General features: G+C 43.1%; 2 protein-coding genes across 3 annotated transcripts; one reads left to right on the forward strand and one right to left on the reverse strand.

The window, feature by feature from the left end:
* Positions 1-10,954: 10,954 nt before the first annotated feature.
* Positions 10,955-29,600, forward strand: S1PR3 (sphingosine-1-phosphate receptor 3). The gene is made up of 2 exons (XM_073671004.1): positions 10,955-11,159; positions 21,617-29,600. Exon 2 carries the CDS (start codon positions 21,767-21,769, stop codon positions 22,895-22,897), a length of 1,131 nt encoding a protein of 376 aa, XP_073527105.1. The 5' UTR covers positions 10,955-11,159; positions 21,617-21,766; the 3' UTR covers positions 22,898-29,600.
* A 34,194-nt stretch (positions 29,601-63,794) lies between these two features.
* SHC3 (SHC adaptor protein 3) lies at positions 63,795-207,182 on the reverse strand. 2 transcript variants are annotated; one of them, XM_073671006.1, is made up of 13 exons: positions 206,803-207,182; positions 205,383-206,016; positions 156,542-156,612; positions 121,089-121,152; positions 108,631-108,750; positions 105,330-105,383; positions 94,604-94,655; positions 94,392-94,518; positions 93,818-93,974; positions 92,221-92,317; positions 91,313-91,507; positions 89,836-90,122; positions 63,795-69,678 (listed from the first exon to the last, which is right to left on the reverse strand). In XM_073671006.1, the coding sequence occupies exons 2-13, from the start codon at positions 205,920-205,922 to the stop codon at positions 69,550-69,552; spliced, it is 1,893 nt and encodes a 630-aa protein (XP_073527107.1). In that variant the 5' UTR covers positions 205,923-206,016; positions 206,803-207,182; the 3' UTR covers positions 63,795-69,549. The 2 variants fall into 2 exon arrangements, with proteins under 2 accessions (XP_073527107.1, XP_073527106.1); XM_073671005.1 differs by lacking the exon at positions 206,803-207,182 and adding an exon at positions 206,254-206,321.
* Between the last annotated feature and the right edge of the window lie 81,176 nt (positions 207,183-288,358).

Genomic DNA, 288,358 nt, shown 5'->3' on the forward strand with positions numbered 1-288,358 from the left:
TGTCTTAGTCTACCACCCTACCCGTGCCCTCCATTCTGCTAATGACTTAAAACTAAAATCCACATTGATCTGAACCTTCCATTCCCGTCTCCAAGACTTCTCACGTGTTGCGCCAATTCTTTGGAATGCACTACCCAGGACAATTCGATTAATTCCCAATACCCACAGTTTTAAGCCTAAAACTGGCCTAAAAACGCATATTTAGACTAGCCTATCACTCCACCTCATTTATCTAACTATCCCCGTTTTGCCCATACAAAACTTTCTTCAAAATCATGACCCTCGTAAAATCTGTTCACACACCCTCCTTGCACTTAATAGTCCTCTGTGTCTTTACTTGTACACATACTGGCTGGTGACCGGTTCATGCAGTATTATGTGCATACCCTATTTAATATATTATGGCTGGACCGTATAATATAATCACATTTTACCATTTACCTTTCATATCTCCCCTATTTCCTTATAGATTGTGCTTGCGACCAGGGCCCTCACTCCTTTTGGTATCTGAGTTATGTGTTATTCTGTAATTTCTTTATTGTCTATACAAGTCCCCTCTAAAATTTTAGAGTGCTGCAGAATATGTTGGCACTATAAAAATAAAAATTATTATTAAAATTATTATCCCCTTTGAAAAGTAAGATTTTAATCAATATCTCACTGAACACAAGAACAATTTCCAACATTTTGACAAGACTGAGTTTCATAGAACATTTCAAGCAGAATGAGAACACCTTCGGGAACCAAAAGGGAAGAAAAAGAGACTGGCACTTAGGGGGCATCCAACAAGTTTGGGGCTGTACTAGTTCCTCTGACTATAATTGGCCACACTGAAAGGTGCCAGCCCCTCTGGTTATATTTTCAATGTGGCCAATTATAGCCAAACACTTATCATTATCAGGGGGGAGAGGGAGGCCTCCGAATCGCATACTACCTGGGGGGGGTTCGGGGAAGGGGGCACTGCAGTCAGTGGCACTTGCCTTAAACAGTGTAGTGCCATCCATTCCCCATAGGGGTTTGATTGGGTTCAGATCAGGAGACATACTTGGCCACTAAATCACTTTCATCTTGTTTGTCTTCAGAAATGCAACATTGGCCTCAGATTTGTATTTTTAATTATTCTCATATTGGAAAAGTGCAATTCTACTAGGGGCACGGAGTTATGGTAGCATCTTCTCTTTCAATATAGAGCAGTACATCCGTGAGTTCATTCATGATATCATCAATGAAATGTAGCTCCCTGACACCAGAACCACTAATGCAGCCCCACATACATTGATACCACCATATTTCACTGTAGGCACCATGAATTTTTCTTTGTACTCCTCACATTTGCAATGCCAGTTTTCAAGCCATCAGTTTCAAAAAAAATTATATTGGTCTCATCACTCCATAGTATAAAGTCCCTGTACTCAACATGAGATTTGGCAAATTGTAGTCAGGCTTTTTGTGCATAGGTTATAGAAGAGGCTTCATCCTCCATGGTCTACATCATTCCTCTGCAACGTATACCATATTGTGTCACGGGAAACACTCACCCCGCTTTGGCTTTCTACTTCTTTAGCTAACTGCAATGAACCTCCACGTCGATTTTCTTCAACCCTTCACATCAGAAGACGCTCCTGTTTAAGTGTTAATCTCTTTGGTTTGCCTTTATGTCTCTATGAGATGGTGGCAGTTCCATCTTTGTTACATTTTTGTATCACTTTTGTTACAGTACTCTGACTGATGAGTAATGCTTTGCAGATCTTCTTGTAGCCTTCACCTTTCTTATGTAAAGAAATTATTTTCTTTCTCAAGTCTTGTAACGGTTCTCTTCCATGTGGTGCCATTGCTGACCGTATGAAATGGGAAGGGATTTTCTTTAAGTAATGCACTTTTATAGTCAACTGTCTGCTGGACACTTGTTTAATGATTAATTAAACATATCTGTGGTTTAATTCTTGTTAATTAAAATTTTGCAGTTTAAACTTTAGCTTTGCTCCTGAGACTTTCATTGGGGTGTACTCATTTTTGCAACATCGTCTTGAATGAATTTGTCAGGAAAATCACTTTTTGGGCTTGCAAAATAACAATGTTTGCAATCAATGGCCCACACTTGTGGGAGCATTTGTAATATCATATGGTATCCTATAGAAAATGATGATTATGAAAGGAAACTAAAGGTTTTCTGACAAATCTGTTAGGGTGAACCCATTAATGCTAAGCACTGTATATTGTGCACTGTCCCTGATATGATTGGTGGAAAACAAATAAAGTCACGTAATTACAAATGGGTGCAGACTAGTTAGATATGTATCAGAAGAATCAATAGAATAATACCTAAAGTAGCTCAAATAAGGCATGTTTTCCAGCAATAGAAACAAAGTAAAGAAAATATAAAAACCATAAGATATAAAACTAGAAAAATATGACATAGATGTACTGGTGCATCTCACTAAATTAGAATATCATCAAAAAGTTTAATTTATTTCAGTTCTTCGATACAAAAAATGAAACTCGCATATTATATAGAGTCATTACAAGCACAGTGATTTATTTCAAGTGTTTATTTCTGTTAATGTTGCTAATTATGGCTTACAGCCAATGAAAACACAAAAGTCATTAGGTCAGTAGATTAAAATAATTAACAAAAAACACCTGCAAAGGCTTCTTAAGCGTTTAAAAAGGTCCCTCAGTCTGTTTCAGTAGGATCCACAATCATGGGAAGACTGCTGACTTGACAGATGTCCAGAAGGCAGTCATTGACACACTCCACAAGGTCCCAGAGTTCCAATTTTCATTTGTAAATCAAGGTCCCAGAGTCTGGAGGAAGAGTGGAGAGGCACACAATCCAAGCTGCTTGAGGTCTAGTGTGACGTTTCCACAATCAGTGATGGTTTGGGGAGCCATGTCATCTGCTGGTGTAGGTCCACTGTGTTTTATCAAGACTAAAGTCAGAGCAGCCATCTACCAGGACATTTTAGAGCACTTCATGCTTCCCTCTGCCGACAAGCTTTTTGGAGATGGAAATTTCATTCTCCAGCAGGACTTGGCACCTGTCCACACTGCCAAATTACCAATACCTGGTTTAAAAACAACAGCATCACTGTGGTTGACTGGCCAGCAAACTCGCCTGACCTTAACTATGGGGTGTTGTCAAGAGGAAGATGAGAGACACCAGACCCAACAATGCAGACGAGCTGAAGGCAGCTATCAAAGCAACCTGGGCTTCCATAACACTTCAGCAGTGCCACAGACTGATCGCCTCCATGCCACGCCGCATTGATGCAGTAATTGATGCAAAAGGAGCCCCGACCAAGTATTAAGTGCATTTACTGAAGATACATTTCAGTAGGCCAACATTTCGGATTTTAAAAACATTTTTCAAGTTGTAGTTATAAAGAATTCTAATTTAATGAGATATGACTTTTGTGTTTTCATTGGCTGTAAGCCATAATCATCAACATTAACAGAAATAAACACTTGAAATAGATCACTCTGTTTGTAATGACTCTATATAATATATGAGTTTCACTTTTTGTATTGAAGAACTGAAATAAATTAACTTTTTGATATTCTAATTTAGTGAGATTCACCTGTATATGACAAAGAACTTGAAATTCACTTACTATTGTAAAATGAGATCCTGTTTTAGATTAAAGCTATGTGGATCACAGGTATTTAAAGAAAAAATTCAAAATGCTTCTCTATTTAAAGAGTTTGCGTTTATGACCACTACCCCGCAACAGGGCCACAATCGTGTAATTAATAATTGCCATTGAAAAGAAATAAATCATGCTTTAAAGGAAATTAAATAGAAGAGTATAAATAGTTCCTGAAATCATTAACATAGCTGCTATTGATTTCCAAAAACCATTTAAGTACCTGTGTTGCCACATCATGATTCATATACAGTGCCTTGGCTGCTTCTCTAATTAGTGCTCTCCTTGCTTGGGATGTCCATTTAGGTGGACAGTCACGTCTTGGTATATTTGCAGTTGTGCCATTCCCCTTCCATTTTTGGATGATGGATTGAACTGTGCTCCATGAGATGTTCAGAGCATGGGCTATTTTTTTTATAATCTAGCCCAGCTTTATTTTTCTTCACAACTTAAATCCCTGACCTTTCTGGTGTGTTCCGTGGTTGTCATGATGCTGCTTGGTCCCTGATGTTCTCAAACAAACCTCTGAGGCCTTCACAGGACAGTTGTAGTTATACTGAGAATAAATTACACATATGTGGCCTCAATTTACTAATTATGCGACTTCTGGAGGCAATTGGTCACTCAAGATTTTATTTAAGGGGAACAGGGGGACTGAATACAAATGCACATCACAATTTTCAGATTTACATTTTTTAAATAATTAGAAAACCATGTATCATTTCCTTTTAACTTCTCAAACACTTGCTACTTTGTGTTGGTATATCATATAAAATTCCAAGAAAATAATTTTAAATTAGTGGGTGTAACATGAAAACATGTAGAAAAGTTCATCGGGTATGAATACTTTTTCAAAGCACTATATAGCACATAAAATCCCAATAATATATAATTACATTTGTGGGTATAACATGAAAAAATGTGGAAAAGTTCACGGGCTATGAATACTTTTTCAAGTCAAAAGTATGAAATATTGCATCTAACATATTTTAGGGCTTGCACAGTATGATGCCCCCCAAATGGTATGATGGTGCCCACAACCCCCTCACAATATAATGACCCCACACAATCTCCAAAAACACTAGTGCACGCCCTCATCATCTCCCGCCTTGACTACTGCGACCTCCTCCTCTGTGGCCTCCCTTCTAACACTCTTACATCCCTCCAGTCTATCCTAAACTCTGTTGGCCAACTAATCCACCAGTCACCCAGCTATTCCCCAGCCTCTTTTCTCTGCCAATCCCTTCACTGGCTCCCCATTGCCCAGAGACTCCAGTTCAAAACCCTAGCCATGTCATACAAAGCCATCCACGACCTGTCTCCTCCATACATCTGTGACCTAGTCTCCCGGTGCTTACCTGCATGCTACCTCCGATCCTCACAAGATCTCCTTCTATACTTCCCTGGAACTCCCTGTGCCAACGTATCAGACTCTTGCCTACAGTGGAAACCTTCAAAAGGAACCTGAAGACCTACCTCTTCCGACAAGCCTACAACCTGCAGTAACCCTTGTTCCACTTTACTGCTGCACGACCAGCTCTACCCTCACCTATTGTCAGGGGCGTACAAAGGAATCATGGGGCCCCATAGCAGAATTATGTAAATAATTGTCAGGGTCACAGAAGAGCAGATCTCACAACTTTCTTCCTTTACATAGTAATTTTCCTCCTGCTGAAGTCCTAGATTCCTCTTTCATTGCCCCCATAAAGTGTGATGCCAACAAAAGTGTTCCCCAAACACATTATGATACCCCCATGATGAATTCCTCCACATGCGCAGTATAATGACCCTACTGTACCCCACCTCAACTCCCAGGGCAAGTATGAAGTATGCTGACTCCAACACAGTATGATCCCCTAACTGTGGTCCCCTAGAGCTAGAGAGGATGGTACGTAAAGGAGGATGTTACACATAATAACAGATGAAACTATATAACTAAGGACAGCGCTATATACAATAAGTGAGTACACTATATACTAAGGGACTGTGCTGTACATAATACGGCTACATTCCTGTATCTGTGTGCAGTGTCGGTGTGCTGCCCTGTTTTACAGACGCATTGAGCATGTCCTATTCTAATCCTCAAAATCGGATCAGAACAGGACATTCTCTCACCGTCAAGGATCTCATTCTCAGATCCGTGATTTTTATGGATGTGTGAATGGATCTATAAAACTCTACTAGTCCGTGTGCCGTCCGATAAAAAAATCTGGCAGCACACGGACATTTCACACAAATGTGAGAATGCAGCCTAAGGGATTTTACAGATAACATTATCACTCCAAGTCATACAGTGCAGATACTGAATAATATTTGCATCCAGGTACTTACCGCTGACGTCTCATCTGATCAGAGACGGATCCTGCTGTTTCTTCTCTGTCTGGTCAGACCTTCATGTCGACATCTCCCAGTCACGACTCGTCTTGTCACGGTGATCAGTGCAGCCCTAAAAATAACAAGGTCACATATATTGTATATATTTTGGTGTCTCCCCCGCACTGCGCCCCTGAATACAGATATGTACCCGGCCCCCATTAATATACTATTAGCCACTTAGTAATCAAAATATAAAGTGATAAGCAGCACTTTACCCCCCATTAACTATAATTTCCACCGGTCAATAATATAAATTATTCAGTCTCTGTGACTCTACCCAATTAACTGTGAGGCTATGTGCACACGGAAAATATAGAAGGCTTTACAGTACAAGCAAAGTGAAACCCCCATAATTGCTCTCTCCCAGCACACCTATAATTGCTCTGTCCCAGCACCCCCATAATTGCTCTCTCCCAGCACCTCCATCATTGCTCTCTCCCAGCAACCCCACCATTGCTCTCTCCCAGCACCCCCATCATTGCTCTCTCCCAGCACCTCCATCATTGCTCTCTCCCAGCACCACCACCATTGCTCTCTCCCAGCACCCCATCATTGCTCTCTCCCAGCACCCCCATCATTGCTCTTCCCATCCTCACCATTGCTCTCTCCCAGCAGCCCATTATTGCTCTCTCCCACCATCCCCATCATTGCGCTCCCTAACCCCATCATTGCCCTCCCCAGCCCCATCATTGCTCTCTCCAGCCCTTTTATTGCTCTCCCCAGCCCCATCATTACTCTCCCTAGCCCCATCATTGCTCTCCCCAGCCCCATCATTGCTCTCTCCATCATTTCTCTCCCCAGCCCCATCATTGCTCTCCCCATCCCCATCATTGCTCTCCCCAGCCCCATCATTACTCTCCTCATCCCCTTTATTGCTCTCCCCATCACCATCATTGCTCTCCCCAGCCCCACCATCCCCATCATTTCTCTCCCCAGTCCCATCAGCCCCATCATTGCTCTGCCCAGCACCACTATCCCCATCATTGCTCTCCCTAGTCCCATCAGCCCCATCATTGCTCTCCCCAGCCCCATCATTGCTCTCCCCATCATTTCTCTCCCCATCCCCATCAGTGCTCTCCCCATCCCCATCAGTGCTCTCCCCAGCCCCATCATTGATCTTCCCAGCCCCATCATTGCTTTCCCCATCCCCATCATTGCTCTCCCCAGCCCCATCATTGCTCTCCCCAGCCCCACCATCCCCATCATTGCTCTCCCCAGCCCCATAAGCCCCATCATTGAGCTGTCCAGCCCCACCATCCCCATCATTGCTCTCCCCAGTCCCATCAGCCCCATCATTGCTCTCCCCAGCCCCATCATTGCTCTCTCCATCATTTCTCTCCCCAGCCCCATCATTGCTCTCCCCATCCCCATCATTGCTCTCCCCAGCCCCATCATTACTCTCCTCATCCCCTTGATTGCTCTCCCCATCACCATCATTGCTCTCCCCAGCCCCACCATCCCCATCATTGCTCTCCCCAGTCCCATCAGCCCCATCATTGAGCTGTCCAGCACCACTATCCCCATCATTGCTCTCCCTAGTCCCATCAGCCCCATCATTGCTCTCCCCAGCCCCATCATTGCTCTCCCCATCATTTCTCTCCCCAGCCCCACCATTGCTCTCCCCATCAGTGCTCTCCCCAGCCCCATCATTGATCTTCCCAGCCCCATCATTGCTTTCCCCATCCCCATCATTGCTCTCCCCAGCCCCATCATTGCTCTCCCCAGCCCCACCATCCCCATCATTGCTCTCCCCAGCCCCATAAGCCCCATCATTGAGCTGTCCAGCCCCACCATCTCCATCATTGCTCTCCCCAGTCCCATCAACCCCATCATTGCTCTCCCCAGCCCCATCATTGCTCTCCCCAACCCCATCAGCCCCATCATTGCTCTCCCCAGCCCCATAATTGCTCTCCTCATTGCCACCATCCCCATCATTGCTGTCCCCATCGCCACCATCCCCATAATTGCTCTCACCAGCCCCACCCTTCCCATCATTGCTCTCTCCAGCCCCATCATTGCTCTCCCCAGCCCACCATCCCCATCATTGCTCTCCCCAGCCCCATCATTGCTCTCCCAATTGCCACATCCCTATCATTGCTCTCCCCATCGCCACCATCCCCATCGCCACAATCCCCATCATTGCTCTCCCCAGCCCCACCGTCCCTATCATTGCTCTCCCCAGCCCCATCAGCCCGAACATTGCTCTCCCCACCACCACCATTCCCATCATTGTTCTCCCCCACCTCCCCTCATTCCCCTGTTCCTCTCCCCAGCGTTTCAGTTAAAAAAAAAATGCAACTTACCTCACAGCCCGCTCCCCTGCAGCATCCTTATTCCCGGCAACTTTCTCCCTGACCCAGGCGTGCCATTTTCTCCTGTCAGCAGCGGAGCTGGAGGGATCGCTCCCTGCCCTCAATATTAGCCGCCCGGAAAGGGCCCCCCTGACCCTCCAGGCCCCGATGCAGCTGTGCCGGCAGTATGTCCGCCCCTGGATTGCTATAGGGCCACCCCAGCTCATGGGCCCCATAGCAGTCACGTGGCCTGCCATCATTGGCGATACGCCACTGCCTACTGTATCCTCACCCATCCCTCTTGGTCAGGGTCCTCTTTCCTCCTGTACTAGTTGGTGACTTGCATTGTTTATGATTATTGTACTTGCCTTTTATTATTTTTACCCCTTTTCACATTTAAAGTGCAATGGAATAAATGGCGCTACAATAATAAATAATAATATGTAAATATCTGCAAGGGGCCAATTCTCATCTGCTTGTCTTAGTGTTGGAAAGGAAAATTGATGAAAGCAGCTGAGACTCTAGTCAACAACAGACCACAGTTATGCAACTCACATACTGGCATCTACTGTATGTGATCACCCACCCACACTTGGAATACAGGGGAATCGTGACAGTGTGGTCATTCCATACTGATATGATTAGCTATCTGCAGTCATATGTGAGTGACTGTAGAAATTAGTCTAGAGCCTGAAAAACCCCTTTAATAATATCATATTCCTAGGTTTCAGAGCTACCTTTGGGCTGGTTATGCACCAAGGTCCATGTGCTAATGGTATACAGTACAGACCAAAAGTTTGGACACACCTTCTCATTTAAAGATTTTTCTGTATTTTCATGACTATGAAAATTGTACATTCACACTGAAGGCATCAAAACTATGAATTAACACATGTGGAATTATATACTTAACAAAAAAGTGTGAAACAACTGAAAATATGTCTTATATTCTAGGTTCTTCAAAGTAGCCACCTTTTGCTTTGATGACTACTTTGCACACTCTTGGCATTCTCTTGATGAGCTTCAGAAGGTAGTCATCGGAAATGGTCTTCCAACAATCTTGAAGGAGTTCGCAGAGATGCTTAGCACTTGTTGGCCCTTTTGCCTTCACTCTGCGGTCCAGCTCACCCCAGACCATCTCGATTGGGTTCAGGTCTGGTGACTGTGGAGGCCAGGTCATCTGGCGTAGCACCCCATCACTCTCCTTCTTTGTCAAATAGCCCTTACACAGCCTGGAGGTGTGTTTGGGGTCATTGTCCTGTTGAAAAATAAATGATGGTCCAACTAAACGGAAACCGGATGGAATAGCATGCCGCTGCAAGATGCTGTGGTAGCCATGCGGGTTCAGTATGCCTTCAATTTTGAATAAATCCCCAACAGTGTCACCAGCAAAGCACCCCCACACCATCACACCTCCTCCTCCATGCTTCAAGGTGGGAACCAGGCATGTAGAGTCCATTTCACCTTTTCTGTGTCGCACAAAGACACGGTGGTTGGAACCAAAGATCTCAAATTTGGACTCATCAGACCAAAGCACAGATTTCCACTGGTCTAATGTCCATTTCTTGTGTTCTTTAGCCCAAACAAGTCTCTTCTGCTTGTTGCCTGTCCTTAGCAGTGGTTTCCTAGCAGCTATTTTACCATAAAGGCCTGCTGCACAAAGTCTCCTCTTAACAGTTGTTGTAGAGATGTGTCTGCTGCTAGAACTCTGTGTGGCATTGACCTGGTCTCTAATCTGAGCTGCTGTTAACCTGCTATTTCTGAGGCTGGTGACTGGGATAAACTTATCCTCAGAAGCAGAGGTGACTCTTGGTCTTCCTTTCCTGGGGCGGTCCTCATGTGAGCCAGTTTCTTTGTAGCACTTGATGGTTTTTGCAACTGCACTTGGGGACACTTTCAAAGTTTTCCCAATTTTTCGCACTGACTGACCTTCATTTCTTAAAGTAATGATGGCCACTCGTTTTTCTTTACTTAGCTGCTTTTTTCTTGCCATAATACAAATTCTAACAGTCTATTCAGTAGGATTATCAGCTGTGTATCCATCAGACTTCTGCACAACACAACTGATGGTCCCAACCCCATTTATAAGGCAAGAAATCCCACTTATTAAACCTGACAGGGCACACCTGTGAAGTGAAAACCATTTCCGGTGTCTACCTCTTGAAGCTCACCAAGAGAATGCCAAGAGTGTGCAAAGCAGTCATCAAAGCAAAAGGTGGCTACTTTGAAGAACCTAGAATATAAGACATATTTTCAGTTGTTTCACACTTTTTTGTTAAGTATATAATTCCACATGTGTTAATTCATAGTTTTGATGCCTTCAGTGTGAATGTACAATTTTCATAGTCATGAAAATACAGAAAAATCTTTAAATGAGAAGTTGTGTCCAAACTTTTGGTCTGGACTGTATGTGCAACCACCATTACTGTGTCCCAGCCCGGACACACTCACATAAATGTGTTCAGTTATAAGTGGCATATAAGAGTTTAAACTGTCATTGGACCAACCACTGAAAAAGCTATCCTGTAGAAGAATTCCTATTACAATGTGGTAGGGCTGATGTGTATAGCAGCTAGAGGTACAGCATTACAGAGGAGGAGGTGGGACTATAAGGAGGTCTCTGGTAGCTGGGATGTACTGCTCACATTCACATCCTACAGACTGACCAGAGAGCATTCCATTCCAGGACAGAGAACCCATCAGAGAGGAAGACAACTCATCCTAGTGATCTCAGGGATTCTTCCATGTCTACATCCTGATCTCTGTTTTCCTGGGGGAATGTGTGGGATTATATAAACTAATTTGGAAATAATTTTATTAGATTTATTGAATATATCATACACTTTAGGTAAGTGATTGATCTATACATCTCTATGCCTACATATACTATATATATATATATATATATATATATATATATATATATATATATATATTTCTGTGTATATTCCATTTATGATCTCAAAGTCATCTGTCAATATTCGCTATGCATTATTCTGTATATTTAACATTCAGTATATATTCTGCATTTCTGAATATATTTCTGTGCATATATACTGTTTACTACAAGTATTCTGTGTATAAATAGTCCATAAACAATATATACTTCTGCTTATATCCCATATTTTATTTATCTGTGTGTACTTGTTACTTCTGTGACTATTCTGTGTTACACACATTTGCATTAGTATGTTAAAACTCTGTGGATTTCAATGTGAATTACAGACTATAGTTGCAATCTGACTGTAAATAATGTGGTAAGATTGTGATCATTGCCAGGTACAGCCCTATTCATGTACATCATTTAGGCTTTTTACATTGTTTATATTAAATGTTTTTCTCGGGCAGATTTCTTGTACGGCTTTTGTGATGGATGATTCATAGGACCCTTTCAGCACTATATCAGATATATGCCTGAAAACGACAGCTAGCTGCATAGCACTCAGTCTGACCGGCCTCGCTGGGTATAACGCTTTATAGAGCTGTGTCTCTACCGGCCACTAGGCTACTATAGGTGTGATGAGGTGGCCGCACTGGTAAGAACTCTACTTTTGGTGGAAAATGCCCAAGGCTAATCCTAAAAACTTACATTTAATTCAATCTTATCAGAAATCTTATATTGTATTAATCATATATGAATCTTTCTTGACACCTGGTGATTTCCACTGGCTTTGCGGTTTCCTTTTGTATATTTAGGTGCGATGTCTGATAATAAATATAGAAACATTACTAACAGTTTCCAGTTTTAAAAAAAAATTTGGATGGGTAGATAGAGATAGACAGACCAAGCCAATCCTGATGTGTTATGGATCCAGATACCCCACCCTGGATGTGTCCCTATCCCCATCCCCCCATTATTTTACCACTTGCTTTGGCAATGCCAACATGTACTTACTTGGTCCTGCCAATAAAGCCCATTTGATTTGATTTGATAGAACTGTAAATAGATAGATAGATAAATAGATAGATAGATAGATAGATAGATAGATAGATAGATAGATAGATAGATAGATAGATAGATAGATAGATAATATCCATTTCACGTCTGGAGTGCTGACATTTTTTGCCATATAGATAGAACTGTAGCTAAATTGAGATAGAACTGCAGATAGATATAGACAGATAGATACTAGATACTGTATGGGGGTAGATAGAATGGATGAATAAATTCCTTTTTTATCACAATTTTGAAGTGCTGCTGATAGATAGATAGATAGATAGATAGATATGGGATAGATAGATAGATAGATAGATAGATAGATAGATAATTGATAGAATGAGAGATGATCAATAGATAAAATGAGACATGATAGACAGACAGACAGATAGAGAGATAGATAGCTAGATAGAATGAGATATAGAAAGATAGATAGATAGAATGAGAGACAGATAGACAGATAGATAATAGATAGATAGAATGAGACACAGATAGATAGATAGATAATAGATTTGATTTGATTAATAGATAGATAATAGATAGATATACAGATAGATAAATAGATATATAGATAATAGATAAATGGATAGATAGATAGATAGATAGATAGAGGATGGATAGACAGATAGACAGATAGATAGATAGATAGATGGATAGATAGATATTAGATAGATAGATAGATATTAGATAGATAGATAGATATATGGATAGATAGATAGATAGATAGATATTAGATAGAAAGATAGATAGATGGATAGATATTAGATAGATAGATAGATAGATAGATAGATGGATAGACAGATAGATAGATATTAGATAGATAGCTAGATAGAATGAGATATAGAAAGATAGATAGATAGAATGAGAGACAGATAGACAGATAGATAATAGATAGATAGAATGAGACACAGATAGATAGATAGATAATAGATTTGATTTGATTAATAGATAGATAATAGATAGATATACAGATAGATAAATAGATATATAGATAATAGATAAATGGATAGATAGATAGATAGATAGATAGAGGATGGATAGACAGATAGACAGATAGATAGATAGATAGATGGATAGATAGATATTAGATAGATAGATAGATATTAGATAGATAGATAGATAGATAGATATATGGATAGATAGATAGATAGATATTAGATAGAAAGATAGATAGATGGATAGATATTAGATAGATAGATAGATAGATAGATAGATGGATAGACAGATAGATAGATATTAGATAGATAGATAGATAGATATTAGATAGATAGATAGATAGATAGATAGATATATGGATAGATAGATAGATTTGTTCCTATTTTGTTGAACCTTTTGACCATGTGTGTGGATGGGAACATGGAGACCTATAGTGCTGTCATCTCCTACAGGTCGCTATCATCTGATATGTCAGTACTTCCCAATGGAACATACCAACCTAGACTCATTAACAATGATGTATCTGTTATGTGATTACCCTGTAGGATATGCCATGCAGTATTAAGGTTAGGTGAAAATAATATGAAAAACAATCCTACAGAATGACATTTATATGGAGTCATGTTGGATAGATGATAGCATGTAGGAAAGTATACTCTAACCTGACCAGACAGACAGTTACTTGCTGACTTCTGGGCGCGTAACAGGAAATGTAGTATGCAAGGTATTCCAGGCTGAATGATGCAGTTTCACACAGTAGTGTTCATTGTTCACATTGTTATTAATCTATTTACATAGTTTGAATATTTTTTGTTTGTTTTTTTTTCTAAAAAAAGGCAAGGGAATTAACTGTTTCTGTTATCTAAAAATCACCATTGAAATGGTTCCTTACTATGACTGACCTGTAGTGCTCTGTAGTGCCCTCCTGTAGGAGGCAATGCTGAGATATTATTATATTTCATCCACATGGCATTATTACTGAACAAGTAATATGACCCAAAGATGTGATACCTCATCACACGTCACTTCTCAGTGTATTCCTCAGTGTAATTTGTCATAATGGTTTCAAACTTTCTAGAAACACGAAACATAAATCAAAAAAGAACATTATCGTTAATGGACCGGTTAAAGTTCATCAAGTTGTAGTACGGTACTTGTTAGCATATGGATACCAAAAACTGGACAATCAATCTGTTTGAATCTATTGAATTTTTCTGTATTTATTTTTTCTATAGCCCATTGTAGAAACCATTAACAATTAATAATTACCGGTGAATAATGAATGGCATTAGTATATTATGTCCTCAGATTGTTATATGTGGACATAGATATTGATTTTGCTGCAAATTTTCATCAAATTTCACCCTATCCTCTTCAAGGTTGAGATCCCTGGTGATGGCCCGCAGCATACCCATGGCCGTAGTCTACAGTACATAGAGATAATTATATAGAGCAGATTTATCTCTATGTACTATTTGCTATGCTATGGCACCAAATATGTATTTTGAAAGTTTTGTAGTTTATCCATGAAACACAAGTTGACAATTTGCTCAATACTTTGCATCATATTTAGATGCAGGTCAGCTTAGATAATAGGTTTTACTGAAGGTGAAAAACATCAATAGAAAATCTGCACTTTTATCATTATTAATAATTATTGTGTATTTTTATGTATTGGCATAAGGCACTCAAACCCAAAAATCATTAAATGGATTTTTGGCAAAGAAAGTAACAAGTAAAATTAAATACTTGTTCCTTAAAGAGTGGTGAGAATGGAATTTGCTGTAGAGGAAGTAGTTATATCAAATTCACCAGGGGAATTCAAGATGAAATAGGATAGGTTACTTCAGAAAAGTCTCAGAGCCATAGGAATCTGTAGGTCATGTTAGGGTTCTCCATCAATAAACATATCATCTCCAGGGCCCATTAAGGCCGCCTTGCTTGTCTGCACGCTGAATGAACAGAAATCTGCACATTTGGGTTATGTTTTAGGAAATCACACAGTTCTATTTGCATACAATGTGTCAGTTGCATAATATATATATATCCTTTAGCCACAATGTTGCTTCTTCCTGAATATCTTTCTGATATGTTAAATAGATAGATACATAGATAGATATGGGATAGATAGATAGATGGATAGATAGACAGATGAATAGATACATACATAGATAGATTAGATAGATGATAGATAGATAAATAGATAGATAATAGATAGATATACAGATAGATTTATGGATGATAGATAGATGATAAATAGATAGATAGATGATAGATAGATAGATAAATAGATAGAAATACAGATAGATAGATATAAAGATAGATAGATAAGATAGGCAGATAGATATGTGATAGATAGATATATGGATAGATAATAGATAAATGGACAGATATATGGATAGATAGATATGTGATAGATAGATAGATAGATAGATAGATAGATAGATGGATAGATAAATAGATAAATATATGGATAGATATATGGAAAGATAGATAGATTGATAGATAGATAGATAGATAGATTATGGATAGATAGATACGTGATAGATATATGGATAGATAGATAGATAGATAGATAGATAGATATCGATAGATAGGTAGATAGATGGATGGATAGATAGGTAGATATATGGATAGATAGGTAGATAGATAATAGGTGGATAGATAGATATTACATATATGGATAGATAGGTAAGTGTGAATACTTTAGAGGCCACAAATGCCCCAATCCTAAGAACAAAGCAGAGCTCCACTTTAATAGCAATGATGACCAGTTTTATTCACGTCTCCAGGCTAAGAAGTTCTGCAGGTCACCTATTAACCTAACAGTACAGCTGGGTAACTGTGACTAAAGCTATTCTTCTGAACACTCTTCACATGCAAGCAGAGAGCACCCTCTCATTTCAAAGCTATTGTTCTCGGTGAATGCCGGCACATTGCCTCTTGTAATTGCCGCTTGTTTTGGAAACATGCAAATCTTTCCAGTGGCAATGATGTGCTGATCAAAAGAAAGATCTTGGAAATCCAAATCTACATATATATCAATGATGTTTATGGTCTAAATAATTGTTAGATTAAAAGTTAATTACAACCAATGCATTATCAGATATGTCAGGGAAGAGAATATTGACTGAAAGTCAAGTGGTGCAAGCTACAAATTCCTAAGGCTGTGTTCACATTATGATTTGTGAGTGTGTTTGGCGTATGCAGCAGAAAGGTGTTCAGCACATGCGCTAAACATAGCTATAAACCCCCATTGACCTGGCTATTAGGATGGTATTGCTTTCCTCTGTAACAATGAACGATGTATGAAGGGAGAACATACCATTGTTGCAACTGCACAATGGTCCAACAGGAAAGGGGGCTGGCTATCACCTCCAAAGCAACAAGCAGGTTCTGTCACAGACACATAAAGGGTGTATTATATGAGCTATTGGACTGCGATGGGCCCATATACTGTTCTAACACAGGAGGCCTCTTGTGTGTGTGTACATCGCTGCGTTATATTTGTGTCCGTCACTGTGTTGTATGGCACGATATGGTTAACAGCAGAAGTTTATGTTGGAGGCATAAATAAAATACCCCCCACTATAGGGAGTACAGAGGTAACAAGTGGGTTTCCAAATAGGGAACAATGGCTCAATGTCCCATAGGAAGGCACAAGTACTAAAAATTGCACTTGAAAACTGTGTGTATGGGGTCTTTTATACAATTTTTTATCAAAAGCATTTTGTGTGAACCTTTCGTTGAAAGCACCACTCCAGCGTTGTTGTTCTTTTCAGCGCTGTAGTTGCGCTTCTAATGTAAATCCCTGCACCCGGTCTTATACTAAACCTCCAACGTCTTCACCTTTTTTCACCTCTGCTCCGGTCCCGCATCGCTATCTTGTGACTGCAACTTCTGACTGGCCCAGAAGTCAGAAGTTACATCACAAGTTCTCAATGCAAGTCTATGAGAGCCAGAACGAGGCCAGAATGAGGCTCTCATAGACTTGTACTGAGTTGTGACCTCTGCGCCGCTTCATGAAACACTGCAGCAGCCGACAGAAGTGACCGTCAGTGTGATAGAAGGTAAAGATGGTGGCAGATGAGTATAAGACTAGGGGCAGGGACCTAAGATTAGAAGCACCACTTCAGCGTTGCAAAAAAAAAAATGCTAGAGTGGTGCTATAAGTACAGAGAATATGGCCGTTCTGTTAGCTTGCATATGATTTTCCATTTTTCTGTATATGTTTTCATGTATATGCAATATATATTTTTGAGAATATCTGAATTTTCTATAATATAGGGTGTAGGCAAGAACAATGACTGTCATATGAGTTATATGTCCGGCCTAGGAATCATCCAGGTCTTCTGAGCATTAATTATTCCCGAATTTAAATAAGAAAGCATCCATCATGCCTGCAGCTTCCGCATGGTAATGGCTGCCTAAGGCAGGGTGCTGGCCTTCCTTCACATCAAGGTCACTGCTCTATGCTTGACACAAATGATAAACCATGTCCAGCATCTGGCTGACAGCTACGTTAGTTGGTTCCCTGAGCAGCCATTTACCGCACCAAACCACTTATAATGACTTCCATCTACACAATTACCATTATAAGATAAGACGGAATCAAAAACATTTTAATCTTAATTGCATCTTCAAATTAAAAAACACATTGGCAGCATTCCCGGGTCCAAGATTCTCATGATAGGCGCAGGTCCATGACCTAATTGTCTGGATTAGTCCAGAATCACACATTAGGCTGGAATTTGGAGGAATTGGGGATAAATCCCAGACAGTGGAAGCATTATGGAAGGATAAACCAAATATGTACTAGAACTCCTACACAAGGATATATTTGGGCCCCTCAATGTCCACGTTGTAAAGTGCTGTAATGCTGCACCAATTGGAGTCTACTGGGCAATGTAGTTCCACATGCCCACCAAATTTCACACTGAAGTATGCCGAAGTTTTTAGTGAATGATGTATGATTGTGAAAGTACAGAAATTGTAAAACTCTGATTTCAGGGAAGATATCTCTGTATTGCAGATACAATACAAAGGAGGCACCATGGGGCAGCACACTGTTTGACCATAGCCTTGTAGTGCGGCGCTGTACGGACCCTGTCTGAAGGGGATTACTATGTAGCAATTAAGAACATCATAGCCGAAAACTATTAGATAGGTAGGGATGTGACCCCCCTCTAATCACCAGAATGGGGGACTATCAGATGTCTATGACATATTCCGTCAACAGGCATGGACTGGCCCACAGGAGAACTGGAGAATCCTCTGGTGGGCCCCTGTGCAGTAGTGGACCACCATTATCTTATATGATCAGTAATTGGCACAATATACTTGAATCACTATGTACAAATAAAGGCCACATCTTATTCATGTAACAATCTACCATTATCATTGTTATATAAATTTGTGATTGATAATAATGTCACATTTGCATGTAGCTGAAAAGTGGGGCTCTGGAGTTGGTTATAGGTGGGCACTAGGCACACCAGGCCGACACTGCCCCTCGATATGCCATAAATGTCCAACATGGAAAAACTCATTAACCTTATCATGACCAGGTGATTTTACAATTTTTGCACTATTGTTTTTTCCTCATCCTTTTGCAAGAGCCATAACTTTTTTATTCTTCCCCTCGCTGAAACCATATGAGGGCTTGTTTGTTTTTACAAGATGTGATTTTAAATGACACCATTCATTTTAACATACAACGTACGGGGGGAAAAAAAATCACCAAGTGTAGTGAAATTTTTAAAAAAAAATGTCATTGTGTTTTTGAGTTTGTTTTACGTTGTTTATTGATTTTGTAAAAGACCTCTCAACATGATTCTTTAGGTCAGTACAGTTACGGCAATACTAAATTATTATTTAGTTGTTTTTTTTTTATTTGAATTCCATTTTTTTTTAAGTAGTGAAAAAAAATGTCAAATTTGAAAAGAAAAATTTGGTTTGTCTAGCCATATTCTGAGACCCGTAACTTTTTATTTTCTCTTCAACAGAGCTGTGTGAGAGCTTGTTTTTTTCGGATGTTGCCATTGATAACATTTTGGTGTAGATGTGACATTTCAATCACTTCATATTGCAGTTTTTGGTGGAGACGCAGTGACTCAAAAAATATGTAATTCTTCTGTTTCTGCTGTTTGCCTTTCTCTTTATAGCTTTTATGCTAAGGATTCATTTATTTTATATTTTGAAAAATCAGACTTTTACCGTCATGCCAAATTTTTATTTTTACTTTGTTTTATTATTTATTTTTAATAGGGGAAAAGGAGGTGAAATAATTTTTTTTTGCATTTTTTTTTGTATTGTTAATGTATAAAAAGTTTGGTAGACTTGAACCTTCCATCATCTGATCATTGTTCTATTCACCGTGATATCACAGTATAGGGACAATCAGTTTCCTACAAAGCCAAGCACAATCTGGTCTTCACAGAAGCATCGTCATAGCAGGCATGGGGGCTTTCAGCACACCTCGATCTGCCATGGAAAACCATCAGTACCCCGCAATCACATTACAGGGGGCCGATAGGCACAGGGAACAGCAAGCCCCCGCAGGCCACGCATCTTAAGCCAGAGAATAACAGTGGCATTTAAGAGGTTAACATGGGCTGCTGCTAGATGCAAATGTTGGCTATGCAATACAGAGGCATCTGCTGGGTATGGTACAGACTCTGCGCCTGCACCCACATCATCCACTAGCATCGAACATTGAACGTACCAAGGAAGGGATTAAAGTAACATAAAAACTAGAGATGATAGAATCGATTCAAGTCAAATTTGAGTCAAACTGCGTTAAATTTGCAGGTCTCAGCGAATTAGAATATTTTGCAAATTGATTTACATGAATCGCCAAAAACATACCCACTGCCTTTTAACACATTACAGAAGGTTACATCAGTAGTCAAAGAAGATTGACATGGCCACAGGAGTTAAGGATCCCCATAATGCCTTGCAGCTATTAAATCATATGGTATAGTGCAGCCAATCAAGAGGAACCATCATAGCCTGTATAAAAGCCAAGAAATGCAGCAGCCATTTTGAGGTAATTTTAGAATAGTGCGATTCCGTCAGAGCTCACAGCTCAAAATTAGAGATAGGAAGGGAAAGTCTTAAAATATTGGAGAAATAATTTAGACAGTAACATGTCGAATAACTGCAGCACTGAAGATGAGTGTAGTAGTCTGCTAATAATACATATGTTCAATTGATAGGGGGAGAGAGAGAGAGATAGGAGAGGTGGCTGCAGCAGTACCAGATTATGATTAATCAGTCATATTGTGTAGCTAGCACCTGTCCTGCTAAATTTGAATCACACTTTCTTTTTTCTTCATTCATAGTGCACTAGAAAGCAGCCGCAAGGCAGCACAATATTTTTTACAGAAAAAAAATCTGAAATCAGCGTAAGTTAGATGGTGTGCTTGCTTGTCACAAGTGACAATTCAATTTTTGCATTCCTCCAGCAATTGCTTTGTGAAGCGGGAATAATTGTTTTTTTTAATGCAAAAGAAAATCCCCCAAAATCCAGACATTTCACTGTGACTACCTTGCAGTGTTTGTGTCACAAACAACTTTTTTTGTACATATTTTCACTAATTCAATTTTACATCTGTACACACCACACTATTACAAAGACCTGTTGCAGGTGCTGGTTTCTTGGACGTGTACTTAGTTATTCTTAGTACCTTTGGGAAGGAGGTTAAGTTTTGTTGAAAAAAATGGAAAACAATAAAAAAAAGGAGACATGTACTAGCAAATGAAAGTCACAATTGGCCTTCTTTGCCTTAGGCAAGCATATTAGTGGGGAGTAAGCAGAGGATGTTATGGAATATATAGTATATAACTCATCGTCACAGCAGGAAAATGTTATCTCTAACAGCGACACTGTCAGTTTGAGTTAGTTTCTTGCACAGGCCAGTCTGCCTGATCACACATGACTAGGAGGGATACTTTTTGGACAGTTTTTTAATTTTAAATGACAAGAAAAATCTGTTAGTGCATTGTTATTAAATTGACCCTTGGTCACTAGCAGTTACCATCCATTTCTATGGCAAGGTCACTTTGATATTGCTAAGGTTTTTTTGCATTAAACAGATTAAAAGAGGTTGGATACAGTCCTAGGAGCCCTCAAAATGTTATACACAACATTTCAGGGCAACTGGAGTACCTGTGATTCATGGCGAATTTATTTGCTGCAGATTAAATTTTGGAGAAAAAATTCTCAAGTTCGGAAAATTCGAATTTTAAAAGATATGATCATGTCTAATAACAAGATATATCTTTATCGGTCATCAGAAAAATATTTAGATTTTACTGTTTTTTTAAGCTTATTTATTATAGACAATAGCAATAAGTAAGAGGAAAAAAAGGTATAGTTTATAAATACTTGTAAACTAGACAACTCAAATATTTTCTGTTTTATTTTGCAGCATTTCCCTCTGCGTTGCAGAATGTCCCGCTTATTCCCTACACTTCATTCTAAAGAGAAGTTGCAGAAGATGTGGCTCCACCGCCCTCTGGTGGATTTTCTTTAAATTACAGCACTGAAGACAGCTGTTTCTTCTACACTCCAAGCTAAAATGAGGGCTGAATACTTAACTTCTGCAAGTCTGATTGTCCAAGAAAATCAGAAATGTGACACTACTATCAAACTTCACTACAACTACACGGGGAGATCTCTAAAAAGCAATGGGGATCAGATTGATAAAACTAGTTGGCTATTTCTGATCATATGCAGCTTTATAGTATTGGAAAACCTCATGGTACTGATCGCTATATGGAAAAATAACAGATTCCACAACAGAATGTACTTTTTCATTGGCAACTTAGCACTTTGTGACTTATTAGCTGGCATTGCGTACATAGTGAACATCCTTATGTCCGGAGCTAACACCTGTAATATCTCATTGACCGCGTGGTTCGTACGTGAGGGCAGTATGTTTGTGGCCCTTGGTGCATCCACATTCAGTTTGTTGGCCATTGCTATTGAAAGGCATTTGACAATGATAAAAATGAGGCCTTATGATGCCAACAAGAAGTACCGTGTATTTCTCCTCATTGGGACCTGCTGGCTTATTTCATTTACATTGGGTGCCTTACCAATCCTTGGCTGGAACTGTCGGAACAACTTGGAAGACTGCTCCACGGTGCTGCCATTGTACTCTAAAAAGTATGTTGGCTTTTGCATCAGCATTTTCATAGTCATCTTGATTGCCATAGTCATCCTATACGCCCGGATCTATGTCTTAGTAAAGTCCAGCAGCAGAAGAGTCACAAATCACAGCAATTCGGAGAGATCCATGGCCCTGCTGAGGACAGTTGTCATTGTAGTCGGAGTATTCATTGCCTGCTGGTCTCCTTTATTTATTCTTCTTTTGATTGATGTTGCCTGTAAAGCAAAGGAGTGTCTGATCTTATATAAAACACAGTGGTTCATTGCCATAGCTGTACTCAATTCAGCCTTAAATCCTCTCATCTATACTCTGGCCAGCAAAGAGATGCGACGAGCTTTCTTCCGCATTGTCTGCGCTTGTTTGGCCAAATCCAGTGCCTCGAGGTCTTTACCAATTCAGCCAACGCCGGATCAGAGCAAGAGCAAGTCCAGCAGCAGCAGCAATTCCCCGAAACACAAAGGCTTCATACAATCTCACTTTCAAAGTAAAGAGGACAAAAGTGAATCTTCGTTTCAGAATGGGAATATCATCAAATGATTGTTGCCTAAGACACGATCAGCTCCGCATTAAGGAGCTTTGGAACATGGAAACTGTATATTTTCTACAGTTGTTTCTGCACTTAAATTATGACAATTTAGTGGATTATACAAGAAGATGTATTTCTATATTTAATGCATGGACTCCGATGTTTTCACTAAGTGTTCCAACTCAGGAAATAAAGTGCATGCTCCACACCATTACATTGGAGAATCCCTTGCTCTTGTCAGTTCTATATCTGTCCATTATAATACACTAGTTATATAAGTACCTTCAGATGACCATTGCATCATGTCTGGTCTGTATGTGATACATGACACATGGAATCATTTAGCTTTATTAAAGAGATATGTTTGTACATTTTATGTTTGCCAGTACATCACTATTACTGTGACACAGACCCACTATACAGTATTGTAATGTAAATGACTTGTGCTACATTTAAAGGGGTTGTCCCCTTTCCGAAAACTTTCATAGTAGCAGCTATAGAAAAACAAATCGAGCATTACTTACACTTTTGAGATCTCTGCCGCTGCCCCTATCTCTGTTGATTGGTTGCAGCGGTGACATCATAACGATAGCACTGCAGCCAATCAGTGAACACAGCGGCTTCGCCCATGTAGATGAGTCATTGAGCTCAATGATTCGCATCAGCACAGACACAAAACAGAGACTGGAGCAGTGGCAGAGACCCAGGGTGGGTAAGTAATGTCCTTCTGTTCTTCTTTTTTTTTTTTTATAGCTACCGCAGCCTATGAAAGAGAGTTTTCTGAAAGGGAAAACCCCCTTAACTCCCTAAGGATAGTGCGATTTTTCATTTTTAAGCTTTTGATTTTTTCCTCCCCTTCTTCCAAGAGCCATAACTTTTTTATTCTGTCAACATAACATAACAGGATGAGGGCTTTTCTTTTTTGCAGGACAAGTTGTAGTTTTGAATGACATCATTAGTTTTAAGATTCAATTGACTGGAAAACAGAAAAAAATCCGAATGCAGTGAAATTGTTAGAAAAAATAAAATTTTGCCATTTTTTTAGGGTTTTGTTTTTATGGCATGTATGGTAAAAATAAGTCTTAAACATGATTTTCCAGGTCAGTATGATTATGGAAATACCAAATCGACATAGATTTTTTTTTTTATTTAAATGGTGTAAAAAGTTCAAAACATTTTTCGTTTGTGTCACCATTTTCCACCACGTGTAATATATCATTTTCCGTCGATTGAGCTGTTTGAGGTTTTTTGTGTGTTGCCAAGTTGATGGTTTTACTGATACCAATTTGGGGTATGACATTTAATTCGCTTTTTACTGCATTCTTTTTAGGGAGGAGTAGTGACCGGAAAAAACGCAATTCTGATGTTTTGACTTTTTTTCTCATTACGACTTTTACTGCATGGGTTATTTCATTTTATATTTTGACAGGCTAGTATTTTATTGATGTGGTGATACTAAGTATGCTTATTTTTTTATCTTTTTTAATTTTTTTATGTTTAACGGAGGAAAAGGTGTTTGATAGGAATTTTCATTTTTATATAATTTTAACCTTTTTTTTACTTTTTATTTTTTTTGTGCTTTATTGGACTTCAACCTGTGATCGCCTGATCATTTATTGCACTATATAGTGGAAACCTTGGTCTCCTATAAAGCTCAGCCAGTGAAGTACCAAGATGGCAGCAATGGGAGCCTTCGGCATGCCATTAACTGCCAAGATATCCCATCTGATCACATCACGGGGGGACAATCGGTGACTTGTTAGCTGGCGTGTGTCCCATTTAAATGTAGCTGTCAAAGATCGCGCTCCAGCCTTTGCAGTAAGACACTGATGTCTGCTATATAATCCATAGCATTAGACATGTGTGGAGGTCACTCAGCTCCTGACCTCTCTCCACATGTGATCGCCTCCACAAACATGTACATGTACGTGATTTTGCATTGACGGGTTACTTTACTGTAAAATATCATTAAAAAACATCTATCAACAATGCATTCCTTATTTCAGTTTTTCTCAACTCTAGTCCTCACGTCCCACCAGAAGGTCATGGTTTCAGTAGACCCTAGGATGATTCCTGAGTTTTTCATATCAATTATGCAAATACTAAGGAAAGCAAGAATAGTTGGGGGATCCTGAGGATTGGAGGTGACAAATATTGCCTTATGTAGCCTGCTGTTGGCTGGAGTAGGAATGTCTTCATGCATGTGATCAATTAGACACTATCAAAAGGAAAACTGATGTTCACGAGGGTTGCAAAGAACTTGGCTCATGTCATTTCTCGTCTACATCTATTCCAAAAATGATCTTGTTGACTAGTATATACTTTTGATCATCCAGTACTGATATATACAACATACATTTATCAGCGCCATCTTTTTACTGTGACCACTTTAGCTTTGACTTCAAAATTAACCTATTATATCTGGTAAGGTATAAATCTACTTTATGGTTAAATGATTTACCTATGGTAGCATTGCTTGTATTTCTTCAGTGGAAATAACTTTTTACAGATAGATCTGGGTGAAGTATTCAATACTTCAGGATAGATTGTGTACAAGTGGAAGCACTTTGCCCGTCATTACACCAAATTTCCATCCGAGGCAACAAGAGGGAAAGACGACTAGTCAACCACTGCTCCAAGATGCATTAGGCTTTTTTTCAGAGATCAGTAGGGCCCTAGACTATGATGTATCATTTTACTAAAAAGAGTAGGAGCTTTTACAGTATTTTGTGAGTGGACGATTAGTTTGACAAGTGCATCATTCAGAAGTACAATGTTTCCATCAGCACATTAGAAGTCTGATTGTTTCCACGCGTTCAAGTGCTCCATTGGTAGCTTGATGGATTTGTCTTGCTTTTTCTTCATGTTCTCTGCTGAACGATAACAATTTGTTTTATAGATGTCACATTAGATTTGTAACTAAGAGAGAAAACATCTTCTGGCTCAATTGGATGTTTTCTAGTATTCCTTAGAAGGGCAGTTGCTTTATATTACAGATTTTCCCATTAATAATGCTATTTTACAAGCATTACGAGAGTGTAATATTTCATAAAGCAAAGTATAAGCGTGGAAATTATAGATATCAGTAAAGCTAGAACTAAAAAACTTGTAAATGGCATAATAATATTATTTAGCCAGTGCATTATAATTAAAAGCAAATTATTTTTGGAAGGCACCATTCATTGTAAGGACACTACAAAACCCTGAGGCTTAAAATGTCATACGTGATCATTATATTATTTGGGATAGCTTAGTTAAACTAAAATTAGGCTCATCAATTACAATTTACAAGGGCAAATTCTAATGCTAAATGTGCTGAATCTGATCAAGGAAATTCTCTTAAAGGGGATCTATTACCAGCTTTTTATGTAATCCAAGAGCAGCATAATATAGGGACAGAGACCCTGATTCCAGTGATGTGTCACTTACTAAGCTGCTTGTTGTCATTTTGCTAAACTTATTATTTAATCTGCTGCAGAACTACCATTTCTCTGAATGGTGATCTCTGTTTAAGCTCAACCACACCACAGCTTTTTGTGTACACTGTGCATAGGCAGAAAGCTGCTAATCAGTGGTGGGGGCGAGGTTATACAGAGCAGGAGGATTAAATGGCACAAGAAAACTAGTTTTCTAGTGATAATCTCCTGCTGATAAAACAATGATTTTATAAAAACTACACTAAGCTGACCAATAAGTGACACATCACTGGAATCAGGGTTGCTGTCTCTACATTATGCTATTCTCAGATTAAATAGCAAAAACCTAGTGACAGATTACCTTTAAATAGGTATCTAATAATCCAGGAAGGCTGAAATATCTGAAATACAAAATTGAGTTTCACACGCTTTGTATTGGGCTAAAATATATATACATACTGTATACAGTGAGGAAAATAAGTATTTGATACACTACCGATTTTGCAAGTTTTCCCACCTACAAAGGTTTGCCATTTTAACGTGGATACACTCCACCAGTGAGAGGCAGAATCTTTAAAAATAATCCAGAAAATCACATTGTATGATTTTTACATAATGAATTTGCATTTTAATGCATGAAATAAATATTTGATGCAATAGAAAAATAGAACTTAATATTTGGTACAGTAACCTTTGTTTGTAATTACAGAGGTCAGACGTTTCCTGTAGTTATTGACCAAGTTTGCACACAATGCAGCAGGGATTTTGGCCCAGTCCTCCGGACAGATCTTCTCCAGATCTTTCAGGTTTTGGTGCTGTCGCTGGGCAACATTGAGTTTCAGCTCCCTCCAAAAATGTTCTATTGGGTTCAGGTCTGGAGACTGGCTAGGCCACTCCAGGACCTTGAAATGCTTCTTATGGAGTCACTCCTTAGGTGCCGTGGCTATGTGTTTCAGGTCATTTTCATGCTGAAAGACCCAGTCACGACCTATCTTCAATGCTCTTACTCAGTCAAAGAGGTTGTTGGCCAAAATTTTGCGATACATGACCCCATCCATTCTCCCTTCAATATGGTGCAGTTGTCCCGTCCCCTTTGCAGAAAAGCACCCCCAGAGTATGTTTCCCTCACCATGCTTCACAGTTTGGACTGTGTTCTTGGGTTGCACTCATCCTTCTTCCTTCAAACACGGTGAGTGGAGTTGATACCAAAAATTTCTATTTTGGTCTCACCTTACCACATGACCTTCTCCCATGCCTTCTCTGGATCATTCAGATGGTCATTGGCAAACTTCAAATGGGCCTGGACATGTGCTGGCATGAGCAGTGGGATGTTTCGTGCCGTGCACGATTTTAATCCATGATGGTATAGTGTGTTACTAACAGTAATGTCTGAGACTGTGGTCCCAGCTCTCTTCAGGTCATTGACCAGGACCTCCCGTGTATTGCTGGGCTGATTCCTGACCTTTTTCAGAATCATCCTTACCCCATGAGGAGAGATCTTGCATGGTGCCCCAGACCGAGGAAGATTGACAGTCATCTTGTGTTTCTTCCATTATCTAATAATTGTGCCAACAGTGGTTGCTTTCTCACTAAGCTGCTGGTCTATTGTCCTGTAGCCCATCCCAGCCTTGTGTAGGTCTATAATTTTGCCCCTGGTGTCCTTAGACAGCTCTTTGGTCTTGGCCATGGTGGAGAGGTTGGAGTGTGACTGATTGAGTGTGTGGACAGGTGTCTTTTATACAGATAAATATATTTTATACAGGTGCAATTAATACAGGTAATGAGTGCAGAGTAGGAGGGTTTCTTAAAGAAAAACTAACAGGTCTGTGAGAGCCAGAATTCTTGCTGGTAGGTAGGTGATCAAATACTTATTTCATGCAATAAAATGCAATGTAATTATTTAAAAATCATACAATGTGATTTCCTGTTTTATTTTTAGATTCTGTCTCTCACAGGTGAAGTGTACCTACCTAGATAAAAATTACAGACCTCTCCGTTCTTTGTAGGTGGGAAAACTTGCAAAATCGGCAATGTTATAGATTACAACCATGCAGTGTTTTTTTGTCTTCTAATAATGTTAAAAAAAAACTTTTGATTGTGTTGCACCAATTGTAAAGCTTTAGCCAAAGGATGCAACGACGTATCCTGTGTTCTGCAGAGCAAGGCTATAAGAGTGTTACACATACACACTAGGAAGACAACGGACTAACTAATAGTTTAGCTATCAGATGTTTTGGCTTCAGAAACTAAGGCTAGCCAAAGAACTCTCCTGGAGTGACCACTACAGGGAAACTAACGTAATATAATGTTGGGCAACAACAATCATAGCAAAAGTTGTTCCATTTTAGATAATAAAGGGGGTCTTGTGTAGCCAACCCCACCCTAAAAAGTCCATACATATGGCATGTAAAAGAGGCTCATAACAAATAAAAGGTGTTACTTTTAGTTATACGCACTTTAGGCAGAACTGATTGTCAAGGCACATACTTTTGTGTTTTATATTTGATATGTCATCATTTCCTTGCACATTAATTGTCATGCTTTTTTTGTTTTTATCAGTTATTATGGTTTCTTTTTAGTTGTCAGAACTAAACACGCAGTCCTGGACAAGAACTGGTGAGTTAGCTTCTATGTATGGTAAAGAGGACCTGTCACCGGTTTAAAAGTCTCCAGTTTTTGCTCTTATTTTATTCCCAAAGCTCACCTGAGTATTCTGGGTTCTTTTTATTGTTTATTTGTTTTTAATATAATAGATGTGGGCCTTTCTAACCAAAAAAAAAACCTTAAGTGACTAAAAGATGAATATTATAGCATGGGGTCTTTTATTGCATTGTATTCCATATGGTTTATATTGTAAGTAAAAACAATATTTATACTACTAAGTAGTATTTAGATTTATTCTTATGGGGTCTTTTTATGTAGCTGTGAACTATGCGTTAATTTTATCAAAATCTCAAATAAAAATTAATTTTATTTTTGTACTTAATTTTGTCTGTAGAAAATATCTGCATTATTTTATTCATGGTATGTGGTCTAGGTTCACCTTCCTTCGGAAAATATGTGTAGGCTTTATGGCTATATCTTAGAGGTTGATCTGCATGATAGAAACCACTATGTTTTTATATGCCAAATCTCGTTATCTATATAAGTACTGTAAATAGATTTTATATCCTCCTTTGCCTTTAAGACATGGAATAATGTTTATGACATCACTGTTAATATTAAAATATGTTTATGACTTCACATTATGCAAAAAATGTATTTTCGTAGACTAAATAAAATTTGTCAGAAATTGTCATTTTTTTTGCCTATTTTGGCTATTTCATTGATAGGGCTGTAAACTATTTTAAGCGTACTTTTGGTTACATATATACCTTTGGAAATCAATACATGTATCGATAAATTTAGCAAAAAAAAAAGTTATGTTATTTTAAAAATACATTACTTTAATTACATTTTTGGCTCTGTTCACAATGGGATTGTTTACTTACAGTCATGGGTTTTCATCTTGATTAATAAGAGTTGTGTAGAGCAGCATTCTATTCCTCTTCTCAACAATACCAGCCAAACACTCAATGGGATCTGTTATTATTCATTAAGTCGTGGACAGAAGCCAAAGACACTAATGTAAACAGAGTTTAACAAGTCATCCATTGCATTATAATCTGTTTTAATCCATTCATACATTTACAATTCTAAAGTAAATCCTGTACGCATTCCCTGTTGGCTCCAAGTCTGCACCCAGCTTGCTCTTGTGATTGAGTTTTGGAAATTGTCCCTAGACGGAGAGTGAAATTATTGCTTCGTTACTGGATTTGTCATTGGGTAAACCAAGGAGCAGAATCAAAGGGATTGTTTTCTTTTTACCCTAACATACCCCTCACAGAGTCATTGGCTTTGTAAAGTGAATCCCCAGGTGTAGCCTCATCCCCAGGTCAAGTTTTAGAGAATTTGTAATAGAACCAGCAGGCAGATTGAAGATGATAATCTGAAGCATGGTACAAAATCGTAAGACAGAAAGATGACCATACAAATCAAAGTTCAGAGAACGAAGAGTACATGTAATACAGGTCATGATGAAGATAAAGTCCCCCCAAAAAAAACAGTCAAAGGCAATCCAAAATTTGGAAAACAAAAAAACATTTTTATAAACTAGCGGAAACCAAAGAACCTTTTTGCTTAGCTCACGTGAGGATAAAGTGCAAGATTTAAAGTGTACCCATCTTTTTAATTTTAATTTCATAAATCAATAGCACCCATAAAAATAAGCAACCTTGTAATATATCTTATCAGAGATATCTGCTTCTTTCTCCACCAGCACTGATCATTCATTCTAAAAATTCTCAGTTCACAGGTAAAATCTATATTCATTAAAGACAGATTGTTACATTACTGAGATTGGAGATGACTAGGGATGAGCGGCCCCATGGAAGTTCGGGTTCTGGCACCGAGTTCGGTTCGGGTACCAGAACTGTAACCGAATTTGAATCAAAACCTGAACCCCATTGAAAACAAAGGGGAACCGGACATTCTCTTTCTCTCCCTCTCTCTCTGCAATGGACTTCCTCCAGAACTCCGAACATTGCATTGGTCTTCCGGGAGAAGTCCGTGTTCGGCATTTGGCACCGGACACTAACTGTCCGGTACGAACAATGAACTTTTAAGTTGGGGTTTGCTCATCTCTGGAGATGACAGCTAGTATTGATAAGATTCTATGTTGAAAGTAAGGAGGAGGGAGGAGCTCTGCCCTTAGCTCTCCCTTCAATCTAGGTAGAATCTTATCAGTAGTAACTGCCATCTCCAATCTCAGTAATAAGAAAGTCTGTCTTCACCGAATACAGATTTTACCCAGGAATTAAGAGTTTTGAGAATGAATGATCAGTCCTGGCAGAGAAAGAAGCAGATTTGTCTCATAAGATGTTACAAAGTTTTTTATTTTTATGGGTGCTATTGATTTATTAATCACTTCCCGACTTCCCGACCACCCAACGTCTGCACTTGCTGGGCTCTGTGCAGCGCAGACGATTATAAATGGTCGTCGGCTTACAGGGTCCTGTAAGCATTGTGATTCCGTTGCATTGGATCAGGTCTCAATGATGTTAACCCTTTTCTATCTTTTAGATGCCGCGATCCATAGCGATTGCGACATTTAGAAGGTAGTGAGAGGGAGAGGGGGTCATCCACTCACCTTTCCGATGGCCCCCGTGATACGATCTGGCGTTGTCATGGCAGCCAGAGGTCACATGATGATGTCTGGGTCTGACATGTGCGGTGGCCTACTAGGCTCAGCCAGTAGCTGAGTCTAACAGGGCTCTTCAAATGTGACATGGTGTCTGCAACCTATCCCAGTCAAAATAGCGCTCTTTCCGTTCCAAACCCTGCTGTGCACCAAAGCAGTCATTTTCCACCACATATGGGGTATGTGCGTACTCTAGAAAAATTGCACAACAAATTTTGGCTTCCATTTTCTCCTATTACCCTTGTGAAAATAAAAAATTTGGGGCTAAAATAATATTTTTGTGGGAAAAATGTTTTTTTTTTTTAATTTTCACGGCTCTGCATTATAAAATTCTTGGAAGCCCCTTAAGGTTCAAGGTGCACACCACACATCTATATAAATTCCTTGAGGGGTCTAGTTTCCAAAATGGAGTAATTTGTGGGGGATTTACACTGTTTAGGCACATCAGGGGCCCTACAAACGCGACATGGTGTCAGCTATCGATTCCAGTCAATTTTGCATTCCAGAACGCAAATGGTGCTGCTTCCCTTCTAAGTCCTGTCGTGCGTCCAAACAGTAGTTGTCAACCACATATCATATAGGGTATCGGTGTACTCAGGAGAAATCACACAATAAATTTTATGGGGCACTTTCTCCTGTTACCCTTTTGAAAATTAAAAATTTGGGGCTAAAATAATATTTTTGTGGGAAAAATTTATTTTTTAATTTTCACAGCTCAACATTATAAAATTCTGTGAAGCCCCTAAAGGTTTAAGGTGCTCATCACACATCTATATAAATTCTGTGAGGGGTTTAGTTTCCAAAATGGGGTCACTTGTGGGGGGTTTCCACTGTTTAGGCACATCAGGGGCCCTCCAAACGCGACATGGCATCTGCTATTGATTCCAGCCAATTTTGCATTCCAGAGCGCAAATGGTGCTCCCTCCCTTCTGAGCCCTGGTGTGCGCCCAAACAGTAGTTTTCCATCACATATGGGGTATTGGTGTACTCAGCAAAAAACACACAACAAATTTTATGGTGCACTTTCTCCTGTTACCCTTGTGAAAATAAAAAATTTGGGGCTAAAATAATATTTTTGTGGGAAAAATGTTTTTTAATTTTCACAGCTCAGCATTATAAAATGTTATGAAGCCCCTGAAGGTTAAAGGTGCTCACCACACATCTATATAAATGCCTCGAGGGGTCTAGTTTCCAAAATGGGGTCACTTGTGGGGGGCTTCCACTGTTTTGGCTCCTCAGGGGCCCTCCAAACGCGACATGGCGTCCGCTATCGATTCCAGCCATTTCGCATTCCAAAGCTCAAATGGTGCTCCTTACCTTCTGAGCCCTGTCGTGAACCCAAACAGTAGTTTTCCACCACATATTGGGAATCAGCGCACTCAGGAGAAATCGCACATTCTATGGTGCATTTTCTTCTGTTACCCTTGTGGAAATGAAAAATTTGGGGCTAAAGTAACCTTTTTGTGGGAAAAGGTAAAATGTTCATTTTTTCCTTCCACATTTCATTAATTCCTGTGAAGCACCTGAAGGATTAATAAACTTCTTGAATGTGATTTTGAACACCTTGAGGGGTGCCGTTTTTAGAATGGTGTCACTTTTGAGTATTTTCTGTCATATAGGCCCCTCAAAGTCACTTCAAATGTGATGTGGTCCGTAAAAAAAATGGTTTTGTTAATTTTGCTGTAAAAATGAGAAATTGCTGAACAACTTTTAACCCTTCTAACTTCCTAACAAAAAAAAATTATGTTTCAAAATTGTGCTGATGTAAAGTACACATGTGGGAAATGTTATTTATTAAGTATTTTGTGTGACATAACTCTAGTTTAAGGGCATAAAATTAAAAGTTTGAAAATTGCAACATTTTCCAAATTTTTGCCAAATTTCCGATATTTTCAGAAATAAAAGTGAGTTACACTACCGTTCAAAAGTTTGGAGTCATTTAGAAATTTAATTATTTTTGAAAGAAAAGCACATTTTTTCAATGAAGCTAACATTAAATGAATCAGAAATACACTCTATACATTATTAATGTGGTAAATGACTATTCTAGCTGCAAACGTCTTGTTTTTATTGCAATATCTAGATAGGTGTATAGAGGCCCATTTCCAACAACCACCACTCCAGTGTTTTAATGGTACATTGTGTTTGCTAACTGTGTAAGAAGGCTAATGGATGTTTAGAAAACCCTAGAATACCCTTGCACAAGTATGTCAGCCCAGCTGAAAACGATTTGGCTGATTTGAGAAGCTATAATATTGACCTTCCTTTGAGCTAGTTGAGAATCTGGAGCATTACATTTGTTTATTCTATGAAACTCTCAAAATGGCCAGAAAAAGACTTTTATGTGAAACTCGACAGTCTATTCTTGTTCTTAGAAATGAAGGCTATTCCATGCGAGAAATTGCCAAGAAACTGAAGATTTCCTACAACGGTGTGTACTACTCCCTTCAGAGGAGAGCACAAACAGGCTCTAACCAGAGTAGAAAGAGAAGTGTGAGGCCCTGCTGCACAACTAAGCAACAAGACAAGTACATTAGAATCTTTAGTTTGAGAAATTAACGCCTCACAGCTCCTCAACTGGCAGCTTCCTTAAATAGTACACGCAAAACGCCAGTGTCAACGTCTATAGTGAAGAGGCAACTCCTGGATGCTGGCCTTCAGGGCAAAGTGGCAAAGAAAAAGCCATATCTGAGACTGGCTAAAAAAAGGAAAAGATTAATATGGGCAAAAGAACACAGACATTGGACAGAGGAAAATTGGAAAATAGTTTTATGGACAGACGAATCAAAGTTTGAGGTGTTTGGATCACACAGAAGAACATTTGTGAGATGCAGAACAACTGAAAAGATGCTGGAAGAGTGCCTGATGCCATCTGTCAAGCATGGTGGAGGTAATGTGATGGTCTGGGGTTGCTTTGGTGCTGGTAAAGTGGGAGATTTGTACAAGGTAAATGGGATTTTGAATAAGGAAGGCTATCACTCCATTTTGCAATGCCATGCCATACCCTGTGGACAGCATTTGATTGGAGCCAATTTCATCCTACAACAGGACAATGACCCAAAGCACCTCTCCAAATTATGCATGAACTATTTAGGGGAAAAGCAGGCAGCTGGTATTCTATCTGTATTGGAGTGGCCAGCGCAGTCACCAGATCTCAACCCCATTGAGCTGTTGTGGGAGCAGCTTGACCGTATGGTACGCAAAAAGTGCTCATCAAGCCAATCCAAATTGTGGGAGGGGCTTCAGGAAGCATGGGGTGAAATTTCTCAAGATTACCTCAGCAAATTAACCGCTAGAATGCCAAAGGTCTGCAATGTTGTAATTGCTGCAAAGGGAGCATTCTGTGACGAAAGCAAAGTTTGACGGAGAAAATTATTCTTTCAAATAAAAATCATTATTTCTAACCTTGTCAATGTCTGGACTATATTTTCTAATCATTTTGCAACTCATTTGATGAATAAAAGTATGAGTTTTCATGGAAAACACAAAATTGTCTGGGTGACCCCAAACTTTTGAATGGTAGTGTTTATCAAACAAATTTTACCACTATCATGAAGTCTGATATGTCATGAAAAAATAATCTCAGAATCACAGGGATATATTGAAGCATGCAAGAGTTATTACCTCAAAAAGTGACACTGGTCAGAATTGAAAAAATTGGCCTTGTCATGAAGGCAAAAACAAGCTCTGGCGCGAAAGGGTTAAATAAAAATTTAAATGACGGTTACTCTTAAATACCAGAAGATACTCAGCTAGTTATAGATTGTAAAGAGTTGCTGATGGTTGTCTCCATAAGAGCGCTAGAGCAATATGCATCACTAATAATGACTGGGCTGCGGTGGTAAGAAGAATTGTTGTAAAGAGCAAACTGTATTCTTTAAAAGGTGTCAAAACTACCACAACATCCAGTCCACATTGGTGTTAAAATCTAGATTTTATTAAGAACATATTCACTATTTCCCACTTACCGCCTGTCGTCTGTGTGTGCCTAACAGGTCAGGAGAGAAAGGTCACTGAAACAAAAGTGATTTGTCAGTCAGACATAGGAGGCAGTTGGTGGGCGGGGAACAGGGAGCTGCAGGTGCAATGTCTCACCCCTAAGAACTTGCAGCTGCATTTGTACATTTGAAACCAGAAGTTTCCATACACTATATAAAAGACACATATGCATGTTTTTCTCAATATCTGACATGAAATCAGAATAAACCTTTCCCGTTTTAGGTTAATTAGGATTACCATCATTTTTAATATTTGTCAAATGCCAGAATAATGAGAAAGAGAGAATGTTTTAAGGCATTTTTATTACTTACTGCAAAGTCAAACGTTTACATACATTTCATTAGTATTTGGTGCCATTGCCCTTAAACTGAATGACTTGGGTCAAATGTTTGGGAAATCCTTCCACAAGCTTCTCACAATAGTTGGTCGGAATTTGGGCCCATTACTCCTGCCAAAACTGATGTAACTGATCCAGGTTTGTAGGTCGCCTTGCTCACACCTGCCTTTTCAGCTTTGCCCGTAAATTTTCAATAGGATTGAGATCAGGGCTTTGTGATGGCCACTCCAAAATATTGATTTTGTTATCCTTAAGCCACTTTGTTACCATTTTGGCAGTATGCTTCGGGTCATTGTCCATTTGGAAGACCCATTTCCCCCAAGCTTTAACTTCCTAGCTGATGTCTTGAGATGTTGCTTCAGTATTGCCACCTAATCTTCTTTTCTCATGATGCCATCTATTTTGTGAAGTGCACCAGTATCTCCTGCAGCAAAACAACCCCACAACATGATGCTGCCACTCCCATGGTTCACAGTTGGGATGGTGTTCTTAGGCTTCCAAGCTTCTCTCTTTTTCCTCCAAACGTAATGATGGTCATTACGCCCAAAAAGTTCAATTTTAGTTTCATCAGACCACAGGACATGTTTCCAAAAATTGAAGTGTTTGTTCCTGTGTGCATTCGCAAACATTAATCTGGCTTTTTTATGTTTCTTTTGGAGTAATGGCTTCTTCCTGGTAGAGTGGCCTTTCAGCCCATGTTGATACAGTACTCGTTTCACTGTGGTTATTGACACAATCTTATCAGCTTACGCCATCATCTTCACAAGGTCTTTTGCTTTTGTCCTTGGGTTGATATGCATATGTCGGACTAAAGCACGTTCATCTCTGGGACACAGAACCCGTCTCCTTCCTGAGCGGTATGATGGCTGGACATTCCCATCTTGTTTGTACTTGCATATAATTGTTTGTACAGATGAACGAGGCACCTTCACGTATCTTGAAATTGTACCCAAGGATGAGCCAGACTTGTGCAAGTCCACAATTCTCTTCCTGATATCTTGGCTGATTTCTTTAGACTTTTAGAAGCTTCCAAACACATGACAACATCATATGGGCAGTCCAGAATTGTTTAAAGGCATAGTAATCTTAGTGTATGTAAACTTTTGACTTTCCAGTAAGTAATAAAGATGCCTTAAAACATTCTCTAACTCTCATTATTCTGGCATTTTCAAATATTAAAAATTATGTTAATCCTTATTGAGCTTACACGGGAAAGGTTTATTCTGATTTCATGTCAGATATTGAGAAAAACATGCATATGTGTCTTTTTATATAGTGTATGTAAACTTCTGGTTTCAAATATATATGATTTCAACAATGAATATTTCAGAAACAGCAAAATTGATTTCTACAATCAAGGTAAGGGTTTAATCAGCATGTTAGCCCATTGAACAAACATGCAATTATATCTAAGCCTTTAAAACATTGCATGTCATGCTGCACTTTGATTATTGATGGTATGTAACATTAGAATATCATGATTTCTTTAGATGTATTTTTAATGAACTTATGATAATTGGAAATATATAATGCAGCTACATTTAAAATAGTATTTTTTGTCTCACGTGGTAATTGCAAACTAATTAAAAGAAAGCATTCATTATTCAATTATAAGCGCTGCTTATACAGCAGCAACCCTGACGTGAAGTATTCGATTATAATATAATTCTGAATATCATTAACACAAAGAAAAAATAATATAACATTTCAATGAAAAAAAATATCCCTGAAAAAAGGCAGCCTTACTTACCAATACCAGGTCGCAATACCAATGCACTACAGGATGCAGCAAATCTCCATGATAAAGGTGGGGGCAGCACAAGTACAAAATACTGATGAAACAAACTCACATGCCTAGCATTCATGTATAGGGTGGTCGCCTAGTATTAGAAATGCACATAGATGAGGCTTGCATAAGGAGCCAGGCATACAGATACAGTGGTGGACAGTGTGGTGGACAGTGTCTGGCTTACAGTCTATTAGTCTGCTGCATCTTATACTGCATTGGTATTGTGACCTGGTGTTGGTCAGTAAGGCTGCCTTTTTTCAATGATATTTTTGGAATTTTATAACATTTTAATTTGACATATGGCTGTATAGTTATATAGTTTTATAGCATTGACTGAATGTATCATCAGCCTACAGTGGATACCTGTGGAAAGTTTGCTGAGGTTGTGGGTATATAGTGAAAAACCTGACCAGCACCTCCTAAGTGTGAACAGGTGCCAGCTGCAGTAACTGCATAACATACAAAAAGAAAGTGCAGCATTCTGTGAGGGTCAACCTACATGAAAACAATGAAAACATTGAATCTAAACTGTGTTATTACTCAGTAAGCTATATTTACAAAAAAAAGGGTTCTTAGCGCATAAATTGGCCAATTCATGTGTGCCCATCAACCACGGCAAGGTGACCTCCCCTGATGGGTCCTGATCTTCCCTGCATGCCACTTTTGGGCTATTCCTGATCTACCATACATGCCACTTTTGGGCTATAAGCCTACAACTGAATGGACAAACATTTCTCTCCTAGTCTAAAACGCCTACAATTTAAATCGGCGCTAGAACTGGTTAATGGGAGGAGTGAAGAGTCAGACAGGAGGCAGTTACAATCTCCTATAGTAATTCATAGTGAAAAACCTGAATACAAACACATGGGCCATGCACATGGTGAACAAGTCTGTAGGACAGTGTTCACAATACCAAAAGACTGAAATACACAAGGACACAGTAAAACAAACATATAAAATTACTCTGTTGTAAAAAAGTAACAGTAAACAGCAAGTGCTAGTAAAAAAGTGATAAAAAACAGGTTATTTGGTTGACACGTTTTTTGCAAAAAATGTATACTGAGCCGCTCTACCAACGTCAAGGTAACCCACATCAGAGCAGTCCCTAACTGATGTATTTAAAAACTGATCATGTGTATAGTACCTATATGAGCAGATCAGACAGGTAATGTCCATGTGGACACGCTGCAGAAGACGGCATTTTATGTGCATGGCCCACAAGTTGTTTATTGCTTTTGCAAGATTAGGGAGGTCTCCACCCCTCCCTTGTGGGCCATGCACATTGCCATGTGTGGGCCATGTGTCACATTGCCCTAAGCACCGACACATCCCTCTGGGAGGCACTTTTCCCATATTACCAGTACCCCACTGGTCCAACCAGCATTTGTCCATTTGAGCTAAATAACCTTGATAAAGACCTATACAGGTCGAAACGTTGGTTAAAAATATTTTTGATAAAGAATGCTCTTTGACATACGACCAGTAAACTTTTACTAAAGAAAGGGATTGTATTCTGAATAAATCAACTTTTGCTGTACCTTTAGAATCATATGAATTTTTCTGCATTCTTATTGGTGTGCCGAGGTTCTTTTCATATACTAGATTTCTCTTTACCTCTGAGCACCCACTCCACAGTGAGCGACCCCTCATTCAAATTATACTATAAATATGGAACATCAGGAGCAGATTGACTTATTTGTACTTGCTAAGTTGCCTTCCTCGGTCATCCTGGGGTTGCCCTGCTTAAAAGTGTATAATCCTTTGCTGGACTGGTCGTCTGGTTCCATAAGATCTAGGGGTCAGGGGTGTTATGGTAAGTGTTGTAATGTTCACATTGAGGCTCTTGTGAAGGGGGTGTTACCTGAACCCATTCAGGATTTTTGGAGGGTTTTTTTGGAGGTGGAGTCGAAAGCTTTACCACCTCATAGAGATTACGATTGCGCTATTGACTTCGTCCCTGATGCTAAGCTCCCTAAGTGCCGGTTGTTTAATCTGACAAATCCTGAGAGGGAGGCTTTGAAGGAGTACCTTCAGACTAGTTTAGCTGCAGGTCACATAAGACCCTCTAAGTCTCCTGTGGCGGTTGGGTTCTTTTTTGTCAAAAAGGATGGGGGTCTTAGGCCATGTCTGGATTTTCGGGAGATTAATAAGATCACTGTGCGAAATCCTTACCCACTACAACTTATTCCGGATTTGTTTAACCAATTGACCGGAGCTAAATGGTTTTCTAAGATTGACCTTTGTGGGGCATATAATTTGCTGCAGGTGAAGGATGGAGATGAATGGAAGACAGTTTTTAACACCCCGGAAGGACATTTTGAGTGTTTGGTGATGCCTTTTGGCTTACTAACGCCCCTGCATTTTTTCCAAATTTCATCAATGACATTCTGAGACCCTTGATTGGTAGGAGTGTTATTGTTTATCTGGATGACATTTTGATCATTCATCGGATCTTGAGTCTCATTGGCAGAGAGTCCGCGAAGTTCTTCAGATACTGAGAGATAACACACTCTTGGCTAAATTGGAGAAGTGTCAGTTTGCTGTCCAGAAAATTAGTTTTTTGGGTTACTTTGTCTCTTGTGATGGTTTTGAGATGGACCCGGTGAAAGTTCAGGCTCTGCTGGAGTGGCCGAGGCCTGAGGGTTTGAAGTCCGTATAGAGGTTTTTGGGGTTTGCCAATTATTACAGGAAATTCATAAAGAATTTCTCTGTCATCGCTAAACCCAACACTGATCTCACCAAGAAGGGTGCTAATACAGTCCAATGGTCCACTGAGGCTATTGAAGCTTTTGAGTATCTCAAGGAGAGGTTCAGCTCTGCTCCTGTTCTTATCCACATGGATAAGACCAAGCCATTTTTGGTTGAGGTAGATGCCTCATCTATAGTCGTAGGGGCAGTTCTGTGCCAGGAGGGTGAGGATGGGGTGCATCCCTGTGCTTTCTTTTCAAAAAAAAATTCTGAGATAGAGCTCAACTATGATGTTGGGAATCGTGAGTTGTTGGCTATTAAACTCATGTTCGAGCATTGGCGACATTTTTTGGAGGGGGCTCGACATCCTATACAGGTTTTCACTGATCATAAGAATTTGATTTATCTGGATGCAGCTAAACGTTTGAATGCCCGTCAGGCAAGGTGGGCACTGTTTTTTGCCCAGTTAAATTTTTCTGTAACCTTTGTTCCGGGGACAAAGAATGTTAAGGCTGATGCTTTGTTTCGTAGTTTCTCTCCAGCGGTGAATGCTGAGAGGGAAGAGTGTATTTTGCAGGGAGGGGTGGTGGTGGCCGCATTGGATTCTGAGTTGGAGAATAGCATCCTAGGAGCTAAGAGTGCGGCACCAACTAACACTCCGTGTAGTAAATTGTTTGTGCCGAGAGCCTTGAGGAGAGCATTGTTTGTTGAATGTCATGAGTCTCGGTTGGCGGGTCACCCAGGGATTTCGGAAACTAGGAAGTCTATCGGTCGGAGATTCTGGTGGCCAGGGTGGCAAAGGGAAGTCATCAATTGGGAGCATCAGTGTTCTGTGTGCGCTAGGTCGAAGGCCTCTCACTCTCCGGCTGCGGGGTTGCCATGCCCCTTGGAAGTTCCTAGTTCGCCATGGACACACCTTGCCATGGATTTTATCACCGATCTGCCTTTATCGGAGGGTTTTTCTGTCATCTGGGTTGTTGTGGACCGGTTTAGTAAAATGTGTCATCTGGTTCTGTTCAATAAGTTACCTTGCGCCAAGACTCTTGCTAAGGCTTTTGGGAAGGAGATTGTTAGGCTCCATGGTGTTCCCACAGACATTGTTTCCGATAGAGGGCCACAGTTTGTGGGAAGCTTTTGGCATGCTTTTTGAGACAGATTGAAAATTCATTTGTCATTCTCGTCGGGGTATCATCCAGAGTCCAATGGACAGACTGAAAGGAAGAACCAGGATGTCGAGATGTTTTTGAGATGTTTTGTGGCAGACAATCAGGAAATGTGGTCAGAATTTCTACCACTTGCGGAGTTTGCCCTTAATAATCATACTTCTTCCTCGGCTGGTTGTTCTCCTTTTTTTTGTTGTACTGGCAGGTATCCATCTTTTGGTCCATTTTCCAAAGTTGGGGCTGCTGTACCGAAGGAGGACAATTTTTCTGGTGATTTGGAGAGGGTTTGGACCAGTGTACGCCTGAACCTTAAAGAGGCTAACAGGAGATCAAAAAGGTATTTTGACAAAAAAAGAAAGGAGTCCTTGTTTGCTGTTGGGCATATGGTCTGGTTGTCCTCTAGGAATCTTCGTTTGAAAATTCCTTCTAAAAAACTGGGGCCTAAATTTGTGGGTCCTTTCAAAGTGGTTCAGATTGTCAACTCGGCAGCTGTGAGGTTGGGCATTCCCTCGTCCTGGAGGATTAATTCTGTGTTTCATGTGTCGTTACTTAAGGCGCACACTTCTGATAAGCAGGCGAAGCCTACTGTTCCACCTGTTGATGAAGATGAAGGTGAACTTGAGGTTTCTCGCATTTTCGATTCTAGGTGGCATAGAGGAAGATTACAGTATCTTGTGTCCTGGAGAGGTTTCGGCCCCGAGGATAACTCCTGGAAATCAATGTTGTAATGCTCGTGCTCTGGCTAAGTAGCCTTGTTTACTTATTCTTGCTTTGGACTATGGTTATCCTGGGATTTCTTGTTCCAACAGATTTGTTTCCTTTAATTTTCATTTCTGCAACTAGCTTTTCTGTTAGGAGGTCTCCTGCTTTTGCTCCCAGTCCTTAGATCTTTTAGGGACCCCTTTTTCCCCCTCCTACAGGTCTTCGTTTGAGTTCAGTGCAGGAGTTTTGGTGGGGCTATTCATAAGGAATAGGGCACCCACCCCAGCGTAGTGTTAAGTTTAGTCTCAGTGCAGAGACAGCTTTTCCCTCCTATTCCTTAGTTCTAAGTTGCAGAACATAACAATTGTTATTCAGTAAGCTATACTTAGAAAAAATTTATGTTCTTAGCGCATAAATTGGTCAATTCATGTGTGCTCATCAACCATGGCAAGGTGACCTCCCCTGATGGGTCCTGATCTACCCTGCCATCATAAAGCCCTGATCTCAAAGCTATTGAAAATTTATGGGCAAAACTGAAAAGGCAGGTGTGAGAAAGGCGACCTACAAACCTGGATCAGTTACATCAGTTTTGTCAGGAGGAATGGGCCCAAATTCCGACCAACTATTGGGAGAAGCTTGTGGAAGGATATCCCAAATGTTTGACCCAAGTCATTCAGTTTAAGGGAAATGGTACCAAACACTAATGAAATGTATGTCAACTTTTGACTTTGCAGTAAGTAATAAAAATGCCTTAAAACATTCTCTCTCTCTCATTATTCTGGCATTTGGCAAATATTAAAAAATATGGTAATCCTAATTGACCTAAAACGGGAAAGGTTTATTCTGATTTCATGTCAGATATTGAGAAAAACATGCATATGTGTCTTTTTATATAGTGTATGGAAACTTCTGATTTCAACTGTACATTTATGGAGTGTTTTTGTGGACGATTCTCGCTTTGTTAGAAGGAGTTTTCCCCATTTACATTTGTATTAATAACTATGGTTTATGATTTGATTACATTGAGACCGGATATCACATGTGACTAATCATTGCTGAGACAGGAGTAACATACCCTGTAGAGGTTATTGTATGTGCATTATAGTCTATAGGTGTTTCCTTTCTGCCTTTGCACTTTATGTCCTAGGGACAATCTTTTTAATATTTATGAATTTTGTTTGTATAGTTTTAATAGTATAGATTAAAGGTTATATTTTAAATTATCCACCACTTATTGCTAGCACATCCTGAAATCTAGTGCTTCTACCTTAGTACCCAATTTGCTATATTGTTTAATAGTGTTCTGACGCCATGCAGCCGCTGCAATGAGAGCCCCACTGCCACAGTAATTAATGGTTAAATGCATTCTGTTTTACCAGGCAGCATTGGCTGCACAATATAAAGATGTTACCATTCGGATCATGTGAAATCACCCATAGGCTAGTGCTAAGTAAGTAGAGGCATTATTAAATTGTTTCTAAAATGTATTATGTAATCCTATACCCAAGATTTAGACCTGGGTGCGTGCAGGCTGATTTGAAGTCTTTGTGGATCTTTGCGTAGTTTTGCCAAACCGCTAAGTCCATTCTCAGTTAAAGCATATTGGCTGGATCACAAGTGAAAACAGCTATACGAATACAATCCCAGCTAGCTTCAAGTTTAGACAAATCCAGAAGAAACGTACTCATTTTTTTTCTAGTAGGAAATCATTGTGAAGTATTTTTGCAAAATATAACATAACATATGATTCATTTCCATTATGTTTGCAATCATAAATATGTAAAAAAGGTCATCTTTTACTATCAACAGCAACATTTACATATTAATGTAAAATAAGATGTTCCACAATTTAATGTGGCATGGTGGCTAATAGGGAATAAGCATAGTACAACAGCGCTATCTAGTGCCCATTAATAATTTTGTATCGAAATAAAATTGTTAATTGTAGCCTCCTTGGTTTAACTTCAAAATCTCAATCTTTAAGGGTAAATACACAAAGTACGTATTTGATGTGTATTTTTCTTGAGTATTTGGTGTATATTTTATAAGCAGATTTGCATTTTAAAAATCTCATCACACATTGGGGAAATTTTGTCACACATAAGTAGTGTACCTGCGGTGTGGATTTTAAAATCTACAGCATGTCAATTCTTTGTGCCGAATTACTTGCAATCCTCACTCTTGCAATGTGTAGGGTAAATCAGTCGAAAAAATCTGTTACACGTGCAGATTTTGATGTAGAAACGCAGCTGATACGCAGCTGAAAATCAGCATCAAATGCAGAACATATGCATTAACATTTGAGTAACTGAACATTTCTTTATATTTTCTAATTGGTTACTGTCAATATAATGTACTCATTTTTTAATTTTATTAGAAAGATTATTTAAGGAAATGTATTTCTGAAACTCATGAATTCTTTGGATATGTAGGATTTATTTTTAGAATCTACCAAGCAGGGGTATATGATTGATAGCGGCAGATCACGCTGCCGCTCTGGGTCTTGTGAGTCGGGGTGGCCCTGTGTTGAGCAGTATGACTCCCCTAATTGCCACCAGACGTCCAAATTTTGCCAGTATCTGCATCCTCAAAATGCAGATAATATTGAATAGGAAGGGGCAGTAGAGAGCCATTGGCTCCCTTTTGCATTATTCATCTTGTGAGTCTGAGACTCAACATAGCAGATGCAATGATATCACTAGATCGCGCCTGCTGAGTGGAGTCTCAGTCCATATGCTGCACAGACCAAAGCAGTGCATCGGGATTAGGACTAGGTAAGTAGCATTTTTTAAATGTTAGTACCTCTGAGTGTCTGTAGGGAACATTATGCTGAGTGAGAGGCTGCGGGGTTGCAATAGATTGTGGGAGGAATCTAATGAGTGGAGGGCAATGGGGCCAACATACTGTGTGGAGGGACTGTGGGGGTCATTATACTTTGTGTGGAGAGGCTATGGGGGCAATAATACCATGTGGGGAACTGTGGGGATCATCATATTGTGTGGGGAAAGACTGTGGAGGCCATCATCCTGTGTGTGGGAACTGTGGGTACATACTGTGAAGTGGGACTGTGGAAGGCATCATACAGTATGGGTGGCAGTGTAGGCCACTATAGTGTGTTTGGAGGGTCTGTAGAGGCCATCATAATGTGTGCTGGGGCTCTAATTACATCAAACTGTATTGGGAGGGTCTGTGGGGGCCATCATACTGTGTGAGTAGGGGGTGCAGAGATCATTATACTGCGTGGGGAGAAGTGAAAGTCATTGGGATGTGCTGTGGGGCCATCATACTTTGTGTGGAGGGTTGTGGGGATATCATACTTTGTGTGGGTGGCTAGGGGAGCTTTCACACTAAGTGGAGGGATGTGGAGGGCATAAAACTGATTGGAGGGCTGTGAGGACCATCATTGTTACGTTGGTGTTAGGACTTTCGGCGCTAACCAGGTACCTAGAACTAGGGTTGCCATAGTCTATCCCTATCCCCTGGATTACTCCTGAAGGTGGAGATGCTGGGTTCTCATGTCTTGCTATGCTCCTATAACTACCCTGATCTGTCCCCTCCCCCATCCACGGTAGTGGGGAAGCTGAAGTGTATAGGAACGCACTAACCAGACAAACAAGGGAAGATGGACAGTGATAAATGAAAATATAAGCTAAAAAAGGAGAGGATGAGGATGTGCACACAACCAAAACTCCAAGCAACAATCTCCTGAACAATCTCCAAACGTTAACTCCAACCACCAACAACACCTCCAACTCAGGAACCGGTCACAGTGTACTGGTATATAGAGATGATCTCTATATAGCAGCTTATTTCTAAATATCTGTATTCTAGTGGTAAAATTAAACTCAGAATTATTTTTATTCCTATAAAATTGATAAAAATAATGAAAAACATTTACAATAATGACATTTTGAACGCAATTTAACAAATTCATTGCAAATCAACTACTTTCTACCTACACATTTTCTGCAGGTGTACAACACTATGCAATAAATATCTTCTCTGATAATTGCCTATTTGCTGCATTTTCTATGCCTTTTCCTCTTTTATTTTTTTGGTGCAGATTTGAAGCAGGGTTTTAAATCCTTTTTTATAGTATAGAAAAGTTTTGATTCTGCGCATAAAAAACATGTGGTTCTTCCATTTTCCCTCAAAAGCCTATAGAGAAAAAACACACCAATAACGCAGATCAAACTCGATTCTAGACACACATTGGGCAGGAGTTTTCATTAACTCACATCCAGCTTGTTTGGACATTTAGGCTGTATTCACACTAAGCATAAATGCTGCATTTTTTTCTGCTGCATTTAACTCTCTAAGCAATGTGGATGTAATTTCATGAAAACTCATGGACACTGTGCATCTAAAGATGTTGTTGAAAACATGCAGATAGTAAGTAGCATTTAAGCTACATGTAAACACAGTCTTATACAACCCCTGGCAAAAATTATGGAATCACCGGGCTCGGAGGATGTTCATTCAGTTGTTTAATGTTGTTGAAAAAAAGCAGATCACAGACATGGCAGAAAACTAAAGTAATTTCAAATGGCAACTTTAGGGCTTTAAGAAACACTAAAAGAAATCAAGATTAAAAATGTGGTACTCAGTAAGGATAATTTTTTTCAGACCAAGCAGAGGGAAAAAATTATGGAATCACTCAATTCTGAGGAAAAAATTATGGAATCATGAAAAACAAACTCACAAAAGAACACTCCAATGCATCACTAGTATTTTGTTGCACCACCTCTGGCTTTAATAACAGCTTGCAGTCTCTGAGGCATAGACTTAATGAGTGACAAACAGTACTCTTCATCAATCTGGCTCCAACTTTCTCTGAGTGCTGTTGCCAGATCAGCTTTGCAGGTTGGAGCCTTGTCATGGACCATTTTCTACAACTTCCACCAAAGATTTTAAATTGGATTGAGATCCAGACTATTTGCAGGCCATGAAATTGACCTTATGTGTCTTCTTTCAATGAATGTTTTCACAGTTTTTGCTCTATGGCAGGATGCATTCATCTTGAAAAATGATGTCTTCATCCCCAAACATCCTTTCAATTGATGGGATAAGAAAACTGTCCAACATATCAATGTAAACGTGAAGATGTAATGACAGCCATCTCCCCAGTGCCTTTACCTGACATGCAGCCCCATATCATCAATGACTGTGGAAATTTGCATGTTCTCTTCATGCAATCATCTTTATAAATCTCATTGGAACGGCACCAAACAAAAGTTCCAGCATCATCACCTTGCCCAATGCAGATTCGCGATTCATCACTGAATATGACTTTCATCCAGTCATCCACAGTCCATGATTGCTTGTCCTTAGCCCATTGTAACCTTGTTTTTTTCTTTTTATGTGTTAATGATGGCTTATGTTTAGCTTTTCTGAATGTAAATCCCATTTACTTTAGACGGTTTCTTACAGTTCGGTCACAGACATTGACTCCAGTTTCCTCCCATTCGTTCCTCATTTGTTTTGTTGTGCATTTCCTGTTTTGGAGACATATTGCTTTAAGTTTCCGGTCTTGACGCTTTGATGTCTTCCTTGGTCTACCAGTATGTTTGCCTTTAACAACCTTCCCATGTTGTTTGTATTTGGTCCAGATTTTAGACACAGCTGACTGTGAACAACCAACATCTTTTGCAACATTGCCTGATGATTTACCTTCTTTTAAGAGTTTGATAATACTATCCTTTGTTTCAATTGACATCCCTCGTGTTGGAGCTATGATTCATGTCAGTTCAGTTTGTGCAACAGCTCTCCAAGGTGTGATCACTCCTTTTTAGATGCAGACTAACGAGCAGATCTAATTTGATGCAGGTGTTAGTTTTGGAAATGAAAATTTACAGGGTGATTCCATAATTTTTTCCTCAGAATTGAGTGATTCCATAATTGTTTCCCTCTGCTTGTTCTGAAAAGAATTACCCTTACTGAGTACCACATTTTTAATTCTGATTTCTTTTAGTGTTTCATAAAGCCCTAAAGTTGCCATTTGAAATGACTTTAGTTTTGTGCCATGTCTGTGATCTGCTTTTTTTCAACAACATTAAACAACTGAATGAACATCTTCCAAGCCCACTTATTCCATCATTTTTGCCAGTGGTTGTATATGTGTTTGGCAAAATGTCACTTAAAAAAACTACATCTCTTCTCACAAAACTTCATCTAGTGAAGCTAACGTAAAAATGAAAAAGTTATGGCTCCAACAATGATGGCAGAATGAATAAAAAATAAATCCATAGTTTCCAAGTGCCAGAGGTGTACCTAAGGTTTTTGGTTCAGGGGGGCGAAACTTCTGAGTGGGCCCATAAACAGGTAACCCTGATTACAACTACGGTGACGCACCCTAATACTGGATATAGGAGAACTTCAGCAGATGACTGGGCTGTTACTGAAAATAATCTCTATACAAAGACCAACACTGATATTACTGCCATATGGTGACCATATATTAATACGTAGATGCCAGTCCTGCAGAACATATAGGAGATTACAATACATTTATATATAGTGACTTACAGCTGACGTTCTTTCCGTTGAAATTGTTCACTTTTCCCGTCTTTTCCATCTGGCCCAGACCGACACGACAACTTCTCCAGCCACGACTCAGCTGCAGAGACACATAGACACATATGACTTCTCACATTTCCCACACAGTCCCCATCTATTCCCAACCTGCACAAACTCCTCATCCTGCTGATACCCCAATACTGAGCCACTGCTGCCATATGTGTCTCTATTACTGCACCTGTTATGTTGTACTGTGTGCCCTCTAGATGGTAAAACAACCCTCTAGAATATGGTAATACCCTGTGAAAGTTTGCTAGAAAACAGTGCCCACATTTTGCCCCCTAGATAGTAATAATGTCCTCTGCGTGATCCTTTGACAGTCACAATAACCTGAGTTCACCTATAACAATAAGTGCCCACTTAACATTTAATATTGTCCCAAGTCTCCCCCTGTACAGCTCCCCTCTATACAGTATGATGCTCTCCTATACACAGTATAATGCCCCCACACTGTATAATACCCCCCCACACAGTATACTGACCCCTTAGTAGCCCCCAAACTGATGACTTCAACACTGTATGATGGCCCCCACTCTATATAATATAATGCACCCCCATAAGCCTCTATATAGTATTATGCACTCCTCATAGGCAGACTCTATATAGTATAATGCACTCCTCATAGACAGACTCTATATAGTATAATGCAATCATCATAGGCAGACTCTATATAGTATAACGCAGCCCCATTGGCCCCTATATAGTATAATGCACTCCTCATAGGCCTCTATAACATAATGCACTCCCCATAGGCCTCCATACAATATAATGCACTCCCCATAGGCCTCCATACAATATAATGCACTCCCCATAGGCAGACTCTATAGAGTATAATGAACTCCCCATAGGCAGAGTGTATAAAGTATAATGCACTCCCCATAGGCAGACTCTATATAGTATAATGCACTTCCCATAGGTAAACTCTATATAGTATAATGCACCCCATAGGCAGACTCTGTATAGTATAATGCACCCCCATAGGCAGACTCTATATAGTATAAAGCACCCCCGTAGGCCTCTATAGTATAATGCACCACATAGGCAAACTCTATATAGTATAATGCACCCCCATAGGCAGACTCTTTATAGTATAATGCACCCCCATAGGCAGACTCTATATAGCATAATGTACTCCTCATAGACAGACTCTATATAGTATAATGAACCCCCATAGGCAGACTCTATAGTATAACACGCACCCATAGTCAGATTCTATATAGTATAATGCACTCCCCATAGGCAGACTCTATATAGTATAATGCACCCCATTGGCCTCTATAGTATAATGCACCCCATAGACAGACTCCATATAGTATAATGCACCCTCATAGGCAGACTCTATATAGTATAATGCACTCCCATAGGTAAACTCTATATAGTATAATGCACCCCATAGGCAGACTCTGTATAGTATAATGCACCCCCATAGGCAGACTCTATATAGTATAAAGCACCCCCATAGGCAGACACTATATAGTATAATGCACCGCCATAGGCAGACTCAATATAGTATAATGCACCCCCTTAGGCAGACTCTATATAGTATAATGCACTCCAATAGGCAGACTCTATATAGCATAATGCACCCCATAGGCAGACTCTATATAGTATAATTCACCCCCATAGGCAGACTCTATATAGTATAATGTACCCCCATAGGCAGACTTTATATAGTATAATGTACCCCCATAGGCAGACTCTATATAGTATAATGCACCCCCATAGGTCTCTATAGTATAATGCACCCACATAGGCAGACTCTATATAGTATAATGCACCCCATAGGCAGACTCTATATAATATAATGCACCCCCATAGACAGACTCTATATAGTATAATGCACCCACATAGGCAAACTCTATATAGTATAATGCATCCCCATAGGCAGACTCTATATAGTATAATGCACCCCCATATACAGGCTCTATATAGTATAATGCACCCCCATATACAGACTCTATATATAGTATAATGCATCCCCATAGGCAGACTCTATATAGTATAATACACCCCCATAGACAGACTCTATATAGTATAATGAACCCCCATAGGTAGACTCTATAATATAATGCATTCACATAGGCTGACTCTACAAAGTATAATGCACCCCATAGGCAGACTCTGTTTAGTATAATGCACTCCAAGCAACCGCACATCTCAGGACGTCATCGCGCCCGCTGTCATTTTCTGCGTCAGTGACGTCAGACGGAAAGGGAGAATGAGCGTGACGCTCCCTCTCTCATCATTGAATTTGTGGTGATGGGTGGGGGCCCTATGTTGGCACTTGGGGCCCCCTGCCCTCCTGCTTAAGGGCCCCATAGCGGTCGTGAGGCAGTGCAGGGACATCGAGTCTGCCCAAGAGTGTAACTGTATCGGCGTGCTGCACAGGCCCATACAGTTACACTAGTGTAGCTCCTGATGGGCCCCTGAGAGCGTGGGGCCCGCAGCGACCATCCCCTCTGTTCCACCGGTAGCTATGCTGCTGGTTTCAACCCTCCTGGATAGAGCAGGTTGGTTCTAGACTTGGGTCTACAACCTTCTGTCCAGGGCAGTAAGGTGTGGTCAAAAATTTGTTGCAGTGCGCTATACATACTGCATATTTGTCCCACTTTCTCTTCTGTAAAAGTTAAAGTGATTGTGTCTTGTTCTTATTTCAGGAGTACACTGCTTCCCTACCTCCCAACTTCTTACCTGCCAGGAGGCAGTGTGCTCCTTCTTGATTGACAGTTTGAACCAGTGACATTGTTGCTCCACTGGCCAGAATTGTGCTCTCTTCGATGCTGCTTACAGAAGCAGCTTTTTCCTCTGCAACATCCGAGAAGGGCAGCGCCACTGAAGATGGCTGGACCCAATGATGCAGCCAGCTACAGAGTTTATAAGCTCTATTGGTAAGAAGTTATAAGTGATGTGCTCCTTACCTAGAAGAGCAGTCTCCACTGATAGACTGCAGCGGTAACCTATGCAATGATCAGTATTTCTGCGCTCCTAAAAGACACTAAATGAATTAAGATGTTTTAAAAATTTAGTTTCCATTTTCTCATCATTTGCATAACATTAACATGCTGTGATTTCTATAATAACATATCAATTTCTTCTTAGTGATGCAATTTCAATGCTAAGGAGTGTGTATGTGTGTCTGTGGTTTGTAATTTAGTGTGTTATGTATATCTATGAGGTTTATGTATACATAATATATGTGGTGTATGTGCACATGTTTTCTTTATATTGCCATAGAGTTGCTGCATACAGAACTATTCTTCCTATCAGAATGACAGACATCACAACATAACCCCAATAATCGGAAGCCACTAAGCAGGTGAGAACTATGCCTAATATATATCTGTGGTGAGTTTACAAAGTAGGTTTGGATTTTATATATTTAACGCTGTGTGTATGTATATGGTCGTGGTCATTGTATATATTGTATGTAAACATATAGAAGGAATATACATATTGGAATGATTATTTTTTGCAAGAGTTGGTGGTGGAGAGAATATTTTTACGGTATTCTCATTTTAAAATGTACTAGGGTATTAAAGGTTCACCGGGCCGACTGTAAAAAAAAATCCCTGTTTACAGATATTTTACAAATTTTAATACAAAAATAATGTTATAGTAATATATGAATCCAATACTATCCAAGAGTAAAAGCGACCTGCACAAATGTTACGATTTTTTTTCCCACAAGGGATTTTTTGCCATTAGCATATTTTATTAAAGATAATTATTTAACAGTGCCCTTAGCGCTCATTTTCGACAAATTCAAATGCGAGAAATACATTGGTACAGAAAGCATACTGGAAACAAAAAAAAAGGAATGATCTGACCAAGTTTTATGCTAATATTTGCTTCGCTAAATCGGATGTTGGCCGGATTTAAAGCTGCAACAGTAACAATTTTTGTTTCAATAGACTATAAACCTAAAGTTCTCCAATTACAATACAGAATAGAAACGTCTTTTCTCGATCTTTTCTGGACATAAGATCTTTTTCTTGTTACTCGTGCACATTTTACAATTAAATCTATATGGACATAAAGAGAATACTTTATTGTCAATTGAACAAACTGTACAAGATAAAAATTTCTTTCGGTACACTTATGCAAATAATGCCAAATTCAGCATAGCAAGCATTCGTCTCAAATTGCTGTTATCTGTGTTTTGCGTTAAGGCATTTGCTTAGAAAACCTACAAAGAAGACCATGATAAGGTGGTCCTTTCAGTATTATTACATTTATATGTACTTATATATGTATAGTTAAAAAGTGTGTTGAACTCGACTATCAAAAAAAAAGACTAATTTGCTAACATCATGGCTGGAAAACTGGCCACAATGGTCAACGTCCATAAAATGTGTACAAATTGCTGTGGTTCATCTATTTGAATATAGACTTATATCACTGGTTGGTTTAAAAGCAACAAGAAGTAAAAGTTTTAATATGTCAGGAGCTAGAAGCATTGTGGAAGTCTAAAGAAAGAACCATTTTATTCCAGGAAAAGAAAACAACACTCCAAATTCATATATACTGTATGTAGATACCGTAAAACCGAATAAATATAAAAGGATACAGTGCTAACGGCTGCTATGAGATTAAAGAGAAACCAACACAGGAAATAATTAACATAATTTTGACACAGTTTTCACATTTGTATGATAAATTCAAAAAATACAGTATTTACAACTTTAACATATTAAAGACTAGGAATAAATAGTAATAAATAGACATTTTTATTCTAGAGCTAAAAAAAAAAAACATATTAAATGCCCTGCACTCATAGAAATACACCTCAGGCATTAAATTGACCTTCATTTTTTATGATTTTCAGAAACTTTTAAAATAAGGGATTTCCAGACAGTTACATACTTTACAGAAAAAAAGTGCCGTGATTGGAATGGGTGGAGTGATCCACCTCAAATAAAAGGCCTTACTTAGAAACTTGCTACACTTAAAATTGCTCTTATTCATAAAACTTCCAGCACATTGAAAAAAGGCAGGTTCATAAAATACCTTTGTCTCGACAATTGTGATGTCCCTTACGTTCAAAAAGCATTTTATCCTAAAAATCATTGGATTCACAATCTAATGCAAATACCATGCCTTTTAATGGAATAAAGATTCGAATATTACCATGCCATGCTTCAAAGTACACCACTCGAATACGAAAAGCATCAAAGAGGCTAAGAGCAACGATAAATGACGTATGTTTGTATACATATTCGATATATATGTATAGATATATGTGTGTATATACACACATATATACTGTATGTAAATAAAAAGATATTAGCTCATAATTGCATAGGAGAAGCTGATAGAAAATGAGTAGCGCAACGTAGTGAAAAACAACAGATCATCAATAATAGCTGGGAAAATGAATGCAGAATATACTGTATATACTGCCTCCATTTACATGAACACATGTACTTAGCTGAAGTCAGCTCTGCCTTCTTTGTACAAATCTATGGACCATTTGGGGAAATTCCCATTCCGTAAATTTTATGGCAGAAATTTCTGCAACTCTTCCATTCATCTGAAACAAACCCATTCAGATACATAGAACCAATTTACAGATGCAAAAATTCTGCCATAAAATCTGCAGAGTAGAAATTCAACCCAAAGGTACATTCCCACGTGACAAATCCTTTGTAGAATTTCTGCAATGTAAGATCAGCAATGAAATCCATTACCAATAAATACTTCTGTGGGTTTCCTGTGAGTTTCCATAGCAGAGAGGTACTGGCTTTACTCACATCCATGTGCATTGCATAAATTGACATGCTACACATTTCAAATCCACAACCTGAGTCAATTTCTGCAGCTAATTTTTCAGCAGCATGGGAACGAGATTTTGTTATATTTAATTCACAACGCTGATCCTGTAATATGCAGCAGCTATTTCGCAAGTGAATCCACAGCGGAAAATCCACTCTATTTACACTACATGGAAACATATCCTTAATGCAATTATGTTAAAGGGCACATATCACCATGAAAATGCTGTCCAGTCTGCTGGCGCCTTGCTATAGAGCAGGGGGAGCGTAGTAGACTGATGTATAATTTTACGAGAAAAGATTCAGAATAACCTGTGTTTCAATGACAGAAACTTCTGCTCTTTCTGGGATTTTGAGTCCTGTGGGAGGTTCTATCAGTGACTGACAGCTTTCTTTGTATATGTGTGCATACGAAGATAGCTGTCAGTCACTGATAGGACCGCCCTCTTGATAGGACCACCCTCTGAATAGGACCTCCCACTGGATAAAACCGCCCACTGGACCGAAAATGCCATAAATAATTTAGGCTTATGTCATTAAAAGAGATTCTACTGAAATTTTTCTCAGAAAACTATATATCAATCTACTCTGCTCCCCCTGCTCTATAACATGGTGCCTGAAGATTCCATCACATTTTCATGGAGACAGGTTCCCTTTAAATATAAGGTAATTGAATGCCTGCCTACTGGAAGGCTGTTTAGGTTTTTTTCCATCAACTTGTACATTCATGTGCCCATACAGCTTAGATCAGGGCTTCTTAAACTTTTTCTACAAAGGGCTCAATGGAGTAACTAAGGTGAAGTCTAGACCTCACTAGACAGACTAGACATGTCCCTATTGAGGCCCGCCTCACAGATTGAGAAGCATTGTCCTAGATAGCTGTTGGATGATGCTTCTCTCTCCTACAGGGAAAATATATATCTTTGTACTGTGTTGGCCAGTAGATAGAAAAATATTTAGATTTGAGAGTCCTCAGTGCTTGATACCTTTTAATGGCTAACTGAAAAGATGGTAACAAATTGAAGGCTTTCGAGACTACTCAGGTCTCTTCATCAGGCATAGTATTGTAGGTCTCTCTCCTAACATCATCTGCCAGTAAAGAGTCAAAAGGCCACAATACCAATAAGAAGGTCAGCTGGTCCTGTCAAATAATTCGTATTGGGGGCCATATCCAGTATATATTATTGTAAATAAAAGCATTGAGTGAACTTGTAGATGTTCACCAGTATGACATTTACACTCGGCCAAATTGTATTATTGCATTATCCCAAAGCTATAAAGAAATTAGCAGCTTTAATAATGTATGAGTTCCACAATTTAAAGTGTTAATCTGCAGGTAAATAGTGTTTTACCAATGTTTTAGTAAAAGGGCGGCTACAAGGAAAAAAATAAAGTGTTATTCACCCTGCAGCCACTCGCTTCCAGTCATCAGGGCGGTGCTAGGGATATTACAGTTACCACTCATCACAAAGTGTGTGTACAGTAATCACACTCCATCACACTGCTTGACAGCGTGATCTGTACACATATGCTATACACACCCTGGCTGTCAATCAATGTGCCAGGGAGTGATTAAAGTGCCCTCACTGTATGACAAGCGGTGACTGTAACTGCTCCCTGCACCGCCTCCATGAGATGAAGTGAGCAGCTATAGAATAAAACTTAATTTTCTCCCTATAGCCCTGCTTCCAGTAAATCATGGTTAAAATGCTATTTACCTGCACATTAACCTTATATGTGCAGGTAAATATAATTTTTGGAGGAGACAGGTTCCCATTAAGGACAAGTGATGAAGAAGCAAACTGACTATTTTTAGGCACATTCAATACATGACTACTTTCCTTAGCTCAAGTGTACATGCACTTTTAAACCTCTTAAAATCTAAGTTTTAAGCAAAATGTTTCTATTTTTCTTTAGCTTATTGGACATATTTATCCAAGCTTTTATTTACCCATAGCTATTGTGGATTATTTATCTATATTTACAATTTAGAGTGAAATTCTAAAACAGATTCTCATACTATTCCGTAGTATAATGGAGAAGGAACCGGTTATATATATATATAAAAAAAATGGGCTATATATTATTTCCCATTGCATTGAATGGAAATACAGACATAGGTCAGATGTGAAAACAAGATCATGATAAGCGTTAACTCTACCCCCAAATGTGCTGCTTTTAATGCCGTTGTACTAATATTAAAGTTGTTGTTTTGAAGACGGTAACCCAAATATTTTTTTAGAAATATTTCTGAAATATTACACATAATGTCATATATGAGCTACATTTTTTCTCACTGCAATTAAGTATCTGGTATCATGTCCAATCCTTAAAAAAAATTCTCAACAATAAATAATTGGCTGCCAAACATGACCAGTTACAGTCATAAGTGAAAAACCAATCCAAATATAAGATCACACGATTTTGCTACATCTTCAATGTACAATAGTTTTTTCCATACAATATTGTTCATTTGGTTAATAAAGAAATAAGTTGATTCTTGTCATTAGTCAATTTTGTGAATATAGAATTTATCTGCTGCACAGCGAAGACATGTGAGACTCAAGTTTCCTATACAGTGTGAATACTAATGCACATGAGTCTATCTACATTAACTGTCTGACTTACTGCTAGACAACCTAAAAAATCTATTTGCAGGTACTTGCAACACATATTTCACTGTGCAAGGATTTTACTAACTCGGAAAATGGGATACAGTATCTATTAGTACGAGAAACAGGAACGCCTCTCCTAGTAAAACATAGGTCAGGGAAACCCAACCTATCAGACATTTATTCTGTTAAAAGTCCAAAAATAATTAAGAAGCATTAACAAAGAGGTCTATGAAATGCCATGAAGTGCTGGATAAATTTCCAGACAGGTTATGATTGACACTATTTGAGGCAAGAGAACCTTTAAGAGAATTCTTACAGGATGCTTCAAAGATGGAGAGAGATTGCCATCTGTTGGTCAGGCACAGTCAAGCGTAACTAAGATGTGCAAGGGAAGTTGAAGGGGGAGCAGATTTAGAAACTGGACCCAATCAAGTGACTTCCAAGAAGGAGTTCCTGGGTATAAGAGGCCAGCGCACCAAGCCTGAGGTGGTTTTGGCGCCAAGCAGCAGAGAGGAGCAGACGTGCTCCCTACGTGCTGAGAAGCCCCGCGTGACAGGCCTAAGCCAGAGGCCTGCGAGGTGCCACAGCCGGACACCAGTGGATGAGCTCCGGATCCCTCACAGATGTGCCCCGAGTGCTGTGCCTCCTGAGTAGAGTCAGAACCTGCTTGCGGTGCTGAGTTCACGGAACCCAATGTCGTCCGCCGACAGACGAGGTCCACGGCTTGAGAGACTGCCTCCAAAGGCCAGGAAGAGAGGAGTTGGGAGACGGCTGCACCAGGAAAGTCACGCCAGTGAAAGCAGAGGAGCTATATACGTGAACAGGGCCGTCACTTCACTCACAGTACCGGGGCCAGTTGGGTTTAGGTACTCAGGTTGGGAGGGGCGGAAGAAGCTAAACGTGATTTAATTGACTTTGTCTGGAAAAGACTTTCGGCCTAGCGGGAATAACCGGTGACCCCCACTAGGGCCATATACAGAGTTAAAGAACTGATGTGGTGATTCCCATGATTGGGTGCACCACACTACCTTGAGAGACTTCGTATTTTGTTAATATTTCAAATTACCGTTCATTACCCCTGTTGCCATTCCCTTGTTCAGAATACCTGTTATATCTATATATAAACTGTTTATGTTCATTTCTGACTGTCCTCGCCTTGTGTCTCTGTGTGTTGCATTCCGGCACCTGCATTACATTTGGCGTAGTCGGCAGGATGCAACATTCAGACGCAGAGATGGCGGATCAGCCTATGGTTGGGTCCGGCCGGAGCCATATACCCCTGGGGGCTATGCTCAGCCATCTGCCCAAGTTCACGGGGGATGGCATGTCACTGTGGGACTGGGTAGAAAGACTGAGAAGTATGCTATGTATGTATCCCCTCAATCCCCTAGCCCAGGCAGAACTGCCCCCCCTAACCTTTGATGGAGAGGCCCAGCAAACTGTGATGTACCGCCCACCTGGGGACCGTGACACCGTGGACAAAGTGATAAAAATTCTAGAGGACATGCACGGTGACACCACGGATCTGAGACACTTGCGCCTACAGTTATTTCAGTGGGTCCAAGGGGAAAATGAGACCATAAATAAGTATGTTAATGCATTACAGGAAGTGACGGCCCATATCGTTAAAAAGGCTCGAGATGGGAACCGAGGACTGGGACCATTGGATGAAGTGTTGCGTGACAAACTGATTGTTGGCTTGAAAGACCGTTCCCTGAGGCAGATCTTGAAGGAGTGGCTGCGTTTGAGCCCCGATCTGGGCTTCCAGGAGGTTGGGGCTGAAGCTAGAGTCCTGGAGAAAGAAGTTCCTGTTCTCCAGGCTACAGTTAGTAGTCATGAGGCAATTGCCCCTGGATTCACCAACAAAGAGCCTGATTGGGTACGGGAGATACGTCAGGAAATTCGAGATATTCGGGGTGAGCTGAACACTATTAGAAAGACCCCTGCTGCCCCCTTTGCTGATGGACTGTGCTGCGCCACGTGGACGGAGACCAGAGCGAGAAAGACGTTCCTACCAGGCCCCAGCACGTCATGTACCCGACCTATCGGTAAAACGAGGACCAGAGTGTTGGACCTGTGGGGGTAGGGGGCATATCTCTAAAGACTGTCCAAACCGAGAAAAGAGGAGGCGGGTGCAGCCATTAAACTAAGATGCCCCACGGTTGAGGAACATACCGTGGGGTCTCGAGCTACAGAGAGTGGAAGAGGGAGCTCTGAAGACATTATCTCTGAGAGGCCCATTATTTGGGCTGAATTTAATGGTCAGCGGATCAGCTGTTTAATGGACACTGGGTCTCAGGTGACCACTATGCCTGAGACATATTTCCAAAGTCACTTTCCTGAAGTTGCTCGTTCCTGGTGGGAACCCACTGTCAAACTGGTGGCGGCTAATCAACTACCTATCCCAGTAGCGGGAGTAGTATAGATGTCTGCCCGGGCATGCGGAAAGGACCTCGGTTGGAAAGAGATAGTACTGACCACAGGGCCCGGAGGCGATGGACCCATTGTAACCCTGGGCATGAATGTGTTGAAAGAGGTCAGACAGTTTCTGGCTGAGGGCTCTAACAAAAGCAACTGGACCCACGCCACTCGTGACCCAGCTAACAAGAGAGTATTCCAGCATCTCGTGCAAGTCAGTCAAATTCAAAAATTGCCCACTACCTCTCAGTACTTTGTTGTATAAAGCTTTCTCAAGATCATATTAGACTAGGGCACATCAGCATGCATAAGTAAGAGTGTGCCCATGTAACTCCAAAAACATGAAAAAAAACAGAGAAACTAGGAGTTTCTTGTACAAAAATATAACAAAATCTTTATTAAATACACATGTATACATATTAGCAAGAAGACAATATGGGTAAAAGCAGTGTGCATAAAGAGCAGTGTCAGGAAAACCCACCCCCCAGAACAAGAAAACTTGTCAGAGGTTATCTATGATTGTATACTAGGTATGGGCCGGGAAAAGCGGAATATTTAAGGCTAATCATAACAGGTTAATCCAGGTAGTGTATATAAAGCAAGTAATAGGAGTATAAGCACACAGTGTGCCTGCTAAAATACAAACTCCCAGGGCCACCATCAACACATATATAAGTACCAGAGTATTGTACCACAAAGCCTAAGACCGCTTATCCTAATTGTAGTGTCCCAAAGACCCTCAGACCGGTAGCTGGGGTGGATTGGCGTCTTCCCAAAGTACCTTGGTAAGGTATCGATACCTCCTGAAGCCACAATGACACTGCCAGTGGGACAGACTGTACTCACTTTACCGGTATTGGCACATGGGTCCTTAGAGGGCGTGGACATTCAGATTGAACCAATGGAAGGAGAGGAAGCGCCCTCTGGACTCCTGGTTGCTTGGACCCTGGCCACCCTGCGGCAGGGTCGATTGCCCGTGCGTTGCATCAATCTAAGTGGCACGAGTTTACAGTTGTTGCCCTGTCAAGAGGTGGCGCGAGTTCGCATAATGCCAGAGGCCCTTACCAGAGCTGACGCTATAGGGCTGTGGAAGGAGAGCCATGGACCCTGGAGGTGTCCCTCAACAGCCAAGAGAATGGAAGAGAACCATTGGCTGGGCGCCATCTGTTGGAGAAAATGGAGGCTAATCTGAGTTTTCTGCTGGACAAGTCAGACAGATCGAACAACTTCTACAGCGGTATCAGGGAGTGTTTGCACAACATGAAGACGATTTTGGGTGCGCTCGGGACATTCAGCACGAAATACCCACCGGAAATACTGCACCCATTCGAGAGAGATATCGGCAGATCCCACCTCAAATGTACCAGGAGGTGAAAGAACTGTTGGCCCACATGTTGCGGAACGGCTTGATCCGCGAAAGTCAGAGTCCTTGGGTGGCTCCTATCTTGCTGGTCCGGAAGAAGGATGGTACCCTGAGATTTTGTGTAGACTATCGGAACCTGAATGCATGTACAGTGCGGGATTCCTGTCCACTCCCCAGAATTGAAGAGTCTATATGCACTAGGAAGCGCCAAGTTCTTTTCTTCCCTCGACCTGGCCAGTGGCTATTGGCAGGTCCCAGTAGCTGAGAAGGATCGTCTGAAGACAGCTTTTGTCCTCCCTAGGGGCTTGTTTGAGTTCAATTGGATGCCGTTCGGGCTAACAAATGCACCGGGAACCTTCCAAAGACTGATGGAGAGATGCTTGGGGGATCTCACCTTTGAAGCCACTTTAATATATCTGGACAATATAATTGTCTATTCCGCTACGGCTTCAGAGGCACGGCCTGAAAATTAAGCCTCGTAAGTGTCGTCTCTTCAAGTGAGAAATTGAATATCTGGGGCACATTGTGTTCAGTGTGGGAGTGCACCCCACTGCAGAGAAGGTAGCTGCCGTGCAGAAGTGGCCCACACCCGCCAATCTAAGAGAACTGAGGGCATTCCTGGGGTTCGCTGGATACTACCACAGATTCATTAAAGACTTCGCTAAGATTGCAATCCCTCTCAATGAATTGCTGAGAGGAACGGCTGGGGGAGACAAGAGGCAGCACATTCAGTGGGGCCCACGATAATAAGAGGCATTCCGAGCATTGAAAATGGCACTAACGGATGCCCCAATTCTGTCCTACGCTGACTTTTCGCAGCCTTTCGTGTTGTACACTGATGGAAGCTTGCAAGGACTGGGAGCAGTGCTGGCTCAAGTGTAAGGAGGAAAAGAGCGGGTGATCGCGTATGCCAGCAGGTTGCTCTGAGATTCGGAGAAGAATCCGGACAACTACAGTTCATTTAAGCTGGAGCTACTGGCACTGATGTGGGCCATGACCGAGAAATTTGCTGAGTACTTGTCGGGGTCAGAAGTGCAAATGTGAACAGATAACAACCCTTTGGCTCACTTGGAGAACGCCAAGCTGGGCACGTTAGAGCAGCGCTGGGTCGCAAAGATGTCCAAATACCAGTATAAAATCGCCTATCAGTCCAAGGCTCTGAACACTCATGCAGATGCCCTGTCCCTGGTCAGTCAGACGGGGCCGAAGAGGGACAGAGATGAGGAGCTCGAAGGTGACGAGATTCCGGATTTCAGCCAGTTCGCCGCTGCCGTGGTCGACGCCCAGGAGACCAGAGAGGAGCCGAGGCCCACTCAAATTCTGGGCCGCTCAAGAGACGAGTGGATACATATGCAACAATCCGACCCATAGCTGGCAAAGCTGAGAGAATGGGTCGCCCTGGGTCAAAGACCCGACCAGGAAGCCAGGGCCGCTTCACTTTCAACTACCCTACAAATCCTAGGCCAGTGGGAGAGGCTCTTCCTGAAGGATGGCTTGCTATGCCGAAGAATCCAGCTACCTCAAGAGTTTCATGTTGTCTGGCAAGTAGTAGTTCCAGAAGCGCTGGTAACGCAGCTAGCCCAAAAAGCTCATAGAAGAGGTGCTCACTTTGGTGTGGAGAAGACCTTTCAGTGGTTAAAACGGCTGGTGTATTGGCCTCAACTGCGGCAAGAAGTTGAAGGGGTCTGCCGAACATGTCGCCAGTGTGAGTTGAACAAGCCCCTGGAACAAAGAGCTCCCATTCAGACCATCCGAACTTCTGCACCCTTGGAAGTCCTGATGATTGACTATGTGATGATCGGAACTTCATACAATGGTTACGGACACTGTTTGGTAATGACTGATCACTTCACCAAGTTCGCAGTAGTGACGCCTACCCGAGACCAGACTGCAGAAGCCACAGCTAAGGCCATCTGTCAGGATTTCATCCGGATTTATTGGTGCCCGAAGCGAATACATTCTAACCAGGGGGCCTGCTTCCAAGGACGAGTGATGGATGAACTATACCGTATCTATGGGATCGACCGATCCCGAACAGCGCCCTACCACCCTCAAGGGAACGGCGCATGCGAGCGCTTCAACCGAACCCTGTTGCAAATGTTACGAACGCTGGAAGCGGACAAAAAGATGAAGTGGCCCGAATTACAACCTTGGGATTTTCCGTTTTTGCAATTTTGTTTTTTGCTCCCCTTGTTCCCAAAGCCATAGCGGTTTTATTTTTTGGGCAATATGGCTGTGTGAGGGCTTATTTTTTGCGGGACGAATTGTACTTTTATACGACATTACTAGTTTTACCATATCGTGTACTGGAAAACGGGAAAAAAATTCCAAGTGCGGTGAAATTGCAAAAAAAATCCAATTCCACAGTTGTTTTTTGTTTTATTTTCTTTCCACGTTCACTAGATGCTAAAACTGACCTGCCATCATTATTCTCCAGGTCATTACAAGTTTGTAGACACCAAATATGTATAGGTTCTTTTTTATTTAAGTGGTGAAAAGAAAATCCAAAGTTTGCTAAAAAAAAAAAATGGCGCCATTTTCCGAGACCCTTAGCGTCTCCATTTTTCGGGATCTGGGGCCAGATGAGGACTTATTTCTTGCACGCCGGGCTGACGTCTCTATTGACACCATTTTGGGGTAGATACAATGTTTTGATCGCCCGTTATTGCATTTTATTGCAATGTTGCAGAGGCCAAAAAACTTCTGGCGTTTGGAATGTTTTTCTCATTACGCCGTTTACCGATCGGATTAATTCTTTTTTTAGATTGATAGATCGGGCGATTCTGAACGCGGCGATACCAAATATGTGTATGTGGGGTTTATTTTGTATTATTTTATTTTAAATGGGGCAAAAGGGGGGTGATTTAAACTTTTATATTTTTTTTATATTTTTAAAAACATTTTTTTTACACTTTTTGCTTGCTTCTATAGTCTCCATAGGAGACTGGAAGCAGCAACTGTCTGATCGCCTCTGCTACATAGAGGTGATGAGCTGATGTAGCAGAAATGCTCCTGCACTATGAGCGCCGACCACTAGGTGGCGCTCATAGTGATCTTTACATGACAACCACTGGGGTCTGCTGCAGACCCAGGGTTGTCCTGCCCACCCATCAGTGACCCGCGATCACGTGACGGGGTCACCGATGGGCGGGGTAAGTGACGCGCTCCCTGCGCGGCGCTGTTAAATGCCGCTGTCAGAGATTGATAGCGGCATTTAACTGGTTAACAGCCGAGGTGGATCGCGATTCCACCCGCGGCTGTTGCGGGCACATATCAGCTGTAAGAATCAGCTGACATGTGCCTGGTTCAGTGCGGGCTCAGGGCCGGAGCCCGTGCTGAACAGGGATGATGGCCTGGGGCATACTAATATGCCCCAGGCCAGTAAGGGGTTAATGTTGATGATTATGTAAATTAGAATACTTTATAACAACAGCTTGAAAAATGTTTTTAAAATCCGAAATGTTGGCCTACTGAAATGTATCTTCAGTAAATGCACTCAATACTTGGTCGGGGCTCCTTTTGCATCAATTACTGCATCATTGCGGCGTGGCATGGAGGCGATCAGCCTGTGGCACTGCTGAGGTGTTATGGAAGCCCAGGTTGCTTTGATAGCAGCCTTCAGCTCGTCTGCATTGTTGGGTCTGGTGTCTCTCATCTTCCTCTTGACAATACCCCATAGATTCTCGATGGGGTTAAGGTCAGGCGAGTTTTCCGGCCAATCAACCACAGTGATACTGTTGTTTTTAAACCAGGTATTGGTACTTTTGGCAGTGTGGACAGGTGCCAAGTCCTGCTGAAGAATGAAATTTCCATCTCCAGAAAGCTTGTCAGCAGAGGGAAGCATGAAGTGCTCTAAAATTTCCTGGTAGACGGCTGCGCTGACTTTGGTCTTGATAAAACACAGTGGACCTACACCAGCAGATGACATGGCTCCCCAAACGATCACTGATTGTGGAAACTTCACACTAGACCTCAAGCAGCTTGGATTGTGTGCTTCTCCACTGTTCCTCCAGACTCTCGGACCTTGATTTCCAAATGAAATGCAAAATTTACTTTCATCTGAAAACAACACCTTGGACTACTAAGCAACAGTCCAGGTCTTTTTCTCCTTGGCTCAGGTAAGACGCTTCTGGCGTTGTCTATTGGTCATGAGTGGCTTGACACAAGGAATGCGACACTTGTAGCCCATGTCCTGGATACGTCTGTGTGTGTTCGCTGTTGAAGCAATGACTCAATCAGCAGTCCATTCCTTGTGAATCTCCCCCAAATTTTTGAATGGCCTTTTCTTAACAATCCTTTCAAGGCTGCGGTTATCCCGGTTGCTTGTACCCCTTTACCTACCACACTATTTCATTCCACTCAACTTTCCATTAATATGCTTGGATACAGCATTCTGTGAACAGCCAGCTTCTTTAGCAATGACCTTTTGTGGCTTACCCTCCTTGTGGAGTGTGTTAATGACTGCCTTCTGGACATCTGTCAAGTCAGCAGTCTTCCCCATGATTGTGGAGCCTTCTGAAACAGACTAAAGGACCTTTTTAAACGCATCGGAAGCCTTTGCAGGTGTTTTTTGTTAATTATTCTAATTTACTGAGATAATGACTTTTGTGTTTTCATTGGCTGTAAGCCATAATCATCAACATTAAAGTGAGTGAGTTTAATTTTTTTTAAAATTCTGTGGCAGCAGGGTTGAAAAGCAATGTCTGACTTTCATTTGTTCATTTTCACAGATTTTTAATTTATTATTACGTTTGACAGATTCAAGTTATTTCTGTGACCATTGTGGGTTTTTCTTTCATTAAACGAGGACTACCAACAATTTTGACCACGTGTGTAGTTGCATAGTTAATGCTGTGGACAAAATACACATGTCCATTACGTTTAACAGAGGGAAGAGAAATGATAAAGGGAATGAGGTATATGTACAACTACAATGCATGGCTTGGCCAGACCCAAAAGAGCAAATCTCTCCTTCCTGATCCAAATTGTTGAAGCGCCAGTCCAAATATTGATAGAAAAACTTTACACATTTACATAATGTATTATTTATTTTTTCCTAAAAAAACATCTAAGCCCTTTTTTAAACCAACAACTCCCATTGTGACCATCTCCTAAGGTAGACTATTCCAGAAATTAATAGTTCTTATGGTAAAGAACCCTTGCCTCCTCTGGAGATTGAACCTGTTTTGCTCCATATTTAGGGAGTGCCCCATAGTCTTTTGAGGGGGGTTTACATGAAACTGCTTTTGACTGTACTTTTTGTATTGGCTATTTACGTACTTGTACAAATTAATTATGTCCCCCTTAGCCTTTCCTCATAATTAAGATCCTCCATGCCTCTTTTCAGCTTTGTGGCTCTTCTTTGTACGTTTTCTAGCTTCAGGGCATTCTTTCTACGAACTGTTGCCCAGAACTGAACTGAACATTTCAGGTGAGTTTGCACTAACACTTTGTAAAGTGATAGCATTATGTCCCTGTCCCTCGAGTCTATGCCTCTATTAATTCATCACAACATCCCGATGGCCTTAGAAGCCACTGATTGACATTGCATGCTGTTGGTCACAGAACAATAAAAAGTTACCTGTCTAGTAGCAATCTGATGTGCCACCTTCCGATATCAAGCATTGAGCCACATGCAAATACGTCTGGCAGGGCAGTGTGGGAATGTCGAAGTACTCAAATTGCTTCAAAACGTCCCCAATCACAATTTTTTTTGGGGGGGGTATGCTGAAAAAAGTATTTACAAGTAGTAAAACTGTTCTAACATATTCTAAATCAGCAGTAGTATAACCATTACTTAGAATTTATTTAAACTTGTACTACAAAGTCCTCTGGAGTTTTGGTCAGTCTTTCCTAGGATTGTAGACAGAAAGAATACTTCAGTGCTATGTTTCAATAATCAGAAAAGCCCTTACATATGCCTGGCAGATCCCATTTAAGTAAATTAGGTTTGCCAAGATTCATATAGATCCATATGAAAATGAAAACATCACAGCAGTCATAGGTCCATTACAAGCAGAAGCAATGATGTTAGTTTGTAAAAAGCATAACCATTTTATGCTTACCTAAAGGATGATCAGTGAAGGTAGCAAAATGAGTATTGTAAGGAAATGGACTAATATTTTTTTAGATTATTTTTCTCTATTCTTTTTTTCAATATTGTACGTAAAATGTTTCAATGATCATAAATTTAATCACCATTCCAGACTTTTTTTTTTTTATTTCACTGTCGCATGGATCGCATGGCATAACAATGTCACGAGAGCCCCAGGAGAGCCAGTGCTGATACCTCTAGAACAATGCTGGCACCGGAGGTGAGTATAAGTGTTATTATTTTACTGGGGAGAAACATAGGGATTCAGAAGGGCTTGTTTATGTAGTGGACAACCGTTTAAGCAACTTTCTAAAAAGTCTTCATAAAAGATGTACTAACATCTTGCTGTAGCAGAGTGTCTACAATTCCTTTTTTTATCTCAGTGCTTTACAGAAATATTACAAATTTATCTATTCTCCTCGCTCTTCTTTCAGTGTTAGAGATAGCAGGAGAGAAAGGGAGGGGGTTTTATACAACTCTGCAATGGACTGTGAAGTGAGGATCTTAGACTGCACACAAAACAGAATATAAACAAGTTGGAAAACACATGGAAGAGAGACGTACAGTTCTGGAGCTGTGCTGATACATGAAAGCAGGAGGAGACAGCAGCACCCTATATAACCACAGACCTGACATTCAAGCCTGTATTATTTGAAGAGCCACTCTACCACAAGAGAAAATTTTGAAACTTGGATCAAATTGTAAACTGCACATGAGAAGGTCTGAAAATGAATAAAGGAATGAAGATTGCAAACTCAACTAAAGGAAGCTACTAACATATGTGAAAATCTTTTTTTTTTTCAACTTCAAAGGTTTCTATAGATTTAAGTAATATCTGTCTATAGTTGAGAATACTGATAAGAACACAGCGACAAATACTGTGAACTGTAAAATGATGATGCTTACAATCACATATCCCTCCACTATCTTCTTCAGCTTCAAAAACAGCAAAAAGCCATCTATTTTTTTAATTACGGACACTGGCCAAAATCTTGATGTTTACTGGCTGTCTAAATTGTTGGATGGTTGTCAATCCTGTTTGCGGGGACTTTCAAATGCGATCAATTCAATGTATTAAAATAGTCGTTGAAACAAAGTCTATTGATTACTATGTAAATAAATGTAATTCCCTAATAATAAGTGAAGCAAGATGCTATACAAAAAGTAAATAAAAATGACTTAATTATTCATCATACTGCTCATTAATGCAAAGTTGACTTGATCTTACCAACATCCACGTTATGTCCATTTGGTATATTTCCCTATATTACACAAATATTTGGTTACCATGAATCCTTGACTGAAATTCAGTTTTGATGGCGTACCACTGTCTACCACGCCAAGATCTTTTTAAAGTTAAAAGCGCTTCTTGCGGCATGCACCAACAATAGAACATGATTTATACGGTATGGGAAGAAACTGGATGAGATTCTACAGTACATAATGCTACCGTTCAGTGGCAGCTAATGCTACATCCTAGTAATGCATTATAAAGATGAAAAAATATCTATGCTCTTCACTTATGTCTTTGTAGGAATAATACATATAAAACTATTTAGAAATGTGTACAAGAAATTGTTGATAAAAATAACGACTTTATAGGCTCGGGCACAAATAGGCCTTCAAATATAGTATCATATAGAATATATATTTTGTTACATACAGCAATACACCTGAAATACAATAAACCAAACATTGCATCATATCAAGTGATGTCGTAAAAGATACCAATTTTCCATTATTTTCTTTTTTTGTTTTGATAAAATGCTTTTTGAATAAATAGGTACCACTATGTTAGCTTCATCAGTGCAAAGTTAGTGAAAATTTGTAGTACAATGGGATATTAATACCCCTGACGCTATAACCAGCTTATACCACCTGCGGCTCGTGCGGTATATAAACTGCTGACAATATCATTAAAAGCCTAGAAAAATCCCAAATCTCTGGATTTTTTTAATGCTATATAACAGTACATATTGGATGGTGTGTTCAAGCAATCACATCCACCAACAGGAAAAAAAAATCCTTTTGAAAGCTGCGGGTATCTCCAAAGGTTTTCGACACCTTGCAGTACTAAATAGTATTTCTCTATCTTTTGTCCAGTCTTCTTGTTTTGTGCTTATTAGGTAAAACCATGATCAGACCATGCAGCATTTTACTTATTAAATCAGAACACTGCATTTGATGTCAAGCTGAAATACCACAATTATTGTTCTGTTATCAATAAAACATACCTGTCTTATTCTTTTTTCCATAGTCTCCAAAAATAGAAATATATTTATATCTATATATACATATTTCAGCGTATATATACACACCTTATATTCACATTAAGGGATCACACAATTTTATAAAAATTATGTGTTCAAGAAGTGCCACTTATTGTATGGGTCAAGTGTATTGTCTTGACTCATAAGACCAGTGTTCCTATTGCACTGACTACTGATGCGGTCTCCATACAGATACACTGGCGTAGTGGAAGTGACAGTAGTATCAAGGCCTTCCCTCTACAGGCTGTTTCAAGCATAATTCACTTCCGGAAGATACAATGGGCAAATGGTTTTCCAGGTGGTGATTGATGAGATGACCAATGCTGTCAAACACACGATCTTTTGTTCTAACCTGAAAAAAGACAAATGTGAAAGTAAATCTTTGACCAGTATACATTAAAAGGGTATTCCAGGTAATATATATTACTTTGTAAAATAATTAATATCCTTGGTGATCCCCCTCAGCTGTTTTATTTATTTATTTTATTTATCTTACTTATATAGCGCCATTACAGGGAATCTGTCAGTAGGATCAACCCTCCTAAGCCGTCTATATGGGCATGCAGATCATAGGAAGGTGAATAAAATGATACCTTGATATCAGCGATCCGATGTCTTATTCTTGAGATATCCACATTTTTATATATGTAAATGAGCTATTCAGGACTATGGGCCGGACACTGATCTGGATGAGAATCTGCCTCCAGAGATTAAATGAAAGGAGGAATTACCAGTGTGAGACATGTAACTAACCTGAAACAGTAGAACTGAACTTTGTCTCCTTAGAAACACATTTTCTGCAGCTCTCACAGCTCTACTAAATTGCAGCAATATTACAACCCTGGCTGCCTGTGATATGGAAGCTGAGAGGAACCTGCAGATGTGTCTGCAGTGAGATCAGGAGAGCAGAGAGCGGCCATTACACATCACACTGGTAACACTAGTAACCTTTACATATCACACTGGTAACTCCCCCTTATATTTATAAAATTCTCTGGAGGCAGATTCTCATGCAGGTCAGTGTCCGGCCCATAGATCTTAACAACTCATTTACATATAAGAAAAACATGGATTTTTAAGGGTAGGTTAATTTTAACATTGAGAGATCAAATATCAAAAAAAAATTAAGAAAATCACATTGTATAAATTAGATCATTTTTTTGCATATTGCAGTGAGAAATAAGTATTTGATCCCTCTGGCAAACAACACTGAATACTTGGTGGCAAAACCCTTGTTGGCAAGCACAGCAGTCAGACATTTTTTGTAGTTGATGATGAGGGTTGCCCACATGTCGGTAGGAATTTTCGTCTACTCCTCTTTGCAGATCATCTCTAAATCATTAAAATTTTGAGGCTGTCGCTTGGAAACTCGGAGCTTCAACTCCCTCCTTAAGTTTTCAATGGGATTAAGGTCTGGAGACTGGCTAGGCCACTCCATGACCTTACTGTGCTTCTTTTTGAGCCACTCCTTTGTTGCCTTGGCTGTATGTTTTGGGTCATTGTCTTGCTGGAAGACCCAGCCACGACCTATCTTCAATGCTCTTACTGAGGGAAGGAGGTTGTTGGCCAAAATCTAGCAATACATGACCCCATCCATCTTCCCTTCAGTACTGTGCAGTTGTCATGTCCCCTTTGCAGAAAATCACCCCCAAAGTATAATGTTACCCCCACCATGCTTCACGGTTGGGACGATGTTCTTAGGGTTGTACTCATCCTTCTTCTTCCTCCAAACACGGCGAGTTGAATTAATGCCAAAGAGCTCAATTTTTGTCTCAACTGACCAAAGCACCTTTTCACAATAACTCACAGTATCATCCAGGTGTTCATTGGCCAACTTCAGACAGGCCTGCACATGTGCATTCTTGAGCAGGGGGACCTTGCGGGCACTGCAGGATTTTAAACCTTTAAGACGTAATGTGTTACCAATGGTTTTCTTGCTGACTGTGGTCCCAGGTGCCTGGAGATCATTAACAAGCTCCCCCTGTGTAGTTTTAGGCTGATCTCCCACCTTCCTCATGATCAAGGATACCCCACGAGGTGAGATTTTGAATGGTGCCCCAGACCGATGTCGATTGACAGTTATTTTGTATTTCTTCCATTTTCTTGTCTCCTTTTCACCCAATGTCTTACTTATGGTTTTGTAGCCCATTCCAGCTTTGTGCAGGTCTACGATCTTGTCCCTGACATCCTTAGAAAGCTCTTTGGCCTTGCCCATGTTGTAGAGGTTAGAGTCTGACTGATTAATTTAGTCTGTGGACAGGAGTCTTTTATACAGATGACTATGTAAGACAGCTGTCTTAATACAGGTAACCAGTTGATTAGGAGCGTCTAACTGGTCTGTAGGAGACAGAAGTCATAATGGTTTGTAGGGGATAAAATACTTATTTCTCAATGCAAAATGCAAAAAAATTTATCTAATTTATACAATGTGATTTTCCTGATTTTTTTGGGATATTCTATCTCTCAATGATAACCCTTAAATTTATAGATGGTTCATGTCTTTGTCAGTGGGCAAACTTACAAAAACAGCAAGGGATCAAATACTTATTTCCCCCACTGTACCTTAATTGACCACAAATGCACACTCAGCAAATTATTGACTGAGATAGGTCACCACTCAGCATGTCATAGGCTGCACTGGTATTACTGGCTATTTCTTGTGAATCAAGCTCAAGACCAGGTAGTACAGTCCAGTAGGGACTAGTTAAGCCCTAGAATGGGAGGAGCAGGATGTGAGTATGTATTTTCTCATTTTTCAGCATTCTCAGGCATTTATACAAGAATCTATGTTTCCTGGACAACCCTCTAAAAGAGGACCTGTCACCAGGTCAAAAGTGAACCAGTTTTTGCTCTTATTACAGTCATGGCCGAAAGTGTTGGCACCCTTGAAATTGTTCCAGAAAATTAAGTATTTCTCCCAGAAAATTATTGCAATTACACATGTTTTGTTATACAACAAAAAAAAGGGGAAAAAAGGCAAATTGGACATATTTTCACACAAAACCCCAAAAATTGGCAGGACAAAATTGTTGGCACCTTTCCAAAATTGTGGGTAAACAACTTTGTTTCAAGCATGTGATGCTCATTCAAACTCACCTGTAGCAAGTAACTTGTGTGGGCAAAATGAAAATCACACCTGAAACTTATCTTTGCATTGTGTGTCTGTGTGTACCACACTAAGCATGGAGATCAGAAAGTGGAGAAGAAAACTCAAGTGATGTATATAAAAACACGCTTGCGCTACACTGATTGGACTACGTGCAGCTGCTGGTAGTGACACAGGCTCTGTGTGAATGACCTGTCCTGGAAAAAAGGTTCATTTTTATCAGGCACTGTACTTATTCATTCATTGACCTATGCGAGCACACATTGATTTAGTTCAACTATTTACCCTATTACTTTTCCTGTTGTACTCAGTCAGTGCGAGCGCGGTAATACGGTTGTAGGAGAAGAAAACTGAGGACTTGAGAACCAAAATTGTTGAACAATATCAACAATCTCAAAATTACAAGTTCATCTCCAGAGATCTTTATATTCCTTTGTCCACGGTGTGCAACATAATCAAGCAGTTTACAACCCATGGCACTGTAGCTAATCTCTCTGGACGTGGACAGCAGAGAAAAATTGATAAAAGGTTGCAATGCTGGATAGTCCGGATGGTAGATAAGCAGCTTCAATAAAGTTCCAAAGAAATTCAAGCTGTCCTGCAGGCTCAGGGTGCATCAGTGTCAGCGTAAACTATCCGTCGACATTTGAATAAAATGAAATGCTATGTCAGGAGACCCAATAGGACCCCACTGCTGACACAGACATAAAAAACCTAGATTTCAGTTTGCCAAAATATACGTGTGTAAGCCAGAATCCTTCTGGGAAAGTGTCTTGTGGACAGATTAGACCAAGATAGACCTTTTTGCTAAAGCACATTATTATTACGTTTACCAAAAATGGAATGAGGCCTACAAAGAAAAGAACATAGTACCTACAGTCAAATATGGTGGAGGTTTAAAGATGTTTTGGGGGTTGTTTGGCTGCTTCTTGTACTGGGTGCCTTGACTTTGTGCAAGGCATTATAAAATCTGAATGGATGGAAACAAAACACTGGAAAGTTCTGAAGTGACCAGCAATGAGTCCGGATCTATATCCCATTGAATACCTGTGGAGAGATCATAAAATTGCTGTTGGGAAAATGCACCCTTCAAATATGAGAGACCTGGAGCAGTTTGCAAAAGAAGAGTGGTCCAAAATTCCAGTTGAGAGGTGTAAGAAGCTTGTTGATGGTTATAGGAAGTGATTGGTTTCAGTTATTTATTCTAAAGGGTGTGCAACCAAATATTAAGTTGAGGGTGCCAACAATTTTGTCTTTTCTTCCTCTGTTTTTTTGTGTTGCTCCAAAACTCATAAAAGAAATAAACCAGTGCATCACAAAATATGTGTAATTGTTATTTTCTGTGAGAAATACTTCATTTTCTGGAACAATTTCAAGGTTGCCAATACTTTTGGCCATGGCAGTATATTCCTGTTGATCCTCTGAGTAGTCCTTTTTTTTGTTTTCTTACAATCTGCCATACGAATCCAAAGATTTGAGATTTTGTATTCCTAATTTTAGTGCAAATTTTTACTATCTTTATCAACGGGGCTTTGCTCACAGGATTCAATGGGAACAGGTCTTTAGGCTGCTCTTCATTATTACTCTGTGTGCCATGCCGCCTTGGTAAAGCTCATAAAAATAAGCTCTAAATAAAAAGGCCAATTTCTCTGGAACCATAGGGCAGATTTTGAGAAAAAACAAACAAAAAACAGAACACTCAAGAGGAGCAGTTGGAATTAAATAAAAGCAAAAAACTGTCCATTTTCAACCTGATGAAAGGTCTTCTTTGAATTCCCGAGTTCTCAAAAAGCAAAATGGCCAGGGAGAAGGTATGCTACAAGAATAAAAAACGTAACTAATTCTCAACGATTCCATCACTGCCATTCTTTGTATACTTGCTCATAACAATGGGGTGGAACATACCTCACATAAATACTGAAAGCAATCACTGGCTTTGTTGGTCTTGTGTCATATACTATTGCTGCAGTATTCACATGTGGTATACGCCATATTAATTCTGCAGCAAAGTGCACAGAGACTGACAGGAGCACCAGTGCTGTAAAGCTGGAATGGTGGTGGTTCAACAGCTACATAATGCTGCTTTTATTTTTTTATCGCTTCTCTTCCTCCCTTTGCTCAATTTTTTGACAATTCAGATAACACTTTTAAGTAAAACAGCAAAATTACATCAATATTGGTGCAAGTATAAATAGCAACCATTGAAGTCAATGGGCCTCAACAGCAGTGCAAGAAGGTCCATTGAACGACCTATCTGCTGCTGCTGTAATAATTACAGATATTTGAAAACATAGCCTCAGATATCAGGGGCCAGGGCAATTTTTTTTATCTTAATCCTGGTTGTTTGCTTAAAAAACAATCCAGAGTACACCATTTTTATGCTCCATTTGCTTGTTAGCACTGCAGAATACAGATCTGTTCCATATTTCAGGGATAAAAATCCAGAAATTTGAACTGAACGTGGAAAATATTGGCCTCTTTTTCCATTCTGTTGCAGTGTGTCAGTCAAGCTATTCACACTAGGTCTCTGTGAAGAATAGTATTAGCAAATTACAGGCCTGCTATGTAAAACCGTGGTTCTCTGTCAGACATATCACCTATAAGACTGTTCCAAAATCAGACATTTCTTCCATCTCCATTCTGTTGCAGTGTGTCGGTCAAGCTATTCACACTAGTTGTCTGTGAAGAATAGTATTAGTACATTACAGGCCTTCTATTTAAAACCGTGGTTTTCTATCAGACATATCACCTATAAGATTGCTCCAAAATCAGACATTTCTTCCATTTCCATTCTGTTGTAGTGTCTCGGTCAAGCTATTCACACTAGGTGTCTGTGAAGAATAGTATTAGCAAATTACAGGCCTGCTATTTAAAATCGTGGTTCTCTGTCAGACGTATAACATATAACTGCGTTCCAAAATCAGCCATTTCTCGTGAATGTGGAAAATATTGTCCTCCATTTAAAATGGGCAAGGTGCGTGGCAAGGGACAGGGAAGTGGACGTGATGGTGATGGTGCATGCAGAGACCGAGGATGTGGCCGTGGGCAAGCTGAAATTGTGCCACAACAAACACCCACATCTTGTCGCTCGACCTTCTTGTCCCAATTACTAGGGCACCACAGTACACCACTATTGAACCCAGAGGAGTGTCAAAAGGTTATTGGTTGGATAGCAGGTAATGCTTCCAGTCACTTTGCCACCACCACCACCCTGTCTTCCACACGGTCAAGTCTCAGTAGCCATGAGTCTGTAACGCATATTCATCACACTGATCCTCCTTCCTCCCACCATGCCGAGTGCCCGGAAACAACTAATCCCACAATTGACAGAAAGTCAGGAGAAGGACCAGGGTGCGGAAGTGGAAGACGAGGTGGTTGATGATATAGTAACTGACCCAACCTGGCAGGGGGACATACAGAGCGAGGACAGCAGCACACAGGGGGAGGGAGGCGTAGCACCACAACAGGCAGGAAGAAGCAGTGTGGTGGCCGCAGACACAAGGCGGAAAAGCATTCCTCGTAACGCCAACACAACGGAAGTTGCCAGTACAACTGTTAGGTCTTCCCGAGTCTGGTTATTTTTTTAAAGACTCTGCAGATAACCCCAAAAAGGTCATTTGCACCACCTGCTAGGCCAGCATCAGCAGGGGTAACAAAACTAGCAGCCTGACCACCACCAGCATAAACAGGCACATGGCAACAAAGCACCCGACTAAGTGGGCCGAACCCCAGGGTCCAGGAACAGTGTCTGCGGGTGACACCCCTGCTTGTTCCGCATGCACGCCAATCCCCTGTCCATGGCGCATGCCAAGATGCCTCTCTCCCTGCACCTTTCATTGCATACTTTCAAGTAGCACCATCAGCAAGCACGTCCACGTCCTTGTCCCAGCACAGCGTTCAGTTGTCCCTACCTCAGTCCTTGGAATGCAAGTGCTGATACGCAGCCAACGCCCCACAGGCCACACTACTAAATTCACACATTCGCGAATGCTTGTGCTCGAAATGTTGCCTTTTAGGCTCGTGGAGACAGAAGCTTTCCGCAACTTGATGGCAGCGGCTGTCCCTCAGCACTCAGTCCCCAGCTGCCACTATTTCTCCTGGTGTGCTGTCCCCGCATTACTCAAGCACGTGTTCCACAACATTAGCCTTGCCCTCAACAACACAGTTACTGGGAAAATCTACCTAACCACGGACACGTGGACAAGTGCTTGTGGGTCATCACGGTACATCTCGTTGAAGGCACACTGGGTTAATATAGTGGAAGCCGGAACACAGTCGGACCTTGGGACGGAACACGTCCTCCCGACGCCGAGGATTCCGGGCCCTGGGTCAATCAGGGTTTCCCCCCACATTTCACAGCTCCTGCACCTCCTCCTCCTCTTCAGCCTCCATCTCCGAAATGACCACATCAGTCGCAAGCTGGATGCACTGCAGCACTGCTTCGGCCAAGCGGCAACAGGCTGTGCTGAAGCTAATATGCTTAGGTGACAAACCCCACAACGCTGAAGAGTTGTGGACAGCTCTGAAAGATCAAGCAGATCTGTGACTGACACCGCTGACCCTACAGCCAGGCATGGTCGTGTGTGACAATGGCCGGAACCTGGTGGCAGCTCTGAGGCGAGACGAGCTCACTCACATACCATGTCTAGCTCATGTGCTTAACCTCGTCGTTCAGCGGTTTCTCAAACCCTACCCAGATCTGTTGAATCTGCTTGTCAAAGTACGCCGCCTGTGTGCAAATTTTAGAAAGTCAGCTACAGCTTCCGCCGCCCTTGCCGTGCTTCAGCAGCATTTGCAGCTTCCAGCTCACCGACTGGTGTGCGATATCCCCACGAGTTGGAACTCTACATTGCTGATGTCGGGAAGGATTTGTGAGCAGAAGAGGGCAGTTGTTGACTACCAGCACAACAAGGACGCCAGTATTCAGTTCAGATTCCACACATAAGTCCTCAGGAATGGATACGGATGTCAGACATATGTACCATCCTCCAAAACTTTGAGGTATCCGCCAAATGGTGAGCAGCAATGACGCCATAATTAGCATCACCAACCCGCTTCTCTGTGTTCTGAAATGCTCTCTGCTCACAATTAAAGAGGATGCATTGCAGGCGGAGCACGATGAGATGGAGCAAGGAACCATACAGGGTGATTCCACCAGTCCAGCCTCATCTCATCCCAAAGTGGATTGGGTGACAATGAGTAAGAGAAGGAGGAAGAACAGGAGCTAGTTTCCTGCGCTATAGACGGTACTACCTGCACAACTGTCATACCGTCTGTTCAATGTGGATGGCCTGAGGACAGGGAGGAGGAGGATGAGGAGAAGAGCATGGTCAGTCGTCCTCTTGGTGAGGACACAGAAGTCTTGCCTCTTTGCAGTCTGGCACACAAGGCTGAGCTTATGTTACGCTGCCTTTCCTGTGACCCTAGCGTTGTCCAAATTTTGGGTGACAGTCATTACTGGTTGGTGACACTTCTAGACCCCCACTACAAGGAGAACTTTTTGTCTCTTATTCCCATGCAGGACAGGCCTAATAAAATGGTGCAGTACGAGAAGGCCCTTGTTGCGGAATTATTAAAAAATTCCCATCTGAAAACGCTGGCAGCAGAGGTCACAGTTCATTGCACAACCAAGGAGTACAGGCGAGAGAGACACAAATGCAATCCAGCAGAGGCGGGGAAACACTGTCAAAGTTCTGGGACAGTTTCCTCAGACTCTCCTATCGCACAGGCCCTGAGGCGTGGAGTACTCTCCCAAGGAGGGAAAAGTTTCGGAAAATGGTGAGGGAGTACCTTGCCGACCGTACCAATGTCCTTCGTGATTCCTCTATGCCTTATAATTATTGGGTATCCAAGCTGGACATGTGGCATGAACTGGCTCTCTACACCTTGGAGGTCCTGGCCTGCCCTGCCGCTAGCGTTTTTTCAGAGCGGGTTTTTAGTGCCGCTGGTGGAACTATAACCGATAGGCTGACAATGCTGACAGGCTGACTCTTATAAAAATGAACAAGGGCTGGATTGGGCCAGACTTCTCAACACCACTGAATGATAGCAGCGTAACAAACTCAAATGCAGTGTTTTTTTTTGGGAGGTCTAACTCTATTCCCATGCACCTCTGTCTTCACACCCAGACATGGGTATATGCTTCCTCATTTGTCTATTTGCTCTTGCCCTCCTCATTCTACTCATCCTCCACATCCTGCTCCATATCACCACCATATCACCATATCTATGTCTCTTGCAAGGGGCATTGGAGTGCCTCCACATTTTTGGCAGGTGTTGCATTCACTGCATAGGCAAACAGTATGGGAGACCCACTTCCTAATAATGGGAACATTGTTTTCAGGAGGCCCTCTGACCTCTATGTCTCTTGCAAGAGGCATTGGAGTGCCTCCAAATTTTAGGCTGCCGTTGCATTCACTGCATAGGCAAACAGTATGGTAGACCCACTCCTTTTTAATGGGAACATGTCGTACTCGTTACTGTAGCCCAGCTCCATGTGTTAGCAGGGTTTTTCCTAAATCTTGGCAGCCGTTGGACTCACTGCATACCCTATAACTGGATAGTAGACCCTCTCCTTTCTAATGGGAACATGTCGTTACTGCGGCCCAGCTCTATGTGTCTTTAAATTGTTAGAGGGGTCTTTCCTAAATTTTGGCAGTCACTGGACTCACTGCATAACCTATAACTGGATAACAGACCCTCTCCTTTCTAATGGGAATATGTTGTTACTGTGGCCCTGCTCTATGTGTGTTTAAATTGTTAGTGTTTTTTTTCCTAAATTTTGGCAGCCACTGGACTTACTGCATGCCTTATAACTGGATAGCAGACCCTCTCCTTTCTAATGGGAACATGTCAGTTCTGAGTCCCACCTCTATGTGTCTTTAAATTGTTATTGGGGTTTTTCCCAAATTTTGGCAGCCCTTGTAGTTACTGCATGGGCATTACCACTATAGGAAACTCACTCCTTTATAATGGGAACATTTTTTTTACTTAGACCCTCCTCTATGTCTCTTCAAAGAGGTATTGGGATGAGTCCAAATTTTTGGCAGCCCTTGCAGTCACTGCATATGCAATAACAGTATAGGAGACCCACTCGTTAATAATGGCAACAACAAAGCATAGCCGGCTGATGGCTCTCTAACAATAGCGAGGGCCGACTTCTGGCCCTTTAAGAATAGTAAGGGCCGCCTGATGGCCCTATAAAAATAGGCTTTGTGACTTTCAGAGTCCCTCCATCATAAATGAAACAGGATGTGTCTGATGATGTGTCACACACCACATGGCCAGATAAGGTTGTAAAATGTTAAAATGACATTTTCCGGTGATTGCATTTGTCTTGGTTGAAAGCAATGCAAAAGTGCAAAAACACATCAAAAACGCTACATGTGAACATAGCCCAATGTGTGGAGGAGCATTTTTGTTTTTGTATATTTATTTTGCCTTATATACAAGTCATTATCCTGGAAAGGATATTCCTTAACATATTTTACAGGAAAATCCATTTTGGTTTAGTTTTTGTATGTTTTATTGTGAGTCCGTAAAAGTGGCGTAATACCTCTGACAACGTTGCTGAAAACAGTAACCTGGGAGTCAGAAATGCTTCCAGGGGTCTTACCCATGCTGTTCCCATGTCATTTGAGCACTGTCCCCATCGATTTGGGCAATTTTTAGGCCCTCTGCAGACCGCTGGGGGGAGCCGCCGGAAAAATGCTCGAGTTTCCCAAAAACTTACATTGGGCTCATTACACGGACCGAGCACTCGAGCATTCCAATTTTCTCGACCCGAACAATGAGTACCCGAGCATTTTAGTGCTCGTTCATCACTAGTTATTAACTATTGCTGAGACCCGCAACGTTTGGCAGATTGGAGAATCCCCAGCAGAACCTTTTATCCCCATCACAAAATAGCATGGTAGGTTGGATGCCTGACCGCCACTCCTTTCATTCGCTGGATTGCCAGAAAAAAACAAGTGCAGCGCTTGGCAGCCCCATGACAGTGAACATAGCAGCAGTCGAGCATGAGCACGGCTATTCCATTCTAACAGGGATAAAAGTTCCAAATTCTGCCAATCGGTGTGGGTCCCAGCAGTTGGACCCTACATCAATTATCCTATGAATAAATGATAACTTGGTTTTACCGTACATCCCTTTTAAGTACAATACAAAGTATTGTGCATTGAACCTGTACTTTAAGGTCTATATTATGGAACTATAGGCACACCGATATAATCCAGGATAGTACAGAAAAATATTTAATTGCTTCACTGTTCTTCACTTTACCTAATGATGTTCTGGACCGATACTGTTAATCTAGGTTTATAACAAACTACAACAAGTTATAGGGTCGGGGTACTTATAGACATTTCTGAAATATATCTCTCTTCTATGCACTTGCGGGTGATGATTGGTGACTGAACACTGAATTGAAAGTAGACATCTGGTTCAGTGATCCTAATAATAATGTGCACTGATGTGTAAACATTAAATCTGTTCTGGCAGGAACACACATGTCTAATTTGGGACTGTTCTAGCATTTCTGAACTTACTGAAGTTTTCTTAAGGTCACAACTACTACTATGTTCATCTACCCATAAGTCTGTGCAGAGGATTTCTTTGTATCTCAAATATAAAATAAAGTGTTAGATCTTCAGGAAACAGTCTGCGCTATTATTCAAGCCGGTAATGACTACATGGAGTATTATATTCATGTCCTGTCTAACACTGAAGCTGACCCAAAAATATAACGTATTTACATCCTATAAGTTCCAAACTGGATACTTAATTTGGACAACAATTTAGCACATTTTACATTTAAACTAGGCTAAAAGTGATTATTTGCAATTACTCAATCCATAATGTAATATATAATGTTGTCTGCTATATACATTGACTAATATTTGTTCTCAGTGGTACATATAGTGACTGCTGGCATATTTTGATGTTTGTTTAAAAAAAATCAGACACAAGCATAGCAAGTCCAATTCAGTGTGTCAGAGTGGTCTCACACTCTTTAAAATCTCATATAAATTGAAACACCAGACCAATGTATTCTTCACATAAAAATATTTATATCCATTAAAGTGCATAAAGTGCAAAAATAAAATCGAGCAAGAATATATACAAAAAAATAGTACACTTTCGATGCATACTGCTACCTTAAACGGACATTGCTGTAGATCCATAGGAGAAACTCCAACATGATGAGACACTGCAAGGAGGAACAGGACACCGGAACCGGTGCAACATTTTGAGGGTAACCACCCCCTTCTTCAAGTATGCACAATGTATCCCAGGACTGTTTAAATAGCATATGTCATGTGATCACTTTTTTTAAAAAAACAGCAAATACAAGCATATAATAGGCATATGACATATAGTGGATGAAATAAGTATTAAACACATCACCAATTTTCTAAGTAAATATATTTCTAGAGGTGCTATTGACATGAAATTCTTACCGGATGTCAATAACAACCCATCCAATCCACACAGGCAAAGAAATCAAACTATAGATGCCCATTTGTAATAATGAAAAAGGACTCGGGGGGGTCTGGGAATGTATTGAACGCACGTACTGAAATTTATTTAATACTTCGTACAAAAGCCTTTGTTGGTGACGACAGCCTCAAGATGCTTCTTGTATAGAGATAGAGAAACTAGTAGCATGCATTGCTCAAGTGTGATTTTGGCCCATTCTTCCACACAAACACTCTTTAAATCCTGAAGGTTCCGTGGGCTCCTTCTATGAACTCTATTTCTGAGGTTTAGTTCCTTCCATACATTTTCCTATGGATTTGTTTCTCTGAAAGCAATTGAGATTTTCATTGACAGAGTGTTTGGGATCATTGTCTTGCTGAATTGTCCACCCCTGTTTCATCTTCATCATCCTGGTAGATGGCAGCAAAATTTTATCAAGAATGTTTCAGCACATTTTTCCATCCTTCCTCCATATCACTGTTGGAATGGTGTTTTGGGGTGATATGCACTGCCTTTTGCCCTCCAAAAAGGTGTGTATTATGGTATGAAAAAAGTTCAATTTTGGTCTCATCTGATCAGACTACATTCTCCAAGTATTTCACAGACTTGTCTGAATGTTGTTGAGCAAACTTTAAACTCGCTTGAACATGCTTTTTGTTCAGCAATGGAGTCTTGCATGGTGAGCGTGCATACAGGCCATGGAGGTTGAGTGCATTACTTTGAAACAATTGTACATGCTGATTCCAGGTCTTTCTATAGCTTTCCACAGGTAGTCATTGTCTCTTGAACAACTCTTCTGATAATTCTTTTCACTCCTCTGTCTGAAATCTTGGTGGGAGCATCAAGTTGGTTAATGATGTTCTTTCCACTTCCTGATTATGGCTCCAACGGTGCTCACTAAAACCTGCAGTAGTTTAGAGATTATTCTGCAACTAATGCCATCAGTATTTTTTGCAACAATAAGGTTGCAACGGTCTTGAGACCGTTCACTGGTTTTACCCATCATGAGATGTTTCTTGTGTGCACTTTGGTAATGAGACACCTTTTCATAGGCCATCAGTTGAACCATCTGATTTTATTTTTCAGTAACTGCCAGGATTGCCTTCTAATTATTGATATATTTCAGCTGGTGTCATGACTTTCCATGGCTTTTTGCACCTCTTTCTTCATATGTTCAATACTTTTTCCCTAAAGGGATCCACAAGAAATGTCCAACTTTTTGACCAATATTCCCTTCTAAATACGGATACTGAAATAATTGCAAAACTTATAGAAAATAGAATTCAGAATATTTGCTCCAACGTAATTCATTTAGACCTGGTTGGTTTTATACAAGGTAGATACACAGCAGATGCTACCCGTAAGATCATTAACTTATTATCCCTTATTGAAAAGAAACAACTGCCTTCTCTGGTCTTACCCCTAGATGCAGAGAAGGCATTTGATAGGGTCCATTGGGGATACTTATTTGCCACACTGAAATTTAGATTTGAAGGTCAAATTTTAAATGTTATTTCAGCATTGTATTAAATTCCAACAGCAAAAATCAATGCTAATAAGTAATAACTTCTTATCTAGGGGATTTACCATCTCTAATGGCACTAGACAGGGTTGTCCCCTGTCCCCGATTTTATTTGCACTTATAATCGAGCCGTTAGCAGAAGTCATCAGAATAAATTAAAATATCAAGGGCATACCATATTATTCGGACTATAAGACGCACCAGACCATAAGACCCCCCCCCAGATTTTAGAGGAGGAAAATAGAAAAAAAATTGAAGCAAAAAATGTGGTCATGATGCACTGTTACGGGGGAGGGGGCCTGCTGCTGACACTGGTATAGGGCTAATGTCCCTCAATTCTGTTAATATCCTCCATCCTGGTATATATGGCCCCTCCTTCCTTTTATATGTGGCTCCCATCCCCATCCTGGTATGCATGGCACCCCAATCCCCCATCCTGGTATGCATGGCACCCCAATCACCCATCCTGGTATGCATGGCACCCCTCATCCTGATATGCTTAGCACCCCCATCCTGGTATGCATAGCACCTCTGATCCGCATTCTGGGAAGCATGGCATCCCTGATCCCCATCCCGGTATGCATGGCACCCCTGATCCCCATCCTGGTATTGATGGCACTCCTGATCCCCATCCTGGTATGCATGGCACCCCTGATCCCCATCCTGGTATGCATGGCACTCCTGATCCCCATCCTGGTATGCATGGCACCCCTTGATCCCCATTCTGGTATGTAAGGCACCCCTCATCCTGGAATGCATGGCCCCCTCATCCTGGTATGCAGGCACCCCTCACTCATCCTGGTATGCATGGCACCCCTCATCCTTGTATGCATGGCACCCCTCATCCCCCCTCATGGCACACTGACCGCCGGCAGCTGCAGGAGCCGTGCTGTGGGTACAGTGTGAGCGCTATTAAGGAAAATGAATATTCACTGCTCTCCACGCCCAGTATAGGCTGCAGCAGGCAGCTCCTGTCCCCTGTGCCCGCTCCTCCACCACTGCCGCTCCACCACACCCACCACCACCCACAACCACAGCCACCCATATATGTTCGGACAATAAGATGCACCCCCTAATTTCAATCTAAGTCTCAAATTTTTAACTTTAACATATATACCTAGCTCCAAAATATTATTAAAATGAATTTCCTTTCAAACGGGAAGAAACATGTATATCATACTTAGGAATACATTTAACAAGTCCCTTATCTAATTTAATTCCCATAAATATATCTTCCTTACATAGAAATATCCAACTAAATATTTCAAATATTGCCAAGTCGGAATTGTCATGGATTGGTAAAATAATTACATATAAAATGATAACTCTACCAAAAATATTTTATGCTTTCTGTTGCATTCCAGTTTTAAGCCCAAAATATTGGATTCAAAAACTCCAGTCTCAATTCTCTAGACATATCTGGCAAAATTGGGCTAGAATTGTGAAAAATATTTTAGTGAAGCACAAGAAAATTGGAGGTTTTAATTTTCCAAATCTCTTAATTACTCAAGGAACGTTTTAAAACAAAGTCAAAAATGGATCAGTGAGGGAGAAAGTGCTAGTTGGTTGGGAATGGAGAAAACATTTAATAATAATAATAAGTCCTTATACGCATTAATAGTTGCACATGTAATAGACCCTTTTACAGTTCTACCAAAATTGACAACAATCAAAATCACAGTGTCAACTTGGAAACACTTTCTTACTCTTCTTAATAAGAAAAATTCCAATACCAGATCAAAAATTATTCCGCTGGTTGCATTTGAAATTGTTCTTCCTAAAATTAATCTAATAAATTGGAAAAAAAACCTTATGGACATTCTGGTAGACAATACTTTAATCCCTTTTCAAGAAATTCAAAAGAAATATAATTTACACCCCAGTGAATATAATAACTGGTTAAAAATTAAAATAATTTAATTTAGTTTTACCCTTAGATATTAGAGATATATTAAATAACTCATCTAATGGCTCTTTGTGGAAAACAAACATTTACCAGAAATTTAATGAAGATCAATCTTTCAACAAAAAAATTAACATAATTATTTGGGAAAGAGATTTACACCAAAATTTTAGTTTAGATCAATGGCAAAAAGTCTTAAATCTAACTTATTTCAACTCCACTTGTGCCTCTCTCCAGTAAACATATTATTAGATCCTGTCTAAGTGGGTTTTTAAACCTCAAAAATTGCATAGGGCATTCCAAACTCAATCGCCGCTGTGCTGGAGGGAATGTGGTGAGATTGGTATTGTTTGTAATTTTTTTTTTTTAAACTGCCCAAAATTAAAAACTTTATCGTAGGAAATCCAAAAACTCATTTATAAAATTACACAGATTAAAATCATTCTTACCCCACAATTAGTTCTTTTCTCCATTGACATGGAAAATATTCCAAATGTATTCAAACACATAATATGCCATATTCTATTAGTCACTAAGCATCTATTGGATACTAAATGGAAACAAACTCAAGTTCCAGCCTTATCCGTAATAATTGAGAGAATATTGGCTCACAACGTATACGAATACACCTTTGCTCTTAGATACAAGAACTTTACCAGGTATACAGCAAGATGGCTTCCATGGGTGGCAAACTATATGCCCAAGTTACGTATCAGTGAGTCCTAATGCTACACTGTCTTACATGTTTTATATTTGTACGCATTCAATCACATTATTCCAAAATCATTATATGACATAAATATAATGTTATATTTATTTGATTCATTACTAATGTTACCGCTTTGCAATGTATCCTTGGTTCCCCAGTTTTTACCTTGATTTTCCCTTTTTCTTTTCTGTAATCCCTTACCCATAAACAGTTGAACATTTCAATAAAAAATACTTTGAACAATACCTTTTTCCCCTGTGTCATTTCTCATTATCACACATAACTTAATTTATGGACATCTAAGATTTGATTTCTTTGCCTGTGTGGATTGGATGGGTTGTTACAGACATCTGGTGAGAATTTCATGTCAATAGCACCTTTAGAAATATATTTACTTCGAAAATTGGTGACGTGTTCAATACTTATTTCACCCGCTGTATAGATCCACATAAGGACGGGCTGAAATAGATACAAATGTAGGGGTTACACAATTTACTGAAAGTGCATATTGATTTAGTTAAATACTTAAGCTCCTTACATAATAAGGACATCTATTAACCTAGAATTCATCCAAGGAATTTTTTTTCCTTTACTTTACAAGAACAAATTAAAATTAAAATTCTCGTGCATTCTTTTTAGATTTACCATGTCCAATTTATAAAGTTTTTCTTTGGAGAAGTTTCTTTTCCATTTGTTGTGCATTTTGGACAAGATGAAAAGGTATGAAAAAAAATCACTAAAATAATCTACTTGTCTCTATATCTGATCTTAATACAGGAATAATGAAATGTGTTATTAAAAGCCACTGGAAACTGTTACAAAAATACACTAAATGTGGAGTTTTATGTAAAGATAACCAACATTTTGTCAGACTTTATTGAAACAAAATTCCCCAAACAGATGCAGCTTACAACAGAGAAAAGGGGGTTACATACCCATGTTTATTCTGTCAGAATTGCTCGGTAATTGTAAAAGGTTATTATGTAGTACATCTAACCCAAGGACATATAATTCCAGCGAACGGTTTCTATACTTGCAATACTGAGAATATAATTTATGTTTTAAAGTGCCCTTGTGGTAAAGCATATGTGGGTCAAACATCGCATCCAATTAAAATCCGCTTGACAAAACATCTTTCGGTGATTCACTTATATGAGATAAAAAGAAATGAAAACAAGAAGGAAAAACAAAAGAAGGATGAGAATAAAATGAATAGGAATACATTTGGAGAAACAAAGGTAGCACAAGATTTTCATGAGGCTGGACATCCGTTGTGTGAACTATGATGGTTAGCTGTGGAAACAAGTTTCGGAACAGAGTGCACAACTAATGGAGAACAAACTTCTCCAAAGAGAAATCTTTTGGATTTATATGTTGGACACGGTAAATCCAAAAGAAATGAATGAGAATTGTAATTTTATTGTGTTCTTGTAAGGAAAAGAAAAAAAATTCCTTGAACACGTAAGGGGTTAATAGATGTCCGTATTATGGAAGTAGCTTAAGTATTCAACTAACTCATTGTGCACTTTCAGGAAAACTGTGTAACCACTACATTTGTATGTATTTCAGCATGCCCACATGTGGATATACAGTGTATGTAATATGTCTATTATATGCTTGTATTCACGGTTTTTAAGAAAGTGGTCACATGACATATGCTATTTAAACGGTCCTGGGATACATTGTGCATGCTTGAAGAAGAGGAAGGTTACCTCTGAAATGTCGCACCAGTGTGCAGGCGTCCTGTTCCTCCTTGCAATGTCTCAGCATGTAGGAGTTTCTCCTGTGGATCTACGCACTGCAATGACTTCCAGTTTTTTATGTGCACTTCTTGCTATATACACCAATCAATATTTAAATTGCAAAACAAAGAAGAACAAGCCATAAGGTTATGCATATCGAGAAAGTAGAAGGTGTCACTCAGATCTGCAAATGATCAAAGTTTCAAGCAGCTAGTAAGTGAGCTTCTCATCTTTGGATGTCTATCTCCACACTTAGGCTCTTCAATACTTTGAGCTTTTTGACTAATCTCATACGTCAGTCTGAAAATAAGGAACATAAGCAGCTGATCCAAGAAGAAGATGAGGATAAAGAGGAATAAGGAAAAGGGAGGGCCCAAGAAAGAAACCAAGTAAGACAAGGCTTGAGTCAGGAGTATCCAACTGTAACCAAAAGGATAACTTTGCAGACTTGGTATAGTTTTTTCTGTTTTGAGACAAAGTATTAATGTGTATATTAAACTATTGAGTATATAAAAACAGTAATTATATGCAGTGTCAATTGCACCAAACAATTCCAGTCTGGCATGAAAAACAGATTTGAAGCAATTTTTTTAAGGTACACGAAACATCAAAAATCAGATCAATTCTTCAGAGTTGTGCAATGCTTGTTTGTCGGAGTGCCAGTTATTGACATTTGTCGCAAATTGAGAGGGACAACATATTTTACCTGAGAGACCTTGGTTTATCTCTCTGACATATGGCAACGTAGGAAGGCAGAGATGTCATCGCTGTTCAAAGATGAATGTCTCAGTGGTTCGGAGAACAATGTTGAATTAGAATTACAGCAAGATGTGCAAAGAGGCAAACCTCTGCACGGAAGAATCGTCAGATGAGAAGAATAAAACTTAGTGATCCATTTTGTACTGCAAGTGAAATTGGACATCACCAACCCTAAGGCATCAGGGTCTACATAAAACATCAGAAGGCGTTTGCACATTGGGCTATAAGCCAAATGTCCTACTACAGGTGTTGCACTGACCTCTCAAAGGCTATCATTGTGCAAGGTAACATGGCAATGGAGGCTGGAATGGAAGTCTATCCTCTTCAGCACTGAGTCCTGCTTTTGTCTTGGATGCAATGAAGAGGCCTCATGAGGGAACATCACACTGGTCCTGCTCCTAGGATTATGGCGTGGTGTTGCACAATGCCAGTCCCCTCTAGTCTTTATTCCAGGTACATGGGATAGCTCAGTGGTACATTCATTTGGTCATGGAACCATTGGTAAGGCCATTTCTCCAAAGTGTCCCAGAAGGTGTTTTTCAACACAACAGCACAAGGACACATGTTGCTCATGCTACTGTGGGCAGCCTGTGTGGCCGAAATGTGCTACCATGGTTTGCAGAGTCTCCAGATTTATTTCTCATAGAACACATCTGAAACATCATTCATCGGCAATTACAAAGGGAGCTGCCAGCTGCGTATCTTGATGATTTTCCCAAAGCATTCCTCACACAACCATTAATAACCTTATTTATACCATGCCAATGTGTGTGAGCATATTTACAGTATATGTGTGGCACTCATACTTGATATTGAATAAATCAAGATATTTTGAAAATGTTGCTTTCATTTTTTTACCATTTGCACATCACTAACATGTCTATCAATCCTGTGATTTCCATAACTCCAAGGCTCTTCATTCTTGGTGTTGTAATTTCAATGTTGAGGTGTGTATATTGTAATAAATGGATCATTTTATTATTTTATTTAAATCCCTTTCCTATTGGCTCTGACAAGAGTCCCAATCTCCAACTCCAATCTATTGCTACAGAACTCTTATGTCCTGTTCCTCAAGTTAGCATAAATGTTAAAATGAATTATTGCTAGGGCAATGTTTTAGTATTTAGCTGCTTTTGATCTCTATGCAAGAACAGAAAATGGGGCTTGAAAACCTGATTGATACTATTAAAAATTGTACTTAAATACAAGAAAAAATGCATTAATTTAGTCAAAGAACTCCAAGTAGAGGTTACCACAGGCGATTTCTGATTTAGAAACACAAAGTACTTACTGTGCCTTCAGGATCTACCAGAAGAAGATGTTTGGCTTGTCCATTGTGCATGCCAGTCAGCACATAAGAACCAGGATTATTGATGCTTTTTCTAACAAGGAAATCTCCGTCCTTTGTAAGTAATTTCTCAGCCTCCTTCCTGCACATTTCTCCTACATACCAGGTTTCTGATTTCAGTTCTTCATTAATAGTCAAAATGGCAGCTCTGGATAACAGTGGACTAGAGCAGTCTACCGAGGCATCTTTATTTAACATAGGCTGGTTCTTCAAAGCATCTTCAAATGGTTCTGTAGGAAGGTTATTAAAATTATTATTAAATATATTGGTAGTAGTTGTAAAAAGATCATTCTTAATATAATGGATACTAATCTTATTTTAAAGCTAAGCGTATGTGAAGAAATATTGGTTTAAGATTAGAGAGAACAAAGATACTAACTATAAATATTGTAAGCATATAATTCTGAGTAAATGTCTTTGCCGTATCCCCAAGTCCTCTGCCCTTGTACACTTATACATAATCCCCATTTGCGTTTATGAGAGAGTGAGAGAAACAGAATTATATGTGAAAGTGAAACTGTTCACCTAGGGTGTATTCACACACGATGACAATTTAAATTACTGGGTTATTTTTAACATAAAACTACTTAAAAACAAAACATAAAAAAATGAAAGGACATGTTAATAATTCATACTTTACAATGCGTATATTTTTATATCCATGAAAAACAAGGACAGAACATGTAAGTGAAAAATGGACGTCTGAACAAGAAAAATCACATCCTAAATTTTGCACAGTATATTTTCTGCTATATTTTTTGTGTGCTTTAATGTGTTTTTTTTTCACAACAATTAAAAGAAAATGTTCATCTTTGAAAATACCTAAGCCCATTGGTTTAATTCTAGTTGAGTTAAATACTCATGCAAACTCCTTGCAGATGTTGTCCTTTGTGGAATTTAAACCAGGACCCCAGCGCTGCAACGCAACAATGCTAATCACTAAACCTATGTGAAATTGCTTCTTGTTGTCTAACTTGGCCTTTCTTCAGAGTCTTCTCAGCTGAGCTGTGATTGGCAATGCCTTGGAGGGAGAGGTGAAGACTCTGAAGAAACGACTAGTTGGACTGCAAGCAGAGATTTCTCATATTGTGTTCCAAACAAATGTAAATATCTCTGCAATAGAGTGATGCAGCACATAACGGAAAAAGAGCGGTAGAATCAGGAAAGCTCCGAAATTCTTACAATGTATTTAATTAATTTTTTAGCAACAAACTTTTTAACAGGAAGAACATAATACTAATAATCAAGCATAATGGTGGTTGTGCAATGATGTAGGATATCTGGAAGGAAACAATAACGTATTTTTCTTCAGTAGATAGCTGAAAAAATAGATAGACGATAGATAGATAGACAGATAGATAGATAGATAGATAGATAGATAGATAGATATGAGATAGCTAGATAAATAGATAGCACTTACTCATATCAAACAGATCTTTTCTAGGGCTTATATCCTTACAGCTGTCCACTGATCCACAGAACAAACCATCCACACTCCGCTGAAGAGCTCCTAGCATTTTCTTGTTCATGTGTTGAGTGTTCACATATGTGGGTGCATTGCTTGCATGATTAGCTGTTGACTTTCCTTCTGGAACACTGTATATGTCCAAAGAAGCTGAAAAAGTTATTAGATTATTTTAAAAATGTAACAATATTTTTTCTCAAATGTAGGAATGCAAAATCACAAGATGTTGTCCAAAAGTAACAGGGAATTTTATACTATGCGTCTAACTATTAATCGAATTCAAGCAACTTTTTGAATGTACTTCAATTAAAAATTCCCTACCATTCCCTCTCTTAGACCACGGCCCCACTATCAGTATTTGGTCAGTATTCGGTCAGTATTTTTTCCTCAGGAGTGGGAGCCAAAACCAGGAGTGGGTGATAAATGCAGAATTGGTGACTTGTTTCTATTATACCTTTTCTCTGATTGTTCCTCACCTGGTTTTGGCTCCCACTCCTGAGAAAAAATACTGACCGAATACTGACCAAATACTGATAGTGGGGCTGTCGCCTTAACTTGTTGTCTGTATTTTTTTTCTTACTTCCGGTGACTATTCGTTTGAGGCTCCCGGTGCCCACTGGGTATCCTCAAAGGGGTCATCATCGGAGGACTGGGGTTGCTGACACTACCACTGCTTCCTTTTCCTCCCAGAAACAAAGCGTTTTCAATGGTCAGCGCTGCGGTCACTTACCACAGCTTCTTAGACCTCTCTGCCCTAATAGCCTCAGGTTAATGGGGGTTAAAAACCCACAAACAGAAACTACAATAGACTATTTCTATTGGATACTTACAGCTGATAAAATAAATGCCGTGTGAAATCTTACCTTGTCTTTTTACAACTTGCTGAAAGTTTTCATTAGACTTTTCAACCAGATGACGACCTTGGTAATAAGTTTGTTCTCTTCCCGTAGAGGTCATAAACTAGATTAACAATAAAATAATTCGTATGAGCTATTTGAACATTTGCTGTTTAATGTATTTGTTTCACATGGATTGTTTTAGTATTACGAACTACTAAAAGAGAAACAAATGTTTTTGTTATTAGTAATTGCAAATATTACAGTACGCTACATCTCTTTTATAAATCTGAAGATTCCGGGTTTAGTATTTTGATATGATAAAATAAGTAATTATACAGGATTATGAAAACATAAAACTTCCATGTGACATTACTGTCTGATCACTACGAGTTGAATTGGATTTTCTCTGTTTGTCCAACAGACATTAATAGAGAGAGAATCTGCTACTTTTCCACTGGGAACAGGGAATGGGCACCAATATTCTCAGGGATCAATGTGGATACTACTTGATGGACATTTACAATATCTTTATTTCTTTCATTGAAAGTAACTTTAAAATTGTACCTTTCATTTCATTCAAAATCAAAGTAAAAGAAAGGTTTTGCTGCCACAGTTTAATATGTGTAGGAACTGTCTCTGTTCTCATGCTCAATACCTTGGCATTTTGATCGGGCCGTTCTTTTTCATCAACATTCTGCCAGTACAGTAGGTGCTGGAACTCATTTCCCTCTCTTAACTTTGTTTCATCCCTTACTTCTTTCATTGCAAAAAAAAAGCTATAGCAAATAACTTAGGGGTTCTATACTTATTCAGAAAACTGTTTCCCAGAAAGCTACAGGGATATAGGCAGCTGGTAACATATGCTGACGTCTACACAGAAGTGAAGACACAGGACAGTATGTTCTGATAACTTACTCAGAAGGTGCAGAAGGTCTTACCTATGTAATTCTAACCGTAGAAGAAATCTCCCATATTGTTTCCAGTGAATAATAATTCTGACATGCTCAAAATGACAAAACTACATGAAATACAGTGTAAAAAGTTCATATGTACTGTGGTAGATCGGCTCACTTGGTTGCACATAGAGGTATAGAGGAACACTGTCTCTTTAAATTCTTCCCAGACTTATTAGGCAGCATAAACCATGGGAAGTAAAACAAACAAGGCCCTTTGGGCAAAAACAGGAAAAACATAACAAAGTGGTGATACCAAACACAGTCCTTGTGGTAGCGGGGATCCACCCGCTCAGAGTCCAGCAAACACAGGGTTCAGATTAGCACAGAACACACAAGCTCCTCTCTGGAGCTAGCTTCTCCAGACACTGAACACTCAATGCCTCAGCAGGCCGAGTATTTAAACCCCCAGACCACACCCTGAGGTGGAGATATGGAGAACAACCTCCCGCCCTCTCTATGGTTGTTCTCAGTAAAACACGCCCTTTTACAAATTGGTGATTTAACCACTCTCAACAAATAACATGCTGGAGGAAACTTAACAGTTTTAATTCCCTGAAGCTAATAGTCTCAGGGAAACATATCTCCCCTCCAGCACTTTACCAGTGACTTTGTTACGGTACATACATAGAATACATATGACTACTTCATGGGGTTATGGTATATACCTGTGAATTATCTCCATGATTTAGATGCTGAGCTCTTAATCTCTCATCAATAATTCCTCCTGGGGGTGGAATTTTATTTGGAATACTGTTATAATATTGAGGTTCTGTTGTAGTCCCATCTTCTTCAGGCCATAATGGGTCATCTAAGCTTTGCATCCTAAAAAAAAATTATATATAAATATTTCTTTTGTATCACGGTAAATGTATATCAGCAACTATGCTGCTATTCGTACTGTAATTCAACTATTCAACCTTGTACACATCTTTGAATCTCCGCACTATATCACACATGTAACTGAGGAACACTGTAAATGTGGACAATGATTGCAAATGTTGCCAGCGTCAATCATAAAAAGTAGGAGCGTGCACAGATAGAACAGGGGCCTCTGTGTAAGAACAATATATGGGCCCTTTGCAGTCCAATATCTCATCATATTGCACAATTCCACCTTATTTGGAGGTAGAAGTGGGCCCCATACTACTTGGGCACAGGTTGCACCAATGGTACAGTGTGTCCGCCCCTGAAAAAAAGCATAAAAGCAAAAGAAAGATATGGTCTGTGCTTTAAAATTACCGGTCTGGAAATGCGGGCATCTTAGAAGGGCACTGCAAATACTGTTTGAATCGAAGTTCAAATGCTTGGCCTATAGTGCTGATAACATCTTGAGCCAGTCCGTCACTACATTCCAGAATATGACAAGCTGGAGACAACATGAAGTGTGTAAGTGTGTTAGTATTAGCCCTCTAATAACAGCAGTGATGATCATTTATTAAAATGGATCTTACCTCTACGATTAACAGGATCTTTCGCCACATAGGCAACATAGTCTGTAGCATCCTAGTAGACAAATAAAAGGAGTTACACTTTTTACTTAGATTTTTTGAGGTTAGTTTTTCCATAAATGGCATTTGATTTTTATTTCCCATTTTATATTTGATAAAGTTATGGTTATACTTTTACATACCTTTACTTACCTTTATTGTTTAAAGGGGTTGTCCTGTCCAAACTGATAAGTCTGCAGTCAGTGTGTGTGACTGCAGACTTATGAATCCCCCCAGCTCACGCACTGTGTGCTGCGGGGATTCACCGGTATGCGCTATACATATGTGGCACCCCAGGGGTCTGGTTCCCACAGTAATGTAATGTTATGTCTGAGAGCAGGTGGGAGGTCCTTTGGTCAGGGATCCTGTGCATGCCACACCTCCTGCCCAGTCTTGGGAGGGGAAGAACTTCCCCTATAAAAACCCGGGGCTGAAGCAGGGTTAGCAGTCAAGGAGAGTAGAGACAAGAAACAGCAGAAGCAATACTACTACGAGTCAGGGGCTGGCAGCTGCAGAGCTCGCCCTGACTGAGAAGATTTCTTACCGGACCCGGAGTCCGAGGCTGTGGGGACTAACTCCTACCCAGCAGCAGAATCCGTCAGGCAGGGGATTTCAGGTCCTCTGGCCAAGAAGCCCGAAGGCACGGTCACACGCGTGGGACCAGCACCGCCATCGTGGAGCGGAAGCCATTAGAAGGCCCCGAGTCACCGGCCATACGGGTGAGCACCACACGGTACACTCAGGGACGTGGGCTACTTATACCCGCTTCTAGCAAGGTAGCCAGAAGAGTACAGTCAGTTTGGGAGGCCTACAACTCCGCCTGGCCAGGGGAGATCCCATCTGCTCAAGGACTGACCAGGCCCCAATCACTAGCCAGTACTCCGGGAGGGTCTATCGTTGTCACCAGTAAAGACCCTGAACTACACCGTACCGTCTCCGAGTGGTTCCTGCTACCCCCATCATCCACATCTGCTGCCCTGAGGCCATACCCCTCCCGTTGGGGGTTATACCATCTACGCTGCACCATCCATCCACCGGCCTCAGCGGACTGTCCTGCAGCGGCAGCTCCATAGCTGCATTCAACGGGTGGCGTAGTCGTGCAACATCTACCGCTGATACATCGCCGCTCAGTTTGACTCCCTGGGCACGGACCGGGTCACCGCCACGAGACTACAACCCTCAAGAGATCCGGCTCCGGGTAAGCTCCCGCGTGCGCAACGCAGCGCGACACAGGCCCAGGGGCGCGTCAACTTTGGCGTAGTCGGCAGGATTTCGTGCCCGCAACCACTGGGTACTGCGTGCCTGAAAAAGAGACTTTTAAAACTTACCATCCGTGAAGTTTTCCCGCCATCGGTGAAGATTCCCGCCATCCGACGCCATCTTCAGCCTTCTTCCCGCCATCCGTGGAGTTTTCCCGCCGTTGGACGCCATCTTGAGGACGCCGCGCGGGAAGAAGAGGGGCGTGGACTCCGAAAGCGCGCGAGAACTGAAGCCCCGCCTCACGTCCGGACGTTGCGTAAGGTCCTGGAAGAAGCCCAGCAGACGCCGACGTCACCGGAGCGCGACGGAAGGTCCTCAGCCCTGACGATCTACTGCGGAGCCGCGGCCTACGGAACAGGATCATTGCAAGGTAGGCCACGGTCCACTAGGGGGGAGGAAGATGACGGATGCGGAGGAGAGCTTCATTGCCTCAACCCCCGCCAGCGCCACCGCTGCTGCAGTTATGCCCTTCACCATGCCCTATATCCCGGGAGCAGCTTGGCTACCCCAGTACTCAGGGGAGTCACATACCCTGCATGACTTTAGAGAAAAGCTGGATAGCCTCTTCCAGGTGTACCCCCTCACAGAAGAGCAAAAAGTGAGCATCCTGGTGGCCCAACTAACCGGGGCAGCCAAAAGGGAAGTAAAATCCTGGCCACCTGGGAGGAAGACTGTCGCAGGGATACTAACCCGGCTGAAGGACACCTTTGATACCCGCACCTCAGCCGAGATTAAGCTTAGATTCTACGGATGCAAGCAGCGAGCGCATGAGAGTATAAGGGACTATGCACTAAACCTACAAGAGGCCCTGAGGGCCATTAAGCAGACCGACCCTGATGGAGTGGGAAACGAGGACAGGCTGTTGACCGAACAGTTTATAGAGGGACTGTATTGTAATACCCACCGAACCCAGTTGCGGGCAATGGCCTTACAGGATCCCCATCTGGGCTTTGCACAGTTCAAGGACAGAGCCATCCGGGTGCTCCGAGAACCGGCACCGGGTGGCGTTGTGACCCACAGGCGCCCTGCTATCACTTACCACCAGGAGGCGGCGCCCTTGTCGGCAGGGCCTGTGGGAGCTGATGCGCAGGCTTTGGACAATGACCCGGCTCCAGACCTACACCATCAGGTCAAAGAGCTAGCTAAGAGCGTTGCTGCGTTAACCCGAACTGTGCAGTCTTTACAGGCTTCCATCCCAGGGAAGATCCAGCTGGCATCCGGACCGGAGGACATCCCGTGGCGTCGACCAAGGAGGACCCCACCGGCCAGAGGAAGACCCAGTGACCGATACAGCGAAGACGGACGACCCATCTGCCGCCGCTGCAATCAACCCGGACATATGGCAAGGTACTGTTCTTTAAACGGGCACAACCTGGGGTAGAGGGCCAACCCCCAGGAAAAAGATCACCAGGCCCATCGAACTGGCGCGACAGATATGTGGGAGGACGTCCAGTCTTGCCTGTGGTACTGGATGGCATTCCCATGAGTGCCCTACTGGACACCGGGTCACAGGTCACCACCATCCCGTACGTGCTCTTTAAGCAGTACTGGAATGACTCGGATATTACCCGCTACCCTGACGACGACTTGAGTATCATCGCCAGCAATGGCCAGCCCGTGCCACAGATCGGATTTAAAGAGGTGACCATCAAAATCGGTAGAGTCGAACTGGCAGCACAGGGACTGATCATTGTAGATATTGACAAACATGAGAGTCACCCAAAAATAACTCTAGGAACTAATGTAATTGAAAATTGTCTTGCAGAGGTGATTTTCCTTTTACAGCAGGTTGCCAAGAACGCCAGCTCCGGCGAGCAGCGGGTGCTCCAGAAAGAGATCCGGGCACTGATGCGACGGCAACAGGTGGAACTCTCCGGCGGTGAGATTGGTAGCGTAAGAATGTGTGACCCTTTTCCTATTGCCATGCCCCCAAAAAGTGAAATGATGATTTGGTGCCGGGCAGCTATTGGTCTGAGAGGTAGAGATTACCAGGCAATGGTAGAACCAGTTTACTCAGACAGTAGGCCCACCATCTTGACAGCACGGGGGGTGGTTAATGTACGCCATGGGAGGGTGCCCGTTCGCATAATCAATATCGGGAAGAGGGAAGTGTACCTGCCCCGGTATGCCACGCTAGCCAAATTATATACCATTAACCAAAATGCTATACAATCTGTGGAACCCTTGCCTCCATCTCACCCGGAGGAAGGTAACGGCTCTAAGAAAACAATGGAGGACTGGTGTCAGCAACTACATTTGGGTACTGACTCCACTCCCTCACATCAGAAACAGGGAGTCTATCGGGTGGTTCAAGAGTACGAGAGAGTGTTTAGTAAACACCCGTTAGACTTCGGGCGAGTCAAGGGGGTAGAACACCACATCCCCACGGGAGACCATCCTCCCATAAAAGAGAGGTATCGACCCGTACCCCCTGCACACTACCAACACGCCAAGGGGATGCTTAGAGACATGAAGGAGGCTGGGGTGATCAGGGATAGCTGTAGCCCCTGGGCAGCTCCACTAGTCTTAGTCAGAAAAAAAGACAACACCATGAGGATGTGTGTAGATTACCGGAAAATCAACCGTATCACACACAAGGATGCATACCCCTTACCAAGGATAGAGGAGTCATTGGCTGCTTTAAGATCTGCTAACTTCTTCTCTACCTTGGATCTCACTAGCGGGTACTGGCAGGTTCCTGTAGCAGAGGCGGACCGGGAGAAGACCGCATTCACCACCCCGATGGGACTTAGCGAGTTCACCTGCATGCCGTTCGGACTCTGCAACGCACCAGGAACCTTCCAACGACTAATGGAGTGTTGTCTGGGCCACAGAAACTTCGAGACGGTCCTGTTGTACCTGGACGATGTCATCGTATATTCCAAGACGTATGAGGACCACCTGAAACACCTGGCGGAAGTGTTCGAAGCTCTGGCGAGTTACGGCCTAAAGGTGAAACCCTCCAAGTGTCACCTCCTGAAACCAAAGGTGCAGTACCTGGGACACGTGGTGAGCGCTGACGGAGTGGCTCCCGACCCTGATAAGATCACCGCAATTAAGGAATGGCCAAGCCCCTCCAGCGTAAAAGAAGTGCGGCAGTTCCTCGGGTTGGTAGGCTACTACCGAAGGTTTATTCCCGGTTTCACCAAAAAGGCAGCACCTATGCAGGACCTCCTGATAGGCCAGTCCCGGAAGGCCAAGAACCAGAAGCCGCCCTTCAAATGGGAGGAGCTGGAAGAAGAGTCCTTCCGCCAGCTGAAGATGGCCCTCACGGGGGACGAAATCCTGGCGTACCCGGATTATAGCCAGCCCTTTATCCTCTACACCGACGCCAGTAACATCGGGCTAGGAGCCGTACTGTCCCAGATCCAGCAGGGGAAGGAACGAGTAATCGCTTACGCCAGCCGAAAGCTGCGACCCACCGAAAGGAACCCCGAGAATTACAGCTCATTTAAGCTAGAGTTCCTGGCCGTAGTATGGGCAGTCACCGAGCGCTTTAAGCATTACCTCGCTTCTTCCCGGTTCACCGTGTACACGGATAACAACCCGTTGACACACCTGGACACGGCAAGACTCGGTGCCCTGGAGCAGAGGTGGATGGCCCGTCTGTCCAACTACGAGTTCACAATCAAATACCGGGCCGGAAGCTCCAATACCAACGCGGACGCCCTGTCCAGGATGCCCAACCTGCCGGACGAAGGAGAAGATCCGGAGGGACTGGAAGAAGTTGAACTCCCTGCGTTCCACCGTCATGGGACTATCCAGTACTCCCACCGGGTAAGGAGTAAGCAGGCTGCTACGTTGAACCCCTTACCTCACTACAACTGGGCGGAAACGCAAGACAGCGACCCTGCCGTCCGACTGGTGAAGGAGATGCTGACTCGCCCGGAGGCTTGCCTTGAACCAGACGCTCCGGAGGAAGCCAAACAACTATGGGCAGAGAGGAGTCGACTGTTCCTTTACAAGGGGAAGTTGTGCCGCAGAATGGTTAACTCCCGGACGCATGAACTACTCTGGCAAGTAGTGGTGCCACGAAGAGACGCAGCCATGGTGATGGAGGCATACCACGACGGAGCTGGACACTTCGGGTGGAAGAAGCTGGAGTTCCTGCTGCGCGAGCGATTCCACTGGGTAGGCATGAGGGGAACCATTGAGAAGTGGTGCAGAGACTGTGGCCCGTGCAACCTAAGAAGGAAGGACCGTGCCAGCCAGAAGACTCCCCTGCAGTCCATCGTCACCCGGCAGCCGTTGGAACTGGTAGCCTTGGATCATGTAAAACTGACCCCAAGCAGAAGTGGCTACGTCTACGCACTAACCATCGTGGATCACTACTCCCGGTTCTTGGTTGTCGTCCCCGTCAAGGACTTAACAGCTCGAACAGCAGCGAGAGCCTTCCAGCAGCATTTCTGCCGTCCACACGGGTACCCGGACCAAGTGTTGACAGACCAGGGACCTGCCTTTGAAGCGGAGGTCTTCCAAGAATTCTGCACTCTGTATGGCTGCCGGAAGATAAGGACGACACCCTATCATCCGCAAACTAATGGACTTTGTGAGAAAATGAACCAGGTGGTAATGGATCTTCTGAAAACGTTGCCCCTGGAAGAACGCAGTCTGTGGCCTGAGAAGCTGCCCGATCTGGTGGACCTATATAACCACATCCCGGTAGGTTCCACCAACTGTACCCCGGCTTACCTAATGAGGGCAAGACCTGGTAAGTTACCTGTTGACCTGGAAATGGGAGTCCTGACACCCGAGGACACTTCACCAGAAGCAGACTGGGACACAGAGAGGCAGCAGCAGTACCGGAGAGTACAGGAGAGCGTGGAGCGAAGTCTCTGTCAGGCTAGGGAAAGACAAGAGAAAACTTACAACCAGTATGCTCCCGCTGTTCCCCTGGTACCCGGAGAGCAGGTCTTGAAGAGGAAGAGACGGCTCCACAAGTTGGACGACCAGTGGGAGAAGGACCCGTACACCGTACTGCCCTCAAGCCACGAGAACCCGAAGGTTTGTACCATCAGTAAAGACGGAGGGGAAACTACAGCCATTGTATCCCGGGACCACCTGAAGAAGTGTCCCGAACAACTGAGGAACCCTGAAGAGGAACAAGAAGACCATCGACCCGTAGAGGAAAGGGAAGATATGGTTAGTACTGTGCTCGGGGACTTCCCTCGGTCTTGGACTCAAGTCAATGGTGCAGTTGTGGTACCCGTACTCACCTTCCTCCAACCAGCATCCCAAGCACCTACGGGGCAACAGGTAGAGCTGGAAGAACAGCCGGTCCAGGAGGCAGAAGACTCCACACAAGCAGAACAGGAGGATCAACCCTCTGCTTATAGTGAGCCTGCCGTACCCCTAGTGAGACAAAGAGCCGGTAGACAGCTGCCCAGTTTACCCTTGACAGCTCCTACACCCTGTAGTTCAGGGCCAGACAGTCAGCTCCGTAGGTCCACTAGGGCCACTAGAGGCCAGTTACCCGCACGCTGGAGGATTTGAAGTGTATAAGTTGTTTTATTTATGTTTATCTGTGTATTGTTGCTTGTGTATAATTTTGTGTTTCCAGTTATTTTTAGGAATCCTTGGTGGATCTACCGGGAATCCTTGTACAATTAGTTGGAGCGTAACCCAGGATGGACTAGAGACTGTTAAGGACTCGGGGTAGGACAGACCCCTACCTGGTTACGTCTCCCTGTTTTGGTGAAATGGACACCTTGCTTTCTTCAAAGACTGCACACGGTTACGGACATGCCGTGACCACCTTTATGTGTTTCTTATTGTATTGTTATTGTTATATCTTGTTATGTTTTTCTAAAATGTGTTTAGTCCCGGAGTACTAAATTTTACTAGGGGGGAATGTGGCACCCCAGGGGTCTGGTTCCCACAGTAATGTAATGTTATGTCTGAGAGCAGGTGGGAGGTCCTTTGGTCAGGGATCCTGTGCATGCCACACCTCCTGCCCAGTCTTGGGAGGGGAAGAACTTCCCCTATAAAAACCCGGGGCTGAAGCAGGGTTAGCAGTCAAGGAGAGTAGAGACAAGAAACAGCAGAAGCAATACTACTACGAGTCAGGGGCTGGCAGCTGCAGAGCTCGCCCTGACTGAGAAGATTTCTTACCGGACCCGGAGTCCGAGGCTGTGGGGACTAACTCCTACCCAGCAGCAGAATCCGTCAGGCAGGGGATTTCAGGTCCTCTGGCCAAGAAGCCCGAAGGCACGGTCACACGCGTGGGACCAGCACCGCCATCGTGGAGCGGAAGCCATTAGAAGGCCCCGAGTCACCGGCCATACGGGTGAGCACCACACGGTACACTCAGGGACGTGGGCTACTTATACCCGCTTCTAGCAAGGTAGCCAGAAGAGTACAGTCAGTTTGGGAGGCCTACAACTCCGCCTGGCCAGGGGAGATCCCATCTGCTCAAGGACTGACCAGGCCCCAATCACTAGCCAGTACTCCGGGAGGGTCTATCGTTGTCACCAGTAAAGACCCTGAACTACACCGTACCGTCTCCGAGTGGTTCCTGCTACCCCCATCATCCACATCTGCTGCCCTGAGGCCATACCCCTCCCGTTGGGGGTTATACCATCTACGCTGCACCATCCATCCACCGGCCTCAGCGGACTGTCCTGCAGCGGCAGCTCCATAGCTGCATTCAACGGGTGGCGTAGTCATGCAACATCTACCGCTGATACATCGCCGCTCAGTTTGACTCCCTGGGCACGGACCGGGTCACCGCCACGAGACTACAACCCTCAAGAGATCCGGCTCCGGGTAAGCTCCCGCGTGCGCAACGCAGCGCGACACAGGCCCAGGGGCGCGTCACATACTCCCGGCCAGAGCCTGTCTAGTGGGCGTGGACTCGCTCCATAAACTTGTATTTAGTGAAGCCACACCCTCTAGCTGGCCACGCCCACTGAACAGACGCTTCACTAGACAAAACACGGCCTTACTCTATACAAGTGCATGGAGCGAGGCCGCGCCCACTAGTCGGATTCTGGACGAGGGTATGTACAACGCATATGTACCTGTCGGTCGCAGCTCAGAAACCAGCCAATCCCAGCAGAGCACAGTGCCTGTGCTGCGGGGATTCAAAAGTCTGCCGTTACACAGAGTGACTGCAGACTTATCAATTTGGACCGGGCAACCCCTTTAAAGCTTAGGGTCCAGCCAATACATATTTCATTATAACTATAATATAGAATCTCCATCTTAAACTACAGCTACTGAGTTACTTTACATTGAAATTGCATCAAGTACGAAAAGTCGTGGCATTATGGAAATCAAAGCATCGATGAACATGTTACTGATATGCAAATGATGAAAAATGCAAAATTTTCAAAACATTTAATTTATTCAGTATCGAGTATCAGCCCGACACGCAGAAACAAACGCACTTGGCATGCTAACAGTGAGGTTATTAATGGTTGTCTGAGGAATGCTCAGCCACGCTGAATGCATCAAGGCACACAAATCATCAAGATCCACTGCTGGCAGCTCCCTTTGCAATTGACAATCAATGACATCCCATATGTGCTTGATAGGAGACAGGTCCGGAGATGCTATAGGCCATGGCAGTACATTTTGGCCACATGGTCTGCTCTCAGTAGCATAAGCAACAAGCGGACTGACATTGTCTTGGAGAGTTCCAAGTCCAAAAGATGCTGGGGGACCCATGGGATGCTAGTTACACCCCAGAGGCATACATTTACTCATTAAAGTGTATGACCAAGTTGGCATATGTGTAAGGATATTGTTTTGGTGTACATATTAAATGTATATCACAAACCATATCATATGGATTAAAGGGTTGTTCTCATGTTTCATCTTCAGGAGTGCATCGCTCCCCAGTCTCATGGTTTCCTGTTTACCAGGGCGTAGTTTTCTAGAAATGATTTATAGTTTAGACCAGTGACAGGGATGCTCCCCTGGATGGAATTACGTCATCTCCAATGCTGCCGCAGCAGCGGAATAGAGCAGGGGCACGAAAGATGGCCTACCTGGGCACTTCAGCAACCTAGCTAACTTTAGACCAGCACTTATAACTTCTATTAAGAACTTGTACACATTGTGCATGCTCAGCCACCACTGCCAGACTGCAGTGGTGGCCAATACCCCCGGACCATGAGCATGAAAATGAAAAATCTCTCCGTTCTTGAAAACTGAGAGGTTTTAATAATAGGCAAGTTGCTTGTTTTCACAATCACTTTCTAAGTGTAACTGTTAGTATAATGTTGAGACTAACACTTTAAGTCTTATTTATACAACTAATATAAAATATGCATATAATTGCCCGAAATGCACTCGGACTTTCAGGTCTGTCAATTTCATCTCTGAATTTAGGAATATTATTTGAAAACACAGAGGTATAAAGCTATGTTTACACGTTTTGTTTCTTTGCAGTAAAAATGCTGCATTCAAAATGGCTTTTTTTCTGTGTTTTAGCAAGGTTTTTCACTGTGTTTTTGCGGTGTCTTTTGCCGCTTTTATTGGTGCAGATTACTTGGGTGAATTTGTCTTCAGTACATAAAGTTATTTTTATTCATCAAACATGCTTAGTTGCATTTTTTAAGCATTTCTGAACTTTTTCATTCTTTTTTATGAGTGAAAAAAAGCTGTAAAAATGCTGCGAAACCGTTGAAAGAATTGACATGTTGCAGATTTCAAAAACACTGCAGCTTTCCAGTTCAGTCATGTAAAAAAAAAAACACAGATGTGCATGAGATTTCTGAAATCTTACAGCTTTTGCTGGTACTATAATATGCTTAAAAAAGCTGCAAAAAATGCATAAAAGAGCAATGTGTGAATATAGCCTAATAGCAAGCATGTGATACAGATTTTATCTCATCCATTTAATTAATATAAGTCCATATGAGCGGCGGGTGTTTTCTCTTACTGTCAAGATAAACATTCCTATGGAATCAAGAGAGCACAAAAGAATTGTAATTTTTTATTAGGGAAGATATTAATATAACTAATAAATTATTTGTAAAGCTCTGTAGAATAATTGAATGCCTACTAAATAAATAAAATGAAGACTATTTTTCTATTTTTACAAACCTCTGCCCCTGCTGGGAGCAGAACTTTAAACACTGCCTGTGACATGCTTGCTGCTGCGCGGGCACAGATTGTATCCTCTCATGTGCCTTGACCCTAGTTCAGTTGTCCCTCAGCATCCTACTCCAAATTTAGAGTGATCTTTATAACATTAGATTCTGACCACGTCTCCCAATGTATTATACTGGTCTGTCGACTATTTCCTACAACTTATATGCAAACATAAGCTGTACAATCAAGTTACAGGTTGCACAGAGGAAATTAGATGAATACTTTTATAACATCATCTCATTATGGAGTAGTAGGAATCATTTCATGTGTCTGCTGGGTTTTCTCTATATTGCTAGTAATTACATGAAACCAAAAACGTAAAAGTACTTACCGGATCACCACCAGATGCAAAGGAAATGGACTGCATATGATGGTTTGCTATGATCTGTACAAGAATAAACAGTGGAAATAATACTTTAGGTCAAGTAGGCATCTATGTACTGTATACTTGTTTTTAGATACCCTAAAAATATTAATTTATACAATAATAGTAATAAAAAATAAATAATATCTTTGTGTACCTTAAAGAATAACCGTCATTTTAATTTTGATTTCATAAATAAGCAGCTTTGAAATATGTCTTATCACTGAAATCTGCGTCTTTCTCCTCCTGGACTGAAGATTAATTTTAAATTCAACAGTAAAGACAAAGTCAAAGTTGGTGCTCATAAGATTCTATGCAGAAGGGAGAAGGAGAAAGAGGAGCTAGAGGCAGACACAGACATTATGCGGCAAGTTCTCCTGAAAGGATATGGCCACCTCTTCAATGTATGTAAATCTTTTGTGCTAAGAGGGTATGGTCCTTACCTATTCTCTATGATATTCTTCTAGACGACCACAACCAGTTGGTTAAAGGGAATCTGTCAGCAGGTTTTTTGTACCTCATCTGAGAGCGACATGATGTAGGAAAAGAGACCCTGAATCCAATGATGTATCACTTAGTTTATTGGTGACAGCAGTTGTGACACAATCAGAGTTCTTAGTATTAAGCAGAGCTGAAAAGCTGCCCCCGCCCACACCAGGCATTCTGTGTACATTGTATAGTAATAGCAAGCTGCTTATCACAGGAGGGGGCGTGGTTGGATGAGTGCTCACGTGCCAGATAGTCACAGTAATGATAAAGACTGGTAGGAAACCTACACTTTAAGCAAATAACAGCACACAGCCTGATAAGTGACACATCGCTGAATTCTGTATGTTAATCAATACCACATGCTGTCCTCAGATTACAAAGCAAAACCTGCTGACGGATTCCTTTTAAAAAGTCTAGTGGCTTAATTCATTAAGACTGGCATTGTGCAGTCTTGTGATGAGTGTGCTTGAGAAAGATGTGCCTAATTCATTAAGAGGTGCACAACTAGCGTGTTCCTTTGGGGACCTGCCCTAGAAATTTCACTACTGGAGTAACATTTCTGGGGTTAGGTACGTTAGGTCTGCCACAACATTTTATGAATTTGTCAGGCGGGTTCTGCCACAACCCGTCCTGGCCCGACGATGTCCACTGGACGAAATTGGCATGAAACCGACAAAAACTGCAAAATTTTGTATGCATCTTTGTGTTGCACAAAAATATTGTGACATTTGAAGGTGTTTTACATCCCAATTCTGGCAAAAACATCATCATGAATTGGTTAAATATAGGAAAGAGGGGACCATATCTCAGGAATAGAGAATAGAGAAGTGCCGGGAACAAAAATAACGCCACATTCAGGAAAACAGCAGCATTCACATTAGTTAAAAAAATTACATATTTCTGAGAAGTGACAAGTCATCTTAAAAGGGGTTGTCTGGCCTTGGGGTACAAACCTGCAGCCGCTCTGCACTATACTCTGCGATAATTCTCCGGTGTGGGCACCAAGAGTGGGCGGTCATCTGACTGCAAGTATGCAATTTGTATACTTATGGCCACATTCCGACTAGATGTGTCCTGCCTGACACAATATACTTGCAATGATCTAGGCCGCGCACGTCTAGCAGGCATGTGACCACGTGTATGCATATCGCATACTTGCGGTCATGTGATCGCCTGCTCCTGGCACCAGAGAATCCTCACAGTGCATGCAGTGACTGCGGACTTGTACCCCAAAGTCAGACAACTCCTTATGTTGTATTCATTGCTTCCCTCATAACACATGATGTACTGCACTATTGTTTGCTCCAGTTTGTTTCATGGAACTACATTATCATTCAATCCCAAATATAAATCTTTTAAACTAATTCCTGTTTTTAAATACAATGATTTGGGTGCAAAACCCGAGCCACAAAAAATTCACATTCCCTTCCATCTTTCTATAGCCGCCATCAGCAGAATATTGCTGGCTATAGGAAGCTGGTATTTTGTAAATGGAGATAACAAAGGGGTTGTCTCAAAGCTGTAGACAAAATTGGCAAGAACTTCACATTAAAAAAAGAAAGTTTAATAGCCCCTCCGCGATTTTCTATTAAACCAAGATGGTCACCTTGACAGATGCTATCTGCATGCAGCACTAAGGACACTTGCATTTAAAACGTTCCTCCTCTTTCAGTCACTGCTTCACATCCCATTGACCATTGAGTAGAGGCATGTCTTCATTATGTACATGTATTGCAGACACTGGTACTCGGGCTTCCTGCCTTCTATGACAAATGTACTTCCAACTGTTGCTCTGGTAAGTGCTGCCTGCCTCAGCCAACAGTTTGCGGAGGCATTTCATGTTCATTCATTGATGTGATTTGCTTTAGGAATACAATGCATGCCCGCTTGCTACAAGGAAGAGGGACCCATAGCTAACCAGCTAAACTTCACATTATACTTGAATAAAGTAGCTTCTTTTTGAATATTTCCATAAAATTTATAACTGGATTTCAATTCACGTCAGCAGCAACTTAACGGGGTTGTTCAGTCTAAATCGATAAGTCTGCAGTCACTCGGTGTGACTGCAGACTTATGAGTCTCCCCAGCACAAGTGAGGATGTGTGCTGCGAGGATTCACCGGTTTCTGATATGGGAACGGCGGTGATGTATGTGTTATGCATACTCCGGGGCAGAACCCATCTAGTGGGTGACGGCCGCATCACTAGACAGGGCGCGGCCTCGCTCAATATATTGGGCGAGGTTGTGCCCACTAGATGGGTTCTGACCAGGAGCATCCTCATCACATACATCACAGCCATTCCTGGCTCAGAAATCTATTATTCAGTACAGTAGGGCCTTGTTTATACTGATCAGTTATAATTTTTGACACAGCAGGACAAGCTCTCCATCCATCTTTTCATGCTTATATTCTTTTATATGGACTTGATAAAGCAAAAAAGGGGAGAACAAAATAAATAAGCAGTCCTAGATAAAAACATGAACAGCATTCTGTTTCTCCTATAAAACTGCTCATCTCAGTCTTCCACATCAGGGTTTCATAAAATCCCAAATTAATGATACTGACAGATTTTAGGTTAACTATGTGTTATTATGGTTTATTATGATTTTACTATACTATAAAATGCCATGGTAGCGCAAAAAAAAATAAAAAGTATTCTTTAGCTAGACTGGACTATAAACAGGTAAATGGGTGATATTACAAGAAAGAAGCAATGGCATTTTTATCAGATTTTTCATAACTGAAAAAGGCGTTTTCTATACGGTGAGTTGCTCATACCTGTTTTGAATCAGGAGTCATCATGTTTAAGCTGGTTGTAGATATATTCAAAGTTATACACATTCCTGCAAACTGGAGGTTGCTCTTTCCTAAGATGCTAGAGAGGATTTTATTTGCTGGCTAGAAAAAAAAAAAAAAACATACTTGCATGAGAAAAAGAGGAAGCAAGGGCTGGCGTCACCTCCGGACGTCTTTTCCCAGCGCTGCTGCAGCTGACTGACAGGTCTTTCTCTCTCTAAAAGGGAAAGACCTGTCAATCATCTGCAGTGGAACATGGGATCTCTGAAGTAATTTTTTTCTGAAACATTGGAGCGTTTCAAAGAGAAATATATCTGGCAGTAATTGTGCAGCCAGGCTCTGATTCATGCAGTCTGTGACCTGGGCAGCATGAATTAGTTGACAGGTTCCCTTTTGACACTCCCAATAATGGAGTCACACCAAAACCACAGCTCTAGTGGACATAAGCATCATCCATTCACCTAAAATAAATTTACACTATTAAAAAAGGAACCGTACAAGAAATGCAAGTTGTTCTATATTTTGGCTCATTTTTCCATTTCATCTTCTAAGACAGGAGTGAGGAACCTCAGGCCCAAGGGCCATTTATTGCCCACAATGACCTATTCTCCAGCCCCTGGCAGATTCCCAGACACCACAGTGCTTGGGACGGCAGTGTTTTGATGACCACCAGCACATTAATTTCTTCTTGCTCCGTGAGAACGAGTAAGCTGTGTTCACTACTGAGGGCTGAGGAACGTGCAATGAAAGATTACATCCTGACACCAGTGCCAGCGTCAGGACGTACTTTGTGGGTGGAGTTAGAGCATGATTTGTACGGCCCGGGAAGATGGTATAAATATCCAAATGGCCCTTGGCAGAAAGAAGGTTCCTCACCCCTGCATTTTTTGACATTCGGTATATTCAGACCTGTAAAGCGTGATCTCCTCATCCCTTTTTCAATGTACAATCATGGCCAAAAGTTTTAAGACTGACACAAATTTTGGTTTTCATAAAGTTGTCCGCTTCAGTGTTTTTAGATCTTTTAGCCAGATGTTTTTATAGTTACTAAAGTACAATTATAAGCATTTCATAAGTATTTTTAAGGGAACTTAACCTGTATATACAGGGTTAATCTGCAGGTTAATAGCATCCTAAAGCTGTGCGGCTGCTGCACTGAAAACACGAGTACCATGAGGACATGAACTTTATTCCTATTAGCAGCCTCCGGATTTCACTCATAGAGGCGCGGTCGGGGTTGATGCACTTACCGCTCAATACATAGTGAGCAGGGCTGTAACCGTGCCTTGACACTGACTGACAGCCGGCTCAGTAGTGCATTAGTGCTGTCAGTCAGTGTCGGGGCGTGGTTACAGCCGCTGCTCACTGTCTACTGAGCTATGACTGAAGCCACGACGTCCTCATCTTTATGACTGAAAGTCGAAGGCTGCAAGTAGGAATAATGTTCATTTCCTCCATCCGCAGCTTTAGGATGGTATTAACTTGCAGATTAACCCCATATCTGCTGGTTAATAGCATTTTTTAACATGACAGGTTCCCTTTAAACGTTTATTGACAAATGCATGAAGTTTATGTAAAGACTCAATATTTACAGAGTTTTATGCTTATGTGTCAAAACTTTTGCAATTTTCCCTGGGTTTCAAAAGTTCTGAAACTTTCCCTGGCATGTTGGATATATCCTTCTGGGCCAAATCTTGACTGATGGCAGCCCATTCTTGCTTGATCATTGCTTGGAGTTTATCACAATTTCTGTGTTCTTGTTTGTCCTCTCGCTTTTTGAGGATTGATCACAGGTTTTCAGTGGGATTCAGATCTTGGAAGTTTCCTGGCCATGGACCCAAAATTTCAATGTTTTGTTCACCAATCCACTTCGTTATCACTTTTGCCTTCTGACATGGTGCTCCAGCATGCTGGGAAAAGCATTATTCATCACCAATTTCCCAGAAAACTCCCCTGATATTGATCCCATTGAGAACCTGTTGTCAATCTTCAAAAAGCAGATGGATAAATAAGTGTTATGATCTGCTACAAGTACTAAGGAAAGAAAGGGGAAAGCTATCCCTACAGTAAGACTAAGCTGAATCCCTATGATGTAGTGGGCTGCCTGTTCCTTGCGAACAGACCCGCCTTAGTCCTCGGCTAGTCTGAACGAAGAACTAATGCATAAAGGGAAGGGGTCCCTAAAAGAACTAAGGACTGGAACAAAAATGGGACACCTCCTGAACAGAGAATGTTGTTGCAGAACACAAAAAGATAAACTGACAAAAAGGTATTAAAGGTCCCAGAAGGACCAAGCGAACTGACAGAGAGAGGCACAGAAGCACCTGGCTAGCAAAGCAGTCAAACAACACTGAAGTTCAGCACAGCCAAAAGGGCGGGGCTGGAATATAAAGGCAGATGGTCACGTGACCGCAAAACACAAGATGGAAAAAACAAACAGGTGGGTTCTAACAGTACCCCCTCCTTTATGAGGATCCTCCGGATCCTCCAGGCCCAGGCCTATCCGGAAACCTCTTGTGGAAAGCTCTAACAAGCCTAGGAGCAGAGACATCATCCGTCCTTACCCAGGAGATATCTTCGGGACCGAAACCCTTCCAGGAGACGAGATACTGTCATCTCCCTCTATGCCATCTAGAATTCAAGATACAAGAAATTTCATATTCGCCGTCTTCCACCACAGGAGGAACTGTGACAGTGGCATCCCTATCTGATACATCAGCTTTTTTCAACAAGGAAACATAAAACACAGGATTAATCTTCCAGGAAGTAGGGACATCCAACCTAACCGCAGATGGGTTAACAACCTGAAGCACTTTAAATGGACCCACAAACTTAGGACCCAGTTATTTAGAGGGAATCCTCAACCGCAAGTTCCTTGAGGACAAACAAACCATGTTACCCACAGTAAACAAAACCTCCTTACGTTTCCTGTCCAAATACTTCTTGGATTTCTTGTTAGCCTCTTGAAGGTTGCAACGTACATTAGTCCACACTCTCTCCAAATCACCGGAAAAATTCTCCTCCTCCGGCACCGCCGACCCCAATTTGGAGAACGAGCCAAAAGACGGATGTCTCCCAGTACAACAAAAAAAAGGAGAACACCCAGCTGAGGAGCATGTATGATTGTTAAGAGCAAATTCTGCGAGAGGCAGAAACTCAGACCACACCTCTTGATTGTCCGCCACAAAACAACGCAAAAACTGTTCTACATCCTGGTTCTTTCTTTCAGTCTGTCCATTAGACTCAGGATGATACCCAGACGAAAATGACAAATGGACTCCCAACCTGTCACAAAAAGCAAGCCAAAAGCAAGCCACAAACTGAGGTCCTCTATCAGAAACAATATCCGTGGGAACGCCATGAAGCTTGACAATCTCCTTAACAAACGCCTTAGCGAGTGTCTTGGCGCAGGGCAACTTAATGAATGGAACCAAATGACACATCTTACAAAAACGGTCCACGACCACCCAGATGACAGTAAAACCCTCGGACACAGGCAGATCAGTAATAAAATCCATTGTGAGATGCATCCAAGGCGCACTAGGAACCTCCAGAGGGCAAAGCAACCCCGCAGCAGGAGTATGTGAAGCCTTTGACCTAGCACACACAGTACATTGACGCACCCACTTGATGACTTCTTTCTGCCATCCAGGCCACCAAATACTGCAACTGATAAGTCTCTTAGTCTCAGAAATTCCTGGATGACCTGCTAACCGAGACTCATGACACTCCACAAACAAATCTCTCCTAAAGGTTCTAGGCACGAACAACCTCCCATGGGGAGTGTTAGATGGAGCATCATCTTGAGCTTTCAGAATCCCATTCTCCAAAATGGAGTCCAATGCCGCCACCACAACTCCTTTCTGTAAAATGCTCTCCTCCTCCTTGGCACCGACCGTAGGAGAGAAGCTGCGAGATAAAGCATCGGCTTTAATATTCTTAGTACCAGGGATATAGGTAACAGAAAAATGAAACCAAGAAAAAAAAAGTGCACACCTAGCTTGACGGGCATTCAAGCGCTTGGCAGCATCCAGATAGATCAAATTCTTAAGATCTGTGAAAACCTGACTAGGAAATCTAGGGCCTTCCACAAAATGACGCTAATGTTCAAAAGCGAGTTTAATAGCCAGCAACTCCCGATTTCCAACATCATAATTCAGTTCGGTTTCCGAAATTTTTTTCGAAAAGAAGGCACAAGGATGTACTTCATCCCTGTTCTCCTGAGACAAAACTGCTCCGACCCCCACCGATGAAGCATCGACCTCGACCAAAAAAGGCTTGGTCTCATCAGGCTGCATAAGGATAGGGGCAGAAGTGAACCTCTCTTTGAGATACTTAAATGCTTCAATGGCCTCAGTAGTCCACTGGACCGTATTCGCACCTTTCCTGGTGAGATCGGTTAGAGGCTTAACAATTACAGAAAAATTCTTAATGAATTTCCTGTAATAACTGGCAAAACCCAAAAATCTCTGTATAGATTTCAAACCAATAGGCCTAGGCCATTCCTGCACAGCCTGAACCTTCACCGGGTCCATCTCAAAGCCCTCGCTGGAGACAATGTAGCCCAAAAAACGAATTTTCTGCACAGCGAACTCACATTTCTCCAGCTTAGCAAAGAGTGAATTATCACTCAATAACTGCAAAACTTCACGTACACTCTGCCAATGGAACTCCAGATCTGGCGAATAAATCAAAATGTCATCTAAATACACAACCACATTCTTAGCAATCAAAGGTCTCAGGATGTCATTAATAAGGTTCTGAAAAAATGCAGGTGCATTGGTAAGACCAAAAGGCATCACCAGATTCTCAAAATGACCTACCGGAGTGTTAAAAGCAGTTTTCCATTCATCACCCTCCTTCACTCCTAACAAATTGTATGCCCCCCGGAGATCAATCTTAGAGAACCACTTGGCCCCCACTAACTGGTTAAACAAGTCAGGAATTAATGGCAATGGGTAGGAATTGCGTACGGTAATCTTATTAATTTCATGAAAATCTAGACATGGACGTAAACCCCCGTCCTTTTTTTTAACAAAGAAAAATCCAACTGCTACAGGCGATTTAGAAGGTCTAATGTGACCAGCAGCCAGGCTGGTCTGTATGTACTCCTCCAAGGCCTTTCTTTCAGGGATAGTCTGATTAAACAAGCGACTCTTGGGAAGAGTAGTGTGGCACCCCTGGGGGTTCAGTCGCCACAGAGGTACTGCATCTCACCCAGAGGTGTAGTATCCCACTCTCAGGTAAGGATGGAGTACTGCCCGGGACCCAAACACCTGCATCCAACACTACACTACTCCAGACCGGCAGGAGGAGCAAGATGCACTGCTGCGCTGCTGAGCCCTGACCCTGGCTGGGGTGGGGGGAACCAAGAGAGGGGGAACCATGTAGTGGGTGTGGCTGGAGGAAGAAGATCAGGGGAGCACTTGAGAAGGAGTACTATAAAAAGGAAGCCATCTGGGTGTGAGAGGAGTGGTGTTCAGTCAGAGGAGGACAGTGAAGGGAGCAGGAGCTCCGCAGGAGCTCTGCTCAGGAGGAAGAGAGACTGAAGAAAGGAGAGGAGCAGGGTGGAAGGCTACAAGAAAGAAAGAGTGGATCCTAGGGGTACGGGAAGTGCTGGAGGCCATCCGTATGCCCGAATCTACCAGGAGTGGAAGGATCAAGCCTAACTAGTGAGAATTGCATATTCAACTAGAAACCGGAGGCTTCTGCACTTTCAGGGTGTAGTTGCCACAGCCACAATTAATCGCCAAAAAGGTAGCCGCACAGGATCCAGGGAACTCCAGGTTGCCCACAAAGATCTGAGGTTACCGGCTTGGGACACTGTTTGTGAGGCGCAGGGCAGGAGGGTGAGAGCCAGCGCAGGAAGACGACTGAGAAAGGCACACAGAATGGGGTCCCGTTAAGTACTTCTGACATACCTGAGGGATTGCTGAACCCCTCCCTGAGTAGACACAGGACAACGTGGGAGGTTATACACCGGTAACTGTAACCTGGAATCTTGGCAAACTGTGAGTAAAACCCTGAAGACTGCACCCCACTGTCTCTGTGAATTTGCTGCGCCATCACCTGCCTGCGCTACACAGCACCCGTCACATCTACCTCATACAACATCTACACTGCCCTGGAGCTTAGCTCTACCTGTGGAGAGCTAAACCAACTCTGCTGCATTAACAACAGCTCCAGAGGACCTGCTCCGCAGCGGCGGCTCCAAATACACGCATACCACAGGTGGCGACACGAACATTTCATAAAAACTATAATCCCTTTCTTTAAAATCCCCTTTTATTGACCGCCCTGGGTCACGGACCAGGTCACCACCACTGGGGCATCTCCCCTAGCAACGACTGGCCCGGCTACCGAGTACCCCATGGCCCAGGGAGTGCATCAGTATCTCCCGGAACAAACTCAACTAGACTCCTCCTCCGAAAAAAACCTCCAAAAATCTTGAATAGGTACAGGTAATTCCCCTTTTTCCACAGCCGCAATGCGACCATTACAACATTTATCATAGCACTTCGGACTCCAAGAGTTTATCATATTATTAGTAGACCAGTCCAGCAAAGGATTGTGCAGTTTTAACCAAGGCAATCCTAGAACGACCGGAGAGGGTAAATTATTTAATACAACCAAGTCCAAAATTTCTTGGTGAAGTCCATTGATAGTGAGGGGAAATGCTGCAACCTTGTAAGTAATACATTTCAAGGGAGTGTTATCAATTGCAATCACAGAAATAGGTGATGACAAAGGTTTGGATTTCAATTTAAGGTTTTCCAAAAACCCTTTATCAATCACATTAAGTGTTGAACCACAATCCCTGAAAGAAAAACTCCTGCAGAACGTAAACAAGCTATACGGGCGTACCTGACCTTTTTTTTTTCTTTACTTAAACGAAGCTCACAATACTTAATCAAATGGTCAGCTTTACCACAATAAAGACACAATCCCTCGGCGAACCTCCGGTCTCTTTCCTGAGAGCAAAGCTACATCGCCCCAACCTTCATCGGTTCTCTGCCGTCTGAGCAGATTTTCTGGGGACTAGGACCTGGCATTACAGGAGTCTTTACCTCATTCTGCCTAGATCTCAGCCTCCTATCCACATTAACAGCTAATTGCATGGCATCCTGCAGAGTCTCAGGTGTGGGGAATGCAATTAGCAAATCCTTAACCCTTTCATTCAGACCAGCAAGAAATAGACATTTCAGAGCAGGATCATTCCATTTGACTTCTGAAGCCCACCTTCTAAAGTGTGTGCAATAATTTTCAACATCACCTGACCCCTGATTCAAATGCCTGAGTTCTACCTCAGCAGATGAGATTTGATCAGGATTGTCATATAATAGACCCATAGCACAAAAAAATTCTTCTACCGACCTTAAGCATGGATCATTAGGTTGGAGAGAAAAGGCCGAACCTTGTGGTTCATTGCGCAAAAGTGACATAATAAAACCAATGCGCTGTGATTCATTCCCAGAGGACCTTGGTCTCAAACGAAAATATAACAAACAAGCATTTTTAAAGGAAAAAAAATCTTGCAGTTTACCATAAAAAACATCAGGCAGTCCTACCTTGGGTTCCACAAAATGCGCTCCAGAACAGCTACTCACGTGTTGCTGGAGCTCGGCCACCTCCAGAGACAATCCCTGCAAGCGTTGAGCCAAATCCTGGACGGAAACCATACTGATCCCTGAATTTCTTTCCTTTTAGTTTTTTTTTTTTTTTGGGCTGGACTTACTGCTATGATCTGCCACAAGTACTAAGGAAAGAAAGGGGAAAGCTATCCCTACAGTAAGACTAAGCTGAATCCCTATGATGTAGTGGGCTGCCTGTTCCTTGCGAACAGACCCGCCTTAGTCCTCGGCTAGTCTGAACGAAGACCTAATGCATAAAGGGAAGGGGTCCCTAAAAGAACTAAGGACTGGAACAAAAATGGGACACCTCCTGAACAGAGAAAGTTGTTGCAGAGCACAAAAAGATAAACTGACAAAAAGGTACTAAAGGTCCCAGAAGGACCAAGCGAACTGACAGAGATAGGCACAGAAGCACCTGGCTAGCAAAACAGTCAAACAACACTGAAGTCCAGCACAGCCAAAAGGGCGGAGCTGGAATATAAAGGCAGATGGTCACGTGACCGCAAAGCACAAGATGGAAAAAACAAACAGGAGGGTTCTAACAATAAGGACACATAAATTGTTATAAACTTCAATCACTGACTAGACAAGAATGAGCTGTCATAAGTCAGGATTGGGTCCAGAAGCTGATATCCAGCATGTTTTGAAAAATAAGGGTCATCACTGTAAATGTAAATCTTTCAATCAACTTACACAACATATTGGAAAAATAACATTTACTAGTAGTGGTGTTACTTGAAGCTCATGTGTCCCAATGCAAAAGCTCCAATGGGACCCCCAATTGTTGTAGATCTTTCATAGTAATGGTCTTTTCATATGGGCCAAAGCGACCTTTTGGGCTCCCTAGGCTCCACGTCCTTGGTGTGATTGCAACCCTGCATATATTATAGTTGCGCCCCGGTTTACTAGTACCTACCTGACAAAAGGGAATATTGATCAAAAGGATTATTTCTAGTCTTTATGCCCTATCTGCATTCAAAAAAAAAGTTGATGAGCTTAAATTCAAGTTGAGAACCTTTGGTCAATCCTCAAAAAGCAGATGGATAAATAAGAACACAGAAATTGTTATAAACTTCAATCACTGACTAGACAAGAATGGGCTGCCATCAGTCAGGATTGGGTCCAGAAGCTGATATCCAGCATGTCTTGAAAAATGAGGGTCATCACTGTAAATGTAAATCTTTCAATCAACTTGATGCATTCGTCAATAAAAGTCTAAAAACACTGAAGCAGCAAACTGTGTGAAAACCAAAATCTGTATCTCAAAACTTTTGGCCACGAATGTACTAATCCAAGGGTGGCCAGCTAATTGGATTTTAATAAGCACAATAAAGGCTATACAGATTTTAAAGCCCCTTTTTCTGTGTCATAGTGTGAATGTTCAGTTAGAAGGGTAGGATAGGGCTGCATAAAAAACTTATAGTCTACCACTCAACTTTACCAATAATGGTGGCCATACAATAAGACCACATCGCAGTACCACAGGGTTGTGACTGTGAGAAAAAAAATACTGTATATTCTAACACATGATATATTATGGAGATATTGTACCCTAAGAGTATTGTTTCTGTCTAATGAAAAACTATCTTTGTGGTCCACAGCATTTTTTCGATTTTCAAGAGCAATAAAAAAATTAAATATGGGCTGATATTGGTTGTTATGGACATAAAATAGGTTTACTTTTGGACCATTTTCATACAGACTTCACATGAGTGTATTATGGTGGCACTATGCAATGGCACAAAGTGTGCCTATAGGTTCAAAATACACATCCATGAGTTCATTAAGATAGGGCTATAGTGATGCAAATCAATCATCTCTATTTCATTACTGCATCTACAGAATAAAGACTTATCCGGGCAAAAAGGGGCTTGGAGCTGTGAAAAGAACACAAACTAAATGATACTCACTAACTTGTACCCACCTTGACCCAGTTAGACACAGAAAGAGGAAATTACATCGTCCTATTAAAGGCAGGACCGCTGTGTCTTGTGATTGGCTGCAGCGGTCAAGTGACTTGACCAGTGTGTCAAATGTTTTTCTGATGATGCGCTGCTCAAGTCACCTAACCGCTGCAGCCAATCACAAGCATGGTGCAGATCATCAAGATTACTAGTAAAACCTCTCATAACCCAGATTCTCGTTACAAATATTGAATATTCTGATATACTAGTTCTACTCATTCTATTTTAGTGTCATTGATTACATGCATGAAATATTTTTTAAACTAAATTAAAAATCTGCATAAATAAAAAACTGAGCTTGTCGTATGAACGATGCAGCAATCTACTATTTATACCTGCGTCTTCACACAGGATTAAGTAAGTGATAAGATCTCACTGCCAGCAAATGCATTCTCTGGGCTTCAGATTTGCATAGTATGAGTCACGAATCTCACAGCCTTGCGAGGAGTGGAAGTGTTACCAGATGGCCTTCATTCCATGTATTTATTCAGATTCTGTTTTATACCATAACATAATGTTACAACATTACCTATAGGTGACGGAACTCAGTATTTTTATAGAGTTTGTATTACAACATATGCTAATGAATTCTTCTCACCAAACAACGTGGAGATATTCCTGTCCATGATCCCTATGAATACACAATTTACTATTGTCCTGATAATCTTACACGACGTATTGGAAAAATAACATTTACTAGTAGTGGTGTTACTTGAAGCTCACGGGCCCAATGCAAAAGCTCCAATGGGGCCCTCAATTGTTGCCCATCTTGGTCTTTTCATATGGGCCAAAACGACCTTTTGGGCCCCCTAGGCTCCAGGGCCCGGGTGTAATTGCAACCCCTACACATATTATAGTTACGCTCCTGTTTACTAGTAGCTAGCTGACAATTAAAAGGGAATTGTAATCAAAAGAGTAATCTCTAGTCTGTATGCCCTATCTGCATTCAAAAAAAACCCCTATGAGCTAAAATTGAAGTCCTAAGTGTTAAGGTATGGTCACACATAGGTTTTTTACGTGGATTTTTTTGGCTAAAAAATCCAAATCTAAAAACCGCTTCTAAGAGATATGTGGTTTTGGCATGGCTATGTAACATCATGCATTTTTGGGCACCACGGTGTCTCAGTGGGGTCCTGGGTTTAAATCCCACCAAGGACAACATCTGCAAGGAGTTTGTATGTTCTCCCCGTGTTTGCTTGGGTTTCCTCCGGGTTCTCCAGTTTCCACCTACACTCCATAGACATACTGATAGGAAATGTAGATTGTGAGCCCCAATGGGGACAGTGATGATGATGTCTGTGAAGCGCTGCAGATTATGGTGGTGCTATATAAGCAAGAGTAATAAATCAATAATAATGATTTTTTTGTGCGGTTTTGATTCATGTTTTGACACGTTTTCAGAGTTTTTGTATGGGATTTTAAGTATACTATTGGGTGTATCAGTATGCTAGTGTTGTTTCTGGTATGTTTCCAGGGCAAAAATTTTAAAAAAAAAATAGCTATTAAAAAAAGCATGAAAAATGCATTTTTTGCCATGGTTTATGTACAGAAAACAGATCAAAAAGTGACATAGCATGTTTTTCTTAACACACCAGCATGTGCACTACACTTACGTTTTTGCATTCAAATGAATTGGAAGCTTGGAAGCAGATTTGAAGACTTTTTATAATGTGGATATTGGAACAAAATCCACACCACACCAAAAGACCCTGTGTGAACATACACTAACCGATGCTCCCTCTCTAGCATATTAGACTCATCCTTATATTACGTTTGCCTATTGTAGAGGTTTTACTCACTCAGCTGCGGTTGAAGTAGGCACAGGAAGCGATTTCATTAAAAAGTCCAGGCAGATTTATTACAACTTCATAGACCGATCAGCATAAGTAAACTAAAAGACAGCCTTTTCCGGCACAAAGTGAAAAACACAAAATAAACAGTCCATACAGTAGTGCGGGTTCGCCCCCTTAGGTCAGTGTCCTTTAGCAAACACACTAGAGGTCTCGACACCTCCAGTCACAGACACTGAATGAGAAAACTCGTCTCCATTTTATCTGACGTACCAACCCCCCCCGGGGTGGGATATGTGAGAAGCCACTTCAACCCATCTCTTTGACTGCTCGCAAAACCCGGCACTGATACGCCCAATTAACCCTCTCAGCACTATGTGTGCAGGAGCATGCTTTCCTGGGTTTACATCACCGAAGCTACCAACCTCGATGATACATATCTCCCATCAAGGACCTGTCCGGCGGCCATCTTACACTTTTTTTGGCACTATATTCCCTTATAGCAGCCTTTTTAGCTGTCATGACTTCTCATGGCAAAATCTGCTGATTGCCAAAGGTGGATAGGAATTATGGGTCTTATTTATCGAATCTGCCTTATAAAAAATCATCTATCTAGTGGGGTACTTGAATCAACAAAATGATGTCCCATTAGTCAGCTTTAGGATCCCCAATAAATGACCAGGACAATAGTCAAGGGAGACTAAATCTGGTGCTGTCAAGAAATGAACAGTCTCATTGACAATCATAGACGGCAGAAGAATGGCATGGACAGTGTGCTATTCTGACTAGAAATAAAAATGTTGGGTAAAATCATTTTAAAAAGGGCATTCTTCAGTTTTTTGGGTTATTTTTTTGCACATGCTTAGTAAAAGAATAGAAACTACTTCTACGAAGTAACAACACTGAAGTAAAAGCTAGAAAATGTAAGTAATTAGATATACGATGTTAAGGCCTACACAATCTGTGCCCCAATTCATGGATCTCCACTGATAAAAACTTTTCACATACTAAATATTTCATCAATCCAGGTAAATTTAGGTAAAGATAAAAAGTACCTTTCTTCTCTTGAATACTCCTTTGGTGCCAGGGACAGCTTCACATACTCTGCTGAAGGCTTCTCTACAACAAAGAACATCAATAAAAGCACATTACTTAATTTATTCTTCAATATTAAAGGGCTTGTCCTGTTAAAACAAGTTACTTATCACCTATAAGCGGGATAGGTGATAACTTGCTGATCATCTTTTATCGGCTAAGTAGATAAATTGGCGTGCACTCTGTCTCAGAGCGAGGTGCAGATGCAATGGGCTAGTGAGCCCAAGACAATGTACTAACGTTAATTCATCGCACTCACTTAGTTGTGATAAAGTGTAATTTATTGGTACAGCATAAATCAAATTAATCAAACCAGAGATAAGTGGCGACAATATATTGGGACGTTTCGGCCTAAGCTGGCCTTATTCAATCCAGTCGCTATTGCTGCTGGCTGATGTAGAGGTAGAGGATTTAGGCTGTTCTTAAGACCAGGAGTGAGATCTCTGTAGGGATAGACTCTTAGTGATCCAGGTAATGCTGGTTTCAGTGGTTTAGTAGAGGTCAGTATCTCGGCCTCTCACTAGCAAGGTGCAGCCCGCGCCGCTACTCACCACTACCAGCTCAGCCCTGCCGTCGGCCAGATACTGACCTCTACTAAACCACTGAAACCAGCATTACCTGGATCACTAAGAGTCTATCCTTACAGAGATCTCACTCCTGGAATGCAGCCCTTGGCAGCCCCCTAGGGAAAAAATGGTCAAGTATGCGCTCTGCAGCACTATTTTACTCGCATAGGTGAACTTGTTTTAACTGTACAACCCCTTTAAAATATATATTTTCTATTAAACAATATACATATGTATATCATTATATCATGGATGAAAACATAGATCATTTTATGTTTTCAACAAACATTGCATATTTCCTTGTCACCTTAGATCTATGTAAAAGTCCCATAATAACAGTTGATGGACTTATCCAGGGGTTTCGTTTGGTACTACATAAGTTGTGTGTACATCTATAAAAGTTCTACTTTGTGCTTTGCGAAGGTACCAAAATATTTTCTGCTTCACCAACAATCGTCCTTGAAGGTAGTTTAGGGGAAAAAATTAAATTCATACGAAACTCAGTCTCTGCATATTCTTTTAAAGGAAATTAGCAGTGGAGAATAGCCCTTTTTTCATACAGTGGCTCAAGGACAATATTACGGAGCCATAATATGATCTTCTCCTATAGTCATGCATGAGCCCTTAAAGTGACTATCCATTCAGGAACTCAATACCTATATGTAAGTCAGTACTATTGTAGATGATTACCACCTACTTATTTTTCTCAGATTCTGCTGCTTGACTGCACTTTAGCTCATCTCCATAGGACATGCCTGCGATGTGACAACAGTTTAGTTGCTGTAATTATAGAGAAAGTCAGTGTGTGTACAGATTTTTTATATCATAGCAAGAGCAGAAGATTTGTAAAGCCCAGATCACTAACCCACCAGTAAGAAAAAACATTAGGTAATTTCTATACATATACTGGGAGGAAAGAACCTTAGCAAGAGTGATCTTGCAGAGTCACTTTATTAAATTTAGTGTTCCCTGGTGCATGTCTGCCGAAAGCTACATTATATTAAGTTTAATATATGTTTGTGAAAATTCTTTATATTATATATAGAATGTTTGCAAATGTAACTTCTGTAGTTAAAAAAATATTCACCTGTTTACAACGTATGGAATGACACATTTATTTATTACATTTTTTGATTTGCACTGTCCGCTAATACCTCAGTACAGGGCAAGATGCTGACCACACTATAGTTAGAAGATGGCACTCGAGCAGCACATAAATATGAAAGAGTGAGCAGTACAGACAATCAAATCTTTTGAAATTCTAATTCACTGCAAATTACAGGTACTAAAATTGCTTTAAAAAGATGTACATAACACTCCGAGAACTGTGTGCAAACCCTTTCCATCTCTTTAACTTATACCCACCTGACTAATGTCAAAGTGACCTCATGCTAGAGATGGATGGTAACTCTGTAGTAAAAATACTTCGCCATTGGCACTTATTCTCTTTCCATACAATTTGTACAACATTATCATTAACGTTTAACAATTTTTTCGACCCTAATAATTCAACCGTTACCAAAAACCACTTAGCAAGAATTGCTAGGTAGATAAATACATGTACAGAAAGCAAAATGTGGCAGCAGGCATGGCATGTACAGTTGTCAAATTAGACTAGAATTGTGCAACAAAGACATGAACAATTAAATGACTGCGTTTTTAAATTTTTCCTTTTTAAAATGTAACCCCTTTCCAAAAATGAAACACAATAAGAAATGCTGGCTAGGTGCACGTTCAAGAAGCTAGCCCGTGCACAAGAGCGCTGTATAGGTATGGCATGTGTGGATGTAAAATTTGACTAGTGTGACAGAGTCACTGGTATTATATGCGAGGGGAGGTATGTGTCACTCGGGATGCTCTCATGTGTGAATTGAGACCTACTGAATTTCTGCCAGCATGTTATATGCTGGGGGTTAACTCTTTAAAAGGATGTGGTTTTATGGGTATGACGTAGAGATGGGATGGAAGTCATTCCCCATACCTCCACCTCAGGGTGTGACTGAGCAAGCATTAAATGTTCAGTCCTGTTTTTTGTCTCCGTGTTGTGTTTGGAGAGGCAAGGTCTCCAGACTGGACAGCCATAGCTCAGGAAGGAGCTGGAGGCTGGACATAACCTGTGTGGGCAAACCGCACACACACATATGGACTGTGCTATCATTTATCTTTTGTTTTGTTGTTTTGCCAGTAAGGCCATGTTTATTGTTTCTGGATTTGCAGGGTTTATGCCATATAATAAAGCCTGAAGAGAAAACCCGGTTCCTGAGTCTACTTCCGGAAGCGGCCGAGCGAGTCATCCTACCACAGTTGGTGTCAGAGTGCGTGCAAGATTCCAGGAACATGTGTACCTGCCATAGAGACCGGTGGATGTCCTGGGTTATGGCCGCCAGCCAGCTAGAGGAGTCCGGCAGCCAGCCAGAGAAGTCCAGCAGCATGGAGGAGCTCATTAAGCACCTGGTACAGAGTCAACAACAGATGCACCAACAGCACTTGCAGAGCCAGCAGCAGCACCAGGAGACGACCAAACTGTTATTGCAACAGATCCAGTTGCAGCAAAAGGCAAAGCAGCAGCACCAGCAGCAGCAGATACAGCTTCTGGCGGACGCCATCCAGGGCAGGGCAACCACCCCACCCCCAGGGCCGACTGTTGATTCCCACGTCAGGAAGGCGGTAAGACAGGCCATGCAGAAGATGACCCCCGAGGATGATGTAGAAGCATTTCTGACAGTTTTTGAAAGGGTGGCTGCTCGCCTGAGACTTCCTCCAGAACAGTGGTCAGAGGTTCTAGCACCATATTTGTCGGGGGAACCCCAAAAGGCATATTATGACTTGGCACTGCAGGATGCCAAGGAATACGCCAAGTTAAAGACAGAGATCTTAGCACGCCTAAGAGTGAATATGGCGGTGAGAGCCCAACGACTCCACCATTGGGCGCAGGCCAGCAACAAACCCACTCACTCGCAGATGTTTGACCTACTGCATCTCGTTCAGAAGTAGTTGCAGCCAGAGTCCTCCACTCCGGCCCAGATGGTTGAGCGGGTGGTGATTGATAGATTTGTGCACTCCCAGTACAGACTTGGGTTGCCCAGGGCGATCCCCAGAACGCAGATGACTTCATCGGCCTGGTAGAGAGGTACCAGGTGGTTGAGAAATCCCTCGAGAAAGCAGAAATAGTCACTTCTCCATAATGGGATACCCAAAAGGGGGCGGGTTCACCATGGAAGGGGTCTAGAGCCACCACTGGGGGCGTCCCACTCCCACTGAAGGCGCCACAAGGACTGTTGCTAAAGATCTAGTCTGTTGGCGGTGGCACCACCCTGGACATGTAGCTGCCAGGTGTCATATGTCCCTGAGCCCATGGACTGCAGCCTAGGTAGACGGGTCTCCTATTATGCTTATCCCGCCTGAAGTGCAGACTGTCGACCCGGCTAGGGGCCGCAGGCATGTGCTGTGTCCGTTAATGGGGTGATGGTGCTTGGAATGTTGGATTCAGGGAGACTAGTGACCCTAATCAGTGCCAACCTTCCCCACCAGCTGATCTCTGCCAAGACTGTGGGCGTTCGCTGCATACATGGGGAAGCCAAGGACTATCCTGTGGCCACAGTGACAGTGGGAACAGACTGTGGTGTCCAATCCCACGAGGTCGGGGTGGTTAAGGACCTGATACATCCCGTGATATTGGGGCGTGGTTTCCCGTTGTTCTGGAACTTGGGAGGTAGCGGAACCGGACTGAGTCGTGTGGACAAATTCCAGGTCCCTAAGGAAATACTCCCATCAACATCTGAAGGGGATGAGTTCCCATTTTGTGTCCTTGACAGCGACGAGGACGAGACTGTGACCGAGGAGGACGACCTCCCTGAGTTAGAGGTGACCGGAGAGAACTTTGGGTCTGCTCAAGTTCGGGACTTGGGACAATGTTACTGTCTGTAATGGGGTTGCTCAAGAGCCGGGGGCAGACACAAGGTACCCACACTTCGCAGTTCAGGGGGAGTTATTGTATCAGGTGACCAAACCAAGGGGTGATGAGATAGTGGAGCAGCTATTAGTTCCAGGGCCATACCGACAGGGCCATACCGACAGAGGGTATTAGAAATGGCCCATTCACATGTTCTGGGGGGACACCTGGGGGTCGAGAAAACTCAGAAGAGGATATTGAGGAGGTTTTATTGGCCACGGTGTTTTCGGGAGATCCTGAACTATTGTAGATCCTGCCCTACCTGCCAGATAACCGTGCTCTCCTCCCACTTCCGTAGTCCTTTAATCCCCCTACCTGTGATAGAAATCCCCTTTGAGAGGATTGCCATGGACCTAGTGGGGCCCTTAGTCAAATCGGCTCGGGGTCACCAATACATCCTGGTGGTCATGGGCTATGCAACCCGGTACCCGGAAGCCGTACCACTGAGGAACTCATCGAGTAGGAGCATCGCCCGGGAACTTGTCCATTTATTTGCCAGGACCGGACTGCTGAAGGAGATCCTAACGGACCAAGGAACCCCGTTCATGAGCAAGGTAATGAAGGAGCTGTGTAAAGTCCTTCAGATTACCCAGCTGCGAACCTCCGTTTACCATCCACAGACAGACGGCCTGGTGGAGCGCTTTAATAAGACCTTAAAAGCAATGCTCAAAAAGGTCATAGACAAGGACTGGGACTACCTGCTACCATTCCTGCTCTTCTCGGTAAGAGGTCCCACAAGCCTCTACAGGTTTCTCCCCATTTGAGCTAGTGTATGGACGATATCCGCGAAGGCTCCTTGATATTGCCAAGGAAACCTGGGAAACCTGGGAAGCCGAGGTTACACCCCACTGGAGCATCATAGAACATGTCGCCCAGATGCAGGAGAGGATGGCGAAAGTGATGCCTATTGTGAAAGCTCATCTCCTCCAAGCACAAGAGGCCCAGGCAAGGGTCTATAACAGGTCAGCAAGGCTGAGACAGTTCCAGTCTGGGGATCGCGTTCTGGTGTATATTCCCACTGTTGAGAGCAAGTTCCTGGCCAAGTGGCAAGGCCCGTATGAGGTGGTGGAGAAACTCAGAGAAGTGAACTACAAAGTTCACCAGCCTGGCTGAAGAAAGCCACTCCAAGTGTACCATCTGAACTTGCTCAAGCCATGGCGAGATCGGGAAATGTTTGGGGCTTCTTGTTTGGGAGTCAGTCTGAAAGCCAAAGTCGAGGACGTCACGATAGCAGAGACTCTATCGTCGGCACAGAAACAGCAATGTAGAGAGCTGCTGCAAAGGAACTGTGACCTGTTCTCGGAGTTGCCAGGGGGTACGGAGGTGGTCGAGCATGATGTGCTGATGGAAGCGCATGTTAGGGTAAACCTCAAACCCTATAGGATTCCTGAAGTCAGCCGTGAGGTAATCTCAGCTGAGGTGAAAAGGATGCTGGACCTCGGCGTGATAGAGGAATCGAAGAGCGGACGGTCGAGTCCCATCGTTTTCGTGCCAAAGCCCAATGGGGAGTGGAGATTTTGTAATGACTACCGCAGGCTGAATGAGGTTTCCAAGTGTGACGCATACCCGATGACCCGCGTCGATGAACTTATCGAGAGGCTTGGACCTGCGAGATATATTACCACCCTCGACTTGACGAAGGGCTACTGGCAGATCCCCATGTCTCAGACGGCCAAGGAGAAAACAGCTTTCTCAATACCTGATGGGTGCTTCCAGTACACCCGAATGCCTTTCGGACTGCAGGGGGCACCAGCCACCTTCCAGAGGGCCATGGATCGGATCCTTGGCCCACATAAGAAGTATGCCGCAGCCTGCCTTGATGATATTGTCATCTTTAGCCCAGACTGGGCTAGTCATCTGCCAAAGATACAGGCGAGTCTGGATGCGCTAAGGAAGGCAGGACTTACGATAAATCCGAGAAAATGTGCGGTTGGGAAAGAGGAGGCCAAGTACTTAGGCTACGTCATAGGGAGAGGCGAAATTAAGCCACATGTCAATAAGATCAAGGCAATTCAGAACTGGCCGCAACCGCTTACCAGGAGGCAGGTGAGAGCGTTTCTTGGAATCGTCGGATATTACCGGCGGTTTATCCCAAATTTTGCTATGATTGCCGCACCACTGACGGACCTTCTGAAAGGCACACAATCAACGATGGTGAAATGGACCTTCTAAACCGAGATGGGGTTCCAACAGCTGAAGATGGCCCTTTGTAAGCAGCCGGTCCTGGTTGCACTAGACTTTACTAAAGTGTTTGTGCTCCAGACAGATGCCTCAGAAGTTGGCCCAGGAGCCGTACTGTTGCAGGAGATAAATGGGGAAGAGCATCCCATACTGTACATGAGCCGGAAGCTCTCGTCCTGTGAGAAAAATTATGCCATTGTGGAGAAAGAATGCTTAGCCATAAAATGGGCTATAGACACAATAAGATATTAACTACTTGGCCGAAAGTTTAAATTGGTGTCAGACCATGCCCCTTTGAGATGATTGAGGGAAAAGAAGGGTAAGAATGCCCGAGTAACTAGGTGGTCCTTAGGTCTCCAAGACTTTAATTTTCACGTGGAGCATAGACCCATAGACCCGGGAAGTTACTGCTAATGCTGATGCCCTCTCCAGAATTCCCTGCTTGGCATCTGAAGGTGCCCAAACCCCCGGCTTTGGGCAGAGGGGGGGAATATGTGACAGAGTCACTGGTATTATATTTGAGGGGAGACCTACTGAATTTCTTCCAGCATGTTATATGCTGGGGGTTAACTCTTTTAAAGGGTGTGGTTTTATGGGAATGACGTAGAGATGGGAGGGAAGTCATTCCCCATACTTCCACCTCAGGATGTGGCTGAGCAAGCTTTAAATGTTCAGTCCTGTTATTTTTCTCGGTGTTGTATTTGGAGAGGCAAGGTCTCAAGACTGGATAGCTCAGGAAGGCTGGATTTTTTTTTAAGATTCTGTCTCTTACAGTTGAAGTGTACCTACTATAAAAATTACACACCTCTCCATTCTTTGTTGGTAGGAAAACTTGCAAAATCGGCAGTGTATCAAATACTTATTTTCCCCACTGTATCCACAATGGATAATGGATCAGCATCCAAGTCTGAATGTATTACTTGTAAATTTTGTTCCTAATTTAGTCATGGATTTTACCATACAGCATTACAAAGCATTGCATAGGGTAAAGTGTGTAATAAATGTACACCAGAATTAGAAAGCTGCTGCAACTTTCAAAATCCACAGTACACTTTCATTTTCATATAGATCTTTTGTACTACATGTGGACATGGTTTTGAAAATTCGGTTCACTTTGGCTTTGTGTGTTTAGGTGACTTTCACACCTTCAGTATTTGGTCAGTATTTCTCATCAGCATTTTGTAAGCCAAAATCAGGACTGGGTGGAAAATGCAGAAGTGTTGCACGTGTTTCTATTATACTTTTAGGCTGAGTTCACACATTGCGTATTTCCCTGCGTTTTTTTACGCGCGCGTATTTCCTGCTTTTTTTACCTGCGTTTTTTTACACAGGTAAAAAAAGCACCTCCATTCACACATTGTGTTTTTTCACGGAGGTGCAGGAGAAAATGAAGTGTAAGGAGCATTGACACCTGTATGTAATGTAATGTATGTGTCTGTGTCTATGTGTCGTGTGTGTGAGTGTCCCCCTAGCAGTGTATGTACAGACAGCTTCTGGCTGCAGTACATACACTGCTTTAAAAGAAAAAAAACTATGGATACTCACCTATCCGATGGATGGGAGAGGCGTCCGGTCCGCTTCCGCGGCTTCCAGCATCTGCCGTGAAGCGATCAGCTGACTGTCAGCTGACCGGCTTGTAAATCAGCTGACCGGAAGCAGGTAAGCTACAGTTACCTGATCGCTTCACCGGCAGATGCTGGAAGCGGCGGCACAGTACCGGACGCCTCTCCCATCCATCGGATAGGTGAGTATCCATAGTTTCTTCTGTGCCTCCATTAAAAAGCGCTGGAATTACGCAGTGTGTGAACACAGCTGCGTAATTCCATCGCTTATAATGGGCACAATAGGAGAAAGCGCAGGACACAGCTGCGTAAAGAATTGACATGTCAATTCTTTACGCAGCTGCGCTTTCGCGCTGCGTAAAATCACACTGTGTCTGAACGGCAAAGTGAATTTCCCATTCACTTTGCTGGCAGACACAAGGCACATTGCGTATTTTGAAAAAGCGCGCGCAAAAAAGCGCGCGAAAATACGCAATGTGTGAACGCAGCCTTACTCTAATTGTCCCCTGATCTGAACATCATTGAAAATCTGTGACTAGACCTCAAAATAGCAGTGAATGTAAGACGACCCAGGAATCTCAGAGAACTGGAAGAATTTTTCAAGGAAGAATGGATGAAAATCCCACAAACAAGAATTGAAAAACTCTTGGCTGGCTACAAAAAGCATTTAAAAGTTGTGATACTTTCAAAAGGGAGAGCTACTAGGTACTAACCATGCAGGGTGCCCAAACTTTTGCATCGGCCCATTTTCCTTTTTATAATTTTTAAAATGTAAAAAATTACAATATATATATTTTTTGCCTAAAATACAAAGGAAATTTGTCATCTTTAACTTTAGCCCTTTTAGAAATAATTTCATCTTCAACTTGCTTAACTGTTCACAATAACAGTAATTTTGACCAAACTTTTACATGCCACTGTATGTCCTAAATCATTATTGCATTTGCGACTGTTTTGTGTAATGTTTTTGGTGTTTTGCATCATTTTTTCTTTGCACCAAATTCATCTTTCTCTTTGCGCCTCTTATTTTTTAGTCTGCATTATATGTGTTCCACCTGTTTTTTTTTATATTTAGCCACTGAGGGAATGGTTTAGGGTTACCAGATGTTTTCTCCTGAATCATCATTTGCGATTGTTCAAAACGACGCTACAGTTCTTGCAAATGTACAGTCACCCTGCTCCCTGTAGTGATTCTATGTGTGACAGAAATTTTTGTGCATTTTTTATGACATTTTGCAGAAAGGTCGACTTTTTAGCACAAAAAAAAAAAAAGACCATTGCAGGATGTGCAAAATTTATGAACCGCGTGCACCATTTTGATGAATTTGGCACAAAAAAACATTAATGAATACAACAAGGTAAAATAAGAAAAGTGACTTCACACGCTCAGGATGTTCTGCACATTTGAGGTGCGGATTCTGCACTGTAAGGCCACGTTCACATGTTCAGTATTTGGTCAGTATTTTACATCAGTATTTGTAAGCCAGAGGGGTGCCCAAACTTTTACATGCCACTGTAAGCATCTATTTAGCCTGTGAAGTCAACGTGTTGCCTGACCGCATCGCGTGAGAACAAAGGATATATTTATATAAGTAGGTTTTACCAGGAAAACTCAAAAATAAAAAAACACACAGCTTTTAATATTTGGATGCATTTATTAGAAGCATCATAGGCTCAATTACTCTGTCTTGATTGATTTTCCAAACTTGTTGGTTATGTTCAGTGATATGATCTTCCCAAAATCTGCAAATATTGCCTAGAAAGGAACAAAAGAAATTACAATTATTGTAAGAACCACTTTCTGCTTAAAGGGAACCTGTCATGTCATTTGTCCTATCTAAACTGGCCCCTTTGAGTTGTTAGTGATGCAATCACTAACACGCTTTTTTCATTAAAATCGATGCTTTTATCCTTTGTAAAAAGCATTTTGTATGGTTATATCTTACCTGCTCGTGTAGTGGTGTGCTTCATGGCGTTTAGTCAGGCTTGTCGCCGCCCACGCCATTTTGTCGCCCATTTTTCATTGGGTTTGCACCGACACCACTATTTTCATTGTTTAAATCCCACAATTGCGCATTGTGTATGGGCCAGTCGCGGCTCTCAGCGCATGCGCAGTGAAGATGTGTGTAGTTTGTTGTTTGCTTCACAATAAAAAGAAAACCAAATGTTCACAGTTGTAGATGTGTTCTTTATATAAACTGATGCAAACCCTCAAAAAAAACAGTGAAATTCCAGGTTGTGAGGTAGCAAAATATAAAAAATGCCAAGGGGGGTGAATACTTCCGCAAGCCACTGTACCAGGATGGGGCCAGGATATGGGACATATATATATATCAGGATGGAGGACATATACACCAGAAAGGAGTCCAGGATGGGGGACATTACTATATAATGGGGAGGAGGTGCAACTTGTACGTCTTTATAGAATTTAGAATGCTACAAAGGCCCATACATCTGACGAACATGCAGGGAAGGGGGCCTGATTCTGGGTTGTAGTAGTAGATTCTTATAGTAGCTATGAATGCCATGTGCATTTTACCATATTTTGTACTGTGTACAAGTTACAGCCTTTATTGTAGTCCAAAACTGAATTCACAATTGAGGAAACTTCAGAATCAGAATTTCTCAGCACACATTTAGGTGATGAATCCAGCATGGCCTTGTGGCTCCATACAAAGGAAGACCACAATTCAGACACATGAATAAGTCTTGGGATGTCCTGTTGCCCTCTAAACCTTGCATATAGCATTTATGCATACTTTATCGAAGTGCCATAGTTTATCAAAGTGCCACGGCAGTTAGATGTGGCAGTTGAGCAGGGCAGGAGACAGGTAAGACATGCAAGACAATTAAACAAACTTGTTTCCAGGTCATCCGTTTTGCAAACAGTGTTCACCATTTGTATTTGTGCCATTTACGTTCTAGCTGCTACAATCATCCACATTCACCATTCTCCCACAAATTCTGCACACTTCATCCATATTAACCTCTCTCTCCTCTCTTCTCCTATGTACAGCTGTCATGCTCTCTTCACAATGTTATTGTTAGTATCTATGTTGTTTTACTATCGGCCATCTTGTTGTGGTTTGCTGGCTTCTAGTCTTTTTCTCTGGTCCTGGGTTTCTTGGTCATGTGATCTCTGCACCCTTTATTACTCAGCACCTGGCTCTCATTCCCCGCTGGACATCAGTGTTGTAACGCTCGTGCTCTGGCTAAGTAGCCTTGTTTAGTTCTACTTGCTTTGGACTATTGTTATCCTGGGACTTCTTGTTCCACCAGTTTTGTTTCCTTTGATTTTTGTTTCTGCAACTAACTTTTCTGTTAGGAGGTCTCCTGATTTTGCTCCCAGCCCTTAGATCTTTTAAGGACCCCTTTCCCCTTCCTACAGGTCTTCATTGGAGTTCAGTGCAGGAGTTTCGGTGGGGCTATTCATAAGGAATAAGGAACCCACCCCAGCGTAGGGTAAAGCTGAGTCTCAGTGCAGGGACAACTTTTCCCTCCTATTCCTTAGTTCTAAGTTGCAGAACATAACAGTATGTCCAGCCGCGTTTAAAAAAAAAAAGAAAAAAAAAAGTTTTTTTTGTTTTTTTTTGTTTTCTTCTCCTCTCCTCTTCCTGGATTTTCTTCAGTATGGTTACCATTCAGGAGCTTGCTCAACGCTTGCAAGGGTTGACTCTGGAGGTTGCCGATATTCAGCAGTACGTGAGTAAATACCCTGCAGAACGCTATGAAGAACCTAAGGTAGGATTACCTGAGTGTTTCTCGGGGAAACGACAGGATTTTTTTTCATTTAAAAATGCTTGTTTGTTGTATTTTCGGCTCAGACCTAGATCTTCTGGGAGTGAACTACAGCGTGTAGGAATTATTATGTCTCTATTGCATAAGGAACCTCAAATCTGGGTGTTTTCCTTGTCTCCTGATGACGTTTGTTTGAAGTCTGTGGAGGCATTTTTTGATGCCATGGGTTTGCTATATGATGATCCTGATACGGTTACATCTGCTGAGGCAGAGCTCAGACGACTCAAACAGGGTTCTCTTGATATTGAGAGTTATTGCACCCTGTTCAGACGATGGTCTGCAGAGGTCAGGTGGAACGACCCTGCACTCAAGTTTCAGTTTCTGGCAGGCTTGAGTGAAAGGGTTAAAGATTTGCTCATTGCATTCCCTCCACCTGATACTTTGCAAGTTGCCATGCAGTTAGCTATCCATGTGGATAGGAGGTTGAGGGCTAGACAGAATGAGAAGTTTCCTGTATTGCTGGATTCTGTTTCTAACGATATTCCTGCCGACACTGGGGAACCTATGCAGGTCGGGGCAATGTCATCCCGCTCCAAGGAGAGGGACAGGAGGTTCTCTGAGGGACTTTGCTTATAGTGCGGTAAGGCTAATCATTTCTTAAAGCAATGTGAGGTTCGCTTAAGGAAAGAAAAAAAAAATGGTCAGTAGAAATAACACTCCCGTTCGCATTGCGTTTTTACGTTCTGCTGGGGTGTTTTTTCCTGGTAATACCACCTGTCAGGGTCGTTTGATTGAGTTTCAGGTTATGGTGGATTGTGGTTCTGCACTTAATTTGATTGATCAACAATTTCTTGAAAAGTATAAGTTTGATTCTGAACCTTTGTCGTCTCCTTTTCCTGAGGTGGCGATTGATAATACTCCCCTGGAGTATGGGAGCATTCTTCGAAAGGTCACTGGGTTTCCGCTTACTATGAATATGGAACATCAGGAGCAGATTGATTTATTTGTACTTGCTAAGTTGCTTTCCCCGATCGTTCTGGGGTTGTCCTGGTTAAAAGTGTATAATCATTTGCTGGACTGGTCGTCTGGTTCCATAAGATCCTGGGGTCAGGGGTGTTATGGTAAGTGTTGTAATGTTCACATTGCGTCTGTTGTGAAGGGGGAGATACCTGAACCCACTCAGGATTTTTGGAGGTTTTTTTCGGAGGTGGATTCGAAAGCTTTACCACCTCATAGAGATTACGATTGCGCTATTGACTTCATCCCTGATGCTAAGCTCCCTAAGAGTCGATTGTTTAATCTGACAATTCCTGAGAGGGAGGCTTTGAAGGAGTACCTTCAGACTAGTTTAGCTGCGGGTCACATAAGAATCTCTAAGTCTTCTGTGGCGGTTGGATTCTTTTTTGTCAAAAAGAAGGATGGGGGTCTTAGGCCATGTCTGGATTTTCGGGAGATTAATAAGATCACTGTGCGCAATTCTTACCCGTTACCACTTATTCCGGATTTGTTTAACCAATTGACCGGAGCTAAATGGTTTTCTAAGATTGACCTTCGTGGGGCATATAATTTGCTGCGGGTGAAGGATGGAGATGAATGGAAGACAGCTTTTAACACCCCCGGAAGGACATTTTGAGTGTTTGGTGATGCCTTTTGGGCTTACTAACGCTCCTGCATTTTTTCAAAATTTCATCAATGACATTCTGAGACCCTTGATCGGTAGGAGTGTTATTGTTTATCTGGATGACATTTTGATTTATTCATCTGATCTTGAGTCTCATTGGCAGAGAGTCCGCGAAGTTCTTCAGATTCTGAGAGATAACACACTCTTTGCTAAATTGGAGAAGTGTCAGTTTGCTGTCCAGAAAATTAGTTTTTTGGGTTACTTTATCTCTTGTGATGGTTTTGAGATGGACCCGGTGAAAGTTCAGGCTGTGCTGGAGTGGCCGAAGCCTGAGGGTTTGAAGTCCGTTCAGAGGTTTTTGGGGTTTGCCAATTATTACAGGAGATTCATAAAGAATTTCTCTGTCATCGCTAAACCCATTACTGATCTCACCAAGAAGGGTGCTAATACAATCCAATGGTCCACTGAGGCTAAAGAAGCTTTTGAGTATCTCAAGGAGAGGTTCAGCTCTGCTCCTGTTCTTATGCAGACAGATGAGACCAAGCCATTTTTGGTTGAGGTGGATGCCTCATCTATAGGCGTAGGGGCAGTTCTGTCCCAGGAAGGTGAGGATGGGGTGCATCCCTGTGCTTTCTGTTGAAAAAAATTTTATGAGACAGAGCTCAACTATGATGTTGGGAATCGTGAGTTGTTGGCTATTAAACTCGTGTTCGAGCACTGGCGACATTTTTTGGAGGGGGATTGACATCCAATACAGGTTTTCACTGATCATGAAAATTTGATTTATCTGGACACAGCTAAACGTTTGAATGCCCGTCAGGCTAGGTGGGCACTGTTTTTTGCCTGGTTCAATTTTTCCGTAACCTTTGTCCCAGGGACAAGGAATGTTAAGGCTGACGCTTGTCGCGTAGTTTCTCTCCAGCGGTGAATGCTGAGAGGGAGGAGTGTATTTTGCAGAGAGGGGTGGTGGTGGCCGCATTGGATTCTGAGTTGGAGAATAGCATCCTAGGAGCTCAGAGTGCGGCACCAACTAACAGTCCGTGTGGTAAATATTTTGTGCCTAGAGCCTTGAGGAGAGCGTTGTTTGTTGAATGTCATGAGTCTTGGTTGGCGGGTCACCCAGGGATTTCGGAAACTAGGAAGTCTATCGGTCGGAGTTTCTGGTGGCCAGGGTGGCAAAGGGAAGTCATCAAGTGGGTGCGTCAGTGTTCTGTGTGCTCTAGGTCGAAGGTCTCTCACTCTCCGGCTGCGGGTTTGCTATGCCCCTTGGAAGTTTCTAGTTCGCCATGGACGCACCTTGTCATGGATTTTATCACCAATCTGCCTTTATCGGAGGGTTTTTCTGTCATCTGGGTTGTTGTGGACCGGTTTAGTAAAATGTCTCATCTGGTTCCGTTCAACAAGTTACCTTGCGCCAAGACTCTTGCTAAAGCTTTTGTGAAGGAGATTGTTAGGCTCCATGGTGTTCCCACTGACATTGTTTCCGATAGAGGACCACAGTTTGTGGCTCGCTTTTGGCGTGCTTTTTGTGACAGATTGAAAATTCATTTGTCATTCTCGTCGGGGTATCATCCAGAGTCCAATGGACAGACTGAAAGGAAGAACCAGGATGTCGAGCAGTTTTTGAGATGTTTTGTGGCAGACAATCAGCAAATGTGGTCAGAATTTCTACCACTTGCGGAGTTTGCCCTTAATAATCATACTTCTTCCTCGGCTGGTTGTTCTCCTTTTTTTTGTTGTACTAGCAGGTATCCATCTTTTGGTCCTTTTTCCAAAGTTGGGGCTTCTGTACCGGAGGAGGACAATTTTTCTGGTGATTTGGAGAGGGTTTGGACCAGTGTACGTCTGAACCTTAAAGAGGCTAACAGGAGATCAAAAAGGTATTTTGACAAAAAAAAGAAAGGAGCCCTTGTTTGCTGTTGGGGATATGGTTTGGTTGTCCTCTAGGAATCTTTGTTTGAAAATTCCTTGTAAAAACTGGGGCCTAAATTTGTGGGTCCTTTCAAAATGGTTCAGATTGTCAACTCTGCAGCGGTGATGTTGGGTATTCCCTCGTCCTGGAGGATTAATTCTGTGTTTCATGTGTTGTTACTTAAGAAGGCGGACATGCCTGATAAGCAGGCGAAGCCTACTGTTCCTCCTGTTGATGAGGACGGTGAATTTGAGATTTCTCGCATTTTGGATTTCAGTGGCATAGAGGAAGATTACAGTATCTTGTATCCTGGAGAGGTTTCGGCCCCGAGGAAAATTCCTGGGTGAAGGCCGAGGACGTCGCGGCCTCAAGGCTAATTAAGGCTTTTCACAGGAGATTTCCTGGTAAGGCACGGCCTAGAGGATCCGGAGGATCCTCCTAAAAGGGCAGGTACTGTTAGTATCTATGTTGTTTTACTATCGGCCATCTTGTTGTGGTTTGCTGGCTTCTAGTCTTTTTCTCTGGTGCTGGGTTTCTTGGTCACGTGATCTCTGCACCCTTTATTACTCAGCACCTGGCTCTCATTCCCCGCTGGACATCAGTGTTGTAACGCTCGTGCTCTGGCTAAGTAGCCTTGTTTAGTTCTACTTGCTTTGGACTATTGTTATCCTGGGACTTCTTGTTCCACCAGTTTTGTTTCCTTTGATTTTAGTTAGCAGGTCTCCTGCTTTTGCTCCCAGTCCTTAGATCTTTTAGGGACCCCTTTCCCCTTGCTACAGGTCTTCGTTTGAGTTCAGTGCAGGAGTTTTTTATGGGGCTATTCATAAGGAATAGGGCACCCACCCCAGCGTAGGGTAAAGCTGAGTCTCAGTGCAGGGACAGCTTTTCCCTCCTATTCCTTAGTTCTAAGTTGCAGAACATAAGAGTTATACCACACAGATCCATTCATTCCCACCATGCAACACAGGAAACGCTCTCACAAATCACTCAACCATCTGCTCACTCTCTGTATCTTCCTTCTCTTAGTCGCAGGTGATATTTCTCCTAATCCAGGACCCTCCAGTAATAATAACACTTACCCTTTCCCTGTTACATTCAGAAACCCTGCTAATCTCATTAATATTCCCTGCATATCTTCTGTCTCATTCAACTGTGCCCTTTGAAATGCACGCTCAGCATGTAATAAACTCTCTTACATCCATGAATTTTTCCACTCTAATTCTCTCAACCTTCTGGCTCTCACCGAAACCTGGATCCAGCAGTCGGACACCACCGCCGCTGCAGCTCTCTCATATGGTGGCCTACACTTCTCTCATACCCCGAGACCTGACAACAGATCAGGTGGAGGTGTTGGTCTGCTTCTTTCAACAAAATGTACTTTTCAGGTTATCCCCCCAGTACCCTCCCTTATCTTCCCTTCTTTTGAGGCCCACACAGTGAGACTCTACCGGCCATTCTCCTTGCGAGTGGCGGTTGTCTATCGCCCTCCAGGTCCCTCCCGTCAGTTCCTGGATCACTTTGCTGCCTGGCTTCCAAATTTTCTATCCTGTGACTTCCCCACTCTAATCATGGGAGATTTTAATATCCCAATTGGCGATTCTCTTTCCCCATCTGCCACTCATCTTTTCTCACTAACCTCCTCCTTCGGGCTTTCACAGCTTGCTAATTCTCCTACACATGAAGACGGGAACACATTGGACCTGATCTTCTCCCGGCTTTGCTCAGTACATGACTTTACTAACTCTCCCCTTCCACTCTCTGACCACAATCTTCTTTCATTCTCTGTCAAGAACTGTGACTCTACTCAAGAAACCCCCACTTTCCACACTTATAGAAATATACGCACCATTAACACCCATAAATTTATGAAAAAGTTGCAATCATCATTGGCCCCAATCTCCTCCCTCTCATATCCCGACTCTGCATTGAAGCATTATAACGAAATATTGCTATGCGCCTTGGATGAAGCTGCACCTTCTACACAAAGAAAAAATCGGCATAGACGCCGACAACCCTGGCACACGCCTCAAACACATCTCCTCCAGCGGTGCTCCAGGTGAGCTGAACGGCTGTGAAGAAAATCTAATCTGCCCGAAGATTTCCTCCATTATAAATTTATGCTGAAAACATATAACTCTGCCCTTCACCTCTCCAAACAAACCTACTTTAACAACCTCATCATCTCACTTTCCAATAATCCTAAAAGCCCCTTTGACATGTTTCACTCTCTCCTCAATCAAATTCCCCAACCACCGACCTCAGCGCTGACGATCTGGACAATTATTTCAAAGAAAAAATTGACCATATCCGACAGGAAATTTTCTCCCAATCCCCAAACGTTATGCATGCTCCCTCCCCCCCCCACATTGTATCTTGCTCACTTTCTGACTTCGCACCAGTCACAGTGTTAGAACTCTCCTGTTGTTTTTTTTCTAGTTTGCTGGTCACATGACCTTTTTTGCCTATTTAATCCGGCTCCGCCCTCCTGGCCTTGCTGGACTTCATTGTATTACTACTCTTGAGCTAGCTTGGTGCTCTGTTACCTTTCTCTGTTAGTTTTGCTAGGTCTTCTGACCTCTATGTTCTATGTTGTGTGTTTGTCTTTTACTGCTACAATTTCTGCTAGGAGGTGTCCAACTTTATCCCAGTCCCTAGATCTTGTAGGGATCCCTCCCTTGCATCTATAGGTCTTCGTACAGACTAGCTGAGGACTTTAGCGGGTCTGATCGCAGGATCAGGTTCCCCGTTACATCGCAGGGATCCAGTTTAGTTCTATTGTAGGGACAGATCTCCTGTCTTTCCTTAGTGCTTGTAGCAGATCATAACACACAGAAGATGAAGTGATCGGGCTCCTTGCACATTCTCGCCCTACCACCTGCACCAGTGACCCTATTCCCTCACATCTCCTTCAGTCCCTTTCTCCAGCTGTCACCACTCACCTAACTAAAATTTTCAACCTCTCCCTTTCATCTGGTATCTTTCCCTCTTCTTTTAAACACACCAGCATACATCCATTGCTTAAAAAAACATCCCTTGACCAGAACTGCATGGCCAACTACAGACCTGTTTACAATCTTCCCTTTATCTCTAAACTCCTGGAACACCTGGTCCATTCCCGTCTAATCCGCTATCTCTCAGACAACTCTCTTCTTGACCCTTTACAATCTGGTTTCCGCTCTTTACATTTTACTGAAACTGCCCTCACTAAAGTCTCTAATGATCTACTAACAGCTAAACTAATGGTCACTACTCCCTGCTGATTCTCCTGGATCTCTCTGCAGCATTCGACACTGTGGATCACCAGCTCCTCCTCACTATGCTCTGCACTATTTGCCTCAAGGACACTGTTCTCTCCTGGTTCTCCTCCTTTCTCTCTGACCGCTCCTTCTCGGTGTCTTTTGCCGGCTCCTCCTCCTCTCTCCTTCCCGTTACTGTTGGGGTTCCTCCAGGATCAGTCCTAGGCCCCCTTCTTTTCTCCTTATACACTGCTCCTATTGGACAAACAATCAGCAGATTCGATTTTCAGTACCATCTTTATGCTGATGACACCCAATTATTCACCTCTGCTCCAGACATCACCCCTGCATTACTACAAAAGACCAGTGATTGTCTTTCTGCTGTGTCTAACATTATGTCCTCCCTCTGTCTTAAACTGAATCTGTCAAAAACTGAACTACTCCTATTTCCTCCCTCCACTAACCTACCTGTGCCCGATATTGTCATTTCCATTTCTGGCTCAACCATTACTCCCCAGCAACAAGCCCACTGTCTTGGGGTCATTTTTGATTCAGATCTTTCCTTCACTCCTCACATCAAATCACTCGCTTGTTCATGTCATCTACTCCTCAAAAACATCTCAAGAATCAGGACTTTTCTCACCTTTGACTCGGCAAAAACTCTTACTGTCGCTCTTATTCACTCTCGTCTCGACTATTGCAACTCTCTACTAATTGGTCTCCCTCTTACTAAACTCTCCCCTCTCCAATCCGTCCTTAACACAGCAGACAGGATCATATTCCTCGCCAACCGCTACACCCTGTGCCAGTCATTGCATTGGTTGCCCATCCAATATAGAGTTCAATTTAAACTTATCACTCTTACCCACAAAGCGCTCCATGCTTCAGTACCCCCCTACATCTCCTCCCTTGTCTCAGTCTACCACCCTACACGTGCCCTCCGTTCTGCAATGACTTAAAACTAAAATCCTCCATAATCCGAACTTCCCACTCCTGTCTCCAAGATTTCTTGCGTGCTGCGCCAATTCTTTGGAATGCACTACCCAGGACAGTTCGATTAATTCCCAATACCCACAGTTTCAAGAGGACCCTAAAAACCCATTTCTTTAGACTGGCGTTTCGCCTCAACACACTATTCGTCCGTCCCAGTTTTGGCCCATATTAAAATCTTCTCCAATTTCAGGTTCATACCATCCATGCACTTAATAGCCTCGGTCAGGACTATACACATACTGGCTGGCGACCAGTCCATGTATTATTATTTATCCTATGCATTATACAATATATGTACACTTTACCTTATGTGTCCCCCATTTCCTCATAGACTGTAACCTTTCGATATGAGATATGCTTATTCTGTATTGTCTGTATAAGTCACCCCTAAAATTGTAAAGTGCTTTGGAATATGTTGGCGCTATAAAAATAAAAATTATTATTATAAACCCCTTTATAAAGGGGTTTTCCAGACAGGCAAAATTGTTTTAAAAACTGTTTGGAAGGTTATGAAATAACAAAACAAAGATTTCTCTATATTTGCAGATAAATAGCATTTGTACACATGACAGGTTCCCTTTAGGTATTGCATGATGGTATCATAACCGTGATGTAACATGCAGTATTTCTAGTGGGGCATATAACTACATGCAACTATCTACTCTATGATAAGAGACACAGCTCAATCTGTGGCCACCGCATGTACAATTTATTGTTAACGTAAGTTAGTCAGAGAAAAATGAGGCTCTGAAGTAAGCACATATTCATGTAGGGCAGCTTTCTCCCAGAAGAAGCGTACCTGTAGCTCCAAAATCTGCGGGTTAATTTTGAAGAAAAAGATCTTTGAAGTGAATGTCAAATGACGTACTTGTTGACCATCCGTCAGTCACTCTGCTGGCCCGGCTTCTCCCCCTGCTTCGTTGATTGACAGCGCTGCCATTATTTGGGCACTTTACTTGTGCTGCTTGTATTTAGGTGAGACATTCTTGAAGGAAATAAAAAAAAAAATATTCAGGAGAAAAATTCTAAAGACACTGCAGTCTACTATAATATCACACATGCATTATGAAGCCACAGAGGGCGTTTCATGCTGTTTACATTAATGGAGGATTTTCTTCTACAAAACGCTCAGATTGAATAAAAAAAAGAAAAAAAAGAAGAAGCACTCACTTTATCCATTCTGACACTGACAAATCCCTCCCTCCATCCCACCACCCCACCGGGTATCTACTTTCTGCTGCAACAATGGCATTCTGTCACAGGGGCATGTGACACTGCAGCCAACCACTGGCTATAGTGGATCACAGCTGAGGCCAATGATTGCCTGCAGTGGTTAAATGTTTCTGTTATGTATGAGACATCATAAGGGCCCCGGGAGGTAACGACAAACATAAAACCAGGCAGTACTAGGATAGGATCAGTGGAGGATCGGTGAGGTGAGCATTGCTTCTTTTATTTAGTTTTATAATCAGTCTCAGCATTTTTAAAAAATGTCCCCCCTCCTCCAAAAGAAAAACCCCTTTTAAATCAAATTCTGAGTATAATAAGCCAGTTCAAGGACAACATATGCCATGCCATGAAAACAACAAAGACGCCATGCATATGATAATATTAGTTACCTTTCCTCATCTTCAGCATATTTCCCAGTCGTTTCTATTGGCCATTAAAGACAGTGGCTTTGTGTTTTGTGTTTCTGCTGGTAATCTGCAAACCTACTGACATCACTGGATCATCAGTAATTTTAGCACTTAGATTTGCTTTCCATATAATTCACTTGTTTTCTGATAGAACATTATGGTAAAAGTCCATAATTGATTCTTTTAGTAGTTTGGGGGGAAAAAAACTCATGTTCGATGGTTCCGAAGAGCACCTACTGCCAAAAATTACAATTTTACAGTGTTTTCAGATATGTAGCGCTGTTTGGCTTTTGTAAAGCACTTGTAGCAAGTTGGTGGGGCAGGAATTAGCTATCTGACACCAACTAATGTTAGTAGTTATCTGTCAGCCATTATCCCACAGAATTTCATAACTCTGTTAGGTCTCCCTAGCTCTCATAATAGTAGGTGCCTTTTTACTCCTCTCATTTCAGTGCTTTCACAAATCAATAGTACATGTGAATCTAATATACTTTGTAATAAATCTTGCTGAAAAAACTGCTTCTTTCTCCAATTATCAACCACTTCTTCTGTTTCCTCTAGTGACCATTCATTCTCAAAAATTGCTCAAATCTGTCTGTAGTTCTGTCTTTAGTAAAAGATCAGATAACAGCTGCTGCAGTCTATGGAGAGGGAAAGGAGCTGGAGGGAAACAAAACCAGAAACCAGAGAGACACAAAAGGATTCTGCTGCAACTTATAGTGCAAAGGAAAATGCTGCAAAAATGTTAGGATCCAGGAGTCGTCTTATGTCCATAATTAGTGTTATTTCAAATGTATATGCAAACACGAAAGCTTATCCTGAACATAACCTGAAAGTGCAGTTAAAGTGCCCTGAAAAAGTATTCATACCCTGTGAACTTTTCTGCATTTTCTCATATCACACCAACAAAGTTAAATGTATTTTATTGGGATTTTATGTGTAATATCAACACAAAGTAGCAAGTATTTCATAAGTGTAAAGAAAACGATACATGGTTTTCTAAATATTTAAAAATTATTAATGTAAAAATTGTGACGTGCATTTGTAGTCTGATACCACAAAATAAAATCCTGAGTGACCGAGTCCCATAATTAGTAAATTGAGTAAACCTGTGTGTAATCTATTCTATAACTACAGCTGTTCTGTGAAGGTCTCATAGGTTTGCTTGAGAACATTAGGGATCAAACATAATCATGAAAACCAAGGAACACACCAGACAGGTAAGGGATAAAGTTGTGGAGAAGAGCAAAGCAGAGTTAGGTTATAAAAAATAGGCCAAGGTCTGAACATCTCACAGAGCACTGTTCAAACCATCATCCAAAAATGGAAGGCGTATGGCTCAACTGCAAACCTTCCAAGCCATGATCATCCATTTAAATTGACATCCCAAGCAAGAAGAGCATTAATTAGATAAGCAGCCAAGAGGCCCATGTTCACTCTGGAGGAGATGCAGAGATCCACAGCTCAGGTTCTCAGTTCTGTTTCTACATAGAGTAGAGAAAAGAGAAGAATGTACTGGGTAGAAAGGCAAAATGAGCAATTGTGTAAGTACACAGCGCTATATAATATGATGACTGCAATATTTTAAGAGGATAAAAACTTTGATGGCAGTGGTTCATTAAAATAGACTTTTGAAGACATGGCTTGGGCTAGCGGTGGAGTTTTGTTTTTTTTTCATTTTATTTTTTTTGTCTTTATATATATTTTTACAGTGTACAACCATAAAGTCATAAAAAACTTTTGAAGGGTATATTATCTTAAATTATTTTTTTTATTGCCAATTTCTTTGGTGACTGCATCTGACATGTTAGCCCCAGTTACAGGAAAATACAGCCTCCAGAAATACCCTCTTGAGTTGATCGGGGTTTACCTAAACCCAGCAACTCCTTACTTGTTGGGACTTCAACAGAACTATCTACCATACCGCTGCTCTATCTGGTGCTCTGCTTACATATTCATCTATTCATTTGTATGCTGTTATGACAGCTCACATATCGTTCACTGACCTGCCTCCTATTTTCCCAGCCCAGCACTACTAGATGCATTATGTAAAATAAGAGGCATGTCAGTGAACGATCAGTGAGCTGTCATAAGAGCATACAGATGAATATATAAGCAGAGCACCAGATAGTGCCCACCCCACAGGTCACCTCGGAGCACGAGCATATCATTATCTCCAAACTGAAAGTAAAGATTACACAAGAACCACAGAATGGATTTCATCAACCAAAGTATCATTTTAATCAGTGTAATGTCGACTACCTGACAGTGTATGTGGCTTACTAAGCACAATCCTGCTGACAGGTGCGCTTTAAACTAAATGACTTGGGTCAAACGTTTGGGTTATCCTTCCACAAGCTGCTCAAAACAGTTGGTCAGAATTTGGGCCCATTCCTCCTGACAGAACTTGTGTAACTGATCCAGGTTTGTGGGTCGCCTTGCTCGCACCTGCCTTCTCAGCTTTGCCCATAAATTTTCAATAGGATTGAGATCAGGGCTCTGTGATGGCCACTCCAAAACATTGACTTTGTTATCCTTAAGCCACTTTGTTACCATTTTGACAGTATGCTTTGGGTCATTGTCCATTTGGAAGACCCATTTCCGCCCAAGCTTTAACTTCCTGGCTGATGTCTTGAAATGTTGCTTCAGTATTGCCACATAATCTTCTTTTCTCATGATGCCATCTATTTTGTGAAGTGCACCAGTTGCTCCTGCAGCAAAACAACCCCACAGCATGATGCTGCCACCCCTGTGGTTCACAGTTGGGATGGTGTTCTTAGGCTTCCAAGCTTCTCCCTTTTTCCTCCAAATGTAACGATGGCCATTATGCCCAAAAAGTTCAATTTTGGTTTGATCACACCACAGGACATGTCTCCAAAAATTAAGGTCTCTGTTCCTGTGTGCATTTGCAAACATTAATCTGGCTTTCTTATGTTTCTTTTGGAGTAATGGCTTCGTCCTGGCAGAGTGGCCTTTCAGCCCATGTTGATACAATACTCATTTCCCTGTGGATATTGACATAATCTTACCAGCTTCCACCATCATCTTCACAAGGTCTTTTGCTTTTGTCCTTGGGTTGATATGCACATGTCAGACCAAAGCACGTTCATCTCTGGGACACAGAACATGTCTCCTTTCTGAGCGGTATGATGGCTGGACATTCCCATCTTGTTTGTACTTGCGTATAATTGTTTGTACAGATGAACAAGGCACCTTCAGGTGTCTTGAAATTGTACCAAGGATGAGCCAGACTTGTGCAAGTCCACAATTCTCTTCCTGATATCTTGGCTGATTTCTTTAGACTTTCCCATGATGCTACACAAAGAAGCAGTGTGTTTCACGTGTGCATTAAAATACATCCACAGGTGTGTCTCTAATTAACTCAGATGTTGAGAAAAAAACTATCAGAAGCTTCCAAATACATGACATCATCATATGGGCAGTCCAGAATAGTTTAAAGGCATAGTAATCTTAGTGTATATAAACTTTTGACTTTGCAGTAAGTAATAAAAATGCCTTAAAACATTCTCTCTCTCATTATTCTGGCATTTGGCAAATATTAAAAATTATGGTAATCCTAATTGACCTAAAACGGGAAAGGTTTATTCTGATTTAATCTCAGATATTGAGAAAAACATGCATATGTGTATTTTTATATAGTGTATGCAAACTTCTGGTTTCAACTGTATATACCAGGATGGGACCCAGGATGAGGGACATACATACCATGATGGGGGAAATATAGATATCAGGATGGGGCCCAGGATAAGGGATATATATACCAGGATTGGGGATATCTATATACCCAGATGGGACCCAGGCAGAATAAGGGACATATATACAGGAGTATTGGGATACATGCAAAATGTATTCACAAATTTAGGGGAATATTCGGCAATTACGAATTTCAAAAGATCCGCTCATCTCTAATGACAAATGCTTTCTCCAAATTGAACACACAAAGCTACCATTTGATGTATTAGCCAAGTTGAGGCATTTCAATTGTTGTTGTTTGGTTTGTTTCAGAGAGTTTGTCAATTTTGTTAGTCAGGCTAATGTGCAATGGATTGATTACAGTTGTTAAGGATCTCCCAAGGAATATCTCTATATTATCTCTTGGTCCTTTATCACTTTGCAAGAGTTTTTACTGTAAGGAAACCCGTTAGGACTATTTTACTGAAAATAGAGCTATGGGTGTACAGGTTTTAGGACAACAATAAAATCACATCGGGTTTGTAGTAATTCGATGTGCCAGTCCTGAGAAATCAAGTATGCAGTGCACTTCTAGGTTAATTTTTATGCGACTTCAAAGCTTGATTTCTCAGTACTGGCACATCAGATTACTACGAAACAAGTCTCATTTTCTTGTCGTACGTGGACTCATACCACCAGTTTCAGTAGTAAAACCATCCTGACAGGTTCCGCTCAAGATTTTCTAGAATTCTTTTATTAAGATATGGTAAGAAAATTGATGGATAAATCATAAAGTTGTTTGGCTTAATGTTGAAACCTATATTTCAATAACCTGAATGATGTATTTCCCAAGTGTTATTCTTTATTTTACTTTTTTTAAGTGGTACAAATTGTACCAAAAATACCCAGCACAGAACATCAAAATGTCAACCAAGTACATCTACAAGGAGTTTGTATGTTCTCCTCGTGTTTGTGTGAGTTTCCTCAGGGTTCTCCGGTTTCCTCCCACACTCCAAAGACTCGTGTTTGTGTGAGTTTCCTCGGGGTTCTCCGGTTTCCTCCCACACTCCAAAGACAAACTGATAGGTAATGTAGATTGTGAGCCCCAATAGGGTCAGTGATGATAATGTCTGTAAAGTGCTGTGGAATTAATGGTGCTATATAAGAGAGTAGAATAAATAAATAAAATGAATCTTCAGTCCACATGAGAAGAGAAAACATTGAGGAGGCAATTGTGGCTCATTCTTCCTTTATGAGCCGTACGTTTCACTTGGTAAATCACTTCAGCTGTTTAGTACGCCTGTAATTCTCCATGGTAACAGGCATTCCTTTACTGGTAGCAGCACTCTGGAAAATGCTTGACGATTGGTGGCTCGAGCATACAGAAATAAACCTCTAGGTCTATCAGCACAGATGAGAAAGGCTTTTAAGAAAAACCAACAAGCAACAAAGCCAAGATGTGGACATACCGGAGATCTCGATATCAGAGATGAACAGTACCAACCAACACAATTCATCAGTAGTGAAAATATCCACCACTGGGTAAATTAATGGCAATATCTAAGCAAGTAAAATGAAAAAATAAAGCTGTGTGCCTCAAAGTTATGAAGGATCCTAAATTTCCTAAATAGCGATGCAGCCAATTCACTATGAAAAGGAATCAGGTTCCCAGGGTGAAGGGGAATCATACCAATAATGCTATAACATCCTAAATTGGAAACACCTATACATTTTACTTGCACTTGACAGTATTGTATTTATCTGTCCTTAGTTATCAAGTGATATATTACTGATACAAAATGATGAGTCCTGTGGACTGTGCAACCTTGGACAAGACAGTCCTAAAATGCAGCAAATGTATTAAAATGGCTAACCTTATGTTGATAAATTTGGTGCATTTTTAGACTATTTTAGCTTTATACCGCCTATTTAAGGCACACAGTGATGTAATTTCCGCCATGCACGTTTGTTGTCCAGGCATGCACCTTGATAATTAACTTTTATCTAAAACCCATATGAATAAAGTCATGTAAGAGGTTTTTTTAGCGCAAAATGAGGCTATAGTTTAGCACATTTAGCTTAGTAAATGCTTTTTAAGGCTTGTATCTAATAGTGCTGGGAACTGCTGCACGTATTGGAGTGTTATTCTGTGCATTGCATTTTTGTTTGCTGATCTGACAGATGGTTTATAGTTATTTTAGTCAACTTTCCAACATTTTTGGTATTGAGGAGATCAGAACCTATGCATATATTTATTATTATCCTTCTCTGCAATAATCAGGATCACATCACAGATATAGTTTATTGGCCATATACATGTCTCTTGTTGCATTACATAACCTGGTTCCTTTAGGAAGAACATACAGCTCGCACGTTTCATATTGCGCCAACTGATAATTTTCTGAGCAGATGGTGACGGAGATGACTAACACCAGTACAGTCATATCTGCGGCGCTGTATACATTTAAATCAGATTTTAGTATTTTAAGACATTTATCCGGTCTCTGCCAATTTTTTACTTAACATCCATTACCAACATTATTTTATTTTCTATTTAAAACAAAGAAAATCATACACTTTTCTAATATACTGTACATGTCTTTAAAGGGAACATATAATGTAAAAATGGTTATTAACCTGCAGCTATAGGATTAATCTGCAGGTTAATAGCGTTTTTTACATGACAGGTTCCTTTAAACTTCTTCTTTTATGCTTCTATATCACTGCATTTTACATATGCATAGTAGAATAGTGTAGCACAAGGATCACTGCTGTGTAATACTTTTTTTGGTTTACCAAAAGAGTCAAAATTAGCATCAATCATGAGTTTCCAATTAGTGTTGAACGATCGTGTTCTGGTAACCCTTTCAGCGAGCACGCTCGGGTGCTCGCCGAGTATTTTTGGCGTGCTCGGCATCTATGTTAGTGCCGCCGCGGTTGCATGTGACACGGCTGTTATACAGCTGTGACACATGCAGTGATTGCCTGTTTGTTAGGAAATCCCTGCATGTGTCACAGCTGTCTAACAGCCGTGACACATGCAGCTGTTTGTTTTTTATAAATTCTTTAAGTAAAATTTGCTGGAAGTCATGTTAGTACAAAAAACAAGAGTTTCATCTATGCTTTTTTTACTGTCATCAGAGTTTGGTCAGTGTGTCAGTTTTTACCATCAGAGTTTGGTTTCATCAGTTTTTCTTTGATGACAAAAAAAACTGATTGAGATTTCTCAACCCAAGCTTCTCCTAGAAAACCATCTATGAAAAATGGACAGCATAGACATGGCATCCAAGTACTGTCTGATTTTTTTCACAGAACCATTGACATCAATAGGTTAGTTTGATCCAAGAATCTGGTCTTTGATCCATCTCGGTCATGTCTGCATAATTTTGTACAGACTATTCGGTCCACAAGAATACACGGACATGTGAACAGCTCCATAGACTATAACAGGTATGAGTTCTATCTGTGAAAACCATGGATAGAACTCATGAAAAAACTAACGCCTGAATGATTTCTTAATCATAAAAACTGTACCCTAGAAATTTAAATTGTACAATGTTCAAAGTGAGTGAAAATTATGATAAATAATGAATACCATATTTTTCAGACCACTTTTTTCCCCCCAAATTTGGGAGGAAAATGGGGGGTGCGTCTTATGGTCCAAATGTAACTTACCGGGCAGTTGCGGTGGCGGTGGAACGGGATCGCAGGAAGCAGGGTGCCTCCCTCAGGAACCCGGCGGAGCAGAAGCGGTGTGATGCTGCAGACCCGGTATTGGCGGTCAGGAAGAGCTTTATCAGCAGACATTTTCCTAAAGCTGTGGGCCGCATGCCCAGACTGGGATGTCAGCCATACATGAGCCGCCTCGGGCGGCCATCTTCCTGAAGCCGTGGGCCTCAGGGAAATGGCCGGCGAGATCCCAGTCTGCGCATGCCCTGGCTTTGGCAGCCATTTCGGCGTAGACCACTTCAGGAAGATGGCCACCGGAAAAGCAATCCTCCGTTCGCCTCACCGCCAGCACCAGCCCCACAACATCTCACCAATTCTGCCACCGGGTTCCTGAGTGAGGGACTCTGCTTCCTGCGATACCATTCCACCACCCCCGCATTCCCCTTCTGCTGGCGCTCTCACTTCTCCCACCCACGGCCCGCAGCATTGCTCCACTTCTGCCGCTGCTGGTTTCCTGAGGGACCGTGCTTCCTGTGACCCCCGCTCCACCGCTTCCCAGGTATGATACCTATTCAGACTATAAGACGGACCCCAATCTTATAAAAAATATATTTTTTTCATATTTTCCACCCCAAAATTTGGGGTGCGTCTTAGGGTCCGGTGCTTCTTATAGTCTGAAAAATATGGTAATCTAATTTATCTTGGAGTTAGACATTATGCTTGACAAATATTTTATTGACAATCAGATTATTAATTGTTTACTTAACAATATATCCAAGGCGCTGGTGTCACTAACCCTGCTTCTATCACTGCCCCCTGATGATTATTCTTTTGAGGGCAGTAATAAAAGCTGTGGGGCGGCACTAGCATCAATCACTCTACTTCTATCATCACCTTTTGATGACGTCTCCTTTCACAGAAAGAAGCTACAGCCTGAGGAGACAGAAGCAGGTGTGGTGATAGACACTGTAGAGAAGGGAGTGCAGCCCCAACTCCTGATGCTGCCTTGTTTGAGAATACTCTCAAATGAAACAGAAATTGAAGTAAAAAACATATTTAGGAATTAGCTGTATAAGAAGTGTAAGGTGTAAAAATAGATATTTATAAAGGACATTTTAGGTGTCCAACTACCCCTTTAAAAATAGTTTATGGGCACATTGTGCCATACATAGGTTCTAAATCAGGGTGAAACTACCCTAGAACATACTAGCATGTAGATGCAGTGCTGCGACATTTCCGTAAAACTTTAAAATACACTTTTCAGAACACATCAAATAACAAAAATATTTTATTTTCTGCTGGTAGTTTTTGAGCAGGAAGCTAGTATCAGAAAACTGTTCACAATGGGGTGTAGAGAAGTAGGCGACTCAGAACTCGTATTCTAGTAATTGGTCAGGATCTTAATATAAGGGTGTGGACTGTATTGCCCTGTTACTGTCTCTGAAGACAACAATCGGGTAATGTAAATGTTGTTATGCGTTTTACATATGTACAGTGGGTACGGAAAGTATTCAGACCCCTTTAAATTTTTCACTCTTTGTTTCATGGCAGCCATTTGGTAAATTGTAAAAAGTTAATTTTTTTTTCTCATTAACATACACTCTGCACCCCATCTTGACTGAAAAAAAACAAAAATGAAGAAATTTTTGCAAATTTTTAAAAAAAGAAAACTGAAATATCACATGGTCATAAGTATTCAGACCCTTTGCTCAGTATTGAGTAGAAGCACCCTTTTGAGCTAGTACAACCATTTTCAGGTCTCTCCAGAGATGCTCAATTGGGTTTAAGTCAGGTCTCTGGCTGGGCCAGTCAAGAATGGTCACAGAGTTGTTCTGAAGCCCCTCCTTTGTTATTTTAGCTGTGTGCTTAGGGTCATTGTCTTGTTGGAAGGTGAACCTTCGGCCAAGTCTGAGGTCCACAGCACTCTGGAAGAGGTTTTCATCCAGGATATCTCTGTACTTGGCCGCATTCATGTTTCCTTTAATTGCAACCAGTTGTCCTGTCCCTGCAGCTGAAAAACACCCCCATAGCATGATGCTGCCACCACCATGTTTCACTGTTGGGATTGTATTGGGCAGGTGATGAGCAGTGCCTGGTTTTCTCCACACATACCGCTTAGAATTATCACCAAAAAGTTCTATCTTCGTCTCATCAGACCAGAGAATTTTATTTCTCATAGTCTGGGAGTCCTTCATGTGTTTTTGAGCAAACTCTATGTGGGTTTTCATATGTCTTGCACTGAGGAGAGGTTTCCGTCTGGCCACTCTGCCATAAAGGCCCGACTGATGGAGGGCTGCAGTGATAGTTGACTTTGTGGAACTTTCTCCCATTTCCCTACTGCATCACTGGAGCTCAGCCACAGTGATCTTGGGGTTCTTCTTTACCTCTCTCACCAAGGCTCTTCTCCCACGACTGCTCAGTTTGGCTGGACGGTGAGGTTTAGGAAGACTTCTGGTGGTCCCAAACTTCTTCCATGTAAGGATTATGGAGGCCACTGAGCTCTTAGGAACCTTGAGTACTGCAGAAATTCTTTTTTAACCATGGCCAGATCTGTGCCTTGCCACAATTCTGTCTCTGAGCTCCTTGGGCAGTTCCTTTGAGCTCATGATTCTCATTTGGTCAGACATGCACTGTGAGCTGTGAGGTCTTATATAGACAGGTGTATGCCTTTCCAAATCAAGTCTTATCAGTTTAATTAAACACAACTGGGCTCCAATGAAGGAGTAGAGCCATCTCAAGTAGGATCACAAGGAAATGGACAGCATGTGACTTAAGTATGAGTGTCTGAGCAAAGGGTCTGAATACTTATGACCATGTGATATTTCAGTTTTTCTTTTTTAATAAATTTGCAAAAATTTATTTTTTTTTCAAGATGGGGTGCAGAGTGTACATTAATGAGAAAAAAATGAACTTTTTAGAATTTACCAAATGGCTGCAATAAAACAAAGAGTGAAAAATTTAAAGGGGTCTGAATACTTTCAGTACACACTGTATGTGTAGTGACATGTGAAATATATACTGTGGTTTAGTGTATGTTGTAACTAGGCTATAATAGGGAATATAGTAAGTATTGTTAATATGGTAATGTGAAGTATAACATGCATGATGTGTAACAATGTTTATGTTGGTATTGTACAGCATAGGGTGAGACACAGATTAGAACCTAGGGCAAAAGATATAGTTAATGTTAAAGGCTAGCCCACAATGGAAGGGGATGGGTGAGGTTAATAAAGGAACTCACTTCCTGGTAGCTCTCAGATAGGGAAACTCAGTAGCAGGGTCAAGTTCAAGGACAGTGGGCTGCTAGGGCCAACATGTAACAGTCATTCAAGGCAGTGTGAGGCAGTACTGATATCCTTTGCGGACATTCCGGCAATGTCAGGAGGCCAAAGCTCAGTGTGAGGGCTGATGGGCGCATTGTGTCCTCTGGCATACAGGGAAAGATGGACGCGGAACCTCGTGAAGGGCAGATGGCTGGTCCAGAACGCACTACTGAACTGGACAGTAAATTCCTGGGACTGACGAAGTCAGCGAGCTTGGGAATAGTCCAGGAGGAACAAGTGGTAGGGCTGAAGATATGTTGTACTAAGGATGTAGGGAATATTAAGTGTTGTGCCCTATCCCACATGTTACAACCTAATGAACTTGAACTGACCAGTAAACTTTGCTTGTTGCAATGAACTTGGTGTCCCCTGAATTGTGTGTGGCAGCTCCTGAAGATGTAGGCCTGGAGAAAGCAGAGACCTGTGGCTTACAAGTGAGTGTGATGCACCCCACACCTGACAGCACACTGGAACTGGGACACTGTTTTCTTGTAAAGTGCCAGAGCGTAACTGGACAGTAGCTCGGTCATGACTACCGCTCTTGGCCACTTTACATTAGCAAGTGGGGGTTATACTAATTTTACATTTTTCACCAATCCTGTCAATCTTGCTGTCCTGCTACATACACAGCTCCACAAAACTGTTACCATCAAGAGTGAGGCAATCAGAGTGCTTTTGCAGCGTTGTGTACTGTTGGTGTTTAAAATCTATAATTTTTATACTGTAGTTCCATAACTCTTTAATGATCTCTAGCTCAATCCTATGACTCCTTGGTTGACATTAGCAGCAATACTAAAGGAGTTTCCCACTATACACATTTATGATATAAAATTTATCAAACTGTTGAGAGTCCACTGATTCCAATAGCCACCTTTTTAAAGTGTTTATGTTTTTTTTGCTATGTATTTTTAGGGCATGGAAGACTTTCCCTTCAAGCATTATTTGTAAAAATACCTTGCATAAAATTAATTGCAAAAGAAACCTTGCAAAAACATTTTTTGCTAGTTTAAAACATTATGGCCTTGATTTATGAAGCAGCTTTCACAAGAATTCTGCTGTAAAACTGGTCGAAATGTTGATTTTTGAAAAGTCAGCGAAGCTTTGGTGGGATTAGGCATGGGCAAGAACACCCGTCAAATTCATCATAATTTACACCACAAAAGTGATGGAAATGATAAAAAATGAACATCCAGTCCTTAAAGGTGCCTGGCTATTAATGAATTTGGTACACTTTATTCCAATGCTCCCTTCATTAAAGGAAATCTATGGAAGTATCAAGCCTCCTAAGCCGCTCTATATGGGTCTGTAGATCATAGAAAGTTGAAAAAAATGATACCTTGATATCTGCGATCTCATATCTTATTACCAAAAAAATCCATGCTTTTGTTAATATGTAAATGAGCTGTTAAGATCTTTGGGCCGGAAACTGATCCGCATGAGAATCTGCCTTCACAGATTATTGTAAAGAAAAGGGAATGTTACCAGTGTGAGACATGTAAATTAGTAATACAGACTGTCAGGTATCACAGGGAGAATAAGGAAACATACTATTGTAGATTGTAAGCTCTTAGGAGCAGGGTCGTCATTATTTTTGCTGTAATTATTGTATTATCTTTAGCTATGTTACTTATGACTGTTGTACATGAACCTGTGAATTGTTAAGCGCTGCGGAATATGTTGGCGCTATATAAATAAAGATTATTATTATTATTATTATTATACTAGCAAACAGTGGGAAAGTTACTTTCTACAAAAAACTTTCATGTGTTCAATATGATTGGTCAATCAAGTACGGTGGCTCAGTGGTTAGCACTGCAGCCTTGCAGCGCTGGGGTTCTGGATTCAAATCCCACCAAGGACAAAATCTGCAAAGAGTTTGTATGTTCTCCCCATGTTTGCGTGGGTTTCCTCCAGGTTCTTCAGTTTCCTCCCACAATACAAAGACACACTGATAGGGAATGTAGATTCTAATCCCCAGTTGAGACAGTGCCGATAACGTATTTAAAGTGCTGTGGAATTAATGGCGCTATATAAGTGAGTAAAATAAATAATACATAATTATGTCATCAGGACCAACACTAATAGGGTCTCTATGAATTTCCTTTGTACTGTAGCTTCTAGTAACTGCTATTACTAGGAAAATGCCCAGCTGGAAAGGAGCAAGAAGGAGATCACATAAATTAAGCGAGCAGAAGGACCATCTCCTTAGCTTATTCATTTACATGGTATTATTGTGAAGGTATTAAATGATGAGACGTAAAAATAATTGCATGTCTACTATACAGGAAAGAAAGATGGTATTAATTTAACATATTATTCCCTTTTGTATCAAACAATAATGTAATTGTAATTTTGTTTAATATTCTCACGGAATAAAAGCGCCTTGATGCTGCTTCGTACCAATTTAAGAGTAATAGATTTTCCAAGAAATTATATTAAATGGTTAATATATTAATATTATATATTTCAAGGTAACTGTTTTTTTTTAAAACCATTGAATTAAAACCATTTAATTTGTGCATTTTAGGTTGTTTATGAGCTTCTTTCTCACATGAAAATCAACAAAAGAAAAAAGAGGATTAAAATCAAGCATGAAAACGCTGATCATGAATATCCACAATGATAGAAAAATGTGACAGCAAATGCATCAGAATTCAAAACCATAGTAAAACTGTGTGCATTCATTCTTCAAAGTGTTTAATGCCCTTTTAAAACCAATTCAGAAAAGTTTAGGCCCTGTCACAGGTCTGATGACCCAATTTGATGGCATTGGTCATTAGACCCGTGGACACAGCAGCACACGCATCTATAATATGGGCGCAGAAATACTCCTGTATTATGTTCTCTTGAAAGTGACTTAAAAGAAACATGACTTCATGGAACCGAGTTCGATAGAATCTGAGATTTTATCTGGCTTCACAAATTTTTTTTAACAGAAACCAGTTACAACCATTAATGCCCTTAGGTGGGTCTAAGTTGTTTGGACATGCATACAAAATATAGTACACAAAAAAACATTAATGAAGGGGTCTATGGATGCCAAATTATGGCTTTTTGCAACCCTGTATGGCAGAATGAATCTGTATTTTTTCTACAATTTCTAGGTTTTTTTAATTGTCTGACCTGCATGGAGATACCATTTCATCCTTTCCCAAAGATGCAATACTAAGCAATATACCCTTCTAATATTATTCACTTTTCAAGTAGGTAAAATTAGTAAGGGATTACTAATTAAAAAAATCAAAATACTTAAAATTGCATTTAGTTCAATTCCTAGACTGGACAGAAAAAGTAGCTGTCATCATACAATTAAAACAAAAATTGTCCTACCTTGTTATCTGTGTTCTTGTATTGAAATCAAGAGATCTCATGGAGCGTAAGACTTCTATGCATCCTAAATACTGCAAGAAGATGACAGAACTTGGTTAGAAAAAAATACTTTCAAAGTATTGTTCATGCACATCAATCAGTTTTGATTCTGTAAAGGCCAGAAGATATTTTAGAGGTACCTGTGATTATGTAGGACATATGTTACGTACAAACACTGAAAAACAGCTTGTTATACAGTTACATTACTGATATAGGGAGCTTCACATCATTATTTTAAGAAATATAGCTGCTTATTTGAAATCTAACTGGGCCTAAGAAACTTCAATAGAAGTTGACCAAACAAGGGTTTAGTTGACAACTTTTTCACCCCCCACCCCAACCCCACCATAAACATGTACAATCAGCTTAACCTAGTATGCATGTATTATTAGAAGAAAAGTGCAATAATTAGCTAATTATAGCTAATTGATCTTTTTCATGACTGCACTTGAGAATACCTTCAAGGTTCTACATATTTTCCAGATTGGCTGACCTTTCATATCTTAAAGTAATGATGGACTGTTATTACTCATTACTTAGTTGAGTGGGTTTTGGCATATTCTGGCTTAACCCCTTCACTCCCCAGCCTGTTTTCACCTTCCTGACAAGGCCAAGTTTTACAATTCTGACCAGTGTGAATTTATAAAGTAATAACTCTGGAACGCTTCAACATGCCAAAGGGATTCTGAGATTGTTTATTCGTGACACATTGTACTTTAATTTAGTGGTAAATTTAGGTAGATATTTTTTGCGTCTATTTGTGAAAATATCGAAAATTTTGCAATTTTTTGAACTGGTAATTTCTATGAACTTAAACCAGAGAATTATAGCACACAAAATAGTTAGCAATTAACATTTCCCATATGTCTACTTCAGATCAGCATTATTTTTTCAACATCTTTTTTTTGTTAGGAGGTTATAAAGGTTAAAAGTTTATCAGCAATTTCCCGTTTTCCAACAAAATTTACAAAATCAATTCTTTGGAGGGACCACATCCCATTTGAAGTGGCTTTGAGGGCCAATGTGACAGAAAATACCCAAAAGTGCATCATTTTAAAAACTGCATCCCTCAAAGTGCTTGAAACCACATTTAATAAGCTTATTAACCCTTAAGGTGCTTCACTGGAATTAAAACAATATGGAAGGAAAAAATGAAAATGATGAAAATTTTACTTTTTCCCACAAAAATGTTTGTTTAGACCCAAATTTTGCATTTCCACAAGGGTAATAACAGAAAATGGACAATACAATTTGTTGTTCAATTTCTCCTGAGTACGTTGATACCCCATATGTGGTGGAAAACTACTGTTTGGGCACATGGCAGGACTCCGAAGAGAAGCAGTGTAGCGCCGGCGTCCCTGCCCTCTGCTAGGCAGGGACGCTGTTCCCCTCACCCCTCTGCTCCGAGCCCGGCGTCCTCCTCCCGCTCTGCTGGCAGCGCGCGCTCCTTCCCGGCCACTGTGCTTAGGGCGCGCGCGCTCCCTCCCTCTTAAAGGGGCCGCGCGCGCAGTCCTAAGGAGTCCCCGGCCAATGGCCGGAGGACTTCACCATATATAAGGCACCTCCTCCAAAATGGAGGTGCCCGAGCAATGTTGTTGCACTGTTCACTACTCTGCTTCAGCCCTCAGGTCCCGTTGCCAGTTACCTGCCAGTTACCTGCTAGAATCCTGCCAGTTTGCTGTCTGTTTCCTGCCTGACATTCCTCCTACCTGCTTGCTAGCCTGAGGTCCGACGGTCTGCCTTCCTACTCCTGTCAGTCTGTCTATGGACCAGCTTGCCCGCTCACCTGGGAGCGCACGTCTGCTACCTGCCTGCTAGCCTACCTGGAGGTTCTGCCGTCACGTGCTGTGACCACCTGCCATTCCAGAGACTCCTGCCCGCTCACCTGGGAGCGCACATCTGCTACCTGCCTGCTTGCCTACCTGGAGGCTCCGCCGTCACGTGCTGTGACCACCTGCCATTCCAGAGACTCCTGCCCGCTCACCTGGGAGCGCTCATCTGCTGCCTGTCTGTTGGCCTACCTGTAGGCTCCGCCGTCACGTGCTGTGACCACCTGCCATTCCAGAGACTCCTGCCCGCTCACCTGGGAGCGCTCATCTGCTGCCTGTCTGTTGGCCTACCTGGAGGCTCCGCCGTCACATGCTGTGACCACCCGTTTATCCAGAGACTCTCGCTTGCTCACCTGGGAGCACACATCTACCATCCGCCTGCTAGCCTACCTGGAGGCTCAGCCATCACAGGTCGTACCTACCCTTTACCCAGAGACTGCCCCGGTCACTTGCCGTGACCTCCTGCCCGTTCATCCAGAGACTGCCCCGGTCACTTGCCGTGTCCTCCTGCCCGTTCATCCAGAGACTACCCCGGTCACTTGCCGTGACCTCCAGCCCGTTCACCCAGAGACTGTCCCGGTCACCTGCTGTGACTGCCTGCCCGTCTTCCCTGGTCGCCACCCGCTCCCTTACAAGGACCGCCCCCTTGTATAGTAGCTCAGAGGTTCCGCCTCCCAGACCCGTTACAGTTTGCTCGGGCCGTGGAACCCGGTGGCACCCAAGCTCCCTCACTCTCGGACCTGTGTCATGAACTGTCCCGTCAGAGGTCCCAACAGGAGTCCATCCTGGGTCACCTGCGGAATGTCAATTCTCGCCTGGACACTCTGACTGCTCCACCAGCAACCACCGCCAGTGCCATGACTCGTAATCCGGCAGCTCCGCTGCTCACCAATACTATGGTATCCTACCCCGGACCCCGGCTTTCTGCACCTCCTCGCTTCGGAGGCGACTCCGCTCAGGCTCGGGGCTTTATAAATCAGTGCACCCTGCACTTTGAACTCCTGTCCCACCAGTTTAACTCCGACCGGGCCAAAATTGCCTTCATCATGTCCCATCTCACCGGGGAGGCCCTGGCCTGGCTAAATCCTCTATGGGAGAGAGGAGACCCCCTGGTGTCCGACTTGCCTGCCTTTCTCACGGCTTTCCGGAAAGTCTTCGACGAACCTGGACGGAAGACCTCATCCGCATCATCTCTGCTACGCCTCCGTCAGGGAAGTCTCACCGTGGGCCAATATGCCATACGGTTCCGTACCCTTGCCTCGGAGCTGGCCTGGGATAACGACGCTCTGGTATCTGTCTTCTGGGAGGGTCTGTCCGGCCGTACTAAAGATGAACTTGCCGGTCGAGACATTCCTACCACTCTTGATGACCTAATAACTCTTGACACCCGGATTGACCTACGGTTCCAGGAGCATGCCAAAGAAGTCACCCGTGAGAGGAGGTTCCCACGTCTAGCTCCTACTTTTCAGAAATCCGTCACTCCCTCCGTTTCTCCCCAGGTACACTCTCCTGAGCCTATGCAGGTCGACCAGACCAAGATGGTCAAAACCCGTCAGGACTTACGCCGTGCCGAAGGGAGCTGCTTCTACTGTGGCAGTAAGGAGCACCGGATCCGTACCTGCCCGGAGAGGTCGGGAAACGCCTGTGTCTAGGTTCGCTCAGAGAGGTCGACCTAGACAAGAATAAATCCTCTCCATCTCTGCTGCTGTCGGTCTCAATTATCTGCGGGGAGAATCGTTTTTTCGAACTAGCCCAACTTGACTCTGGAGCGGCCGGGAATCTTATTTCACAGGCCCTGGTACAAAAATACCGCATTCCCACCAAACCTCTGGCTATACCATTATCTGTCGCTGCTGTGGATGGGGGCCTCTTACCACGTCCCATCCAACTCATCACCGAATCCGTAACTCTGCAGGTGGGAATGCTGCATTCTGAGAGCATCTCTTTTCATGTTCTGCCTGGACTCTCTCACGCCCTCTTACTAGGTCTACCTTGGCTCCAGAGACATGCACCCGTGCTTGACTGGCAGACCGGAGAAGTCCTTCGCTGGGGACAGGACTGTCATAAGACTTGTTTGGTTCCTGTTCATCCCGCCCGTCCTTCTCCTACCCCAACTAATCTACCTGGACTTCCGATTCCCTATTGGTCATTTGCTGATGTCTTTAATAAAAAGGAGGCAGACCCCCTCATAGACCATACGACTGTCCTATCGACCTGTTACCCGGTGCTACGCCTCCCCGTGGGCGTATTAACCCATTGTCCGCTGCTGAGACCCGGTCGATGTCCGAATATATTGAGGAGAATTTGGCCAGGGGATTCATCCGGAAATCTACCTCCCCGGCGGGAGCAGGCTTCTTTTTCGTAAAAAAGAAGGACGGCTCTCTCCGTCCCTGTATAGACTATAGAGGCCTTAACCAGATCACGGTGAAGAATAAGTACCCCCTTCCGCTCATTCCAGAATTATTTGATCGTCTGAGGGGGGCTAGAATCTTCACCAAACTGGACCTCCGTGGGGCGTACAACCTGGTCCGTATCCGTCAAGGGGATGAATGGAAGACTGCATTCAACACCCGGGACGGCCACTATGAATATCTGCTAATGCCCTTTGGTCTCTGTAACGCTCCTGCCGTCTTTCAAGAGTTGGTCAATGACATCTTCCGGGACCTTCTCTACTCCTGCGTAGTGGTGTACCTGGACGACATCTTGGTCTTCTCTCCGGATCTCCAGACTCACCGGAGAGACGTTCGTCAGGTCCTGCTCAGGCTCAGGCAGAATCACCTCTTCGCTAAATATGAGAAGTGCCTCTTTGAGCAGACCTCGCTTCCGTTTTTGGGCTACATTATTTCTCAGACCGGCCTACGAATGGATCCAGAGAAACTGTCTGCCATCGAGAAATGGCCCCGACCGGAGGGGTTGAAGGCCATTCAGCGGTTCCTGGGCTTCGCCAACTACTACCGCCTCTTCATACCGCACCTCTCTTCCCGGACTGCCCCAATTTCCGCGCTCACCCGTAAGGGCACTAATCCCAGAGAGTGGCCGCCCGAAGCAGAGGAGGCCTTTCTTTCCTTAAAACAGGCCTTCTCTTCCGCCCCGGTGCTGCATCGCCTAGATGGCAACAAGCAGTTCTTCCTGGAGGTTGACGCCTCCTCCTCTGGAGCCGGAGCGGTACTTACCCAAAAATCATCTTCCGGGAAAATGGTAACTTGTGGCTTCTTCTCCAAACTCTTCTCCTCTTCTGAGCGCAACTATTCCATTGGAGATCGAGAGTTATTGGCCATCAAGCTGGCATTGGAGGAGTGGCGTTACCTGCTCGAAGGGGCTCTTCACCCGGTAATAATTTACACTGACCACAAGAACTTGGCTTACCTCCAGCATGCCCAGAGACTTAACCCGCGCCAAGCTCGGTGGTCCTTGTTTTTTGCTCGCTTTGATTTTATTCTTCATTTTCGCCCGGCTGACAAAAACATCAAGGCGGACGCCTTATCCCGATCCTTTCTGGTGTCTGATCTCGAGGAAGAACCGAAACACATCATCGATCCCGCCAGAGTAATGCAGGTGGCTCCCGTGAGTCTAAATCGTCTCCCTCCCGGTAAGACGTTCGTATCAGTACCTGATCGGGAGAAGATCCTACACTGGGGTCACTCGTCTAAACTAGCTGGCCACGCCGGTCAGAAAAAGACCCTCCAGCTTATTACCCGGCACTACTGGTGGCCTACCCTGCACAAGGACGTAATAGACTTTGTTTCTGCCTGTGTGTCCTGCACCCGCAACAAGGTTCCGAGACATCTGCCAGCCGGTCGCCTCCTTCCGCTCCCAGTACCTGCTGCCCCCTGGCAGCATATAGCAATGGACTTTATAACTGATCTCCCCGTCTCTGCCGGTTGTACGGTCATTTGTGTGGTCGCTGACCGCTTTTCCAAAATGGCTCATTTCATTCCCCTGCCAGGCCTCCCGTCTGCACCCGAGCTGGCTAAAGACTTTATCCGCCACATCTTCCGTCTTCATGGCCTGCCCCTCCACATCGTGTCGGATCGTGGGGTACAGTTCACCTCACGCTTCTGGAGAGCTACTTGTAAACTGCTAGACGTCACCCTGGACTTCTCCTCCGCTTACCACCCACAGTCTAATGGTCAAGTGGAGCGGATCAATCAGAACCTGACCAGTTACCTCCGGCACTTCGTTAATGCCCACCATTCAGACTGGGTGGATCTCCTGCCATGGGCCGAATTTTCTTACAACAATCACAAGAGCGAATCTTCCTCCAAATCCCCGTTTTTTGTAGACTTCGGTCAGCATCCTCGGATCCCATTTCCCGTCTCCACCTCGGTGGACAATCCGGCTGCGGAATCTCTTGTTAACAAATTTTCCTCCATATGGGAGAGTACCCGATCCGCACTCCTTCTGTCATCCGAGCGTATGAAAAGACATGCTGACAAAAAACGTCTGGATCCTCCTCAATTCCGTCCAGGGGATAAGGTCTGGCTCTCGTCTAAGTATGTCCGGCTCAAGATTCCTTCCTATAAGTTAGGGCCTCGGTTCATCGGTCCTCTGGAGGTCATCAGTCAGATCAACCCGGTGGCCTATAAATTGAAACTCCCGGCCAACTTGCGGATCCCTAACTCCTTCCATGTATCTCTCCTCAAACCTGTGGTACTTAACTCTTTTTCCAAGTCTACAGGTACGCCTCCTGCTCCGGTTTCCGCTGAAAACGAATTTGAGGTAGAGAACATTCTGGCCACCAAAAGGGTAAGAGGGAAGACCTTTTTTCTAGTAGATTGGAAGGGGTTTGGTCCTGAAGAGAGAACGTGGGAGCCCCGGGAGAACATCCATGCCCCTCTCATCCTAGCTAAATTTCTCTCTGGCCTAAAAAAGGGTGGCCTAAAGGGGGGGGTACTGTAGCGCCGGCGTCCCTGCCCTCTGCTAGGCAGGGACGCTGTTCCCCTCACCCCTCTGCTCCGAGCCCGGCGTCCTCCTCCCGCTCTGCTGGCAGCGCGCGCTCCTTCCCGGCCACTGTGCTTAGGGCGCGCGCGCGCTCCCTCCCTCTTAAAGGGGCCGCGCGCGCCGTCCTAAGGAGTCCCCGGCCAATGGCCGGAGGACTTCACCATATATAAGGCACCTCCTCCAAAATGGAGGTGCCCGAGCAATGTTGTTGCACTGTTCACTACTCTGCTTCAGCCCTCAGGTCCCGTTGCCAGTTACCTGCCAGTTACCTGCTAGAATCCTGCCAGTTTGCTGTCTGTTTCCTGCCTGACATTCCTCCTACCTGCTTGCTAGCCTGAGGTCCGACGGTCTGCCTTCCTACTCCTGTCAGTCTGTCTATGGACCAGCTTGCCCGCTCACCTGGGAGCGCACATCTGCTACCTGCCTGCTAGCCTACCTGGAGGTTCCGCCGTCACGTGCTGTGACCACCTGCCATTCCAGAGACTCCTGCCCGCTCACCTGGGAGCGCACATCTGCTACCTGCCTGCTTGCCTACCTGGAGGCTCCGCCGTCACGTGCTGTGACCACCTGCCATTCCAGAGACTCCTGCCCGCTCACCTGGGAGCGCTCATCTGCTGCCTGTCTGTTGGCTTACCTGGAGGCTCCGCCGTCACGTGCTGTAACCACCTGCCATTCCAGAGACTCCTGCCCGCTCACCTGGGAACGCTCATCTGCTGCCTGTCTGTTGGCCTACCTGGAGGCTCCGCCGTCACATGCTGTGACCACCCGTTTATCCAGAGACTCTCGCTTGCTCACCTGGGAGCACACATCTACCATCCGCCTGCTAGCCTACCTGGAGGCTCAGCCATCACAGGTCGTACCTACCCTTTACCCAGAGACTGCCCCGGTCACTTGCCGTGACCTCCTGCCCGTTCATCCAGAGACTGCCCCGGTCACTTGCCGTGTCCTCCTGCCCGTTCATCCAGAGACTACCCCGGTCACTTGCCGTGACCTCCAGCCCGTTCACCCAGAGACTGTCCCGGTCACCTGCTGTGACTGCCTGCCCGTCTTCCCTGGTCGCCACCCGCTCCCTTACAAGGACCGCCCCCTTGTATAGTAGCTCAGAGGTTCCGCCTCCCAGACCCGTTACAAGCAGTGTCATTTGACTTTTGAAACACTAAATTAACAGGAATAGATAGCGGATGCCATTTTCTCCCACAAAAATGTTGCTTTAGCCGCAAATGTTTTATTTTCCCAAGGGTAACAGGAAAAAATTTACCCCAAAATATGTTGAGCAATTTCCCCTGAGTACACTGATACCCCATATGTGGTGTAAAACAACTGGGCAGACGGCAGGGCTCAGAAGGGAAGGAGCACCTTTTAACTTTTAGAGTACCAAATGGGTTAGAATAGATAGCGAATGCCATGTGTGTGTTTGCAGAGCCCCTGATGTGCCTAAACAGTGGAAACCTCCCAAATGTGACCCCGTTTTAGAAACTACACCCCTCATCCCATTTATTTAGAGATGTGGTAAGCATTTTGAATCCACAGTTTATTCACAGAGTTTTATAATGTTGAGCCCTGAAAATAAAACAATTCATTTTTCCCACAAAAATATTGGTTTTGCCCCAAATTTTTCATTTTCACAAGGATAACAGGAGAAAATGGACTGTATAATTTGTTGAGCAATTTTTCCTGAGCACACTGACACCCCACATGTAATGGAAAACAACTGTTTGGGTTTATGGAAGGGCTTGGAAGGGAAGGAGCACCATTTGAATTTTGAAGCATCATTTTGGCTGGAATAGATTGCAGACTCCTTGTCACATTTGAAGAGCCCCTGACATGGCAAAACAGCAGAAACTCCCACAAGTAACCCCCATTTTGGAAACTACACCTCTCGAGAAATTAATCTAGGCATGTAGGGAGCATTTTTAAAACTCAGGCCATTCCCATAATTGTATAACATTGGGCTGAGTAAATGGAAAATGATAATTTGTTCCACTGAAATGTTGATTTGGCTCCAAGTTTTTAATTTTCAGAAGGGGTAATAGGAGAAAATGAATGTTACAATTTGTTACCCAATTTCTCCTGAGTATGCCAATACCCCATATGTGGTCTGTCAAGGATTTATTTACCAATATAACAATTATCCACAGTATCACAGCCTGGGAAGGTCACGAGAACCATCCGTTGTGATCTTTGGAGCGAACAGCTCTCTACTGCCCCCTATCAACTGGACAATTACACGATTGGCTGACGAATAATTTGCACTAAGAGTTCAGTTATCGGGAAACTAACAGTGAGCGTATATACACTTCCGGATTCCAACCCATGGCATATGTGTATATACCGCCGTACGATCACTGCTAACTCCATGATAACCCATTTAATCCAAAGGGCGGCAGTGTTTAAGAAAAATATACAAAAGATTTTACAGAGGGGACAAAACAATACAGCATATACAGTCACTTAAAATGAAAGGGATTAACAAAAGAACATACTACATAGATCTCAGAGACGATTCAGTTTACTCGAAGGAGACCACTTCGATTGGCCATTTAGTGAACGGGATTCCTGCATACACAATATGTATCTCTCTACATTAATGCAGATCTTAATTCAGCTTGATATTTTATCAGCCCCTGCGTCCCACCCACACACCCTCCCCGTGATGACCTCACATGGGCAGTGTTGTGGGCTGTTCTGAGCCCTTCAGGATTTTATGAAATCCTAACTTATGTCATAACTTCTTACCAGACGATCACAGAAGTTCGAGATTGATGCCACATTTTTTATTGTGATTTTATCTTTACTTAGAAAGCAAACATGGCATAGATGTTGTTAGTTATCTGGTTACTGTGGATTTGCGGCTCATTGTCAGGGGTTATAGTTCTGAGAAAATATGTATCTTTTTCCCCTGTTAGCCTTGATGCTAAAAATGTATGTCACATTAATATCAGATTTATACAAATTCCAATATTCTGTATTTTCTTTCAGAGACATACTCTCTGAGCTAGCTGTTCTGATAAAAGGAATGTATATGCAGGGTAACAATAGGTATTCCTAAATAGTGTGAGATATCTGCTTTAATCCTCTCCTAAACTTAAATGGCCTTTTCCTGTCTAAACTATTTGTCCAACCTGAACTCTTTGTCTATGCACATAGGCATCCTCGTTCAGTCACCTGGCCCATATATTTTACTGTGTAATTCACACCTAAGAGACTAGACTGTCAGCTCTTGCATATTAATTAAGCCGGTTCACTATTCAATTTCCTACTTGTATTCTATTGTACAATCCTATACCTAAGAGTGTCAGCTATTGTGTGGTGCGGCACTCTGGATGTCAGGAAAAAGGAAGGAGGGGGGATGTGAGTGACTTCAGAGATTTTTAATATTTTCTATGACACCTATTTTCTCTGACATGGTCAAAAACTACTTTTGAGGCACAGTGCAAAGCTTAGAAGGGAAGGAGCGGTATATTGCAGTGCAGATTTTGCTGGAATCATTTGAGGGTACCAAGTCACATTGGCAGAGCCCCTGTCATGCGAAAAAAGCAGAATTCCCCATAAGTGACCACACTTTACAAAATACACCCCTCAATGAATTCATCTAGGGGTGCCTCACCGAATTTTATACCATTGGGTGATGAAGAAAGAATAATTACACTTTTACTACTAAAATATTGCTTTAGCCGCAAATTTTACATTTTTATAAGGGCCGCCAATACCCTATATGTAATTGGGAAATACTTTCCTGACACAGTGGAAAGCTCAGAATGTAAGGAGCACCATATTATAGTGCAGATTTTTCTGTTATGGTTTGCGGGTGCCTTGTCATAATTTCAGAGCCTTTGAGGTGACAGAACAGTAGAACCCCCTGTAAGTGACCCCATTTAAAAACTACACCTCTCAATGAATTTATCTAAAGATGCAGTGATCATATTGATACCACGAGTGTCACAGAAATTTTATACCATTGGGCGGTGAAGAAAAAATAATTACATTTTTACCACAAAAAAATGTATTTTAGCCACAGATTTTACACTTTCACATGCACATGGGAAATGGGTAGAAATGGCACCAAGCTTTATCACACAAATTCTGCTGAATGTGGCAATACCCCATATGTGGCTATACAGTACTGCTTAGCCACACAATGAGATTCGGGAGGGAAGGAACGCTATTTGCATTATCATAGGCCAGACAACATTCACAGTGTTTCCATCTGCCTAATTATAGGGAATTATATGTTGGGGGTTCTGTCTGAATCACGTATTTCAGAGATTTAAATGGAATCCCCGATGTAAGCGTTCAGCGTAGAGCACAGGATAAATGTGAGCCAAATATTACTGCGATCTTTGGGAGGCTAAATGAACAAATCAACAGCAGGTCAAAAATTGGTTTTATTTATTTTTCACGCCATTCACCGTGTGTATAAGTGTTGACACGGATTCATTCTTGGGGTTGGTGCGATTACAGCAATATCAGATTTATATTTTTTTTTATAGTTGGCTATTATCACACACTAAAACACTTTTAAAAAAAAAAAAAAGTTTATGCATCGCTATATTCTGAGACCTATAATTTTTCTATATTTCTGCCAACAGAGTTATGTGAGGGCTTCTTTTTTGCGGGACGAGTTGACATTTTTATTGGTACCATTTTCAGGCACATAACATTTTCTGATCGCTTTCTATTCTGATTTTTCGGAAGCAGAACGAATATAAAACAGCATTTCAGGAATTGTGTTTTTTTGCTTTTTTTATGCTGTTTACTGGGTCAGCATGATTACAGTGATACCACATTTATATTATTTCTTTTTATGTTTGGTACTTTTCCACAATAAAAGCAATTTTTTAGAAAAAATAATTGTTTTTGGATATTCTGAGAACTATAGCTTTTTTTTATTTCTCCTCTGATGGAGCTGTATGGCATTTTTTGGGGGGGGACAAGATGATGTTTTCAGCAATACCATTTTTATTTACATTTGAATTTTTGATTGCGTTTTATTCCACTTTTTGTTCGGCTGTATGACGAAAAAGCATAGTTTTTTACCACAGTCACTTCCACCTCCTATCCACGATCTATCCCAAACTCTCGTACCTTTTCTAACCTTATATTCATCCGCCCAGCCCCCGCTTCCCCAGTCCCCCTAACAGGAGCTCTATGGAACGCTCGCAACAAACTTTCCTATATTCATGATTATTTCATCATTAACAAGCTTTCCTTCCTCGGCATCACTGAAACCTGGCTCACCCCCTCCGACATGGCCTCTCCTGCTGCACTTTCATATGGAGGATTCCACCTCTCCCATAGCCCCCGCCCCACCAGCAAGCACGGTGGAGGAATAGGTTTCCTCCTCTCAGATAACTGCTCCTTCACCCATATCCCACTGCCACCCTCAATTACTCTCCCCTCTTTTGAAGTGCACTGCGTGCACATCTACTCCCCCTCCAACCTCCAACTGGCTGTCATCTACCGCCCCCCAGGATCAACTACCACTTTCTTTGACCACTTCACCACTTGGCTACTTCATTTCCTCTCCGTTGACATCCCCACTATCCTCATGGGCGACTTCAACATCCCCACTGACACTTCCCTCACAGCTGCCTCTAAGCTTCTATCCCTCACTTCCTCCTTCGGTCTTACCCAGTGGTCTTCCACACCCACCCACAAAGACGGCCACATGCTGGACCTCATATTCACCCGCCTCTGTTCCCTATCTAACCTCTCTAACTTACCTCTCCCTCTCTCTGACCACAACCTACTTACATTCTCTACCCTCTCCTCTCCAGGGCAACAATCCTCACTCCACAAACTTGCATACCCTCGCAGAAATCTCAAACACCTTGACCTACACTCACTCTCTGAATCCCTTCTCCCTCTTACAGACATTAGTTCCTTACATGATGCAGATGTTGCTGCCACTTTATACAACACAACAGCTGCAGCTCTCGATTCAGTCGTCCCCCTCACACATACCAAAGCTCGCACAATCAACAGACAACCCTGGCACACCAGCCTAACTAAAGAACTGCAATGGGCCTCCAGGGTTGCTGAGCATAGATGGAAAAGGTCCCACTCCAATGAGCACTTCATCGCATTCAAACAGTCCCTCACTACCTTCAAGTCCACACTCACTGCAGCAAAACAAACATACTTCTCATCTCTCATATCCTCCCTGTCCTACAAACCCAAACAACTATTCAACACCTTCAATTCTCTCCTCCGTCCCCCATTGCCTCTTCCCTCTCCTCTTATTTCAGCCGAAGACTTTGCCTCATTCTTCAAGCAGAAGATTGACACCACCAGACAAAGCTTTTGCCTAAAGCCCCCACAGCCCCTCCCCACACCTACTCAACCCTCCTCCTCCAAAACCACATTCTCCACCATTACGGAAGATCAACTTTCCTCTTTACTCTCCAAATCCCACCTCACCACCTGTAAACTTGACCCAATCCCGTCCCACCTCATCCCAAACCTTACCACGATCTTCATCCCACCCCTGGCCCACCTCTTCAACCTGTCACTAACAACTGGTGTCTTCCCCTCATGCTTCAAACATGCCTCAATCACACCAATCCTCAAAAAGCCCTCCCTTGACCCATCCTCTCTGTATAGCTATCGCCCCATATCACTTCTCCCCTATGCCTCAAAACTACTGGAACAACACGTCCATTCTGAGCTGTCCTCCCACCTCTCCTCCTGCTCCCTCTTCGACCGCCTACAATCTGGTTTCTGACCGCACCATTCTACTGAAACTGCACTGACTAAAGTCACCAATGACCTACTAACTGCCAAATCTAAGCGACACTACTCTGTCCTCCTCCTCCTAGACCTGTCATCTGCCTTCGACACAGTGGACCATTCCCTCTTACTACAAACTCTCTCATCTCTCGGCATCACAGACTTGGCCCTATCCTGGATCTCCTCATACCTAACAGACAGGACATTCAGTGTCTCCCACTCACAGACCACCTCCTCATCTCGCCCCCTATCTGTCGGTGTCCCCCAAGGTTCAGTTCTAGGACCCCTGCTCTTCTCCATCTACACCTTAGGCATGGGACAGCTCATAGAGTCTCATGGCTTTCATTATCACCTCTATGCTGATGACACACAGATCTACCTCTCTGGACCCGATATCACCTCCTTACTAACCAAAATCCCACAATGTCTGTCTGCTATTTCATCCTTCTTCTCTGCTAGATTTCTAAAACTTAACATGGACAAAACAGAATTCATCATCTTTCCGCCATCTCATTCAACCCCCCCAACTGACCTATCTATCAACGTCAATGGCGGCCCACTCTCCCCAGTCCCTCAGGCTCGCTGCCTTGGGGTAACCCTGAACTCTGAACTCTCCTTCAAACCACATATCCAAGCCCTTTCCACTTCCTGCTGACTCCAACTCAAAAATATCTCCCAGATCCGCACATTCCTCAACCATGAATCTGCAAAAACACTAGTGCACGCCCTCATCATCTCCCGCCTCGACTACTGCAACCTCCTGCTCTGTGGCCTCCCTCCCAACACTCTCGCACCCCTCCAATCCATCCCAAACTCTGCTGCCCGACTAATCCACCTGTACAAGATTTCTCCCGTGCCTCCCCCCTACTCTGGAACTCTCTGCCCCAACACATCAGACTCTCGTCGACCGTGGAAACCTTCAAAAAGAGCCTGAAGACCCACCTCTTCCGACAAGCCTACAACCTGCAGTAACCACCACTCCACCAATACCGCTGCACGACCAGCTCTACCCGCACCTACTGTATCCTCACCCATCCCTTGTAGACAGTGAGCCCTCACGGGCAAGGTCCTCCTGTGCCTACATGATCGCCATGATGTAAGTTTACATAATAGGTCGTGAACCCCTTCACGACTATGACATAAACTTATGTCAAAAGTATTGAAGGGGTTAATACAGATGAGGAATATTATTCAGCACTGTAGGGAACTTTGTAACAAAACTGCCTCTGCAAAATACAGATGATAGATCCAAACACTTTCTGAAGGTTGAGGATTTCAAAACTGTACTCTCGACTAGAGATGAGAGAATGTTTCAATATTCGATTCGGATTACGATTGCCGAATTTGCGATATTCGCCAATTTATTCATCGAATGATCGCCGAATGTTACCGAACACCATAGGATTCAATGGGGGGGGACAAAAAAAATGCATACGCAACACCTTAAAACTGACCCAGAGTATAAGTACTATAATTATTATTACAGTGACATTTATTCCGTGGCGCGTTACATGTCAAAAGGGGTCACCGACGGGTACAAGAGGAGAGAGGACCCTGCCCACCAAGGCGCACAAACAATCTACAAGGGATGGGTGAGGATACATCAGGTCAGGGTACTGCTAGTCGTGCAGCGGTATGCTGGATCTTGGCTTACGGCAGATTGTATGCTTGCCAGAAGAAGTGGATCTTCAGCTTTCTTTTCAAGGTTTGCACGGTAGGCGAGAGTCTGATGTGTTGGGGTACAGAGTTACACAGTAGCGGAGATGCACGGGACAAATTTTGTATGCAATTGTGACAAGACGAGATAAGAGGGAAAGTAGAGAAGGAGATCGTGGAAAGATGGGAAGTTGAGTGCAGGTAACTAGAACAGGGAGACTAGGTCACACATGTATGGAGGAGAAAGGTTTTCGATGGCTTGGTATGCCAAAGTTAGGCTTTTCAACTGGAATCTCTGCCAACAGGGAGCCAGCGCAGGGATTGACAGAGGGGAAAAGTCTGGGAAAAGCGGGGTGACAGGTGGATTAATCGGCCAGCACAGTTTAGGATAGATTGGAGGGATGCGGGAGTGGAAGAAGGGAGGCCACAGAGCAGGAGCTTGTAGTAGTCGAGGCGGGAGATGATGAGGGCATGCACTGGTGTTTTTCTACATTCATGGTTGAGGAATGTGCGGATCCCCGATAATCTTTGGAGTTGGAGTCAGCAGCAAGTGGAAAGGACTTGGATCTGACGTTTGAAGGACAGATCAGAGTCAAGCTTGCGGGACTAGGGAGATTCGGCAGCCATTCACTTTGATAGGTCAGTTGGGGGGGGGGTGAACGAGATGGTGGAAAGATGATGAATTCTGTTTTATCCATGTTAATTTTTACAAATCTAGCAGAGAAGAAAGATGAAATATAGGACACACATTGTGGGATTCTGGTTAGTATGGAGGTGATATCAGGTCCTGAGAGGTAGATCTGTGTGTCATCAGCATACAGGTGATACTGAAAGCTGTGAGACCATGAGCTGTCTGAGGCCAAAGGTGTAGATGAAGAAGAGCCTGGGTCCTACAACTGAACCTTGGGGGACACCGACACATAGGGGTGAGATGAGGAGGTGGTGTGTGAGTGGGAGACACTGAATGTCCTGTCGGTTAGGTATGAAAAGATCCAAGACAGGGCCAAGTCTGTGATGCCTAGAGATGAGAGTCTGTAGTAAGAGGGTATGGTCTACTATGTTGAAGGCAGATGACAGGTCTACGAGGAAGAAGACAGAGTAGTCTGGCTTGGATTTGGAAATTAGTAGGACGTTGGTGACTTTAGTCAGGGCAGTTTCAGTGGAATGGTGAGGTAGGAAGCCTGATTGTAAGCGGTCAAAGAGGGAGCAGGAGGAGAGGTGGGAGGACAGTTCAAAATAGATGTGTTGATCCAGTAGTTTGGAGGCATAGAGGAGAAGTGAGATGGGGCGATAGCTAAATATAGGATGGGTCAAGGGAGGGGTTTTGGAGGATGGGTGTGATCGAGGTATGTTTGAATCACAAGGGGAAGACATCAGTTGTTAGTGACCGGTAGAAGAGGAGGGTTAGGCTTGGGATGAAGACTGTGGTATGGTTTGGAATGAGGTGGGATGGTATTAGGTCAAGTTCACAGGCATTGAAATGTCATTTGGAGAGTAAAGATGATCTTCCATGATGGCGGAGAAGCTGGTCTTGGAGGAGGAGAGTTGCATTGTTATGAGAGAGAAGGGGCTGTTGGGACTTTAAGCAAAAGCTTTGCCCTATGTTGTCAATCATCTGCTTGAAGAATGAGGCTAAGTCTGCAGCTGAGATGAGAGGAGAGGAGAGGGAGGGAGAGCTGGTGGACAGGGGAGGAACTTGAAAGTACTGAATAGCTGTTTAGGGTTGTGAGACACGTATGACATGAGAGATGAGAAGTAGGTTTGTTTTGCTGCATTGAGCAATTGTGCAGCATTTTGAAAACTTCTGTTACTGGACTGCATTCCCTTTCTTTGGCAGTCACACAGTGGTACACCTTGTAGATGAGGGTCAGGAAGAACATGTGCTCCAGTAGATGATAAGCGCTGCATCAAGTGGCCTCTGCTCCTATTCCTCCACATTAACATCACATAGTACAGTCCTCAGAGCTGGCACCCCAATTACCGTTGTTTTCACCCACATCACAACTCTCCAACTTGCCAACTGACTGTGGAGATGCACAGATGGGCGAGTCCGCAGAGCTGTTCACACATTCTATTCAGGGGCATCAGAGATCTGATCCAAAGCTTCACAGACTCAAGAGGGGAAAAGCATGTGTAGCTGTGCCTAAAATTTTTTTCAGTAGGTCCGGGCCCGGACAAAGTAGGGTCCTAGAAGAATCCAAACCATCGTCACAAGACGTTAACCCCTGGGGTGGGCATGAATGGGTTGGAAAAATAAATAAATACACACCAGAACATGGAGAACTAAACTAATATACAACAGGGGTTGGAGAACTAAACTACTAAACAGATAAGGTTGGAGAATGAAACAAATACACACCAGAACATGGAGAACTAAACTAACAGAAAAAAGGGGTTGAAGAACTAAACTAATAAGACAACAGAAGTTGGAGAACTAAACTACTAAACAGCTAAGGTTGGAGAATGAAACAAATACACACCAGAACATGGAGAACTAAACTAACAGAAAACAGGGGTTGGAAAACTAACCTACTAAACAGCTAGGGTTGGAGAACTAAACCACTAAACACCATGGGATGGAGAACTAAACCACTAGACACCAAGGTGTCACTACACAGCAATTGTTGGAATCCCCAAGGCTTGCGGGACAAACCTCTGTATCTAACACTTCCTCCAGTGCTTCTGCATCCTCGACCTCCTCTAGGACTCCCACCTGCGCCCTCCATCTCTGTCTTACTGAGACACACGTTCCAACAGTGCAGAGAATCCCCCCCTCCTCCGTACTGCGCAGCCACGTCTCACCGCAATCAGGCAGTGTTAAAATTAATATGCCTTGGAGATCGCAGTCACACAGCTAAAGAGTTGTGGACAGCTCTCCAGGCCGAGTTTGAGCAATGGCTGTCTCCACTGAACTTGGAGCAAGGGAAGGCCGTGTGGAATAAAAGTGCAAACTCGGTGGCGGCCCTACGTCGGGGCAACCTCAGACACGTACCTTGCATGGCTCGCATCCTCAACCTGATAGTACAGCAATTTCTCCGCCACTATCCCAGCCTGGGTGCGCTGCTGCAGAAACCACGGTCTTTGCGTGCTCACTTAAGACTATAAAAATGAGCAGGATCTTTAGTATAAAAGCCAGACTACTAGACAACGATCAAACGCCTTCATGATGATAGAGGCCACCATCTCATTAGCTTGTTGGCACTTTTCTGTGGGAATGGGCTTGTGTCCAACCAGCCAGGAATATCCAGTGAATGGCAGGCCACGGTTTGGTATTAGCACCCAGTACCAGAAGCAAATCCATACACAATTTCCATACCTCAAGAATTTTATTTGGTAGACTGGCTGAGCAAACATTAGTTTCTTACAAAAGAAGACACTGAGTGGCAGTAGGTGCAAGTTTCTCCAGCATGACCTGTTTGTTATTGTTAGATATCACAGGGAGAACATAACTGGGTTTGGCCAAGGTGCCACATTGCATCTTAAGTCTTATAGACCCTGCACTTGCGGCCTTACATTCTACAGGATGGTGGGGAAGTAGACAGTAGGTCGTGGAGTTGCATTAGCTCTGGTGGTGTTGAGGTGAGGTGGCAGCAAGACAATGGCAGGCTGTAGGCTGTCTTGAAGAGATGGGTTTTCAGGTTGTGTCTGATGGATCCGAATGTGGTGGCTAATCAGACGTGTTCAGGCACAGAATTCCAGAGGATGGGGGATATTTGGTAGAAGTATTGGAGGTGATTGGGTGAGGAACAAATAAGTGTGGAAAGAAGCACGTCTTGGGAGGACCAGAGATTATGGAAGGGAATATATCGGGAGATTAGCTCAGAGATGTATGGAGAAGAAAGGTTAGGGATGACTTTGTAAGTCAGTGTTAGTAGTCTGAACTGGATACGCTGGGCAATTGGGAGCCAGTGAAGGGATCTTATAGATTACAATTTTATGGATTGCTGGAGCCACTCCACAGTAAAAAGCAGCCATAGAGTGTTCGGAACCTTCCCACACACTTTTCTTAGTCAGGGATGCTTTTCAGCAGGGTTGGACTGGCCCATCAGAGAACCGGAGACTCCTCCGGTGGGCCCTGGCTTCTGCATCAGGAGAGTTCATAGTGCAAACCTTGCAGCTTGTGATGATGATGAGGCCATCCATCTCCTTAGTTTTCTATTACTTGGAATGGAAGCGCAAGCATGTAGCCAGCCACCCACCCACCCACAGGCCACAATACTAAACTGCCGCATTTCTGGACAGCTGCTTGCACTTGAAATGTTGCCTTTTAGGCTCGTGGAGGCGGAAGCTTTTCACAACCTCATGGCGGCAGCAGCCGGGTCTCCATACTCGGGCCCCAGCCACCACTATTTCTCCCGGTGTCGTCCCCGCCTCCCACTAGCACAGGTCCCAGAACATTACCCATGCCCTCCCCAGTGCACTTAGTGGGATGGACTACCTAACCACAAACTCGTGCACAAGTGAATGTGGCCAGGGCCGGTACATCTCACTGGAGCCAGGCCACAACAAAAAAGCAGCCATAGAGTGCTCAGGAACCTTCCCACACACTTTTCTTAGCCAGGGATGCTTCTCAGCAGGGTTGTACTGGCCCACCAGAGAACCGGAGTATCCTCCACTTCCACCTTGCAGCTGCTATGGGGCTCTTTAGTGGGGGAGAAAGGTGGTCCCTCACAATCAAATCCTCTGGTGGGCCCAATGTTCTTCAGTCTCACACTGCTTCTCAGTGAGAGTTGTATTTCTCCACAGCCATATTCTTTAGCTCGGTGAAAGGACTGGCATAGAGGGAAATGTATCTACTCCGGCTGTCATTTCTCCCAGAAAGTCCTCTAATGCAGCTTGTTGCATAAGCAATAGCAGCCGGTCCAACATCAGCTCACACTTCTCAGTGGTGCTTAGTTACAGACAAAGATCTTTCTTTACGCCTTAAATTTAATCACTACAGAGTTGGACAATGGCCTGATCTGCAATGCGTTTAGAGAGATAACGTGCATAAGCAAAGCCACGGTTTAGGCCATTAAAGGTCATTAAGCAAAAACTCATACAGCTTTCCCATAGACTGAAAGAGGTGTATCAAGACTTCCAAGACAGCCAAGACTTCCCTGTCCTCCCCAAGAGGATGACTGTCAATGTTCTCCTCCTCATCCTCCCCCTCATTATCACCCAATCCGCATTGAGATGAGATAAGGCTGGGCTGCATAGTTCCTTGCTCTGCCTGCAATGCCTCCTCTTTAACTGTGAGCACCAAGCGTTTCAGTAGACAGAGAAGCGGTATGGTGATGTTAATTAAGGCATCATCGCTGCTCAGCATGTTGGTGGAGTCCTCAAAGTTTTTGAGGATGGCACAGATGTCAGACATCCATGCCCACTTATCAGTTCTTATGTGCGGAGGCTGACCTGAATGCCGATGGGTGTGTTGAAGCTGGTACTCAACAACTGCCTTCTGCTGCTCACAAATCCTTCCCAACATCTGCAACGTTGATTTCCAACGTGTGGTGACATCGCACAACAGTCAGTGAGCTGGAAGCTGCATATGCTACTGAAGCATTGCCAGGGTGGCGGAAGCTATAGCTGACTTTCTGAAATGGGCACACATGCATTGTACTTTCACAAGCAGCTCTAGCAGATCTGGGTAGGTTTTGAGAAACCGCTGAACCACTAAGTTGAGCACATTTAGTGCTCTCTTATTACTAATGTTCATCCCTGTATGGAGAACAATATCAGCACCGAAAAATGAAAAGATGAAATATAGCCTGCTTTATATACCACGGTACTAAGAAAAGCAATTTTGATTATATCTTGTGTACCCCTGTGACAAAAATATCTGCACCAAAGAAATAATTTCACTACAGTAGAACTAGTATAATGGTGACCAAAAACTCTTCCACTATGGTCAGCCCAATAGATGAAGAGACCCAATCAAAATTCTCCACATTTCAAAAAAATAGGGCCTAAACCCACCAAAGTGGCATCAATTTCACCAGAGTAGAAGTAGTTTAATGGAGACAGAAACCTCTTCCACTACAGACAAACCCAATAGATGGAGACTCAATCAGGATTCCCCACATGTCCAAAACTTAGTGCCAGACACCAACAAAGTGGCATCAAATTCAGTACAGTAGAAATTGTAGAATTAGGAATGACACGTCTTCCCTTAAAGCCAACTCAGTAGAAGGAGACTCAATCAGAAGTGTTTATATTTCCCTAAACTAGGGCCTAACACCACCAAAGTGGCATGAATTTCACCAGAGTAGAAGTAGTTTAATGGAGACAGAAACCTCTTCCCCTACAGCCAATCCAGTAGATGGAGACCCTATCAGGATTTCCCACATTTCCAAAAATTAGTGGCAGACACTAGCAAAGTGCCATCAACTTCACTACAGTAGAAATTGTAGTATTAGGAACAACACGTCTTCCCCTAAAGCCAACCCAGTAGAAGGAGACTCAATCAGAAGTGTTTACATTTCCCTAAATTGGGGCCTAACACCACCAAAGTGGAATGAATTTCACAGAAACCTCTTCCACTACAGCCAAACCCAATAGGTGAAGACACAATCAGGAGTGTTCACATTTAAAAAAATGAGGGCCTAAAATCACCAAAGTGGCATGAATTTCACTAGAGTTTAAGTAGTATAATGGGGATCGACACTGCTTCCACTACAGCTAACCCAATAGATGGAGACCCAATCAGGATTCTCCACGTTTCCAAAAATTAGTGGCAGACACCAGCAAAGTGGCATTAATTTCACTACAGTAGAAATTGTAGAATTAGGAACCAAAACATCTTCCACTACAGCCAACCCAGCAGATGGAGACTCAATCAGGAGTGCACCATCCTCTCCAGTCGTTCACCATGTGTCAGACTTGTACTCTGTTGTGCAGGTGCATTGGCCTGTCTAAAAAATGTGTGAAAGGACTCACAGAAATTGCTTCTGCCACTTACACTATTGCTGCTGCTAATATTTTGGCATTGACGAATTGACGTGCCGGAGGTTGGAAGCGTAGAGTTGCAATGAACTTTGTGTGCCTCACTGCTGGCTTGTGTAAAATCGTGTTTCGGTGTTCCAGCATTTGCAGGTCCCTTTCCAGGGCGGGAAGGATCTGGCAAAATTTACACTTATAACGTGGATCTAACAGAGTGGCAACCCAGTCGTCAGCACTATTTTTAATCATAACTATATGGGGATCATGTTGTAGATAGTGCAGCAAGAAAGCACTCATATGTCGGCCTCTTTCCTGAGGTTCAAGCCCATGCTGTGTTGGTGGCTGGGTAATTCTGATGCTTGTTTCCTCCGTCCCCACCCGCCAAACACGAACAGAGAGGGGATGATTATCCTCTTCATGTTCTGACTGTTGCTCGCTCATCACCTCTTCCTCTTCCATTTGTTCCTCGACTTCACCAACACCTTCACTAAGTTTTTCTGGTATTGCCAATCCACCTCAATCACAGTTAACCACCCTCCCTTGGCACCCTGAGATGTACCCTAGTGTATGACGTTAGTAACAGAAGAAAGTATTTTTTTAGTGTGGATGAGGCCTGTATAACATACGAGATATTCTCCAAACTAATTCAAACTGAGATATCCCATGCTGTTTAATGTTAGGAATCAAAGAAAGTAATTTTTGACTGTGGATGAGGTCTGTATAACATAGAATATATGCTCCAAGATATTTCAAACTCAGATCTAGCCAGCTGTATCATGTTAGTTGTGACGCCCTGCTGTGCATGGAGTCACAGATCCTGGAGGGGTGCATTTCAGGTTTTCTCCACAAGAGGCCCTCAGAGCATACACACACCTCCACCTTCCACCTCAGACCACCGGAGGGAGCCCGGATAGGGATATAAATAGGGAAGGTGGAGTGATTCAGCAGTTTTTTCTGCTCAGACACAGAGGGAGAGAGTCTGTGAGTGAGTTCTTCTCAGGAAGAGAGTGGAGACAGAACAGTCTGGAGTCCACAGCCAGTTCCTGCAGAGTGAGACACAGAGAAACAGGTCAGTCTGCAGTGGAGCTCAGTCAGACTCAAGCAGCTCAGGTTAGTGAGCTAGGAGCGTTGCTGACGCTCAGAGAGCAGCAGAAGAGGCAGCCAGCTAACTGCCAGTGTGTATAGCCTAGTGAGGGCCCTAGTAGGCCGAAGGCTAGAGGAGTGAGTAGCACTGGGGGCAGAGGAGCCTTACCAGCTCACCCCAGAAACCATATCCCGGACACTGTGTCCGAGTCTACAGGGATTCTTTATACCCAGCAGAAGACAACCAGAACCCCTGGCGAACTACAGGTCCCAGGAATACCAAACGCTGACTGTTATACCAGGGTCAGGAGTTACAGAGGCCCCCATATACCAGGGAGTGTGTACTCCAACAGAAGGCCCTACCACAGGATCAGCCGATGCAGAACAGAGACTAAGTTAGGCCTAGCTCCAGGCAGGCCAGAGACTAACACTAAGCGGCGAAGAAACAGGAGGCCCTACACCTGCTCACTGGGGAGAGTCCTGCAGTGCACCCCTCACCCTACAGTGCTCCGGATGGTACCTGCATTTCCACCAGTAAAAGGTACAGAAGCAAACCATGTGTGTGTGTCCAATGTTCTTCCTGTGACGCGGCTGGGTCACCGCCATATCGTGCACCTCGTCAAACATCACTGCCCTGAGGCCTAGCTCCACCTGTGGGGAGCTACACCATCAAAGCTGCCGTAACACCGGCCTCAGTGGACTGCCGCAGCGCTGGTGATCCTCACCAGACACCACAGGTGGCGTCACGAACTTTGACATTTCAATTTCCCCTTTTTTAAGAGAGACCCCAGGGTACGGGCCCGGGAGCCGACCACCGCGACATCCCCCAAGACCAGGCATTAAGGCCCGGGTGCCGAGTCGTCCCCATCCCCTGGGCGCCACATCTCTCTAACTGGCGTCACGAACAGGATTGCGTGCCCGATGCCACCGGGTACTGTGCGCCTTAAGAAACTGTAAAACTCACACTGGTGAAGCTTTTCCCGCCATTTTCTGGAGTTTCCTGCCACTGGCCGCCATCTTTCTGGTCGCCGCGCGGGAAGAAGAGGGGCGTAACCGCTGGAAGCGCGCGAAGTCAACGACACGCCCCACGCACTGACGCAGCGTCAGGTCCTGGCAGGAAGCCCCAGCGAACGCTCTGACGTGGAACGTAAGCGACGCAAGGTCCTACCAGAAGACCGTCACCTGCGGAGCTGCGGCCTACAGAAGGAAGGTAGGCCACGGTTCACTAGGGGGGGGGCGCCAAGATGTTGCAGCAACAACCCGACGTCGCGGCCCAGGCTGACAGCCCCGATGATGCACCCGCGGCCGCCGCCGCGCAAGACGGAGCAGCCGCTCCATCACCAGGGCCTGTAGCCCCTATCGTACCATTGACTTTACCATACATGCCTGGAGCAAAGTGGCTTCCCCAGTACAGCGGCAAGCCAGACACCCTGTCTGGATTCAAGCGCAAAATATGCAGCATACTGGACATGTATTCTATGACGGGCAAACAAAGAGCTGCAGTAGTAGTGGGACAATTGACTGGTGCTGCGGAGAGAGAAGTAGAGACTTGGCCAGCCGCAGACCAGGAATCAGTGTCCACAATTTTCAAAAAGTTACAGACTGCCTTTGAGGACCGCACTGAAGCAGACCTCCGGATGAGGTTCTACCAATGCTCTCAGAAACCGGAGGACAGCGTTCGGGACTATGCCTGCCGTTTACAAGGGGCCCTGCGAGCTCTAAAACAGGTTAGTCCAATTAGCATAACTAATGAGAGTAAAATGCTAAAAGAACAATTTGTCCGGGGGCTGAGGTCCCAAGCGGAGAGCAGGACTGTGCGTTGGTGGTACTTGGATCATCCAGATGCTACCTTTGACACCCTTAACGATATGGCTATAAAGGGACTGCAACCCCTGGAGACGGCAGATACCGCAATCCAACGTTACCAGGGTGGGGCCACTCCAACGCCAGCAGCACCCACCTTTTCCCCGCTGGCTGCTGAAGCCAAAGTGCAGGCAGCGCCCCCTACTGAGCTGGACTGTCTGTGCTCAGAAGTGCGCCAGCTGACCAAAAAACCTGGCCACTGTGATGAGTGCCCTGCAGCTACGGACGGAGCCAGAGACGGAGGGAAAGATCCCGCTAGCCGACTGCCCTGAGGATGTCCCCTGGATGAACCGGAGGAGAAGGAGGACGTCGCCACCCCGGAGAAGGACAACGCCGCCCCCAGGAAGGACCAAAAACCAGCGCCATCCTCACCAAGAGTTCGTCTGCCACCACTGCTAGAAGGCAGGTCGCACAGTGCACCAGTGTCCTTTAAACAAGCAAACCCTGGGTCCGAGGGCCAACACCAAGGAATAGACTCAGCAGGCCCCTCAGACTGGCACCGCAGGTTCGTGGGAGGAAGACCTTTCCTATCCATCATACTGGATGGCATTGCGATACCTGCCCTGCTGGACACCGGATCCCAGGTAACAATCATACCTGATATCCTCTATAGCAAATACTGGTCCATGGACAGTCTCCAACCCCCAAACCCAGAGTTTTCAGTATATGCCTCTAAAGGCCTCCCTCTTGACCTACTTGGGGTTAAGAATGTAGCAGTAAAAGTGGGGAGAGTGGAGTTAAAGGACCAGGGACTCATTGTAGTGAAGACTGTCAATGAGGAAAATGGACTGAATGTGGTACTAGGCACTAACATTGTTGGTAACTGTTTGGAGGAGGTTGTGTTTTTACTCCAACAGCTCGCTGACATTGCCAGACCAGGGCAGAAGAGAGCGATCCAGAAGGAGATCCGAGCCCTGATGTACCAGCAGCAAGTGAAGCTGACCAGTGGTGAGATTGGTAGCGTGCGGGTAGCAGACCCGATTCCCATTGTGATTCCCCCAATGAGTGAAATGCTTATCTGGTGTAGAGCAGCAATAGGTCTTAAAGGACAGAGCTACCAGGCGGTAGTAGAACCCCTTAGCTCAGAGCACAGACCCACACTCTTAACTGCCAGGGGGGTAGTAGACGTACGCAATGGGAGGGTGCCCGTCCGTCTTCTCAACTATGGGGAAGACGAGGTCAGACTACCACGTTATGCCACTGTTGCCAAACTGTACACTGTAAATAATAACTCTATTCACACGGCGGAGTCCTTAACCTCCCCAGACCAAATGGAGGATAATGACCCTACAACACAGGTGGAGGATTGGTGTCAACAGCTCCACGTTGGGACAGACACCACTCCTGCCCACCAGAAACAGGGAGTACACCGGGTGGTTCAGGAATACGCGCAGGTATTCAGCAAACACCCACTTGACTTTGGGAGGATTAAGGGGGTACAACATCACATCCCCACAGGCAACCATCCCCCCATCAAGGAACGGTACAGGCCTATACCTCCAGCACACTACCAGAAAGCCAAGGAGATGTTGCATGACATGAATAAGGCAGGGGTAGTAAGGGATAGTTGTAGTCCCTGGGCAGCTCCCCTAGTCCTAGTCAGGAAAAAGGATGGAAGCATGAGAATGTGTGTAGATTATAGACAAGTAAATCGCATTACACATAAAGATGCATACCCTTTACCCCGTATTGAGGAATCTCTGGCTGCCTTAAAGTCTGCAAATTACTTTTCCACCCTTGACCTCACTAGTGGGTACTGGCAAGTAGCTGTGGCTGAGGAGGATCGGGAGAAGACGGCCTTCACCACCCCGATGGGACTCTGCGAGTTCAACAGTATGCCGTTTGGACTCTGCAATGCCCCCAGAACGTTCCAGAGATTGATGGAGTGCTGCCTGGGACACCGCAACTTCGAGACTGTGTTACTATACCTGGATGACGTGATTGTGTACTCCAAAACGTATGAAGACCACTTGAAGCACCTGGCGGAGGTATTTGAGTCACTGTCCCGGTATGGGATGAAGTTGAAGCCCTCAAAGTGCCACCTGCTCAAGAAAAAGGTACAGTACCTGGGGCACATTGTTAGTCCAGAGGGAGTAGCACCAGACCCGGAGAAGGTCACTGCCATCCAGCCAATTGCAGAAGCCCTTGTGTCTGGGACACTGTGGATGCTTCCTGCACTCTGATTGGCTAGCCGCGCTTTCCTGACTTATAGTTACCGCCTACAGGAAGGAAAAAATAAAAAAACAGGGCGCCGCTGATTTGACCTGTTCTCAGCTTTCACCAGCCCCCCAATCATCTACCATATCTCCCCGCTCATAATACACAAGCACTATGGTAGCAAAACTGTAAAAAATGCTGTAGTTGCCCCGCAATCACGTAACCATGTAAATTCGACGAACGTTACAGATTTTCCCGAATTTAACACATTTTGCTTGCCTTTCCGATCACGAATCCGATTGTGCCACATTCGTATCGAACTTAACATTTGAGATCGGATTTCGAACATATTCGCTCATCACTACTCTCGACGAGCCATGCCTGCTCATTGGAAGCCATTCCAGGTAACTGTGTAATGAAGCTGCTTGAGAGCATGTCAAGGGGGTTTAGCGTTGTCATCTAAGGTTTAACAAGTATTGTGGTTTGCTTTACACAAATTTCTTTACTCCTTGTTTTCATATGTGTCCCTTCTTGGCTTTGCTGCCTTCAGTCTGAAACTTCAATTTGCACATTCTAATACGAGCAAGGAAAACCATTTCATGAACAACAAGTATATCTATCTATATTTTGACCAGTAGAGTATGTCATATTAATAGCCAGATTTAGGTGAATAACTTAGCCACAAAAGAGAATACTTAAAAACTTGTACTACAAAAAATTTTTAAAAAATCCTTTTGAGTTTTACCTTATAAAACCTGAAGTAACAAGAAAAAAAGAACCATAACAATCTACTATTAAGTCAAACATTGCATTATATAAAATATTAGAGAATGATCAATACAGAGCTAGGTAAACTGTAAAGATTATACATGTATAACAGTTTCTTTTAACTAAAAATAAAAACTAATAAAATCTTATCCCACGTATATATATTTCCCTATAATACCATAAGCCAACATAAAGTAAACAATATATCCCCATAAAAAGTGCCACATAAACCTAAGTGAAATAGCAGTGTTCACAAGAAACTCGTTAGGGTGGTTTATCTTGTATCAGAAAGTCGTTAAGTGTCAGGACATGCAAGGATTAGTGAATGCACACATGAGTTATATTTCTCATATATGGGACTTTAGCAATTATATTAATGTGTTATTAGGTGATTGTAGTCTTTGATTATCCCAAGATGAAAGCTGGCAAGAGAAAACCAAGGGGAAATATTATATCTGCAAATAAGTGTTTGGACACTTAATAATAATTTATAGGTGGATTGACAGCGATGTATTAGAAGAATGTGGAAGAATAATTTCAACTGCATTGTGGTGGTGTTTAAGGATTAATGTATCAGTTGTAGGTGTATTGCACCAGTTCTCGCTTCATCATATCTACTTACTATATTTGTAGGATAAGGATATTTGGCTGGACATTTAGGATTACATGTTTAGTGTTTCATCATTTTAAATTTGAAAAAATAGGTCAATCTTTAAAGGGAATCTGTCAGCATGTTTTTGCTATGTAATCTGAGAGCAGCATGATGTAGGCGCAGAGACCCTGATCACAGTGATGTGTCACTTACTGGGCTGTATTTTGCTGTTTCAATACAATCAGTGCTTTATCAGCAGGAGATTATCACTTCAGGACAACTGGCCTCATGCCTCCTGGTCCAACCACGCCCCCAGGTCTGATTAGCAGCATTCTATCAATATACAGTTGTAAAAGTTTGGGCACCCCTGGTCAAAATTATTGTTATTGTGAACAGTTAAACAAGTTGAAGATGAAATGTATTTGAGGGAAAAAATATATATGGGCCGTTGCAAAAGTTTGGGCACCCTTGGAGATTTGTGTGCTCATATAACTCTGACCAAGGTTTCAGACCTTAATGTCACGCAAGGTGAAGGAATGCACAAGTGTACAACGACGGGAAGGGGGAGAAGGGAGCTCAATAACTAGGGAAAGGGGGAGTGGAGACCCCTAGGCAGATCTAATATCACCCTGCCTGTCCTATCGTCCCTATATAGGTTCCACACCTGTCGCCGAGCAGGAACCTAATCCCTGGATGTCCCTAGAGTTGGGCCCTAGATAGGGAGGAAACGGGGTGAGCACTAGTCAGGCCCCACTACAAACTAAAGACAACAAGGTAAACAAACTAAGGGGATACACTTAGCTTGAGCAGAGATAACACTAGAGAGATAACGCCAACTGTCCTCCAAGGGCACCAAAGAAGAAACTAGCCAACTGCTAGTGCTCCAAGCCTGCAGAGAGGTAGATAGAACTATCACCGGTGACTCTCTGGCAAAACTGAGAGTTTTTAACTATCAAGCAAGGGTGTGTCAATCAGCAGCAGAAGGCAGAGGTTACTGTTGGTTCCTAAAGGAAGAAGGATATAACTATAGAGAGGATCAAGAAGGCGTCTGCAATGCCAAGTGCAGTGACCTTCTACTGCCAGATCCAGGGCGACTGTCACACCTGACACACACGTGACACTTAATTAGCCTGTTACGGTCATAGCTTGTTCACTATCATCGTTAGGAAAGGCCACATGATGCAAATTTCCCAGCTTTATTAAAACCCAGCCTCCTCTAACCTTGTGCCAAAAAACAGCAGCCATGTGTTCTTCTAAGCAGCTGCCTAGCACTCTGAAAATGAAAATGGTAGAGGCCCACAAAGCAGGAGAAGGCTATAAGAAGATAGCGAAGTGTTTTCAAGTTGCCCTTTCCTCAGTTTGAAATGTAATTAAGAAATGGCAGTTAACAGGAACAGTGGAGGTCAAGATAAGGTCTGGAAGACCAAGCAAAATTTCAGTGAGAGCTGCTCGTAGGATTGCTAGAGAGGCAAATCAGAACCCCCGCTTGACTGCAAAAGACCTTCAGAAAAATTTAGCAGACTCTGGAGTTGTGGTACATTGTTCTACTTTTCAGAGACACCAGCACAAATATGGCCTTCATGGACGAGTCATAAAAAAAAACCTCTCCTGCATCCTCAACTTAAAATTCAGCGTCAGAAGTATGCAAAAGAACATCTAAACAAGCCTGATGAATTTTGGAAACAAGTTTTGTGGACCGATCAGGTTAAAATAGAACTCTTTGGCCACAATGATTAAAGTTATGTGTGGAGAAAAAAAAGGCACAGAATTTCAGGAAAAGATCATCTCGCCAGGGGTGGATCAATCATTCTTTGCGGTTGTGTTGCAGCCAATGACACGGGGAACATTTCACAGGTAGAGGGAAGAATGGATTCAATGAAATTTCAACAAATTCTTCATGCAAACATAACACTTTCTGTAAAAAAGCTGAAGTTGAAAAGAGGATGGCTTCTACAAATGGATAATGATCCTAAACACACGTCAAAATCCACAATAGACTACTTCAAAAGGCGCAAGGTGAAGGTTTTACAATGGCCATCACAGTCCCCTGATCTGAACATCATTGAAAATCTGTGGCTAGACATCAAAATAGCAGTGCATGCAAGACAACCCAGGAATCTCACAGAACTGGAAGAATTTTCCAAGGAAGAATGGATGAAAATCCCTCAAACATGAATTGAAAGACTCTTGTCTGGCTACAAAAAGTGTTTACATGCTGTTTATACTTTCTTTCAAAAAGGGGTGCTACTAGGTACTAACCATGCAGAGTGCCAAAACTTTAGCATTAGACCATTTTCCTTTTTGTAATTTTTAAAATGTAAAAGATGAAAATATATATTTTTTTTTTGCCTAAAATACAAAGGAAATGTGTCATCTTTAATTTTAGGCCTTTTAGATAACATTTCATTTTCAACTTGCTTAACTGTTCACAAGATGCCACTGTACATTGTCCAAAGAAAGCTGCAATCAGTGGTGCAGGCGGGGTTTTACAGGGCTCAACATTCGGAGCTCTACTAGATCTGCAGCAGAGAAAACTGTGTTTCTATTATAACTTCTGCAATCAGGGTCTTTGTACCTACATCATGCTGCTGTCAGATTACCGTATATAGCAGGAACCTGCTGACAGATTCCCTTTAATCCTAACCTATTAATCCATAGGAAGTAAAAAAAAAACCTCATCAGACAGATGCTAATTCCATATTAGGGGAACATTAGAAAATCAGAATAAATCTCTTGAATCAACGACCCATCTGCAGAAATCTAGTATACTTAACCTGTATTATTAGATTTTTAAGGAAAGTCATCCAGACCTTCCTTTTACTTGTCTAGTGAATCGGCCATCCTAACATTGTTCCATTGAGTTCCATAGTCTCACATGCCATCCATTATCTTTTTTCCCCAAACTGAAACACTCAAGGTTTAATCTGTATTGGTGATGCAATCAATCTATTCCAATAAATTTAGTTGCTTTTCTCTGCAAAATTTAGTTTTTCTCATGAGCATCTATGCCTTTTTTAATGCATCCCATCTTTTCCTTTGCCTTGGCAGCAGCGGCCTGATACTGGTCACCAAACGTAAGTTTACTGTCCAGCGATACACCCAAGTCTTCTTCCGTGGAAGTTTTATCCAGTGTTTTATAATTTAAGGCCGTGTTTGCAGTACGTGTGGTATCTGTTTTTTTTCATGGATGTCACACGTACCCATTATAACCTATGCTGATATGCACATGTCTGTGTTTTTACAAGGACCATGTACCTGTGCAAAACACATGGAGACATATCAGTTTTTTTTCCAGCAGCACGGATGACATGGGCCAATACAAGTCGAAAGGTCCGTGAAAAACACATACAGAACACGGATGACATTCGTGTGCTGTAAGTGTTTAACATTGCAAAGTATAGGAGAAGCTTTGTCATTTCTTTTTTTTAGCCATAGCGGAAAAACACTGATGGTAAACTCAGACCCACTGACAACACACTGATGGAAAACACTGATGGCACCACTACCGGTTTTTCATGTCCGTGTTTAAACACGGACATGTGAAGGATGCCTAATGCATAGTTGTACATTTCGTCTTTTAGCCCCAAGTGTATGACTTTACATTTAACTACATTTGACAAGGCAGTTCTAGGGATGTAAAACACAGGTCCCACAGCGGGATCGCTCTTGGCTGGGAAACAATCCTGCTATCGGTAAGAGATTGCAGGAAACGATTAGGGCCAGTTTGTTTCAATTGAGGTTTTTTGAGTACAATGCCACGCTTTTTGCATCAGTGAGTATAATGTATTACATTTTTGGAGAGTATTTAATACACATTAAAATAAAGATTAAGTCTACATTGCTAGTTTTTTATGCAAGCACTGGGGCAGATTTTATAGTATTTTAATGATAGACAGCTTAAAAGCCAATGGTCAGGCAGAAGGTACTCTAAATTCATCACTGTGGCGCATGCAGTCAAACTAATAGGGCGCAATCAGACGGCCATATTACTTGCGCGAGGATCACATCGCAATGCTCGGACTGGCCGTTGACTCTCCTGACCTGAGCGTGACAGCATGCATTTCTATGCAGCTGTAACACTCAGGTCAGGAGAACTGACGGCCAGTCCGAGCATTGCGATGTGGTTGTCGCCCATGTAATACGACCGTCAGACTGCTCCCATATGCTGTCTCTTGCTAGAGGTTAACCACTTCGCGCCAGAGCCTGTTTTTGCCTTCGTGACCGGGCCAATTTTTTCAATTCTGACCACTGCCAGTTTATGAAGTAATTACCCTGGAACGCTTCAACGTATTCCCCTGATTCTGAGATTGTTTTTTCGTGACATATTGTACTTCATGATAGTGGTAAAATTTCTTCGATATCACTTGCGTTTATTTGTGAAAAAATCGGAAATTTGGCGAAAATTTTGAAAATTTTGCAATTTTCATGCCCTTAAATCAGAGAGATATGTCACACAAAATAGTTAATAAATAACATTTCCCACATGTCTACTTTACATCAGCACAATTTTGGAACCCCAAAATTTTTTTTTTGTTAGGGAGCTATAAGGGTTAAAAGTTGACCAGCAATTTCTCATTTTTCCAACAAAATTTACAAAAACATTTTTTTAGGGACCACATCATATTTGAAGTCACTTTGAGGGGTCTTTATGACAGAAAATACCCAAAAGTGACACCATTCTAAAAACTGCACCCCTCAAGGTGCTCAAAACCACATTCAAGAACTGTATTAACCCTTCAGGTGCTTCACAGGAATTTTTGGAATGTGGAAGAAAAAAATTAACATTTAACTTTTTTCACAAAAATGTTACTTTAGACCCAATTTTTTTATTTTCACAGGGGTAACATGAAAAAATGGACCCCAAATTTTTTTGTGCAATTTCTCTTGAGCGTGCTGATACCCCATATGTGAGGGAAAACCACTGTTTGGGCGCACGGCAGGGTTTGGAAGGGAAGGAGCGCCATTAGACTTTTTGAATGTAAAATTTGTCTGAATAATTAGCGGACGCCATGTTGCGTTTGGAGAGCTCCTGATGTGCCTAAACAGTGGAAACCACAAGTGACACCATTTTGGAAACTAGACCCCTTAGGGAACTTATCTAGATGTGTGGTGAGCACTTTGAACCCCAAGGTGCTTCACAGAAGTTTATAATATTGAGCTGTAAAAATAAAATTTTCACATTTTTCCCACAAAACCGTTTTTCATCCCTTAATTTTGCATTATCATAAGGGTAATAGGATAAATTGCACCATGAAATTTGTTATGCAATTTCTCCTGAACACGCTGATACCCCATATGTGGAGGCAAATTACTGTTTGGGCACATGGCAGGGTTTGAAAGGGAAGGAGCGCCATTTGACTTTTTGAATGTAAAATTTGTTTGAATAATTAGCGGACGCCATGTCACATTTGGGGAGCCCCTAATGTGCCTAAACAGCGGAAACCCCCCACAAGTGCCACCATTTTGGAAACTAGACCCCTTAGGGAACTTATCTAGATGTGTGGTGAGCACCTTGCACCCCCAGCTGCTTCACAGAAGTTTATAATATTGAGCCGTAAAAATAAAATTTTCACATTTTTCCCTCAAAAAATGTTTTTCATTCCCTAATTTTGTATTATCATAAGGGTAACAGGATAAATTGCACCATGAAATTTGTTGTGCAATTTCTCCTGAACACGCCGATACCCCATATGTGGAGGCAAATTACTGTTTGGGCACATGGCAGGGTTTGAAAGGGAAGGAGCGCCATTTGACTTTTTGAATGTAAAATTTGTTTGAATAATTAGAGGACGCCATGTCACATTTGGGGAGCCCCTAATGTGCCTAAACAGTGGAAACCCCCCACAAGTGCCACCATTTTGGAAACTAGACCCCTTAGGGAACTTATCTAGATGTGTGGTGAGCACCTTGCACCCCCAGCTGCTTCACAGAAGTTTATAATATTGAGCCGTAAAAATAAAATTTTCACATTTTTCCCATAAAAAATGTTTTTCATTCCCTAATTTTGCATTATCATAAGGGTAACAGGATAAATTGCACCATGAAATTTGTTGTACAATTTCTCCTGAGTACGCCGATACCCCATATGTGGGGGAAAACCACTGCTTTGGTGTACGGCAGGGTTCGGAAGAGAAAGGAGCGCTATGTTTGCTGGGATAGGCAGCAGACACCATGTCACATTTGAAGAGTCGCTGACATGCCAAAACAGCAGAAACCCCCACAAGTGACCCCATTTTGTAAACTACACCTCTCAAGGAATTCATCTAGGGAAGTAGTGAGCATTTTTTAATTTTTAAATTTATACCATTGGGCAGTGAAAAAAGCATAATTATATTTTTACCACAAAAAAATGTTTTACCCTCAGATTTTACATTTTCACACAGGGCAATGGGTAAAAATGGTGCCGAAATGTGTCACACAATTTCTTCTAAAAGTGTCAATACCCCATATGTGGCTGTATCGTACCACTTAGCCATACGGTGAGATTTGAGGGGGAAGGAGCGCTATTTGACAATTGGAGAACAAATTATTGTAGAATAGGCATTTGGATTTGGGAGCACAAAATTTTCTGAATTTCTTTTGGGGGGCAAGGACCATTTTGCTTTTCCAGAGCCTTTCTGCTACCAGTAACTTGGAAGTCCCTTATATTTTTAACAGATGATGGACCTGAGTGGGGACTAGCTTTTTTTGAGGACTGAGTTGAAGCTTTTATTGGGAACATTTTACGTAACATTTATCCGGCGCTCTAGGCTGAGCACTTACATCGGAGTTTCCATCTAATTTTCCAAGTGATGTAATTCAGATGAAACCCCTGCAGGATCCATTCACTGTAATGAGGCAGCAGAGTTACTCTGGACTCCGTCTGGCCTCTGTTTAGTGGTGTCCTTTTTTTCAGAAGTGCACAAAACTGTGGCCAACCGCACTTTTATGCACGCCTAAAACAAATGACACCGTGGGCTCACAGGCCAGATGGCATCCACAGTGGCCTATATCTGCCTCATTACAGGGAATCTTCCATCATGGGTTCTGGCTGAATCACGTATTTCAGAGATTTACACGGAAACTCTGGTGTAAGTGCTCAGCGCAGAGCACAGGATAAATGTGAGCAGAGCCTTACTGGGATCTTTGGGAGACATAATAAACAAATCAGTAGCAGGTGAATAATATTTGTTTTATTTATTTCTTATGCCGTTCCTAGTGTGATATAACTGATTAGATTACTTTATTCTTCGGGTCGGTGCGATTACAGAGATACCAGATTTATATCGGGTTTTTATGACTGACAGCTGTCACACACTAAAATACGCTTTTTTTGCAAAATCTAGTTTTTGCATCACCATATTTTGAGAGCTATAATTTTTCCATATTTCGGCCGATAGAGTCATGTGACGGCTTGTTTTTTGCGGGACGAGTTGAAATTTTTATTGGAACCATTTTTGGGCACGTGACATTTTTTGATCGCTTTCTATTCCGTTTTTTGGGAGGTAAAGTTAACAAAAACAAACACTTCAAGAATTGTTTTTTGAGGTTTTTTTTATGCCGTTCTGCGTGTGGTAAAAGTGATCAGGCAGCGTTATTCTTCGGGTCAGTACGTTTACAGCGATACTACACTTACTGTATTTTTTTTATGTTTTGGCGCTTTTACACAATAAAACAATTTTATAGAAAAAAAAATATTTTTTTTGCATTGCTTTATTCTGAGCGCTATAACTTTTTTATTTTTTGGCTGATGGAGCTGTATGGCAGCTTTTTTTTGCGGAACAAGATGACGTTTTCAGTGGTACCATTTTTATTTCTATTCTGCTTTTTGATCGCATTTTTTTCCACTTTTTGTTTGGCGATATCATGAAAAAGCATATTTTTTTGCTCCGTTTTTTATTTATTTTTATTACGGTGTGCACAGAAGGAGTTAATTAGTGTGACAGTTTTATAGCTCGGGTTGTTTCGGACGCGGCGATACCAAATATGTGTACTTTTTTTGGTTTTGTAATAATTTACGGATTTATTGGTTTAATATTTTATTTATTTATTTTTATTTATTTTGTGATTTTTTTTTTTAATAGTTTAAAAACTTTTTTTTTACTTTTTTTTACATTTTTACTTAGTCCCTGTATGGGACATTAATTTTTATTTTTCTGATCACTGATCTCATGTAATGTAATACACATATATTACATTATATGAGATCTTCACTGACTGTTTCAGTCAGAGTCTCCTGTCTGGTATCAGCTACATACAGGCTGAAGCCAGACAGGAAGGACACCATATATGGCAGAGCTGGAGGCGGTCATGTGACCTCCAGCTGCCATAGCAACCCCAGGTCCTCAAACGAAACGGAGGTCTTCGGAGGTAAGTAAGACGACCCCCTCTCTTCCTGCTGTCTCCTATATGCCGCGATCACTATAGATCACAGCATATAGCAGACAGCAAAGGGTTAACATCACTGGGACCTGATCTAATCAGGTCCCGATGATGTACCCTGTCAGAGCTAACGCTCTGCACCGGAATCGCAGTGCTTGCAGGACCCTGGGGGTCCTGAGCACTGCGAGACCACCCACCGTTTTTAAACATCGGCACTGCACAGAGCCCGGCAAGCGCCGACGTTTATCTACAGTGGGCGGTCGGGAACCGGTTAAACACCTCAGTTTCTTATGATATCTATGGGTTAGTTTATTAAGAACCTGAAGACCTACCTCTTCCGACAAGCCTACAACCTACCGTAACCCTTGCTCAACGACCAGCCCTCACCTACTGTATCCTCACCCCCCACCTTCTAGATTGTGAGCCCTCGCGGGCAGGGTCCTCTCTCCTCCTGTACCAGTCAGTGACTTGTTTTTTTTCAAACTATTGTACTTGTTGTTTGCTACGTATACCCCTTTTTCACATGTAAAGGGCCATGGAATTAATGGAGCTATAATAATAAATAATAATAATAATTTTATACCAAAATTGTGGTGCATGTCATTGATAAATCTTAAAGGGGTTATATTCGGACTTTTGTATTTTTTTCTGATGGGGCTAAGAAATTCAGGTAGGTAGTTGCTAGCCACCTGCCTATTCTGCCACCACCGATCTCTGCCGGCTCAGAAAAGTCATAGACTGCTCCTGCCAGCAATTCTACTGCTTCATTTGACTTCATGTTAACATAGCAACTCCTGCTTATGTTCTATTCTGTCGACAGTGCATCACTGCCGACGTCATGCTGATCAGCCAGCTCCCCACAGTTAGGCAGCAGGGAGTCGGCTGACAATCAGCATGACATCAGCAGTGACATCCCGTAGAGAGAGAAGAGTGGAAAAGAAGAAGCTGCTCTGTTGATGCAACATCACCATAAGCCACTGAATCGTCGGCAGGAGCAGTTAGTGACGGCTCTGAGCTGGCAGAGATCGGTGCAGGTCAGAACAGGCAGGTATGCAACTACCTGCCTGTAAGTTCTTAGCCCCAAACCAAGAGAAAAAAAATACAAAAGTTCTGGATAACCCCTTAAACTACTTCTCGACTGGGCGGTTTTAAGTGTTTTGAGTTTTCATTCTTTCTTCGAAAAAGGCTTAAAAGGGTTGCCCACTACTATTCAAAATAGCCCAATGTATTTTTATGATGAAAAGAAGCTTCTTTCTAATTACCTCCCGCTGCTGTTTCTGCATGTGAGCGGCGCTATAGCGGGACGCTCACAGGTAGCACGTGACCCCCCCGCTGACGTCACGTCAAGTGAGGCGTGACTCAGTGCTGGGGTCCGCGAGCTTTTCCAATGAATGAGGAGAGGGAGAGTGCGAGGTGGATGATGGGTGTGACGTGCGGGGTAACCCCGCTCACGGCCCAGCAGCCACCGCGGGAACCGCAGAAGAGGGACACCTGGCTGCATCTGGAATCATGACGTGACATCAGCGGATGTCAGAGCCGGCTGCAGCCGGGGGTCACGTGATGCCTGTGAGCGGCTAGTGATAGCGCCGGTCACAGGCAGAAACACCAGAGGGAGATAATTAGAAAGAAGCTTCTGTTCAGCATAAAAACACATTGGACTATTTTGAATAGTACTGGACAACTCCTTTAAATGCACAAATATAAAACTTAGCTTTTATTAGCCATTAAAATAATGCTCCAATAACATCTGGGCAATAATGCAATTTAAAGATTAGGACCTACGCATTTCGAAAAGTGTGTCTTACTCATGGTCGAGCTATACAAATGGCAATAGAACGTATAAATAAGCAACAATCAATAGAAGGCGTTTTCTTCCATGTGTCCATTGCCCAATCAGAAAATTGTCTTTACCATGCAATTAAAAGTAAAAAAGAAAACAAATTAAATCCATATAAAAGTAAAAAAAAGAAACTGTTATACAAAGGAATGACAATAAATGACAGACTCACAAAGAATAAATGGCTAATACTGCAATATGAAATTAGCGAAAACAAGCTCAATTCCAAAATTATTTTTGGGGTTTTCTATTTATAGTATTCATTTTATTATAAAAATTCTCCAGGTAAGTACAATTATGGTGATACCAAACATGCATTGTTTTTGTTTTATTTCAGTGGTGAAAAAAAAATTGTTGTGTCACCATTTTCGAAGAGCCATAACATTTTCAATTTTAGGGAGCTGCAGGATACAACTATTAGATCAGCAAGGGCTAGGATCTGCACTTGGGGATTTATTTATTTTTTATAGTGAATGAGAATGAAATGCTGTCATATACAATTAGGTCCAAAAACATTTGGACAAAGACACAAGTTTTGACATTTTAGCTGTTTACCAAAAGGTATTCAAGATACAGTTACAGTTGAAACCAGAAGTTTACATTCACTATATAAAAAGACACATCTGCATGTTTTTGTCAACATCTGACATGAAATCAGAATAAACCTTTCCCGGCACAGGTCAGTTAGGATTTTTAATATTTTTCAAATGTTAGAATAATGAGAGAGAGAATGTTTTAATGGATTTTTATTACTTACTGCAAAGTCAAAAGTTTACACACACTAAGATTACTATGCCTTTAAACAATTCTGGACTACCTATATGATGATGTCATGTGTTTAGAAGCTTCTGATAGGTTTTTTAGCAACATCTGAGTTAATTAGAGACACACCTGTGGGTGTATTTTATTTCACACCTGAAACACACTGCTTCTTTGTGCAGCATCATGGGAAAGTCTAAAGAAATCAGCCAAGATATTAGGAAGAGAATTGTGGACTTGCACAAGTCTGGCTCATCCTTAGGTACAATTTCTAGATACTTGAAGGTGCCTCGTTCTCCTGTACAAACAATTATACGCAAGTACAAACAAGATGGGAATGTCCAGGCATCATACTGCTCAGGAAGGAGATGGGTTCTGTGTCTCAGAGATGAACATGCTTTGGTCCAACATGTGCATATCAACTCAAGGATAAAAACAAAATACCTTGTAAAGATGATGGCGGAAGCTGGTAAGATTACGTCAATAACCACAGTGAAACGAGTACTGTATCAACATGGGCTGAAAGGCCACTCTTCCAAGAAGAAGCCATTACTCCAAAAGAAGCATAAAAAAGCCAGATTAATGTTTGCAAATGCACACAGGAACAGAGACCTTAATTTTTGGAGACATGTCCTGTGGTCTGATGAAACTAAAATTTAACTTTTTTGGTATAATGACCATCGTTACATTTGGTGGAAAAAGGGAGAAACTTGGAAGCCTAAGAACACCATCCCAACTGTGAAACACGGGGGTGCCAGCATCATGTTTTGGGGTTGTTTTGCTGCAGGAGGGACTTGTGCACTTTACAAAATAGATGGCATCATGAGAAAAGAAGATTATGTGGCAATACTGAAGCAACATCTCAAGAAATCAGCCAGGAAGTTAAAGTTTGGGCGGAAAGGTCTTCCAAATGGACAATGACCCGAAGCAAACTGCCAAAATGGTAACAAAGTGGCTTAAGGATAACAAAGTCAATGTTTTGGAGTGGCCATCACAAAGCCCTGATCTCAATCCTATTGAAAATGTATGGACAAAGCTGAAAAGACAGGTGAGAGCAAGGCAACCTACGAACCTGGATCAGTTACACGAGTTTTGACGGGAGGAACGGGCCCAAATTCAGACCAACTATTGTGAGAAGCTTGTGAAAGGATATCTCAACCGTTTCACCCAAGTCATTCAGTTTAAGGGCAATGGTACCAAATACTAATGAAATGTATGTAGTGCAGTAAGTAATAAAAATGCCTTAAAACTCTCTCTCTCTCATTATTCTGGCATTTGGCAAATATTAAAAATTATGGTAATCCTAATTGACCTAAAACGTGAAAGGTTTATTCTGATTTCATGTCAGATATTGAGAAAAACATGCATATGTGTCTTTTTATATAGTGTATGTAAATTTCTGCTTTCAACTGTATATAATCAACATGGGCTTTAAGTGCAGACTCCCGGTTTCAATTTGAAGGAGTTTTCATGTTCTAATTGGAGTAATGATTTAGGAATTACAGGTGTTTAATATGCAACTGCCTCTTTATAAAGGGACCAAAAGTAATTAAAGAATTATCTCAAAAGCTCTTTAATGGGCTGCATGGACTATTCCCTTGTTAATCTGTTAATCCATCATCAATTAAGCAGGTAAAAGGTCTGGAGCTAATTCCATGTGTGGCATTTGCATTTGGAAGCTGTTGCTGTGAACCTACAGCATGCAGTCAAAGAGAGACAGACCATCATTAGGCTGACAAAAATAAGAAGTTCATCAGAGAGTTATCAGAAATGGTAGGAGTGGCCAAGTCAATAGTTTTAGCCAGCCTTCAAAAAAAGGAGTGCACTGATGAGCTTTGGAACTCAAAAAGGCCTGGACGTCCTTGGAAGACAACAGTGGTGGAGGATTGCAGAATCCTTTCCATGGTGAAGAAAAACCCCTTCACAACATCCACCCAAGTGAAGAACACTCTCTAGGAAGTAGGTGTTTCAGTATTTAAGTCTACTATAAAGGGAAGAGCAAATACTGAGGGTTCAATACAAAGTGCAAACCATTAATCAGCCTTAAAATAAAAAGGCCAGATTAGACTTTGCCAAAAAAACATCTAAAGAAACCAGTCCAGTTCTGGAAAAGCATTCTTTGGACAGATGAAACTAAGTTCAACCCGTACCATAATTACGGGAAGAAGAAAATATGGATGCTTGGAACGGCTCATGATCTAAAGCACACTATATCCTTTGTAAAACACGGAGGAGGCAGTGTGATGGGATGGGCATGAATGTCTTCCAATGGCACTGGGTCAATAGTGTTTATTTATGATGTGACTGAAGACAGAAGCAGCCAGATGAATTCTGAAGTGGACAGGGCTATACTTTCTGCTCAGATTTAACCAAATGCTGCAAGGTTGATTGGACGGCGCTTCACGTGGACAATGACCCAAAACATAGTAACCCAGGAGTTTTTTAAAGCAAAGAAATTGAATATTCTGCAATGGATGAGTCAATCACCAGATCTCAACCGCATCGAGCATGCATTTCACATGCTTAAGACGAATCTTCAGGCAGAAAGACCCACAAACAAGCAACAACTAAAGTCAGCTGCAGTAAAGGTCTGGCAAAGCATCGCAGAAGAGGAAACCCAGCGTTTGGTGACATCCATGGCTTCCATAATTCAGGCAGTCATTGCCTGCAAAGGATTCTCTACAAAGTATTAAAAATTAACATTTATTTATGGTAAAGTTAATTTGTCCAATTACTTTTGAGCCTCTGAAATGAGGATGCTTTGTAGAAAAATGGTTGCAACTCCTCTTTTACAGGATATTTTTGTTCAACCCTTTTAGTTAAACCTGAAAGTCTCCACTTCAATTGCATCTCAGTTGTTTCATTTTAAATCAAAAATAGTGGCATGTAGAGCCCAAATCACGAAGATTCTGTCACTGTCCAAATATTTCTGGACTTAACTAAGTCCCGTGAATGTTTCTACCTTTATCAGGCCAGATACAGGAAATTATACTTATCACGTCATTTAGCATGATGGAAATCAATATACAGAAAAAAAAACAGAATTACAGTGTATTTACACTCCTCAAAATTGAAATTGCAGCACCAAGAAGGAAAAGTCATGGAATTATGGAAATTTCCAAAGTGTCCCAGGAGCTGTTTTTCAACGTGACAATGGCAGGCATATAAGCAGCTTGTGTGACCTAAACATGCTACCATGGCATGCAGAGTCTCCATACTTGTCTCCCATCGAGCACATCTGGGATGTTACTGGTTGGCAATTGCAAAAGGAGCTTTCAACAGTGGATCTTGATAATTTGTGTGCCCATTCAGCATGGCAGAACATTAATAACTTCATTGATAGCAGCCAAGGCGTTTAAGTGCTGGTATTTCTGAAAGTGGAGCTCAAACTCAATACTGAATAAAAATGTATTTATTTTGTTTCAATTTTGTGTCATTTGCATATCATTAACATGTCTGTCAGTTCAGTAACTTCCATAAGTCTGCAACTTTTCCATCTTGGTGTTGCAATTTCAATGTTGAGGATTATTATATACTACTCCACATCAGACCTGGGCAAAGTGTTGCCAGCGGGCAACATCTGGGCCTCTGGCTGTTCCAGTCCGACCCACAGACCGAGACAGCTGATGGGCTGTAAAACAGTGGCCCTTGCTGTCACCGCTTGCTCTGCTGTCTCCATCCACGCTAACTTCATTGGTGGAGGAAGGGCCTCCGGCCTCTCCCTCCTTTAATCAGCATTTGAAACAGCTGATGCAATGACGTCATTTCATCGCGTCAGCTGTGCACTGCAGAGAGAGTCACCGCACCGGATACATGAGCAGAGCGCCGGGGGAATGGGACCGAGGTGAGTATGTGGCGTTCTTTTTTTTCATGTTTATGGAATGTTTGGCAGGACATGAGTTGGCTATGTGGGTCTCATGCTGGACATGGGGAGGCTATGGGGCTCTCATCCTGGACATAGAGAGGCTATGAGGCTCTCATCCTGGACATGGAGAGGCTGTGGGGTTCTACTGGTGGACATGAGGAGGCTGTGGGGCTCTCCATGCTGAACATGGGAGGCTGTGTGGGGCTCATTCTGCATATGAGGAGGATGTGTGGGGCTAATGCTGTATATAGGGAGGCTGTGTTGGGCTAATGCTGTATATAGGGAGGCTGTGTGGAGCTCATGCTGTATATGGGGAGGCTATGGGGCTCTCATCCTGGACATAGGGAGGCTATGAGACTCTCATCCTGGACATGGAGAGGCTGTGGGTTCTACTGGTGGACATGAGGAGGCTGTGGGGCTCTCCATGCTGAACATGGGAGGCTGTGTGGGGCTCAGTCTGCATATGAGGAGGATGTGTGGAGCTCATGCTGTATATAGGGAGGCTGTGTAGGGCTCATGCTGTATATATGGAGGCTGTGTGGGGGCTTTTACAGAATATAAGGGGCTGTGGAGGGCTCAAACGATATTCATAAGGTGCTGTATTTGGGTTCAAACTGTATATAGGGAGATATCAGCATACTTAATTCTGCTCAATATTAAATGAAACAGTTAATAATATAAAATAATATATATAATTCATATGTTAATATTAATATTGAGCAGAATTAATTTCAGCCTATTGGTTCGGTCCTCCAAAACAGTCACGGTGTCTCATGTGGCCCCTCGGGAAAATTAATTGCGCACCCCTGCTCCACATAGTTCTCATTTGCCACAGAAGAACGTACATATGTATTTTGTGGCAAAGTGATGTTCAATATCTCAAATATTTTCCATATACTACCTGAATATAAAAGTTTCAATGTTATGTCATATAAAATCAACAGCTGTATCAAGTGTAGTGTGGAGATAAAATAGGCCTGAAAATTATGTATTAACTTATTTATGTCTTTTTAGGAAGTGGATATCAGAGTGTAGATAGCAAAAGCATTGGGCACTATTTCTTTCTAAAATTGTAAAAATACTGGTACTAACAGATAGTGGCACAATTGCCAGTGGAACTAACTCCAGTCAAAATAACTGATAACATCGGAAGGTAAGTATAGATTTATTTTTTTATTTTTTTACCATTCTTTAAGGTCACAGTATATAAATCCATGCCATTTGCATGGTTTTATATAGTGTGACCAAGTTATCAAGCACTTTCCAAGTGATGCTAAAATCGCTTGGAAAGCGCTTGACAACCCGCATGCGGAAATGCATGTGAAGAACGCTTCACATCCGCATGTCCCTGGCAGGAAAACGCATGTACAATCCTCAGAATTCCGGAGAAATGCTCCGGAAAAAATCCGGAGCATTTCTGCATCGTGGGCACATAGCCTAAGTAGTGAGCAAAATAAATAAACCACCACTTCATTGGTTCTTATAATGGTCTGTGATTTATATAAGGACTGTTAAATGCCTTTCATAAATCAATAGTACACATGAAAATAAGAAACTTTGTATTATATCTTATCAGGAAAATCTGCTTCTTTCTCTGACAGAATTGATCAGTCATTATCAAAATTCTCAATTCTGAGGTTAAATCTGTATTCAGTGAAGACAAAATTTACATTACTGAGATAGTAGATGGCAGCTGCTACTGATGAGATTCTATATAGGTAAAAGGTGGAGGAGGAAGGAGCTCTGTCTCTAGCTCCTCCCTCCTATCTACATAGAATCTTAGTAGCAGCTGCCATCTCCTATCTCAGTAATGGAAAAGTTTGTCTTCACTGAATACAGATTTTACCTCAGAACTGACGATTTTGATAATGACTGATCAATTCTGTCAAGAGAAAGAAGCAAATTTCTCTGATAAGATATAATACAAATGTGTTTATTTTCACATGTACTATTAATTTATGAAATAAAAATGAAAACTATGGTTACTCTTTAAATGTTTGGTCAAGGATGACCAAGTGGCTCATTACAAAGACATAATTCAAAGGGAAAATACAGACAACTCTGTATTTAGGGCCCCTGGCTAAGAACAAAAAGTGGGACATCTTTGACCACTGTACACTGAGCTTAAATTTCCAGTGCTACGGTTCGCTGTAGCTCTCTACTCTGGTTGATAAAAAAGTAATAAAGTCAAAACTGTTAACTTATTAAAATGTAATCATTTTTTGAAGGGGTTTATAGTTAAACGCCTAGTGGTTTAGGCAGTGACGGGATTAATTAATAGTAATATCCCAACATGTTTATCAAGATCAGGGGTACACAACTTTTTCTGGTGTAAGTGCCACATTGTTACACCGAACGACTTCCAAGGGCTGCAGTAAAACTTAAAGAGGTATTACCTTTTGAAATGTTTATGGCATATCAAAATGATATGGAGATGCAGGTTCCACTACCAAAACTCCCACGTATCTGGAGAATGAGGGTGCTCTTCTTCTCTAATCCATACTCTAGGGAGGAAAAAACCCTGTATACATGTAACTCTGTCCATTGAAGATTATGGCCATTGTAGTAGCTGGCTGCATTTCACATTTCCTTTCAAATAGAATGGGAAAATTGCACAAAGAGGCAGCATCACTCTTACTCAATGTGACTATCTGGAGTGCTAACAGGGAAGGAACCCTGGTCTCCTGATGTACAGGGGAGCCAGATCTGGTTACAAAGTGATGTATTTGTGCTTGCTCATCCCTGCTCCTGAGCAGTCTGCTGCTATTCTTCCCTCTGACATGGAAACTACTGTATACAGAAGGATGAAGGACACATAAACAGTCATGGTGGGCCAGTTATAAGGTTGCTTACCCCTCATCTCTATATTGTTCAGGCAAACAGACACTGCATAATCAGCTATCAGCCGATCACAAAGCAGAACATCCAATTATACAGACCTGCATCAGTATCAGCATAATCTATCCGAAATCTATATAAAGCATGAGCAGTGGGAAGGATACTCTAGGGTTAGAGTAGACCTGCACCTCTGGGCCCTTGAAAGGAATCTGTCAGCAGGTTTTTACTACCTCATCTGAGAGCAGCATAATGTAGGTAAAGAGAAGATGAATCCAATGATGTATCACTTAGTTTACTGCGTGCAGCCATTCTGAAACAATCAGAGCTTTTAGATTTATAATGAAGCAGGGCTGAGAAAGCTAACCCCGCCCACACCATTCACTCTGTGTACAAAGTCTATAGACAATGAGCTGCATATCACAGGAGGGGGCGGGGTCGGACTAGTCCAGCAATGTTAACCTCTTAGTGATAAATCCTTCACAGTTCGTAAACAACAGCACACATTTTGACAAGTGAGACATCCCTGAATTCTGTGTTTCAGCCTCTATCTCCCGCTGTCTTCAGATTGCACAGCAAAAATCTGCCTTTAATGCAGCTGAATAGGCTGCTCAGGCTATATGTCTACCCTGGAAAATCCACTTTGCCAAAGATGTACTGTATGTATTTTAAAATGTGTCATAACACCGTACTTTCTTTTAAAAGTGGTAGTTTTCATTTTGTGCAAATGGCTCATGTACAATGCCACTGCTGTATACTGGTACAGTATAGCACTAATGTCAAAAAGAAATAAGTTCCTGAGAAAATGTACTATACATAGCTCAATATCAATCTGAGAAAAAAAACAGTTAAGTATACCTGTGAACTGGATTTGCAGCATTGTAGATGCTGATCGTGTACCCTATATAAGGTCCACATGCTAGGATCTCAGAGACTTTTGCCTTACATCGCCGCTGCGAGCTGCTTGCACACAGTCTGTGCATGTAATGTATGTAAAAAAAGCCATAGCATTTTCAAACAACTGCCATCTCCTAGATCTTGGCTTGGGGGCCGCATTTGTACATTGTGTGAATTGCAATATTAAGTAACAGAGTTTATGTGAGCACAACATTTACAATACCAGCCGTATTTGCTGCTGTTTGAGATGCAATTTTTTTTTTATCCAAAGCTAGAAATGGATTCAGCAAGAAGTAAAAGTCCCTTTATAAATTACGTCAAAAACTGCATGTGTGATTCCAGTCGTTGGGTGAATTCACAGCTGCAAAATTTTTGCAGATTTTCAGTGCAGTTTCCCCACTCTTTCAAGAAAACCCATTGTAGCAGAAAACAAGCAAACTGTGGATTTTCTAATCCTCACTATGCCAATTCTGTGACGGATTTGTTGCAGATTTTCACTAAAGATACATTGCAAAAAGTGAAATCCACAACAAAATCTGCATGAAAACTCCCACACGACACATGCAGAATTGGTAGCAATGTTCATTCTGGATTTACCTTTAAATCCAGACTAAAAAAAAAAAGTTTGCAGTATGTGGCCTCAAATATTTATAATACATAATATATATCTCCAATTACAGCTAGAACATTTGTTTTTTACGATCTCGCGCGCACACAAGCCCATTGCCAACAAAAGCCCAGGATGAACATTATTATACTGAATGCACAGGAGGTGGGTGCAACGAGGATACTAAGCCACAAGTACGGATTTGGAAAAACAAAAGAATCGTCACTGAAAAGAAATCACTAGTGCTGGGGGGATAAATAGTAATCCAAATGTTATTGACTCGTCATTGGAATTCAATAAAGAAATGAAAAACTAGAATTAGATAATAAGGTAAAAACATCTAAAAATAAGTTGAAAAATTGGTGTGTGTGATGCTCCAGTGCTCTCTTGGCCTTGGGCACATGGGTAGTAACATATATGTCACATATATATTCACATATATTCTACCTTTGTGTGCTGGGAGGAAGGAAAGGTGTGAACTGCCATATTGTGCAATTTGGTGGTAACTGTTCTGTTCACAAGATTCAGAAAACTGGGAGCGTTTTATCAGTGAAAGAGCATTCATGCAACAGTTACTTGCTATTTTGCATGCATGAAATGGCACTTTGTAATATATTATTATATTTGTATGATATTAGATATAGAATATATATACAATTATGGAGACACGGTCAATAAGGAACATATCTCAACATTGCGTGTGGTCTGTAATCATTTTTCACGCACTGATGTAGAGTCAAGTATACAAGATTTAAGATAATAAAAACACACATAGCCAAAATAATGACTTCAGTGTGATTGCGCTTTAATTACGGGCACAGAGATCTTAATGAACAGCAAATGAATTAGCCTAAGACGTCCACTACATTCATTAATTCACCTGCTTCGTCTTCACTACGGCACACAAATTAATCGGAAATACTCTAACAATCCTGTATGGGTCAATGGTACCATTCGATCATATATAAATGTCCCATTATTTTACACAATATCACTACGTATAGGTGGAACGATAAGACACCCATATGAATGAAATGGTTTTATGAAGGCAAAACCAAACCTAACGGGAGAAAATCAGACAAGGAGAAAGCAGCAGACCAACCTTCACAATGTACGTCACTCCAGGTCCCTGAATCTTCTCATTCGAGTGCAGCCATCCTCGAGAAGGCTTATTGACGAAGCTGCTACTTTGATTCCAATCTTCACCTCCGAGATGCATTTCTTCCGATCGTGTTTTTTTCCCTGTGCTCATCCTGCTCACGTCCTGCTGAGAACACGGATGGGTAGAGACAAGGTTACATGTGTTGTCTGAAGCCCCTGCTGCTGTACTAAGAGCAGGAGAGCTACCCTGTAACTTGGAACCAGCGAGCTCCTTTACTGCAGAGGAAAGGTTCTTTATACCCAACAGGCTGCCCGTGCTGGAGAGTTTCATGTGAGACACTTTGTGAATAAATGTACAAAGAGAGGTGGGTCCATCTTCCTGGTCCTTTTGCAAGTCTGTGGTCGGAACCAGGCACGGAATCGTAGCTGGGTCACCGGCGATTGTAGAGGCTTTACTGTTCGTGGACAGGTTGTACAAAAGATCATCGACCGGTGTCACAGATTCATTCTTGAAACGGTTATACTTGGTACGTTGAAGCATGCCCTTTTATCTAGTTTTGTTCATATGTCGTGGCAAATCCGATGCCAATCTAAGGTACACCTTTGTTAACATTGCCGGAGGTTCATGGTGGCACCTGTAAAACCAAATGCAATAAACAAGTCAACCGTATGATAAAATACTAAAAATAATTAAAAAAAAAAAGAGCATTAATTGTTAATCTACTTTTTTTTTTTATCCCTAGAAGAAATAAAAAATGTTTCTATGTCCGTGCAGCTTTAGGTTGAGAAGGAAGGCAGGAGCAGACAGTTCTATATGACATTCCACTTCTGGTTAGAGCTGCCAACTCGCTCACAGCATAAGCATGACTCACACAAATGAGGAGACCCTTTTCAACAAAAGGCTCAGTGAGCACTGCAAATCACTTCCTGTAGCACAAAAAACATCCACCCACTTACAGCACACTAGAACCAATCAATTCTCAAATTTCCTTCCCCAACTTCGCAAAAGGATCATTTCTTCAAGTTCTATCACTTTTACTCACCCTCCAAAGGTGATGTGCACCTGTAATACCCAGAGTGGGTCACCTATAATATAGTCATCACACCCCGCAGACCACTATAGCCATCGATACCGTGTAAGACTACATAGATAATTAAGGTGTAAGTACACCAGACATGCAATCTTTTTTTTTATTAATATTGTATCTAAAAAATGCTGACATTAATATCTGCAAAAAGTACACAATTTATGGTAAGCCATAGGCCAGAAATAATAAGAAATAAAAGAGAAGTGATCTCCCACTACAGCATTAATACACTGTACGTAAGGCTGCAGCACAGACAATGTAAAAGTGCTAAATAAACTTTCAAACAGAGATATTTCATTAGTCTCATTCCTGACATGTGAAATAAGTCAGCACCTCTGCTCCCCGGAGTGATGAATAATGGAAATGTCCTATTTCATGTAAGAGCGAGCTGCCAGTGAAGTGCAGAATAGCCTTTCATTAAGCTCACGACACGACCAGCCGCAGTGTTCTCCCAGCCGTCATCTTATCCTTCTTTCTAGCAGCACACCAACAGTGAAGACTCCCATTCTAGACACTTGCTGCAGTTATCTACCACAATGAACCATCTACGAGCCCCCAAATGCTTCTCTTCTCTGTATACTGCGCAAATAAAAATTGCAAAATGTGAATGAAACCCTATTTATGTGAATGAAAGGGCAATAATTCTGTGAATGAAGCAGGGCCATGCAGTCTCTGCCTGGCAATCCCTTGGGTGCTAACCGTTGCATCCAATGAGAGACAGCCTGGATGACTCATTCAACAAAGGCTTGCTAAATAGTGGAAGAGTCCATTTTGATCGCAGGCAGCATTCTTAAGACGACAACATCTAACCTAATTAAGCGGCTTTTTGAGAAACAATTACATCTCCTTAGATTGACAAAGAAACAGATGCCGAGGATGAATAAAATCTGAGCGCTGCCGGCCGCAGGATACAAATCCATCTCTTAGAGGTCTATTTAACTATATACCTGCTTCATTCATGAACGTGCGCATTCGGCCCAATATGCCTATCGCAGCATGTTACATTGACATATTGAGCCACAGAGTCTTGGATGATCCTCTACTGTGAAAGGGTCTGTACGCCGCGCAGACTGGAGGTTTAACCCTTTGTATGCACACATTTTCTGGTATCCTTTTAGACACTGATGTTTAATACTTTCACATAGGAGTGCATTTATGATTAGTAATATTATTATTATTTTCAAACAGACATAAACAAGTATAACTAGCACATTTTATATAAAGAGGCCGAACTTTGTAAACTACTTCTATTAATTGTCATATACTGCAGGTGAAGGTTAATGGGTAACTTTATTACCCAACATTAAAGGGTTAAAGAGATAGCGCAGACATGCATGGCATATCCACAGGAAAAGCCATAAATGTCTGATAGGTACAGGTCTCATTGCCTATCTCTATTTGGCTATTTTTTGGAACTAACATATAACTTAATGATGAACCATTCACGCACGATTATCAGTTTATTCACAGCTGTGTATTAAAAAGAAGCCCCCTTTAAAAAAAAATAAATAGGTGTGGGTTCCATTTATAACATTTATCAGGAATTTATGGAAAATTCTATGGAATTAACCTGAATGTCCTGGAGACAAATATTTTAAGTAATGTTAATTTTAAAGGGGTTGGCTCAACTTCTTAAATTGGTAAAATTGGAAATTATTTGTAAAAAGGAGCCACTTTACAACTTACCTTTTATTAAAAACACTATCTGTTCCCAAGAACAGAAGGATTTTAATTTTATAATGTACTCCTCATTACCAAGGTCACCGGCCACCTCTGCAGTGTATCAGCAGTGGCCAGTTTTGAAAGCTGTTTGCCATACATCTGGTAAGTGCAGCTATGAAGCCGGTCGGTTCGCTGGATCTGGCCAGCTTCAGAGTCCCTGTGCTTCTTTGATGGTACAAAGGCAAAGCTGCTTCCGCACACAGTTCAGAACAGCAGCCCGATCACCCACTAGTCTGAACTGTCAATCTTAAGCCTCCCGGGGTAGAGCAGGATGGCGAGAGTATAATAGGAAGTGTAGCCATATAGTTCCCATGCTGTAAGGAAACGCTAAACCGTCATTCTGTCCGCACAATGAAAAGTAATAATCAATATGGCTGCACTTTCTAGTGTGACTGTAATGAACGCCGCAGCCATATATAAAAATGCCCAAATCTCTGGAAGTAAAACAAACATAATTACTAAACTGTTCCCACCTCTGATTTTCTGGTTCATTTTTACACTTGGGTCGAAATCCCTCTTGTAAATTTAAACAGAGCACGGATGTTTGCGTAATCGCTGGGCCCAATGTTTGAGCTACTAAATCTATGTGTCGTGTATCTACCTACATAAACGTGTGGGCAACCATGTTTCCATTATAGGATGTACAATTTGCAGAAAGATCTGCTTAAACATCACAACCAGAGAAATAGACTAAGGCCACGGCCCCTCTATCAGTATTTGATCAGTATTTGGTCAGTATTTTTTCTCAGGAGTGGGAGCCAAAACCAGGAGTGGGTGATAAATGCAGAATTGGTGACTTGTTTCTATTATACCTTTTCTCTGATTGTTCCTCATTGGCTCCCACTCCTGAGAAAAAATACTGACCGAATACTGACCAAATACTGACAGTGGGGCCTTAGCCAAATGTTACAAAACTGAAGTGACAAGTCATGTTAAGTGAATTCACAACCTCTGAATGAAACCTGGTCCATAACATTTATTTGCCATTTTAAACACTTTTTTTCCATTTTGCTTGACTAGGGGGCATGGCCTCAGCAGAAAGAGGGCATAGTTTGCTCTAAATGGGCATTAAATGCATCTATATATTCCAAAATTGTGCCACTGACTAATTAAAGTATGGTGTGTAGTTAAACTGCATATACTAATACTAAGATTTCTGACCAATCAGACTAAGCTCATGAAATCAAATTTCAGGCAGATGACGTTGACGTCAATCAGATCTAATGCTCATTTCCGCACACAAATTTTGGTCAGATTGGACAGAAATTGGTCAGATATCTGTAAGTGCAAATGAACCTTTTGCTTAGATGCAATAGATGACCCTATTCAGGATGGTCCTAACCTTTAGTATTAAAACCTTACCATATGTCAAATGATTTAAATATGAATATGCCGAGGTGGACCAAGGCCCCGTCTAATGGACACCCAGCCATGGGGAGCTGTATAAACGTAATGTCCAGCTCAAAGAAAAGGGAGGCAACTCCCTTGTGTGCACTGAGTGCAAAAAACTGAAACAAAAACCTAAAGAGATGAACTGGAATATATGTTGGTATGCATGTAGCGTGTAGGCGCATGTTCACACTGGCCACTAAACAGACAAAACCTAAGATAAAAACAAAATGTGCAAATGAGCAAAAGTAAGGTTTTAATACTAGAAGTTAGGACCGTCCTGAATAGGGTCACCTTGACGTGGTGGGATGGATTTTAAGTTTTTTTGATCTAAGTACCCTATGTTATTTTTATGCACTATTGCTATTTACTTACTGCAGGGTATTTGTTCATTTTGCTTAAGTATTTTATGTAACAAAGGTAATTATAATAAAGGAAGTCTGTTCTCCTATATAGACAATGAGTGACTTAGGAACCCCATACACATTTAACTAATATCGGACGAACCAACTGATCTCAGTGGTTCGGTTTGCAGTCTAATATCTATGGGGGCCCTGGCTGACTGATGGTCGAGAGAAATGTCAATTGTGCATGTGTGCTTTTGCATTGTTCTCCAGGAGATAAGTTGCCAGCTAACATGTCAGCTGGCGAGCTTCTCATATAGAACAGAGGAGCACTTGGCCAAATGAGCGCTCCTGTGTATGGGAGAGTCAGATGAGATGCCTGTCTGCTGAATGATCGACTAAAGCTTTATCGGCTGTCAGCCATCTAATGTGTATGGCCAGTTTATAGGTTAAATTACAGTAAATATGGCTTACTAGTAAGCTATTAAATACAGTATAAAGCAAAGAGATACAGAACGAGACAGCAGAAGAGATCATGACCCTCCAGCATTGTGTCAGATAATATGCACAATAAACAACCTGCACATTTTTAGGCAATGTGAAGACTGTCTAAAAATTACACCATTTTAGATAGTCTGCCCCGATGTGTTTTATTCATCACAAGACAAGAAAGGTAGAAACTACTACTCTTTCTGGATGCCTCTTACCTTCCCCTGTAAAACAGTCAGGGGAAATGAAGTTGAATGAGGTTTTCTGCAACAAAAGCATTTTGGAACCAAATTTCTGCATCATATAAAACCCCATAAGCCGCTACATTTGTATATGTGGGTATTGATGGGGCCCATATATAAACAGATATAAGATTGAAAATGTGCACAAAAAAAACACAGAAAGAAGGCGTTTTATAGAAATAAATGTATTAACACCTTTGTGAACAAAGCCATAAGATGTTTTCCTTTCTGTTATGGAGAATAGGACACATTTTGAGAAAGAATGAAAAGTACAAGCAGCATAAAGAAAAAATCATTAGTGGCCCTTTGTGTGAAGTGGCCCTGTTGTGGTCCAATTCAGTGTACGGCATAATGTATACATCGATTTCTAGAACTGTCGTGAACCATTGTACTTTCTTCATAATGCCGAGCAGAAATGAAAAGGAACCGTTGTTTTAGACCTGTAAAATGCACGCCGTCCTCCGCCGCCATGTCATTAGCGACATATTGTAATTCTTCTTCTCCTTCCTACTTGCAGCACAGGAGGGGTTTAGAATGCAACAACGTTAGTAGAAACGGCAACATCTCAGACTACCTGACTTTCCAAGGGAACAATTCACACAGCGGCAAACAGGATGATGGACTGTGAGAACCCTCCCTTAGCAACAAGGGTTGCCGTGGCAACGCACATGGGAACAAGGATATGTTGGAATTTGTCAATGAAATCATTAGGATCTGATTGGGATAAAGAAAAACAAATAATGGTCAATTATTTATTGAAACATCGTGGGTGGATTACAAGTTTCATGACGATATAGAAAAAAGGTCTCTGCCAAATGTGTATCCAGGCAATTTACAAAGGGGATTGATATTCCTGAGGATTAGGAATGTTATCATGTGAGCGTCTGCTCCGGAGACGTGCCTAGGGATCATCAGGATGGAAAGAACCTAAAAGGACCATTTCGGGACATATTCAGGAATTCTGAAATGTGTAGATATCAGGAGCTTTTCACACGTTTACATCTGACTGCATTATTGCGTACCAGCAATACTTAGCTGTAGTTGTATTGTATAGAGATAGAGTGTATTCTGTGTGTATGCTTAAAGGGGTTGTCCGGTCTAAACTGATCGGTCTGCAGATGAATCCCCCCAGCGCACACACTGGGCTCTGCGAGGATTCACCGGTTTCTGAGCTGGGACCGGAGGGTATGTATGCGTTATGCTGAGCCTGTCTAGTGCACAAGTATACTTGTATTGAGCGAGACCGCACCCACTGAACAGCCACACCCACTTGCTTGAAGCGCCCACTAGACGGGCTTTGGCCCGGAGTATGCATAACGCATACTTAATGACCGGTCCCGGCTCAGAAACCGGTGAATAATCGCAACGCACAGTGAATGTGCTGGGGGGATTCAGACATCTGCAGTCACACAGAGTGACTTCAGACATCAATTTAGACCGAACCACCCCTTTAATTATGTCCCAGCTAATCCAAGTGTTGACAGCACTTGATCTGCCAATACTGCAGTGGCCGAGAAGCTATAAGTGACAGACAATGCAGATGACTCGCCCCCTGGGCCGTGGGGCACTCGGGACCGGGCTTCAGGGCAATGCTGGGAGTAGTGGTGGCGACCCGGTCCCGTGGCTCAGGGTGGTCAGACCAGTGGTAGTCTGCTATGTGCTGTAGGTAATGTCCGACTACGCCACCCGTGGATTGCGGCTATTATGAACTGCCGCTTCAAGGCAGACCGCTGAGGCTGATGGTGTTTGCAGCTGAGGTAGTGTTATTCCCCACAGGAAGAGTGCAGCCCCAGGGCAGTGTAGAGGATGGTGGGGATGATGGTGCAGAGAGTCCCAGTGCCGTTAGTGCTGGAGGAGCAAGGAGTACACAGACAACGCACTGCAGTCCAATTTCTTTTACTCACAGTTCATATGCTCCGGGTCACTTCGGCGCAAGCAGTGACCACCCAAGCCGTGCGGTGTCCACCAGGTGAGGGACTCGGTCAACCCCCAGGCACTTCAGGAGTATGGTTCAGAGCTCCTTCCTATCCTTCTTTCGGCTCGTGCCCCACCAGTGACCAAGCTTTGGTCCAACTCCCGCGGGTCTATGCGGGCAAACGTGGGCTCCGTTTCCCGCTACCCTATATGGTATGCCTTCCTAGCAAGGTTTAGCAAGGGGTCGCACCAAGTGATGGTCGCGACCTCCGGTTCTTGGCTGAAGATTATTAGCTTCCACCAAATTGGGATCCGGTACCCTCTTCTTGCCTGACCCGTCACCCGATTCACGTTGGTCCTTAGGGTCCCTTCCACCTTCTTGTTCCTGAGCCCTTCTGTTTGTTGGCCACTTCTTTCCCTTTCCTGTTCCTTCTCTTCTCCTCTGTTCCTTCTCCTCTCAGGCCCCGGCCTTTTCTCTAGGCCTGCCTCTGAGCAGAGCTCCTACAGAGCCTCTGCTCCCTGTCTTCTCTTCTGCGTTCTCCACCGAACAGACTGAACCCGAACCTCGATCTAAGATGGTGCCCACCTTTTATACTTTCCTCTAGAACATGAGCCCAGGTGACTAGCAACCAATGAGCTCCTACCTACGCTCAGGAACCGTCCCCTCCTGCTCCTACATCACCGGGTTTTCCTCCCCCCTCCCCACTCCAGGCAGGGACATGGTCTGTCGTGCCTGCATTAATATTTAAATGGGAGCACCGTTGAGCTGTCCCCCCGGAAATTGGGTGTGTGTGCTGCATGCAGCTACCTGAGCCCTGGTCCATACTCCATCCTTACCCGGGAGTGGAATATCACACCTCTGGCAGAGGTGCAATACCTCTGTAGCGACCGAGCCCTCGGGGCGCTACATAGACAATGCAGCTAATGATAATCAGGGGCTGCACTGATATAAGTGACCCACTATTGACATGCCTCTCACAACGGACACACACTCAGTATTTGGTCAGTATTTTACATCAGTATGTGTAAGCCAAAACCAGGAGTGGAACAATCAGAGGAAAAGTATAGTAGAAACACGTCACCACTTCTGTATTTATCACCCACTCTTGGTTTTGTCTTTGTGAGGATGTAAGGAGCACCCCATACTCAACAAGTAGTGGGTATGTGTTACAGCCAGGACCTGCCTCTAACAATCACATGTGGCGTGATGCACCACCCACAATTTATAACTTGTTTAATGTCTCTGTCAAACACTGACAGCGACATTTAACACGCGCCAGCATGGGCGAGCGACATTCCATATGCCCATCGGCCCGCCTGTGACGTGATTGTGGGTCGGTGATGGGTTGCTATGAGAGCAGAGGGACTGTTGACAGCTTGTTATTACGGAGCTCCCTTGAAACCAGGCATCAAAGGAGCAACTATGGTATTGCAGTATAGAGCACAAGTGATCAGACGATTGCAGCTTCAGGTTCCCAATTACAGTGAAAAGTAAAAAAAAAATGTTTTCAAAACATGAAAAAAAAACGAAAAAACATAAAAGTTCAAATCACTCCCGATTTCCACCATTAAGAATAAGATAATAATAATAAAAAAATACACATATGTGGTATTGCCGTGTTCAAAAAAGTCCGCTTCATCAAATTATAATATAATTAATCCGATCAGTAAACACAGTAAACTAAAAAAAAAGCCCAAATTACATTTTTTTGGTCGCTGCAATGCCACAAAAAAATGCTATAGCAAATGAATAAAACGTCATATCAATCACAAAATTGTGACAATAAAAATGTTGTCACAGCTCAATTGATCGAAAAATGAAAAGGTTAAGGGTCTCAGAATATGGCGACACAAACCCCCAATTTTTTTCAAACTTCTGATTTTTTTTCACACTAAAATAATAAAAAAAACTGGACATGTTTGGTAACACTGTAATCATACTAACAAGGAGAATCATATTGTTAGGTGATTTTTACCACAAAATGTACATTGTAAAAACAATTCCCAAAAAACAGTGTCAGAATTGTGTTTTTTTCACAATTTCCCCCCACTTGGAATTTTTTTTCCCATTTTCCAGTGCACTATGAATAGTGTCATTCAAAAGAACCACTTGTTCCACAAAAAACAAGCCCTCATATGTCTATGTGTACAGAAAAATAAAATAGTTATGGCTCTAAGAAGAAGAAGAGGAAAAAAGGAAAACATAAAAACGGAAATTGGCCACGTTGTCAAGGGGTTACTGCTATGAATTAACAAACAAGTAATTTCTTAATGGGTAATCCAACTACACTCACTTCTATATAAAGAAATTCTAATATTTAGGACAGGTGAACAAATAAAACACTGCACCTATAATTTTCTCTTTGGATAAATTTGGCCACAGCGGCCGTTTTATTAACAAACAACAATATTAACATATAAACATTATAATAACAAGGGTAAGGGTTCTTGGAGTTAAAAAATTGATCTGGCATAAACCAAACAGTACTTGAACCACCATGTTACCCTCAGCGGTACCACACCAGCTCAAGGGCACCAAAAGCTCCCAGGGTAAAACCCCGTCCAGAGCCCCCAAAACCAAAATGCCAGATCACCCCACTTAATCAAGCCAATGCCTGTAACTTGATAATCTCCTTTTTTACCGACACTTCCGTGCCAACTCCAAGAACCCCAACCCCCCCCCCGCCAGCCACTGCGACAAAAACATCTTAACACATCACTAAAAAAATTTTTTATATATATATACAGTACCGACCAAAAGTTTGGACACACCTTCTCATTTAAAGATGTTTCTGTATTTCCATGACTTTGAAAATTGTACATTCACACTGAAGGTATCAAAACTATGATGGGGTGCTACGTCAGATGACCTGGCCTCCACAGTCACCAGACCTGAACCCAATCGAGATGGTTTGGGGTGAGCTGGACCGCAGAGTGAAGGCAAAAGGGCCAACAAGTGCTAAACATCTCTGGGAACTCCTTCAAGATTGTTGGAAGACCATTTCCGGTGACTACCTCTTGAAGCTGATCAAGAGAATGCCAAGAGTGTGCAAAGCAGTCATCAAAGCAAAAGGTGGCTACTTTGAAGAACCTAGAATATAAGACATATTTTCAGTTGTTTCACACTTTTTTAAGTATATAATTCCACATGTGTTAATTCATAGTTTTGATGCCTTCAGTGTGAATGTATAATTTTCATAGTCATGAAAATACAGAAAAATCTTTAAATGAGAAGGTGTGTCCAAACTTTTGGTCTGTACTGTATGTATATATATATATATATATATATATATATATATATATAATCCCTCCTAATACACCCTATTAATTAGACCTTCCTGTTCTTCTTCCTACAAAACCCGCCCTTTTCCATTGCAATTTAAAAGAAAACTAACAAACAAAAGAAAAAAGGGGTGAGTGGGTGGGACTCTTCCAATGCTGTCTTCTCTGAACTGACCGTTTCTCACCCCACCCTTTCTGTTTTATCTACCCCCCCTCCCCTTAAATGCCCGCCCTTCAACCTATATCCAATCCCTATCCTTTTAAGTTCAATTACACCCTCCTGTCCCCTCCCGGTCATGTGGGGCTTCCATCTAGGTTCCTTGCCTCCAGCCCCCTTCTAGATTTCTACTTTAACTGTTGAGGCCACTGTTGTTCTGACACTACCTCTCTTCTGCTCCCTGTCATAACTTATTTCCAGAGCTGCAACGCTAACTTCCTGACTAAAACACATGACGACTGCAGCCAATCACTGGGTCAGCAGTGATACCAGGTAGAAGCCATGAAAAATTTGAGACTAGTGACTGACTTCAGTGGTCATCTGTTGCAGATGGGACTTCACCACTGCAGCACTGTAAACAAAGAACAGCAGGGACCAGTGAAGTGGTGGGGCTGGAGCAACTGGACAACTCTTGTAAATGGAAAAAAAACATAATTCAGTAGACATTAAGTATATTAGAACTTTATCTCTATAGGAGAACACGTTTAAGAAATCTACTGTATTGTCAGAATGGCACTATCATGCATACTTATCAAAAGTCTCAGTTTTTCTTGGATATTCCCACAAACTGAACTGCAAAAGAAATGGAGCTTCACAAAACCATGCACAAAAGTAGCATTTTTGGGGGATGAGACTTAAAAGGAACCTGTCACCAGCAAAAACATATGGGCTTAGTCTGCAGGTTAATAGCGTTACTAACCTGCCCGGCGCCTGCACGCAGCCGATGCGGATTCAGTCACCGTTCTGAGAATACAGAGCACTGGCTGTAACCTCGCCCCCGGCCCTGACTGACACTCGCTCTGCATTAGGGCCAGCTGTCAGTTGGGACAAGAGGCGCAGTTACAGCTGCGGTTCTATATACTCAGAGCAGTGACTGAGCCCGCGCCGGCGCCACCCCCGTGACTGAAACCACATGCTGCCAGGGAAAATGAACTTTATATTCTTCCCGGATCATTCGGCTAAGTTTGGGTGCCGGGCAGGTTAGTAATGCTATTGACCTGTCGATTAACCCCATATTTGTAGGTTTAGCGTTTTAGCAGGTGACAGCTTCCTTTTAAAAGTCTTGAATTTTGCATCTTAAATCATACTTGACAACATAGCTAAAATTAATGATTCTGAAGAGCCTATTTCAAATGCAATGGCAAAGGAATGGATTGTGAGCCTCACCAAGCAAATAATCGCGTTTCAAGCCCAACAACAGGTAAGTTAACAAATTAACCTTTTAAGGTTCAGACACACACAGCTATCCTTGTTCTGCTGCACCAAAATGCGGTTTCACTGCAAACAACCATGGTTTTTAAGAGGGGCAAACACAGACAGAAGACGGCCCCTCTGCAACAACAGCATATGGCGCTTTGCAGTCCAATAATGAGTTTATGACAAAAGCCACTTACTGCTTTGGAGGAAGAAGTGGGCCCCCCTACCTTTTGGGCCCCTGTGCAGTTGCAGTAATAGTATGTCCGCCTCTGTTTTTTTTAAAAGGTTATTAATGTTCACCCATTTTTTTATCTGAAAAAAAAAACATATAACAGCAATTATTTGAAAACCGTGCCATACTGACAATTTGTGGTAAAAAGGCTGCATCCCACCTGGATAGGGGCTTCCATATGTGTCTGTACTCCTACCAAATATGAGAAAATGTCACCATCTCAACTGATTGAAGAAATGATTTATCCGCAATTTATTATTCAAAATTCTGTTTGCTATAAAGAGATTTGAGTGTAGCGTTGCATCTTTTAAAAAAAACACAAAATATAGAAAAAAAACCATAATAATTAGAATAATAATTGATGAACACGCTATGGCTCCTATTGCTTTATATGTCCTGCTCTCTACTTTGATAAATGCTCACTGATGTATGTGTACGTACTTACCACACTTTACACTTTTTTTGTTTGGGGGGGGGTGGGAAGCAAAGGAAGAATAAAAAAATGAATGTATGCCTCTGGACAGCAGACAGAAGATCAAAGAAAGGGTTTCCTTTGATGGATACAAAGTCACAAAGGGATCTCATTTAAGGGGCTTTTGATTGCACAGACCTGGAAAAAAAGAGAGCGTGCAAGAGATTCCTCCCACTGCAGGTCAATTACCTCCTTTTATCACAGCAAGACCAAAGCTGTGTCATATCCCATTTGTATACACACAATTAATATTACAAATATGTGGCAAACAGTAGAATGAGCCTGTGTGTATAAATGGCTTACATGAAATGACGCTAATATTTCGAAACACATGGATACACTGTATTCCATTCAATCTTGCATCACGTAAGACCGTGGCATTAATAATTACAAGTTGCATCACTTTGCTGTATTGTCTGGCATGGTTGTAGAAAGCGATGCTCTGTTTTGTTCAGCAGCATCTATAATCTGAGGCGGATAAGTGTATTAGACCTGCGCGTTACTTATATGGAAATGAAGCTCAGTCATGCTAGGGTTAAACTGCTGAGTCGTGACTGCTTGTAGCAGTCAAATTCTCTCCAAGGATAAATAATTAAAGCTTCAGAAAGAATAAGCACACAGGAAGCAGCAGAGATTGGATGTACGTAGGTGTTAAGGGCATTCATTTTTATCCAATCGCTGAATAAAGAGTGCAATATTCATGCAATCTTGTTCATTCACTGATACGTGACCTGCACTACAATGGGAGTCTGCAGCACTGAGTTCTGCATCACAGACAAGAAAGCTTTTCACCCAGTAGATGTATCCCTACTGGACATTCCTGAAGAAAGCGCAGAACCATTGGAGGCTGGGTGTTAATCCGAACAGTGTAGAAAGGGTAAAGAAGTATTTATTAAAAGGATTAACATATGAATTATATGATTATGGAAGGTACATGGCCAGAATGTGCATTAAATCAAGTCATGGAGTTCTAACATTGGCTTCAAAATTAGTCCAATTGTTGACTGGTTTAACATTTTTGCACTGACGACTGGAAAAAAACGAAACATCTGATGAACAGGTTTGTGTAGATGCTTATAATCCATTTCACTAAAGATCTGATGTTTTAATTGAATAGAAGTTTTTTTCAGCAAAGTTTCCAAATATTAAAAAACTTCAACCTTTATTCAAAATACATCAGAAACTGACGATCTCATCATTTTGAACCTACTGTATATGTGGATCTTATACAAGTGCGTGTGAAAACTAGAGTGCTACAGATAGAGCTCGTGCACATGACCGATTCCTGGACAAGTGTTTCCCATGGTTTTCACGGTTAGCACTCGTACCCATAATATTCTATAGGGCTCGTGCACATGACCGATTCCTGGACAAGTGTTTCCCATGGTTTTCACGGTTAGCACTCGTACCCATAATATTCTATAGGGCTCGTGCACATGACCGATTCCTGGACAAGTGTTTCCCATGGTTTTCACGGTTAGCACTCGTACCCATAATATTCTATAGGGCTCGAGCACATGACTGATTCCTGGACAAGTGATTCCCATGGTTTTCACGGTCAGCATAATAATCTTTATATAGCGCTAACATATTCTGCAGCGCTTTACATACATTATCGTTGCTGTCCCCATTGGGGCTCACAATCTAGATTCCCTATCAGTATGTCTTTAAAGTGTGGGAGGAAACTGGAGAACCTGGAGGAATCCCACCAAACACAGGGAGAACATACAAACTCCTTGCAGATGTTGTCCTTGGTGGGATTTGAAACCAGGACCCCAGTGATGCAAGGCTGCAGTGCTAACCACTGCGCCACCGTGCCACCATGATATTGACGCGCCCCTGGGCCTGTGTCGCGCTGCGTTGCGCACGCGGGAGCTTACCCGGAGCCGGATCTTTTGAGGGTTGTAGTCTCGTGGCGGTGACCCGGTCCGTGCCCAGGGAGTCAAACTAAGTGGCGGTCTATTAGCAGTGGATGTTGGACGACTACGCCACCCGTTGAGTGCAGCCAGGGAGCTGCTGCTGCAGGGCAGACCGCTGAGGCCGGTGGTAGGATTGTGCAGCGTGATAGTATAACCCCCAACGGGAGGGGTATGGCCTCAGGGCAGCCGACGTGGATGATGGGGGTAGCAGGAACCACTCGGAGACGGTACTGTGTAGTTCAGGGTCTTTACTGGTGACAAAGATAGACCCTCCCGGAGTACTGGCTAGCGATTGGGGCCTGGTCAGTCCTTGAGCAGATGGGATCTCCTCTGGCCAGGCGGAGTTGTAGGCCTCCCAAACTAACGATACTCTTCTGGCTACCTTGCTAGAGGCGGGTATAAGTAGCCCACGTCCCTGAGTGTACCGTGTGGTGCTCACCCGTATGGCCGGTAACTCGGGGCCTTTGGGTTTCTGGGCCAGAGGACCTGCAATCCCCTGCCGGTCGGTTTCTGCTGCTGGATAGGAGTTAGTCCCCACAGCCTCGGACTCCGGGTCCGGTGATAACTTCTCAGTCAGGGCGAGCTCTGCAGCTGCCAGCCCCTGACTCCTTGTAACACTGCTCCCACAGAGCTCCTGTTGTTTCTTCTTATATTTGCTTCTTTTCTCTGCTTCTTCTCTACTCACTCACCCTGCCTCAGCCCTAGGTTTATATAGGGGAAGTTCTTCCCCTCCCAGGACTGGGCAGGAGGTGTGGCATGCATAGGATCCCTGACCAAGAGACCTCCCACCTGCTCTCAGACATAACATTGCTGTTACTGTGGAAAACCAGACCCCTGGGGTGCCACATTCCCCCCTAGTGAAATTTAGTACTCCGGGACTAAACATATTTTAGAAAAACATAACAAGATATAACAATAACAATAAAGAAACACATAAAGGTGGTCACGGCATGTCCGTAACCGGGTGCAGTCTTTGAAGAAAGCAAGGTGTCCATTTCACCAAAACAGGGAGACGTAACCAGGTAGGGGTCTGTCCTGCCCCGAGTCCTTAACAGTCTTTAGTCCGTCCTGGGTTACGCTCCAACTATGTACAAAGGATTCCCAGTAAATCCACCAAGGACTCCTAAAAATAACTAGAAACACATAATTATACACAAGCAACAATAAACAGGTAACCACAAATAAAACAATTTATACACTTCAAATCCTCCAACGTGCGGGTAACTGGCCCCTAGTGGCCCTAGTGGACCTATGGAGCTGACTGTCTGGCCCTGAACTACAGGGTGTAGGAGCTGTTAAGGGTAAACTGGGCAGCGGTCTACGGGCCCTTTGGCTCACTAGGGATATGGCAGGCTCACTGCAAGCAGAGGGTTGATCCTCCTGGTCTGCTGGTGTGGGGTCTTCTGCCTCCTGGACCGGCTGTTCTTCCAGCTCTACCTGTTGCTCCGTAGGTGCTTGGGATGCTGGTTGGAGGAAGGTGAGTACGGGTACCACAACTGCACCATTGACTTGAGTCCAAGACCGAGGGAAGTCTCCGAGCACAGTATTAACCATGTCTTCCCTTTCCTCTACGGGTCGAGGGTCTTCTTGTTCCTCTTCAGGGTTCCGTAGCTGTTCGGGACACTTCTTCAGGTGATCCCGGGATACAATGGTTGTGGTTTCCCCTCCGTCTTTACTGATGGTACAGACCTTTGGGTTGTCGTGGCTTGAGGGCAGTACGGTGTACGGGTCCTTCTCCCACTGGTCGTCCAACTTGTGGAGCCGTCTTTTTCTCTTCAAGACCTGCTCTCCGGGTACCAGGGGAACAGCGGGAGCATACTGGTTGTAAGTTTTCTCTTGTCTTTCCCTAGCCTGACAGAGACTTCGCTCCACGCTCTCCTGTACTCTCCGGTACTGCTGCTGCCTCTCTGTGTCCCAGTCTGCTTCTGGTGAAGTGTCCTCAGGTGTAAGGACTCCCATTTCCAGGTCAACAGGTAACTTACCAGGTCTCGCCCTCATTAGGTAAGCCGGGGTACAGTTGGTGGAACCTACCGGGATGTGGTTGTATAGGTCCACCAGATCGGGCAGCTTCTCAGGCCACAGACTGCGTTCTTCCAGGGGCAACGTTTTCAGAAGATCCATTACCACCTGGTTCATTTTCTCACAAAGTCCATTAGTTTGCGGATGATAGGGTGTCGTCCTTATCTTCCGGCAGCCATACAGAGTGCAGAATTCTTGAAAGACCTCCGCTTCAAAGGCAGGTCCCTGGTCTGTCAACACTTGGTCCGGGTACCCGTGTGGATGGCAGAAATGCTGCTGGAAGGCTCTCGCTGCTGTTCGAGCTGTTAAGTCCTTGACGGGGACGACAACCAAGAACCGGGAGTAGTGATCCACGATGGTTAGTGCGTAGACGTAGCCACTTCTGCTTGGGGTCAGTTTTACATGATCCAAGGCTACCAGTTCCAACGGCTGCCGGGTGACGATGGACTGCAGGGGAGTCTTCTGGCTGGCACGGTCCTTCCTTCTTAGGTTGCACGGGCCACAGTCTCTGCACCACCTCTCGATGGTTCCCCTCATGCCTACCCAGTGGAACCGCTCGCGCAGCAGGAACTCCAGCTTCTTCCATCCGAAGTGTCCAGCCCCGTCGTGGTATGCCTCCATCACCATGGCTGCGTCTCTTCGTGGCACCACTACTTGCCAGATTAGTTCATGCGTCCGGGAGTTAACCATTCTGCGGCACAACTTCCCCTTATAAAGGAACAGTCGACTCTTCTCAGCCCACAGTTGCTTGGCTTCCTCCGGAGCGTCTGGGTCAAGGCGAGCCTCTGGCCGAGTCAGCATCTCCTTCACTAGTCGGACGGCAGGGTCACTGTTTTGCGTTTCCTCCCAGTTGTAGTGAGGCAAGGGGTTAAACGTAGCGGCTTGCTTACTCCTTACCCGGTGGGAATACTGGATAGTCCCATGCCGGTGGAACGCAGGGAGTTCGACTTCTTCCAGTCCCTCTGGATCTTCTCCTACGTCCGGTAGGTTTGGCATCCTGGACAGGGCGTCCGCGTTGGTATTGGAGCGTCCTGCCCGGTATTTGATTGTGAACTCGTAGTTGGACAGACGGGCCATCCATCTCTGCTCTAGGGCACCGAGTCTTGCTGTGTCCAGGTGTGTCAACGGGTTGTTATCCGTGTACACGACGAACCGGGAAGAAGCGAGGTAGTGCTTAAAGCGTTCGGTGACTGCCCACACCACTGCCAGGAACTCTAGCTTAAATGAGCTGTAATTCTCAGGGTTTCTCTCGGTGGGTCGCAGTTTTCGGCTGGCGTAAGCGATTACTCGTTCTTTCCCCTGCTGGATCTGGGACAGCACGGCTCCTAGCCCGATGTTACTTGCGTCGGTGTAGAGGATAAAGGGCTGGCTGTAATCCGGGTACGCCAGGATTTCATCCCCCGTGAGGGCCATCTTCAGCTGGCGGAAGGACTCCTCTTCCAACTTCTCCCATCTGAAGGGCGGCGTCTGGTTCTTGGCCTTCCGGGACTGGCCTATCAGGAGGTCCTGCATAGGAGCTGCCTTTTTGGTGAAACCGGGGATGAACCTGCGGTAGCAGCCTACCAACCCGAGGAACTGCCGCACTTCCTTTACACTGGAGGGACTTGGCCATTCCTTAATTGCGGTGATCTTATCAGGGTCGGGAGCCACTCCGTCAGCGCTCACCACGTGTCCCAGGTACTGCACCTTTGGTTTCAGGAGGTGACACTTGGAGGGTTTCACCTTTAGGCCGTAGCTTGCCAGAGCTTTGAACACTTCCGCCAGGTGTTTCAGGTGGTCCTCATAAGTCTTAGAATATACGATGACATCGTCCAGGTACAACAGGACCGTCTCGAAGTTTCTATGGCCCAGACAGCACTCCATTAATCGTTGGAAGGTTCCTGGTGCGTTGCAGAGTCCGAACGGCATGCAGGTAAACTCGCTAAGTCCCATCGGGGTGGTGAATGCGGTCTTCTCCCGGTCCGCCTCTGCTACAGGAACCTGCCAGTACCCACTAGTGAGATCCAAGGTAGAGAAGAAGTTAGCAGATCTTAAAGCAGCCAAAGACTCCTCTATCCTTGGTAAGGGGTACGCATCCTTGTGTGTGATACGGTTGATTTTCCGGTAATCTACACACATCCTCATGGTGTTGTCTTTCTTTTTGACTAAGACTAGTGGAGCTGCCCAGGGGCTACAGCTATCCCTGATCACCCCAGCCTCCTTCATGTCTCTAAGCATCCCCTTGGCGTGTTGGTAGTGTGCAGGGGGTACGGGTCGATACCTCTCTTTTATGGGAGGATGGTCTCCCGTGGGGATGTGGTGTTCTACCCCCTTGACTCGCCCGAAGTCTAACGGGTGTTTACTAAACACTCTCTCGTACTCTTGAACCACCCGATAGACTCCCTGTTTCTGATGTGAGGGAGTGGAGTCAGTACCCAAATGTAGTTGCTGACACCAGTCCTCCATTGTTTTCTTAGAGCCGTTACCTTCCTCCGGGTGAGATGGAGGCAAGGGTTCCACAGATTGTATAGCATTTTGGTTAATGGTATATAATTTGGCTAGCGTGGCATACCGGGGCAGGTACAGTTCCCTCTTCCCGATATTGATTATGCGAACGGGCACCCTCCCATGGCGTACATTAACCACCCCCCGTGCTGTCAAGATGGTGGGCCTACTGTCTGAGTAAACTGGTTCTACCATTGCCTGGTAATCTCTACCCCTCAGACCAATAGCTGCCCGGCACCAAATCATCATTTCACTTTTTGGGGGCATGGCAATAGGGAAAGGGTCACACATTCTCACGCTACCAATCTCACCGCCGGAGAGTTCCACCTGTTGCCGTCGCATCAGTGCCCGGATCTCTTTTTGGAGCACTCGCTGCTCGCCGGAGCTGGCGTTCTTGGCAACCTGCTGTAAAAGGAAAATCACCTCTGCAAGACAATTTTCAATTACATTAGTTCCTAGAGTTATCTTTGGGTGACTCTCGTGTTTGTCAATGTCTACAATGATCAGTCCCTGTGCTGCCAGTTCAACTCTACCAATTTTAATGGTCACCTCTTTAAATCCGATCTGTGGCACGGGCTGACCATTGCTGGCGATGATACTCAAGTCGTCGTCAGGGTAGCGGGTAATATCCGAGTCATTCCAGTACTGCTTGAAGAGCACGTACGGGATGGTGGTGACCTGTGACCCGGTGTCCAGTAGGGCACTCATAGGAATGCCATCCAGTACCACAGGCAAGACTGGACGTCCTCCCACATATTTGTCGCGCCAGTTTGATGGGCCTGATGATCTTTTTCCTAGGGGTTGGCCCTCTACCCTAGGTTGTGCCAGTTTAAAGGACAGTACCTTGCCATATGTCCGGGTTGATTACAGCGGCGGCAGATGGGTCGTCCGTCCTCATTGTATCGGTCGCTGGGTCTTCCTCTGGCCGGTGGGTCCTCCTTGGTCGACGCCACGGGATGTCCTCCGGTCCGGATGCCAGCTGGATCTTCCCTGGAGTGGAAACCTGTAAAGACTGCACAGTTCGGGTTAGCGCAGCAACGCTTTTAGCTAGCTCTTGGACCTGATGGTGCAGGTCTGGAGCCGAGTCATTGTTCAAAGCCTGCGCATCAGCTCCCACAGGCCCTGCCGACAAGGGCGCCGCCTCCTGGTGGTAGGTGGTAGTGGGGCGTCTGTGGGTCACAACGCCACCTGGTGCCGGTTCTCGGAGCACCTGGATGGCTCTGTCCTTGAACTGTGCAAATCCCAGATGAGGGTCCTGTAAGGCCATTGCCCGCAACTGGGTTCGGTGGGCATTGCAATATAAACCCTCTATAAATTGTTCAGTTAACAGCCTGTCCTCGTCTCCCACGCCGTCAGGGTCGGTCTGCTTAATGGCTCTCAGGGCCTCTTGTAGGTTCAGGGCATAGTCCCTTATACTCTCATGTGCCCGCTGTTTGCACCCGTAGAATCTAAGCTTGATCTCGGCTGAGGTGCGGGTATCAAAGGTGTCCCTCAGCCGGGTTAGTATCCCTGCGACAGTCCTCCCCCCAGGTGGCCAGGACTTTACCTCCCTTCGGGCTGCCCCGGTTAATTGGGCCACCAGGATGCTCACTTTTTGCTCTTCTGTGAGGGGGTACACCTGGAAGAGGCTATCCAGCTTTTCTCTAAAGTCCTGCAGGGTATGTGACTCCCCTGAGTACTGGGGTAGCCAGGCTGCCCCCGGGATATAGGGCATGGTGAAAGGCATGACCGCAACAGCGGTGGCGCTGGCGGGGGTTGGAGCGGTGAAGCTCTCCTCCGTATCCGACATCCTTCTCCCCCCTAGTGGACCGTGGCCTACCTTGCGATGATCCTCTTCCGTAGGCCGCGGCTCCGCAGTGGATCGTCAGGGTTGAGGACCTTCCGTCGCGCTCCTGTGACGTCGGCGTCTGCTGGGCTCCTTCCAGGACCTTACGCAACGTCCGGACGTGAGGCGGGGCTTCAGTTCTCGCGCGCTTTCGGAGTCCACGCCCCTCTTTTTCCCGCGCGGCGTCCTCAAGATGGCGCCCAATGGCGGGAAAACTCCACAGATGGCGGGAAGAAGGCTGAAGATGGCGCCGGATGGCGGGAATCTTCACGGATGGCGGGAAGAAGGCTGAAGATGGCGCCGGATGGCGGGAAAACTTCACGGATGGTAAGTTTTAAAAGTCTCTTTTTCAGGCACGCAGTACCCGGTGGTTGCGGGCACGAGATCCTGCCGACTTCGCCAAAAGTTGACGCGCCCCTGGGCCTGTGTCGCGCTGCGTTGCGCACGCGGGAGCTTACCCGGAGCCGGATCTTTTGAGGGTTGTAGTCTCGTGGCGGTGACCCGGTCCGTGCCCAGGGAGTCAAACTAAGTGGCGGTCTATTAGCAGTGGATGTTGGACGACTACGCCACCCGTTGAGTGCAGCCAGGGAGCTGCTGCTGCAGGGCAGACCGCTGAGGCCGGTGGTAGGATTGTGCAGCGTGATAGTATAACCCCCAACGGGAGGGGTATGGCCTCAGGGCAGCCGACGTGGATGATGGGGGTAGCAGGAACCACTCGGAGACGGTACTGTGTAGTTCAGGGTCTTTACTGGTGACAAAGATAGACCCTCCCGGAGTACTGGCTAGCGATTGGGGCCTGGTCAGTCCTTGAGCAGATGGGATCTCCCCTGGCCAGGCGGAGTTGTAGGCCTCCCAAACTAACGATACTCTTCTGGCTACCTTGCTAGAGGCGGGTATAAGTAGCCCACGTCCCTGAGTGTACCGTGTGGTGCTCACCCGTATGGCCGGTAACTCGGGGCCTTCGGGTTTCTGGGCCAGAGGACCTGCAATCCCCTGTCGGTCGGTTTCTGCTGCTGGATAGGAGTTAGTCCCCACAGCCTCAGACTCCGGGTCCGGTGATAACTTCTCAGTCAGGGCGAGCTCTGCAGCTGCCAGCCCCTGACTCCTTGTAACACTGCTCCCACAGAGCTCCTGTTGTTTCTTCCTATATTTGCTTCTTTTCTCTGCTTCTTCTCTACTCACTCACCCTGCCTCAGCCCTAGGTTTATATAGGGGAAGTTCTTCCCCTCCCAGGACTGGGCAGGAGGTGTGGCATGCATAGGATCCCTGACCAAGAGACCTCCCACCTGCTCTCAGACATAACATTGCTGTTACTGTGGAAAACCAGACCCCTGGGGTGCCACAATATTCTATAGGGCTCGCGCACATGACCGATTCTTGGACAAGTGCTACCCATGGTTTTCACTGTTAGCACTCGTACCCATGATATTCTATATGGCTCGTGCACATAACCGATTCCTAGGCAAGTGCTACCTGTGGTTTTCACTGTTAGCACTCATAACCATGATATTCCATAGGGCTCATGCACATGACTGATTCCTGGACAAGTACTACCTGTCGTTTTCACTGTTAGCACTCGTACCCATGATATTTTATAGGGCTCATGCACATGACTGATTCCTGGACAAGTGCTACCCGTGGTTTTCACAGTTAGCACTCGTACCCATGATGGTCTATAGGGCTCGTGTACATGACCGATTCCTGGACAGGTGCTACCTGTGGTTTTTACGGTTAGCACTCGTACCCATGATATTTTATAGGGCTCGTGCACATGACCGATTCTGGAACAAGTGCTACCCATGGTTTTCACGGTTATCACTCGTACCCATGATATTCTATAGGGCTCATGCACATGATTGATTCTTGGACAAGTGCTACCCATGGTTTTCACTGTTAGCACTCGTACGCATGATATTCTATATGGCTCGTGCACATGATTGATTCCTAGACATTTGCTACCCATGGTTTTCACGGTTAGCACTCGTACCCATGACATCTTATAGGGCTCGTGCACATGACTGATTCCTGGACAAGTGCTACCTGTGGTTTTCACTGTTAGCACTCGTACCCATGATATTCTATAGGGCTCATGCACATGACTGATTCCTGGACAAGTGCTACCCATGGTTTTCACTGTTAGCACTCGTACGCATGATATTCTATAGGGCTCATGCACATGACTGATTCCTGGACAAGTGCTACCCATGGTTTTCACTGTTAGCACTCGTACCCATGATATTCTATAGGGCTCATGCACATGACTGATTCCTGGACAAGTGCTACCCATGGTTTTCACGGTTAGCACTCGTACGCATGATGTTCTATAGGGCTCGTGCACATGACTGATTCCTGGACAAGTGCTACCTGTGGTTTTCACAGTTAGAACTCGTACCCATGATGGTCTATAGCAGGGGTCCTCAAACTACGGCCCGCAGAGGACTTTTATCCCGCCCGCCGGGCTGTGGGCAGAGGAGAGCGGTATCAGCGCCCGCCCTTCCCCCCGCTTTCTCAGAGCCCCGGCAGCCCGATACTTACCTCTCCCCGTGCCTTCGCAGATCCGCTGTCTTCCTAGTCTGCGCTCCCTGTGACGTCTTTTCACCGCGCCCTCCCCTGAGCCGTCACAGGCAGCGCAGAGCGGGACAACGCCGGAGACACTGGAGTCCGGACCTGAGCAGCGGCAGCAGGCAAGGAGGGAGGTGAGTATTGGATTTTTTTTTTTTTAATGTATGGAGGCATGGGACATAATATTAGGGGTGACATCCTGCATGTGGCATTATATGGGGGGGGTGACATGCTGCATGGGGCATTATATGGGGGGTGACATCCAGCATGGGGCATTATATGGAGGGGTGACATCCTGAATGGGGCATTATATGGGGGGTGACATGCTGCATGGGGCATTATATGGGGGGTGACATCCAGCATGGGGCATTATATGGGGGGGTGACATCCTGAATGGGGCATTATATGGGGGGGTGACATGCTGCATGGGGCATTATATGGGGGGTGACATTCAGCATGGGGCATTATATGGGGGGGTGACATCCTGAATGGGGCATTATAAAGACAGGGGAGTGATATCCTGCATGGGTCATTATATGGGGGGGTGACATCCTGAATGGGGCATTATATGGGGGAGTGACATCCTGAATGGGGCATTATAAAGACAGGGGAGTGATATCCTGCATGTGTCATTATATGGGGGGGGGGGTGACATGCTGAATGGGGCATTATATGGGGGGGGGTGACATCCTGAATGGGGAATTATAAAGACAGGGGAGTGATATCTTGCAAGGGGCATTATATGGTGGGAGAAAGGGAAATCCTGCATGGGGCATAATAAGGGGGGAACAGCCTGCATAGGGCATTATAAGGGGGAAACAGCCTGCCTATTGAGGACCTATGCTGCCTATTGGGGACATTTACCTGCCTATTGGGGACATTTACTTGCCTATTGGGGACATTTACCTGCCTATTGGGGACCTATGCTGCCTATTTGGGACATTTACCTGCCTATTGGGGACATTTACCTGCCTATTGGGGACCTATGCTGCCTATTTGGGACATTTACCTGCCTATTTGGGACATTTACCTGCCTATTGGGGACCTATGCTGCCTATTGGGTACATTTACCTGCCTATTGGGGACCTATGCTGCCTATTGGGTACATTTACCTGCCTATTGGGGACCTATGCTGCCTATTGGGGACATTTACCTGCCTATTGGGGACCTATGCTGCCTATTTGGGACATTTACCTGCCTATTGGGGACATTTACCTGCCTATTGGGGACCTATGCTGCCTATTGGGTACATTTACCTGCCTATTGGAGACCTATGCTGCCTATTGGGGATATTTTCCTGCCTATTGGGGACATTTACCTGCCTATTGGGGATATTTACCTGCCTATTGAGGACCTATGCTGCCTATTGGGGACATTTACCTGCCTATTGAGGACCTATGCTGCCTATTGGGTACAGTTACCTACCTATTGAAATACCGGTTGATTTAACTTTACTTGTTCTTCATTTTAAATATTGTATTTGTTCCTGTATTGTTTTTTTTACTACAAAATAAGATATGTGCAGTGTGCATAGTAATTTGTTCATAGTTTTTTTTTAAAAACTATATTCCGGCCCTCCAATGGTCTGAGGGACCGTGAACTGGCCCCCTGTTTAAAAAGTTTGAGGACCCCTGGTCTATAGGGCTCGTGCACATGACCGATTCCTGGACAAGTGCTTCCTGTGGTTTTCACGGTTAGCACTCGTACCCATGATATTCTATAGGGCTCGTGCACATGACCGATTCTTGAACAAGTGCTACCCATGGTTTTCACGGTTAGCACTCGTATGCATGATATTCTATATGGCTCGTGCACATGACTGATTCCTATGTAAGGGGGAAGACCGGGGTGTAAGTACTTTCAGAGCAAGGGATACGGAACTGCCGGGGCCGTGCTTCTGGTTGCAGGGGGAAGACAGACTGCGAGGACAGGAGTCAGGTGACTGAGAAGCTGGGGGCATGTCCAGAGTGAGAGTCGGGAGGTCAGGTGAGCGAGAGACTGGTGGCGTGGGTAGAGAAAGGAAGAGACGAGGACATTTGCGCGAGAAAGCGGAGCTGGGTCCTGCTCAGCAGAGAAGTGTGAGAGGGTCCAGGCTCCTGGCTCCAGGACTGGGAGCAAGAGCCGAGTGCAGTGGACCGGAGGAGTCAAGCCGACTAGAGGGAGAAGAGACGCAGGGTCTGTGGAGCTGAGCACGTGAGGTGCCGTGTTATGGACTAGGGGCTCAGCGGGTAAAACCGGAGACCGCCCGCTGCCGCCAGAAGACAGAGCATTGTTTGGGCGGGGACGCCTGAAGAAATCAGCAGCAGCATCAGCTGGCAACTTCCTTGTGGAGGAAAAGAGTCAGCTAAGTGTAAAAACTGTCGTTTACAACCGGTTCGACTCTGCTATATCTAGTTAAACTGTGAACTGTCAGTTAAAGACTTTTACTTGCTACTTCCATTGTTTTCCCCCATATTTTCCCCTGATACTCCCTGCGTGGAGATTTACCCTGTTATTATAAACTTCCCCTGTTTATTAACCCTGTATTGGCTGCTCTGTGTTTCTGTGTCGCTGCATCTAAAGGACCCGTGTTACACCTAGACAAGTGCTACCTGTGGTTTTCACTGTTAGCACTCGTACGCATGATATTCTATAGGGCTCATGCACATGACTGATTCTTAGACAAGTGCTACCTGTGTTTTTCACTGTTAGCACTCACGCGCATTATATTCTATAGGGCTCGTGCACATGAACGATTCTTGGACAAGTGCTACCTGTGGTTTTCACGGTTAGCACTCGTACCCATGATATTCTATATGGCTCGTGCACATGACTGATTCCTAGACAAGTGCTACCTGTGGTTTTTGCGGTTAGCACTCGTACCCATGATATTCTATAGGGCTCATGCACATGACTGATTCTTAGACAAGTGCTACCTGTGGTTTTCACTGTTAGCACTCGTACGCATGATATTCTATAGGGCTCGTGCACATGACTGATTCTTGGACAAGTGCTATTCACGGTTTTCACGGTTAGCACTCATACCCATGATATTCTATGGGGCTGTGCACATGTCCAATTCTTTCCTCAGACCAAGTGGTCCAAAGAAAAAAGTCAGTGACACTCGAATCAGAATTGACAATGCAAGTCTAGGGGCCCATGAGAGCCGAGTGTGGTCTGATTTTCACGGACTGACAGAATGGATAGGGTGGAGAAACTTATATTTTTCGCTACACCTCTGAGAAAAATTGATGCCACTCTGATCAATGTCTAATCCAAATAATCAGATTGTTTTTCTCCGATTGAGAAACGGCCATGCTAACCTATCCATGTAGTGATACACTGGAAGGACTCTGCCCATTTCCCGATACATAAATATGCACCCTCAATGTTATCTTATGCATGGTTTAAAATACATAAATATATAGAAGTAAAAACATTGCGGTACGATAAATTAACCCTTTCACTGACAGTTTGTTTTGGTGGGGTTTTTTTTACATTTTGTGAAACTGGCAGGACAATTTTCACACGTTTGACATGTAAAAATAAAATCAAAATTACAAAATTATAAAATGATATTAAAACCCCACACCTACATATCTTCTAAAAGTAGACACCTACCACAATGCAATAATGCTGCTCGGCACATCTCTATGTACTGTATATGCAAGCATCTTCATGGAAATGTCCATCAAAGTTAAACATTTTATGTAAAATGCTGATTATGAGATATCTCACACTTTGCACTGACAAGAGGCAGAATCCCGAAACACAATGTCTGCAAATTGACATTCTGGTTTGGTTGGCTCGTTAAAGGGCCGATATTGACTTTTAGGATTGCTACTTCTAATAGGTGGAACTAGAGCTCTAGTCCTCTTCCTCTGAAGAGACAATTTGCATATTTAATTTCCCAGAGGAGGATTGCAAGGCTTAAAAGTCTCCTCACCTTTACATGCCATGCTTGACATGTCACTCTCCGCAAGGAGAAACATTACCCCTTGTATACCTAAAATGAAATGCTTAAAATGAACCTGACACCTGATACATACTGCCCAATCTGTAGGCAGCATGTATAAGGCACTGGTTGTATGATCTCAGCCATGTATGTTTGACTCTGAAACGCTGGGGCATTTTAGAGAAAAACATACTTTAATAGCCACAGGGGACCGAGCCTGCGCTATAGACTAGTCCAACAGGTTGGTCCCCGGCGGCTTATCGGCTTCTCCCCGCCCACTGCCCTGGATTCACAGATCTCAGCCTATGTGAGTATGTAGGCAGAGACCTATTAATCCAGGGCGGCGGGCGGGGAGTAGCCAGGGGCGACCCGACTAACCAACTAGTCTATAGCATGGGCTCAGTTCCCAGCAGCTATTAAAGTATGTTTTTCTCTGAAACGCCGCAGCATTTCAGAGTCAGATATACGTCGTTGATATCATACACGAACCAGATACATGCTGCCCACGGATTGGGCAACATGCATCAATTTTCAGGTTCACATTAAAAATGTACTTTAGTGGCTAGAAGTGTGACCCAAACAGAAAATTACAGTGGGTACGGAAAGTATTCAGACCCCTTTAAATTTTTCCGTCTTTGTTTCATTGCAGCCATTTGGTAAATTCTAAAAAGTTCATTTTTTTTTCATTAATGCTCCTTTCCTTCCATTAATTCCTTGAGATCCTCCTTGAGATGGTTCTACTCCTTCATTGGAGTCCAGCTGTGTTTAATTAAACTGATAGGACTTGATTTGGAAAGGCACACACCTGTCTATATAAGACCTCACAGCTCACAGTGCATGTCAGACCAAATGAAAATCATGAGCTCAAAGGAACTGCCCAAGGAGCTCAGAGACAGAATTGTGGCAAGGCATAGATATGGCCAAGGTTACAAAAGAATTTCTGCAGTACTCAAGATTCCTAAGAGCACAGTGGCCTCCATAATCCTTAAATGGAAGAAGTTTGGGACCACCAGAAGTCTTCCTAGACCTGACCGTCCAGCCAAACTGAGCAATCATGGGAGAAGAGTCTTGGTGAGAGAGGTAAAGAAGAACCCCAAGATCACTGTGGCTGAGCTCCAGAGATGCAGTAGGGAGATGGGAGAAAATTCCACAAAGTAAACTATAACTGCAGCCCTCCACCAGTCGGGCCTTTATGGCCAAGTGGCCCAACGGAAGCCTCTCCTCAGTGCAAGACATATGAAAGCCCGCATAGAGTTTGCTCAAAAAACACATGAAGGACGTCCAGACTATGAAAAATAAGATTCCCTGGTCTGATGAGATGAAGATAGAACTTTTTGGTGATAATTATAAGCGGTATGTGTGGAGAAAACCAGGCACTGCTCATCACCTGCCCAATACATCCCAACAGTGAAAAATAGTGGTGTCAGCATCATGCTATGGGGGTGTTTTTCAGCTGCAGGGACAGGACAACTGGTTGCAATTGAAAGAAACATGAATGCGGCCAAGTACAGAGATATCCTGGATGAAAACCTCTTCCAGAGTGCTCTGGACCTCAGACTTGGCCAAAGGTTCACCTTCCAACAAGACAAAGACCGTAAGCACACAGCTAAAATAACAAAGGAGTGGCTTCAGAACAACTCTGTGACCATTCTTGACTGGCTCAGCCAGAGCCCTGACCTAAACCCTATTGAGCATCTCTGAAGAGACCTAAAAATAGCTGTCCACCAACGTTCACCATCCAACCTGACGGAACTGGAGAGGATCTGCAAGGAAGAATGGCAGAGGATCCCCAAATGAACTTTTTAGAATTTACCAAATGGCTGCAATGAAACAAAGACTGAAACATTTAAAGGGGTCTGAATACTTTCCGTACCCACTGTAGATATACCACACCGCCTTAATACTTTTCCGGACATATAATGTACTGGTATGTTGAATCCGCTTTTTGATTCAAGCTCAGGAACTGAGCTTGCATCTTTCCCAGTAGATGATGGCTGTGTTATTTAGCCATTCTCTGCCTTTAAGGCTATGTTCCCAGCTTTTGGTGAGTTTTTTGTCTCTTTTTGAGTTAAAAAAAGCACAGTGGGCATGAGATTTCTATAAATCCCATTCACTTTGCTGGAATTGGACAAAGCTGTGTTTTTGATGGAGAAAAAATATGTAGCGTCAAAAGCTCATCGTGGGAACGTAGTCTTACAGCCATGATTGAGCTCCACCTGTGGCTGTTACTTGTTATATGACTCTGTATATCTCTGACAGTGGCATTTTTAGCACCCAGCCCGGTGGGCACACTGTTCTAATCGTTCATCGCCCCCTCTGCGATACGATTGCAGGGCGCTGATGAGTTGCCATGACAGCTGGAGGTCTGCCTGTAATGTTGGTAAACCATAGGATAGATAGTGATTTATACTATGTATAGCAATACCATGGTCTTGCTGTATATAGTACAAGCAATTGACCGATTGCAGGTTCAAGTACATTAAAGGGTTTACCAAATATAGTTAAATTAAAAAAAAAGTTTTTAAAAATATTAAATATATATACAATACAGACCAAAAGTTTGGACACACCTTCTCAATTAAAGATTTTTCTGTATTTTCATGATTATAAAAATTGTACATTCACACTGAAGGCATCAAAACTATGAATTAACACATGTGGAATTATATACTTAACAAAAAAGTGTGAAACAACTGAAAATATGTCTTATATTCTTATCAAGAGAATGCCAAGAGTGTGCAAAGCAGTCTTCAAAGCAAAAGGTGGCTACTTTGAAGAACCTAGAATATAAGACATATTTTCAGTTGCTTCACACTTTTTTGTTAAGCATATAATTCCACATGTGTTAATTCATAGTTTTGATGCCTTCAGTGTGAATGTACAATTTTCATAGTCATGAAAATACAGAAAAATCTTTAAATGAGAAGGTGTGTCCAAACTTTTGGTCTGTACTGTATATATAAAAAACAAAAAAACCTTGCTTGTTTGGTATCTGCGTAATCGTACTGACATGGAGAATCACAATGCCAGGTCAGTTTTACCGTATAGTGAACATGGTAAATAAAAACCTAAAAAACAGTTGCAGAATTGAACTTTTTTAGCTATTTCGCAGCACTTGGATTTTTTTCCCCGCTTCTCAGAACATCACATGATAAAATTAATGGTGTCATTCAAAGGTGTCATGATTCCACCACTCATGGTGTCCTAGTGATGCAGTGAGTGCCAGCTCAGCCACCCTATCGAATCAGGGGCATGCTGGGCTGTCAGTATTGTGAGTGACAGCCAAGCCGCCCAATCAGGGCAGGGGCATGCTGGGCTGTGAATATTGTGAGTGATAACCCAAGAGCCCAATTTTCAAGATGTGGGAAAGACTTAGTGCAACACAAAGGGAAGAGGGAAGGGGATCCCAGACTCTAGGGAAAGGGGGAAGTGGAGACCTCCTAGGTTGATCTAGCGTCACCCTGTCTCCCCTAACGTCCCTGTATTGGCTCTTCACCAATCGCCGCACGCGTGCCTCGACCTGTCTTTCCCTGGCGTATGGCTAAGGCTAGGGAAGGGAGGAGATGAGCACTAGTTGATCTCCACTAAACACTACAGACAACAAGGGTGAACAAACAGGGGGAAATTGCTTTGCTTAGCTTTAGACGACTCCAGACAAATGCGCACACGTCCTCAAGCTCCAGAGAGGACGAAGTACTGCACTTGCAAAAGCCTTCAGGAGTAGTAATGAATATCCCCGGCACCTCTCTCTGATATACAGCAGGTATTTATACACCCAGACCAGGGATTTAATTTGCCAGGGGAAGGTAGCCGCTGGGTCCTAGAGACAGCCTCTAAGAAGATGTCTATATTGCCAAACGTAGAGATCTCCTGCAACCAACTGCAGGGCGACTGTCACTTCTGACACACCCGTGACACCAATCTGGCCAGGCTTGCTGGGTTTCCCCCAGGTGTCACCCATTCTGGGTGATTACCTGGCTATTTAGCTGGCTGACAATGATCAGACCATTGTAAGTCATAGCTTTGCTTGGTGTTGTGTGTGCCTTGTGTTCTGTGTTCAGCTATTCAGATCTTTGTTTCCTGACCTCAGACTTTGCCTTTTGACCATTCTTTTGTATTGCCCCTTTGCCTTTGACATTTCTCCTGGTATCTGACCCCGAATTCCTTGGCTTCCTTGTCTTATGGCTTGTCCGTGAAAAGTGACTCAGCATCACAAAAAGTACAACTCATCTCACAAAAAAACAAGCCCTCATACGTCTATGTGGACGGAAAAATAAAAAAGTTATAGCTCTTGGAAGAAGGGGAGGAAAAAACAAAAGCGCGAAAATCGCCTGGTTGAAAATTATTATTATTTATTTTTATAGCGCCGTTTATTCCATGGCACTTTACATGTGAAAAAGGGGTATACATACAAAAACGATTACGATGATCTTTAACAAAACATGATGGTGACTGGTACGGGAGGAGAGAGGACCCGGCCCGCGAGGGCTCACAGTCTACAAGGGATGGGTGAAGATACAGTAGGTGGGGGTAGAGCTAGTCGTGCAGCGGTGCATTAGGTGGAGCGATGGTTACTGCAGGTTACGGGCTTGTCGGAAGAGGTTGGTCTTCAGGTTCCTTTTGAAGGTTTCAACGGTAGGTGAGAGTCTGATATGTTGGGATAAAGAGCTCCAGAGTAGGTGGGATGCACGGGAGAAATCTTGTATGCGATTGTGGGAAGAGGAGATAAAAGGGGAGTAGAGCAGGAGATCTTGTGAGAATCGGAGGTTGCGTGCAGGTATGTACCGGGAGACTAGGTCACAGATATATGGAGGAGACAGGTTGTGGATGGCTTTGTATGCCGTGGTTAGGGTTTTGAACTGGAGTCTCTGGGCAATGGGGAGCCAGTGAAGGAATTGACAGAAAGGAAAGGCCGGGGAATAGCGGGGAGACAGGTGGATTACTTGGGCAGCAGAGTTTAGGATATATTGGAGGGGTGCGAGAGTGTTGGAAGGGAGGCCACAGAGCAAGAGGTTGCAGTAGTCGAGGCAGGAGATGATGAGGGCGTGCACTAGTGTTTTTGCAGATTCGTGATTGAGGAATGTGCGGATCTGGGAAATATTTTTGAGTTGGATTCGGCAGGAAGTGGAAAAGACATGGATATGTATTTGAAGGAGAGATCAGAGTCCAGGGTTACCCCAAGGCAGCGAGCTTGCGGGACTGGGGAGAGTGAACAGCCATTGAAAATGGGTTAAAAGGAATGGATGGAGTTGAGCTCTATTGGTGGCTGTTAACCTATTATATGTACCTGCCAGTCTCGCTGTCAAGCATTTCTAGCATCCGGCCCAGGGGGCGCCCTGTTCTGACTGTTCATCGCCCCCTTCGCGAAATGATTGCAGGCCCAGGTGTGCTGAAGACCCCTTGCTTATCATGATGGTATTCCATAGAATAGACCGAGATTTCTACTACATATAGCAATACCATGTGTGACAGAGTCACTGGTATGATATACGAGGGGAGGTATGTGTCACTCAGGTTGCTCTCTTGTGTGAACTAAAACCTAATAAATTTCTGCCAGCATGTTATATGCTGGGGGGTTAACTCTCTTAAAGGGTGTGGTTTTATGGGAATGGCAAAGAGGGTGGGAGGCCATTCCCCTACCTTCCCTCAGGGTGTGGCTGAGCAAGGTTTAAATGTTCAGTCAGTTTTTTTTTCTCTGAGCAGTGTGTGGCCTGGAGAGTGAAGTCTCCAGGCTGTGTTTGGGTGAAGCCAGTGGGCAACACCGGAGGAATGGTGTTTGCTGCGACTTTATCGTGCTACCCGGAGCTGGCCTTGCTTGATATCGGACTTTGTTATACCTTATCTTTTGCTTTCCCGTTAACCCCGACAGGGTCTGTTTATTTTTATAAGACACTGCTGGAGTTTATGCGACAGAATAAACCAGCAGGAAGTGTAACCCGAACCGTGTGTCCTGTGTCTGCCTCTGGAGAGCCGTGCAAGTCGCTTTACCACAGTTGGTGTGAGAGTGTGTGCAAGATTCCAGGAACAAGTGTACCTGCTACAGAGACCGGTGGATGTCCTGGGTGAAGGCCGCCAGCCAGCCAGAGAATTCCAGCAACCAGCCAGAGAAGTCCGGCAGCATGGAGGAGCTCATTAAGCACCTGGTGCAGAGCCAACAACAGATGCACTAACAGCACTTGCAGAGCCAGCAGAGCATGCAGCAGAGCCAGCAGAGCATGCAGCAGCAGCACCAGGAGAAGACCAAACTGTTGCTGCAACAGATCCAAGTGCAGAAAAAGGCGCAGCAACAGCACCAGCAGAAGCAGCAACAGCATTTACAGCTTCTGGCGGTCGCCATTCAGGGCAGGGCAATAACCCCACCCCCAGGACCGACTGATGACTCTCACGTCAGGAAAGCGATAAGATGGGCCATGCAGAAGATGACCCCTGGGGATGATGTAGAATCATTTCTGACAGTCTTTGAGAGGGTGGCTGATCAGGAGAGACTTCCACCAGAACAGTGGGTAGAGATTCTGGCGCCACATTTGTCGGTTGAACCCCAAAAGGCATATTAAGACTTGGCAGGGAACCGGACTAAGTAGCATGGGCAAAAGCCAGGTCCCTGGAGAAGAACCTCCGCCGAAGTCGCAAGTGGATGAGTTCGCACTGTGCATCCTTGCCGGCGATGAGGGCAAGACGGTGACCGAGGAGGCTGACCTCCCTGAGTTAGATGTGTCTGGACAGAACTTTAGGACTGCTCAAATTTGGGACCTGACCTTAAAGGGGGTGTTAGCCCAGTTACTGTGTGTAATGGGGTTGCCCAAGAGCTGAGGGCAGATACCAGGTTCCCCACTTTGCAGTTCAGGGGGAGTTGCTATATCGGGTGGCTAAACTAAGGAGCGGTGAGATAGTGGAACAGCTGTTAGTGCCAGGGCCATACAGATGGAGGGTACTGGATATGGCCCATTCACATGTTCTGGGGGGACACCTAGGGGTCGAGAAAACTCAGAAGAGGATTTTAAGAAGGTTTTATTGCCCTGGGTGTTACCGAGAAATTCTCAACTATTGTAGGCCCTGCCCCACCTGCCAAATAACTGTTCCCTCTTCCCACTTCCGTAGTCCATTAGTTCCACTGCCGGTGATAGAGATCCCCTTTGAGAGGATTGCTATGGACCTAGTAGGGCCCTTAGTCAAGTCAGCCTGAGGCCACCAATACATTCTGGTGATCATGGACTATGCGACCCGGTATCCAGAAGCGGTACCGCTAAGAAATTCATCAAGTAAATGCATAGCCAGGGAACTTGTCCATATATTTGCCAGGACCGGTCTGCCAAAGGAAATCCTAATGGACCAAGGGACCCCGTTCATGAGTAAGGTAATGAAGGAGCTGTGCAAGGTCCTCCAGATTACCCAACTGCGAACCTCCGTTTACCATCCGCAGACAGACGGCTTAGTAGAGCGCTTTAACAAGACCCTGAAAGCGATGCTCAAGAAAGTTGTAGAGAAGGATGGATGTGACTGGGATTGCCTGCTGCCCTTCCTGCTCTTCTCGGTAAGGAAGGTTCCACAAGCCTCTACCAGTTTTTCTCCGTTTGAGCTCCTGTATGGATGACATCTGCGAGGGCTCCTGGATATCGCTAAGGAAACCTGGGAAGCCGAGGTTACGCCATACCGGAGCATAGTTGAATATATCGCCCAGATGCAGGAAAGAATAGCGAAAGTGATTCCGCATCTCCTCCAGGCGCAGGAAGCCCAGGCAAGGGTCTATAAGCAATCGGCGAGGCTGAGGCAGTTCCAGCCCGGGGACCGTGTTTTGGTGCTAATCACTACAGTCGAGAGCAAGTTCCTTGCCAAATGGCAAGGTCCGTACGAGGTGGTGGAGAAAGTCATCGAAGTTAATTATAAAGTCCACCAGCCTGGCCAAAGAAAGCACCAAGTATACCATGTGAACTTGCTCAAGCCGTGGCGGGACCGGGAACCTGTGGAAACTCCTTGCCTGGGAGATGCTCCCGAAGGCAAGGTGGAAGAGGTCACTATAGCAGAGACTCTATCGCCGGCCCAGAAGCAACATTGTTGAGAACTACTACAGCGAAATCGGGAGTTGCTCTCAGAGTTGCCGGGGCATACTCAGGTGGTAGAGCATGACGTGCTGACAGAGCCACATGTAAGAGTGAATCTGAAGCCGTACCGGATTCCGGAAACACGCCGGAAGGTGATCTCTGACAAGGTGTAGAGGATTCTACACCTGGGGGTGATAGGGGAGTCAAAGAGTGGGTGGTCGAGCCCAATCGTTCTTCGTGCCAAAACCCAACAGAGAGTGGAGGTTTTGTAATGACTACCACCAGATGAATGAGGTGTCCAAGTGTGACACGTACCCAATGCCCCGGGTCGACAAACTCATTGAGAGGTTTGGACCGGCAAGGTACATCACCACTCTTAACCTGATGAAGGGCTACTGGCAGATCCCCATGTCCCAGATGGCCAAGGAGAAGACGGCTTTCTCGACACCTGATGGGTGCTTTCAATACACTCGGATGCAGTTCGGACTACAGGGGGCCCCAGCCACCTTCCAAAGGACTATGGATCGGATCCTAGCCCCACATAAGAAGTATGCCACAGCCTACCCTGACAACATTGACAACCCAGACTGGGCTAGTCATCTACCTAAACTTCAGGCCGTTCTGGATGCGCTGAGAAAAGCGGGAATTACTATAAATCCGAGAAAATGTGCCGTTGGGAAAGAGGAGGCCAAGTACTTGGGTTATGTCGTCGGGAGAGGCAAAATAAAGCCGCAAGTCAATAAAGTGGAGGCAATCCAGACCTGGCCACAACCGCTCTCCAAGAAGCAAGTAAGAGCATTTGTGAGAATGGTGGGATATTACCGGGAAATGTTGCCATGATGGCCGCGCCGCTGACGGATCTCCTAAAAGGCACCAGATCAACCATGGTGAAGTGGATGGTGGAAACAGAGACTGCATTTCAACAGTTGAAGCTAGCACTGTGTAAGCAGCCTGTCCTGGTTGCACCAGACTTTAAGAAAGAGTTTGTGGTCCAGTCAGAAGCTTCAGACGTTGGTCTAGGAGCCATACTCTCTCAAGAGATAAATGGGTAAAAATACATTAATATTTGGTACAGAAATTTGCAATTACAGAGATCAGACATTTCCTGTAGTTCTTTACCAAGTTTGCATACACTGCAGCAGGGATTTTGGCCGACTCCTCCATACAGATCTTTTAGGTTTCGGAGCTGTTGCCGGGCAACATTGAGTTTCAGCTCCCTCCAAAGATTTTTTATTGGGTTCAGGTCTGGAGACTGGCTATACCACTCCAGGACCTTGAAATGCTTCTTACAGAGCCACTTCTTAGTTGCCCTGGCTATGTGTTTCAGTTGATTGTCATGCTGGAAGACCCAGCCATGACCCATCTTTAATGATTTTGTCCAAAATCTTGCGATACATGACTCCATCCATTCTCCCTTCAATACGGTGCAGTCATGGTATCCCCTTTGGAGAAAAGTACCTCCAAAGTAGGATGTTTTCCCCACCATGCTTCACGGTTGGGATGGTCTTCTTGGGGTTGTACTCATCCTTCTTCTTCTCCTTCCTCCAAGCACGGCAAGTGGAGTTAATACCAAAAAGTTCTATTTTGGTCTCATCTGACCACATGACCTTCTCCCATGCCTCCTCTGGATCATCCACATGGTCATTGGCGAACTTCAAACGGGCCTAGACATGTGCTGGAGAGCGCAGGGAAATCTTGCGTGCCCTGCTGGATTTTAATCCATGACGGTGTAGTGTGTTACTAATGTTAATGTTTGAGACTGTGGTCACAGTTCCCTTCAGCTCATTGACCAGGTCCTCCAATGTAATTCAGGGCTAATTCATGACCTTTCTCAGAATCATCCTTACCCCGCGAGGCAAAATCTTTGACAGTCATCTTGTTTTTCTTCCAGTTTCTAATAATTGTGCCAACAGGTGTTGCCTTCTCATCAAGCTGCTTGTCTATTGTCCAGTAGCCCATCCTATCCTTGTGCAAGTCTACATTTTTGTCCCTGGTGTCCTTAGACAGCTTTTTGGTCTTGGCCATGGTGGAGAGTTTGGAGTATGAGTGACTGAGTGTGTGGACAGGTGTCTTTTATACAGGTAACGAGTTAAAACAGGCGCAATTAATACAGGTAATGAGTGCAGGGTAGGAGGGCTTCTTAAAGAAAAACTAACAGGTCTGTGAGAATCAGAATTCTTGCTGGTTGGTAGGTGATCAAATACTTATTTCATGCAATAAAATGCAATTTAATTATTTAAAAATCATACAATGTGATTTTCTGAATTTTATTTTTAGATTCTGTCTCTCACAGTTGAAGTGTACGTACGAAAAAAATTACAGACCTCTCCATTCTTTGTAGGTGGGAAAACTTGTGAAATCAGCAGTGTGTCAAATACTTATTTTTCCCATTGTAGTACAAACGATTGGCCGATTGCAGGTTCAAATCCGTTAAGAGGACTACCAAATATATCAAAATGTAAAACTAATGAACTCAATTTTTTTTTTACACCACTTAAATAAACAAAAAACACTATGCATGTTTGGTATCTGCGTACTCGTACTGATCTGGAGAATCATATTGCCATGTCAGTTTTACCATACAGTGAACATGGTAAATAAAAAAACGAAAGCGCTGATATGTTGCTGTCAATTTCGCTGTCAAGCATTTATAGGAAAGGGGGGCGCACTGTTCTAAACGTTCAACCCCCCTCTGTGCCTGTCATGATGGTAAAATTTAGAAACATTTGTACTTTTCAAATTATTAATATGGCTACCCTTACAACAGACAATTATTAACTATTTTCCAAATTTCCTGTATGTTTTGTTGGCATTATTTTTATACATACTTTTAATTTTTGGGACATTAGTAGTCATAATCGAACATCTGCAAATTGATTGTGACTTCAATTACATGAAATCTGCAGGTCCTGACAAATTTGAAAAAAAATATGCCTAGTGCCATTTTACACCTTGCCGGAAATTGCATCAGCCAGGGAGTGGGCTCACATAACATCAGAACGGGCTTACCCATAATGCCTTGTAGCATCACATGGTTTTACGCAGTCAATCAGGAGGAACTGTCACATCCACTATAAAAGCTGATGCAGGGGTAGCAGTGTCCATTTCGGAGTTTTACAGCTTAGTGATAGTAGGTCAGTGAGCATAGCTCATCATTGCAGATAGGGTTAAAAAGCCTAAATAATAATGTGGTGTACTATTGAAGGCGCTGAAGAACACAGAAAATGGGAGTAGTAGAATCAGAGCGTGTGCATATTAATACATAGATTCAAGTGTTATCTTTTTTTTAAGAAAGAGGGCGTATTGTTTAACAAAAATACATTTTAATTTTTTATACATGTTTTACTTATTCAATTCAAGCTACCGTGCACACCCACAATGCTGCGGGCAGGTGCTGCATTTTCCTTTCCATGCGTGTGTGTAAAGCGCACCTGTTATCAGGATTGTGCTCAGTAACCTACATACACTGTCAGGTGGGCGACATTACACTGATTAAAATGATACCTTAGTGGATGAAATCCATCCTGTGGTTGTTGTGTAATCTTTACTTTCAGTTTGGAGATAATGATATGCTCGTGCTTCAGGGTGGCATGTGGCCAACTTCTTACAATTGATTCTTTGTTTGAGATGGACAGTCAAACCTTGTACTCAGATGTCACTAGACAGAAGATTGAATTATCTCTTCTAACATCAAGCTGTATTGCTGACTCTGCAGGCTGGGGTGGCAAGGGTATTGCCAGTAATATGGCAGTCAGTAGTAGTCGGGCTCCCATACCTGATCGAAAAGCTGGGAATCAGGTATGGGAGCAGGGAGCTCAGGACATTTCACACACTTAGACAACTTTGAGCTAAATCATGAATAATGCAGCTGAGGATTGGGAACCAGATCAAGTCGCCAAAGGGATGATGTCATCAGAGGGGGAGGGTGGTGAATTTGACGTTAAAAAACAGAGATGATGTCTATCCAGAAGATTTTTGTGTGGAAGATCTGCTTCTGTTGTCAATCCGGGAACAGGTGATGTTGCAACTAATGTTGGTGTCGGTAGCTCAATAGTGCTTGACAGCTTTGATGGTGGTTGTGGTGGCGAGACCTATATTTGGGTATCTCAAGTGTGGGAATTATTTTTTACATTGAAGAGGGGCCAATCAATTGCCGTGTCCAGGCTGTGCATATGGAAAACAAGCAGTGTTCATCATCACACACATTACAATTTCTAAATAGTACCAGATTTGCATGTTTGAAAACATGCATTAGCTTGGCCGCTCCATTATACAATTAGAAAACAGGAGAAAAAGGAGTCCAGGAAAGCTCAATAAAATTACAAACTTTTATTTTAATAAATTAAAAACAGACAATGAGGTTTGAAAATTTGGTCACTGGAGAAAAACAGGGATGCTATACAATAATATCTCTCAAAATAATATATATAGTCTTATATTTGGGCTATTAACCATGATAGGAGTTGTTTACCATACTTAAATTAATTCAAACTTGGCATATCTTAATATTTTTTTAGCGTTGATCAAGAAAATAGTACATTAACTGTTTCAAACTTCCAGGGGTAGATTGATATTTATCTGTCTTTATGTATATATAAATATTATTTCCAGAAATCTCAGACATGTGTAAATTGTAACCTTATCACTTCTTATAGATATTATACCCCATATATCATATCAACATCAAAGAAACAGCACTCTATTGGATAGAGAGTAATATCACATTTACAGTCATGGCCGAAAGTGTTGGCACCTTAGAAATTGTTCCAGAAAATGAAGTATTTCTTCCAGAAAATAATTGCAATTACACATGTTTATTTCCTTTATGTGTATTGGAACAACACAAAAAAAAAACAGATAAAAAGGACAAATTGGACATCATTTCACACTAAACTCCATAAATGAGCCAAGCAAAATTGTTGTCACCTATCCAAAATTGTTTCACAACTTTGTTTCAAACATGTGATGCTCGTTCAAACTCACCTGTGGCAAGTAACAGGTGAGGGCAATCTGAAAATGACACCTGAAACCAGATAAATAGGGGAGAAGTTGATTTGATCTTTGCATTGTGTGTCTGTGTGTGCCAAACTAAGCATGGAGAACAGAAAGAGAAGACAACTGTCTGAGGACTTGAGAATCAAAATTGTTGAAAAATATCAAGGTTACAAGTCCATCTCCAGAGAGCTTGATGTTCCTTTATACACGGTGCGTAACATAATCAAGAAGTTTACAACCCATGGCACTGTAGCTAATCTAATGTAGCTGCATCGTACCAGTTCTCCTGTCCTGTTGTCGGAGAGGCGGCTTTGGACTTCGTGAGCGTCAGTATTGGTTTATTATTTTCTACATTTCTATGGCAAATAAAAGAAAAATCTTGGAAGACCTGTTTAAATGGGTTATCCCAAGTTTGGAAGTTGTCCTCTATTCTCTGGATAGGGGATAACTTTCCAAACGCTGGAGAAACGACCGCTGGGACCACCCACGATCGCAAGAACCAGATTTCTGAAGAACACAATGTAAATGGAGCTATGGTCGATCATACGCACTGCAGCACCATTGACATGTGGCTTTTCAAATAACTCCTTTAAGAGAGTGGTGAGGGGTATGACAAAGTATAGAAAAATTCACTGATCAGGTGGATGGGAGGGGAGTGTTATAGTATGTGGGATGATGGGGTTTGTGTGCCAGGGATGCATTTTTGTCCAAGTCTGGCCTTGCTCCAGGACATCATACATCATATATAGAGCAATACATTGTATGTGAGGTCCTGCAGCCAGGTCCAGGTGTGATCAGGCACTGCATAACATTGTATATATGTGTATAGTACATCCAGTATACAGATTACTATATGACTGGTATATAACAAACTGTGATACAGACATCAGATGTTACAATATACATTGATCTTACTGTATGTATGTAGTCACAGTATATATACTAATCTGTACACTATATGTGGTATACTGTGTGCACAGACATCAGATGTTATATAATATGTGATGGTATAATATCTGATGATCTGTACTTATAGTATAACATTGGATGTCTGTAGTCGGTATATCATACACCAGTCATATATTCTCCTGTATACTGTATGTGCTATACTATATGCACAAATCTGATAGAAGGAAGAAGACCGGCAGCATTGCTATTGAATCGTGCATATGCGAGGAAAGGACCTGTGGCCCTGACTAATGAAAGTGGAAATCTCAGCACCCAAGCAGATAGATGAAAACTGTAGGTCTTGCTGCAAGTGTATGTTATTTTGATCCAGCAAGGAGTCAAAACAGATATGGTCCAACGTTTCAACCAAACAAGGTCTTTTATCGGTCGACCATGACAGCACCAAGAGAGAGGGGATCCGCCCAACAAGGACAGGAAACCTACAGGCTTAAAAGGGACGGCACCTCTCTCTCGCCTCAGTTTAGTTTCCTGTCCTTGATGAAAGGAACCTGTGATAGGCTTACCTGTTGAAGATGCCTGGATACTGAAGAAAGAGCTGTTGAGCGGCGCCCCTGTCTGGGGTCGGGAGCTCCTGCGTCGTCTGTGCAGCGGCGCCCCTATCTGAGGACGTTCTACTGGCGCTAGATGTCGGCGGGAGCTGCGCCCTTGTCTGGGGTGGCAGCCTCATCATCTTCCTGGTGGAAGGGGGAGCGGCACCTCTGCCTGGGGTGGGCCGCCCCTATATTGCGCTGGATGGCAGCAGGAGTTAAGCCCCTGTCTGGGCTGGCAGCACCATCATCATTCTGTTATGGTAGAAGGCCTGCATTGCTGGATGGCAACAGGGGCTGCGCCCCGGTCTGAGGTTGGCAGCCCCATCATCGTTCCGGCGCCTGATGAAAGCGGCGCCCTTGCCTGGACACCCCAGCATCGTCCTGACACCAGGCGCAGCCTCCCTGTAGGAAGGTGCGCCTTCAGCACCGCAGGATTCGGCGGGGTCACACGCTTCCGGGTTCTCCCTGTGGGGCCATAAGCGCGGCTTGATGACATCAATGCGCGCCTCGGCGGTCACGTGACTGGACCAGGAAGTTCCGGCTACGAGTATTCAGACGCCGGGATAGTGCGGCATTAACCACTATGGCCAGCAGGTGGCGCGCCCACAGGGCAGTCACACCTGATGTTATGGAAATGCGATCAAAAAAAGAAAAAAAAGTGTAACAGGTGCTGCTATTTAAGCACCTAAGCTCCGCTGCTCCAGGATTCCAAGCTACTTTTTTCTCTGTCATGGAGTCTGAAAGTGAGCAGCAGCAACACCTAGTTCAGCAGCTGCCATCTTCACCATCTCAGCGGCTGCTTGGGGAGACACGGCACCCTCGAGCTACCGTTAATAACCGAACCTCAGGAAGGAGGTCCGGCCACCATGGCTCCAGCAGGATGGACGAGTCTGCAGCCTCCAGGGATGATCTCCCAGCTGAGAAAGCTCCTTCCTCCAAACTGGGGAAGAAGTGTACCTCCAAATCCAAGCACAATGAATGTGCGTTGTATAAAGCCATTTTGACTGACTCATATCCTAAAAAGCTATACCAATCCTGTATTAACCAAACTTTGGCAGACGAGACACTTAGTTTCGCCTCAGGGTTAAAATCCCTAGTAAAATCGGAGATCAGCAAAGCCCTCTATAAAAAGCTTAAGAGAAATTAGGATACAGATTGTGAGGTCTCCCGAGCCCCTGATGACTCCCTATGTTCGGCCCATGAGGTCGACTCTGATGATTCATCTTCCTCATCCTCTTCTGACAGTAGTATAGGGCAACATTGTTTCCCACTAAATGAAATTGACGGTTTGGTTAAAGCGGTCCGCTCGACTATGGGCACTAGAGATACCAGACCAGAAAATTCAGTTCAGAATGTGATGTTCAGGGGACTGGGACAAAGAAAAAGATGGTGTTTTCCAGTTAATGAAACTCCAGGATCTAATTCATAGGGAATGGAAGAGGCCGGAAAGAAAGGGTTCTCTCCCTCCTTTCTTTAAAAGGAAATACCCCTTTGAGGACTCAGCCTCTTCCTCCTGGGGAAAAGCTCCAAGGCTAGATGTGGCTATAACAAAGGCATCTAGGAAGTCATCTCTCCTCTTTGATGATATGGGGGCCCTTATAGGACACGTTGGACAGAAAAGCTGATACCCTTCTCAAAGGGACCTGGGAAACAACTGCTGGGGCTTTAAAGCCGGCAATTGCTGCAACTTGTACGGCCAGGTCCTTGATGATATGGCTGGGACAGCTTGAATCCCACCTAAAAAAATTATACATCCAGGAAGGAGATATTATCCAATGTCCCGCTCATGCAGGGGGCAGCAGATTTCCTAGCGGATGCCTCCGCGGACTCATTTAGGTTGGCTGCAAGATCGGCAGCCATGTCCAACGCAGCCCGTAGAGCCTTGTGGCTTAAGTGTTGGCCAGGAGATAACCAAGCCAGAACGAGACTGTGTTCTATACCTTGTGAAGGGGAACATCTCTTTGGGCCAGTTCTGGATGAAATCTTGGATAAAGCAAGCGACAAGAAAAAAGGGTTCCCTAGCTTATCCATGCCTGCTTATAAACGTTCTTTTTGCAGAAGAAGATTTGTGCGTAAAAGACCGCAGAGGGATCAGGATAAATGGGAAGACTGCAGGCCGAAAGGTAGAGGGCTTCTGTTCGGTTCTTCTTCCTCTGCTCGGGGTCCCCAGAAACCGAGTCAATGACTCGTAGCCCAGGTAGGGGGGTGGCTGTTGTGCTTCTTACCTGCCTGGACAAATATTTCAGCCAGTAACTGGATCCTTGATCTGATAGGTTCGGGTCTGAGGTTCGAGTTCCAGGCGATTTCTCGTGGGAGATTCATCTTGACCCTGGTCCATTCCTCAATGTCAGAACAGCCGGCCCTACAAAAGGAGGTGCTGGACTTAGTTTATAAGGCAGTCCTGGTGGAAGTCCTGGCGTCTGAAAGAGGGTTGGGAATCTACTCACCGCTTTTTCTGGTCTCCAAGCTGGATGGATCTTTCAGGTGTATCATTAACTTAAACGCTCTTAATAAGTTCTTGATAATTCCCACCTTTAAAATGGAATCTGTCAACTCAACAATAAAATTGCTGTTTTCAGGCTGTTGCATGGTAGTATTAGATTTAAAAGATGCCTATTACCATGTTCCTATCCATGAGGATTACCAGAAATACCTTAGGGTAGCCTTGATCATGGATGGGAAAGTCAAGCATTTCCAGTATAGAGCCCTGCCATTCGGTCTGGCCATAGCCCCCCGGGTATTTACTAAAATTATAGCGGAGTTCATGGCTCATGTCAGAGAATGTGATATTTTGATTATCCCTTATCTGGATGATTTCTTGATAGTTGGAAATTCTAGCGTCCAATGTAATAAACACCTGAAAGCCAAAATACAAAAGATTAGGAATAAGGTCAAAAATGCAGTAGCAAATACCGTCATGTCCCTTAGGGCAGCAATGTCCCTGTTGGGTACCCTGACATCATGTTTCCCTGGGGTTCTGTGGGCACAATACCACTCCAGAGTTCTACAGTGGGATGCGCTATATAATGAAGTTTTGCTTAAGGGACACCTGGAAGGAAAGATGTCCTTGTCAGCCTGGGCAGTTGAGCCCTTACAGTGGTGGGAGGATGAGGCGATCCTATCTCGAGGGGTTCCCTGGGTACTTAGAATCACTAGAACAATTACCACCGATGCGAATCCCAGTGGGTGGGGAGCCCATCTGGGGGATATGGTAGCTCAGGGGGCCTGGTCAAATAGTGAAAAGGGTCTCTCCTCCAACGCTAAAGGGCTGCTGGCAGTAGACAAGGTGGTTAATTATTTCTTCGTTTTCCTCCAAGGTCAGAATGTAAAGATCCTTTCGGATAATAGAATTGCGGTAGCATACGTGAACCACCAGGGGGGTAAACGGTCAAGATCACTGATGACAGAGTGACGGATCATCTCTTTCAGATCACGGAATGTCATCTTCTTTCCCTAACGGCCTTTCATATAAGGGGAGGAAAAGAAAACACAAAAGCAGACTTCTTAAGCCGCTATCCGCTGAGGCAGGGAGAATGGGAACTAAAACAAGATGTTTTCTCCCAAATAGTCCGAAGATGGGGACCTGCGGTGGTAGACCTGTTTGCCACAAGACTGAATCGAAAGACAAGGCTCTTCTGTTCCCTAAATCCCAGAGAAAATCCCCTGGCAGTGGACGCTCTACTAATACCATGGGATTTCAGCCTGGCCTATCCCTTTCCCCCATTGGCTCTTCTTCCCGTGGTCATAAGGTAGAGCATGGAGGACAAGGAGAGGGTTCTGCTGGTCACACCCTTTTGGCCCAGGAGACTCTGGTTCTCATTCCTGAGGAGCATGTCAGTCTCCGATCCTTGGGTCCTGCCGAGGTTCCGGATCTCCTTTTCCTGGGTCCAATAGTCCATCCTCGAGCTTCCACTTGACCATATGGAACTTGAAAGGTCACTGCTAAGACAGAAAAGGTTCTCTCAAGATCTAGTAGCTACCCTAATGCGTAGCAGAAAACCCGTTACAACTCGAATCTATTGTAGAACTTGGAAAAAGTTTGTCTTTTTCTGGTTCTAGAATTGGTGAGGGGGCACCAATAGGGAAAATTTTAGAGTTTTTACAAAAGGGTCTTGAACTTGGGTTATCCACCAGCACCCTAAAAGTTCAAGTTTCTGCCTTAGGCGCCCTTTATAGCTATGATCTGGCAGGCAACTATTGGGTTTCTCGCTTTATTAGGGCCACGTTTAGATCCAGACCCATCATCAAAAGCAATTTTGTTCCCTGGGATTTAAATTTGGTTCTAAAGGCCTTGACTAGCTCAACTGTCGAGCCAAGAGAGTCAGCAACCTTTAAATCCTTCTCCCTTAAAACAGCGCTACTAATAGCTTTAACCTCGGCTAGGAGGCCTGGATGATAGAGTAATTCTTAAACCTGATCCCGCCTATCTCCCTAAGGTAGTTTCTCGTTTCCACAGACTTCAAGAAGTAGTCCTACCCTCCTTCTGTCCTAATCCGAGTGACCAGAAAGAAGCAGAGTTTCATAGACATAAGGAGATATGTGGTTAGGTACCTTTCAGTCACCAAAGACTTTAAGAGATAGTTCTTTGTTTATATCCTACCAAGGGGTTAGGAAAGGGTTTAAGGTCACAAAGTCCACCATAGCTAGATGGATTAGGGAGGCTATTTCTCTAGCTTATGCGTCCAGTGGGGAAGAAGTGCCACAAGGGTTGAAGGCCCACTCCACCTGGGCTGTAGCGACCTCCTGGGCGGAGAAGATGGGTGTCTCGATAGAAGACATTTGTAAGGCTGCTACCTGGTCCTATCCCTCTACATTCTATTGGCAATATAGACTGGATATGGGTGTTTCAACTGACCTCACCTTTGGGAGAAGGGTGCTCCAGGCAGTGGTCCCTCCCTAGACTTCTTCATCTCTGCAATTCTCTCGTGGTGCTGTCATGGTCGACCGATAAAGTAATAAGTTACTTACCGGTAACGGGATTTTTCGGAGACTATGACAGCACCCTTATATTCCTTCCCTTCACGTTCTCCGAGCACTCCTTGTTTATTAATTAAAAATTTCACACTTAAATGGTGGTGTATGATTTAATAGTTTTTTGTGGTTGTTTGCTATGTATACTAACCTGGCGGTCCTCTCAATGCTCTGTAATCCAAACTGAGGCGAGAGAGAGAGGTGCTGCCCCTTTTAAGCCTGTAGGTTTCCTGTCCTTGATGGGCGGATCCCCTCTCTCATGGTGCTGTTATGGTCTCCATAAAATCCCGTTACCAGTAAGTAACTTATGACTTTCAATGACATCTGTGTCTAGGAAGAGCCAGGTATAGAGAGATGCGGCAGACGTTGGACTATATCTGTTTTAACTCCTTGCTGGATCAAAATAACATACACTTGCAGCAAGACCTACAGTTTTCATCTATCTGCTTGGGTGCTGAGATTTCCACTTTCATACTATAAGCACAGACATCAGATGGTATATGCGGTACAATATAATATGTCTCCGATATAACATATGCCAGTTACATATTATCCTGTATCTATATTCCTAAATTTAACCAGGTCTACTTCAAAGAAAGAATATAATTGTATGCTACTTATATTCTGCTTTAAAAAAAAAAAAAAAAGACCCCATTAGCTTTTTTCCCCTAATTCTGTGTAGGGTACGTGCACTCGTTGAATATTTTGTGTGCAGAAATTTCTGCACCATTTCTGCATCTCTAGGCATGAAAACGCAGCCTCAAAAACATGAGTTTTTGGTGAGTTTTTGGTGCGTTTTTGCATTCAAGTCAATGGGTGAAAAATTGACATGCTGAAGATTATTTTCTGCACCAAATCCGCAAGTCAAAAAAATGCAACGTGTGCATGAAAATTCAGGTTTCTCATTCACTTTGCTGGCTTCAGGTTTTGTTAACAAATCCTCGTGGAAAAAAACGCAACGTGTGTACATGGCCTAAGTGTTAGTATAGTGTAATATGAGTGTATTAACCCCTTTGTGACCGAGCTAATTTTGACCTTAATGACCAGGTCAAATTCTTTAATTCTCATCAGTGTCACTTTTTGAAGTAATACCTCTGGAACCCTTCAACGTATCCCAGTGATTCTGAGATTGTTTTTTGTGACATTGTAATTCATGATAGTGGTAAAATTTGTTCAATATGACTTGCATTTATTTGTGAAAATATCGCAATTTTTGCAAAAATGTAGAAAAAAACCCCCACAATTTTCAATCTTTATAGCCTTAAACCAGTTAGTCATGCTTTACAAAATAATTACTCAGATTTAAATGGACCTCGAGGGGCCTATATATTGGAAATTCCCCCAAAATGATGCCACTTTAAAAGCCGCACCCCTCAAATACTTCAAAATAGTTGTAAGGAAATGTTTAACCCTTCATGTGCTAAATAGGAATTAATGCAAAGTGGAATGAAAAATAAATAAATTCTCATTTTACCTCTAAAATCCTGCTTTAGCCCTAATTGTTACACTTTTGCAAGAGGTAACACCAAGAAGTGGACCCCACAGTTTGTTATCCACTTTCTTTCGAGCACAGCAATACCCCACATGCAGTCAAACAGCTCTGTTTGGAACAACGGCAGGGCTCGGAACGGAAAGAGCATTATTTGAATTTTGGAACACAAATTGGCTGAAATAGATTGCGGAAAACATGTCCCATTTGCACTAGTGTTGAGCACAAGTGCTCGCTACTCGAGTTTGCATCGGGTGCTCGGGTACACACTGAGTATCGCAGGTGCTTGAGTCCCAGCCCCACATGTTTCATGACTGTTAGACGCAAAAAAAAATGTCGTATGGCAGGCAATACCCGCATGGTTTTTTTGGGTGTCTAACAGCCGAACAACATGTGGGGCGGGGACTCCAGCATGTCACTCGAGCACCTGCGATAGTCGGTGCGTACCCGAGCACCCAATGAAAACTCGAGTAGCAAGCACTTGCACTCAACACTAGTCATCATTATCATTTTTTTTTTTTAGGTTTGAAAAAACCGTAACCCTAAGCCCAACCCTAACCTTAAAATCAACCCTAATTCTTAACCCAACCCTAACCCAAGCCCACAGATGATTTACTATTTATAGAGTCTATCACAGTGATCAGAAGTCTGGAACCAATAGGAAAATTCCCTGCTGTTGCCGGGTGCCGGCCAGTATATCTCGGAGGACGCACTACGCATGTGCCCTCCAATTGTCTTCATGAACAGAAAGCGGAGGGCCAATTGACGAAGCAGGAGAGCCCAGGGGATGGCAAAGGTACCAAGGAGGTCTTGGGGACATAATTGCTCTCTCCTCTGACATGTTATGTCATGTCAGAAGAGAAATTATTTTTATAGCGTACACTTTCTTTTTGCGTGAATGACGCTATTCATTGAATAACGGCGATCACGTGATAGGCCATCGGAAAAACCAGCCCTGATTGTGTTCTCTAGGGTCTCAGCTACCCCCGGTAGCTAAGACCCCGAAGATGTTTGGACCCTGGGGGGGGGGGCGCAATAAGCTTATTCCCAATTGCCATTTTAAAACGGTGATGAGAGAATAAGGCTCCTTATCAGCCGCCGTTTTAATGCGTATCGGCGGATGTTAAGGGGCTTAATATACTCACCTACTTCTCCGGGATCCAGAGCTGTTCTTCTTTTCTCAACACTCTTGGGGAGTCCATGCTGGGGTTGGTGTTACAGAATCTGGGTCATTGTAATATATTGCCCTTGCCTCTTTTTCTGCCTGGATTTTTCCTGCCTCCTATATATCTCTGCATAGGAACTATGTAGGATGATTGACATTTCTAGACTATTTTGCTCCTGCTTCAGTTTTTAAATTGTGTGTTTTTTTTATTTTTGTCACTTTAGTTCACTAATTTTCTACGGTGATTTATCCGATGTGCCTCTGAAGAATGAGTTCTGGATACATTAGGAGGAAGAAACTATTGGAGCATTGGCGTGCACATATACAGTACAGACCAAAAGTTTGGACACACCTTCTCATTTAAAGATTTTTCTGTATTTTCATGACTGAAAATTGTACATTCACACTGAAGGCATCAAAACTATGAATTAACACATGTGGAATTATATACTTAACAAAAAAGTGTGAAACAACTGAAAATATGTCTTATATTCTAGGTTCTTCAAAGTAGCCACCTTTTGCTTTGATGACTGCTTTGCACACTCTTGGCATTCTCTTGATGAGCTTCAAGAGGTAGTCACCGGAAATGGTCTTCCAACAATCTTGAAGGAGTTCCCAGAGATGCTTAGCACTTGTTGGCCCTTTTGCCTTCACTCTGAGGTACAGCTCACCCCAAACCATCTCGATTGGGTTCAGGTCTGGTGACTGTGGAGGCCAGGTCATCTGGCGTAGCACCCCATCACTCTCCTGCTTGGTCAAATAGCCCTTACACAGCCTGGAGGTGTGTTTGGGGTCACTGTCCTGTTGAAAAATAAATGATGGTCCAACTAAACGCAAACCGGATGGAATAGCATGCCGCTGCAAGATGCTGTGGTAGCCTGCTGGTTCAATATGCCTTCAATTTTGAATAAATCCCCAACAGTGTCACCAGCAAAGCACCCCCACACCATCACACCTCCTCCTCTATGCTTCAAGGATGGGAACCAGGAAAGTAGAGTCCATCCGTTCACCTTTTCTGTGTTGCACAATGACACCGTGGTTAGAACCAAAGATCTCAAATTTGGACTCATCAGACCAAAGCACAGATTTTCACTGGTCTAATGTCCATTCCTTGTGTTCTTTAGCCCAAACAAGTCTCTTCTGCTTGTTGCCTGACCTTAGCAGTGGTTTCCTAGCAGCTATTTTACCATGAAGGCCTGCTGCACAAAGTCTCCTCTTAACAGTTGTTGAAGAGATGTGTCTGCTGCTAGAACTCTGTGTGGCATTGACCTGGTCTCTAATCTGAGCTGCTGTTAACCTACGATTTCTGAGGCTGGTGACTTGGATAAACTTATCCTCAGAAGCAGAGGTGACTCTTGATCTTCCTTTCCTGGGGCGGTCCTCATGTGAGCCAGTTTCTTTGTAGCGCTTGATGGTTTTTGCAACTGCACTTGGGGACACTTTCAAAGTTTGCCCAATTTTTCAGACTGACTGACCTTCATTTCTTAAAGTAATGATGGCCACTCGTTTTTCTTTACTTAGCTGCTTTTTTCTTGCCAAAATACAAATTCTAACAGTCTATTCAGTAGGACTATCAGCTGTGTATCCACCTGACTTCTGCACAACACAACTGATGGTCCGAACGCCATTTATAAGGCAAGAAATCCCACTTATTAAACCTGACAGGGCACACCTGTGAAATGAAAACCATTTCCAGTGACTACCTCTTGAAGCTCATCAAGAGAATGCCAAGAGTGTGCAAAGCAGTCATCAAAGCAAAAGGTGGCTCCTTTGAAGAACCTAGAATATAAGACATATTTTCAGTTGTTTCCCACTTTTTTGTTAAGTATATAATTCCACATGTGTTAATTCATAGTTTTGATGCCTTCAGTGAGAATGTACAATTTTCAAAGTCATGAAAATACAGAAAAATCTTTAAATGAGGTGTGTCCAAACTTTTGGTCTGTACTGTACGTGTTAGCTGGACTACTACACCGTGCGCTGTGATGTAAATTTGCGTAATGGATCGCAGCACTGTTTATATTATGTGATTTCATATATTGTGCAGTGCCTATGCAGCCACGGCTACACTTGCAGTCCATATATTTAAGTGTTTTTCTACTTCTCTTCTTTCCCCTCTTTTATCTGAACTCTTCCTTCCTTTGTTTACCTTGTCTCTGCCCCCTTGATTATGTTATGGCCACATGACTGCTTCTAGCGCCTCTATTGGTGGGTGGACTGTAGCTTATGTTGCCCTTGGCTTGCCTTGAGCCAAGATGGCCGATTTGTTTACCTTGTCTCTGCCCCTTTGATGATGTTACGGTCATGTGACCACTTCACGCAGTTATATTGGTGGTAAGAGCTGATTTTGCCCTTAGCTTGTCCTGAGCAAAGATGGCCAATTTGGCAGTGCGCATGGGTGCTGTGGGGCCGGGAATGAGCATGTGGGCGGGGCTTCCATCAGAGTGGTCACGTGTCTCTGACATCACAGGAAGTCATTCTTCCTGACCCGTGGCCACTCGGAAACGCCCCCTCACTGCGCCTCTGCTGGCCTGACACAGCCCACATGCGCCGGTGATGCCAATTAAGCATCAGAGGTGCTCCTATAAAACCCCCCATTTGCACACTTGTCTCCACATGCTCCCGGAAGCAGCATCTAGCGAAACACGTGTCGGGGCTGCATTTTGACACGGAGGGACGCACGACTCCTGAATACAGTATGGGTGAGCAATAATTTACATTTGGGGACCTGTTAGCACTTTAGAGAGGGATATAGGGATGGATTTGTAACTAGGTGGCACAGGGTGGTAGTCGTGGGCGAGTCTACTGAGCAACCTTCAGCGAGCACCCCGGCACTTCGCACATGAATACACGGATAGAGTCAGTGCTTTTAAATAAAACCAACTTTACTAACAGGCAGGTGCAGCAGATATTCTCAGGCCCAGATGTTATGCAGGGACAATAAGCCGTTTCTCTACCTTCCGACTCAGTTTATCACAGCAGGCAGACTTTCACCTTCAGCACACGCTCTGTCCTGGTTGCCGCTTGTCCTAGGGAAGCTGTGCTACTAGGATAAGGCTCCTATCCCTTTTTCCACAGTCCCTGTTCTCTCTCGCTGTGCTACTCGGATATAGATATATATATGTACATCCCTTTTCCACAGCCTCTGTTCGGTCCTCAGCTCCTGTTGAGGGCTGTCGGTACTCTCTCTCTCCTCCGCGCACCTTCTAACCCTGGCCTGGGTCTATGGCTGCCGGACTCTGCTTAGTGCCTAGTCTCTGTCCTCGGATCCGCGCACCTTCTAACCCTGGCTCGGGTCTCTGGCTGCCGGCCTCCCTGGTACTCACATGGACCCTTGATGTCTCGTGTACTAGCCTCTTCTCTCAGTGCATTTCCACCATCACTGGTCCTTACTCATGGGCTTACGGCCCCACTGCTTCGACCTGTCCTCGGTCCCGACCTGTCACGAGCAGGTCCTCACTCGTGGGCTTACGGCTCCCACAGCCTCGACTCCTTCTTTGCGGGGACACCCCCCTCTTCACACAAGCTCCCTTTCTCTGGAGCTCTTCTCTGACACCTTGTCCTGGGCATGGCCGCCCAGACACTCCCCTTGACTTCCTGTCTCCTGTCTCTAAGCTCACTGCCTCTGCTCCTCCCTGCTACGCTCCTCCCCCTGGCCAGCTCTTCCATGCTGCTGTAACTAGGCAACTTCTGCACTGTACAATACAGGGCGAACACATAAAAGCATCAACATTACATTAGACATTACACTCACACGGGGACAAGTACTGCTGCACGTGGGAATAATAACAGAGAAAAGTCCTTCTTAAAGGGGTGGTGGCGTCCATTCCCCTTACAGATTCTTCTGCCCTTGTCATATCCCTTGTTATAATACTGGGACCCAATTTTGTTACTTTGCACAAGGATCCTTAACTGTACCAGATGCACTTTATCTTCCCTCTATTGCCTTCGTGTTATTCTTTTCCCCTACCTTGCCTCTTTGCTCAGTCCTTTGTTTATCCCGTTATTGTCTCCAAGATTTGTATAAGCTGTCCACAATGTAACCGATCAATAAACGGAATTGCATTTTGAGCTATAGCATGGACATTCTTGGTGTTCTTATTTGGGCCATTATGTACTCATTATTTTTTCGTTTAAATTTGTATATGGAGTAGAGGCCCTTCCTTAACTATGTTGACATCCTGCTTGTGTTCTTTTATTTATTATAGACAAAGGTAAGAAAAAAAATTATTTTTTGAAGAGAGAATTTTTTTTTCTAATTAATAATGTATGAACTTATTTAGATTATTTAATTTTCTTAACTGATGTTTATTTTAAACATCATCATTGGGCCATTTATCCTCATTTTACCGTTCCAAAAGTGTAATATTCTTACACAAATAGAATTTCCTTCTCCTCGCAATTTTGGCATGCGATTTAAGAGAACTGATGACTTCATGCTGCCCGAACCGGCGAGGCCCCGCTTCTCCCTGCCCCAGGCAAGGTAGTTGACAGGCTTTTCCCTATCTAATCACATGGAAAAGTCCTTTCAATCAACTAGAGAGGGGCGAGGCCAAGCTGGATGGGGGCTGTGCCATATTAGTCACATCTCTCCTATGGTCCCCAGGCAGCTTTTCATACTAAGTTTTCTCTGAAACGCTGTTGTAATTCAAGGTAAAACATACCTGGCAACAATCGTACAACCAGGCTCTGGTTTATGCTACCCTCAGTTCGGGCAGCATGAATCTAGTGACAGGTTCCACTTAAGATATGTTCATTAGCTAAGTTAGCCAACTTCTGCATCACGTCTGCTAAAGAGCCAGGGGTTGGCTTAGTTAATGAACTAATCCAGAAAGTCAGTTCCTTCAGGCACATCACGGGTACATAAAGGAGGAAGAAGCTCTCTGGCTGTATTAGAAAGATATACAGTGGTGTGAAAAAGTGTTTGTCCCCTTCCTGATTTCTTATTCTTTTGCATGTTTGTCACACTTAAATGTTTCAGATCACAAAACAAATTTAAATATTAGACAAAGATAACACAAGTAAACACAAAATGAAGGTCTTCATTATTAAGGGAAAAATAAATCCAACCCTACAAGGCCCCGTGTGAAAAAGTGATTGCTCCCTCCCCCCCTTAAAACATAAATTAACTGTGGTTTATCACATCTTTGGGAAGCCAAGTTCAATTTCCCTAGCCACACACAGGCCTGATTACTGCCATACCTGTTCTCAATCAAAACATCACTTAAATAGGACCACTGTATATAGAACAATAAGATCACTGTACATCTGGGACTACAAAATAGGGATAAAAATAGAGCCATAGGTACAGTGGCATGTAAAAGTTTGGGCACCCCTGGTCAAAATTACTGTTATTGTGAACAGTTAAGCAAGTTGAAGATAAAGTGATCTCTAAAAGGCCTAAAGTTAAAGATGACACATTTCCTTTGTATTTTAGGAAAAATATATATATATTTTCATCTTTTACATTTTAGAAATTACAAAAAGAAAATGGGCCGATGCAAAAGTTTGGTTATCCTGCTTGGTTAGTACCTAGTAGCTCTCCCTTTTGAAAGCATCACAGCTTGTAAACGCTTTTTGTAGCCAACCAAGAGTCTTTCAATTCTTGTTTGAGGGATTTTGTTTAGGATCAGTATCCATTTGTAGAGGCCATCCTCTTTTCAACTTCAGCTTTTTTACAGATGGTGTTGTTTGCATCAAAAATTTGTTGAAATTTCATTGAATCCATTCTTCCCTCTACCCGTGAAATGTTCCCAGTACCATTGGCTGCAACACAACCCCAAAGCATGATTGATCCACCCCCTTACTTAATAATTGGTGAGATGTTCTTTTCCTGAAATTCTGTGTTCTTTTTTTCTCCACACATACAGTACCTTTGATCATTGTGGCCAAAGAGTCATATTTCAACCTTATCAGCCCACAGGACTTGGTTCCAAAATCCATCAGGCTTGTTTAGATGCTTTTTGCATACTTCTGATGCAGAATTTTATGGTGAGGACGCAGGAGACGCTTTCTTCTGATGACTCTTCCATGAAGGCCATATTTGTGCAGGTGTCTCTGAACCGTAGAACAATGTACCACAACTCCAGAGTTTGCTAAATATTCCTGAAGGTCTGTTGCAGTCAAGTGGGGGTTCTGATTTGCCTCTCCGATCAGCTCTCACTGAAATTTTGCTTGGTCTTCCAAACTTTACCTTGACCTCTACTGTTCCTGTTAACTGCCATTTATTATTTACATTGCGAACTGAGGAAAGGGCAACTTGAAAACGCTTTGCTATCTTCTTGATTTTCAGCTGCTTTGAAGAACCCATGGCTGCAGTTTTTTGGCACAAGGTAAGAGGCTGGGTTTTTATGAAGCTGGGAAATTTGCATCATCTGGCCTTTCCTAATGATGATAGTGAATAAGCCATAACCCTAACAGACTAATTAAGGTCTGAAACTTTGGTCAAAGTTATCTAAGCACATAAATCTCCAAGGGTTTCCAAACATTTGCATTAGCCCATTTTCCTTTTAGTAATTTTTAAAATGTAAAAAATGACAATATTTTTTTTTGTTCCCTAAAATACAAAGGAAATGTGTCGTCTTTAACTGTAGCCCTTTTAGAGATCATTTCATCTTCAACTTCCTTAGTTTAGAAAATAAATTCATTTATTCTTAATTAAAAACAAACAAAATATAATGATATCCCCTTTAGAAGATTTTCAAATAATTTTAAGTCTATGCTTACAATACAGAGAAATTAATCCAGTTATCCAAAAGTACAGCTAATTTAAAGGCTGCTGGGATGCAAGCACATCCATCTCATTTGCCAAACTGTGGACAGAGAATGAATGAGATATTGCATTTATGGATATGGGGTTCCCTAGGCGGAAATAACTTGAAAACCACTAAACAAAATCAGTAAGGACTGAAAATTAACCCACTAAACTGTCAAAGACAGGAAAGTACGTCACTACACAAGCTGGTTATCACAGTGCATTAATGAGGTCACATTATAAAAATATAAATAAATTGTGTCAATATAATCTAATAAATGTTACTCAAATGGGTAAATTGTGTGGAAGTGGGATTTAATTTTGGATTACATAAAACCATTTTGTGCTACTGAACTGAGAAAGAGATCAGATCCTAATTTTACAATTATGCATTAATGCAGCAACAGCGAACATAATTATCACAGAACAAACACACCCCTGGGGCTCTTGAGAGAAACAAAAAGTAGTGGAACGCCCTAAACCTCCAGGGAGGTAATTATCTACTGAAGAATAATCACTGGAATTACCTGATTTAAAAAAAAACTATTCAGAGAAAAGAACATTCTATATTCCACCATTTTTGTATGTGTCTTTCTTACAAAGTCAACAAAAATCATGAAAATTTAGATATAAGAAAAGGGTAAAATGCCTGCTTGCCTTGGGCTAGTCAGTGTTACACATATTAGATACTAAAATTTTGGTCTACAGTTATCTCCACCCATTTTACATGCTGGGGAAAGGGAGTAAGCTGCTGGCAGACACCCCTGATGGAAGTTTGTCTAACTAAGTACAAAAGGAATGGCTGCTCAATTCTCCACTGATGGCTTCTTTTGGGGGAGAGTCTGGAAATCCATATACACATAAGATGTTAAAATTGATGGGTTTGGCAGATATTAAGCCTACAGTTGCAATCAAAATTATTCAACCTCCATTGCAGACAGTTTAGTGCAAAATTTACAAACTTTCTGCAATGAAACAAGAGCAATTTAAACAACTAAGCACAAGTAATTTAACAAGTGGTTTCTCCAAATTCAACAAAAAATGACTTTTTAATGACTTGTAGTCTAAAAATTATTTAACGAACCCCTAGACGTGTGGTAAATTACAAATAAATGTATTGGAGCTTAGGGAGAAGGGGGTGATGGCAGAGTACAGCAAACAGAAGAGGGGCAAATTACGAAGAAATGTATTCCAGCTTAGCAGGGAGGAAGTATGGCAGAGTGCAGCCAACAGAAGTGGGTTAAATTACAAACGTATTGGAGCTTAGCAGGGAGGGGGTATGGCAGAGTGCAGCCAACAGAAGTGGGTTAAATTACAAACGTATTGGAGCTTAGCAGGGAGGAAGTATGGCAGAGTGCAGCCAACAGAAGTGGGTTAAATTACAAACGTATTGGAGCTTAGCAGGGAGGGGGTATGGCAGAGTGCAGCCAACAGAAGTGGGGTAAATTCCGAACAAATGTATTGGAGCTTAGCGAGGAGGGTGAATGGAGGAGTACAGCCAACATAAGAGGGGTAAATTATGAAGAAATGTATTGAAGCGTAGCGGGCTAGTGTTTTCGTGAAACATGGCATTTTTCATGTTGTTTTTAAGGGTATTTTTGCTTAGCATATTTAGTGAAGTTAGTCACTTTAAAGAGTATAATGTCATGTAAAAGCTAATACATGCTAAGGAGTGTTGTATGAAGATGTTTGCTTACTGGTGTATAAGTCAAAAATTTTAGCACATATCAGTTTTGTGCAACATTTTCAGTTTTTACACTACATCCAAACACTGGCCAAAGCAGCGATCAACAAGTTACAACTCAAGACAGTAATTGGCTACAGCAGTTTTATGTCCTGGGTGTAACAAAAAGTACAGAGACCAGATCTATAGTTCGTGCACAGTCCAGACAGTTATGGATGATGCATGGAAAATAATTCGCTCCAAGGGTGACACATTGGTCATCCATGTGATCATAGATTGGCAGCAACTGTCATATATCCATCAGGATAACAGACTGGAAAGAGACCAGCAGAAGACCCAAACAACATTGAAATAGAAACACAGGGAGATCATTACACCCAAAGTGCTATAGTCCTCCCCCAGCAATATCTGAAGCTGTGGATATGATTGTGAAGAAGGTATGGTGAAGCCAATTTGCAAAAGGGTAAATTCACACCAAAATCAGCAGACTAAATTAACATTCTGCAGATCTGAAACCTGCAGCATTTGTTAAATTACACTGTGGATATTTTTTTGAAGTGTGCGTCACCCAAAAGTGTATCTAGGTTTTCTGACATGCGGGGCAAGAATTCAGATTGGCGCCCCCTCTCACCCACAAGCACATATGCTATTTGCACACTTAGTCGCATGCCAACAACCTGCTCTCCCTAATTCTCTCAATGTTCAGTAAAAAACAGAGAAGCAGGAAGAGAAGCTTGTTGTCACGTAACCGTAAGTATGAAAATCGCATATGAGTGAAGTGGCCACGTGATGACTGCTGGAACCTGCAAGCAGAGCTGAATCCTGACAGTGAGTATATTGCACACCGTTAGGATTGGCATACTACCGTGCTTCACTCTATGTGACTGCAGGCTTCTAAATTCTCACAGAGCATGCACTGCACACTTTTATGATTCTCCCTTGCACAAGTATGTGATTTGTGTACTTCTTGCTACATTCCAACTAGACGTATCCGGCCTTGCTCAATTAATTTTCATTGAGTGAGGCCACGCATGTCTAGTTCTAACGTGACAGCATGTATGTAAATCTCCGGAATGAGAGAATCCTGACAGCGTGGGGAGTGCATTATACTGTGTGGAGGACCATGGGGAGTTCATTACGCTGCGTGGAGGACCATGGCGAGTGTCTTGCGCTGCGTGGAGGACCATGGCGAGTGTCTTGCGCTGTGTGGAGGACCATGGCGAGTGTCTTGCGCTGCGTGGAGGACCATGGCGAGTGTCTTGCGCTGCGTGGAGGACAATGGCGAGTGTCTTGCGCTGCGTGGAGGACCAAGGCGAGTGTCTTGTGCTGCGTGGAGGACCATGGCGAGTGTCTTGTGCTGCGTGGAGGACCACGGCGAGTGTCTTGCACTGCGTGGAGGACCATGGCGAGTGCATTAAACTGTGTGGAGAGGTGTGGGGCCATTATACTGTATATAGGCTCATTATACTGCATGGAGAGCTGTGTTGGGGGTCACAGTTGGAGGATCTTACTGTGTTGGGGTCACCATACTTTCCTTTGGGAGTTGAGGTGGGGTAAAGTAAGGTCATTATACTGCGCATGTGGAGGAATTCACCATGGGGGTATCATACTGTGTCTGTGGGACACTTTTGATGGCATCATACTTTATGGGGCAATGAAAGAGGGATCTAGGACTTCAGCAGTAGAAAATTACTATGTAAAGGCTGGAAAGTTGTGAGATCTGCTTTTCTGTGACCCCGACAATTATTTCGATTTTTTTTGGGGGGGGGGGGCAATTAGAACTTATGCTATGGGGCCCCATGATTCCTTTGTACGCCCCTGACTGCAGACTCCTCACAAACTTGTACAACCCCTTTTAATTCTCCTAACATTGCCCTCTCCTTTTCATACTGGGCCCCATCTTCACATTGTCCTCTCCCACTGTGTCCCGCCTATACGGCCCAGTCTCTATACTATGCTCCCTCACCACACTCCCATTCCCTGGTATACTGTCCCTTCCTGGCTGTGCCCTAACACTGTCCCCCGTGCTACCCCTCCACACACACACACTACTCAGTCTTTATTCTGTCCCCATACTGTGTCTGCACACATCCCATCACCCTCGCTCCCAATTAATACTGGGAGCCGGCACACTCCACGTTTTGTGAGCCGGCTGTCAGCTTGACAGCCGGCTCAGAGAACTGCCGACTCACAGTCCGGGGGGGCAGCAAAATGCAGTCGCCAGGGGAGACACAGATGCCCCGCCTGCCCCCACCCTAGATACACCTCTGGTGTCACCGTTCAGCAATGGCCTCCAGATCTGACATGTTTCTAAGGCTATTACATCTTCTGCAGAGGGAGTCTAATAGGCTACGTATGAATGCAACACTCACAGGCTTAGATAAACGTATAATCTATGTAATCAAAGGATCACACAATTAAGTCCCTTTGTGGGACTAATAGCTGTTATTGAAAAAAATGCTTTTAAGTGTTTAAAAAAATGTTAAAAAAGAACATATAATCCCAGTTTTCACAATAAAAAGTGTTGCACTGATGCATCTGTAACGATCCGTAGTTTAAACCTATTTCATCATCATGTAAGGTGCGCAGGGCATTAGTCATGGGCGAGGGGCTGCTGTGTTCGCACACCCTGGCACCCCACAAATAGACAGTGTCCCAGTTCCCATGTGCTGTGGGTGTAGTGCATAATACTCCCTTTTCGGCCGGGGCCTCCGCAGTCTCCATGTTTCCGAATCCAGGAACAGTTGCATATAAATCAGGGGACACTTGCTTCATAACCAACAATTCAACTTTACTTACCAGTCCATTTTCAATCGATGTTACAGCACAGTATGTTTCCATGTTCTCTGTTTTCTCGGACACAGTACATTTCCATGTTCTCTGTTTTCTGGGACACAGTACGTTTCCATGTTCTCTGTTTTCTCGGACGGAGCTAATCCTTCGCTTAATGGCTCCCGTGGCCCCTCTCACCCCCCGGCTCCCATTAGTTCCGTCCCGTCTCCCTGACTCGTCTCCCCGTCTGGCTTTCACTTGTTAGAAGGGAATAATGCATACTTTCCAGTGCTTAATTCTGGCCGTAGGCCCCGAACATTACAGGAATGTCCACAGAAAACGGTAGCCGACAGTCTCATGCCTCCTGAATAGGCCATACTTTCGTGCCCTCCAGCTCTCTGGCCTTGAACCCTGCTAACACTATCTCATTTACAATCTAATCTTCAACCATCTCTATCTGACAAAAACCAGGAAGTGCTCCCCTTATAAACTAACCCTTCCACCTCCCATGTTGGTGCTGATTCCGAACATTTAACTGTATCCGAATCTGTGCAATTCACTTCCTACTTCCTATATCTAATGTGACCCCAACTGAATCTTTCCCTTCCTAACCTAATCCTTAAGTCCTATGCTATACCTATGTCCTATACTTAACTCTAGACTTTCCCTATATGTTACACTTACAGAATATTATACATTAATCACATTACAGTCATGGCCAAAAGTTTTGAGAATGACACCAAAATTATATTTTCACATGATCTGCTGGCCTCTGGTTTTTATTAGTGTTTGTCTGATGTTTATATCACTTACAGAAATATAATTGCAATCATATTATGAGTACCAATAGGTTATATTGACAGTTAGAATGAGTTAATGCAGCAAGTCAATATTTGCAGTGTTGCCCCTTCTTCTTCAAGACCTCTGTAATTCTCCCTGGCATGCTCTCAATCAACTTTTGGACCAAATCCTGACTGATAGCAGTCCATTCTTGCATAATCAATGCTTGCATTTTGCCAGAATTTGTTGGTTTTTGTTTGTCCACCTGTCTCTTGATGATTGACCACAAGTTCTCAATGGGATTAAGATCTGGGGAGTTTCCAGGCCATGGACCCAAAATCTCTATGTTTTGTTCCATGAGCCATTTAGTTATCACCTTTGCTTTATGGCAAGGTGCTCCATCATGCTGGAAAAGGCATTGTTGGGCGCCAAACTGCTCTTGGACGGTTGGGAGAAGTTGCTCTTGGAGGACATTCTGGTACCATTCTTTATTCATGGCTGTGTTTTTAGGCAAGACTGTGAGTGGGCCGATTCCCTTGGCTGAGAAGCAACCCCACACATGAATGGTTTCAGGATGCTTTACAGTTGGCATGAGACAAGACTGATGGTAGCGCTCACCTCTTCTTCTCCGAATAAGCTGTTTTCCAGATGTCCCAAACAATCGAAAAGGGGATTCATCAGAGAAAATGTCTTTGCCCCAGTCCTCAGCAGTCCACTCCCTGTACCTTTTGCAGAATATCAGTCGGTCCCTGATGTTTTTTTCTGGAGAGAAGTGGCTTCTTTGCTGCCCTCCTTGAAACCAGCCCTTGCTCAAAGAGTCTCCGCCTCACAGTGCGTGCAGAAGCACTCACACCAGCCTGCTGCCATTCCTGAGCAAGCTCGGCACTGCTGGTAGTCCGATCCCGCAGCTGAAACAGTTTTAAGATACGGTCCTGGCGCTTGCTGGTCTTTCTTGGGCGCCCTGGAGCCTTTTTGACAACAATGGAAGCTCTCTCCTTGAAGTTCTTGATGATGCGATAGATTGTTGACTGAGGTGCAATCTTTGTAGCTGCAATACTCTTCCCTGTTAGGCCATTTTTGTGCAGTGCAATGATGGCTGCACGTGTTTCTTTAGAGATAACCATGGTTAACTGAAGAGAAACAATGATACCAAGAACCAGCCTCCTTTTAAAGTGTCCAGTGATGTCATTCTTACTTAATCATGACTGATTGATCGCCAGCCCTGTCCTCATCAACACCCACACCTGTGTTAATGGATCAATCACTAAAACAATGTTAGCTGCTCCTTTTAAGGCAGGACTGCAATGATGTTGAAATGTGTTTTGGGGGTTAAAGTTCATTTTCTGGGCAAATATTGACTTTGCAAGTACAGTAATTGCTGTTAAGCTGATCACTCTTTGACATTCAGGAGTATATGCAAATTGCCATTACAAAAAATGAAGCAGTAAACTTTGGAAAAATTACTATTTGTCTCATTCTCAATACTTTTGGCCATGACTGTACATCACATTAACTGCGCACATTAGTGCCTATAAGATTCAATGGAGTTTCACATTTTACATTACTCATACAATACAATAAAACCATGTTCTAACACATTCACACACAGTTACTGCAGACATTGTCTTTAAGGGGAGAGGCGTACGACAGCTCTTGTCACACCCTTCCTTACAATCATATTGACCTGCACAATGAATTTAACATGTCAATTATACTGAATGGTGAATTGTTTAACAACAAAAAAAAGCAAAAACAAATTCCAGAATTATCTGTTCACTTCTAAAAAATATAATAATAAGTTATCAAAAAGTCATACATATCACAAAATGGCATCACTGAAAACTCCAGCTTGTCATGCAAAAATTAAGCCCTCAGCATAGTTGTCAAAAAATAGTTATAACTCTAAGAATATGCTGACACAAAAACAAATTGATTTTTTCCAAACGGCTTATTTATGGTATAAAATATAAATAAAACTGTATGAATTTGGTATGACAGTAATTGTGCAGACCCAGTGACAGAAACTTAAAATGTTAATAAACAACAGCGGAATTGCTGTTTTTTTTCTGCTTCTCCCATAAAGAGTTATTTAAAAAAAAAAGGTAATAGGTTATATGTACCCCAAACCGGTGTAACAGACAAATACAACTCATCCTGCACAAAACAAGCCCTCATACAGCTACAAAGATAACAAATGAAAAAAAAAAAAAAAGATTGCTCTTAGAATGTAATGATTAAAAAAAACATGTCTGGTCATTAAATGTTTTTTTTTTTCAAGAATGTAATAAATTGGCATAATTAACGTGGCAGCCCATCCTAGTCATGTTTCAGGATGGACTACAGTCCGAAAAATCACAGCCTCCAAAACCTGTGTCTCAACTGACAGCAAAGATATAATATAAACACATATACCTTCATGAGCAGTGGAGAAGGGCTGCAACAGGGGAAGAAATATATCTTCTCTTCAGCTGCTTGTTTAGAGGACTGAATCTGGAGAAAAAAATCCTTTGTATTCAGTCAGCCGAGAAGATTTATTTCTTCTCATGTCACAACTCTTTTCCTTAGTAAGGTATGTGTGCTTACGATACAACAGATCCTCTGTCAGCTGAGACTCTGTTCACGAGAGCTATGCTTCTACAGTCTGCTACCCATCCTGAGATATGGCTAGAATGTGCTGCTGTTTGAGTTACTTACAGGAGCTGTTTTACTACATTCTTGAAAACCCCTTGAAGGCCAAATAAATCTGGTCCTTAAAGGGAATGTATCATCATAAAATGACTTATTGTTTAAATCATGAATATGTTTTGCATGTATTTAATAAAAATGATTGCCAATTATTTTCCCATATCAAGATTTGTATAAAAATTTTTTTTAGTAATCTTGCAATTTTCACACTGACCAATGGGGTTACTTTACATTCATACTTTCTGTCCTTTTAGGGACAGTTTTCAGAAGTCTCAATATGATCAGAGGAAAGATTACGACTCTTATAAGGCAGGATTCCCTATTCACAATTGCCAGAATCACAACTGAAAATGCTCCCACACCTTTGCACATGTTCATTAGATGCCTAAATGCAAAATATGGGGTCTGAGTCTATCTACTGCTGCTAATATACAGTACAGACCAAAAGTTTGGACACACTTTCTCATTTAAAGATTTTTCTGTATTTTCATGACTATGAAAATTGTACATTCACACCGAAGGCATCAAAACTATGAATTAACACATGTGGAATTATATACTTAACAAAAAAGTGTGAAACATCTGAAAATATGTCTTATATTCTAGGTTCTTCAAAGTAGCCACCTTTTGCTTTGATGACTGCTTTGCACACTCTTTGCCTTCTCTTGATGTCAGTGCATTATGCTGATAAGTATTATTGTCCTGAGAAAATAACAGATATTATTTTAGTCCAGTAGATCTGCTGACTTAGGATGTTGACCACAGGGAACGCTAAAGGGCTTAAGGTCTTTAACCTCTCCCGGCATATTAATGACCAGCCAAATTTTCCAATTCCTACATGTGTCAAATTTTGTGGTAATAATATTTGTATGCTTCTTTCTATCACAGTAAGTCTGAGATTTTTTTTCGCTACTGTACTTTTGCTCGATTTGATTTGGGTTAACAATATCTGAAATTTGCCAAAGCTGGAAAACAATTAGCAATTTTCAAACTTTTAATTTTTATCTTTTAACATCTACACCTCGGGCCATTTTCCGATTTTTCATTTTTTCATCCTCTTCTTCAAAGAGCCATAACTTTTTTATTTTTCCAGCCATATACCCGTATGAGGGCTTGCTTTTTGCAGGATGAGTTGTACTTTTGAATGACACTGTAAAAAATAAGCCATCACACAGCCCCATATCCTGAAAAATGAAAACGTTAAGGAGCCCGGAAAATGGCAATAAAAATTTTTTATTCTTAAAAATCTCAGAATTTTTTTTCACAAATTAAAAAAAACAAAAAAACTATACATGTTTGGCATCTGATTACTCGTACTGACCTGAAGAATCATATTGCCAAGACAGTTTTACCATATAGTGAACATGGTAAATAAAAAAATCCCCCAAAAAATTAGCAAAATGGCACTTTTCTTTTTTTTGTAATTTCAACATACTTGGAATTTTTTTCCCGTTATCCAATACAAAATGTGGTAGAATAAATGGTGTCATTCAAAAGTACAACTCATCCCACAAAATAAGAGCCCTCATACGGCTATATTAACAGAAAAATATAAAACTTATGGCTCTTGGAAGAAGGGGAGGAAATAACAATAACAAAAAATCGGAAAATTATGACATCTCGCTCTTTATTTATATATATATATATATATATAATATATATATATATATATATATACAGTACAGACCAAAAGTTTGGACACACCTTCTCATTTAATGATTTTTCTGTATTTTCTTTGAAAATTGTACATTCACACTGAAGGCATCAAAACTATGAATTACCACATGTGGAATTATATACTTAACAAAAAAGTGTGAAACAGCTGAAAATATGTCTTATATTCTAGGTAGAGTCCATCCGTTCACCTTTTCTGCGTCGCACAAAGACACGGTGGTTGGAACCAAAGATCTCAAATTTGGACTCATCAGACCAAAGCACAGATTTCCACTGGTCTAATGTCCATTCCTTGTGTTCTTTAGCCCAAACAAGTCTCTTCTGCTTGTTTCCTGTCCTTAGCAGTGGTTTCCTAGCAGCTATTTTACCATGAAGGCCTGCTGCACAAAGTCTCCTCTTAACAGTTGTTGTAGAGATGTGTCTGCTGCTAGAACTCTGTGTGGCATTGACCTGGTCTCTAATCTGAGCTGCTGTTAACCTGCGATTTCTGAGGCTGGTGACTCAGATAAACTTATCCTCAGAAGCAGAGGTGACTCTTGGTCTTCCTTTCCTGGGGCGGTCCTCATGTGAGCCAGTTTCTTTGTAGCGCTTGATGGTTTTTGCAACTGCACTTGGGGACACATTCAAAATTTGCCCAATTTTTCGGACTGACTGATCTTCATTTCTTAAAGTAATGATGACCACTCATTTTTCTTTACTTAGCTGCTTTTTTCTTGCCATAATACAAATTCTAACAGTCTATTCAGTAGGACTATCAGCTGTGTATCCACCTGACTTCTGCACAACACAACTGATGGTCCCAACCCCATTTATAAGGCAAGAAATCCCACTTATTAAACCTGACAGGGCACACCTGTGAAGTGAAAACTATTTACGGTGACTACCTCTTGAAGCTCATCAAGAGAATGCAAGAGTGTGCAAAGCAGTCATCAAAGCAAAAGGTGGCTCCTTTGAAGAACCTAGAATATAAGACATATTTTCAGTTGTTTCCCACTTTTTTATTAAGTATATAATTCCACATGTGTTAATTCATAGTTTTGATGCCTTCAGTGTGAATGTACAATTTTCAAAGTCATGAAAATACAGAAAAATCTTTAAATGAGGTGTGTCCAAACTTTTGGTCTGTACTGTATATTATCAGAAAAATTTGAACTGATAATATTCTATCTAAATAGGAGGGGGGAAGAGGTGATAGGAGCTCCGCCTTTAGCTCCTCCCTCCTCCTGTCTACATATAATCGTGGTCCTTTTTTTTCCTCTTAGCTCGTATAAAAATTAAAAACTTATGGCTAAAACTATATTTTAGGGGTAAAAACGTAATTCTTCCTTGTTCACAACCCAATGGTAAATGTGAGGCACATGTGGTGTCAACATGCTGACTGCACCCCTGAATTTATTGAGGTGTCTAGTTTGTAAAGTAGGGTCACTTATGGGGGGTCTGCCAATGTGACATGATACCCTCAAACCATTCCACCAAAATCTGCACTCTCATATGGTGCTCTTTCCCTTCTGAGCTTTGCACTGTGCCTCAAAAGAAGTTTTCGAACACATATGGGGTATTTGTGGAGAATTTGCATAACAAATTGTATTGTTCATTTTCTCCTATCCGTTTTGAAAATTAAAGTAACATTTTAGTGGAAAAAATTTAAATTTTCTATTGACTTATCACAAAATTATACAATTCTGTGAATCGCCGGAAGGTTAAAAATACTCACTACATCTCTATATGAATTCCTTGAGAGACGTAGTTTCCAAAATGGGATAGCTTGTGGGGGTTTCTGTGGTTTTGGTATGTTAGGGGCTCTCCATATGTGAGATGGCGTCTGAAATCTATTCCAGCCAAAATTTCGCTTTAGAATTCAATAGGCGCTCCTTCTCTTCCGAGCTCTGCCATGCGCCCAAACAGTACTTTTCCACCACATATTGGGCATCAGTGTACTCAGGAGAAATTTGTACGACAAATTATAAGGTGCATTTTCTCCTGTTACCCTTGTGAAAATGAAAAATGTGTTTTGTTTTTTTTTTCATTTTCATGGCTCTAAATTATAAAATTCTGTGAAGCCTCTGTGTGTTCAATGTGCTCACCACACCTATAAATTCCTTGAGGGGTTTAGTTTCCAAAATGGGGTCCCTCGTGGAGGAGTTTCAACAGTTTAGGCACATCAGTGGCTCTGCAAATGTGACATGGCGTCCACTATCTATTCCCGCCAATTTTGTACTCCAAAAGTCAATTGGCCCTTCCCTTCCGAGGCCTGCCATGTGGCTAAAGATAGTTTTCCACCACATATGGGATATCAGTGTACTTAGGAAAAATTGCACAACAAATTTTGGGCTCCATTTTCTCCTGTTACTCTTGTGAAAATAAAAGATTTGGGGCTAAAACAAAATTTTTATTCCTTTTTTCCTAACGCATTGCTTTAATTCCTGTGAAGCACCTAAAGGGTTAATAAACTTCTTGAATGTGGTTTTGAGCACTTTGAGGGGTGCAGTTTTTAAAATAGTGTCACTTTTGGGTATTTTCTCAAATGTGATGAGGTCACTAAAAATTTTTTGTACATTTTATTGGAAAAATGAAAAATTGCTGATAAACTTTTAACTCTTCTAACTTCCTAACGAAATAAAAATAGGTAAAAATATGCTTCAAAAATTATACAGATGTAAAGTAGAAATGTGGTAAATGTTATTATTTATTTTGTGAGTTATAACTATCTGGTTTAACCCAGTCACGACATAAATGCATATTTTTGGGTGTGTGGAAAAAAAACAAAAAAGTACATATATTTGTTATTGCCGCATCCGGAACGACCTGACCTATAAAACTGTCACACTAGTTTATCCCTTCAGTGAACACCGTAAAAATAAAAAAAGAGGCAAAAAACTTTATCATACCGAACAAAGAGTGGAATAAAACGTGATCAAAAAGACGAATGTACATAAAATTGGTACCACTGAAAACACAATCTTGTCCCACAAAAAACAAGCCATACAGCTTCATCAGCGGAAAAATAAAAAAGCTATAGCTCTCAGAATAAAGCAATGCAAAAATAATTATTTTTCCTATAAAATAGTTTTTATTGGGTAAAAGTGGCAAAACATAAAAAATTATATAAATGTGGTATCACTGTAATCATACTGACCCGAAGAATAAAGCTGCCTTATCACTTTTACCACATGGCATAAAAAATAAAATAAATGGAATAAAAAGAAAACAAAAAATAAAAATTCCTGAATTGCTGGTTTCTGTTCATTCTGCCTCCCAAAAATCGGAATAGAAAGCAATCAAAATAAGATGTGTGTCCAACAATGGTACCAATAAAAATGTCAACTCGTCCTGCAAAACACAACCCCTCACATGACTTTGTCAGCAGAAATATGGAAAAATTATAGCTCTCAAAATATGGCACTGCAAAAACTTGTGTTTGCAACAAAAAAAGGGTCTTTTAGTGTGTGACGGTAGCCAAACATAAAAAAATATAAATCTGGTATCGCAGTAATCGCACCGACCCGAAGAATAAATTTGTCTAATCACTTATACCGCACGAGGGATGACGTAAAAAATAAATAGAACCAATTCTTGACCTGCTGTTGATTTGTTCACTCTGCCTCCCAAAGATCGCAGTAAGACTCGGCTCACATTTATCCTGCGCTCTACGCTAAGCACTTACATCGGGGTTTCCGAGTAAATCTCTGAAATACGTGATTCAGATGTAATACTCAGAGGAAGATTCCCTATAATGAGGCAGATCGAGGCACTGTGGACGCCGTCTGGCCTATGATCCAACGGTGTCTGTCTTTTTAAGCGTGAATAAAAATGCAGTCAAGCCACAGTTTTGTGCACAGAAGGACACAGCTGAACAGAGGCCAGTTGGAGTACAGAGTAACTCTGCTGCCTCATTATAGTGAATAAATCCCTAAAGGGTTACATCTGAATCACGTCATTTGGAGATTTAGATAGAAACCCCGATGCTCAGCGTAGAGCGCAGGATAGATGTGATCCAAAATGTTATATAAAATATACCCCAAAGAAGCTTGAACTCAATCCACAAAAAATGCAAGTCTCCACTCAGGTCCGTCATTTGTTAACGGATATATGGGGGGCTTCCAAGTTACTGATAGTACAAAGGCTCTGAAAAATCCAAATAACTCCTCACCCCCCAAAAGAAATTCAGCAAATTCTGAACTCCCAAATCCAAATAACCCTCTCCTTTCTGAGTCCCACAGTGTGTCCAAACCACATTTAGCGTTCACGTTTGGCATTTCTGTAGCGAAGGAAGCTTGACTAATTTACGGGTGCATATTTCCAGAAGCACGAGATGGGCATAATGTCCTTTGCACTACAACGTACGGGCACTAAAATGTACGGGCAGTACAAAAGCAAATTTGCAATTTTCAATCAGCAACATCCACTGGAAAACACCCACGGAGTCAAATCATCACTACACCTGTAGATAAATTCTCAAAGGGGTATAATTTCTAAAATGGGGTCACTTGAGGGGGGAATTCTGCTCTTCTGGCACTTAGGGGCTCTGTATATGGAGTCTGCAAACTATTCTACAAAAATTTGTTCTCCAGGAAGCAAATAGCGCTCTGTCCTTCCCAAGTCTCACTGTGAGGCTAAGCAGTACTGTACAGCCACAACTCCGAGGAGCTGCAGAGTTCCCAAGCAGAGACTGGAGTATCTGTCCATGCGATCACAATAAGCCACACACTCCACAGGGTTGGCCTTTATGGAAAAGTGGGCAGAAAAAAGCCTTTACTTACACACAAAAATTGTAAGGCTCATTTTGAGTTTGCCAAAAAGACATTTGGGTGACTCCCCAAATGTTTGAAGGATGTTGCTGTTGTCAGAGGATACCAAAATTTAACTTTTTGGCCACCAAAGTAAATGCTCATCACCCCAAGAACTCCATGTCCACAGTGAACCATGGTGGTGGCAGCATCATGCTGTGAGGATGTTTTTCAGTAGCAGGGACAGGGAAAATGGTCCAAGTCGAGGAAAGATGGATGATGCGAAATACAGGGATATTCTTGGGCAAAACCTGTTTCAGTCTGTCAGTGATTTGAGACTGGGATGAGGTTCACCTTCCAAAAAGACAATGACCCAAAGCATACTGCTAAAGCAACACTCGAGTTGTTTAAGGGGAAACTTGTAAATGTTTTGGAATGGCCTAGTCAAAGCCCAGACTTTAATCCAATTGAGAAGCTGTGGTCAGACTTGAAGATTGCTGTTCACCAGAGGAAGCCATCTAACTTGAAGGAGCTTGTGAGGGGTATGTGGAGAATTCCTACTCCACTCCCCTATAGAACTGTAGAACTGTTTTAGTAACTATGTGTTGGAGTCATCTTAAAATGTATTATTCATGATATGGCCATTAGATAGCAGCAGAGCTGCATGTTTATACTACCTTACTCTTATGTCAGTTGGGGCACACAGGGTTAACTGGTTTGGGCTGCCTCTTAGTGACAGTGAAGACTGAGGGATTACTGGGAGGTGGTGTCGGTCATGTTTGAGTTAGTTAATAAGTAGCATTGAGCAAGGTCAGACGTGCTAAGAGTCTGAGGAGAAGGACGGGTGTGTGGGGAAGATATGGAGGATTAACAGCAACTGGCACAATACATTAAAGTCGATACTTCAGTAGTCAATTTGCGGATTCTGGCCTCTTCCAGCCTATAGGCATTATTGGACGTGTCAGGACTAGGGAGCCTCAGGAGCGAGGTAGTCCTTGTTAGAGTCAGTCAGCCATGGGGTAAAGCAGGAGCTTCCCTACGAGAAAGTCCAGAGGCAGTTTTCCCCTAGGTCTGCTACACTCAGTGAGGAGCACTGTGAGGGGACTGTGACTGTATTTTAACATCTTTGAATGCTGTTATATACAACTTGCATTGTTCCTGTAATCCTACCTGTCTTCAAGGCCATGCTGGCAAAGTAAACTGGTTTGTGTTGTTTTTTAAAAGACCCGTGTCGTTTTTTTCAAGGCTCAGAAGAACTGCACCTAAAAGGGACCGAGCATGACAGTTAGTAAAGGCCACCACCAAATCCAGCACACCACACACAACCAGGAACACACAAGTCCCCATTTTCCTGTAGCGGGACAGGGTGAAGAATAGTGTTGAGCCACCCCCGTAGTGTTCGAGTTCGGTTCGGTTCGTCGAACACCCGTGTGTTCGCCGAACTGTTCGTCGAACTGTTCGTCGAACACCTTCGAACACCGTTAAAACCAATGGCAGGCAAACAAAAACACATAGAAACACATAGAAAACACCTTCAAAGGTGTCCAAAAGCTGACAAACTGCTCAGAAGACATAACTAACACATGGAAAAGTGACAAGTACATATAGTCATGCGAAAATAAAAGAGGTGGAGGAGTAAAAGGAGGGGGAGACGCAGATATAGGCATGTCATGCCCTTCTAAAATCCAAAAAGTGAGAAGCCGACACGGCCAGTCCGCTCCTGCCCGTGTCGCCGGGTTTGTGCCAGAGCCGCGGTGAACCCTGACGGCCAGCCCCCCTCTCCCAATACTGGTGCCTGTCCGCTGGTGGGTCGAGCGAGCCCCCCTGTGGTGGAGGCAGCTCTAAGCTTTTTAATTTAAATTGTCTCTCTAATTTGAATGAATACACTTTAAATCCATTTACAAGGATCTATTGGAGGGCAAGTCTCATGCCAGCAGCCGCGGTAATTCCAGCTCCAGTAGCGTCCACTAAAGCTGCTGCAGTTAAAAAGCTTTTATAAGGATCGAGCTCGGCTGTCCACCGCAAGGCATCCTACTGCCAGTCCCAGCCCCTATGCCTTGGGGTGCCTCCTGATGCTCTTCACTAAGTATCCCATGGTCCCGAAGCATTTCCTTTGAAAAAATTAAGTGTCTAAACTACAGGTGGTGTAGCTTGCTTAACAGCCGGGATAATCCGCTGACTAGCAGACACTGCTACTAGGCACAAAGTATTTCCTGGGCTAGATGCAGTTAAAAATTTGTAATTAGATACTCTCGTTGGATGCTGAGAAAGCATTCCATAGAGTCTCCTGGCACGCCATATATGATTCTCTTAAAAAGCTTGGGGTAGGGGTCTAGGGGACCCTTTTATAGCCAAAATCACGGCCCTGTATCGCAATACGTCACCTAGGCTGAAGATAAATGGAACTGTAGCACCCTGAGGGCTCGGTTGCTACAGACGTATTGCACCTCACCCAGAGGTGTGATATCTCACTCTCAGGTAAGGATGGAGTGTGGATCAGGACCCGACACCTGCATGCATTACACCACATTGCCATGGGGCAGGGCGACCAATATGCCCCTGAGATGGGCACGACAGTCCCTGTCCCTGGCTGGAGTGGGGGGAGGGAACACTGAGGAAGGGGAACCCTGTAGTGCAGGAGCAGGGAGGAAGCAGTTCCTGGGTGCATTGAGAAGGGAGTATAAAAGGTGGGCACCATCTTAGTTCAGTGCAGAGAAGTCTGAGCAGAAGTGGCAGGGAGCAGGGGCTCTGCATGAGCTCTGCTCCGGAGGCGGGCCTAGTAACAGAGGCCCAGGCCTGGAAGAGGGAGAAGGAAGGAAGAGGAGCGGAGAAGGCTCCAGGAACGAGGAATGAAGGGATCCCAGGGGTGCGGACGGGTGAGTCGCCACCGCACGCCCGAATCCACCTGCGTGGAGGGGTCAGGCCAAAGGGGGAGACCGGTCCCCGAACTAGTGGAGGCAGGAAACGACCCTCAGCTAGAAACCGGAGGCTCTGACATTTTATGTGGCGCAGCCCCTCGCTACACCCGCTAGGAAGGCACCACATAGGGTCAGGGAAACTGGCGCCAAGTTTACCAAGAGGAGGCCCGAGGCAGCCGGACAGAAGTGTTGGTAAGAAAGGCCAGACAAAGGACACACAAAGGGGGTCCTGTGAAGTGCTCCAAAGTTATCTGGGAGTTGTCTGAGCCCCTCACCTGGTGAGCACAGTACGACGTGGGCAGCCGTTACCTGCAGACGTGGTCTGGATAATAAGAACTGTGAGTAAAGGCCCTGGACTGCATCACTGACTCCGTGTCGTTACTGCTGCTGCCCTGCACCATCACCCCCATCCTCCGCATACACTGCCCTGAGGCTATACTCCTCCCGTGGGGAGTTATGCTACGCTCTGCTGCACCCACAACACCAGCCTCAGCGGTCTGCCCTGTAGCGGCGGTTCACTCTGACCGCAATCCACGGGTGGCGTAGTCGGACATTTAAACATCAAAACCACATAAATAGTTCCGCCACTGGTTTGACCGCCCTGAGCCACGGAACCGGGTCGCCGCCACGAAGACTACAACCACCAGCATCCACCAAAAAGGGTCCGGCTCCGGGTGTCCCAAGGCCCAGGGGGTGCATCAGAACATTTTCATCACCTTTCACAATCACCAATGGGACAAGGCAGGGATGTCCTCTGTCCCCTCTCTTATACATCCTAGTGACGGAGCACCTGCTCTCATCAATTCGCCATAACCCCAATATTAGGTGGATTGAGGTGGGAGGCACCGAGTACAAGTGCTCTCTATTTGCTGATGGTGTCCTAGTATATATCACTCAATCACATATATCCATCCCTGCTGTTATGGCTGAAATAGATCACTTTGTTACATGGTAAAATTTTAAAATCAATGCAGCGAAGTCTGAGGCCCTCGATGTCTCCCTCCCCAAATCCATATAGGATTCCATCCAGTCCAACTTTCCCTTTGCCTGGCCCTCACAGGGTATCAAATACTTAGGAATTCCTATTCATAGAGACCTCTCCCATCTATGTTATCTTAATTTTGGGCCCTTTATTGAACAATTCCATACAGACCACGGTTGGCAAGTTAGAACTGTAAGATTCACTACGTGAACCACTGGTGTTTTGTGGAAAAGCACATGTACACTGCGTTCCAAATTATTATGCAAAAAGTGTTTAGGAGTGATAAGGGAAGAATTTGTTTGTTTGTCAGTTAAACTCATTGATGGTGATGTGTGTCAGGGCTCTTTATATCACTGTAAGCAATTGCAGACACCTGTGCTAATTAGTTTGGCAGGTGTGTCCAATGAAAGGCAAGACTACTTAAGAAGGCTCTCTCACATTATTAAGCAGCCTACATTTTCTGCCAAAATGGGAAAGAAAAAGGATGTGTCGGCTGCTGAGAAGCAACAAATTGTGGAGTGTTTAGGTCAAGGCATGACTACAATCAACATTGTGCGATGATCAGGATGAAGTGTCTTGGCAATCAAGAAGTATGTAGCTGATTCACAGTACACACGTGTGCGTGCTGATAAGGGCAAATTGAGGACTCTTTCCTACAGGCAATTACGTCAGGTTGAAAGAGCAGCGGCAAAAAAGCCTTGTCATAGCAGCAGACAAGTTTTTGAAGCTGCTTGTGCCTCCAACGTCCCCCGAACAACAAGATGCAGGGTCCTTCAGAGGTTTGCAGCTGTGCATACGCCATCCTGTCGACCTCCTCTATCCACTTCACACAAGCAGAAACGGCTCCAGTGGGCCAAACATTACATGAAGACTGATTTCAAAACTGTTTTGTTCACGGATGAGTGCCGTGCAGCGCTCGATGGTCCAGATGGATGGAGTGGAGGATGGCTGGTTGATGGACACCCCACGCAAACACGGCTACAGCGCCAACAAGGAGGAGGTGGAGTAATGTTTTGGGCTGGAATCATGGGGAGAGAGATTGTCGGCCCCTTTAGGATCCCTGAAGGTGCTAAAGATGAACTCCATAATGTATGTGGATTTTCTCAAACAGCACTTCCTGCCATGGTTCAAGAAGAAGAACCGTGTATTTCACAGCAAGATCATTTTTCTGCATGATAATGCACCATCTCATGCTGCACATAAAACATCTGCATCTCTGGCTGATATGGGCATAAAAGGGGACAAACTTATGGTGTTACCCCCATGCTCCCCTGACCTCTACCCCATTCAGAACCTTTGGAGCATCATTAAAAGGAGTGTCTATGATGGCGGGAGGCAGTTCACATTTAAGCAACAGCTCTGGGAGGGTATTCTGTCCTCATGCAAAACAATTGAAGCAGAAACCATCCAAAACCTGACAAATTCAATGGACGAGAGAGTTCAGAAGCTCCTTTCGAACAAGGGGTCCTATGTGAAAATGTAACATCACCTAGAATAAAGTTTTGCGTTGAAAACTGTTTGATTTCAGTTTCTAACAACCTGCTAATGCTTATAATTTCAAAAATTACCATTTTTTTGGTCTTTATTAAAATGAAAAGGTTGATCGAAAAGTTTGGGGGATCTAAGAGTGTGGCAACCCAGTAGTCATGATTACTTCGAATTCTGACAATATGAGGGTCATGCTGCAGGTAGTGCAGCAAGAAGGCACTTATGTGTCTTGCGCATCTCGGAGCCCCAAAATTATTTTCCGGGCTAGATGCAGCTAAAAATTATTTTTAATTTTAAATCTGGTGGAGCTTATTATAGATGGCCTAATAGGATCAGTGCTGCACACTGCTACAAAGCCCAAATTATTTTCCAGTCAAGATACAGATAAACATGATTAGTAATTTGAAAGCTTAAAACGGTTGGTAGGGTGATTTTAACCAATCATCAAGCTTTTACTCTCCCCAGGATGACACAGGGGTAGAAAAGTCGTTTCGGATCCATGATTTGTTCATCTTTATGAACGTGAGTCTGTCTACATTATCAGTGGAGAGCCGCGTGCGCTTATCTGTCAGCACACCACCAGCAGCGCTGAACACACGTTCAGACAGAACGCTGGCTGCGGGGCATGACAAGATCTCCAAGGCGTAAGTGGCTAGCTCCGGCCATTTATCCAGATTGGAAGCCCAAAAAGAGCAAGGGTCCAGTGACACAGTCGTGGCTTCAATGTTTACTTGGAGATACTCCTGTACCATCGTCTCTAGGCGTTGACTATGTGTCAGACTTCTTGTCTCCTGTGGCCTTGCAAAGGATGGGCTAAAAAAGTGGTGAAATGATTCCGCAAAATTGATGTTACCAGCAGATACTGTGGTTCTGTTACGGTTTGAGTGCTGAACACTTGACGGTCCCACGGTTGGCAAGTTGGAACTGTGAGATTCACTACGTGCACCACTGGTGTTTTGTGGAAAAGCACATGTAAGATTCTGCAACAGTCTCTGCTGATACTCCTGCATGCGTGCATCCCTTTCTATGGCAGGAATAATTTCGGCAAATTTACTTTTGTACCGGGGATCTAACAGTGTGGCAACCCAGTAGTCAGGATTATTTCTAATTCTCACAATTCGAGGGTCATGTTGCAGGTAGTGCAGCAAGAAGGCACTCATGTGTGTTGCGCATCCAGGAGCACCAAGTCCCTGTTGTGTTGGTGGCGAGGTAACAATCATGCTTCCTTCCTCTGTCCTCTCCCCCCAACCTCGCACAACAGAAATGTGATCAAGGTCTCCCTCATCTGATAAGTCTTCCATCAGTTCGTCCTCCACTTCTTCCTGGGCTCCTGCACCTTCCTCACTAGTTTGGCTGCTACCATGCGCCCTGGTAAAACCATCTCCCCCACCCTCACATGCCTGCCGCCTTGGTGCTGCCGACCGTCTGGACCTTGCAGATGTTAGCCCTTCCGCATACAACTCCTCCTCCTCTACTTCCTCCACCTCCTCTTGTGCCACCACCTGACTCAGAATTCTGTTTAACATGTGCTCCAGCATGTAAATCACCGGAATAGTCATGCTGATAATGGCATCATCAGCACTAAACATCTTCGTCGCCATTTCAAAACTGTGCAGAAGGGTGCATAGGTCCCTGATCTGAGACCACTCCTCCAGCGTGATGTGCCCCACCTCTGGATCTCGTTGGCCCAGGCTATACGTCAGAACGTATTGCACCAGGGCTTGTCGGTGCTGCCACAGTCGCTGCAACATGTGCAGAGTTGAATTCCACCGGGTAGGCACATCGCATTTTAGCCGGTGAAGTGGCAGGCCCAACGACTTCTGTAGAGATGTAAGTCGCTGAGCTGCGGGATGCGAACGGCGGAAGTGAGCACACAGCGACCGTGCCCTCTGCAGAAGGCCATCTAGTCTGGGATAGTGGGCTAAAAATTGCTGGACAACCAGGTTCAACACGTGAGCCATACAAGGCACGTGTGTGACATTGCCCCGGCGAAGGGCCGCACCCAGGTTTGCAGCATTGTCGCACACGGCCTTCCCTGGTTTCAGGTCCAGTGGAGACAGCCATTCATGAAATTGGTTCTCCAGAGCTGACCACAACTCCTCAGCTGTGTGACTCACATTTCCCAGACATTTCAAAGTAAAAACCGCCTGATGACGTTGAGCCCTACTGCCAGCATAGTAAGGAGGTGTGCAGGATCCCTTCTGCGCAGTTAGAAAGCTTGTGGCATGACCAGACAGGCTTTGGGTGCAGGTGGAAGACCGAGAGGAGGTTGAGGAGGCAGAAGCAGTGGAGGAACTTTGACATAAAGAGGATTGACGCACAACTCGTGGGGACGGCAAGACTTGGACAGCAGCCCCTTGTCCTGCTGTCACCATAGTTACCCAGTGCCCAGTCAGCGACATGTAACGCCCCTGTCCATGCCTACTCGTCCAAGTGTCTGTGGTGAAATGCACCCTGTCACACACAGAGTTTCTCAAAGAAGCGGTGATGTTGTGTGCGACATGCTGGTGGAGCGCAGGCACACCTTTCTTTGAGAAGTAGTGCCGACTGGGCATCTGGTACTGGGGCACTGCGACGGACATAAGGTCTCGAAAATCCTCTGTGTCCACCAGGCGGAAAGGCAGCATTTCTGTAGCCAAGAGCTTGCAGATGGTGAAATTCAACCTCTTAGCTTTCTCATGGCTAGGAGGAAATGGTCTTTTACTTGTCCACATCTGAGGGACCGAGGGCTGGCTATTGTGCTTAGACGGGGTTGATAAGGGTGTCCCCGGCAAACTGCCGGTCTGTGAGGAAGATGCAGGCGGACATGTTAGGTTGCCTTGATCCAAAGGTGGTGCTATCGATGTCGGACAGCGCTCAACACCAGCTGGTGTTACCACCTCCAAAGAAAATGATGACCTGCCAATCACGCTGGCTGTTGCGGGTAAAGAGGTGGCAGGTCTGCGCCCCAAAACAGGTGTGACTGCTGTCCCCCCAGTCACAGAGGATGAAGAGGCCGCGGATGCACAAGATATGGCAGACGGTGGTTGGCCCGGCCGGCTAGGCCGCATTGTAGCACACTGAGCTTCCCACTGCAACTTATGCTTCATGTCCATGTGCCGGTTCATGCATGAAGTACTCAAACTATGTATTTTTTGGCCTCTACTTAGCTTTTGCTGACAAATGTTACAGATAACACGAGTTGGGTCATCTTTATCGATCTGAAAAAATGCCCAGGCTATGCAAGGCTTAGCACCCATGCGACCTGAAGAGCCACCACGACTTGTGGTGAGAGGCAGAGTTGTGTTTGAGGATGCAGTTGTTGACGTGCTTCCAGTACTACGTCTCTGTCCAGGAAGGCGCAACCTGACCTCGTCGTCACTAGCATCTTCCTCCACCTCCTCTGCTGACCTCATCTCTTGGCTGACTGTGGGTTGACAGTAAGTGGGATCTCCGACCTCATCATCATCACCCTGTGCGTTATCACACCCATCGTCCTCAGAGCCAACCTGTTCCTGCCCTGACAAAAAACTAAAGTTGTCGCTCCAATCAGGTATTTGAGTCTTATCATCGTCTTCCTCATTGTCTCCACCAACAGGAGTTACAGTTTGGGAATGAGGGTCTACATTATGGTCAGAACCTTCTGCGTCTGGTCCTGGATCCGACTCATAAAGATTCTGGGCATCAGTGCAGATCATTTCCTCGTCTGGATTCACAGAAGCGCTGGAGTCGACCTCTGATTCCCAGGCTATAGTATGAGTAAACAGCTCTGCAGACTCAACCATCTGTTCTACCTCATACTCAGACGGGCAGCTGGAGATTTGGGAGCTGTGAGGAAGCAAGTGCGATTTGGGTGACACCTTTGAGGACTGGAGTATTTGTGATGTTGAAGTTGATGTGGAGGAGAGCCCACTTAAAGGAGCACTTGATATCCGTTGAAGCACCTGCTGTTTTTGTGCCTCATCTGGAATTTGTAGCGATTGGCGTGGCCGTAAGAAAGGGATCTTATCACATTGTCCGCTAAAAGAAGTAGACATTTTAGTTTGGCTGGAAGATGGTCTTTCTTCTGCAGATGTTACTGTTGCTTTAACACCTACCCCACGGACACAACCTTTTTTCCCCTTCCCAACACGCCTATTCCCCTTTCCACCAGCAGCAGGCCTTTTTCCACTCATTTTGGTGGTTAACTAATTCACAACTCTGGAGTTGTTTGCACAAAAAAACAATGGATGGTAACCGAGCAGAGCTGAGTGGCCAAACTGTGGTATTAGGCCAAAACTATTGGCTGGGTTAGATGCAGAAAAAAATTATATTCAATTTGCAACCTGATGGAGGTCAGTATAGATGGACTAATACAACAAGTCCCACACACAGCTAGAAGCCCAATATTTTTTCAGAGGTAGATGCAGAAAAAAATATATTCAGTTTGCAACCTGATGGAGGTCAGTATAGATGGACTAATACAACAAGTCCCACACACAGCTAGAAGCCCAATATTTTTTCAGAGGTAGATGCAGAAAAAAATATATTCAGTTTGCAACCTGATGGAGGTCTGTATAGATGGATTAATAGAACAAGTCCCACACACAGCTAGAAGCCCAATATTTTTTCAGAGGTAGATGCAGAAAAAAATATATTCAGTTTGCAACCTGATGGAGGTCAGTATAGATGGACTAATACAACAAGTCCCACACACAGCTAGAAGCCCAATATTTTTTCAGAGGTAGATGCAGAAAAAAATTATATTCAGTTTGCAACCTGATGGAGGTCTGTATAGATGGATTAATAGAACAAGACCCACACACAGCTAGAAGCCCAATATTTTTTCAGAGGTAGATGCAGAAAAAAATATATTCAGTTTGCAACCTGATGGAGGTCAGTATAGATGGACTAATACAACAAGTACCACACACAGCTAGAAGCCCAAATATTTTTTCAGAGGTACTGTAGATGCAGATAAAAATTATTTTTAATTTGCAACCTGATGGAGGTCAGTATAGATGGACTAATAGAGAAAGTCCGACACACTGCTAGAAGGCCAAATATTTTTTCAGAGCTAGATGCAGAAAAAAATTAGATTCAGTTTGCAACCTGATGGAGGTCAGTATAGATGGACTAACAGAGAAAGTCCCACACACTGCTAGAAGGCCAAATATTTTTTCAGAGCTAGATGCATACAAAAAATTATTTTGAATTTGCAACCTGATGGAGGTCAGTATAGGTGGACTAATAGAACAAGTCCCACACACTGCTAGAAGGCCAAATATTTTTTCAGAGCTAGATGCAGAAAAAAATTATATTCAGTTTGCAACCTGATGGAGGTCTGTATAGATGGATTAATAGAACAAGACCCACACACAGCTAGAAGCCCAATATTTTTTAAGAGGTAGATGCAGAAAAAAATATATTCAGTTTGCAACCTGATGGAGGTCAGTATAGATGGACTAATACAACAAGTCCCACACACAGCTAGAAGCCCAAATATTTTTTCAGAGGTACTGTAGATGCAGATAAAAATTATTTTTAATTTGCAACCTGATGGAGGTCAGTATAGATGGACTAATAGAGAAAGTCCGACACACTGCTAGAAGGCCAAATATTTTTTCAGAGCTAGATGCAGAAAAAAATTAGATTCAGTTTGCAACCTGATGGAGGTCAGTATAGATGGACTAACAGAGAAAGTCCCACACACTGCTAGAAGGCCAAATATTTTTTCAGAGCTAGATGCATACAAAAAATTATTTTGAATTTGCAACCTGATGGAGGTCAGTATAGGTGGACTAATAGAACAAGTCCCACACACTGCTAGAAGGCCAAATATTTTTTCAGAGCTAGATGCAGAAAAAAATTATATTCAGTTTGCAACCTGATGGAGGTCTGTATAGATGGATTAATAGAACAAGACCCACACACAGCTAGAAGCCCAATATTTTTTCAGAGGTAGATGCAGAAAAAAATATATTCAGTTTGCAACCTGATGGAGGTCAGTATAGATGGACTAATACAACAAGTCCCACACACAGCTAGAAGCCCAATATTTTTTCAGAGGTAGATGCAGAAAAAAATATATTCAGTTTGCAACCTGATGGAGGTCAGTATAGATGGACTAATACAACAAGTCCCACACACAGCTAGAAGCCCAAATATTTTTTCAGAGGTACTGTAGATGCAGATAAAAATTATTTTTAATTTGCAACCTGATGGAGGTCAGTATAGATGGACTAATAGAGAAAGTCCGACACACTACTAGAAGGCCAAATATTTTTTCACAGCTAGATGCAGAAAAAAATTATATTCAGTTTGCAACCTGATGGAGGTCAGTATAGATGGATTAATAGAACAATACCCACACACAGCTAGAAGCCCAATATTTTTTCAGAGGTAGATGCAGAAAAAAATATATTCAGTTTGCAACCTGATGGAGGTCAGTATAGATGGACTAACAGAGAAAGTCCCACACACTACTAGAAGGCCAAATATTTTTTCAGAGCTAGATGCAGAAAAAAATTATATTCAGTTTGCAACCTGATGGAGGTCTGTATAGATGGATTAATAGAACAAGACCCACACACAGCTAGAAGCCCAATATTTTTTCAGAGGTAGATGCAGAAAAAAATATATTCAGTTTGCAACCTGATGGAGGTCAGTATAGATGGACTAATACAACAAGTCCCACACACAGCTAGAAGCCCAATATTTTTTCAGAGGTAGATGCAGAAAAAAATATATTCAGTTTGCAACCTGATGGAGGTCAGTATAGGTGGACTAATAGAACAAGTCCCACACACTGCTAGAAGGCCAAATATTTTTTCAGAGCTAGATGCAGAAAAAAATTAGATTCAGTTTGCAACCTGATGGAGGTCAGTATAGATGGACTAATAGAATGATGCTATGCCCAAAAGATTTTACTTCACTAGGTGCAGTAAAAAAATTGGTATTCTATACACAGGTGGTATATCTTGCAACACAGATAGGCTACTCCACTGACTAACACACTCTGCAATAGGCCAAAAAGGATTAGCTTTGCTAGATTCAGCCAAATGCT

Source organism: Phyllobates terribilis, unplaced genomic scaffold, assembly GCF_046119375.1.
Source record: "Phyllobates terribilis strain yellow unplaced genomic scaffold, ASM4611937v1 Scaffold_1__5_contigs__length_1240528914, whole genome shotgun sequence".
Classification (NCBI taxonomy): Eukaryota; Metazoa; Chordata; class Amphibia; order Anura; family Dendrobatidae; genus Phyllobates; species Phyllobates terribilis.

Bases quoted from the DNA above. Each gene is read 5' to 3' on its own strand.
- S1PR3 (XM_073671004.1), top strand. From the start codon at position 21,767: ATGAGGGCTGAATACTTAACTTCTGCAAGTCTGATTGTCCAAGAAAAT.
- SHC3 (XM_073671006.1), bottom strand. From the start codon at position 205,922: ATGCTTCAACGTACCAAGTATAACCGTTTCAAGAATGAATCTGTGACA. The intron at 156,613-205,382 runs GTTGGTCTGCTG...ATCTTCTTGCAG, and splicing joins GAGTGACGTACATTGTGAAG to TATTTAGGATGCATAGAAGT. The intron at 94,656-105,329 runs GTAAGTACTTTT...TTTGTCTACTAG, and splicing joins TTGCATCTGGTGGTGATCCG to GATGCTACAGACTATGTTGC.